Source organism: Carassius gibelio, chromosome B7 (genome assembly GCF_023724105.1).
Source record: "Carassius gibelio isolate Cgi1373 ecotype wild population from Czech Republic chromosome B7, carGib1.2-hapl.c, whole genome shotgun sequence".
Lineage (NCBI taxonomy): Eukaryota > Metazoa > Chordata > Actinopteri > Cypriniformes > Cyprinidae > Carassius > Carassius gibelio.
In genome coordinates, this window is record NC_068402.1 from 6,136,458 (window position 1) to 6,358,566 (window position 222,109).

At 36.9% G+C, this 222,109-nt stretch overlaps 9 protein-coding genes and 1 pseudogene across 16 annotated transcripts; 8 read left to right on the forward strand and 2 right to left on the reverse strand.

Annotated features, from left to right (window-relative positions):
• Nucleotides 1-395: 395 nt before the first annotated feature.
• On the forward strand, nucleotides 396-29,704 carry LOC127962217 (kin of IRRE-like protein 1). 2 transcript variants are annotated; one of them, XM_052561724.1, is made up of 15 exons: nucleotides 396-674; nucleotides 15,720-15,869; nucleotides 17,786-17,935; nucleotides 18,089-18,246; nucleotides 18,387-18,537; nucleotides 19,601-19,706; nucleotides 19,910-20,058; nucleotides 20,211-20,338; nucleotides 20,655-20,781; nucleotides 20,988-21,088; nucleotides 22,556-22,772; nucleotides 23,301-23,408; nucleotides 23,932-24,059; nucleotides 24,835-24,912; nucleotides 25,932-29,704. In XM_052561724.1, the coding sequence occupies exons 1-15, from the start codon at nucleotides 626-628 to the stop codon at nucleotides 26,547-26,549; spliced, it is 2,418 nt and encodes an 805-aa protein (XP_052417684.1). In that variant the 5' UTR covers nucleotides 396-625; the 3' UTR covers nucleotides 26,550-29,704. The 2 variants fall into 2 exon arrangements, with proteins under 2 accessions (XP_052417684.1, XP_052417683.1); XM_052561723.1 differs by having other exon boundaries at nucleotides 406-674; nucleotides 24,799-24,912.
• Nucleotides 29,705-39,895: 10,191 nt separating this feature from the next.
• On the forward strand, nucleotides 39,896-54,024 carry ndufs2 (NADH:ubiquinone oxidoreductase core subunit S2). Of its 3 annotated transcripts, none has more exons than XM_052562370.1 (15): nucleotides 39,923-40,059; nucleotides 40,286-40,476; nucleotides 40,773-40,876; nucleotides 40,969-41,159; nucleotides 42,031-42,151; nucleotides 42,292-42,404; nucleotides 42,570-42,644; nucleotides 42,721-42,798; nucleotides 47,862-47,947; nucleotides 48,234-48,353; nucleotides 48,966-49,095; nucleotides 51,603-51,698; nucleotides 52,216-52,299; nucleotides 52,840-52,897; nucleotides 53,874-54,024. In XM_052562370.1, coding segments are annotated over exons 2-15 (1,296 nt in total). In that variant the 5' UTR covers nucleotides 39,923-40,059; nucleotides 40,286-40,474; the 3' UTR covers nucleotides 53,912-54,024. The 3 variants fall into 3 exon arrangements, with proteins under 3 accessions (XP_052418329.1, XP_052418330.1, XP_052418331.1); XM_052562371.1 differs by having other exon boundaries at nucleotides 40,286-40,441; XM_052562369.1 differs by lacking the exon at nucleotides 40,286-40,476 and having other exon boundaries at nucleotides 39,896-40,059.
• Nucleotides 54,025-55,326: 1,302 nt separating this feature from the next.
• LOC127962513 (high affinity immunoglobulin epsilon receptor subunit gamma) lies at nucleotides 55,327-60,490 on the forward strand. The gene is made up of 5 exons (XM_052562099.1): nucleotides 55,327-55,500; nucleotides 57,221-57,318; nucleotides 57,906-57,938; nucleotides 59,040-59,069; nucleotides 59,477-60,490. The coding sequence occupies exons 1-5, from the start codon at nucleotides 55,434-55,436 to the stop codon at nucleotides 59,537-59,539; spliced, it is 291 nt and encodes a 96-aa protein (XP_052418059.1). The 5' UTR covers nucleotides 55,327-55,433; the 3' UTR covers nucleotides 59,540-60,490.
• Nucleotides 60,491-75,132: 14,642 nt separating this feature from the next.
• On the reverse strand, nucleotides 75,133-75,882 carry zgc:194252 (CLECT domain-containing protein). The gene has a single exon (XM_052560832.1). It carries the CDS (start codon nucleotides 75,880-75,882, stop codon nucleotides 75,133-75,135), a length of 750 nt encoding a protein of 249 aa, XP_052416792.1.
• Nucleotides 75,883-104,061: 28,179 nt separating this feature from the next.
• On the reverse strand, nucleotides 104,062-113,867 carry LOC127961834 (focadhesin-like; annotated as a pseudogene).
• A 247-nt stretch (nucleotides 113,868-114,114) lies between these two features.
• LOC127962600 (protein AF-9-like) lies at nucleotides 114,115-160,763 on the forward strand. Of its 2 annotated transcripts, none has more exons than XM_052562226.1 (13): nucleotides 114,115-114,219; nucleotides 116,753-116,933; nucleotides 141,705-141,787; nucleotides 141,937-142,080; nucleotides 143,070-143,108; nucleotides 143,917-144,045; nucleotides 146,485-147,063; nucleotides 155,586-155,658; nucleotides 155,910-156,048; nucleotides 156,158-156,257; nucleotides 156,934-157,002; nucleotides 157,341-157,412; nucleotides 159,239-160,763. In XM_052562226.1, exons 2-13 carry the CDS (start codon nucleotides 116,837-116,839, stop codon nucleotides 159,368-159,370), a joined length of 1,656 nt encoding a protein of 551 aa, XP_052418186.1. In that variant the 5' UTR covers nucleotides 114,115-114,219; nucleotides 116,753-116,836; the 3' UTR covers nucleotides 159,371-160,763. The 2 variants fall into 2 exon arrangements, with proteins under 2 accessions (XP_052418186.1, XP_052418185.1); XM_052562225.1 differs by lacking the exon at nucleotides 114,115-114,219 and adding an exon at nucleotides 116,158-116,346.
• An 18,280-nt stretch (nucleotides 160,764-179,043) lies between these two features.
• LOC127961097 (uncharacterized protein C4orf54 homolog) lies at nucleotides 179,044-188,905 on the forward strand. Its single transcript, XM_052560036.1, has 2 exons — nucleotides 179,044-183,741; nucleotides 186,518-188,905. Exon 1 carries the CDS (start codon nucleotides 179,346-179,348, stop codon nucleotides 183,720-183,722), a length of 4,377 nt encoding a protein of 1,458 aa, XP_052415996.1. The 5' UTR covers nucleotides 179,044-179,345; the 3' UTR covers nucleotides 183,723-183,741; nucleotides 186,518-188,905.
• A 1,156-nt stretch (nucleotides 188,906-190,061) lies between these two features.
• Nucleotides 190,062-195,979, forward strand: LOC127962536 (tRNA methyltransferase 10 homolog A). Its single transcript, XM_052562141.1, has 8 exons — nucleotides 190,062-190,191; nucleotides 190,820-191,000; nucleotides 191,420-191,582; nucleotides 191,785-191,856; nucleotides 191,958-192,032; nucleotides 193,201-193,350; nucleotides 193,612-193,717; nucleotides 193,826-195,979. Exons 2-8 carry the CDS (start codon nucleotides 190,834-190,836, stop codon nucleotides 194,092-194,094), a joined length of 1,002 nt encoding a protein of 333 aa, XP_052418101.1. The 5' UTR covers nucleotides 190,062-190,191; nucleotides 190,820-190,833; the 3' UTR covers nucleotides 194,095-195,979.
• On the forward strand, nucleotides 194,550-210,480 carry LOC127962535 (nectin-4). Of its 3 annotated transcripts, none has more exons than XM_052562140.1 (11): nucleotides 194,550-194,688; nucleotides 199,734-199,940; nucleotides 200,457-200,624; nucleotides 201,552-201,830; nucleotides 204,278-204,395; nucleotides 206,583-206,734; nucleotides 207,094-207,253; nucleotides 207,373-207,442; nucleotides 208,219-208,275; nucleotides 208,415-208,585; nucleotides 208,701-210,480. In XM_052562140.1, exons 3-11 carry the CDS (start codon nucleotides 200,528-200,530, stop codon nucleotides 209,121-209,123), a joined length of 1,527 nt encoding a protein of 508 aa, XP_052418100.1. In that variant the 5' UTR covers nucleotides 194,550-194,688; nucleotides 199,734-199,940; nucleotides 200,457-200,527; the 3' UTR covers nucleotides 209,124-210,480. The 3 variants fall into 3 exon arrangements, with proteins under 3 accessions (XP_052418100.1, XP_052418099.1, XP_052418098.1); XM_052562139.1 differs by lacking the exon at nucleotides 194,550-194,688 and adding an exon at nucleotides 196,109-196,822 and having other exon boundaries at nucleotides 199,737-199,940; XM_052562138.1 differs by lacking the exon at nucleotides 194,550-194,688 and adding an exon at nucleotides 196,122-196,822.
• A 292-nt stretch (nucleotides 210,481-210,772) lies between these two features.
• On the forward strand, nucleotides 210,773-221,972 carry LOC127962544 (coronin-1B-like). 2 transcript variants are annotated; one of them, XM_052562150.1, is made up of 10 exons: nucleotides 210,773-210,902; nucleotides 211,003-211,211; nucleotides 213,020-213,225; nucleotides 213,343-213,465; nucleotides 215,345-215,474; nucleotides 215,896-216,077; nucleotides 217,921-218,040; nucleotides 219,352-219,456; nucleotides 220,365-220,510; nucleotides 221,552-221,972. In XM_052562150.1, the coding sequence occupies exons 3-10, from the start codon at nucleotides 213,022-213,024 to the stop codon at nucleotides 221,652-221,654; spliced, it is 1,113 nt and encodes a 370-aa protein (XP_052418110.1). In that variant the 5' UTR covers nucleotides 210,773-210,902; nucleotides 211,003-211,211; nucleotides 213,020-213,021; the 3' UTR covers nucleotides 221,655-221,972. The 2 variants fall into 2 exon arrangements, with proteins under 2 accessions (XP_052418110.1, XP_052418109.1); XM_052562149.1 differs by having other exon boundaries at nucleotides 210,791-211,211.
• The last annotated feature ends 137 nt before the right edge of the window (nucleotides 221,973-222,109 follow it).

The window sequence follows — 222,109 nt, forward strand, 5'->3', positions numbered from 1 at the left end:
TCCACGATTAGCGAAAACGAAACTTTGAAAAACATTAAAAAAGGAATGAAGCATATTTGAAGAGCCTGTTAAATGTGTGCGACTGAGTTCGTTTTTTTTTTTTCCATTTTCATTGTGTTTTCTTCTTTTGTAATGGCATATTTTTGATAGTTTCTGAAAAAGTGACGTTTAGTTTTATGAAGTTATGTTCATTTTTTTAAGCAAGTATAAATCCATAAAGAACCGATTCAGTCCGATTCAGTTCTAAACCACTGTTCAGCAAGTTTGTGAACCGATTCATCGAAAAGATCCAGTTCAAGAGAACGATTCGTTCATGAATTGGATGGACTTCGCTGAAAAGAAACAGAAAGGGAGGGAGCAGCTGCTGACACGAGAGAGAGAGAGAGAGAGAGAGAGAGAGAGAGAGAGATGAACAAGGAATGTGCCACTAATAAGAAAGCGGAGCGTCGCTGAAGACGCAAGAGAGGAGGGCAAAAGAGGGAACGGATAAAGAAAAACGACTAGAAATGCGCTAAAAAGTAGCGAAGGGGGGAGAAAAGGGGCTATACACAACCGACACGTGAATGGAAGGATTATAATCCACCGTTGGAGGGATTTGGACGCTCCCCATGCGGAGATCTGAACCATGCAGGGACTGCTGCTGCTTCTGAGTTTGGCGTTGAGTTTTCACAGAGGTAAGAGACTCCACGAGCTCAAACTTGCGCATGTGTGAGCGCAAATGGGAGAGAAAAGGGGGCAGATGTGCAGAGGATTTTACAGCGTTCATGTCTGTCTGCTCATAAAGCAGCAACGTGACCTTTGCATTCCACGCGCAGAGTTAACGGGATGACTGTAAACTCTGCCAGCGGCGTTCCCTCCAGTCAAACATGCTCTCGTCATGAGAATACAAATTAGACGAGAGGTTTGAGGGGGGAAAGGGCACGCGCCCGTGCACACGTTCATGCATGCGCACGCAGGGGGGTCTCTGACACTCCCGCATCAAGAAACGCACCACTTTCACGTGGTTTGCTTTTCACGCAGGTAATTTCCGCACCTGCGTCCATCTGACTGTCAAGTGCGTTGGATCACACACAGCACACAGAACGGGTAATTAATGTCTTGCATTGTTGCAGATCCAGGTGCGCCTGTATTAATGTATCCATCGAGTTGCTAGGCGACAGCACCGAGCTCTACCTGTTAGATTACAGCATCTTTTCCCGTGATCGCGCCTATGCGGACACCCTCCCTATTGTCTGCTGTCACACTGTGCATGTGTGTGTGTGTGTGAGAGAGAGTGTGAGTGAATCGAGGAGAGAGGGAGTGCAGGTACAGACCACTCCATCAGAGGTGAGGGGTGTGTTTTTGTCCCGGCAAGGTAGAACAGATGATGTAAGCCTTTCTCATAAAGTCCACAATCAAAGCACAAAAATGCATATTCATCGAGAAATACCTTTTGAAAACAGGTCCAGGTGACTCTTGATGGCTGCTTTGAACGTCAGCATGAGACAAGATCTGGGGAGATTGGTCTTCCAGGGATTCAGACACAGCTTTGTTCATCATCACACAATGTTTAGAGCTTCATAAAATGAAGAGGAATGCAGAATGACTCACTGGAATGAATGAAAGTACAGTGTGAAGTGCACAATGTGCATTACAGGTAGCGAAGGGAAAATTCATTAGGTCATCATTTTCTCAACCTCGGTGTTGTTCTCAATTTGTATGACTTTTTGTCTGTGGAAAACAAAAGGCAGAATGGGACAGACTGACGATTTTACAGATTTTAGGTGACCAAATATTCATGTAAGCTTTGCATTACATGCATTACATTGTTTATTATATATATTTTTTGGAACAACTGTACAGTAATGCACATGCACTGATGTCATGTGTAATGATTTATTGCTGTCATGTCTTAAGGTGGAACATATTAAGGTATCGGTGCTATATGAACGCTAATATGCTCGGGCCAGTTGCCTCGGCTCATAGAGCAACATGACTTGGCATGTACTGTAAGTTGGCCCATCAGATACCTTTTTAAAGAGGTGCATTACTGTAATGACTTCCATAAGGTTAGCAGAGGCAATTATGATGATCTCACATCAATGCAGCCATTGTCTTTCTAAAAACTGTTTGATGGTGCTGTACGCAGTGTAATATAGGTCAACATTAAACACACATTGTGAAACATAGTAACCAGCCCAAGAAACAACTGCTTGTGCTCATACTGTAAGGGATGTTCTTTGTCATGTGCTCGTATCCTTCTGAGTGTACTTTATTTCCATATGCATTCAAAACTGGACCAGGTTGCAGATCAGATACTAACGTTTCCATTTTAGTTACCTTAACAGTATGTTTTTCTGTCTTGTTCATTATGGTTTTGTCAGGCAGGCATTCCTAAACATGTCAGGTGTTATTTTAATAAAACGGTTGTAACATGAGCTTAAGCATCAGGCCCACTCCATCTAGGCAGCTAGGAGTCATTCAGAAGCAATACTTCGAATAAAACCTGCAGATGTCCCATGATCCACACTGATACTGTTAACTCTTTACAAACTAAGAACTCTGTTGAATCTAAAATCATATGCAGTTGTTAATCTCTTTTTAGCACAATCTAAAGAGTAAAGAAGGAAGAAATAAAGCAACTTTATTTCCATGAATAATGTAGCAGTTGATATTCCGCTTCTGTTCCTGCTGAGTTGAGTTCATTCATCTCCTATCAAACTCACCTGAACATGCTAATTATGTTGGAAATTACAGGCAGGTGTGTATGAATGGGGTTAGAACTTAAGGTAGATCTCCATGAGCTGTATTGAGCCCACTTGCTCTATTTGTAATGTTAACTCTCTAAAAGTCATTTAGTCAGCTTAAACCCTGCCTCTTGCTTTTTATTCAGATCTGCCTCTATCCAATCACCAACCAATGACGAAACCAAGTCCCCACCCAACATTATTATTTTTTTTTCAATAATCCGTTTTGCTCAAATGTGTCGCAATATGGAATCTAATACCTTTTGCTACTTACTGTTCATTGCACCTTTAAGACAAATTAGAGAGTTCATTGTTCAGGCAACCCACTGACTAATAGATTAAGAAAATATGTAGATTTCTTTTTTCTGATGGAAGCAAGTCGTGTGTTTGTGGGTGTCGTTGTGTCTGGAGGTGAGCCTGTAAGAAAAGACAGCACTGGGGGCAGGTGGGTTAAGGTTAGGGACTGAATTGACAAAGATTGGAGTTTTCTTTTAGTTGTTGTTGAGGGGTGGATGGGTGAAGGGGGAGCTGGGGCGGGAGTGCTTTAGGCCAGAGGGAGAGAAAGACATTATTACTCATGCCTGACTGCTCTCATAGAAGAGGCTGCTTGCCTCTCTTCTCCGAACTCTTTCTTTCTCTTGCTTCCAATGAATATGAGGGGGGAAAAGTTCAAAGGCTGGCTCAGACGGGGATCTTTGAACCCCCTCGCCTCTTTTAGGGGTCCCACATCCCTTCTCATTGAAACGATTTTGAACATGCCATGTTTCCCTTCACATTAACAGCCTTCCATTCATTCACATTGTGTTATTTTGTGCTGTTATGATTCAGTTGATCTGGTTCACTGAACTCAACTGAATGATTTGTTCATGAATTCACATTCAACACTTGTTTTTCAGTCAGAAATTGGTAATTTGTCTTTTTAAAAAGTTATGTGAATGCTGCAGTTTTAATGTTGCATAGTTTGACTTCAGTAACCCAGTAGCATTTAACACTTGGAAGACTGTATTAGCTCTATTATAACATCACTTATAAATAACATGTAGAGTCATATAGACTTTTGGTGAATTTGAAAGCTCAAGTTGCCATTCTTTGAAACTGTCTGGACAAAAGCCAACCCTAACTTTCTTCATAATTTCACCTTTTGAGTTCTGCAGTATAAAGAAAGATTCGCAGTGACATGATGGCAAGTAAATAATGACACAGTTGAAATTTCCGCTGAACTATGTCTTTAAAATTGTTCCTTGCTCCTGCACTGCACATCTCTTTCTTTTCCAGAAATGGTTTTGTCGAGTGGCCCCTTGTTCTGGCCCTCGCTCTGCTTTTCATTCTTTTGACGTTCCTCACTCCCTCGGTCTTCTCATTTTTCCCTTCTCCCTCTTTCCATCCCCCCGTTCGTTTTCCCCCTTCCCTCTTTCTAATAAGTTCCAGATGTGTTTCTTACATTCCTGTAGTCAGAGGAGAGGGGGAGGGGTCATGGAGAGAGAGAGAGAGAGAGAGAGAGAGAGAGATGGAGAAGCACATGAATTAAAAGAGAGCACATGATGAAGAGGCCACTCTGTACTGTAGACACTGATGAGATTCTCCTCTGTTGTGTGTGTGTGTGTGTGTGTGTGTGCGTGTGTGTTTCAGACACCCCTCCCACTACTTCCCCTCCCCCACTGCAATGGAATGTGGCTGAATGATGATTGTGATGTCATTTCTCGTTCTCTGAAGTTTTAAAATCAGGGAGAGCTGATCGACGAATTTGGCCAATTTTCAGCCGGCCGATTAAAAGCCATTCACAGTTGGGGAGACCGCGAGGCATTCTGAATCAAAAGCATTATTACCGGTCACCCGGTGATGTTGTGGACAAGGATGTAGAGCTGTTAATACGCTAGCTGTTCCAGTGCTGACTCAATACAAAGATGCATTGTTAATATATATTTTTTTCTACACTAAAGTCAATGTGAAATCAAAATGGCCCCTTTGACTTTCCTAACGCATGTTCTCGGGCTTATTGAGGATCATTCATTACTGCAAGTTTATCCAAAAACAAAAAAAGTTTAAAGGGATAGTTCACCCAAAATGGAAATATTGTCATTGATTCAACAATAATCGATTGATTATTCAACATTAATCTAGATAACTAAATGCTGTAAAGTGTTGTTCATTGTTACTTTATGATACCTAATGCATATGAAGTTGTTAGCAAAAAAAACAACAACATTAATTTCTTTAACCTATATCAAACTCTAGCCACTTGTTTCCAATCTGGTATGTGATGCCCATTTTTCACTAATCAGTCAACTGAGTACATCAGTTGGGTCCCGGAAGTAAAAATCTATGGCTTTGCAAAAAATCAAATGCGATTTTCATGCATATCTCGTCAGTAAAGTCGCTCCTGTGATTAATATCTCCAGCACGTGCTTTCAGATGGAGCAGCATTTACTACACAGAGCCTTAGTTCACTGACTAGCTACACAAAATCGCATTCAAAGTTGGCAATGAATCGTCTGCGATTTTGAACGCGATTTTGTGTAGTTTGTCAGTGATCTACGGCTCTGTGTAGACATTTGTTTTTGTTGATAAAAAAAAAAAAACGATTGCAAATTCACAGCATTTCCATTTACTAAAGACTGATCATGTGACTTTTACGTATGCCAGGTAAATGCAAAAAATAAAAAGCTGTAAAGCAAAAAAAAAAAAAAACACAACAACAAATTTCCATTGCAGTTTTGTTATGTATTTATTTTTTGCATTGGCTGGAAACCCACCTTTTTTATCTTTTTTTCCATATTTTGCAAATTCAATATGTGACTGATGAAGGGTAATTGTAATGTGGCTAGTGTCAATCAAGTTTGACTCTCTCATGACACACTTTATATGAAATAATAGTCTGTCAAAATACATAAGTACTTGTGTGTATTTTTGATTGGAAAAAAAAAGTCCAGTTGATTTGGTTTGTTTCATGTACAACTCTTTAATTATTATTATTATTATTTTTTACCAAATGATAAAATGAAGCCCTGTCTTAGTTTCTTAGTTAAAAATTAGTCACAATGAGTACCATTTTCTGTCTGAAGTAAAATATGTTGTGAACGTTACATTTTAAATTGATTTGAATCTAGTGATGAATACATTAAGAGCGTGTAAAAATCAATCAGACATAAATGACTCCTGGCTAGATACTCATCAGCGTTACTCATCTTCAGATCTGCATTGAAGGAGATTCCCACGGTTGAGTGGAATCCTTGCTTTTTTTATCACTAGTGATTTCAATCTGTTTGCATCAAAGTACGTCAAAGTCATAAAATAAAAGGCATGTGATGAAACCGCTATAAATTCTCTGAGAGCAAGTTTAATGTCAGATTGTGTGTGTTTCCTCATATGCATGCACACACAAAGACAAAGCACATCTGGCATTCCCAGCCTCTTGGTATTTGTTTGGAAAGCCAAATATTTAGTGCATTAAAAGGACGTCTGTGAGGTATTTGGTAATACTTCAAGCCTCGGCCCATTGGAAGTGGACAGTCCGTCCAAGCATTAGCATAGCTCTCTGCTGATGACCCTTGAGGTTGCCATGGTCACTGTATGTAATATTATGTCAATGTTCCCACAGTAGTCATGGCAACAATAGCTCCAGCAGCGATTCGTGCAAATAAATAATGTTAAAATCAACTATAAATGCTGCAGGAGATGAGACCCGGTGGCCGAAAATGGAGCGGAATGGGAGAAGAAGTGAGAAATAACCCCCCCCCCCCATTTCAAATAGATGGGTTTATATGGCAACATTGGCCTGCACAGATAGAGGGACAAAGAGCGAGAAGAAGAGGAACCAAGGGATGGAAGGGGGGAGAAAAGGACAAGGAGAAGAGAGAGGGGTGTGAAGAGGGAGGTGAGAATGAGAGAGCGACACAGGGAAAGAGGCGTTTCTCCTCACTGTCAGGAATGGCAAGGGCGAATCTAGAGAAGCAAAGCGGGAAGATGATGGAGGGAAAGCGTTGAATGAAGCTGCAGACAAATAAGAGATGATGTGAGGAAATGTTGACAAAGGAAAGGGACATACAGACCTGTACATGACAAAGCAAAGTGCTCGTACACTAGAGCTGTAATCGGGCCTTAATAGTTAGGCCCAACAGGACCCGAGCCCGACAGGTTTCGGCCCGAGCCCGACAGGTACATTTTAATTGACAGCTTTTTAAAAGCCCGAACCCGTTTACAGCCCGACATTATTCAAATGTGCGCACGCACACAGCTCTTTTGCCTTTTGTCAAGAATGAGTCATTTATACATGTTTTAACATAATTTATTCATAACTAACGTAGACTAGGCCACTTCGAAGTTGGAATAAAGAAATAAAATAAGTCCTCTGTGACATCGTAACATCTTAGCACAGACATAGGCTCATTTAGTCTATAAATAGACCAACGCACCAATAAAAACGAGTCTTTATAACAAATTAAAATATGAAAAACATTAAATTAAGATGGGTATTTGGCAATAACGAAATTAAGATAAAGGCTCCGCCGGATTTGCTTTGCCACTAGCAGCTAACATTTAATAAAAGAATGCCAACATTATCCGATATACTCTGTCTACATTATGCATTTAAGACTCAATGAATATTTAGCTATCATTTGAAAAACCTTTACTCACAGAGATTAGGCTAATCCTACATGTTTTTGTGGAGGAAAATGATTGAATCCACTGTAGATGTCTTCAGCGCGTTCCTGCGCTCACTGATGGTGCGTCTTTATTCACTCATTATTCTCATTATAAACATGGTCAAAACTTTTCCACACCTCAGACTTTGCTATAGTTGCTAGTGCAACCAAAATGTAATCACCAGAGGCAAGCCTCCGTTACACCTACTTAGCATCCATTTTCGCATCTTTCTCGCGCTAATCGAAACCCATCACATGACTGCTCGTTTACCTCTGAGCGCAAGCCATATTATATTATATCATATTATAAGATGATATAAATTAAGCCCAAACCCATCGGGTCCCGTCGGTTCGGGCAAAGATCTTCAGCTCTATCATACATGGTTAGCTATTATAGCTAATAATTGTAAAAACCGGCTGTCTGGGTGGTTTAGGTTTTGCTTGACCTTTTTCATTTCAGTTGTTCCCACCTGACATTTATTCAACGATTTAAATGTTAAAAAGCATATTTATTTAAAGGTGACCTGTTAGCCCCCTTTCTACAATATGTAATATAAGTCTCAGGTGTCTCCAGAATGTTTCTGTGAAGTTTCAGCTCAAAATACACCACGGATAATTTATTATATCATTCTGTAAATACCTATTTTAAAAGGATGCAGAAACACGCTGTTTTCATGCATGTATCTTTAAATGCAAATGAGCTGCTGCTCCCCGCCCCCTTTTCCAGAATAGGGCTGTTCCTTTACAGCTCCTACGTCAGATACTCTGATAAAAAAACATCTGTTTGGTTTTGATTATCATGTTTATCACGCTGAAGTCATGCATTTTTTCACTTTTATCTGTATGTTTAAATGTTTTAAAGCACATTTAGTCAACTGCTCAAATGTTAAAGAAGCACATGGAGGCCTCCTGCACACACAAACACATGCAAAGTCATGCATAAACACACACAAACATGCATATACACACATGCATTCAGGAGGCACATGCAAATGCAGACATAAACACATACATGCGTGCATACACACATACAATCTCAAGTGTAAAAACACTGGGTAACTGGACATGTTACAATGTTAAAAATCACAAAGAACTAGCACATAAGCAATCTGCATACATGCATACACACAAATGCCTGCAAGCAAGCAAAAAAAAAAAAAAAAAAAAAAAACTTTTGGGGTAGTTTTTTGCATACGTCAGCTGTTGCTATGGTGACCCAACACTATGAGCTAGTGAAAGTCTCTGATTGGTTGAAGAGCTGGAGAGCAGGGCATGAAAAAAGGCATGGAGAGAGGGTTTACTGTATAGGATGCATTAAAAAATGGGATGGATGTAATGATTATGACAGCTTTATGTGCACTAATAAATTACATGGTGCTATTTTATCAATGACAGCAATGCACAGAGCAGTTTAACGAGCCAGCAACATCTGAAATCACAAATGGCCAATAAAATCATCTGACCATCGAAAGCATTAAAAGTGGCAGTCTGCTCTTTGTGGAGGTGTCAGATGTTAGTTTTCCTGTCGCTTCGGCACAATCACCTTGACCGCAGCAGGTGACGTATTCCTTGTCCAGACACACTCCTTTGTTGTCTGAGAGCGGCTAGCGCATGAAGTCACACAAGTGTCTGATCCGTCGCACTGCATGCGCACTGGGCTATTTGAACAGCTCGGCTCTTTTTGTCTTACGTTGTGACAGTTCTGCTTTTACTGGTATCTAGGATTTTTTTACCTCGAAGGGTCTGTTTTGATTAAACTATGCCAGGGAAGGTAATGGGGACAGTCCTTTTTTTGTCTTCCATTCTCACATGTCGAAAAACATTGATTAATTGTTTAACTGGTTCTAAACGAATGGAAAAAATAAACCGGTATGATATGATGATCATGGGACACCATCAGTGCTGTTTCCAGATACCTTTATTTTTATGCAATATTAAAACAAAATACAGAGATTCATATTTTTTAGCATCAGAGTGTACAGTGTAGTAAATGTTCAAAAAGAGTACAATATCATATTTTAACAACACTGAATTTTTTCAATACAAATAGGGCTATAGAAACATTCTTAAATCTTAAAAAAAAAGTTAAGCAAGTTTAAGCTTAAAAAATATGCTATTGGAGTAAGAAGGGGGAACAAAAAGGGAGAACAAGCTTTTTTTTATTATCTCATTATTAGATATTTGTTCTTGTTTGATCGTTTTTGTTTATATATTTATTTACTTATGTTTAGAAAACAAGACAACTTTAGAAAGTTTTAAAATTTATAGTGGAAAACAAGTCAAAAGTACTAAGTGGCATTTTTTTTAATGCATTAAAGATCTCTATTTTCAACATGTAATCCACAGAGTTCTCTCTAGTTAATGAGAAAGGGTTGGAGCTTAACCATTTTTATCTCTATTCATGAAGGGGTTTATATTTAAAATGACATCATCTCAGTCTTTGTCGCGCATTTGAATGTTTTGGTAGTATCATACACAAACCCCCGAAGACTTTCCATTGGATTCTGTTGATCCTGGAGTGCAAACTGATCATCTTCAGGATTTATGTGTGTTGACAGAAGTGAATTTTTCAGGTGCGCTGGGTTTGCGATCCGGCGATCCCTCGATGAGAGGCTGTTCTCTCAGGTCGGTCAAGTGGTGTGTTCCTGACACGAGTGTGGTGTGTAAGTGTGGTTGAAGTGTGTGTGTGTGTGTGTGTGTGTGACCATGTCTTTGTGCGGTCAGGACGTTGGCAGTGTGGCATGGACTACTGCTGGTACCCAGGGATCAGTGACTCAAGAAAATCAGGCCACTCTAAATTTGTCACTGCAGCATAACCCACATAATGAAAACTATACAAGCCCTCTCTCGCGCTCTCTCAGGTCCTCTCTCATTAGTTGCCTTTTACTCCCTCTCCATCCATGTCTCTCTCCGTCACTGTATTTGTGTTTCTGTCCTCATCTCCCTTGTGTCTTTCTCTCTTCCTCCTTTCCTTTTTCTCTTCTATCATCCTTTTTTGTTTCCTTTTGGCTGATTCATAAATAACAAGCTCATGCGGTGAGCACTTAAAGGAGAGACCGGGGCTAGGAAGCTGTCAGAAGGCTTATATCTCAGTAAATATTAGGTTTTGAGTCAAAATGTGTAATGAAGTGAAATCTCTCATCCAATTTAAAATTATTTTGCTAGCCATTGGGTAAACAAGTGAACACAATAAAACAACACTGACATGCATTCTAGCAAAAGTTAGCAATATATAATGAAGGTAGATTTAAAACCTATGTGAACTACTGCTTGAACTACTGTTTAAAGGATAGGTTCACCCAAAAATGAAGATTGCTGAAAATGTATACACCCTCAGGCAATCCAAAGGTGAGTTTGTTTCTTCATTGGAACAGATTTGGAGAAATTTAGCATCACATCACTTGCTCACCAATGGATCCTCTGCTGTGAATGGGTGCCATCAGAATAAGAGTCCAAACAGCTGATAAAAACATCACATTAATCCACAAGTAATCCACACAACTCCAGTCCATCAGTTCATGTCTTGTGCAGTGAAAAACTATGTTTGTAATAAACAAATCCATCCAAAGTTGTCACGTCTGAATCAGGAGAGAAATATGCACAGATCAGGCACCGTGTAAAAGTGAAAACAGATGTTTGACTGCTCAATATTGGCATGTTTTAGACAACTTACCACATATAGTGTGAAAAGCTGGTAAATATAAAGTTCGCTCAAGAATGGAAATTCTATCATCATTCAATTTCTCCCTCATGTCGTTTCAAACATGTATGATTTTTTCTTCTTCTGCAGATTACAAAGTATGTTTTGAAAAGTGTCTCTCTGCATGTTTTTTTTTAAATCTATACAATGAAAGTCAATGTGATCCTATGTTGTTTTGGACCCCACTGACTTTCTTTATGCAGCGACAAAGTTGTTTTCTCAAAAAAAAAAAAAAAAAAAGTTTTTTGTTTTGAGTGAAGTTTCTTGTCCTGAACTATACTGATCACCTTTACACTGTAAGCACACTATAATGAAGTATATAGCATACACACACAATTCCCATAATTAGTACAAATATACTGACATAATTCATTTAATTAATAATTTTGCTGAATGAAATACAGTTCAACATTAAAGAGTAAACACGTACAATTTAACCATTAGGAACATCTTTGGTGGGACCTATATAGCACTTGAAAAATCTGCTTGAATCAGTTCTCTACTTGTTTTTTTTTTTACTTCTTGAATCTGACAGCTCCTGGGCTCCAGTGGCCTCATGGGAGAGCAAAGTGTCCTTTGGCTGCACCTAAGAGTCTCAGTGGATATTGGATCCACATATTGTTCAACGAGTGTTTCATGAATACTACTCATTTGACATACTGCTTTTCGAAAACTACACAGGTTTGTATTTCCTCTAAACACATCAAAGCCTTCAGAGAGTTATTAATCCACCAGCTCTCTCATTTTAGCAGTATACTCTATAAACACATATTTCTATATGCACAAAACCCTGGAGGTGGGGGACGTATGCAGCTGAGTAATCTTCTGTAGAAAGGAGTCATAAATACACTGCTGCTTTACAAGACAAGCAGCTGTAGAGCGCATTGTCACATTGGGTTGCATGAACTCCCTGTGATGTAAACTGTTAATGGATAGATATGGATTTTAGTGAAGGCTAAATACTGGCCTGCTGTATAACAACTATGATAACTGGATGCTATCTTCTGTAGAACACGCATTGCACAACTGTACGAAGTTTGAGTATAGAGTGAGAGATTATGCAGTTGCTAAGGTGTTTTGAGTGTGTGTTTATTTGGTTGCTAGGTGGTTGCTTACTGGCTCAAATCACAAGAGCCCACCCTTAAGTCTCTTATGATATTCTGGACCTTCGAGATGTTTCGAATCCCACTTTCTCTGCCTGTTCTATCATCTTATGATAAAAATCTGATCACGTTTAACTTTCCTTCATTTGAGTTTACCCAAAATTGTCAATTCGTAATTTACTTACTTTCATGTCTTTTTTTTTGTGGAAAGCAAAAGAAGATATTTAGAAAAATGCCTGTTTTATTTGTTCTTATAATGAACATCAATTGGGACCAGAGTTGTTTTGAACTCCATTGGCTTTTATTGTTTATACAAAAACATCTCTATAAAAAAATAAAAATAAAAAAAAATTAATATATATATATATAATTTTTTTTTTTTTTTTTTTTGGACCCACTTTATATTAAGTGGCCTTAACTACTATGTACTTACATTTTAATTAATAATTTAGTACAATGTACTTATTGTGTACATACATGTTTTTACATTGTACTTATATTTACAAAAAAATGCTTGTAATTACATCTGTATTTAATTTCTGTAATTACATTTATAATTACACTATTGAACAATACTTTACACCTTAACCCACTCTTAAACTTACCCATACCTCCAACCCTCTCCCTAACCTTACCCCTATCCCACCTCAATAGCAGCAAAAGTGTTTTACAATACAATATGAACACAATAAGTACATTGTACTTATTTTTTTATGTAAGTACATAGTAGTTAAGGCCACCTAATATAAAGTAGGACCTATTTTTTTTTTTTTTTTTAGTTTAAATGTTTACATTTTAGCACTTTTTGTGTACTTTTTTTATACTTTTGTTTAGTATTTTTATTATTAATATTATTATTGTTAGCAATTTTAAAACTTCAGCTTTTAAGCTTTCATTTAGTTACCAAGGCATAATATTTTATTTTCTATAATTTATTTTTATACATATAATGTTTATATTTTTGGTTAAGCTTAAAAGTGATTTTGTTAATGATAGCAACATTGTTTTTACAGAAGAAATTCAGAGGTTAAATAAACTCCTTTGAAAATGAAGTAAATAAACTGAAATAGTACTTGGACAATGTTTTATTTTATGAAGTTCAAAGCGCATGACACAAAGGAGTTGCCAGACTAACACATTAACTGCATTATCCTACAGAATATATGATGTTTTTCATGGCCATTAGAGCATTGTTTCCTCTTGTTTGCCTTCATTAAATTTACCCAAAGTGATCACGGATGTTGCACGAGAAGGAGAGGAAACAGACATGGAGAGAAAGAGAGAGGGATGGGGTCATGAGAGGGATGAGTGGGCATATGCCAGTTGTTAAGAAACTGAGAGAGATGGGGACCTACAGAGGAACGCTGGAGGGATGAGAGAAGAGAGAGAGAGAGAGCGAGAGAACAAGAGAGGGCTAGAGGGCTGATATTTAATGTGATAAATGGATTGTGACAGCGTGTCTCCAAACCCCCTCCATCCAGAGAGGAAGACCACAGAAATAGAAGGCAAAGCTGAGGAGAGAAAAATGTATTTAAACAAGAAGGATAAAAAAACTGCAAGGAATTGTGCAAAAATGACAAAACGGATCAAAAGTAACGGCCGTTCTTGTTCATTTCGCCCCAAACTAGATCATGGCATTACCAGGGATTCCCATAGGAATGTGAAGTTAAAGGGAAAGTTAATTCTGTCATAATTTCCTCGCCTTCATGCCTCAAGAGGAACACAAAAAGAGAAACACTGAAGACTGTGCTGGTTGATCTTTTCCATACAATATTACTTGGCTTCATAGTCGACAGTAAAGAACTATACATTATCACAAAAGTGATATGATGTTTGAAACGGTGTTGTTTTAGCATTATTTACACACCATTACAGTATTTAATGATATTTTGAATAAGCTTTTGTTGATGTATTTAAATTTTACCCTTTAAAATATTTGTATTTGTGTTATGTGCTGTCATTTTTATTACTTTTAGTTGTGTAAAAAAAGTTATTTTGTCAAGTTAATTAATTTTCCTTTTTTATGATATCTTTATATAATATTATTTTGATTTATTTTAACTATCAAGTAATGAAAATGATTTGTTAATTTTTTTGCACAAAAGAAAGAAATGCATACAAGTCGGCCAATAAATTTATTGTTATTTCTGTATTAATTATATCTATTAAAGTACCCTAAACTTAATAAAACTTAGTAAGTACCTTAAATTTAGTTATAAGGCGAGGAATTTCTCTTATAATATATATATATTTTATTTAATCTTTATTTCAATTAATGAAAACGTTTTTTAATCGACAATAACAACACTAGTTTGAAGCAAGTTACAATAGAAACAAACTACAATTTAAGTTGCTTTAATATTCCCTGAAAATCATAACATCTGGCCTAGTGATTCATATATAACTGAGTCCTGAATCATTTGATCCAGTTTAGGAAAACAGAATGATTTGTTCGTGAATCAGATGATTGATTGGTCAGTGACTTTTTCAACTCACCGCAGAGGAAGACTGATCAAATAGCAAAGTTGTATGGACTACTTTTATTATTTTTCTGATTACTATGATGTGTCGTTTTCAATCTTTGAAACTTAAAAGTTAGTTCAGTTCAAAAAATGAAAATTCCAACATTATTTGCATAATGCACACACATTTTTTAGGGTGAACTATCCCTTCAAGACCCCGTTTCTTATACTGTAGTGCATGGTAAAGAGAAACGTGCACACTTCACAAGCTCTCTTTTTGTGTTTTACAGAAGAAAGTATGTGAGGGTGGATAAAAGTGATGACAAACTTAAATCTTTTTAAAAGGAAGAAAGAAAAAGAGAACAAGGAAGGTTGCAAACTGCTTCCTGATGGACTTGGAAAAAGGGAGGAAAGAAAGAGAGAGAGAAGCATTGAGCGGAGAAAAGAAGAATGCGGGGAAAATATGAGTTGCCCTTACTTAATTTACAACATTCTTGATTTGAGTCCAATTAGAGATCCACAACTCAGGCTCTGAATGAAAGCTTTCATTGTAAGTCCGTTCTTGAAGCTGGAGACTCGGGCTTGTCTGGAGGATCAGATATCCTCCTGTGTGTCAGAAAGAGAGCGACTCTGGTGGATACCATGTTTGCGGGTGAAGAAATGTGTCTGGAATTTGGTATCAAGGGACACGTTTCTTCTTCCAAGAAACCACATTGACTTACCCAGAAGAGTGATTTTAAGAGAAGCTGCTCAGTGGATGTAGGCGTAATGCTGCAGTTTCAGTCTTGCTTATGTTCAGGCTGTCACATACCATATTACCTTTTATTACTCTCACTTTTAGTTTCAAATTCTGTAAATTAATAGTCACCGTTGACTCAAGTCATATAGACTGACTGACTTCCATGGAACAGAAAAAGGAGAAGTTTAGCAGAATGTTAATGTCAAATTTTGTGTATGATATTGTTGCATTTTAACCTTCGCTGCATCTGAATTAGAGGCTCAGTTCTCTCAGTGATTGTATTGTTATTGTTATGCTTGTACAGGACATTATTGATAGTAACTGAAGACTGTCTGTTGTGTTTCAGTGCGGACGGCGCGGTTCTCTCAGGAGCCTGCAGACCAGTCAGTGGTTTTGGGCCAGAGGGTGGTCCTGTCCTGCGTGGTCTTCAACTATTCGGGCATTGTGCAGTGGACCAAGGATGGACTGGCCTTAGGCATCGGAGAAGACCTCCAGGGTCAGTGATACACAGAGCTCATTCTTTCTTTCTGTATTTATGTGCTTTTCTCTTTTTCACTCTTCATACTTGGTCTTTCATGTTTTCCATGTTTGCCTGTTTTCTTTCTAACTTTTGTCCCAGGATGCTTTAGCAACTGCTTAACCTCTTTCTTTCTATCTTTCTTTCTTTCTTTCTGTACTTTTCAGTTTTTCTTTGTACACACTTTCAGTTTCTTCTCTAACTATTTTCCACGTTTCCTGGTTTGTTTTTTCAAATTTTTATATTCTCTTTAACCAGGTAAAAACACACTAAAACCACTCAGAATACCAAAGCAATCATGTAGCAACACACACACAAAAAAAGCTTAGCAGCACAGTAGAGGTTGACCAATAGTGGATTTTACCGATAATGATAACTAGGTTGTACCTAATACCGATTAATCAGCCGATAGTTTTTAAATTGATACTGAAAAAAAACTAAAAAGTGCTGAAATTGATCACAAACTTAAAAAAACACTGACCCATGAATCATTTTTTTAAAATAAAATAAATATATAAAAACTAATATTAATATCTTATACTATAACTTGATAATTCATGTTAGTACATTAATAACTAATGCTTATTTAGTATATATATATATATATATATATATATATATATATATATATATAATTTAATTTTAATTTTAATTTACAATTTTAATTTACATTTATGCATTTAGCAGACACTTTTATCCAAAGTGACTTACAGTGTATTCAGGCTATCAATGTTTACTATAAAATGTAGGATTGTCATCTTTCTAACTGTTTTCGGTGTTTCCCTGTTTGCTTGTTTTCTGTCTCACTTTTGTCCTCTCTTCCCCTTTGCTCTTTTGCTTTCTGCTCCACTAGCTCATCTTTTCTCACTCCTCGTGGACTGTCAAGAGAATAGTGAGGGCAGGATGTGGTATTTTTAACCTCTGCCATTATAAATAGATAAATGTGGACCTAATAAACTACATTTGCTGCATTCGTCAGATTCGTCAGATTGCATGAGGAAGATTTCTCTCTCTCTCTCTCGCTCTCTCTCTCTCTCACTTTGACTCAGTGTAGTTGTATTTACACTGTGATGCTTCACTGGGTTGTCCCCGTGGCTTTCATATAAAAGCATGCGAACATATCCTGCAGTCACACACACACACACACACACACACACACACACACACACACACACACGTACACATATGTGCACACACAGAAAGACAAGCGCACTGCACACACTGATAACTCAATCCCACTGTGTGGGTTGGGGAAGCGTGATGTAATTCACAGCAGAATTTTTGTCATTTCTCTTGCAGCAGAAGCTGGAAATGTCCATGTCATAGCGCTAGCATACATCACACAAACTCTACTGCCACTCAGTGGTGGAAAACTCAGTTTTTCCCCTTGCCAGTAGGCAAACGTCACTGGTACTGCTGCTAAGAGCAAGGTTTATTTCTTTGCAAATCTCACATCTCTAAGTAAATCAAGCATGTATGTCTCATACTATTTTTGAAGCAGATTGATAACAAAAATCAAGTGGTTGGTTGATGGCTGTTTCTTGTCTGAGCAAAATGGATGAAAAGAAAAATCTTTCGATTTCTTTAAAGAAGAATATGAGATTTAAAGGTAGCCTTTTTTCACAAACACAAAAAAACATTACATCTTGCATGTTAAAATTAAAAGTTTTGCTTATTATTTAATTTCTAGTCCTTTAAGAAATTAGTTTTGAACAACTACTCATAACTTTTAATAGCAGCAAGCATAAAGAAACCACATAGCAACATGCTAAAAACCAATCTGACCACTCATTTTTCTTGGTTTAGTGTATAATTGTGTTGAAATGAAGACTGTCTGTCTTTAAATCATCACTAAAAGTGGCGAGCTGTGGTCTGTGTGTGCATGTCTCTTGCAGCCTGGCCGCGGTATCGAGTGTTGCGGCTGGTGGATGTTGGGCAGTATAATTTGGAGATCTCTGCTGCCGAGCTCTCAGACGACTCTCTCTACGAGTGCCAGGCCACGGAGGCAGCGCTGCGCTCGCGACGGGCCAAACTCACCGTCCTCAGTGAGTGCTGTGTGTTTGGATGGTCAGTGCATGCGAAAAGCCTGCGGCTTTAGATGTTTGCTGTGATGGAATGAAGGGGTTAATGTGTTCTGAAATGAATAGATTTATGAGATGTTGCTATTAATAAGTGAACTGGTGTGTATGTTTGTGTAGTTCCTCCCGATGAGCCGGTGATTGAGGGGGCCCCGGAGATCCTCCTCACAGCAGGGGTCCCATACAACATGAGCTGTGTGTCCCGCGGAGCCAAACCCGCCTCTGTCATAGAGTGGCAGAAAGACGGCCTGCCGATAGAGGGGGCCGTCAGCACCACGGTGAGACACACACACACACACTCATGAGAATAAATGTAAATGTAATGCAAAACATGTATGAGTTTGTGGGTATGTGATAGCTTACTGTATGTACTCAAGCACAGAGGTTTTGATATGCTCCGTGTCTTTTTGTTATGCAGGAGGTGCTTTCAGACAGGAAACGCGTGACCACTCGCAGTTACCTGCCCATTTCACCAGTAGACACAGACACGGGGAAGAACTTCACCTGTGTCGCTACTAACCTGGCCGTGCCGATGGGCAAACGGGCCACTATCACCCTCAACGTACACCGTAAGTCTAAAACCCTTTCCAGTTTCAGTAACATTTACAAGGAAAGAGAGAAGAGCCAACGTCTCATCAATAAGGAAGCCTGTGGTAGCAATATATTTTATTTTATTTTATTTTATTTTATTTTATTTTATTTTATTTTATTTTATTTTATTTTATTTTTATTTTTATTTATTTTTATTATTTTTTTTTATTTTATTTTTTTTATATAATGAATATCATTATGTTAAAGTCTTCTTTTTTTTTTAGATGAATAGAAAGAATCTTAAAAAAAGGTTTACAGTTTACATAAAAAAATCTGAAGCACTACTGTAACCGTTTTTTTTTAACTTTGATGATAATAATAAACGTTTCTTCAGCACCAAATCAGCATATATGAATAATCACTGAAGACTGGATAAAAAAGGCGGCTAAAAAAAATCTGCTTTATAATCACAGGAATAAAGTGCATTTTAAAAGACATTTAAAATAGAAAACAATTATTCTATGTTGTTATAATATTTCACAATAATTGAGTGTTTACTGTATTTTCGATCAAGTAAATGCATCACTAGGAGATGCACAATAGACTTCTTTCAGAAACATCACATATTTATATATACAGGGCTCTTTTATATATACAGGGCAATTGTTTCCCTCAAATATCTATTTCTGTTTGATCTAACCCTTTTGTTGGTGGAACCTAATTTAGTCAGGTAGATTCAGTCATATTAAATAATCGGCTTGAATAAAACCACATGAAGCACAGACTAAACATATCTTACAGTGTCGGAAAAGAAATGACCTCCCACATCTGGCCAGTCGGTGATGCATTCACTGACCGTCTTCTCAACCCACAATATGCAATAACTGTACTAAAGCAGCTTTACAAAGTATAGCACATGAAACCCTTCTAAGAGGTTAAAGCCCCTTTAAGATGATAGCACGAACCATTAGGAGGAACCGTGATTCTTTCCCTTGCGTTGACTTCCTCATCCACTCCAGCTCCTTACCCTCAGTCCTTCAACTTGCCTTTGGTCTAATGAATGTCCACGGCTTATTTCTGTATTCTGCATGCCCTCTGCAGACCCACCGGTGGTGACGTTATCCATTGAGCCTCGCTCCGTACTGGAAGGAGAGAGAGTGACCTTCACCTGCCAAGCCACTGCCAACCCACCTGTTATGGGTTACAAGTATGTCTCTTACTAAATGTGATGCTAAAAGTGGTTCCTTTTACATTCTGTGAGATGAAAAATGAACGACTTGTTCTATCAGGGAGATAAAGACATCCTTTAAGTAGTATTAGGCCCCATATATCTAAGGCAGTCGACCCTTAAATTCTTTTCTCTTCATATCTGCTTTGGCGTCGCTGATTGGCTCTTTTTGGCTTTGCTAGGTGGGCAAAGGGAGGTGTGGTCATACAGGGGGCGAGAGAACGTGTTTTTGTCACCAAGGCTGATCACTCTTTCTTCACTGAGCCTGTGTCCTGCCAAGTGTTCAATGCCGTGGGCAACACAAACGTCAGCATACTCGTCGACGTCCACTGTGAGTCTTAACTTCAGAAATGCAACCTAGTCTAGAATCTATCTACTGTATCTACATCTTTTGTTGAACTATGAACGAATCATAGTTGCCATATGAATAATCATATTAAATGCAAAAACCGGACTTTTTTTTTTTTTTACTCTTTCATGCAGTCGGCCCTATCCTGGTCGTAGAGCCTAAACCAGTAACGGTGGATGTGGACTCGGACGTCACTTTAAATTGCAAGTGGGCAGGAAATCCTCCCCTCACACTAACCTGGACAAAAAAGGGTTCAAGTATGGTGAGCAAACTATTCCCCTGTGGATCTGTTCAGGAGAAGCTACTTCCTATTACGTGTTCCTCTCTCTCATGAAGATATAGGCTATAGGATATAGGATATCCGTTTTTCTCTACAGTTTATTTTTTGGTCAATGAAATGAGTGAGTGAGTGTTCTCCATAAGTGTCTTTCTTTTCCTGGCTCTGCTTCTCTTCCACATTTACCTTCCAACTGTGTTTTGATGTTGAAGCTGTTTCTTTTTAGATCATGTCTACAGTGAACAGAGCACTTTTATCTTTTTTCCCCCTCTCTCTGTCTCCCTCTCTGTCTAATGCACAGGTTTTGAGTAATAATAACCAGCTCTATCTGAAGTCCGTTAGTCAGGCAGATGCTGGTCAGTATGTGTGTAAGGCCATCGTGCCTAGGATCGGAGTCGGCGAGACCGAGGTCACACTCACCGTCAACGGTCAGTACAGCTCTTTTATCTTGTTGTACAAGGAAATGATAAAACGCTTTTTTTAAACCATGCAGCTTTCAAAGTGTTTATCAGTATTTGGCTTTGCATTTAGTGATTTATCAAGCTTTAAGTTACTAAAATAAATAATGCTATAAGGTGATATAGTTTCTGTTGTTTATGCCTTTTGTTTTGGACTGTTTTTTTTTTTTGAGCAGGTCCACCCATCATCTCAAGCGAACCGGTCCAGACTGCAGTTCGAGGGGAGAGAGGGGAAGTCAAGTGTTATATTGCCAGCACCCCTCCTCCTGACAAGATTGTAAGTTCATTACAAATGACCTGCATTAACATGCATGCAGCTTTCCACAGAATTGTACAAAAATGTTCCTAAATGGTTCTAACAACTGATATTTTACCCTTTTCTTATAATTCACCGTCTGGATACCCATAGGAAAGCTGGTTTCAAAATATAGTTTTGGCCTTAGAAAACAGATGAGCTCATCTTAAACCAGTTTCTTGAGTTTTCAGATTAAGATGAACTCAAACTAGGCCTGAGCTCAAAGTAACACGCTCTTCTGTAGATGGTTGTGCTGTAGCTTCATATGTGCAGCTACTTTCAGATGCCTCTCTTCTCTGAACTACAAGTGATTCTAATCTAAAATGACGCGCAGCTCAGTCCTGATGCATCTTCAGGATGAGATTTATAAAATATGAAATATGGGAACAGAGAAGTCGTTCTTTAATGCCGTAGCCTTTTCTAATGTCTTGGATTGTGAAGTAAATGGAAGCTTACCTTGGACATGTGGAGCTATGCATTTTTAAATATTCTCACAGCTCTGCATTAATAATACAACCGTTTTACTGGTTCTGAGAGGAGAACTGGTGCTTTCTCACCATTATCCAGCACGGAAAGGCCATTTATTCCATTGCCGGTGTGAAATATGTGTTCATGCAGGCGATATGAAGCAGATACAGTTCAGGTGAATTTTTGAATATGCTTTTTAAATCCTAAATATTTATAAAGGATTTATTTTTTCACTCCTGAATGATATGTACAGATTATGTTGTACTGTACGGTTTGTTTTTGGTCCATTTGCTTCTTGCAGGAACTGCCACTGCAGATTTTTTTTGTTTTTGTAAAATTTTATACTATTCATTTCTCAGCCATTACTTGATAGAATTTTAAATGATTTTCCTTTGGAAATTTCATTATATGTACAAACTTATAACAGAGTCAAAAGCTTGAAATAATATATATATATATATAATTTATTTTTTTAAGTCTGCATTTATTTGATCAAAAATACAGTAGAAGCTGAAAGGTTTTTAAAATAATTGGTGTCTATTTTAATATTTTAATTTATTTTCGTTCTGTGATGGCAAAGATTTTAGGAAGCCATTATTCAATTGTGCAGTGTCTGAAGATGAAAATGAAATATAAATATGTGTGTTTTTATTATTATTGTTATATTATAAATTGTTTTATTTCTTTTATGTATTTTTATATTTTCATGTGGAGCCCAAGAAGATAAGTGACTGAAGCATTTTGTGGATCCAAATAAAGATTGTTGTATATTTTCCAAATGTATTTCTAGTTTTTACTTTCTGCAAATGAACAGATCCTTTAGGAGTTTAAGGGTTTAAGTATGTATAATTATTTATTTATATAAAGAGAGAGAATAATTATCTGTGTCATCTTGAACCTGCAAACCATCGCTGACACATACTAGAGATTTATGTGAAGTCCATGTGAGTGATGTGTTTGTTTGTTGTGTGTTTGTCCCAGGTGTGGGCATGGAAGGAAAATGTGTGGGAAAAAGAGAAGGGGACCCTATTAGAACGATACACAGTAGAACAGAGCAAACCGAGCACAAAGGGCGGTGCAGTGCTGTCCACCCTCACCATCAACAACGTGATGGAGTCAGACTTCCAGTCCACATACAACTGCACTGCCTGGAATTCATTCGGACCTGGCACCATGATCATCACACTGAAAGAGACCGGTGAGGATATGTGCCTGCATGTGCACACCCATACTTCTTTTAGGACAATCGTGTGATTTTCAGTAAAATTGATATTTGTGATATTAAAATCATTTGTGTGGTCAGTCTGGCATCAAACAAAGAAAGTGTTTTAGATATAAGGTACAGTTTAGTCCATTAGTCATGAAACTTTGTACAGTTTATGTCTTCAAAAATTCACTGTACACTGCATCATCTTCAGAGTACAGTAGAGTGCTCTACTGAAGTAAAAGAGCACAGCCTTCAATAATAAATAGCTTGAATGGAATCACCTAAATCTGCTTCATGTCACATCAGCTCAGGTTAGGAGTGCTCGCTCTGTTTAATATACAGTATGTAAGTCCATTTATACTGCTACATTAAAGCCACAGAGCAGTTGTTTTATGGCACACATCATATCACAATAACATTCCCTCTTTCCTTTTGCCTTCATAACTATCCTATTCTGTCTAAAAATGAAAAAATGCATCGTGGTGCTTATCTTTCTTTTTGTCTTTTTCATTGGCGTAGAAATAGTGCCGGTTGGGATCATTGCAGGAGTCACCATCGGCTGTTCGATTCTGCTTATCCTGTGTTTACTAGCGTTAGTGATGTTTTTGTATCGGCAACGCAAAGGAAGTAAGTTATCAAAGATCACTGATACAAATCTACAAATGACACTGAGCTTTCTTGTTCTTAATTTTTTTTCACAACGATTAGGGTAGGGTATTTTTTTTCAGGATTCTTTCTTTGATGGATTGAAAGTAAAAAAAAACAGCACTGAATAATTTAAAATTTTATAGTCATTGTTGATTGTAATTTTTAATTGAATGCATCATTCTGGGATTAAAACTTCAAAAAACGTTTTCTGACCCCAGACTTTTGAACAGTAATGTAACTGATTTAACCATATTATTAAAAGTATTGTTTTATACATTTCTTATCATTAAAATAATTTCTCAGCCTGTCTTGTGAGTTGTGTAAACATCACCTAATTTAACCCGACAATATGCTGAAGCTCTGAGCGACATGCAGAGTTTGTCTTTAAGAAGCCTTTAAGAAGTAAAATTGTCTCACAAAATCCAAGGGCATATTTAGCCATATTTATGAACATCAATAATAGCCACAAACACTTGTGATAAATCAGATGTTTACTCTTCAGGTCGTCGAGGGGTCACGCTGGGCAAGCCAGATATCAAGGTAGAGACCATAAACAAAGAGACCCACAGCCTGGAGGAAGACTCGGGGAGCGTCTCCACTGCCACACGCATGGTGAAGGCCATGTACTCCGTGAGTCATTCTGACAACACACACACAGCAATAACTGAAGGATGGAGAGGGACTTTGAGACTTGAAGCTTTTAACACCAAACATAAAACTTGAATTATTTCAAATTAAATATGATCCTGAAAACATTTGTTTTTTTTTTCTAATTATTCAGTTTTGCTTTAAGATAAAACTCATTAACAGTTTGGTTTAGCTGCATTTTGTTTTATATAATGCTATATTGTTAATTAAATGCATATTTTTAATGATTAATTTTACTGTGCTAATACTAAGTATCTTGATGTAATGTTGTGTCTTTTGCCGGTGGTGATTGTGAATCTTCTGAAGATTATACAACAGCACTGAAATGCTCTGAAATTCACTTTTTTATTATTAAAAATTGACACTAGATAACACTGAAATTTACAAAAATCGATCAAAAGATTTGATCTGTTAACAAATTGTCCCTAACATTATTCAGTATTATTTTACTAACACTTGTGTCACACAATGATTTCCGTATATAATAACCAACACATAACAAAGACGCTTCTATCTTTTAACTAATCATCTCCCTCTAATGTATTTCCTCTAAAATAACATTTCCAAAGCTGTAAAAGTAATCCTTTTTCTCTCTCAACCTCCCTCTGTTCCTTTATATCCTTCTTCTCTTCTCCTCCTCTTATCTCCCGTTGGTTTTCCTCCCCTCTTACGTTGCCTCTCTCTCCCCTTCTTGGTTGCTCTCTTGTCGTTTATGGTTTAGTTTTTACCTTCTGTGACCCTCTCTCCCTCCTCCCAGCCTTTTAAAGATGACATTGACCTCAAACAGGAGTTACGCAGTGACACACTGGACACGCGCCAGGACTATGAGCTCAAGGTGAACAGACACACCGATGCTTCTGCACAAACTAATATAAGTGATATATGACCTGTACTTTGTTTTACTGAAGCATGCAGCTTCTATAGATCTCAACAGTCGGGTCCCATGTGTAAAAATCCTATTCGTTACTCTGAAGGAAAATTAGCCACATCCTGTTAACCTTTCTTAAAAGACCAAGCATTAGGTCCAAGATTGTTTTTGGTTAGGATATGCTGCTGTAGAAACCATAAGTGTGATTTTTAACTTCATTTTGTAATAAAACATGCTAATTTGTCGAATTCCCTGTGAAGAACTTGACTACAAATAATATTAAACCCAGCAATCAGAGTATGATAGAGAATAATCAAGTCTCCCTAATATTTCTCCATTAAGATTTTTTGCTATAAATTTATGGTATGTTATGATCTTTCTACCCTAATTTCCAAATGCTTTTTGTTTCAAATTTAAGCTTGCAGTGTTATTCATTAAACTGGCTTGTTAGGATCGGTTCATAGCTTAAAACTCTATATTGATTTTTTTTAAAGCCCTATGGAGAAAATGAATGCGGGAAAATATTTCCAAAAGGTTTTTTTTTAAGCTGAATTTTCAGTAGCCATTACTAGTCTACATTATTGTCTTCAGTGTCACATGATGCTTCAGAAATCATTCTATCATCTATTATGCTGATTTGGTGCCTCAAGTAACATTTATCATTATTCCGAATTTTTAAACCATATGTGCTGTTTAATATTTGTGAAAACCGTGATACATTTTTTTTAGGATTATTTGATGAATAGAAAGTTCAAAAGATCAGCGTTTATTCGAAACAGTATGTGACAATGTTAAAGTCTTTACAGTCACTTTTGATTAATTTAATTCATCTTCAGTGCCACCTCTGGAATGCAGCATTCATTATAAAACACCAACAGTATTACAACAAAGCATGTTTGTTTTTGCCTTATTGTTAAAGAGAATTTTAAATGTACTTACAACCGAGTGTTCACATATTAGCTACACTAAACATGTGTCTTTTGCAGGACCCGACAAACGGCTACTACAACGTGCGAGCTTCCACCCATGATGAGGGACGTCCCGCTTCCCGATCCATGCACTACTCAGACTATCGCACCTCCGGACAGCCAGGGGGCGCTGCAGCCGTTGTGAGCAGTGGCTCAGGAGCTCCTGGAGCTACAGCAGGTCCGGGAACACCGAGCAGCTTGGCTCCGGGGTCCCGAGCGGGCTGCTACGACCCTCGCCCTCCCTCTAGACTCTCGCACAACAGCTACGCCCAATTCAACACGTTCACCCGCGCCGGACAGTCCCAGCAGCCTCCACCCAGTTCTGGCCCACAGACTAGCGACTTCACCACTGAATGCAGCCTGTTGGACTCTACCGCTCAGCTCGCATACGAAAATTACGGCTACCCGCACTATCCAACGTTTCGGATGGGTTTTGGTCCTCCCAGCCTCGCCCCGTTAGAAGGCGGCCCGTCGTATGAGATGTATGGAGTCGGGCCGGGCATCGGTGCAGGAGGCGGAACCGGAACCCCAGAGACTGGACTTGGGAAGTACGGCAGTTCCACGCGGTTCTCCTACACCTCCCAGCATTCCGATTATTCCCACCGACACACACAGAGGATGCAGACACACGTGTAAAAGAGAAGCGTCACCTGTACGTAACATCAGTTACGCTGATGTTATGCCGATATCGGCCACATAAGTACACACACTCCCACAGATACACAGGATGGAAATAATGAATGCAACGGAGATAAATACGGAGGGTGAACAAACAAAGAGAAGCTCAGAATAAACGGAGGCCGAGCAATGAGAACGGGAGGCAGGGCAGGAGCGTCTTGGCGTTCATTTCTCAGCTCCAGGAGCTGAAAGCGAAAGTCACAATCAAGAAAGACTCTAAGATCTTTATACCGTTCACTAAATCCTGAATGCTTTTAATAAGCATGATCACAAAGGTACTTCCTGAGAAATGAAGGGTGCCTCTTATAGGCTTCTATCTGTTTAACAGTGGTCTCTGTCAGAGATGGTCATGTGAGATAGAGTACATGTATGGATTCTCTTCAATGGCTTCTTCAACTTCAACTCTCCTTAACTTTGGCTCAGTTTAAAGGGCATTTAATGACAAATCGCACAATATACAGTGGGGCCCAAAAGCCTGAGACCACCAAAATTATTATTTTTTCGTATTTCAATTTTGACGTAAACCGAAAAATGTCAGGATTAAAAATAATGTAAACCAGGAAAAGCTAAATGAAGCCAAATATTTAAGTTCTACACAATTATAGGTCACTAATCAAAGGTAAAATTTGATCACGAGAAGGGTTTTTTTACAAAAGATTTTCTTGCTTTCATTTAAGCCCAAGTTGCTCTTTGAAGCTTCCTCAAATCATGCTGAATGACATGGACCATCTTTTGAATAATCTGGAGATGTTTTGGACAAATTGCGGAATCCTGTATGATAGATTTAAATATAGTAATAATGTGTTAAAAATGGTAAAGCAATGGTTCTCAACCAGGGGACTTCCAAGAGGTCTCAAGATGACTTAAAATAATTTAAAATAAGAAAAACAAGCATTAAAGTCTGATACAGCTACTTAAAATTGGGAAAACTAACTTTATTCTTTGAAGAACCAGGGTTCCTGCTGCCTTAAAAACACGCATAATGTATAAGGCAGCCTAATTCTAGAATTGGAAAAGTCACATAAATTGAAAAAATTCCTTTCGCATTTTTATAAAGAATGTAATTTTTTAAAAGATTTTTAATCTTAATATTTATCCAGTGATTCGCAAACAACTGAAAAAAATGGCCAATTTATTCGAAAATTATTAAACGTTAAAATATTAGAAAAAAGAAGGCTTCTAGACCCCACTGTACACAGTTACCTACAGTATGTCACAAAATATCCAGATATCTTTATTTTTCCATTCATAACTCAAATGAAGATCTGCATTTTACAAAGGAAATGAAGAGCACACGATACTCATACAATACTCTCGATGACCAAAGCAACCTATTTTGAGACTAGATGATTCTTTATTATTTTGTGTGTAAATGAGCATCTACCTGGGTATCCAGCTTTCTGAGCTACCTCGCTAAACAGGTTACTAGCCTTCCAGTGCAGCTGGATCCATTAGCAGAGCAGTTGTATCTGCACAGAAAGGTCCAACTCGATTTAAAAAAGCACTTTTTGGGAATTGCAATAAAATACATTACCCGTTCAATTTCAACATTGTGATGGAGACAAGTTGAGGAAGCCATTTAACTGTTTCCAGACATGGTCAGCGACAGCCATTTAGTTCTCTATCCTACAAATAGTTAAAAACCATGGAATATATACATATATATATAAATCTATATACATATTCATATACAGGAATGCCCCACTCTTTTCCATGGTGCTTTTGTAGTGGGGTTAATGTTTGCACTGCATTCCAGTATTCTAGCTTAGATTACCCTCATAATCGATATGTAATCTCTCATTTGCACACTAGGCTAGAGCGTTCTCTCTCTATGTTTCGAATATTACCGAATATCTTCTTTTTTTGGCATATTTCTGTAAGTGATTCTGGACCAAAGGTTCAACGTTAGAGTATCAGTCTTTATTTGGGTGATATTCACCTCAACGAACAAAAAATATGCAGATTTGTTTGTTATCGTTGTTTGCGAATTTATTAGTCGCGAGTTTTTCTTCTTCTTTTTTTTTTGAGGGTTGGGAACAGCAGAGAAGGTCTTAAACTGATCCAGCCTTAGGTATCCAAACTCACCCTTACTGATCTAAGATCAGGCTGCTATCACATTCGTCTTAAAGATCAAATTGGAACTAATTTAAGGTCAAAGGTCCGGAGTGGTTTTTAACGTCTCGCGCCCAGAGGAGACTTTCAAGTGAAGTTTGAGATCGGAAAGTCTTTCACTCACTTATTCACACAGACACACACCTGATATTTGTGCCAAACGTCTTGAACTATTTTCCGCCAATTACAAAAAACTACCTTACGGGGACCAGAGACTTTTTTTTTTGGCTATGAACGTCTTCAACGGGTTTTGAAGGATGCCATTATCAAAGCGATGATGACAAAGGAGAAACATGAGGATGAAGACAATCCTTCTGAACAGTGAGGTACTCGCTCTCTGCGACTAGTTTTCGTCTTCGTCCACATTTCTAATGAGCCTTGTAAATACTTTCCCATGTGTAATTCCGACTTCAAGTATTATTTTACATCATTTAATGTGATGCACTCTTTAAATGCAGTATTGCTATGTTTTCAAATGCGTGAAGAAGGTAGCGATGGTACTTTCTGACTCGGTATGGTACAAATAGGACGATGGTAGCTTGATTGAAGTCAGTACGATACCAATGAGGAGGATCCAGAAACATCTTGATGACCTGCTTGAGCTGCCAATCTCTCATCCTTTATATTGATGGCCTGGGGGATAAATTGTGGGACATATGTGACCCACTGGACAGTATTTGCATCCCCCATCCCATCTAAGAACTTGAAGCTCCATGAAGACGAGACGAAGGATTTTATGAAGGAGTTAACAAATAAAGAGTGGCCTTAGGAAAACATGACTTTTATATTCCCTCACTTTCTAAACCGGCTTAAGGCCAGAAGAGTGCGTGCAGATGACTGTTTGAGTGTTTTTGTGTGTGGGATTGAGTGCGAGGATATGAAAATCTTTATGTAATCCATTCATTTACTTCTCTCACGTTCCTGCTCCAATATTTTCTTCTGCTGGTAGGAGTGTATCCTGTATAATTGTGTCTTAGAAAATAAACGTTGACCTTACTGTACTGTTCTTGGTAGATGAAAAATGTTTGACAGATGTACAGCCAGGGCCAAAAGTTTTGAGAATGACACAAATGTTACATTTTCACAAAGTCTGCTGCTTGAGAGTTCTTGGATCATTTTGTCAGATGTCACTTTGGTGTACTGAAGTATAATGACAAGACGTGTCATTTATTGACAATTACAATAAGTTTATGCAAAGACTGATTTGGGGAGTTGACCCTTCTTTTTTAAGTCCTCTGTAATTCGCCCTGGCATGCTGTCAATCAACTTCTGGGCCACATCCTGACTGATGGCAGCCCATTCTTGCATAATCAATGCAATCAAATGAGTTTGTCAGATTCTGCGAGTTTTTGTTTTTCCACCCCCCTCTTGAGGACTGACCACAAGTTCTCAATGGGAGAGTTTCTTGGCCATGGACCCAAATTTCAATGTTTTGTTCCTTGAGCCACTTAGTTATCACTTTTGCCTCATGGCAAGGTGCTCCAGGGCTGAGTGCAGTGGAAATGTTTTTGGGATTAAGTTAATTTTCATGGCAAAGAGGGTTAATCGCAATTCATCTGATCACTCTTCATAACATTCTGGAGTATATGCAAATTGCCATCATAAAAACTGAGGCTTTGTAAAAATGTATGTTTGTGTCATTCTCAAAACTTTTGGCCATGGCTGTCCAACAAAAGTTACTTATCTTTTTTTTTTTTTTTTACATTTTATTTCTCTTTGATTCTTTTTTTTTTTTTTCAATATTTTTTAAAAAATGTTACGTAATTATTTTTTCACAGTATATCAGAAATAAAAGCACTGTTTTTCTAAGAATCAGTGAATTATTGAACGCGTGGTTTATTTATATATATATATATATATATATATATATATATATATATATATATATATATATATATACACATATATTATTGTTCATTCTTGGGTAAGGGAAAATGTCTCCTAGAACTAGTTTTAATTAGAAATCGGTGACAGCAACAGTAAAATAGGAAGAAAAATATGACAACATTATTGTTTATGGGAAAGCATGCAATTTAATGAATGTACAGCAGTAATATAGACCCAATATTAATACTGTTTTTAGAGAAAGTTCCTACACAACAATTACACATTACACAAGAAATGTAGTAAAATAATTAAGTATTACAATTTAAAACAAATGTAAGTTATTGTTGTAATGTTAAAGCAGAGTATTTCCTGATACATGTACTACTATTCTTGTCATCAAAAGTAAAGCAGCTGTACTGTGTATTGGTAGAAACTGATAAATTTTAACTGATAGCCTACTGATAAATAGAAAATTCTTAATTCTAACAGCCATAAAAAAATAAAAAACATTTTGTTACATTATAAATGTCTTTACTGTCACTCTTGATCAATTGAATGCATCCTTGCTGAATAAGGATTTTTTTTTTTTTCAGAATAAATAAAAATACTGAACCCAATAATACTGATGGAAATACATACATATATTATACAGAATCTGTAATCTGCACAGTGAACTACAAATATCATTAACATGAAGGTTTGAATATATAGTGCTATAACTCCATGTTTACCTCAGGTTTTGTACCGCATCGCACTGCACGCTGTGACCGGATCTTTGAGTCAGTGAAATGAGCTCAAGAGTCGATTCGCGAATGAATCAGTCAGTACGGTCTGTTTGATAAATTCAAAGGAACCGGCTCAAAAGAATGATTCACTCATGACGGTCAAACGATTCTTCAGATAGAATACTAGTGGATCGCAGATTAATTTTTCATTTTTGAACAACTACTTACTCCACACTGGCAGCCAGGGCAGGACTTAGGGTGGTGGGGGCCCCTGGGCTTGAGTCACTCTCGGGCCCTACCTTCTATACATTACTTTAAATAGAACAAAATGATACATATACAAGCTATGCATTAGAGCTAAACAATTCTGGATAAACTGAGAATAGAGATCACGATTCTGAACAAACACCTAAACAAAATAACATAAATTTATGTTAATTGCTGAAGTCTAGAATTTTTTTTTAATTAATCTGAATCATTTATTAAAAAAAAAAAAACATCTCGGTTATGTATGTAACCTTGGTTCCCTGAATAGGGAACGAGATGCTGCGGTGACGTCACCACGTATGGGAACACCTCTGGTGTGACGAATGTCTGAAGCCCTATACCATCCCGCCAATCCTATTGGCCAAATGGCGCATAGCACCACCCTGCGCATGCGCACGCATGATATACCTGGGTGCAGCGCGCCATTTCGCTCAGATTTCATGACTGAAGATGAAGAGTTATCAAGGTACGGAACGGCCAGAACCGCAGCATCTCGTTCCCTATTCAGGGAACCAAGGTTACATACGTAACCGAGATGTTCCCTATCATAGGTCACTTCGATGCTGCGGTGACGTCACCACGTATGGGAACGATATACCAAAACGCCTGACGTACCTGATAACTGAGATCCGAGGAAGCAACTGCTCAAGCGGAGAGAACCCGGGAGCCAGGGGCCATCCTCACATCCAGGCTGTAGGACTTGATAAAAGTGCTCGGTGAGGACCATCCTGCCGCGGCACAGATATCATCCATAGAAGAGCCACTGAGAAAAGCTTGAGAAGAAGCTACAGCTCGAGTGGAATGAGCCTTAACCCCTAAGGGCGATGCGAGTCCGCGCGCCTCATAGGCCAAAGAAATTGCCTCCACCAGCCAATGGGACATGCGCTGCTTTGTAACTGCATGGCCCTTACTTTTATGTCCAAAGCAGACAAACAGCTGGTCAGATCCACGCCAAGGGGCTGTGCGATCCACATAAGTCTTTAAAGCTCTCACAGGGCAAAGACTTAGATCTCCTGACCCGGCCTCAGCAGGTGAAAAAGCTTCCAGAACCACTTGCTGAAAGCGAAAAGGGTTAGATGCGACCTTAGGAACATAGTTAGGCCTGGGCCGCAGCAGCACCTTCACAGAGCCTGGTGCAAATTCCATGCATGAGGGTGAAACAGAAAGAGCCTGTAAATCCCCAACTCTCTTGAGGGAGGATAAGGCCATGAGAAGAAGTGTCTTCAGTGTCAGGATTTTATCTGAGACGGTCTCCAAGGGCTCAAACGGATGCCCTGATAAACCTAACAACACAATGGATAAATCCCATGAAGGAACTCGCACAGGGCGGAAAGGCCTCAGCCGTCGCGCACCCTGTATGAAACGAGAAACTAATGGATGACGCCCCACAGAGGCACCGCCTATGTATTCGTGGTAAGCTGAAATGGCTGCCACGTAAACCTTTAAAGTGGCTGGTGTAACGCCATCCGAGAAACGCTCCTGGAGGAACTCCAGCACTGAAGCCACTGGGCAGAAAACTGGATCCACATTATGATTGCCACACCAGGCTGTAAACAGTCTCCACTTGAAAGCATATAAGCGTCTCGTAGAAGCTGCTCTAGAACTCAATATAGTCTCAGTAGTTTCAACAGAAAGACCGGGACATACTATTGCACTCCGCTCAGTGGCCACGCCCACAGTTTCCACAGATCTGGCCTCGGGTGCCAAATCAGCCCCTGTGCTTGTGATAATAAATCCTGTCTGATGGGAATCTCCCACGGAGAGCCCGCTAGCAGACTGATCAGATCCGCAAACCACGGCTGCGTGTGCCATCGCGGAGCCACCAGCAGCAGCTGTTCCACTCTGTCCCGCCGTATTCTGCATAATACCGCTGGGATCAAACGAATCGGAGGAAAAGCATACAGACTGGTCATGGGCCAGGTGTGAGCTAACGCATCCACGCCCAGGGGCGATGGGGAGCGTAGGGAGAACCATAGCGGGCAATGCGTAGTCATGCTCGATGCGAATAAATCCACTTTCGCTTTGCCGAATATCCGCCATAACGGATCCACCGTCTGGGGGTGTAATCGCCATTCTCCCTGTTCCAGAGCCTGTCTGGATAGCAGGTCCGCTCCGAAATTCAATGGTCCGGGGACATGAATGGCCCGGATCGAGAGAAACTTGTCCCGAGACCACAGAAGAACACGCCTCGCCAGCCTGCACAGTGGGCGAGAGCGCAATCCTCCTTGATGGTTCAGATAAGACACAACCGCTGTGTTGTCTGATCTGAGCAGCACATGACGGCCGATCAGCAGATCCGCGAAATACTGGAGAGCCAGAAAAACTGCCAGTAATTCCAGTCTGTTTATGTGCCAGCCGCGCTGAGCCGCTGTCCACACTCCGTGGGCTGGTCGCCCTCGACACACAGCTCCCCAACCAGTCAAAGACGCGTCCGTCGTGACAGTCTCTCGGAAAGCATAAATTCCCAATCGAACTCCTGACAGGAGAAATTCGGTTGACATCCAAATTTTTAGCGACATCACACACCGCCGTGTCACCGAAATCGTGCGATGCGGGAGACAACGGGGTGAAATATTCCGCCTTTTTGTCCACCACTGAAAGGGGCGCATTTGAAGCAATCCCAGACGAATCACGGGGGATGCTGCTGCCATTAGACCCAAGAGCCTGAGGCACAATCTCACTGTCACCGTGCGACCCGCTTTGAAATGCCGCACGCATGACGCAATCGACTGAGCGCGCGGGAGAGAGAGCTTCGCTGTCATCGCGCGAGAGTCCAGATCTATTCCAAGAAAAGTTATCCGTTGAGAGGGAGTTAAAACACTCTTCTTGAAATTTGTTCGTAAGCCCAGGCTGTTTAAATGATTCAGCACAAGATCTCGGTGAGAGTGTGCTTGAGTCCGCGATTGCGCTAGCACCAGCCAATCGTCCAAATAATTCAACACACGAACGCCCTGGAGCCGCAACGGGGCCAGAGCTGCGTCCATGCATTTTGAGAAAGTACGGGGCGCTAAAGCCAAGCCAAAAGGAAGAACGCGGTACTGATACGCTTTGCCCTCTAAAGCGAATCTGAGGAACTTCCTGTGTCTCTTGACGATCTGAATATGGAAATATGCATCCTTCAGATCGATCGTAATAAACCAATCGCTTGGTCGGATCTGAGACAGAATAGATTTCACCGTCAACATCTTGAATTTGCTCGGTCTGAGTGCAAGATTCAGACGGCGTAAATCCAGAATGGGTCGTAACCCGCCGTCTTTTTTCGGTACCACGAAATAACGGCTGTAAAAACCTGTCTCCATCTGAGAGGGGTGTACTTCTTCTATAGCCCCTTTGCTCAGCAGAGCTGACATTTCTTGTCGCAGCACCGCCATTTCCGTAGACTTCACCGTAGTGGGAAGAATTCCGCGGAAAGGAGGCGGGCCTTTCCGAAACTGAATGGTGTATCCGTGACAAACCGTGCGTAACACCCATTGAGGAATGCCGGGCAAGCGTTCCCACGCGGCCCGAAACAATATTAGCGGTTTCAAGACTTCCGCTCCCAGCAACGCCGTCATACGCGTTAAAACGACCGGACACGAAAAACCCGTGGTGTTCGTGCACCGGGGAAGCGTATGCGCCAGAGTCGTTGCGTTCCGTTGAGTATAATCCTGAAACGTGTCCACGGCAGGAATTAGGCCAACAGATGGAACATCGGGCTCTGCCGCTAGCGAAAAAGCGGCGGCTGTGCGAGCCGTCATAAACGGGCCGTTTGTGCAGGGTCCTTGAGTCGTCCCTCGAACTCCAAAAGCGGGATTGCGCAGAGTGTCTGAGGGAGCGTGTATTATTATAGCTCGATCCAATGTTGCTCGAGGCGCTGTTAGCGGCGAGACAATCAATGTTTGAGCATGGGGACTGCAATGAGAGTGTGGGATGCGCGAAAGCGGTCCGACAGCGCTCTCTAGCGGAGGGCACAGTCCCTGGCAAGCAGCAAAAAGATCAGGAGCTGCTATTCGGCACCCGAGAACGAGAGGCTTTAGCCGTCGAGGTCAGGTTCAATCGCTTACGTTGACGCTGGTGCGCCGGAGGAAAAACCCTAGGGCCCCAGTCCTTACGAGGAGGCGCCATGGGTGTGGGTTCCTCTCGAGAGGCTGCTCGCTGGCGGTGAGAGGAGGTTGAGCGAGAACGCGCGGGCGCTTGCCGGCGTTCGACCTCCCTGGGTCTGCGGGGAATCAGCTGGCGGAAAGCGGCTGATTGCTGTTTCGCTGCCCTGAACTTCTCCACTACTGACGTGACAGCCTCACCGAACAATCCATCCCTGGAGACAGGGGCATCCATAAGGAAAGATTTATCCTTTTCCTTAATATCGGTGAGATTAAGCCAGAGGTGGCGCTCAACCGAAATCAAACCGGCCATAGTACGGCCCACTGCACGAGCGGTATGTTTGGTAGCGCGTAGCGCCAAATCCGTAGCTCTACGCAGTTCTTTAACTGCCTCCGGTGTGATGCCCTCACCTTCATCCAATTCCTTCAATAACTCCGCTTGGTAGGCCTGAAGGACCGCCATAGAGTGGAGCGATGCAGCCGCCTGACCAGCCGCCATGTAGGATTTACCCACCAAACTAGACGTGACTCGACACGCCTTCGAAGGAAGAAGGGGGCGAGTCTTCCAAGCCGCGGCCGAACTAGGCGCAAGGTGTTCGGCGAGAGTCTCTTCCACCGGGGGCATCATAGTATAGCCATGGCTCGCCATATCAGAAACGGTGGCGAAATCCGCGGCCGCGGCGTTAGTAATCCGCGCCGAAAACGGCTGTTTCCAGGACCTCGAAACCTCCTGGTGGAGGTCCGGGAAAAAAGGCAAAGGCCTCCGGGGCTGTGTAGGTGTCCGACTGGTTAGGAAACGGTCGTCCAGCTTGGAAGAAGGTTGGGCCTCGGCCTTGTCAACCTCCCAGTCTAGCCCCAATTTACCCACCGCACGAGAAACCACATCCAACAGCTCACTGTAGGAGGGGGAAACACGCCTCTCCTGTCCGCTAGGAGGAAGAGGGCTAGTGTCGGTCGCGAAGTCCTCAGACCCCGAGGCCGCGGTGGATAAAACATCGTCTTCATAGCGTCCACAACCGAAGGAGATGGCGGCGCATGCCTCCGGTGTGGGAAGTAAATCCTCATTAGAGAAGACGACGGGCTCAGTATAAGTTTTATTCTGCAGCAGGGTAGGGGAGAGCGAGCGATGTGGAGAATATTCCAGCGCTGCGCTGTCCACAAAATCCATGTCGCACGTGTCACCCCAGGCCCTCGCCTCGTGCGGTGCCTCGGCAGTCGCAGAGGTGACCTGACGGGGGTTAGACTCGAGGGCGACATTAGAGAATACTTCCACCCTGGAGCGCAGTACTCTGAGCCGCAGGCCATCACAATGGGGACAGGAAGAAAGGCCGCTAAGCGCCGCCTGTGCGTGATGTAAACCAAGACATACTACGCACCTGTCATGAGTGTCCCCCGCCGTGATGTACCTGGTACATGGCTCCTTACATTTCCGAAAACTCATCGCGTCCGCGAAGAGGAGTTAACACTGCTCGAAGAGATCGCTGGAGAACGCGAGACGATAGGGCACAGATGATTCGCTATTCCTGAAGGAATGAAATCTGAGCGAAATGGCGCGCTGCACCCAGGTATATCATGCGTGCGCATGCGCAGGGTGGTGCTATGCGCCATTTGGCCAATAGGATTGGCGGGATGGTATAGGGCTTCAGACATTCGTCACACCAGAGGTGTTCCCATACGTGGTGACGTCACCGCAGCATCGAAGTGACCTATGATAGGGAACTTGGGTTTAAAAGAATGATTCAATTCCTCAATCAAATACACTTGTTTCATAGATGAATCAGCATTTTTGAACGAATCTCCTGAATGAACGATTCAATGACAAATGTTTTTATTTTTAAAGTCATTTGTCGCCATCTGGTGGCGTAACAATATAATCGATCCAATCGTTATTTGAAGTGCAAAGCTACTTTCAAAAGGTGACTAGTACAGTATACAGTGTTACATGTTAAAAAGCCGTTATAATTTATTTATATGACCACTGATTGAAGCTTGAAAAAGTTTTTCTAATAAATAAATAATGATTAAAAAGTGATCATGTGTTTATTGCACTGCACAAATGTCTTGGTAAGAATGAGAATAAAACACTTATTTACCTGGAAAACATATTGAAAAACATAAAAAAAATACCTTGTAAGGTTGCAATCATAACAAATCATTTGTATTACATATAAATAGCTAAATATATGAGTGTATAAATCTTTAAAAAAACTGTTCTGGGTAAGTGCTGACATATTGTATAGATTATATACATCTCCAGTATACATATAGGCAGTGTTAGGCTGACTTTGATCTACAGTATGTCTACTACATCACATAAAATACAATCTTAGAGAATAATTTATAACAAAATTAAATAAGCATTTTCTGAACTGACTCCGGACCTTTTTGTGCCCAATAAGCACGCACACTTTCATCAATTTTACCCCAGCGAGCAGGATCAGTGGATAAAGAATCTGTAGTTGGACATTGTTCGGTCGCTGTTTCTGACTGAAGAGATGGTGATTCATTGATGGGCTCCCCTGCTCGTTAATTCAAATCGTCTCCAACCGTTTCTTCCAGCGGGTTTGGGTTGTTGTCCTCTGGATTCTCCGCTTGCACATCAAGCTGTGGTGTCATGGGTGTAAAAAATCCAGTAATCCTTTTCATTTTACTGATAACTTCCTTTTTTGCGTTGCTGTCTTTCATTCTTTAATTTTCTTTTAAGCACGCCACTCTGATACCATTTATCCGTCATTACATCACTGTCTAATGCAGACAGGTATTTTCAACGGCAGTAAAGGAGGCACTGCGTAACCGCCAATAACCAATCAGCAAACCTCAAGGGGGGGTGAAATGCTATTTCATGCATACTGAGTTTTTTACACTGTTAAAGAGTTGGTTTCCCATGCTAAACATGGACAAAGTTTCAAAAATTAAGTTGTTCCCAAAATACTCCTTCCGGTTTGTCACAAGTTTTGGAAAGTTTTTTTTCCGAGTATGGCTCTGTGTGACGTTAGATGGAGCGGAATTTCCTCATATGGGTCCTGAGGCACTTCTGCCGGAAGAGCGCGCGCTCCCGTAGAGCAGAGCAGAGACATTCACTGATCAGAGCGAGAGCGTCGCAAAATGTCACAAAAGAAGTGTTTTTGGTTGCCAAGGCAAGACAACCCTGCACAGATTACCAAAAGAGAAACGGCATTAAGGGACCAGTGGATGGAGTTTATTTTTACAGAGCATCAACGGAGTTGTGCAAGTGTTTGTGTTTGTTCCCTGCTTTTCGAAGATGCTTGTTTTACAAACATGGCCCAGTTTGACGACAGATTTGCACATCGTTTATTTCTTAAGGATAATGCAGTCCCAACGAAAAAGGGTCACGATCGTGTGTTGGAACCGCATGCGGTGAGTAAAACTGCTTCAAATATCTCTGTGTTGTTAACTTAGCTATCAGCGTGTAAGCACATCAAGTAAACAACATGCGATGTTGTCATCAAACTGCACTTTCCACATGTACAGCTTAAAAAAAAAAAAGACGACAAAGTGGAACTTACTCATTTTCCAAAACCGCTAAGCAAATATATACAGTTTCAGTACATACCACATAGAGACTTCATTGCTGATGCTGCTCTTGTTAAATTTCAGCCTCTGGATCTGATTCTGCATCATAAATATACGCTGAATCTGACTGTTAGCCATGGTTTGTTTTGGTTGGTTTTGTCCTCACGGTGTCACAGCTTCCAGACGCGCTCAGCCTACTGGCGCTCGTGATTCTTTAGCTCCGCTCACACGTCACGCCTCCAGCCGGTCTTGTTTTTCCGGGAAAAATCGGTACAGACTATCTTTCTCTTATGAATATAATAAAACTAAAGACTTTTTGGAGTTATGAAGGATGCAGTACTACTCTATAGGTACTCAAGATTAACAGGATATTGAGTGAAAACGAGCATTTCACCCCCCCTTCAAGATGACATTTAATTTAGCTAATTAAATTACATTTTTCATTGCAGGGCAGGACTAGGTAACAATGCTAGACCAATCAACAAACTTTAAATGAAAAATAAAATGACTGACATATTATTGAAAAAATCTAACGTAAACGGGCGGGGCCCCCTATTGGGCGGGGCCCATGGGCTTGAGCCCAGTCAAGCCCAATGGTAAGTCCGGCCTTGCTGGCAGCTGCAGCTATCCATAAAACTATGACTACAGAGTTGATTGACACCTAGTGACTATTTGTGCGTAATTACATCGCGCTCTTCAGTTTAAGCCTCCTACAGGCAGGCGGCGCAAGAGCCTCGGTAAAACAATTCTCCGTATATAATCCTCTACAGAAGCAGCCATAGACAGTAAAAGAAGCAGCGGGTGACGAAGACCGGTGGGAAATATGGCGGCGACAATGCTGAGGTCGCTTTCCAGACTCGGACGTCCTTTAGTGCTGTTAAACAGTAATGTCAGCACTCCAGCCTGTGTTCTGCTTCAGAAGAGGTGCACACATTATAGTCGTCTGTACAGTGCTGTTAAAAATAAATTTGGTTAGTTAGCGGTTTACAATGTTATTGGGATTAGATAACCACTGTTATTTTCTCTCATTCGTTTTCAAACATTGAAATGAATAGTATTACTAAACTGCCCTTTTCAAGTTTTAATTGGTGAACGACGATATTTGTTAATTCTTTTCCCCCTCCACTAATGTTTTTTTTTGTGCTAAAAGGAGCATGAAGCTGGTTTAGATGAAACATGAGCAGTAAAGATACAACCGTTTCACTTGCATATCATGGATTTAAGATCTACTTGGACATCTGCTTTGCTTTATATTATCTGTTTCGAAGCGTCCACCAACGCGAACATCTCAACAGCTCCAGATAAAGTGGGTCAGAATTGATGAAAGCCACAAATTAAAATGTATTTATATCATTGCACTAAATAACAAAATGTCAGACCAATTTGCATTTAAAGTAATAAAGCACAAACATAATTTTTTTAATATAAACTGTTCACTCTAACATGTATTGTTGCTTAAAATTTTTTTTTTTTATTGCGTTAGATTTGCATTTGAAGTGTTGCTTACAGTTATATAGTGATTTCACTGTAAAGTACTGACACCTAACTTGCAAATTCACACATTCATCTCGTTCTTGAAATTTGAGCAGAATCTGTGTGCATAATGTGTGCAAATCAATAACGCCACTGTATTTCAGGCTAAAGCAATGGCAGCCAGATGTGGAGTGGGCAGAGCAGTACTCAGGAGCTGTGATGTATCCCAGTGTTATAACTGAGAAGTGGGCTCCTCCACCTTGGAATGGTTGGTTTTGGCCTAGTGACTAACATATTAACAGTTCAACCAACCACAATATCCAAAATAAAAAATAAATAAAAAAAAAACATCTTTTTCAGACAAGGACCCACCAGCAGAGAAGGAGGTGTCCAACCTCACCATCAACTTTGGGCCCCAGCACCCGGCGGCTCATGGGGTGCTTCGTCTGGTGATGGAGCTCAGCGGAGAGTCCGTGAAGAAATGTGACCCTCACATCGGACTCCTGCACCGGGGCACTGAGAAACTGATTGAGTACAAGACTTATTTACAGGTAATTAAAGACTTCAACCACCAATGGTTAACACTAAATTATCATATGCCTGGTTAACACATAGTTTACACACTTTTTTTATGTAGTTACAAAATGGAACTATGTTATTGCTCAGTTCTTTATGGAGAATTATAAGTATTTCTATATTATAAGCCACTGTTGGGAAGGTTACTTTGGAGATGCAATAGGTTACAGATTACAAGTAGCGTAACTCTTTCAGTTACTTTATTAAAGTTACTTTTGAATAACTTTTCAAAATTTCTAATTAGAGATGCACCGATTGCAATTCTCTTGGCCGATTATGATTTTTTTGTTTGTGATCTGCCAATACCGATTTTTGACCATTTAGATTTTTTTCCTAAGAGATATAACTGACAGCATATACAAACAAAAATCTCCTTTTCTTCAACGCAAAGTTTCTTTAAACTGCAAACAAAAGCACAAACAAATGCAATGGAATAAAGAGAGCTATGAAACTAAGTTTTTCAGGTTAAGTTTTTATTCAGGTAAGAAAAACTACAGAAATAGAAGTAATCACAAATATATCTATCTTCAAATATGTCAAATATCCTTAATTTACTACAGTTGTGTAGCTCAGACACTACAACATTTGAGCTACTGATAAAATGTATACCTTTAGTGTGATTTGTATGTCACTGTGGATAAAAGTGTTTGCCAAATACATTAGGTTAAACATCAATTTAAACATAAATTACGCTTTACATCACAAGCTCATGGCTGTCTTATGCAAGGCATATAAAGGCTTAGCTGTCATAACTGTGCTGTTATAATTATCAGTTTGTGCTTTGTGTTGTTGTCTGTGATGAAGCGTTGTTTGCTGTAATGTTGTCTCGTGTTTGTGTTGCTGCAGGCACTTCCATACTTCGACAGGCTTGACTATGTGTCCATGATGTGTAATGAGCAGGCATATTCTCTAGCCGTAGAAAAGCTTCTCAACATTCAGGCCCCTCCACGTGCACAGTGGATTAGAGGTGAGGGCCAAAACTAAAATGCTTTCGATCTGATTTACACTCATCAGTCTTAAATTTACTTGAAGTTGTTTTTTAAAAATACCCCAAAATTACTAGCTGTATTAGCTGCAATAATGTGTTATTGTATAATGCCTCTGCAGTGCTGTATGGCGAGATGACCCGTATCCTGAACCACATCATGGGCATCACCACCCACGCCCTTGACATCGGAGCCATGACCCCCTTCTTCTGGATGTTTGAGGAGAGAGAGAAGGTAACCACTTTCTTTTGGACTTCATCGAACAGAAAACAAGTTAAATATGCATTTTGTTGGACATTAAATGTGCTGAAAGTGCTACATTTAACACATAGGTGTATGTGCTTTCGTTTGTTATTTGTGTGGAACCTAGTTACCATTGAATTGGTTGAAATCTTGCAGATGTTTGAGTTTTATGAGAGAGTTTCTGGGGCCAGGATGCACGCAGCATACGTCCGACCCGGTGGAGTTCATCAGGTACGCTTTGATTAAAAAAAGTCATTTTCTGGTTATTCTGATAACTTCATAAAACTGCGGGTCATTCTTGTTGCAGGACTTGCCTCTTGGTCTCATGGATGACATCTATGAATGGTGCAAGAACTTCTCTATTCGCATTGATGAAGTTGAGGAGGTATGTGGAACGAAATGCAACCAGGAGGCTGAATTTACACTTGCACAAAAAAATAAAATAAAGAAATCTTATTTTTTGCTCTCATTTAAGACACAGATCAGAATTTGTTGCACACGTGTAAACACAAAAATCAGTGCAAGGTCCAATTTTTTCACATCTGATTTGAGTCACTTTAAATGTGGTTTTAAGTCGGATACATATCTGAGATCTGGACATTCAACCTATGTGTAAACACACATATCTGATCCCCATTGTAACTCTTTTCAACACCTGCCCTATGAATTTTATAAATACTGCAGCTTTACTGTTAAAAGTGAAATTCTGTATTTGACCCTAACTCCAGCACTCTATTCTAATTCTATTTTATCTGTTGGATTTCTTTACATATTTATATATATACACACACATATATTATTATATAAACACTTTACCCATTAAGGCAAGGCTGAGTGGTCTGTTAGGTTTATATTCAGTGAGCATATCTGCAATGTATTTAGGTCCTAGGCAATTGAGTGATTTATAAACAAGTAATAGTACTTTAAAATCAATCTTAAATGTAACTGGAAGTTAAGGTATGCATTCACTTTGAGAACTTTTCTTTGATTCCAAATGCAATGACTTTAGTTTCCTTTTTTAAATGAAGACAATTTTGGAACATCCAACTGTTAATTTCATCAATGATTCGGCAGAGGGAGTCAATGGGGCTGTAGTCATTTGGCAATAAGGCAAGGTAAATCTGGGTATCATCAGCATAACTGTGATAGGCAATTTGGTTCTTTTTCATTATTTGTCTTAGTGGGAGCAAATACAGGCTAAACAAGGCCGGTACAAGAATTGAGCCTTGTGGGACTCCACACATAACTACATTATGAATTACAGTAATATGAATTTTTATGCTTTGTTAAGTAATAATAACAATAGCTGTGTAAATACTACTAGAATTTTAAAACTGATAAAAAAAAATTAGTGTTTATAAAGTTAGACATTAAATAATTTACTTAAAATCTCAGGGGGTACTTCAAGTACATAATTTAGGTCAAAGGTTCTGCTGTCAAAAAAGTTTGAAAACCCATGAGATAAAGAAAGCAAGGAGATCAACAGAGTCTGCAGAAATGCTTGGTGTTAAAGATTCAGCCTTCATAAATAGCACACTAGTGTTCTCGTTAATGCATCTCTTTCTGATAGAGATCGAGATTCAGTGTAAGCAGAGATCAATATATCAAAGAAAATACAGAAGTGATGAGATAGTGCTACATCAATCAATCAATCAATCACCTTTATTTATATAGCGCTTTAAACAAAATACATTGCGTCAAAGCAACTGAACAACATTCATTTGGAAAACAGTGTCTCAATAATGCAAAATGATAGTTAAAGGCAGTTCATCATTGAATTCATTTATGTCATCTCTGTTCAGTTTAAATAGTGTCTGTGCATTTATTCAATCAAGTCAATGATATCGCTGTAGATGAAGTGACCCCAACTAAGCAAGCCAGAGGCGACAGCGGCAAGGAACCAAAACTCCATTGGTGACAGAATGGAGAAAAAAAACTTGGGAGAAACCAGGCTCAGTTGGGGGGCCAGTTCTCCTTTGACCAGATGAAACCAGTAGTTCAATTCCAGGATCTGCCACCCGCAGTTGTTTTTGATATTCTAGGTATTATCAAATTGCTCTAAAAAAGTTTTGAGAACGTAGCTGACGTAGAGGAGTATAATGTAAAAGGAACTCATTCAAATACTGAGGTGCTAAACCATTCAGGGCTTTATAAGTTATAAGCAATATTTTAAAATCTATACGATGTTTGATAGGGAGCCAGTGCAGTGATGACAGGACCGGGCTAATATGGTCATACTTCCTGGTTCTAGTAAGAACTCTTGCTGCTGCATTTTGAACTAGCTGTAGTTTGTTTACTAAGCGTGCAGAACAACCACCCAATAAAGCATTACAATAATCTAACCTTGAAGTCATAAATGCATGGATTAACATTTCTGCATTTGACATTGAGAGCATAGGCCGTAATTTAGATATATTTTTGAGATGGAAAAATGCAGTTTTACAAATGCTAGAAACGTGGCTTTCTAAGGAAAGATTGCGATCAAATAGCACACCTAGGTTCCTAACTGATGACGAAGAATTGACAGAGCAACCATCAAGTCTTAGACAGTGTTCTAGGTTATTACAAGCAGAGTTTTTAGGTCCTATAATTAACACCTCTGTTTTTTCTGAATTTAGCAGTAAGAAATTACTCGTCATCGTTTTTTTATATTGACTATGCATTTCATTAGTTTTTCAAATTGGTTTGTTTCACCGGGCTGCGAAGAAATATAGAGCTGAGTATCATCAGCATAACAGTGAAAGCTAACACCATGTTTCCTGATGATATCTCCCAAGGGTAACATATAAAGCGTGAAGAGCAGCGGCCCTAGTACTAAGCCTTGAGGTACTCCATACTGCACTTGTGATCGATATGATACATCTTCATTCACTGCTACAAACGGATGGCGGTCATATAAGTATTTAAACCATGCTAATGCACTTCCACTGATGCCAACAAAGTGTTCAAGTCTATGCAAAAGAATGCTGTGGTCAATTGTGTCAAACACAGCACTAAGATCCAATAAAACTAATAGAGAGATACACCCACGATCAGATGATAAGAGCAGATCATTTGTAACTCTAAGGAGAGCAGTCTCAGTACTATTCTGACTATAGACTGTTCAAGTCTATGCAAAAGAATAATAATTTCAACACTATCAACATCAATTCCATGTGACCGTATTAAATCTATAGTATGATTTCGACAATGAGTAGGTCCTGAAACATGTTGTCTAACACTAATAGAGTTCAGAATGTCTATAAATGCTGATCCCAATGCATTAAAACTTTATCTGCAGCCAGAACTAACTCGGATGTAAAATCACCAAACTCTTTAATAAATCTGTATGGTGGCCTGGTGGCCTGTATACAGTAGCCAGTACAAACATAACAGGGGATTTATCATTAACAGTTGTTTCTCTGGATAATGTTGTATGTAGCACCATTACTTCAAACGAGTTATACTTGAAGCCTGCCCTCTGAGAAATCCTGAAAACGTTGTTATAAATTGAAGCAACACCTCCACCTTTGCCTTTTAGACGTGGCTCGTGTTTATAACAGTAATCTTGGGGGGTGGACTCATTTAAAATAATGTAATCATCAGGTTTTAGCCAGGTTTCTGTCAAACAGAGCACATCTATATTATGATCAGTGATCATATTATTTACAAAAAGTGTTAATAAGCCAAGCTTTATCATTTGTTTATCCATATTGCATTTGTTTTTTATTTGTTGAACCTCAATAAATTATTAACCTTAACTTGGTTTGGACGTTTTTTGTATTTTCTAGTTTGGGGAACAGACACAGTCTCTATAGTGTGATATCTAGGTGAAAGAGTCTCTATGTGCAGAGAACTAGCTGACCTCTGTGACAGGAGGCAGCTAGCACATGGTCGGTTTAGCCAGTCTGTCTGCTTCCTGACCTGGGCCCCAGTTAGTCAAGTATGAACTCTAAGACTATTTGCCCTATTTCTAGAGAGAAGAGCAGCTCCACCCCGGGAGGGATGAAGACCATCTCTTTTAAACAGGTCAGGTCTGCCCCAAAAGCTCGTCCAATTGTCTATGAAACCTATGTTATTCTGTGGGCACCACTGTGGGCAGACATCCAGCCATTCAGTGTTGACAATTTGCTATGCATCTCATCACCACGGTAAGCAGGGAGGGGACCAGAGCATATTACAGTGTCTGACATCATGCTTGCAAGTTCACACACCTCTTTAAAGTTATTTTTAGTGATCTCCGACTGGCGAAGTCGAACATCATTAGCGCCAGCATGAATAACAATCTTACTGTATTTACGTTTAGCATTTGCCAACACTTTTAAATTTGCCAAGATGTCAGGCTCTCTGGCTCCCGGTAAACATTTGACTATGGTGGCTGGTGTCTCTATATTCACATTCCGCACAATAGAATCACCAATAACTAGAGCACTTTCATCGGGTTTCTCAGTGGGTGCATCACTGAGTGGGGAGAAACTGTTTAATGTTTTGATCGAAACAGAAGAGCGGTGTTTTGACCAACGACTACGCTGCCTCACTGTCACCCAGTTGCCCTGCTGCAGGGGCTCTGCTGGAACTGGACAATTTACAGGAATCCCTGAGCTAGACGCATCCAAAGCCGTATCTAGAGTCCTTACATTCTTACTGTCCTCAATTAAAGTTTGGATGCGTGTCTCTAATTCTGAAATCTTCTCTGTCAGCCTAACTATTTCCCTGCATTTATCACATGTGAATCCCTCATCAGCGACAGAGATAGATAAACTGTACATGTGGCAAGAGGTGCAAATAACGATAGCAGGAGAAGCCATTACTCACCGTGCTTGATGAAATATTCTTATTGCGGTTGTTTGATGAACTTGTGAAAAACTGGAGCGAGGGAGAGGAGAAAAGAAAACGCTAATGACAAGCTAACGAGTGCTAACGCTTTGCAGGTGTACTGCACTCACGGAAAAGTGAACGATCAAAGTTAATCTGATAAGATTGATCGATAATATCAGAAATATGGTGTGAATTAAGTTATATTTTACCACCAAAAAAAAACAGACAGTGATAGTAAGATAAAGATTCTAAAGAAAAAATAAAATAAAAACAGCTACACGGATGCTGAGAATAATAGCCTCTATAATAATAGCCACTCGTAAATTACATAAATAATTTTTATAGCACAGACATTAAAAACCAGAGGGTCTAACATGTGCATAATCAAGTGATTACTGACAATCATTTTGTGCAGGAATGAATGTTAAAACGGTGTCTGATACCAGTCGTGTCTAAAGTGAAATACTAAACTGGGACCAAAAAAATCAGATAAGGACAAAAGATCAGATCTGTGCATTTATGACATGCAATGTAAACACAGCCGAACTAATCATGTAGATAGAGGTTTCTTTTTCAAAATGCATGTATTTTAATTTGATTGGAATTAATAAATGGAGTTTCTAAATGAATATGACTGCGATATTGTTTCAGATGCTGACCAACAATCGTATCTGGAGGAACAGAACTGTTGGTATCGGTGTAATTGGTGCAGAGGATGCACTTAATTATGGATTCAGGTAAAGCATTGTATTATTAAGTGAATCCGATTGGTCAGAGCTGCTGCTCAAGTGTCTCTTTCTCTCCCCCGCATACAGTAGATCTATCTGACAGTAAGTGATGGAGAAAAATCTTCATGAGTAATTTATAAATCAAACCCAGAAGGGACTTCTAAAAGCAATCTTTATTAATAGCAGTCTTTATGTGGTTAGATGTAATCATCCTCATCATTGTAGCTTAACTAGTGAAATCACCCACAAATTCAACTTCGGATGGTCAATAGTGTGTTTGTTATTCTTTCTTCAGCGGAGTGATGCTCAGAGGTTCTGGAATTAAATGGGATCTGAGGAAGAGTCAGCCCTACGATAAATACGACGAGGTGGACTTCGACGTGGCCGTAGGAAGTAATGGCGACTGCTATGACAGGTGGCCGCTCATCTTCATATTCTAGACTGAGTTAAGAGCTTCAGGAAGTTCAGAATGACAGGAAATCAAAATGCAACCACATGCTATAAATTGGTCTTGGACTCCACTGAGCTTTCTCACCACATGCACTGATGGTATCATGTGAAATGTACCATGATGTGTGCCGCTTAAAAAGATAAGCTTTGTTGTGAGAACTTGACATTAACTGAACAAACATGATCAGTAATATGATTTTATTTTATTTTTTTTAGCTTGAAGAACATTTAAATTATACTGTAATGAATATTGACATTGAAAATTGCATTGGATTTTAATATATGAAGCGATACAAGTTATGGTAACGCTTTATTATGAGGCTATTTGTTAACATGAGGAAAATTCACTATTTAATGAAATCTAAGAATGAATAATACTTAGAAACGATTTATAAATCTCAGATAATATTAAGTTTGCTAATACCTTATTCTAAATCAAAAGTGGGTTTGTATTATTTAATGGAACTGACTTAACATGAAATAACTAATGGGACGTTATTGTATAGTGTTAGCACAGATATTGTCATGTTTCTTTAATATTGAATGTTATCAGTGACAAATATGAACTTGTTTTTAGATATCTGTGCCGAGTGGAGGAAATGAGACAGTCGCTGCGCATCATGCATCAGTGTCTCAACAAAATGCCTGCTGGAGAGATCAAGGTGGATGATGCTAAAATAGCCCCACCCAAGAGATCTGAGATGAAGGTAAGAAATGCTTGCGTATGTATCTTTTTTTAAAGGTGCAGCGTGTCATTTCTGGGTTTTCAAACACTCCTCTTATATTTTTTTTTTTAGTGAGTCAAATGCATATTGTTACATTTACATTTATTCATTTAGCAGATGTTTTTATACAAAGCCACTTACAATTGAGGAATACAATGAGCGATTCATCATAAAGAGGCAAATAAACGCAGTAGGGCTGAAACGATTAGTCGACATTATCGACAATGTCGACAATACAATTTTTGGTCGACAAATAATTTTGTTGTCGAGTAGTCGTTTTATTTAATTTGACCTAATTTAGGGCCTGCAATAATGCTGTTTGACCAGTGTGGCGCTGAAGTACAAGACTGTAATTCAGCCCTCCTCGATGCAGTTAAAGAGAAGAAGAGATGCAGTGCTTGCTCGATCAGCGCTGCTTCAGAGAAATGCACTGAGCCGAACCGAATGGCTTTTGGATATGAAAATATATGACACACACTTTTTTCTCAATATCGAAATAAACAACAACTACAGCAAAAATCACAGCAGTGTGATTGCAGTTAAAAATGCATTTTATTTCACCGATGTCGATGTTTGCACAAGCTCAGTAAAGCATTCACGTCACGTCTATAGTATGTTATGCAATACCTTAAATCAAGCAGTTTTAGGGTATTAAACATAATTTAAAAATATTTGATTAAAGTGATAGTTCTTTTTGCAGAGATCAAAGCTTAATCTAGCTCAGGACTGTTTTGATTATCATAACCCAGTAAGGTATTTTAAGAGAGATTACTCTACCAGTCACAGTTATTGTAAAAATGAATACTTGTATTTAGCAAGGATGCTTTAAATTGACAAAGACATTTATAATGTTACAAAAGATTTCTATTTCAGATAAATGCTGATCTTCTGAACTTTCTGTTCATCAAAAAAGCCCTGAAAAAATTATATTCAGCATTTTTAACAATAATAATAATAATACATGTTTTTTGGAGCAGCAAATCATTATATTAGAATGATTTCTGAAGGATCTTGTGACTGGAATAAGGATGCTAAAAATTCAGCCTTGAAATCACAGGAATAAATTATATTTTAAAATGTATTCAAATAAAATGTTTAAATAGTAAAAAAAAAATCACAATTCTTCTGTTTTTGCTGTACTTTGGATCAAATAAATTCAAGCTTGATCAGCAGAAAATACTTCTTTAAAATCAATATTACTGTTCAAAACAGTTTGACTGGTAGTGTATATTGTGAATAAAATTGTTCATCCAAAAATAAAACATCTAATCACTTACCTTTATTTTGTTTCTTATCTATATTATATACTTACGAAAGGAGATGTTAGGCAGAATGATGAGTAATTCAGTTTATTTTCATATAGTAATTAAATGATAAATAAGAAGGTTTCTCTGTCATCTCTTTTTGTGTGTCAAATATATTTATTTGTATAAATTAATTGTATAATAATTGTAATTACATAATATTATTTCCCAAAGCTGACGTGATTAGACTATCTTTTTTTTTATTTATGTAAAACCGTATTTTAATTAATTGCAAGTACTGAATAATCAATCAAATTCTATTGATTAATCAGTGGAATAATCGTCTTGATTAATTGATTTATCCAAATAATTGTTTGTTGGAGCCCTAAAACGCAGGAAGTCCTTGCAAAACAAAAGTTTCGGGGAATTTTCAGAGTAATGCAAGCTATAGAGGGAGAGGTTAAGGAAAGAGAAAGCAAGTAATCTCTCCAAGTAATCAAATAATGATGGTAGAGATGAGATTTCAGATGTCGTTTGAAAATTGTCAGGGATCCATCATTACGGATAGGGATGGGAATGTTATTCCACCAGCCAGGAACGGTGAATGAAAATGTTCTGGAAAGTTATTTTGTGCCTCTCTGTGGTGATGGTACCACGAGGCGTCGCTCACTTGTAGATCTCAGACTTCTGGAGGAGATGTAGAGTCTCAAAAGTGAGTGGAAGTAGGAGGATGCTAAGCCTGTGGCTGTTTTATATGCAAGCATTAATGTCTTGAACTTGATGTGAGCCAGTGCAGGGAGATAAAGAGAGGTGTAACATGGGTTTTTTTGGATTCTTTGAAGACCAGTCATGCCATTGCACTCTGAGTCATTTGTAGAGGATTGATTGTGCTTGATAGATGTCCAGCGAGAAGAGCATTGCAGTAGTCCAGTCTAGAAATGACAAGGGCCTGGACAAGAAGTTGTGCAGCATGCTCCTTACACAATGGCTTTAGTTTGCCCCAAATATTATGTTACCCAGTGTTGCATAGTTGAGATGATCAAACTATTTTGAAGTGTCACAATGTTAAACATACAGTAGTTTTCGAATGACTTCTTCATAATTGTATGAGGAAAGTTATGAATGAATATTTCTATATAGAAAATACACAATTCAACTTCAAGAAAAAAGGTACAGATTTATTAATGTTTGTGTGCTTTAATGTGAACTAATATTCCACTCGTCCCATGACTTGTTTTCATGCAGACGTCAATGGAATCTCTCATTCATCACTTTAAGCTGTACACTGAGGGCTACCAGGTTCCTCCGGGGGCCACATATACGGCTGTAGAGGCACCAAAGGTGAGTGTAAAAGTGTTGACCAACAATTACATTCACACCATTGCTGTTCCCAGTAGGTATTTTTACATTGGCCTCATTGGCAGTTTTCAGTGGTTTTTGGTCGTCTTCTCATCCAGCATGGTGAGGTTGCTGGTAAATTTTTAACTGTAGGGAATGTGGCTTTCTAAAGTTGTTGGGTACTTTTTTTCTGGTGCTGTTTTTATTCAGCAATCTGATAGATTCTGTTGTTGCAGTACGACCAATGTGTGTCTGATTTCCGAATTAATGAGTTTTATGGTCTGGTTATTTTCAGTGAAGCAAAACCACACAGTACAACCAGTGTATTTACATCTCTATAGAAATCTGAACTGAACTTATCATTTGGGCTGATTTTTATTTATTTATTTTTCCAAAAAATTTCAAGTACTTACTGAACCCATTAAATAACCGGACTTAAGAGGAATCAGAACAAGTGTTGATGTATTCTTTTCCCATTCGTCCTCCACACTCAGCTGTGTTGTGTTGTGTTGTGCTGCAGGGTGAGTTTGGGGTGTACCTGGTATCTGACGGTTCCAGCAGACCTTACCGCTGCAAGATCAAGGCACCTGGCTTTGCTCACTTGGTAATTAAATCATTTGACTATTATGATTCTGTTATGATAATATACTCGACAGCTTTTTAAATAAGAAAAAGAACACACACTCCTATTAAAACATTTCAGTAAGTCAGTAAGATGATTCTTATGATCAACAAAGTTGCATTTATTTTATCAAATTTCAGTAATATTGTAAAATATTTTTCAGTGCATTTAAAAATGTAATTTATACCTGTGATGGCAAAGCAGTCTTCAGTGTCACATGATCCTAAAGAAATAATTATAACATGCTGATTGGATGCTCAAGAAACTTTTCTTATGGTTATAGAAACTGATTTTTTTGTTTTCCAGGATTCTTTGATTACAAATTGTGAAAAAAAACATATAATTAGTGTAATTGTTTTTTACAATTAATACTAAATAAAACTATACATTTTATGTAAAAAACAAAATCGTGGTGAGTTCAAACATTTAGAGTTATGGGAAAATGTTGCAAATACTGCAGGCCTTATCTTTTACCTTTTCCTATTTGTGTTGTGATGTGGTGTGGTCTGTGTTGTCCCTCAGGCTGGTTTAGATCAAATGTCTAAAGGACACATGCTTGCTGATGTGGTGGCGATCATCGGTAAGTCTCACTCTCTCTCGCTCTCGCTCTCGCTCTCTCTCTCTCTCTCTCTCTCTCTCTCTCTCTCTCTCTCTCTCTCGCTCTCCCTCCCTCTCGCTCTCCCTCCCTCGCTCTCTCTCTCTCGCTTTCTCTATCTCTCGCTCTCCCTCTCTCTTGCTCTCCCTCTCACTCTCTCTCTCGCTCGCTCTCTCTCTCAAATTAATACTACATATTTCAGTTGTGTCTGTTTTGTAGATTTGCATGCCACAGTAATGAACTGCTCATTTGCTTACAGTGTTGCATTTAAATAAGAGGCCAGCAGCATTATATAGTAAAATCTTCTCTGTGTTCACGATTTCTAAAATCCCTCCCTGTTCTACTGTGTACTTTTCTAAACAGTGTATGAAACTTTGTATTGTTAGCACCTCTCATATTATTGCCGCCTTAAGATGAATCATTGCTCTTTTGAAAGATACTTTGGTTAAGAGTCTGCTAAATGAACAAATGTTATGAATTAGATTTCTTGGTATTATAGGTGCTTTGGTGAAGCTCTTTCGCGGTCTTAGACCCACCCCAGAGTTACTCAAATAAACGGCACATTTGAATGTGCCAGAGAGAGCACGTTTTATTTGCTTTCATTGATCTATAATTCAGCTGCCACAGTTATATCCCTACAAACAAACCATTGACAGTCAGAATTCTGCTTATGTAATTACACTGAAAATAATTGATGTAGAAACACAATTCTTAGTAGTCATAGTAGCCTAGCAGTTCATTATATCACATTGCATTTTGTCCCCCACAATAAAAACTTACAGAGCTTTGATCATAATTCAGAGCATTTACTCGAAGCACAAAACAAAACAAAAAAAACACTTAGCAGTTGATGTTTTCAATACAGTTTGAAAATATCCGAAAATTAAAATTACACTAGAAAAAAATAAATATTAGCAATTTGATGTTGCCCTGAGCCTCATCCTGTTGTGTTTTTCCACAGGCACTCAGGACATCGTGTTTGGTGAAGTAGACCGTTGAGGACCCCAGTGTCTGATCTTGATTCTGTCTTTGTGATCCATGACAGAAGTTACTCTAATTTCTCCATGTAAATGCTTATGAAACCAAATAAATATTTTAAAACTTGGAAAAAACTGAAATTCTCTTTATTTACACTTAGCAGGTGTTTTTATCTAATGTGACTTGCAAACAAAGAAGGCTGCAAGTTTAAAAGTGCTGATTGTGGAAGTGCAAACTTGCACGTAGATTCTGTGCATACTGCACTTTTTTTTTTTTTTTTTTAATGTATATGTGACCCTGGACCACAAAACCTTTTTTTAAGTCACTGCGGGTTTATTTGTAGCGATAGCCAACAATATGTTGTATGGGTCAAAATGATTGAATTTTCTTTTATTCTTTTAGGATATTAAGTGCAGATCATGTTCCATGAAGATATTTTGTAAATGTCCTATTGTAAATACATCAAAACTTCTTTTTGATTAGTAATATGGAAGTAATTTGAGGGTGCAAAAAAAAAAAAAAAAAAAATATATATATATATATATATATATATATATATATATATATATATATATATATATATATATATATATATATATATATATATATATATATACACACAGTACAGACCAAAAGTTTGGACACACCTTCTCATTCAAAGAGTTTTCTTTATTTTCATGACTATGAAAATTGTAGATTCACACTGAAGGCATCAAAACTATGAATTAACACATGTGGAATTATATACATAACAAAAAAGTGTGAAACAACTGAAAAAATGTCATATTGTAGGTTCTTCAAAGTAGCCAGCTTTTGCTTTGATTACTGCTTTGCACACTCTTGGCATTCTCTTGATGAGCTTCAAGAGGTAATCACCTGAAATGGTTTTCCAACAGTCTTGAAGGAGTTCCCCGAGAGATGCTTATCACCCTCTGTCTGCGGTCCAGCTCACCCCTAAACCATCTGGATTGGGTTCAGGTCCGGTGACTGTGGAGGCCAGGCCCCATCACTCACCTTCTTGGTCAAATAGCCCTTGATGCCTTCAGTGTGACTCTACAATTTTCATAGTCATGAAAATAAAGAAAACTCTTTGAATGAGAGGGTGTGTCCAAACTTTTGGTCTGTACTGTATATATATATATATTCGATTTTCAAATAGTTGCTTCTTAGCTGAATGTTGTCATACATTAATGTAAAGTTTATTTATTCAGCTTTCATATGATGTATAAATCTCAAATTCGAAAAATTGACACTTAAGACTGGTTTTGTCGTCCAGGGCCACATTTATACAAAATAAGTGCAATTAACAATGCTGAATCAGGATTTCCAAGGATCAGCCGTCTAAAGCAAATCACATGGTTTTCGGCCCATTTTCCTCTTCGTCACTCGGGTGGGGGTGGTTTATCTTGAAAACTGACATATTTTCACCACAACTTCCCTTTTGTTGGCCTCTGATGTGCTTTACACATCTGTTCACTGAAAGTTGTCTTTGGAGGTGTGCGTCCCGTGAGGTTGTACGCAGAAGCAAAGCCAAGATTTGAAGATGATGATGATGAAGGTGGGGTTGCCCTTCTCTCTTCTTTCTATCTGGCTCAGCTTCGGTAGTGCTGGTAAGTGTTCAATGTTGCCGCTCTTTATCTGTGGCGAACTTTGTGTTTTGCCCGTCTTGTGCATGTTACGTCAATAGAAGTGTTAAAGGTTGACAAAATGTTACCAACTAATTTAAGTTTTCAACTTTAAGCTGCTTTTTCATCTTGGAAATATAGGGAGTAATTTTAAATAATTTTGAAAATGGCTATTAAGAATAGTAAATGTATTAACAACTTTCCCTTTTTAGAGAGGGCCTGGCTATTGCAAATTTTTTTATGGTGCTCAACAATCTAAAACTGTGAGAACAGTGGAAATTTCTCGTGTGAATGTATTTTTTACACTTTATTTTTAGTTTTCAGGTAGTCATTTTGTCTGCTAAACTTAACGTGTGAAGATTAACACATTATGGACTTCCTCTGGACTTGTTCATAAATTATGAAATAATGGCATTAAGCATGTGCGCTCTGATCACATGTTAAATATGGAAGTATGCAGGGATTTTTTTTAAGTTTTCATTCTGTATTTTGTAAAATCTTATAAAATAAAGCAAGGGATGTTTAAAAATCCAATGCACATCTATGTAAATGCTACAATCCAGCAATAATTTAAAAAATCAAATGAATAGAAGTTAAGTCTGTTAGCACCTTGGCTAGTCATGTACGTCTATATAAAGTTCACTTTTCACATCTCTTGCTTTTACAGTCCTAACTATATCTGAACTTTGATGTTGGAAACTTTGTTGCCAGGAAGTAGCCTCTTCTCATTCTGTCAACAAAGCTTGAACCACACAATATGACTCTCAATGCCAACTGCTTAGCCCAAGCTTGCAGTAATGACACTTTTCAGTCCGTTCACATTTGCTTGTACATATGAAACTAGTGCTACTTCTTAAATTAAGGTTGTTGCTATATGAGTTTTGCTGGTCCACTTCCCTTCTGTTTCAAATGAGGATGCTATATGCAGTAAAAATAAAACATTTTTTTTTTTTTTTATCTATGTAGTGTTTTCTATTCTTATGCATGTTAATTCTAATAGAATGTCACTGAATGCATGCTGAATCTAAGTTCACTGATGCAACACATTTTTGGCATCAAGATTATGGACAAAAATCATGCATTCTGATCAACCAGCAGTATTTTTGGCAATATGCTGCACTAGAATGAATCTATTAAACCTCAAGATAGTAAGTCAACAGTGTGTTGCTTAATAAAGAAGGTTTGTACAAATTGTAACAAGTTTTGCTGTTTATATGTGAATTTACATAAAAAGAAAAGTGACACTATTCTTTAGGATGAGATACTAGGTGAGAAACAAACATGCTTTTGACATTTCTTGAATGTTTCAGCACATTTAGGCGTTATCAAAATGTTTAATAATAAAATTATTATTTAAAAAATATTATTAAATGTTGTGCAATGATTGTGTTGAATGTATGAATCAGTACAATATTCCCCAAAATCATAGTTTGTTGTTGTGTATTGATGTCTGATAATTAGAAAGCGATTTCTTATATTTCATACTGTATAAACATTATGCTTTGATACAGCTTTATAGATGTGGTGCATCAATATTTGCAATTTACTAATAACCACAAATTTACAGAGAATTTATTCAAATACAGCAAATAAAGAGTTTACACACTCGTCCTAAGAGGGACTTATAAAATTCACGGACCATTTTGTGCAATAATAAAACAATATATATATATTTTCAATGTTAATAATTGTTCATTTTTTTAAGATGCGATGAGTTTGAAGGAGCCGCAGATTTGCTACATCTTGGACGCGGTTCTGCTCATCTATGGGATCGTTCTCACGGTCCTGTACTGCAGAATGAAGGTACTGTATATCTGAGCAAACTCATTGTTTTTTCTTTCTTTTCCCCCCTTTTTTTTTTTAAATGATTAAAATTATTTAATAAATTGAAGTGGTTTAAAACTAGTCTAACAGGCCTGATTTGAGTATACAGTATGCCATCCTGAAATTATTTGGTAAAAGCAATTAAATTATATATATATACTGGGGTTGGAAGACAAAATGTGAACACCTGGTAAATAAGCAGTATTTTTTATTAAGGTGTTTTACCACGGTTTGCCTTTAGTACAGCTTCCAACACTCTTAGATCGGATTCACACAGCTTTGTAATCCTCTCCATTTGAATGTTTTATATAAAAACATCTGTGTGTTAGAGGGAATTGATTTATCTTAAAAAGTGTCCACATATAGCAGACAAAGAAAAGATCTTTGCAACGTTTATCTATTACTGTTGCCTACAAATGATATGAACCAATATATCTATGGGTTTTCACAATATTTTGCCTACACACACACACACACACACACATTCTTCTCTAATATGAAATGTATACATCACATTACAGAAGATTAAATGATTATTAGTACTAATTTTATTCATTCTTTGACAGATGCGAAGCAAACAAGCAGAAAAACGTGCAGGGGTAAGACGGGTGCACATCTATCTATCTATCTATCTATCTATCTATCTATCTATCTATCTATCTATCTATCTATCTATCTATCTATCTTTAGGTAATATGTTTGCCTATCATATCTGTTTCGGAAAAAATAAAAACTTTATAATGGAATGAATAAATAAATAAAATGGTAGAATAAAACAATGTGCTACAATGTGAACTGAGCACAACCAGCACATTCTGAGACCAGCAACAGATATTTATCTATTAACTATTAATAACCTTAAACCAACCCAAATATTAGCAGTATAATTTTATTAAACTTCACAAGTTTCATGAGAATCAATCTCGTGTCAATCGCCAAGATGATCTTCTTTAGCTTACTGTCCTTCTCCACCCCTTTCACACTTTTACATCCTGTCTTGAACAGTGTGAAGTCCTTTCTAAAAGATTATATGTATGTCTGCTTTTCAGCATGAAACCTCTCACACAAATATATGTGTGAGCAACTCTGCCTTCATGCAACCCTTTACAGTTTATACACACACACACACACACACACCCACATATATATATAATATAATATAATATAATATAATATAATATAATATAATATAATATAATATAATATAATATAATATAATATAATATAATATAATATAATATAATATAATATAAATGGCACACTATATGTACACTCTTAAAAATAAAGCCTCCAAAAGAGTTTTTTTTTTGTTTTGTTTTTTTTGCAGGATGCTATAGAAGAACCATTCTCGCTTCCCCCAAAAAAACTTTCAGTTGGCAGTTTCTTAAAAGAACAATTCTTTTTCTTTTTTTTTTCTTTTTTATATCAAGACATTTCCTTAAATCTCTAGATTTTTTTTTTTTTTTTTTTTTACTATAAAGAACTAAATGTCCAGTGAAAAGGTTCCATGGATGTCAAAGGTTCTTAATGGAACAAACAGATGCCAATAAATAATATTTCTTTGCAAAATACTGTTTGACTATCTGACAAATATCACTGTCCTTTCAAAAACCTTTGAAGCCCCACATGTGCGCATTTATTTTTGTGCGTGTCTATATTGTTGCAGGCTTTCTAATGTTTTTTTCCCTGATTGTTTACAGAAGAAAGAAGGCGGCGAAGGCGTTTATGAGGTATTTCTGTTGTGGTTCTTCAATACTCTGTGTAGCCATAGTTTAGACCAATCCTGTGTGTATATGTATATTCTTTATTTGTCCTTTTATTGCGTTCCACAGTAAGATCAATGAAAGACACATAAACATCATTTAATCTCACACACACACAAACACACATTATTCATTTATCTCACAACACATATACATATTTTTATTATTCATATTGTTATCCAACTCTTTGAAGGCGTAAAGAATATCTAAGTCCTCTAAATATAAGAGGCTGTTATATAGTAAGTGATGAAGTGCAGCAGTTTCATAGAATTGAACATTTCTGAAGCGTTGTGGTTGATCTGGTGAGCTTCTGTTGAAATGGTGCTGACTTTCTGCCACATCTGTGTTGTCCTTCTCTCTCGTCCAAACCTCAGGGTCTCAAGCCTCACAATCAGGACACGTACGAGACCATCAAAATGAAAAAAGGCAAAAAATGAGACTCGAGGCTAAAGGAGGAAAGCAAGTTTCTGGACTGGTCATCTTAAGCATGTCTCTGTAAATAAGCTCTCATAAGAATATTTTGTTTATACTGAAATAACTTTTGGTAATCACTTGCATCAGGCTTTTTGTTTGCTGTTACTTTGGCAGGCAGACACCGATAATCAAACGATTGTGTGATTATTCTATTTGTTTAATATAGTTTAGTTTTAATTTTTTTTGATGAATGTATCTTTGTTTGCTTTTAAACTACATTTGAAGCTTCTGAGATGTCTACCACAGCTGCGTGTCACTATTTTTCGAGGCTAACTTCCTGCTCTAGCTTCAACATGCCACCAACAAACACCACAGAGTCCGAGTCATTTCCTGTTTTAAAGAGTACATGAGTGGTCTGACAAAAAGTGCATCTGACTTTGACCACAGGTGTGAGAGATGGAAACAGAGCTGCGTTTGGTTGTATACGTGTGGAGGCCTTTTCTTTCCACTGGTTTAATAAGCACTCATATTGTTCTGCTGTGTGGCGCAATACATTTTTTCTGCTACACGTGACTTCTGAGAAAACAATTATGAAAAAAAAAAAATATATATATATATATATATATATATATATATAGCATTGATGGTCAGAATTTATTTACATTTATTATGAGTATTTAATTAAATATGTTCAAAATGTAATTATTTTGTCCAGTTATGCTTACATGTTTTTTGTTTTTTTTGGGGTGGCCAAAATCTCATACTGTCATCACGAAATGGTTTCATTTCCTTTCCAGAGAATAATCAGTTTCAGTTCTTACATTTGCAGATAGTGATGATGATACCCAGTCCTACTCTTCTTGTATAATGACATTTCCAGGTTTTATTTTATTTTGTCAAAATAAAATTTTTTCTAAGAATATTAAACGGACATTTTTTTGGACCTTTTGAAAATTACAAAAAAATGAAATGTTGAGTTTTATGAATTATTTCCTCTTTCTTTATTATTTGACCATCTTGTAATCACATTTACAGCAATTAAGATGTAATCAAATCACAAATGTAAAATTACTTCTTTTTCGAGAGAAAAATTCTTAATGCAGAAAATGTACAGTGTAGCAGGTCTAAATGTGTGTTTGTGTCATAAATCAACAACACAAATCTAGAATCAAATAATAATTAAAACTGATACTTCTTACCACGACAAATATTATGTGGTTCACAAGGTTTCACTTTATTTTTCACAGGATTGTCACAACAGCAGCAAATGCAAAATGCTTTGCCTATACTTTGTATATAGTTGACATCTACATCGATTCACCTTTATTATAATAAAGTATAGTGCTCTTTACACTACAGCTTGTTAAGCAGCTTCAAAGTAATAAACAGAAGGAAAAACTGATGAAACAATTAAATTTAAGCAACTCTACAAAGACAAAGTTATTCAGCTCAAGTCAGTTCAATTGATTCGGTTTAATATTATCCAGCTTGGTTTTGTTCCTCATCCAATAGTGCCGTCAAATTGATAATAGTAATAGTAACAGCAACAATCATTTTAAGTTGAATTGAGTTTGGTTAGATATTTTAGTGATTCAGGGTTCTTTAGTGAGCCATGGTTATTTAATAGGCATGACTTTATCATTACACACATCAAACTGATTCAGTCACTGCTTCCTTTAGCTGTTACTTTATTTTTCTTGAGACAGAGAAAGTTGAGTCTCTGCTCACAGTTGTCAGGTTTCCAAACACTCTTTTTTTTATTAAACACCCCACAGCGCTGATCCACAGGAGGACACTGTGGCTCCCCCTCAGATGACCAGCCCTTGTATTCAACATTATTTCCATCTACCCAAAACCAATGACCGGCTAAGAACCGCAGACCAATCCACACATCGTCCTCATGGGCTGCCGTGCTCTTATTCTTCGCCTCTATCATCATGAAATCTGAGGTTAGGCTGGCCATGTCAGCGTGGTTTAGTCTGCAGTATTCCAGCGCCTCAATCCATGTGTTTTTCTTCTGCACCAGGATCAGCTCAAAGACCTCCATACAATAAAACGGTAGAGATAAAAGGCAAGTGGCATCATGCAGTTTACCATTTGATTTTAGGACCGCAGCACACTGTTCATGCAAAGCATCCGGTTGTCCAGCATCCCACATGATATTCGATGCATTCTCACCTCCGCTCCATTTCCAGCGCAGTGGGATTTGGGAATCCCTTTGAAGTCCAATCCAGAAATATTCCGAAGTGATCTTTGGATTGGCAGAGAGTAGCTTCACTTCTGTATTGCTGGTGGTGGACAGGTCATCATGGTGTTTTCTGCAGTACTGCTGTGCATCTGTCCATGTCATGTTCTCACTCACATAAATGTGTCGTCTGTAGAGGCTGGTGTTCACTATAAAGACAGACAAAACCAGAAACACAGTCACTGTAGGCTTCATTGCCATGCTGTATCTGTTGTTGGTACAAGAGCAGAAATATGGTGACGTTTTCAAGTCTGCATTTATTTAACAACCATTCGATAACACACCTCTCCAATGTTTCCCTACATAACAGACCAATAAAAAGCAGTCCTGACCCATTACACGATTGGCCCTGCCTTCTCGTTTATCCTATATTGCACACCCAACCACTGGAAGGCCTATGTATCACAGGACAAAAACAAAATGTGCTTTGACTTACAAATGTGTGAAGGAAGTGGAAATGAACTGTGTATCTTTCATGGAGTCATTTTCATAGACTCTTCATTTCCATCCACAACCACTCAACAATTCCAGAAAAGAAATCTGCCTGTGCTATGAAAGAATTGTGAAAAAAATAATTGTATTTACATTGAATGAAAACATGTTTAATTATCTCTCCCTAAAGTTGGCAGGAAAAGAAAGTTGCATTATCTTTCAATTTTTTTCCATTTTGTTAAAGAAGGCAAATTTCCCAATGCCCCTAGACTTAAACATTTTTTTTTTTTTTACCATTTTCAAAACCATCCAGCTGATTTCTGGGTCTGACTAGCACTTTTAGCTTAGCTTCTCGATGACCAAAAGTTTCTATATTTTTCCTGTTTAAAACTTAAGACTATTCTGTAGTTACATCGTGTACTAAGCGAACGAAAATGAAAAGTTGTGATTTTCTAGGACGATATGGCTAGGAACTATGCTCTCATTCCAAATTCAATGATTTTTTTTGAAGCACCCCTGGGCGCCGCGATTGGCTAGCGGACCCCCACCTGCTGTTAGCATTCCATTGACTCCCATTCATTTTGGCATTACTTTGACAGCGAATAACTTTACATCTGAGACGTTTAAAGACTCCATTTGTCCATTAATTATTTCTAAAGAAACAAGAAAATGTATAAAAGGCTCCATTACCTTGTATCTTACGTTATGTTCCAGTCGAAGCAGTTTTTGGAATAAAATAGGCTAACGATTGCATCATAACCAGCGACTCTCTGTCGCACAGAAGAGAAATGACCGTATGGACAGGAGGAGAAGCTCGCAGGCAATCTCTTATTGTTTATGAGGATATCAGGGGGACGTGGAGGCATAAAGTCAAGGGAGATAATTAATCTGAATACTTACCAAAATGTGCTCCTGTTCACGCTCGCCTCCTGTGGAAGATTTGGTGGGTGATTCAGATTTCTCTTGGCACAGCGATTAGAAGATGTACAGGTTGCTCACGTGACATTTACGTCATCAAGCTCAGTTTGAGTCTGCACAGTACGCTCGACCCCCAGGAAGTGCTTGCTTCTAGTTGACTTTATTTTTCTCCATTGAATCCAGGCGGCAAGAAAGTCGACCGGAAGTTGAAGTCGGCCACGTGCCGCCATCTTTGAAGCAGAACTTCACTTGCGTTAGCATCCCATTGACTCCCATTCATTTTGGCGTCACTTTGGCAGTGAACAACTTTACATCTGATGTGTTTAAAGACTCCATTTTTCCATTATTTATTTCTAAAGATACACGACAATGTATAAAGGGCTCCATTACTTTCCATGTTACATTATGGCCCCGTAGAAACAGTTTTTGTAAAAATAGGCTAACGATTGTGTCATAACCACTCGACTCTCTGTCGCACAGTAGAGAAATTACCGTACAGACAGGAGGAGAAGCTCGCAGTTAATTAACTTAATATGGCGTACTGGCGTTACATTTTAAAATACTATACAAAATAATTAATCAGAATACTTACTCCTGCTCACTCACGACAAAGAACTCCCCGCTCAAACTCGCCGTCTCTTCAAGATTAACGATGGCAGTTTTCACGCACAGCTACTAGAAGATTTACATCTGTCAGACAGGTTGCTGACGTCATCAAGCTTAGTTTGATTCTGCACGTCAGAAACGGAAGTGCTAAAAAACGCTAAAAATTTGGCTTCACTTGTCTCAATTGAGTTCCAATGGGGTCGCTGTGTCCATTTCTTTTACTGTCTATGGCTCAGAGGCTCAAAGGGGATTTTATATTTTCAATATCACTTTTCGGAGATGTTTTTTTTTTTTTTTTTTTAATGTTTTGATCATGCTAAGATTTACACACTTCAATCAGGCGCAACAGCGCCGGGTGATGATGTAATCAGAATTTATGCGCATTGGTAGACTCGCGGCTGCACGTTTTTTTAGTTTTTTTTTTTTCTCTTTGAAGAAATTACAACATTATCAGCAAAAAAACCCACGAAAAGATCACAAAACGTCTACACGCAAAGCCAGAGGTAATGTGCAGTTTACCCTCACTGTGTACAAAGGAGGTACTTCAAAAACAATTTGTCTCTTAAGTTAATGTATATTTCTAGAATAATGGCACAAAGAAAAATAAACTCATTCTTCAAGAAAACTGGAAGCCAACAACAACCACAGTTAGAGATTTCAAGAGGTTATGAACAGAGGAATTATTTATGTTTAGCCATAGTCTGTGTTGCAATGATATTTTGCAACCATTTTTTTATTTATCTCTATCTGCCTGCCTTCCTGTATTTTTAAAATTTTATTTAGACCAATTATCCCCAAGTACAAGCAGAGATAGGTCTGGTATCAGGCACAGGCAGGATCAAGCACTGGTATCTACAGTAGTACTGAAGGTAGTATGTATGCACATATATCAGCCCATAAAATATACACAAATTGTAGATATTGACAGGTCATTGTGGTCTGGTGCCTAGAAATCAGAGCACTGTAATGTCTGTAACACTGTACAATATGATTGTATTATTTATTTATTATAAGCTAAGCAATAAACAATCCTAAATGTACTTAATTAAGATTAAGCAAGATTAGTAGATGCTGTAACTATAAATGCTGGAGCTAACTAAAATATGCCATTATTAGTTTCAAGTCTTTAAAGCATTTATTATGTAGCAAATAGTACTTTTGTGACTTGTTATCATGATGTGTGTTTTTTTTAATAATGCTCTCATCTTCTTATCACGTTACTGTAGATGTCAGCAGGAAGACAGTCACTGATACTGTACCAGGTAGGAAAGGCTAGCTTGGTTATTTATATATTATTGTTTGACTAATATATGTTGCATTACTTGCTTTGCATCTTTAGAAGAAGATTCAGACTTCATTATCCCAAAAGATTGACTGGCCAGGGAGAATTACATTAAGAGAGGTCCCATTCAGACAGAACTAGAAAGTTATCCAAAATATTCAATAGAATAGAATATTGCTTTGAACGTCTGTATCTGTGAACATGTTTCTGTTTGTTGTGCACACTGTGCCCCCTCCAAAAAAATAGGTGCATGTGGATGTATGGAATTTTTAGTTACTGTTTCCTGTTATCTCATTAATGTTCTAATTCATTCTCAATATTTATCCTTAAATCTTAAAATAAATCTAGCATTTGAGGATTGCATAATATTAGAAAAGACCTTTACTTTGTTAACTTAAGCGGGGTAAACAATACTGTAGCCTAAATAAAGGTCAAATTAAAACACTGGGCATTTTTAAACAAGAGGCAAATCAGAAGATGCAAAGAATTATCGTTTAACCTTTTAAATTGCAGGACAACACAATTAGACAAATTCAGATTTCCCTATACAAATGTAATGGTAAAATGCTTCCACATATGTAAAAACAGGATTTGGTTACTGTACATATTTTCCTGCACACATTAGACATGAAGAATCTCTAGAGAAATGTGACTCAACACACTGTACGATCTTTTAAAGCAGTTTGTATATGCTTTCACAAATGTTATTTCTCATTTACTTAAATGAAGTGCATTTTAATGTATTTAGATGGAAACGATTGATATAATATTAAAACAACAAATTACACTGACACTGGGGGATTTCCATTATGTAGAAACCTTTTTCTCCTGCTGCATCTCAGTCTGCTCTATAGTTCCCGTTTTGTGAAGCAGCGTAACGTGGGGTTTGGGTTTGGTTTATTATCTATCTTTAATTTTTGTTAAAATCAATTTAGGCTATATATTTTTTCCTATTTCTCAGTATCATCCATCCAGTCTTTTACGATTTCTCTTTAACTTGGCATACCTCAGGCCCTGTAATGCATCTCGGAGAATGCAAACAACTTTGATTGGCCATTCATTAGCCTTTCGATTGAACTGGAATGGCTCAAACCAAAAGAGACTTGAGGCTTTATAACAGGTAAGCTAGCATTCAGTTTTAGAGATAGCATATGTAAATTTCTTAACACACACAGTGTTGTTTTATATAGAACTATTTACTTTTCAGGGGTGTATGCTCCTTTCTTCCATTTTGTGAAGTTGAGAGTGAGGTAAAGGTGTGGTTGCGAAATTCAAGAGACAGTGTAGGGACAAAAGGAGCGCTACCACTGTCTGTTGAATATCTGAGAGACCTTGGGGGAAAGTGAGTTTAGCAGGACTGAAGCAAACTTAGGCTACCCTGACTGGGCCCCCTTACCAAAAAGTAGTATACTTCAAGTTTATTTTATTAAGTATACTTTATGTAGCAAGTATACAAATATCAGTGTTCTAGTAGTATACTTGTAAGTGTTCTGTTTCAATACTCCTTGGGACTAAATTGGCCCACTTTGTAGTATAAAAGTATACTTTAAGTATAACAGTAGTACACTTGGAGTACACAACTAGTTTACCTCTATGTTTGTAGTTTGTACTGCAATTATACTAAAAGTGAACTTATAGGTACACTCATAGTTTACTAATTAAATTCTTTGTACACTTTGAGGTATAGTTTCAGTAAACCACTAGTTTAGTAGTTTACTCATAAGTATACTCATAAGTTTTCTTTAAGTGAACTTTACATCATACTTAAAGTATACTATGTCCCAATGTAGGTTTTAATTTGTATATATTTTGTTGTATGAATACCTAAACATACAAAACATCCAAAGAAAGAACAGGGTATCTGCTTGTAAACAAAAACATTTTATTATAGCTTCATGCATTCTTTTATATACAGTATTGTTCAAAATAATAGCAGTACAATGTGACTAACCAGAATAATCAAGGTTTTTCGTATATTTTTTTATTGCTACGTGGCAAACAAGTTACCAGTAGGTTCAGTAGATTGTCAGAAAACAAATGAGACCCAGCATTCATGATATGCACGCTCTTAAGGCTGTGCAATTGGGCAATTAGTTGAAAGGGGTGTGTTCAAAAAAATAGCAGTGTGGCATTCAATCACTGAGGTCATCATTTTTGTGAAGAAACAGGTGTGAATCAGGTGGCCCCTATTTAAGGATGAAGCCAACACTTGTTGAACATGCATTTGAAAGCTGAGGAAAATGGGTCGTTCAAGACATTGTTCAGAAGAACAGCGTACTTTGATTAAAAAGTTGATTAGAGAGGGGAAAACCTATAAAGAGGTGCAAAAAATGATAGGCTGTTCAGCTAAAATGATCTCCAATGCCTTAAAATGGAGAGCAAAACCAGAGAGACGTGGAAGAAAACGGAAGACAACCATCAAAATAGATAGAAGAATAACCAGAATGGAAAAGGCTCAGCCAATGATCACCTCCAGGATGATCAAAGACAGTCTGGAGTTACCTGTAAGTACTGTGACAGTTAGAAGACGTCTGTGTGAAGCTAATCTATTTTCAAGAATCCCCCGCAAAGTCCCTCTGTTAAAAAAAAGGCATGTGCAGAAGAGGTTACAATTTGCCAAAGAACACATCAACTGGCCTAAAGAGAAATGGAGGAACATTTTGTGGACTGATGAGAGTAAAATTGTTCTTTTTGGGTCCAAGGGCCACAGGCAGTTTGTGAGACGACCCCCAAACTCTGAATTCAAGCCACAGTACACAGTGAAGACAGTGAAGCATGGAGGTGCAAGCATCATGATATGGGCATGTTTCTCCTACTATGGTGTTGGGCCTATTTATCGCATACCAGGGATCATGGATCAGTTTGCATATGTTAAAATACTTGAAGAGGTCATGTTGCCCTATGCTGAAGAGGACATGCCCTTGAAATGGTTGTTTCAACAAGACAATGACCCAAAACACACTAGTAAACGGGCAAAGTCTTGGTTCCAAACCAACAAAATTAATGTTATGGAGTGGCCAGCCCAATCTCCAGACCTTAATCCAATTGAGAACTTGTGGGGTGATATCAAAAATGCTGTTTCTGAAGCAAAACCAAGAAATGTGAATGAATTGTGGAATGTTGTTAAAGAATCATGGAGTGGAATAACAGCTGAGAGGTGCCACAAGTTGGTTGACTCCATGCCACACAGATGTCAAGCAGTTTAAAAAAACTGTGGTCATACAACTAAATATTAGTTTAGTGATTCACAGGATTGCTAAATCCCAGAAAAAAAAAATGTTTGTACAAAATAGTTTTGAGTTTGTACAGTCAAAGGTAGACACTGCTATTTTTTTGAACACACCCCTTTCAACTAATTGCCCAATTGCACAGCCTTAAGAGCGTGCATATCATGAATGCTGGGTCTCATTTGTTTTCTGACAATCTACTGAACCTACTGGTAACTTGTTTGCCACGTAGCAATAAAAAATATACTAAAAACCTTGATTATTCTGGTTAGTCACATTGTACTGCTATTATTTTGAACAATACTGTATATATGTATATATATATATATATAATGTGGGTAAGTTTTATAAAAAATAAAGAAATAATAAAAAAGACTATGAATTGGATTCAGAATGATAATCTAAATGTAGATGAAGTCAATCAACAATCCAAAGCTCGACTGTAATAATTACCTCTTCATCTGTCATTTTATTCCATAACGTTACAGTTTCATGTCAGATGATCGTGTTACATTTGTTCGTATCTGGTGTTTCTTTTTTTCTTTTTCACTTATTTTTGTGTAAATTCTATACAGAAGATGTGTACTAGCGCCCTCTACTGTATAATACTGAAAACACTGATTCTAGGAGTATAGCTCAAATGTATTTAGACTTTTTGTAAGTATAGGTCAAGTATACTTAAATGTAATTTTAAGTATATTTTTGAGGAGTATATAAAGCCCATTTCTGAGAAGCACATAAAAAGTAAACTAAAAGCATACTTTCCTATTTTTAGTTTAAAAGAAGTATACTAATTGCACACTTGAATAAACATATTTTTCGTAAGGGCCATAAAGGGGCATATTATTAACCTGTTAACTCGCTTAATGTTGTTTTTACTCCTCAGTCTGCTTGGTCTTATATTGTGTAGCCTCCATTAGGAATGAATTATAAAGCAAGCTGTGTCAATTAAATACATTTATTTTTATTGACATGGGAAATGCTACAGTAACTGAATACATTATTAAATGAAAACTGACACTTAACATGAGTAAAGACATAAACTAGATAAACTAATAGATGCAAATAGAAGCAAAGGAAAAAAAGAGAAAAGACATTATTGGTTAGAAACCAGTTACAATTCAACATTTTTCCACAAAAAAGGGTTCTTCAGGATTAGATATTCTTTAATAGAGTAGTGTACAGAATCTTTAAAGAACCATTTTTAGTTTTATTTAATAATTTAAGAAAGCAAAATAGGTATAAACTAAAATTCTGAAAACTAGTATGTCTATATGAATTAATTAAATAGGCTTTTTAAAGTGATTTTATTGTTTGGCTCTTTAGGATATTTAAGGCTTGTTGTCATCATTACACAAATAAATCAGATATTTCATTTCATGGTTAATTGAGACAGAGAAAGTTTAATCTCTGCTCACAGTCCACAGGTTTCCAAACCATAGTATTACGGTCCAGAACTGCACATCGCTGACTCATGGCAGGACACGGGAGCTCTGCACCTGAAGACCATTTCTTATATTTGAAAGTTTTTCCATTTACCCAAAACCAGTGACCAGCGATAAAGCGTAGACCAATCCACACATTATTTGTCAGGGCTGCTGTGCTCTTGTCTTCTGCCTCTTTCACGATCCAATCTGAGTTCAGTGAGGCCAGATCTTTGTAGTTTTGTCTGCAGTATAGCAGGGCCTCTTCCCATGTACTTTCCTGCTTCACCAAGACCAGATCCATATTTACGTCCTCCATACAATAAAATGGTTTAGTGTCATCACAATTAGCATCATGTACTTTAGAAGAGGACCTTTTGACAGCACAACAATGTTCATGAAAGTAATTTGGTTGATCTTTGTCCCACTCGATATCTTTTGCAACATCACCATCAGTCCATCTCCATGTCCACGACCGATGCCTCCTGCTAAGTCCAATCCAAAAAAAATCCTCAGTGATCTGCAGATTTTTAGAGAGCTCTTGCATTTCTTTTTTGCTTACAGTGGACAGGTCATCATAGTAATTCTTGCAGTAGGACCTTGCATCTGACCACTTCATACTGTTATTTATGTAGTAGTGTTGTCTTTCGAGGCTGGTGTTCAGTCCAAAGAGACTCAAAAACAGAAAAACAGTGATTGTAGCCGTTGGTGCCATATTGCCAAAGTATCCACTATCCAGTGTTTTAAAATCAGCAGGAATGCCCAAGGTGAGGACCACAAGTCCAGATTTCTTACGTGTAGACCAGTAACCCAGCCTTGACCAAGGTTTAGGCTAGTCTTTCCTTGTAAGACTCCTCCTCTTGACTCCATGTTCCCTTGTGCTGCTTCTTATTGGATTCCCCAACCCTGGAGATTGTATTACCATTTTTTTTTTTTTTTACTAAGTGACACAAAATAATGCACAAATTCTCTCATGAACAGTATGTCCACCTACAGTATAAGGCAAATCAAATGTTTTTCTATCCTCAAAACAACAACAAAAACAATTATTTCACAGTCAATTGCAATCAATCAGAATAAATTATTATTACTGCAGCAGACTGATCAACTATTTATCTGTTCTGGCTCACTGTAGATCTTGGCTATATAATGATCAGTGGCTTAAAAATGCTGATAGAGGCAGACTTCACCTTTTGTGTGTTATTTTGAAGATACTTTGATGTAGTGTGCTACTGGAACTGAAGGTGTCCTTTAAAAAAAAGCAACACCTGTGATGCAAATCAGAGGATGCAAATATTGCCTACCTTTCAAACTAACACAAGGACAAAGTAAACAAATTCAAATTGACCTCAGAAAAGTGTGAAGAATTATGTATATACATAAGTGAAGACATTTATAATGTGCATTAAATGTACCGTATGAAAAATGGATATACATTTTTGAGATTTGAAAAGGATTCCAGTCAGCAGTGATATTAAAAAGCAATGCTGTGCTTCAAGAGGGTTGGAGTGCTGCAAGTAATTCTCAAACAAAACCAGTGATCTATACTTCTGATGGTCATGTTATGGATTATGAATTTTTTTAACTTTCTTCTTATTATGATGAAAACCTTGAGTCAGGATGATATGATCTTATGAACAATTTTCACCAGACTGTGATGACGTGTTTCAATTGTCATTAGCATCATAAATCCTTCAAAGTTTTTTATATTTTGATAAAGAAACAAAAAAAAGTATGTAGTAGGGATGGGTCATGATTTTTGAATATTTGATTAGTTGACTTAATAGAATATTGAATAGGCTGTGCAATTTTTTTTTTACAAATTTTTCTAAAAGTTTTCTGTTCTGATGTGGTGGTAATGCGTTCATGTAACCAGAGGGTGGCACTGCCAATAGATTAAGAACTTGCAATAGAGAATGTGAAGCTACGTCACACCACATTTCTGTTCCTGCGTTACTCTGTATCATTATTGTTCCGAAACCGGTTTTGCCTAGAAAATAGATTTGGGGTGCGTTACTGATACCTTCTTAAAGGGATAGTTCACCCAATCTGCTTACCCCCAGGGCATCCAAGATGTCAAAACGATCAATCTATGCAAGAAACTGGACAGTATTTATATGTTTCTTTTCTTTTTTTTTTTTTTTTTTACCTCCGATACACTAAAATGCCTAACCGTACTACGTGTCCTTGACACAGCCTGCATGAGGCGTCTTCTTCTTCTTGCTTTATGGCAGATTGCAGACTTATAAGTGCATTACCGATCTCTTAAATGGACCATTGACACTCCAATTGAGATTATAAATTGTCAATGGTACATTTGAGAGATAGGTGGCAGTAATGCACCTAATTTAGTTCTTGCAGTCTCTACTAACGAGCTGATGAGTGGAATAAGGGAGACATAAAAAAGGTGCAGAGCAGGGGGCCTGCAGGACAGGTTTGGGAAGTTTATTCTTCCCATCTTAAAGTTGATGTTGTGAGTTACTAAAATGATCAATTTGACCAATTGGTCTGGTGGGTCTGTTCATCATTGGGTGAGAACAGTTCAGTTTTACTGGCCGTGGAAATCAGCAGACATGGATCATTATACAAGGAAAACCTGTAAATAATGTGCGCTTTTATGCAATCCAAATGGTGTTTTTTATGGCATCTGCTATCAGGACGTTGTATTTGACGGCGCTAATACCATTTTAATTGTCAAAAACTGCGTTTTGTATGTAAATGCGATTTATCTGTAGCGTAAATCTGACCCTTTTGGCAGGCAATATACGGCGCATATTCAATTCCTGGCGGTGTTATGAAAACGGCGTTTTAATAATGATACGCCGTCGAAAAGCATGCAAATTCTGGATCATTTGACTTTCGATACAGACAAATGTGATGGGGTTCAGGTTTGGTGAGTTTGCTGGCCAGTCAAGCACACCAACACTACAGTCATTTAACCAACTTTTGGTCCTGCTGGAAAATTAAATCAGCATCTTCAAAAATCTGGTCAGCAGAAGGAAGCATTAAGTGCTCAAAAATGTCTTGGTAAATGGGTGCAGTGACTTTGGTTTTCAAAAAACACAATGGACCAACACCAACAGATGACATTGCACCACAAATCATCACAGACTGTGGAAACTTAACACTGGACTTCAAGCCCCTTGGGCTATGAGCTTCTTCACTCTTCCTCCAGACTCATACCATGGATGGAAGCTAAACATTATGAAATATACATGCAGACATTCATATGAGGAGTCTAGCAGCAAATTAATCAATCAGAGAACAAAATTTATTTTCAAACATGAAAAATCTACCAAGGTCCAGACCTCAGTGACCTCATAGCTGGCTACGGCCATGAGGAGGGTGGTCTTAATGCTTTAGATTTTTATATCATTAACCAGACTTTCATAATTAACTGGATCAAGAATTGTATATCTAATAAATGGGGAATCGAACCCCCTACCGTTCACTTGATAGTGCACTGCTCTACCAATTGAGCTACAGGAACACTATGTACTTTATACTGGGCCTTCCAAGGTTTGGGTTTTCTATGTTTGCATGCAGGCTTCTATGAGTCATTTTAAAGGTTGGCTGATTTCCGATATTCTTTATAATAACTTTTATAAACTCTCAATCCCAGTGTACTTGCTGTCTGCCGTCATAGAAGGTACAATGTGATTATGATAAAATTGTTATTATTTTGGACAGTTTGGGAAAAACTTAAAGGGCCATCATATAATTTTGGGGATCAGCTAGCTTGAAAATATAAATTAAGTGGTCAAAGTAGAATATGATTTAATTAAAACAAATATATTATTTTTTCAAAAGTCATTAGGGGACATTAGGACTGCATGTGTTTTATCTGCTTAGACACTATAAATAAAAAGAATTATAAAAAAACAATACCCAAATAAATGAGATATTCTTTTATAACCTAAATTAATGGTCTCATTTTTACAATAATACAAACAAATAAAAAAAAATTCTTAACACTGGAAAAATGGTTAAGGTTTAATAGGTTTTTTATGAAAATATATTTTTTAAGAATTAATTTTTAATATCTAAATTGAATCCCGATGTCAAAATAATTAATAATTACAATAATTGTCATGTGTATGTTTTAAACATAATTTATGCTTTTTGAAAATTTTGCTTGGCACAACACAGTTTGCTGACTTATAATTTGACCTGGTAAATCGAAAACTGTTGCTCGAAACGTTACCACAGGCTTGTCTGGGTCTGCAAAAATTGTCTTAAAAAATTGAAAGCTGATCTGAGCCAGCCTGAAATGAGTCCTCCCATTCACCAAAGCCAAATATCGAGGCTACAACTTCGAAAAACATACAGAGGTATACATTAGCATAATTTACAAATATTTGCAGTCCAATTCAAACACAAATAATGAACTCTATTTAGAAAAAAAGAAAAAAAAGTGAACTACAGACATTGGATACATTATCAGTAGGCTACCATACTACATTTATCGACATTAACAGTGTTTATGGAGTTTATGCCAGAAATATATATATATATATAGCCTTTATTTTAATTGATATTTTAAAAAAATCTCTCAGATTATTATTAAAACCAGCACACAGCTTAAAAACATTGTTTAACACAACCTATAACCTAAGTCATTTAAATTATTATTGTAATTATTATTAAAACATTTTTAAATTAATTTCACTTTGTTACTCCAAGAATGCAATTATATGTGTCAGACTTAATAGATGCACAATATCGGTGCCACCAGATTCCAAAAGAAGATAAATCAGACGTAACAGTATAGTTGACTATATACTATAAAGAATTTGAATTTTTTTTTCACAAAAAAAAAGTTTTGAAAATAAAAAAGTATGTCTAAAAATGTATGTATTATACATGAAAATATTAGCAGGGGTGCACATAAGTTTTTCGGTCTAGTTCTCATGAGAGCGACTTAATAAAAATGTTTGTACAACTTTTTTGTACTACAATGCTAACTACAATGCTAATATGTATATATTTTTGTATAAATTTTCGACATTTTCCAACCTAAAATCAGCATGTTTATATTTTGGTGAGTTGCCGGTAAATAGGTGTTTTTTTTGCAGTTAGCTCTGAAATATGCAGCACATAGCCTAGATTTATGCTTTCGGTTTTAATGGAAATCTTATACAATATTACAGTTACTCGACCTAAAACAGTGATTGTGCTATAACCGCTTTCAGTCATGTTGGTACGCAAATAAGCAACATATTTACCCAGTGCATTTGTTTTGGCCACGTGTACACAGCTGCGCACCACTTACTGTATGTGCACACCTGCATACTGACATGCATTCTACATGAATATCATAAGCCACAGTACTTTCTATCTGGTTAAAGTGGGCTACAGTTTTAGGAAAACATTTTGTCAAGAGTTAGATTTCATCATGATGATCAGCCATTAAAAGCTAAGCAAAGAATGTTTCTGAAAAGGCCACTTTAAGAAACTCCTACATCTGCTGAGATGAATCCAGTCAGTCTTTGTATTTCTTCTTGATGCAGAGAAAGTTGAGTCTCCTCTCACAGTCTGTGGGTTTACAAACCCCCTGCGTTCTATCAAAAACCCCACAGCGCTGGTTCATGGCAGGACACTGGATCTCTCCATCTGAAGACCAGACGTTATAACTAAAACCAGCTCCGTTTACCCAAAACCAATGACCGGCTAGAAAACGCAGACCAGTCCACACTTCATCTGTATCAGCTACTGTGCTATTAATCTTTGCTTCTTCCATGATGTCTTCTGAGTTTATTATGGCCAGGTCAATGTAGTTTTGTCTGCAGTATTCCAAGGCCTCTTCCCATGTGCTTCTCTGATGCACCACAATCAGCTCATAGACCTTCATACAATAAAATTTTAAATGGATATCGCAGGGTCTGGCATACAGAGTTAATGTACTTGTATCGACACCACCACATTTATCACCATCAGGTTCTCCATTTTCCCAAAATGTAATCATTGCTTCTCCACCTTCTGACCATATCCATTTGCCTGCGCTGTCTCTCTGTACTCCAATCCAAAAAGATTTGCCTTGAATGAGAGGATTGGAAGATAAACCCTGTAAATCTTTACTTCTGACAGTGGACAGGTAATCAAAGGCCTGTATGCAGCGCTGCTGTGCCTCTTGAAATGTCAAAGCCTCGTCCACGAGAAAGTGATGCCTGTAGACGCTGACATTCAGCCCAAAGAGGCTAGAAAAAAACAGCACAATGACTGAAGCCTTCATTTTGATTCGATGATGATGATCTCCAGTGCAGCAGCACAATTCTGAATTAAAGGTTATATTCTCCTTTTATTTCAGGATATTAATGACTTGTTACCACTCCTTTTCACAAATTTCTGGCATGAACAGACCAATGAAAACCAGGACCGCTCTGACTTTCAGAGTGACCTTGATGTAGTAGGCCTTTCAGTACAAATGCATTTTCCTAAAATCCCTACTTAAGGCAAATCGGATGGCTCAAGGAAAGGGAAATACATTTAAAGCAGTTAAGGCATATGACATTGTAAATGTCTTGAAGAAGCAAAAAATGTAAAAGATAAATTTTTAACTTTTAATATTCAGATAATGTTACCCATTTCTTCACTAGAATCATTAAACTATATGAAAAGTATTTATTTTATATGAAGTAGATTACTTACTGTTAGAGTAGCAGTAGATGGACAAATATTAAAACAAACATTTTCACTTCATTTCAAATGGATGTTTACATTACTTAAAAAAAAAATCCTGTTCAAAGAAGACAAAGAAGAAAATTTTCTTAGAGCCCATGGAGAATAAGATGAAGATGCTCAATAAGGTGTGAAAATAAAAGAATTGTAAAAATAGTAATAAATATAATACAAAACTCCAATAAAATAATCTTAATTTGAGATGGATTTGCTTCACAGTATTAGTCTCACATAACCTGAGGGGCAAATTAGGTGATTCACCTTAGATTCACAGTGAGAAAACATTCAGATTAGTTGTAAAGGTATGAGCGGTGTAAAGTCTTGCAGGGCTAAACAGAGCAGTTTTCACATTTTTACTGGCTCCACCACTGATAAAACAACTGGGTTTAACAGTTTAGTTTTTAATTAGTTTAAAATTCATAAATACAGTACTTGTGCTGAAAAACACTGGCATCGATTGGAAAACATTAGTGATATATGTAGGTCTGCAATTTTTAAACCATTTCTACTGACAGTCTCAAGAGTCATTCCTATAATTTCAATAAAACTTAATTATTTTTTTAATTACCTGATCTGCCCTAAAAATCATTCAGTAGTTGACCATATAATAGTAAGTCTTCGCAGTTAAATACTCATAATATTTGTCTGTTGTAAAACCTACTTATATTCTGGCACATGTAATTATAATCACCAGTAGATGGCAGCAAACTATTGAGCGTTCATGGTTGCTTTGAAGAGATGAACCAAGGTCCAAATGTTTCATTTATTCTCTTCAGAAATGACGTCAGATTAAAAACTGAATCACAGGCTTCCAAATATTCCATCAGAATATGACTGCATCTATATCTATATTATTTAAAAGTATAGTTCACTCTAAAATGAAAATTATATATCACCGTAATTTTTTTTTCTTTTTCTTTTGTGATAAAACCAACAAGTATGAATCAAAAGGACACACGTTCAGGTCAGCATCCAAATAAGAACCAGAAATGAGTCTAACACCAGTCTCCTCCAAATGTATAAAATGATGATGAACACATCATATTAGGCTACTCATCTAGACGTCAGTGCATTGGTTATAAATGATGTGTAAATTATGTTGTGACATCATTGTTTCTCTAGTAGTATAGCCCAAAATAAACAATATTGTCAACATTGACCTTGAAATTACTTCGTATTAATCAGTGTTGTTTTAGCATCATTGAGCCTACCATAGTTTAATGCTTAAAATGGATTATAGGTTCTATACAAGTTTTTCTAAAAAGCCCTTTTCTTGTTAAACGTGTTCTAGTTTTAGTAAAAAATATTCACCGCTAAAGGACGTATTCAAAACAAACAAAGAAGATTGATGACGCGGTAACTGAGTGTGGAATCATGGGAGTTGTGGTCTTTATCCCATTGACTGTAAAAAAGACATTGCTGGAAGAGGATATAGTATCCAAATAACACTTCAGGTCTTTGCAAAAAAATAAGAAATAGAGGTTTAACAGACATAATTTTACATTTATGTATAAAACATTTAGCTAGGAAAATAAATAGATTTATTAGAAAATACTTGTCTTTTACTTTCTTGCGAGAGTGTTATTGACAGGCGACACAATGACACTACAGATACAGCCCGTGTCACTAGTTAAAATTGCTTATTTCTCTGGATTAAAACTTTCTTCGAAACATTTGGGATTATGTAAGTACACAAGTCAGCCATTTATATAACTGTTCTAGTGGTTTTTTAAAAGAAATCTTACATTTTGTGCCTTAAGGTTAAACTAAATCAACATGTGATCAACATGTTGCCAAATATTTTACATTAGTTCATTTCAAGTAACAAAATTTCAATGGTTTAAATTTCAAAGTATTTTAACCCTGGTATTACTTCACCAGCTGTTTTGAATACAGAGGGAAAATGGGTACAATACAAATGGAATTGTAAATTATTCAATGATCCGCTTTAGAAATAGAATGAGAGAGAAAAACTCAGATTTGCCAGAGAGTTGCGTGAAAAGGGATTTTACAAATCTACAAAACAAAACATGACATCACGTGTTTGTGTCCTCGCAGCATTTGGAGAATTTTTGAATACATGCAATTTAGGTACAACACCCAGTTGCATGTTTTATCTTAAATTGACATTCATTGAAAATATATACTTCAAGAGTTTATTCATCTATTTAAAACTGAAGTAACCACAAGCAGAAAATGCATTAAATGGACAATATCAATATTCACATGAGACAGCACTCTACTGACATATTAATATTACTTCTCATATTTAATATTAGTTCTGAAACAAACTAATGTATTAAGCTACCTACTGCTTCTGGAATCCCTTATATTTAATTTCATGTTTAGCGGTTAAAAGCAAGCAAACAAGGTAACTAGAAAACATCATTACTATCAAAAAGCTCCTATCACACAGTTACAGTTGTTTGTGAAGTTTCTAAGCCCTATTCGGACGGGATTAGTTTTCTTAACTACGTTTGAGTTTAGATTCTTACCAACTGACGTCTGAGATTTTCATGTACCAATTCGGATGGGACTAACATCTCCGTGTTTATTACAGAGGTGGGAAGGTCTGTTTTGTAAGGTGGCCAAGACAGCTCAACACGCTCCAACTTAAGAAAACACATGCAAATTGAAAAAACATCAGCAAATGAAGAAAACATCTTCATCAGTTTGACAACACAAGTGTTGCAAATCATCACAACACATGCATATAACGAAACGCGCTGCAAATCATCACAACACATGCATACAATGAAACGCGCTGCAAATCATCACAACACATGCATATAACGAAACGCGCTGCAAATCATCACAACACATGCATATAACGAAACGCGCAGCAAATCATCACAACACATGCATATAACGAAATGCGCTGCAAATCATCACAACACATGCATATAACGAAACGCCCTGCAAATCATCACAACACATGCATATAACGAAACGCGCTGCAAATCATCACAACTCATGAATACAATGAAACGCGCTGCAAATCATCACAACTCATGCATATAACGAAACGCGCTGCAAATCATCACAACACATGCATATAACGAAACGCGCTGCAAATCATCACAACACATGCATATAACGAAACGCGCTGCAAATCATCACAACACATGCATATAACGAAACGCGCTGCATTTTCATCACAACACATGCATATAACGAAACGCGCTGCAAATCATCACAACACATGCATATAACGAAATGCGCTGCAAATCATCAAAACACATGCATATAACGAAACGCGCTGCAAATCATCACAACACATGCATACAATGAAACGCGCTGCAAATCATCACAACACATGCATTTAACGAAACGCGCTGCAAATCATCACAACACATGCATATAACGAAATGCGCTGCAAATCATCAAAACACATGCATATAACGAAACGCGCTGCAAATCATCACAACACATGCATACAATGAAACGCGCTGCAAATCATCACAACACATGCATATAACGAAACGCGCTGCAAATCATCACAACACATGCATATAACGAAACGCGCTGCAAATCATCACAACACATGTCATGCATATAACGAAACGCGCTGCAAATCATCACAACACATGCATATAACGAAACGCGCTGCAAATCATCACAACACATGTCATGCATATAACGAAACGCGCTGCAAATCATCACAACACATGCATATAACGAAACGCGCTGCAAATCATCACAACATGCATATAACGAAACGCGCTGCAAATCATCACAACACATGCATATAACGAAACGCGCTGCAAATCATCACAACACATGCATATAACGAAACGCGCTGCAAATCATCACAACACATGCATATAACGAAACGCGCTGCAAATTATCACAACACATGCATAAACGAAATGCGCTGAAAATCCACACAACACATGCATATAACGAATATTTACTTTTATAAATATAATAACTTTTATTTATACTTTTATACTAAAAAACTTTGATAATGCAAACTTTAGGATGTGTTGGTTAGAGAGTCGGACTCCCAATCGAAAGGTTGTGAGTTCGAGTCCCGGGCCAGCAGGAATTGTGGGTGGGGGGAGTACATGTACCGTTTTCTCTCCACCTTCAATACCACGACTTAAGTGCCCTTGAGCAAGGCATTGAACCCCCAACTGCTCCCCGGGCGCCGCAGCATAAATGGCTGCCCACTGCTCCGGGTGTGTGTTCACAGTGTGTGTGTGTGTGTGTTCACTGCTCTGTGTGTGTGCACTTCGGATGGGTTAAATGCAGAGCACAAATTCTGAGTATGGGTCCCCAAACTTGGCTGAATGTCACGTCACTTTCTTTCTTTAAAGCACTAAATAACCTGTAGATTGATCATTACTGTGACACATGAAACAAGAAAAACAACACAACTAATTAAAAAAATTACCGCTTCAATAATTTACTTTTTGTTGTCAAAAACAGTTTTACGGACCTAACTGCGGGAAATGATGACGAAATCACGTGATATTTCTCAGCTCTGTGAAGTGTTGAGTGTTGAACATGCTGTCATAGCTTGGCATGCAAATGTAGTAGGCTCGGAGAAAATCGCTTTGTTACTTTCATCCCACGTTACTTTCGACCCCGCTCTTTTTTTTAGGTAATTTGCTCTGGAATTATCACAGAGGTTGTGTGAGAAAAACAGATGTGGCAGATTCGGATGGGATTAAAATCACCAAGTACGTCTGTGAAACACAGATTTCTCTAACGACCCCCTGTAAAACTAGTCCCGTCCGAAGACAACTTTGCAGTTATTTTGTGCCCTTGAACATGCCAAATAGGCTGCGATTACACTTGGCGTAAACATGCAACCTGTATGCTTTGTTATGCAGATGCTAATTTGAATATGCATGTAAACAAATAGTGTCCTTGGTGTGGCAGAGCTTTCAGTTGGATCACCAGCCACACTCCTCGGTCCACACACCCTTCTTCTTGAACTCAGAGCTGGATCTCAGAGTCGCTAAGACGGAACAAGATACAAATAATAATGAAAATGAGAGTCAAATAAAAGGTTCCATGTGTACTGTACATCACGCAACAATCATTTGCTTCTTTTTATCAACATTTTTAAAACTAAAGACTGATATTAAATAATTATTTAACTTAACGTGTCTCACCTTTGGCTGTAAGTAAGACAGTCTCAGAGAAAACTAGTTTAGGAGCTTCTGTAATACTGAAGAGCTGTCGATGAACTGAAGGCAAGGCGAAAGAAAGATTGGGGTTGATAATTATTATTATTTTTTAATGAAATTAGTACTTTTATTTTTAAAGGAAGCGTAAACCTAATCACAACATGACAGTAAATTCATATAAATGTTGTTTTTATCTTTTGAACTTTATATTCAAGGAATAATAAAAAGTATCAGTTTCCACAAAAATATTTAGCAGTACTACTATTTTCAACATTGATAATGTTAGAATGATTTCTGAAGGATCATGTGACACTGAAGACGGGAGTAATGATCACAGGAATGAATTACATTTAAAAATATATTGAAATAAAAAAATCTAAAGAATTTTAAAGTGCAATAATGTCACTTGCTAACGTCTTTACTGTATTTTTGAATAATAAATAATGCAACCTTGGTGTGCATAGAAGACTTGTTTCAAAAACTTTAATAAAAAAAAAAAAAATATAATAATAATAATAATCTCACCGGCGCCAAACTATGGATAGTGTGCTGATTCTTAGAGATTGTAAGTATTGCAATTTGGTGTGTAACTCAATGTGTACATGACATTTTCATAATAGTTATATATTACACATTAGTTATAATATATAAATAAATGCTCAGATGTTCCAATGTAAATGTTCAGATTGTAAACTATTTTCTTAGTTTTCTTAAAGAGCCAGTAAGATGAAAATTCTAAGCTTCCTATCACTGTTTATAAGTCCTGTACTACAGGTTTAAATCCATCCAAGGTTAAAAAGATTCAGTTTCCTTAAACCCCACCTTTCGGTAGCATACTGTGTTCTGATTGGTCAACTAACATAGTCAGTTTTGATTGGTTGTTCTGCACACACCTTCACGGTAAACAATGCGTTAGCATCTTTTTGGGGTGAATTATGTCTTATTCCTCTCATCGCAAAGCAAACAGTAAAATAAAAAACTTGAACAGTCTCGCTGCTTTTTCTTCTGTGTGGGTATATTCAAGCCGCGCGCTTCAGTTTGAATCTGAATAGCGCGTTCAGCGCGGGGGCGTGGTCACATTAGGTATAATGAAGGGAGACGTGAAAAACAGACATCACGTTGTTTTCATATGGATTACTTTATCACAGAATATCTGTTTTTCGGCAGCACTTGTTTAGTTTTAAAGTAGACATGTCACGCTTTCTATAGATATCTCTCTCATGTCTCTTCGTTGAGTATTCACGGAGTTACAGTTCATTTTAATGACGTGTTTGTAAATGAAGATCAGCGCAGAGAAAGGCTGCAGAGAGCACACCTTGTTTGTTATCTTTATTTTATAAGTGCACAAAGTTATGTCTGCAGCCTTTACAGATTCGATTGATGTATTGCTCTTATCTGTACGATTAAAACTGAAAGTGTAATTTAAGTTTTTTTCGGGGGTTATCAGGGGGAAATGACTCATAACACGTATCCGTTAATCGACTCCAGAGGTCTTAACATATAACTGTTAGTGCTAGCGTGAAATACTGATAAGACGCTCGGGAGAAAACAAACACATAACTTCATAATCATACTTTGCGTTGTGATTCAGAGATGCTCGTTGGTCTAAATAAAGTTGGTAATGAACCCTCTTTTATGGCCAAACGCTTTGAAAATCCCACCTTGAACTCACAGAGATTAGAAAAGCAGTCATCAGTGAAATGTTGTGAACACAACAAAAGGGATTTGTTGTACTGCTCTGGTATTGTGGTAAAAATGAATTTTAGCCATTGGTTCTTCTGATCTTCATTCTTTGGCAGTGAAAATAAAACAAACTCGCCTTTACAATTAAAAACACACCGTCTCCTCGACATGATGCTATCACACCAACCAGAGCGTCTGTGTGTGGGGGGGGGGGGAACAAAAAAAAGAGATTTGTTTCTCCCAACACGGTAGGCGGAGATTATTATGCAAAGTGACGTACATAGAGATGGGCAAAAGATTTGAAATGTATAACGACTCGTTTCAGCGATTCAGAGTCGACTCCTTACTTTAGAAGCCAATAACTTTATAAATCGTGTACTTTTTGGTTTAATTACTTTGCACATTGTTTACACTGATGTACAGCTACATCATACACTGTAATACAGGTCATTTTTGATTTCCCATCTGTGTGGCTCTTTAAAGGGTTAGTTCAAGATTGACTGTTGACATACGATGCTGCTGACGTGTTTTCTGGTGCGCACAATAACAAAGAAAACACGTCAGCAGCGTCAATGCAGACATGGAAGAGAAGACAATGCTGAATAAAGTCATCATTTTTGTTATCTTTGGACCAAAATGTATTTTCGATGCTTCAACAAATTCTAACTGGTCCTCTGATGTCACATGGACTACTTTGATGATGTTTTTCTTCCCTTTCTGGACATTGACAGTATACCGTACACACAGTTTCAATGGAGGGACTGAGAGCTCTCGGACTAAATCTAAAATATCTTAAACTGTGTCCCGAAGATGAACGGAGGTCTCACAGGTTTGGAACGACACCAGGGTGACAATTGTAATATTTGGGTGAACTAACCCTTTAATCCTTTGGCAATACAAAATCTATTTTTGCCATGCCAATTAAGCTATCTGAATTTACATTTGAACTCAATACACGCAACTTGTGCAATGGACATGAATACCTTAAAAACATTCAGCAGAACTACACATATTTTTAGTAAAATGAAAGATGCCATGCTTTCAGATTTCCATGGCTCTTTTGCGAGTATTTGCTTTATGCTGTATGGGACTCCAAGTGAGCATGAGGCGAGCGACAGCTCAGTGGAATCAGGGTTCACACACAGGTCATGGGACAGTTCTGTTGTCCGAGAGGACTTTTGCCAAGAAAACCACTGGGCTCTGATGCCAACGAGAAGCAGGGTGCAATGGTCAGCCCAAGACACCACTCCTGCAGCAAACACACGAGGAGGAAGTCTGTGTCCTGCGAAGTGATGATGGACATTATTTCATTAAGTCACTGAATGGGTAGTATCTTGCTTCCTGCCTCTGTGTTTTATAAAGAAAAGAACTGTTTATATGATTAGGCCTACAGCAAAGCAACAAAAATCACTTGGTGCAGATGGCAGCGACTGCTTTTTAGAGAGGCAAATCCATATAAGATTGTAAACAGACGTAAAAGAAACCAGAGCCAATAAATTAAAATACGGCACATGCCTCTATAACACTGGCACATTTAACAGAAGGAGATCCGTATGCTACATTTGTAGTGTGGCCCATGAACTCCGAAAGCCACTCCATTCATTTAGAGAGCACTGAAAACAAACAAAACATTGTGCTTTCTGAATCAACATAACATGATTTAAATTCATCGAAAAGGGGGCACTTAAAATGGTTATTGGAAACTGAAAAGACAGGCAGTGGCTTGTAACTTTTTAACATAAGAATCAATGTTATTTTAGCATCATTGAGATACTATAATATTTTCTATTAATATTTTTATTAAGTTTTTATTTATTTATTTTTATTTATTTTGTTGTTTTAGTTAGGTTTTTATGTCAATATAGTTTTTCATATTTTTATTTGTTTTAGTTTAGTACATCAAGCAAAAATTGGGCATTTATTTGATAAAATTTAAAGTAATAAAAACGGTAATATCATAAAATTATATTATATTATTATTACAATTTAAAATACCTGCTTTCTATTTTAATGTGTTTCAAATGTAATTTCTTTCTGCAATGCAAAGCTGAATTTTTAGCATCATTACTCCAGTCTTCAGTGTCACATGATCCTTCAGGCCTGCAGGAGAAGCCAGCTGATTCGTTTCTTATTCCTCACCTGGAGGATGGTACTGATGACATCACTGAGTCCGAGGTCAGGTAGGATAGGATGAACACTGTTTTTACAACATTAGCCTGTCGAGGGAGCACAGAGCAGGGAGAACTGTGTGAGTGTTGTGCATCTGTTGATTTTATGTCTCTAGCCACTGTCAGTGCACCTTTGAGCAAGTTATTTAACTTGTAAATTCCTCTAGAATGGTTGTTACATTACATGATGAATAACAAAACAGTGGAAGCCGTCCTGTGCTCTTGCCATGAATTATGATTCTCATTAATTATCATGAAAGGTGAAGAAAACCTTTCATGGATGAAAGCGTAACTACTCATCACAGCAAACAGTCATGCATTGCACATGCATTATATTTGAAGAGAAAAACATTTGACTTGATTTTCTTGCAAAAAATGAGCCTCATTAAAAACTAGCAAACAACAAATTCAGAAAAACAAATAATATTTCCGGATCCTTTTAAGAAATGTTGCCTGGAGGCAGAATTGTGTAATAATGGGAATGAATGAATTAAAGTCTTTGCTGATGCCAGAACATCTAAACTACGTGCTGCTAATAGAACTAGCTCCTAGCTTAACAACAACATTAAATATATATTTAAAAAAAGTAAACACAAGTAAGTCCACAGTGGGTGCATCCATTACATTCACTACATCATATAAATAATATAAGAAAGATTAAGATATTAAAATACATTTCATGAAGGTATCAAAATAATTACGTTGCAGTAATAAAACATATCTGTCTGTTTTATGTGTCTTGTGCTTGCAAAGTGAGTAAATGGGTTTATTACCCAGAGGCGAAATAGTATGACTACATATCATGATGAAACATTTCAACACAATCAGATTTATAAAGCTATAGATCATGAACATTAGAGTTATATTATACCTCAGTGACTTTATCTCAGTACAGATGTTGAGAGAATAAAGATAAACTACAAAACAGTAGGACATTTTGAAGCCAGAAAGCCATGATGAACTCCTCACAGATGATAACACATAACACTATGAGATAATTGGATTCTAATTGCTACTTTATAAAGTACATAAATCTACTTTACTTTTAAGCATCTCTGAAAATATCATTTCAAAGCTTTCAAAAGGGAGAATGTGTAATAAATGAGTAAAAATTAGGTTTTAGGAATTATTGCAAAAATAATAATCGCAATTATTTTGCTCAATATTGAGATCACAATGTTTAATTTCATTAATCTATCTATCTATCTATCTATCTATCTATCTATCTATCTATCTATCTATCTATCTATCTATCTATCTAGCTATTTATCTAGCTATCTATCTATCTATCTAGCTATTTATCTAGCTATCTATCTATCTATCTATCTGACACAGTGAAAATTAACCAGTTAAATACAAAATATATATCTGATTTAGTTTAGTTTAGTTTATTGATGTTTAGAGTACATTTAAACATAACAGATGGTAAAAACCAAAGTGTCATACAGGAAATATACATTAAAACAAAAATAAAATGTAAAAATTCAGCTTCAGCCTCCGCTTTTTTTTTTTTTTTTTTTTTTTTTTTTTTTTTTTTGCTTTCACTAATGAAAAGTACTACTTTCCAAGGGTTAGTGATCAAAAAATTACAAATGACATTAATGCAAAAAGTCGTTTTCACATTTAGCGTTCTCATCCTGGGTTATTTTAACCCTACAGTGCCCTCATGTGGCCAGCAACTGTCACTACTGTATTTAAACCTACAATCCTCTTTCCTCAGCAGTTCACTTTTACAGTACTGTGTGTAGGTTACATAGTGGCTAAGATTTACCTTTATAACCTGTACTTGCACAAAGTCACTCCACAGAGTTGAACTAAAAAGAGAACTAAAATCTTGTTGGTTTAAACATGTTTTGATCTGAAAGGAACAGTCACCGGCTAAATGAACTGCATTCATGATTCTGACTCAAGAACAAATCAACTGACAAGGGTGTTTGAATGCACCGAAATGTGCTTTAAAGTGTTTATTCAGTGACTTTAAGTCCCTTAAAGACACATTAACACAGATCTTTTCATCTGTGGGGCGGCGGAGTAATCCGAGACATTCACAAGGCTCCGGTTCACACTGAGAGAAAATCCTCGCAGACCACTGTCAAGTCCCACTGTTACTATGGTGACACTTCCTGGCTACCTTCCAAGTACGGTGGCATTTGCATTTAAAAAAGCCAGACAGCTTTTGCTGTGTGTGTGTGTGTGTGTGAGTGTCTGTAAGTGGGTGGGCATGGAGGAGTGTAATTTGCCACACAAAGAACAGCCTGGCACAGGTGTGGGAGAGAAAAGGGCAGTGCCCATATGAGACTGGCATTTAACTGCTATTATTAATGCCACCTCAACAGACGATAATGGACTTAATGTAGGGTAATATTCTAGAAAGGGAAAAAAAAGCAAGATTTATTCCACTGCTAGTGTGTTATTTTCAAGTCTTGCACTGAAGGTACTGAATGCAAGCAAGTATATCTAAAACTGGAACTGTGTTCAGCATCCAGGTAAAAATACAAGACAAGGTTTAACACAAGCACGAATCACACATTAAATTACCTGAATGAATGAGAGTTGTCTCCCATCTCACTAATGCAATCAGTCCGTTGAGGGCAGAAAGCCTCTGCATTGTGGGGCAATCCTGTAAAAAGGGAAAAATTCCCGCTTAGTTTGAGATCCAGCGTTGATGCCTTAGGTTTCTAGATCAACACTAAAACTTTAGGAAGAGGACGGCTTAACCTTAAATTCTGGACTTGTACCTTAGGTCAGATCCTGATCCATTGTTCACTTACTGTGGCACAACAACACACTGTTTCTTACCGGTCAGGAAGATCAGCTAAAAAGACCACTGTTTCATCCACTTACATCTTTTTTTTAAACCAAAGCAGCATTGTTATGAAAATAAAGTGGATGTCCGGCATAAGATGATGGTGAGCATGCATAAAATATGTTTTGCATATGGAAATAACAGTGCATTTTGAACCACAAAAGAACCTCTGCCAGCAGTATCTTGGTCCAGCAGCCAGCAGACAAGGTTGGATGTCCACCGCTTTACCATGACCGAAAGAAGAGAGTCCAAACACGGTCAGTCCCAATGCCAAAGCAAAGCCAGGTGTCTAAAAACACACAGAATAAATGCCATAAAGTGTGACTCAAATATTTCGTTTTTAATCAGTCATGCACAAAAACACATCAGAAATATCTTACAAAATCAAAAAACCACACTTACTTCGAAGATCAAGCTTATTAGCTAATGATTTAATCATGAAAGTATTTTTTAAATGAGCTTTATCTAAGTGAATGATTCTTCTTATAGCAGTCGCTTCCCGCTGTCACCTGTTGGCTTTCCTCTGTTAGGGTGCGAAGTGTGTTTTTGTAAACTGATGCACTATTCAGGATTCTTTTGATGAGCAAGATCAAAGGAGCATCATTTATTTCAAATATTTTGTAACATTCTAAAATGTCTTTATTTTGATCACTTTAGTGTGTTCTCGCCGAATGTGAGTATTCATTTATTTAAACAAATCGTACTCCAGGCTTTGAACAGTAGTGTCAGTATAATGAATGAAAAATGAACAATACTTTTGTAGGTTAATGTTAGCCTCTGCATATCCAATAATACAGTTTAGGTTGTCAACTTAATATAAACTTTTATATATTTTATTGTAATATGTTTAATTGTTATTTATAATGAAAATTAGGTATATCCATAGAGAAACATTAAATCATATTCATAAATGCTGTAAAAATGTTGCATTAAGTTGAACCCAATATGTTACCAATATGGCATTACTACTTGTAGAGAAAGGTGCAGTATATCATAGACTTCAGAGCATATAAAAACTACATTTCTTTTTCAAAAATCCCACTCAAGGGAGTTACAACTCACATGAATGAACCATGGCAAGACTTGTCCTTTAGGGTTACTGTTACTGCTAACAATGCCGAACAGTGTGTCAATCACCATAGACAGCAAGTGAACTGTGGGAAGGATGTCCGGACCCACCTAGGAATAGAAAATGACAGTTTATTGGAAAGTTTCCCTCGAAAAGGAAAAAAGGAAAGCCAGGAAATGAAAGGCAGTAGGAAAACAGGAAAAGTAACCGCTCTGGGGGCCAGATGCATAAACATAGTCACTATTTAACATTGTGTGGTTTTTTTTTTACTAACAAGAAAGTGGTGATCATTCTTTTTGGATTCAAATTAGACTTAAAAAATTAGACTTAAAATACAGATAATCTGTGAAAAAATCAAGCTCCTCTGGCTCCTCCCAGTGGTCCTATAGCCATTTGCAGAATCTCCATCGCTCCTGGTAAGAAAACAACTAATCAGAGCTGCGGTCCGTAACTTTGTTTGTGTTCAAAATGTAGAAAAATGTATATAATAAGCGAGTACACCATGAATCCATTTTCCAAACCGTGTTTTTGGCTTGTCCTGAATCACTAGGGTGCACCTATAATAAGTGTTTATATTGGGACTATTTTAGATTGCTTCGGGGGTACCGCGGCGGAGTAACCCAGTACCTTTGTGATTCTTCATAGACATAAACAGAGAGAAGTAGTTCCGGCTACGATGTTCTTCCACAAGACGCAAGCAGTTCTGTTTATTAACCACTAGAGCGTCAAAAGTTACCTACCGCAAGCTTTAATGCCAAGAGAGAATTACCTTGAACAACCGGACAATCTCTGTCATATTGGAGACAACATGATAAAATATGAATGCACACACTGGCTGATTTTAAACTGAACAACACTGCAGCAACGCAGAATGATTACAATCATCAATGCTGAAAACAGGCCTGAAAATGTTAGCGGAGTAATTATAAGCTTAGATTTAATCGATAAAGCTCTGAAAATGCTTTCCTAAGAGACTACAGTGAACAAAAGCAAACCGCAGATTCTGAATATGAAGTTTAGTAATAAAACATAAAAAAAACTAAACAAAAAAAACAATAGTTTAGACTTTTAGTTTTGAAGAGGGGCTCGTGGGGGAAAAAACGAAGAACAACTGAACAAAGCAAAGAATATCAGCAGCTTTAGTAACTCACTTGGCGGCAGATTTGACCACATCAGTCAGCTGGTCTCCGACCCCGAGAAAAGAGAGAGAGAGAGAGAGAGAGAGAGAGAATGAAAGAGAGAGATATGATTTAAAGTGCTCCACAGACTGTCAAGAGGAGCTTTCATCTCCTCAGGCAATGATTTAAGAGCTCAGGTACCATTCGCACAGCTACGTACAGTACACGGGCTCCCAAAAGTCTGAGACCATACCAGTTTAAACATGGAAATGCTGGACGATTTTGAAACATTTCAACTAATGAATCTTAATGACAGAAAAGTTGCTATTCTCCATTAATTCTAGGTCCAATTTTACAAGACCAGGTATTCCTGCTGTCACTGAAAAACAAGACTCATTCTCAAATCACGAAGGATCACGTGATCTTAAATTTTACAGAAACGAATGGAGTTTTTTTCAAGTATAAATGATGTGTTTATAAAATAACCTGAGAATAAAAATGTCTTTAAATTAGAGAAGGCCATAACAGAATCATTTTCCCAAGCAGTCCCACATTTTTGGACAAAATCAGACACGTCTGGCTCATTTCCTCCAGCTTAAACCATCTTTAATTGACATCTCTTTCTGCGGGGGCAAAAGCTGTAACCCTACGATCCCAGTGGTCTAATACTATCCAACCCTCCCAGCATGCTTCAGGGCACGTGACCACATCCGGACTGCCCTGAGCTCCCAGGAGAGGAATAACTGTATTACACAAAGACTTTGTGAAGTTCTGGCTGCCATCAGAACATGTTATATCCCATCAGTCACTCATAGACTGACAGCTCGTCAAAACGGCGTCCTGGGGATTGAGTTATGGTGTTCTGCCAGACTGCATGGTTATGTGATAGGGCATATTATGGCGAGAGACCGTGCGAACAATAACAGCCTATACATGCCAACAGATTTACATTGAAAGATTATATGAATTTGTGTAATGGTGAGGTGCATGCATTTGTGCATGTCTTTCAAATGTCAACCTCCATTCAACGGCTTTTCAAAGCAGCTGAAAAGGCCAGAGCAATCACAATTCAACGGCTCTGGATGGTTTGACACAAGCAAGATGTATAAAATAATACCTTCACATTCCTCCCTATGGTGCAAAGCTCCAATTACACTTCAGTCTTTAGACGCTTTCATTATAGCACAGCATTCCTCTTGACAGTTCCTGAAAGTGCTAAGCTTTTGGCGCTTAAAACAATGAAATATAATGCATTTATTGCCAGCTATGATGTCTTAGGGGTTCATCTATTTAGGGAGAATCATTGTAATGAGAAACGTTTTACATTTATAGCTTTATTTGCATCTATTAGCCTTTTAAAGAAAACTACATGTAGTATATCTATGTAAGCGAAGTGCATTTTTTTATTTGTTTCTTAAAACAATGCCAGCGTTTGTCATGGTGAACCTACAGTATATAGGATGCTTAAGATTCATTTTTGTTAAAAATGTTAAACTATATCTGCTCATACTTTGTTAAAACCTTTTCAGGAGTGTCTAAATGTCATTGCATTCATTAAGGCAGTCGTAAGAATATATCTGCAAGCAAATCACGTTAACTATTCTGAACCACTGAATATTAGAACAAAATATACTCCCTAGTAAAAAGTTATATATTTAATGTACATTCAGTTAATGCTAAATAAGAACAAAACATACTTAAATATATATGTATGTGTGCGTATTTATATATACATAATAAATATACACAGTACACACACATATACTATGTAAACAAAAACTTTTATTTTGGATGTGATTACTTGTGATTAATCATTTAACATATATAGCTATAGATATATGCAGTATATTATCATTCATTATAATACATCCACTTCTCATTTTGGGGTCAAATGTAATTTAAATTGAAATATAATTCAAGTTTTTAAGTTTCACCCAAATAAGTGTGTGCTGGAAGGTCCTTAATGAATAAGGGTGGCTAACATTTGTTGATAACTCCGCCCTCTGCTGACAAGGAAGCGTGTGATTGGACGTCCATCTTTGTCCGTTTGAACAGGAAGGTCATAACAGAGCAGAAGCCCAGCTGATACATACCCTTCAACTGTATGTTTATTTCAGTCATAACAAATATGCATTAGCTATAACAATTTCCAAATGCTTTTTTATTACCCCATTACAAAATTGAATGACTCCAGATACAGTTTTTCATCCAGCTATTTCGAATACACTACCTCTGTAAAATTATGGAAATAAGCTACAATTACATAACACTAACTGTGAAACGATCACACCTTGAGTCTATGATATGTAAAATTTCAGTACACAAAATCTGTCCCCGTTTATTTCTTGTGCCACTGTAAAAATGCAGCCAGCTGGCTTGTTATCTAACCAGATTACAGTGAATGTATCCCTCGTATAATCTTATATAATAAATAAGCAGAACAGGGAGGTTAAGTATTAAGTAAACAACCAAATTAGCATTCATTAATAATGGTATAGATCTCTATGACACCAATAAGTACATCAGTTACTCAGACTGATTCAATTCACAGGTAAGAGCTGACTCATACAAGAATAATATTCGTATATTATTGTCATATTAATTGTAAATGCAAGTCAAACTATATTGCTGTGTTTATATTGTCTGTTAATCACCATAATCTTAATATCATACCTGGAAAAACAGATTGTGGTGTGAGACAAATTAGCTTCACATATGACGCCTCTGGTACTGAAATATCTTCATCCTTCTCATTTGCCTTTTTTCTTCCCTTCATCCTCTTCTTCAGGTTACTTTGGTACGGGTCTGGCCTGTTAGCAAGATCACATCACCATTACAGATACACACACACACACACACACACACACACACACACACACACACACACACATATATATATATATATATAAATAAAAGTAAACAGAAATAATGTGAGGATATTTAGCAAAATTATAGCCTGGGCTTGCAACCACTGGGTCCTGATGAAGCCAAAAAGCTTTAAATATTACTGTTCACTCATAACTACTTGAAAAAAAAAAAATTGCATATACATAAAATGGCACGATCCCTTTTCAGTAGAAGTTGTTGTGTGACTAGTCAGCAACCCTGACCATGCCTTCTGCTCATTACCATATTAAAATGTCAGCGCTCACCTGACTAAGAGCGTAGCCCCATAAAACACTGACTGCCTCGTTTCTGAAGTTCTGCAAGGAGAAGGACATAAGAGCCGAAGTAATTTGTACTGGATGAAATGTGGAGAGAAATAAATCATGCTTCTAACTACGGATTACAAAATAGCACACATCTAGCAATCAATCAGAAACAGTGGTTGGTGTTCCCGTGCATCTTACTCTTCAGTTCTGACATTTAAAACAGGCACTAATGCCAGAAGTTTAGCTGTGGCCTTTAGGACCAGGGGGGTCTGGTGTCACAGCACAGTTTAGGAGAGAGTGCCTTCCATGTGGAGATGATTTCAACCACCTGAACTTAAAAAACAGATGAGATGAATGATCAAATGCAGAGCAACAGTTAGAAAGGTCCACTAGTTCGGTATGATTTATTAAAATAAATTAATACTGATCAAAAGTGACAGTGAAGACATGTATATTGTTAAAAAAAGTTTTCTATTTCAAGTAAATGCTGTTATTTTGAACTTTAAATTAATCAAAGAATCCTGAAAAAATGTATCGCAGTACTATCTGTGTTCAACACTGATAATAATGAGAAATGTTTCTGGAGCACCAATTCAGCACATTAAAACGATTTCTGAATGATCATGAAAATGTTTTAAGAATTATCAGCTTATTCATCACAGGAATAAAGTATATTCAAATGAAAAAAAAACACACAGTTATTTTCATTTGTAATAATATTTAATAGTCTGTTTGTTGATGAAAATAGTTATTGGTGAGCATGAGAGACTTTGTATTTGCCCCAAACTTTTGAACGGTATGTTCTGTATTACTATACAGGATCTGGAATGTTTTTGATCATGTATATCCATTTTTTATGACTTGCAACTTTTTGAATACATCAGATAATTATCTAATAGTCTAAAACAGACTACAAAATGAGATATAATAAAAAAAAAAATATTAAAATAAATAAATAAATACAATAACAATGTAATATAAATGTTAATAAAAATAATCATTAAAATAAACAAATAAAATAAAATGAACATTTTAATTGATGCTGCTAACGCAATGCTCTACCACTTGAGCCATAGGGACACAGCTATATTGTTATATTATACTATCACATTCATACATTTTAAGTGTAGTCTAGATACAATTCTAGCAGATATTGCAGTAGAATCAGAACAAATTTGCAGATTTAATCTGAATTTATAATTCGTTCAGGAATATTTCAGTTGAAATGTTCATTTATTTTCTGAAATACACAAGTTGTCTGTAAACAAATGGATGAGTATTTGTATAATTTTGCTTTTCATTAATAACAGGTTTCAAACCATCAAGTTATGTGCACAATGTAATAATCATATTCACTCAAATTACATGTAATATTATATGAAAACATGGATTGTAATTAGATAGATGTGTCTTAAACTGTGTCTTAAACTAAATGTCCCTTAAACTGCCACCCTGTATTTGTATTGAAATAATTTGTATTCAATTAGAAGACTAAACCGAAACAGAAACAAAACTGGTAAAATGGGAATACATTCATTTTAAATAAATATTGAATAGCGATATTCAACATAAGAAATGACTAGAATCAAGGCATCATACTCACAGACATCTGACACAACATAGAGCAGGGTAGAACAGTTTAAACAGATATCAGTGTTAACTGCCATAACAGAGTTAAGAGGCGCAGGCCTGAGTCTGGATGAGCTGCCCAGAGTTTGGAGGACATGAAGCACCTGAGGGATGCAGAACTGAAACACAACAGAGGTCAGTCAGGATGAACACACACGAGGCAGAAGACACACATCCACATAACACTAAAACACACTGAACAGATCCAGATACATGCAAACTTAGCTAAAAGCATAGTTTAGTTAATACATGCAAACTTAAATTACCCAATGCTTTTATGTTTTTAATGCTTCGGTTGTGACCTACAGGCCAGGTTGTGTTCTGCTGCACTTTTAAAAAACAAAGAGTATTATAAAATGCTGAAATGAAAGACTACATTAAAGGGCAAACACTGCCACCCACATTCAAAGGCTGATGATAGAGTGCCCAAGCATTTAAAATGAAGTAGAATAACATCAGCAAAAACATCTCCTCTATCATTTACTCATATTTTAGAGTACACTGTGCAACCTGCAGAATGTGTTTTTTGTCGATGTAGCATTTTACTGCAAGCAAAATGTTACAGAGGTACACATTTGGTGTAGAAGATTTATGAATAACACGTATTGTTAGCGGAATCAAATGAATAACAATGGCACAGACAATGGTCAGGTTAATGGCTGGAGTTGCCTACAGTGCAGGTAAGCTGTTGCCATAGCAACAGGGGAAGCAAAGTATCCCAAATCCACGAAGATGGACTACATTCATATTTTGTGGAGATGTGCAGCAATACGCTGTAAATGGGTGTTGCATTCTTAATTTTGACTGCCATGCATGCAAACATCTTTTTAATATAATTTACTAACAATGATTAACATGCATTATAGATTAATTAGTATTACCTGTGTGCAGATGTATTTAAATTAAATTTCATTTAATTTCCAATTCCATACATTTTATTTAATTTTTTTTAGTAAAACTTTGAAAATCAAGAAAACACATTTGCTGGAAAATATCTATTGATTAAGATTCTACTTTAATATTCCCTCATCAGGTAAACAGTGCGTGCGGTGCATGTTAATGACTGTACCTTGTGGGTTCCCAGTTTTGGCAGAACGTAGGGAACAGAGTGAGACAAAGCTGGATCAGACACTCTGCTCAGTTTCAACATCAGGACAGGAAGTAGACATGGCATCTACAGGTCAACGGAAAACAATTTAGCAAACAATGAATAGACAATTAACTGTAACTGCAAAGTAACCTACTAAATGCACTTTCAAGCTCAAAACTGCTTTTAAAATCCCAAGTCTAGTGGCTACAGCAAAGAAAAGCCTGATCTCTCTCGGACCGAAAAAGCAAGAGGGGAACAGAAGTAATTGGGTTGATGACCTCAGGGAGCTGGAGGAAGAGTAAGGGTGGAGGAGATTACTAATACTGTGGAGCAAGTCCATGCAGGGCCTTAAAAATGAATAGCATTGTAAAATCAATTCAAAAACTTCCTGGTAGCCAGTGCAATAAGGCCAGTACAGAAGTGATGGGATCTATTAGTATCAGTCAATCAATATAAAAGTACAGCTGCCGTTGTGTACAGCTGGAGTTGAGAGAAGGTGAGACATACAGATATTAGAGAATTCATATTTTTATTTAGCAAGGATGCATTAAAGTGACCAAAAGTGATAGTAAAGACATTTATAATGTTATTTTTCAAACAAATGCAGTTCTTTCAAATATTCCTGAGAAAAAGGCTTCCATTGCGTTGTGCTGATTTCATTGTGTTGTGCTAATTCTGTTGTATCACACCTTGTTTCTGTTGTGTTGTGGCAATTTAGTTGTATTGTGCTAATTTTGGTACGGAGCCTGCATAAGGTATGCAAAAAAAAAAAAAAATAGTAGGCTTAATCAAGCACACAATTCACTATTCTGTTCCCTTGATTTGCTAAGTCGTGCACACGATTTATAAACCGAAATAACAAATTATCGAACCGTGTGCACAATTAAGGAAATTGAGGAAACGAAATAGTAATTGTGTCACAATTTGTGTCCACGTTTTACTACATTGAGGGAACAAATTAGTAAATCGTGGGCACGATTTATAATTATTTTTTTTTGTATGTCATGTGCGGGGCTCCATCATTTTGTTGTGTTGCAGCTTGTTTACATTGTGTTGTGCTAATTTTGTTGTGTTGAAGCGATTTCGTTGTGTTGTGGTGTTTTTGTTTCATTTTGTCGCACCTTGTGTCCATTGTGTTGTTGTGATTTTGTTGTGTTGCACTAATTTCAGTTTGTTTTCACCTTGTTTCTGTCGTGTTGTGATTTTGTTATTTTGTGCTAATGTTGTTGTTTTGCAGCTTGTTTATGTTGTGTTGTGGCAAATTCATTGTGTTGGAGCCATTTCATTGTGTTGTGGTGATTTCGTTGTATCACACCTTGTTTCTGTTGTGTTGTAGCTTGTTGCCATTGTGTTGTGTAGATATCATTTTATTTTGCTCATTTCATTTTGTCGCACCTTTGTGTTGTGATTTCATTGTGTTGTGCTAATTTCATTTTGTTGCACCTTGTGTCCGTTGTGTTGTGATTTAGTTGTATTGTGCAAATGTTATTGTGTTGTGGCGATTTCATTGTGCTGTGCTAATTTTGTTGTGTTGCGACTTGTTTCCGATGTGTTGTACTTATTTTGTTTTGTTGTGGTGATTTTGTTGTGCTGTGGCTTGTTTCTATTGTGTTGAGGTGATTTTCCTTGTATTGTGCATTGATAATAATAATAAGAAATGTTTCTTATGCACCAATTTAGGGCTTGGTGAGCATGAGAGACGTTTTACCAAATCCAAACTTTTGATAATGTAGTGTTATAGAGAGCTGAAGTTAAGTAACAGATGTAATAAATGCACAAGTAACCATCTCAAAATCTGTGAAAGAATTGCACAAAGATTAATGTTAAAAATAAAGAACGGGGTCGAGACTTTGAGGTTACGGGACCTACAGTTTATTACCAGTAGTAGAAAAGCCAAACATAATCATCTCAGTTTTATTTTCATCAAGCTGACAGAAATTAAATGAATCAACATCAGTCGTTCACAGGACATTCTTATCATCCAATCCTTTCAAAGAGCACTACAAAGAATTTAATTAAAAATGAAATCATGTAGGACATAATACAAAGCAAAGACCCTTGAAAACCACTATATGAAAACTGCAAGAAAGAAAGATGAACAATCAAGCAATACTGAAAGAACAAAAGCAAAAGCAAGTAAAAATCCTCACGTCGTTCCAAACCAAAGTGGCTTTGATTTTTCAGCATGACACAAAAAATAATATTTTAAAGAATTTTCTTGTTTTTATCCATGAAACTTCACTGGACCCCGACGACAAAACACAGTGCTTCAAAATATCTTCATTTTTCATTCCACAAAGGAAAGTTATACGGGTTCAGAACAAAATGAAGGTGAAAAAATGTTCACATTTTTGGGTGAACACTTATTTAAGATGAAGCAATACAAAGTTCATGTTGCTCAGCTTTAATAGCTTTATTACAGTTCGATCATTCAAAATATTTTCAAGAAATCAAGCAAGTAAGAAAAACAAGACAAAAAAAAGAAAAAAACAGGTCAGACCAGTGGAATGAAAAAAGTTGACAATGTACACAGAAATACGGCTTCTAAGTTAAGAAAATAAAGAGGCTAAAACAACAGATAATCAGGAAAATCACTCATGACTGAATACCAAAGAAACGCCAGAGCCCGTAACATAACGAGACATGCTCATCACAGCGAGGGGCTGATGGAGGAGGGGTGGGAGGCCAAATTCTTATTCTTCTCACCCACCTCATTCGAGTTAAACCGAGCAAGGCTGTCACAAGTTATCCATCTCATGCAGCGGGCGAGGAACGCCAAAGAGCCCTCGGCTTTGAAGTTCATTCCAGCAGTTGCTGCAATCCTCTCCAACCGTCTGACTAACACCCTGTTTCTCTCTTTTCTATTTTCTCAAGCTGTTTTCTGTAGCATAAACACTGCTCCAGAAGCTTCTATAGTACTAAAAGACTGGCCCAAGGCCAGTGTTTCCCCAGCTCAAGCAAAATAAAAATGAAAGGTATGCTGAGGGGCTGCAGTAAACAGTGACAAACTGAGCGGAGCATTTGAAGAACCTAAAAACTTTCTCTATCTGAATTGAGGACTATGCCCTCATATCTGAGTACATACCCAAGAGCTGCTTTGCTTATTCATTTCATGTTTTTGGCATCAAACGAAATGCTTTGCGGTGGCTCTGCTGGTTTATATATCGGAGTCTTTTGCTTCGGGAAAACACAACAGCTCACATTCCCACAAGTCCAGCGTTATGCATAAATGAGCAACCAACAAAACACAAACTCGTCCAGGGATTCTTTTGAAAGACTTCTGGAGACATCAGAGATTAATTCAAGACCACATCCTCCTAGACCTAGATACATATCACGATTAAACCCCTTGAGGCTCAGATATAGACGAGACCCTGACCAACTCACACTGGAAAACCTCATTATTATTGACTGTAAAACACCACTTAGCATATACTTCCACTATGTAAAGGCTATTTAAACAGACAAGAATTTGCTAAATAGATATAAATGTCAATAAATAAATAGATAAATATATTTCAAATAAATGCAAAAATTAATCCCTTGAATAAATAAAATATTGTTAGAATATATATTCACTCTAAAATAACTATAAATTAAATAAACAAAAACTGAACACTATTTAAAAAAAATACAAAAGGCAAAAATTACAAATTTAACTAATTTTCAAAATGTAAATTTGAAGTGTCAAAATGAAATCAGATTCAAAATATTAACAAAAACTACACCAATGAATGCAAGTGGAATTAAGTTCAGAGGTGCAATTAAAACATTAATAAATCACTGACCCTCAAAACCTAAGGCTAAATGTAAGGGTAAAGACAATCGCTGTGTAAACTTTACTTGCCGCAGCTATTCTCAGTGTATTGAAAACTGCATAAAATACAATTTCACTTGAAAAGAGAGTTTGAAATGAACACGGTACAAGAACAATAATCATACTCGAGTAATTATTCACTAACTTGAGAACGCTAACTACATCACACAGAAACAGAAAAATATTTACACATCTCCAAAAGTCACCATGCATTTAACTAGAAACATTTTACATGCTTAAAATGCAAGGTTTTATTAGTGCAGGTGTAGCGATACGCTCAATAATGCTTAGCTTTAATAGCCTTAATAAGGTTTGATTATGCATTGATATTTTGCATGTCGCCAGAAAGAACGTCTTTGTTAGTGTGGCCACTTAGATCAAGCATTGTATACAGGACTTAAGTAAAGTGCTTCTAAGAACGCTAATAAATGTGTACAAATGGCATCTACAATACATCACATAAAATCTACTATCCCTCCTAATTTATCTTAAGGATTTGTAAAACAGTTCCCCAGACAAGCCTCTCCTTAATAGACCCTCACTAACGGGGAATACCGGATCTTTGCTCTCTTGAGAAGATTTTTAACCCTTAGAGAAGGAACTCCATAGCGGTTGTTCTAACCTCTAATTGGAGATTAACCCCTCAGCATCCCCATTACAAACCCCTTCCTGAAGGCCCTCTGAAAGCAGCACAACCTCTGACCCACAGAGCAAGCCAATTAACAGTCCTAATGAGGGAGGGAAAATAGTAAACTCAATAGTCACATATAAAGCACATTACATTATGAAATCAGCACAATCATTTTCTATCAGCAGCGGAATCAGTGTGAATATACTGGGAGCATTCAATAAATCAGCCAGCCCTAATCGGAAAGCAGTAGAGATTGAATCTCAGCATCCAGCCAAGGCCTCTAATAAGGGCATAGAGCCAGTGACAGATGATACATATTCCTCCTTGGATATCTTCTAGTTAGTGTGATTACAGCAGTCCCTCAGGTCACACACTTCTGGTCTCGATGGCCTTCTGTCCATGAGAGTCCTAAGGCATTGTGTAATGGATGTAAGTGTGGAGTACAGGTCTACTGCACCACGATACACCTTCATTTAGCATTTAGCTAAAGTAATTACCGCTCCAGTTTCTAAGGCTGTGCATGTTGCCTAGTAACACTGACATCTGGATAATGGATAGAAATGAAAGCGTAAGATGAGGGGAAAATGGTTTTTCCAATTGTGCTATTTTTTGTTAAACGTCTGTCGTTCGAGGAACAATGAGGTGCTCTTAATGTGTAACAGGAGCACGTCTAACGACTGTGGTTTTCATCATTACAGCTTAGAGAACGGTTATACGGTCTTTGTGTTTGGTGAAAATCCTTTACAGTCCTGAATGAAACATGGAGGCCAATCGAAAAAGACAAGAGCATAAAAACAATTCTGTACAACAGTTTCTGAAGAATCTCTGTGAATTTAGTCTGAAGTAAAGCATGTCTATTTTGTCTAATTTATTTCCATAAAGCCACAATGTTGACATATATTTCACTGACAATCCTCCTAAAGCAAACTACACTTTAAGGGGAAAAGAAATGTAATCACTGACTCAACCTTACGTTGTTCCAAAATCTTTTTTTATTTTCCAATGGAGGAAAATGTTTTCCATATAACACTGCATATGAATATATAGCTAAATGTTTGTGAAAAAAATCTCTTATACTCACCATGTCTGAATAATACTGAAAAATGCTATAAAAATAACACTATTTTGATATAACTGTTTTCTATTTTAATATATTGTAACATGTCATTTATTCCTGTGATGCAGCATCATTATTACTCCAGTCTTCAGTATCACATGATCCTTCAAAAACTCATTATATAAATATATATATATATATAATATATAATGTCAGGATTATTTGATGTTAAATAGAAAGTTAATACAAAACATCATGAATGTCTTTACTTCACTTTACTAAACAACAATTTATTCCTTGCTCAATAAAAGTTTTTTTTTTATCTTACTGAAAAAGATGATTTTTTTAATTTAAATTTAAATTTAGTTATTTCTACTTGCCATCATCTTAAGTCATGTAAAGTCAATCTTTTAAAACACATTTAAATAACAAACTATTACAATAATACTTTAAAATGTTTAATAAATCTCAAAATGAATACTACTGTACTTTTTTTAAATAATGTACACTATCATGTATTTATGTAAAATTGTTACACTTTTATTTTTTTATTTATGTGAAAAATACCATAAAAATAGTAGTAAAGTGTCTAGTAAAGAAGTCATACAGTTTGGAATAAACCGAGTGAGAAAATAACTATTCCATCAAGTTGCAGGGACAGACATTTTTTTTTTCTCATCATCTCGTGGTGAGTGAATTAAAGAGTTTAAACTATTCAACTTTTTGGTTACGAGCCTGAATCATGAACCACCAGGCTACACGACCTCCAACTAAGTCCAGAACGGCAGTACAGCAGACTTACTCAACTAAACGCTGAGATGCTAAATGTTCTTTAGCCGGATCGTACCATAACATGGGACACCAGTTATCTGGCACGTGTTCACAGACAGAGAGTGATGACTGCAGGGAGTAAAGCCATTCAACAGTAGACATGGAGTCTATGGAAATTCGGTGTAGGACACTGGTGGCCACTTGGAGCTCTCTGTACCAAGTGATGAGAGACCTGTAGAGGCAAAACTCAAAACGTAAAGCCTAATGTCACATGCTACTTTGAAAACCATCTTCAGAATGGGTGCATGATAACTTATGGTACCTCTTTTTGATCTGAGGACTCTCTTTGAACCATTTGCAACAGTGAATTGGCCACTTTAAGGTTCCTTTTGAGTGTTTGTGAGTCTGTTAGAGCTTCCTAAAGCAAATTATCCTGAAATGAAATTTTTTTTAGGGAGTCTACATTTTTACATATTTTGTTTTCTCACAGTTTTATTTGTACATGGTGCCATCAGCATGAAACTCAGCTAGAAAAAGTAACAAAAATACAGTTTCTGTGCAAAAACTGCCTGTAATAATTTCAGCATTTTCTGTGGAAATTAAGCAAGCTGTGTCAATGTGATGCAGTCAGATACTGTAGCAAGAGGGGCTTTAGCGAGCTCTAGGAGGGCAGTTTGATGAGAGATGGAGGCATTTGGCAGTAGCAGGGAGATTGTCATGATCACTTGCTCAGAAGGGAGTTCCTACAGTTAGATAGAGCACAATAAGACAAACGGCTTGACACAGATGGAGCCTCTGAGGGAACGCTGAATGCAAATTGCTTTGAGCTAGAAGACGTTGTGCAAACAAAACCATTATAAAGATGAGAGGAGAAGATTTGTTGAGATCACACTGAGAGTGCAATTGCAGCAATAAAAATATACTAATCTTGCCATTTTCCCTTTGAAAAAAAAAATCATTTTTGATTCTGCATTTTGAAAATGAATGCAATTAAATGGCACTGATTTTAATAGAACTGAATTTAAATTTACAAAATATCTTCAAGGAACTTGATCTTTACTTAATATCCTAATGATTTTTGGCCTAAAAGAAAAATCATTAATTTTTTTGACCCATACAATGTTTTTTTTTGCTCAAGATGCTCACTAAGACTGCATTTATTTGTCCAGAATACAATATAAATAATGAAATATTATTAGAATCTAAAATAATTACAAATATTTTAAAATGTAATTTATTCTACTGATGCAAAGCAGAATATACAGCATCATTACTCCAGTCTTCAGTGTCATGATGCTTCAGAAATCATTCTAATATACTGATTTTGGTGCTGAATTGTTGAAATATTTTTTTGTGGAAACTGTGATCGTAGGTTTTTTCAGGTCAACAACAAATCTTTTGTAACTTTATAAATGTCTATAAAGTCACCCTCGGTTCAATCGATCTCTGCTGAAAAAAAAAATGTATATATTTAATTGGTAATGTATGACACCTTTAGGGCTTTTGTTAAATCATAAAGTAGAGCTAGGCACCATGGGAAATTTAGACAGGTAATATAAAACCTTCAGTTATGTGACTAAGCCACATAGCGCTATAGAGCTACATCAGCTCAGGACATCAGAAATCATGGGCCTGCTCACCAGCATGTACTGAAGCAGGTCAAAAGGGCTGTGTATCAACCCACGGTTAACCTGCGGGCTGTCTGGTTCAGGAGCCCCTCGTGGCTGGAGCAGGACCCCGAGGAGGCTGTGTCCGAGCAGGGCATTTTCTGACAACCTCTGGGGCTCACAGTACAGTTAACGAAGAAAAGGCACCAACATTTCCACATATACTGGCTCGTCTCTAAAGAAAACACACAACATAGACATAATTTCATTGTAAATGTTTAAAAAGAAGTCATATTCAATCTGTCCTGTTATTAAAGATTTTAGGAAGCATCAATAACAAAGGAGATACAGAAGGCCAGAAGCATGGTCTACCTCATTGACATTTGTGACCCTTACACTGAGATGATGGATAAATCTTATGACTGGTTTTGTGCTCCAGAGTCACATTTTATCTAGCACTTGGTCGAGGTTGATAATAGACTCAAATGAGATTTCATACTTGTCTGAAGCCAGCTGAAGGAAGTCATCAATTTCCTGGAGCAGAGCGGGTCAGCAGTCGGGACGGTTTTCCAGAACTGTGATGCAGGGGTAAGGGAAGGTCCAAAAAAAATCAAGCACATAATCAAACGTCAGTATTTGTGAATTGTGGTTGGAGGTTGGCAGCTCATACCACAAAAGAGGAACAGAAAGAGTGAAAACCGATTCGGAGAAATGCTTACTCTTTAGTAAATGGGTGCCGTCAGAAGGAGAGTTAAAACAGCTGTAGGAAGTGTTATTATGGACTTGTATTTTGGCTAGGAGCAGTTTAATTGTGTAAATCTCATTCTGACGGCACTCAAGGATTCATTGGCGATCAAGTGAAGTAATGCAAAATTTCATCAAATTGGTTCTGATTAAGAGACAAAGTCATCTACATCTCAGATGGCCTGAGGGTGAGTAAATGGTCTGCCAATTTTCAACCATTGCTTTAATGCATCAGCCTCCTTACTTCAGTTTTTGCTTGGATGTCTTTCCCTCTAAATTCTATGCTGGTGATTAATGTCTATCCTTAATGCTAACATACAAATGAAGGCCCTTTTATTAACAAACACACATTCTCTTTCATCCAAGATTAATGAACTCATCCAAATCACTGATCATGGTGTTTGTGTGTGCATTTGGGACTGGGTCAGACAGGAACATATTTTATAAAGCTACCTTGAAGATCCTCTACATGGTAAACAGTCTTTAAGCACTTAAATTTATGATCTGGGTCACCTCCAGCCAGATGTTAGAGCTGCACCAAAGCTCTCCACTCCCTCCACAGACATCCTACAGTTCAAACATTTGCTCATCTATCTCTTCTTGTTCCCCGGCCAACTGGTGCAGCCATCACATTATCAGGGTTCATCCATCAGAGGCGGTTTTCAGCAGACAGACAATGGCTGGCTGACACATTGACCTCCGTCTCACTTATCTGAACGGAAAGTTTAGAGCGAGGCTCCTTAACCGTGTTTACAACTCCAGCAGTCAAGGAGAATTTGAATGTTTGGACTGAATATACAGCACCATAGTGAATTACATTTGAGTATTTGAGTTGATTTATTATATTTTCCTGAGTTGTGAGTTTGCACTCCGAAGGGGAAGGAATAGGATAAAAAATAATAGACAACCCATGCTTCTTCTGTGCCTTTGCTGGACAAAAACAAAGAAAAATGTCAACATATTACATACAGTAATGTATGTGCATTTTGATTCATTTTGTGATTCAGTTGGTCAAAGTAAATCATTACTGAATTAGCATCTGATTGTGTTATACTGAGTTTCAGTCAAAAAAAGAAAAGAACAAAAGATTATACACTGTTGTTCAAACTTTTGGGGTCAATAAATGTATTTTTAAAGAAAAGAATACTTTGATTCAATAAGGATGCATCAAATTTATCAAAAATGACAGTAAATACTTTTTACATGTAAAAAAAAAAAAAAAAAAATCCTTAAAATAAATGCTGTTCTTTTGAACTTTTCCCTTCATCAAAAATCCTGACAAAATGTACACAAAATTAAGCAGCACAACTGTCAACACTGATAATATTGTCATTTTATAAGTACCAAATCCCAAATCAGCATATTAAAATGATTTCTGAAGGATCATGTGACACTAAAGACTGAGTAATCAGCCATTGCAGGGATGAGTTACAATCTTTTTATTGTAATAATATTTCACAGTAATACTGTTTTTACTGTTTGATCAAATAAATGCAGCCTTGGTGAGCATAAAAGAATAGAAGGAACCTGTAGGGAATAATGTGCCCAAGACTAATAAAAAATATTTTAGTTTGAGCTTTTCATCTCTGTCTTTGAGTTGATTTATTCTTCTACAATCCCTACACAACCCCACCCTAAGCCACTCGGCTTCTGTTAGATATCTACAGTAAGTGGCTTTGTGACCCCAGAGCAGATTGCAGAGGAGCCATCGAGCAGACGGACACAATGAGCACCAGTGGGCATCTCCATTAATCCTCAAGCCCTCCCTCAGTGCCCACCCGTGCTAAAGGCCAAGCACCAATCCCAGGCCAGCACAGAGCCCTCGCCCATTCATCTTCACACCAGGGAGGAACTCGACAGAAAAAGAGAAAAATGACACGCAGAGTCATTTGATTCATTATAATGTAACCCATCATGAGAGGTCATATAAACCAGGATTGATTCACGTAAACAACAAACAAAAACACATGCATGATGGAAACTGTAAAAAATGATCAGAAAGTGCAAACTCGTTCTATAAATCTTCAAATGTGAACAAAACCTTGGTTTCTTGAAGGTGTTTTCTCTGAGTTCACATAACCTCATTGTGATAGATACATTACACCGTTCAAAAGTTTGGGTTCAGAAAAAAAAAAAAAAAGATTATTACCTTTATTTAGGAAGGATGTATTAAATTCATCAAAAGTGAACGAAAATAATTTTTTTAATGTTATAAAATTCATATTTTATATAAAATATGTTATTTTGAACTATCGTTTCATTAAGGAATCTTAAAAAAATGTATCCTGGTAACAAGAGAAAAATTGAGCAGCATAACTGTTTTTAACTGTGATAAGAAATGTTTCTTGAGCAGAACAGGATTAAATGACATTTTATAATATATTGCATTGGTAAACGGTTCATTTAATTAATTACAATATCTCACAATATTAATATTTTATTGTGTGTCGATTAAATACATTCACAAAGCCTTGGTGAAACTAAATAATTCATGAAATAAAACATTTTATAAAATCTTACAAGCCCCAAACTTTCTAATGGTACAGTAGTTCAACCTAAGAAATTTGGCAATCACATATATTTACAAGAGTAGTGTTACATCATATTCTGTTTCACATAGCAAATCATTTTGTATGTTTAAAATCCAACATGACTAGACATGGGCAAGGGTGAGAGTTTTGAAAAAAAAAAAAAACCTGGCAGCAGCTGTTGCACTTGGAAAAGGCACCCACCTAATTGAATATGGACAGGTGAAGCCTGCTCCGTTATCCCGCTGACTTGCCTGGATCTGTAGCAGCCTCCCGACCACTTTGATCAGCCCTCGAACATTCCTGCCCAGGCAAGAGACGAAACAGTCAACATCAGCAGATACGACCCGAGAAAAACCATAATCCATCACTGAAGCGCATACAATCTGTTCAGACTAAATGAATCCGCTCGATTTCGAAACAAAAATAATTGCATATATTCAACAAGTAAGATCCAATTTGACAAATGCTTTCATTTTTTTAAATGACATATAGCATCACATCTGTTTATTGAAAGACAGGCTGTATTTGAGTATGTGGTAATGTTTGCATTAGAATGAAAGTGTACTACTGAAACCTGATCCGATTTTTTTTTCTTTACTCAATATTGCAAAATAATGTCTTAGGTATTAGCAATCTGAACAAATAAGCAATATATAATGATGTTAAAATGACTTTTTGATGGTACTTCAAAGACTTAAAAAAAACCTAAAAACTAATAAAAGGTCAAGTCAAAGCATTACATTTGTAGGATGCATTGGGTTCTGGTTAAATATTGCACATTTTATTCGACATAAGAGGTAATTTTGTTCTTAAAATCATACTTTGTACAGTTTACATACTATATACAGCAGAAATATACTAGTAGTATGCTACTTAAAAAAAGAAGCCAATGACATATGCAAGATATAAAAGCTCTCATTCCTTAACAAGAATACAGGTGGAGTGTTTCTCATACATTATAAATCACCACTGCGTGACAACATGTGCTGTGTTTTCTTTCATCCCTCCTTCCCGGCTCTCTCAAGTCTGACTGTACGGTTCTCAGCTATGGGTTTGATTACTGTATATTTTACCAGGAGGGAAAACATAACTCCACAGTGACAGGAAATTCATCTTACCAGCTTTCATCTAGGCTCTTTCGTGAGCAAAGCCATAATGCTCCAGTTTTCAATCAACTTATGCACTGTACCAAATTATTGCCGGATTATTTGGGACAATGTGCATGAAACAGCCCATGCTGGAAATAAGTGTGGCATTAGTGCTTAATGAGCTCTAAATGAAATCTACATAATGTTGAAAGCTGCTCGGTTCTCACACAGGCAAATCAATTGTTAAATCAGTTGTTAATATTTCACATCTTCTCTATGTTCTCTTATCAATAAAAGCAGCATTAAAGAGTGAAAAAATATAATAATGCTGTGGTTATTGACACAAGAAGCCCTAAATCAGTCCCTTTTGTTATGGATACCCGACTTCCTTTGGTAAAAAAGACCTTTTACTGTAAAAGACATAAACATGGATTGCACAAAGTAACAAAAGATTCAATACTCAAATAATTAAATCAAATAAAAAAATAAATAAATGTTATTATAATAAGTAAACTACTAAAAACATATATATATATATATATATATACACATAAACATAAATAGCCAAAACAATAACATTCTTTCATTATTTACATGGAACAAAAAAGTAGGTATTAGTAATCACCATACAGCAGCAGTTCAAAGTGATGCAAGATTAAAAAAAACTGCATAAAGTTATACATGAGGCTTATGTGCTACACGGCTTCAAGAATCTAGTGAAGACATATTGTTTATTTTGCTGGTGCTTTATGTGTTTTTTGTCATTTAGGGAGCTTTACAGCCTCTGGTCACTATGAACTGCTGTTGTAAAGCAAAAGGTGCATAGCGGTATATCAAAAATATCTACTTCTGTGCTCCACTGAAGAAAAACAGCATGCAGGTTTGAAATGACATGGGGGTGGGTAAATAATGACAGAATGTTTATTTTTGGGTGAACTCTTCCTTTAAGACTCAGGTCTGTATGATGAAAGGGTATATTGTGTGGGTAGCTGCTCCGTGACAGCAGCAGCCGTGTGTGTGTGTGTGTGTGTGTGCTGGAGACACATGAGCTGACTGATGGAGCAGGCTGCATTTCAGATGTTTTCAGATGAATATGCAGATGTGCACCCTCAGTCTGTTTCTTATCTTTATCCAAGAGTCCAACTCAAAGGAAAAGAGGAAGTGTGTGGGCAGATAACTAAGGTAATCCTCTAAAAACGTGATACAGCAGCAATCAACCAATAAAAGCATCTGTGTTTGTTTGTGCTTTAGGGTTAGGTTTAATTTTAGCGTGTTTTAAAAGCATCAGATGGATGGGGTCTGTTAGATTTACACAAAAAATTATCATATTAATCAATTAATAGGCCAATTAAACAAAGCAACTTGTTCCTAGTGCCAAACAACTGAGTAATACAGGCACAGACGTATCTTTACAAAACAACTGTTTTAAAGAGCAGGTGAAATTAAAAATGTTTTTGTGGCCATTTATATGATAGTGCATCCCCAAAATTTGATTTGATTTAAATTGCATTGAGAATATACCCTTGATTTTAATTAGAAATATCACCTCCAACTGATATCTAACAGCAAGTCACAAATACACTTTTTTTTTAAAGAAATTAATACTTCTATTCAAGAAGGATGCATTTCCATGACCAAAGTGACAGTAAAAAAAAAAATCCTTTCTTTTTTCAACATCATATCAGCTTCCATGGCCATGTTAATGGTGAGAGCCAGGTTTTAGTTACTTAAAACTAAAACTAAATAAGAAGTTTAAGATGATTTTGTTTTCTAAATAAATAAAAAAAGATTTCTGTTTTATATAAATGTTGTTCTTTGGAACTTTCTATTCATTAAAGAATCCTGTATCAACAAATGTATAAAAGTACATGTATTCCTAAAAAATATCAATCAGCATTTATAAACATTGATAATAATAATAATACATGATTTTTGAGAACCAAATCAGCCTATTAGAATGGTTTCATTTGACACTGAAAACTGGAGTAATGATGCTGAAAAATCTGATTTGTCATCAGTGGAATAAATTACATTTTTAAATGTATTAAAACAGAAAACGTGTAATTGTAAATTGTAATAATATTTCACAATATCCCTTTTTAACTGTATTCTTGATCATAATAAAATCAGCACTGAAAAGCAAAAAAAAAAAGTATTTTATTATTATTTTTTTTTTTTAATTAATAATCTAACGGCCCCAAACTATTGAAAAGTACTGGAACACATGAAGAAAACTGCTTCTTTTCTCATTTCAAAATCGTTTATTGGGAACACAATGGTTATTTGGAAAAATCCTCTTCTGTTGAAATTTGCATCACATCTACTAAACCAGAGATTCAGTTGTTGACAATTTGCCCACCTCCGTGTGATTTAAATCACCTACAATTAAGTACTTTAATGACTTAAAATATACAGAATGATCCGTCAGTGTGAAGAGTGCATAAATGCTTTAAAACACCAGTGAAACCCAAAATTTGTTTGTCTGTGCTGTTTATGTTTCAGTTTAACAGCAAATCCCATTTTCTGGTGTGCTTTTCAAAAATGGCACTGTATATGTACTGTATGAATGTACAGAGCCACATATTAAAACTCTTCTGGGAAATATAAATGCACTGGTTTTCTTTGCATACTGAATTGGGATTGAAGACAGTATGTTAACATCAAAGGTACACATCACTTCATCCTCTAATGTTTTCAATTTAAACAAAGACTAATTCCAGAGTTAAAAAGGGAGAGGTCAGTGCCTGAGGATGCTGATATGGTCCCATCAAGGCTTGACAGGGTGTGAAGGTTGTGCCACGGTTTCACAAAACAAATCCCATTTGAAAATGCATTTAGAGCAACCTTTGACACTATAACATGGACTTAAATGTGTTAAAGAAACAAGATAATTAAGTCAGTTTACCAGCCCATGCAGCTCACATGGAGGTTTTTCATTTGGGCATGACTAGGGATAAGGACCTGCATTAGTCTGTGAGAGCCAGGTGCATGACAGAAGCATATCGTGCCGAGGGCAGGAGGTTAAGGGTGGTGTTGAGCACATCTACGAGTAGCACCAGAGCGTCACAGCGGGCCGAGCGGACGACAGTACTGTCACTGCTCCCACAGACACTCAGTGCTTGGCCCTGCTCATATAAAACACATGTTCAACATGCAAAACATTCTACATGAGCTAAAATATAGAAGTGAGAAAGATAGTGAACTCGGAAAAGTAACATCAACTCTCTGGAAAAACTAAACGGCACACATTTCATATTTTACTGCAACTTTTCCGAACTCAAAACGTCTGTACTCTTTTATTAAAAGAAATCTGCAAAAAAAAAAAAAAAGAGTTGGATTTCAGATATACAAAGCCCAACACATCACAGCCCACGTTTACTTGTACATGACTTCACTAAAAATGTTCTGGATTTCTTACCATCCAACAATCGCAATGCACTTTGTTACTTTTGATATGAAACCATGTCTAGAAACATATAATTGAAAAGTGAATATAAAAACTGCCTTATGGGTATTTAAATGTTAATTTGTAACTGGGGGTTGGGGGTTCGATTTTCTGGGAACACGATAGGCCGAATGCACTGTAAGTCACTTTGGATAAAAGCGTGTGCTTAAATGCATAAAATGTAATGTAATTTAATTTAATTTAAACTTAATTTAATTGATTAATTTTATTGGTCAAAGGAGCATTGACATAGAAATACTAAAGGGGCAGCCACCAAAAACAAGCTGTTTAATTTTAACTAAGTGTCCTAACTGTGATATAATCTTCATATACACGATCACGAGAACTTACTTTAGCTGTGGTCTGACAAATGCTTTCATTTTGGTCTTTCTCTTTCAGCACTGCAGTAACCAGCGTCCACACAGTCTGGAATAAAAAAAAAAAAAAAATGCTGTTCCTTACTGAACAGGCAGAAAATCTGGATTTTCACATGCCTTGAGCAAACTAAACAAAATAATTAATCAAATTTACACATCAACAACAGGAATGGATTTCTTCAAGACTGACACATTTTGTGAGATGGATAAGCATTTTGTTGAATTCAAAGTCTTCAAAGCTTCAGTCATCTCCAGAAATCACAAATGATGCCCCATACTAAAAACAAGCATCATATGGAATTGGTAATTTAATCATGTTTAAATGTTTACTTGCAAAATGAGGCATGCTCAATTGCAAAAAAATAAAGTACTTAAAGTCAATCTTATCCTAGAGGATTTGATTGGATCTTGGAACAATTGTCTCAAAATGACATGATGCAGAAAAATAGGTGTTGAAAAGGTAAGAGTTTCATAAAACAAGTTTACCAAATGAGCCAGGTTTATTTCAATAAGTCAGACTTATTGTTGTCAGTTGATTCAGTTCAAAATAAGTCAGACTAACTGAAATAAGCCTGGCTCATTTGGTAAACTTGATTTATGAAACAGGCCATTTCAGTTTTCTTACTTTCAAATTTTAATTTAATGCTATATTTATACATTTACTAGCAAATTCTAGGTTAAAATAGTTTCTACATCATTTTCTTTTCATTGAACTGTACAGACATTTGGAGTCTGTAAGACTACTTTTTTTAATAAGTCTCTTATGCTCACAAAGGCTTTATTTATTTAATCAAAATACAGAAAAACAGTAATATTGTGACATATTATTACAATTTTGAATAACAGCTTTCTATTTGAATGTATTAAAATTATTAATAAATAAATAATTCCTCTGATGGTTTCTAGAAGCCATTATTTTCAATGTCACATGATCTTTCAGAAATCATCCTAATATGCTGCTCAGGAAACATTTCTTACTAATAACAATATCAAAAACATGATGAAACTATTCATGAGACCTTCGATGAATAGAAAGTTCAGAATAACAGCATTTATTTGAAAATCGTTTCACTGCAGCATCATAAATGCCACTTATGATCATCAATTTAATGCATTCGTACTTAAAAAAGCCATTCATTTCTTTCAAACATCTTGCTGACCCCAGACTTTTAAACGGAAGTGTAGTGTAAAAAAAACAACAAAAAAAACAATGACATTAAGATTCAAAAGATTTGGAAAGAGCAGGATTTCTAAAATGTGTTGCATGCAACCGCAAATGAAGTCACGGGAACTTTACTTCACATTTTTAGACTCAACCCTCATTTCCTGAAATGAAGAAACTGACATGCAAACTGACATCATCTGTTCAAAAACAGCTGTGCGTCCACCTCATGTTAGCGCCTTATCACTCAGATCACAGGTGTCATGGGATCATCAAACACGCCAAACAGGTGCAAGGGGACAAAAACCGCCTTCAGAATAACCCAACACCACTTCAAACTGATGTAATCTAAAGTGAAATTAAATAAAAGCCCAAGACATACAGTCTGCTGCTCGCATCTAAACTCTAAACAACCATCTGACAGATGGCACTGGCGACCACATCAATGGGATGCATTATTCACAAGTGACTTTTGCCAAAGCTTCAATGCCTGTCCAGTTGCGGACCGCCGACTCTGCCATCTCATATGTTGTCTCATATGGACTCCCAGTGTAGGGTAATGGGATTACCAGCCGTTGATTTGACTGACACTGGCTGATGGCCACTGGAGATTCAGGTTTATAGCACGGCACATGGGAGAAACACAGACAATGCAAGCTCTAAAATGCTGCCCCACCCCTCCTGGGACCAATATCTGACAGGCAAGCGCTGCGTGTGTGTGATGAAATACCTGCTGTGTTTCCATACACCGTGACAGTTTTACTACAGCAGTAGCTACTGACAGCAAAGAGTGGCTTGGGCAAATCAGGTAAGATTTGAAATTCATTGACTTAAGACAGTTTATGTCAAAACGATACAAGCCTAAATGCTACAAGTTCACAGTAAGAGTGGATTTCTATGTTGTTGCAAAGTGTTGTTTTTTGCAAAAGGGTGATATTTAGAAATGTATTTATTTATCTATCAGTTTTAACTTGAGATTTATTTGCATTCAGTAATGACAGGTGGCAGACAACGAATAAAGAAAATGCTGTGAAATGTTATAAAACAATAGTAATGTTATCTCACATTTTCATCTTTTTACATCATTCTTGTAAGAGTGAGGGTTGTGTAAACACATTGACAAACTAGCTGTTAGTTTTATCACATCATTTTTACACACTCTTTTGTCAGCATAGCAGAGAATTGAAAATATTCCAGGGATTTCCAGCCTATGGCTACTTGTCCACATGCACAAAGGCTTCGGCTCTTTACTGCTTGCTCTGCACTGCTTGTGTGTCCACAATAATGCATCATTGTTTAAGTGATGCTGAGTTTGACTGGCTAGACTAAGTAAGCTGGTATAATACCTCAGTTTTGTAATGATACTATGGTACTAATACAATGGCCATGCGCCACAGTAATACTGTGCCACTGTTTCTGGACACGTACTAATGTAATTTCTAAGTTGGAGTATCACGTGAGCATCATATTAGAAGAATTAAGTAATCATTTCAGTACCAATATCATGGTATCACCATCGGACACCTCAGTATTGTTGTAAGCTTAGCAACATGCCGGATGTTGTTCCTAACATGCATTTAGTAAAACTCGTGTTTATACGAGCAGCTGTCAGTTTCACCGTTCTGTTACTGAAGCACAGTGCTGGCATCCCATAAACATCCAGGCTGATGTGACATACATGCTATTATTTCTAGCCCAGAGAATTCCTACATTCTATTGGCGTTCAGATGGACTGTTTTGCTAACTTCTTTTCGCGAAACCCTCCAACTGGCAACATGCTTCTACGGCGCGAGTGGAGGACCAAACATACTGTAAAGGCGATACGTTAATCTGAAGCCAGCGTAATTATTTCTTGACATTTTAACTGCCTACATATATCATGCAATTTATGTATTTAAAGTGCATTGTGGCACTCAGATTTAACGCGATTTTTTTTTTACTCTTTTAACGCTCTTCTTTCATAGATTGAGGTGTTTCTTCCTTCTTTTCTTTCATCATGCCTTTTTTTAAATAAATGTCATAATATGTTATCAAATTAAATGTAAATTATTGTAAACACACAGACATCATGTGTGTGTGTGTGTGTGTGTGTCTATATATATATATATATATATATATATCGCTGTATTTTACAATGTTCAGTAAAAAAAATTTTATATATATATATATATATATATATATATATATATATATATATATATATATATATATATATATCAAGACAAATTGAGAATAATTGTGATTAAATGTTTTGTGTGTGTGTATATATATATATATATATATATATATATATATATATATATATACATTTTTACTGAACATTGTAAAATTACAGCTAATCAATTAACAGGTTTAACTGTAGCATTTTAACTTTTCTGTTAAAATTACTACCTTTTTCAGTGAATCCAGTATAAACCAACAGGCCATATTAAGTATATATTAGTCTATATATTCTATTTATGATTCACTCACTAACATTTTATTTAAAAATGCAGACACTAATTACAGCAACATTAATTGTTAAAAAGTATAAAAGCATAACTGTGTCATACAAGCATATATAGAAAATTTAGGCTTTGTAAGATAAAAAAAAACAACAACAGGAGACTAATCTAACATGTTTAATATAGTGCAAGCAATAAATAACTGTGTTGTTGAGCACTAAAAAAAAGTGGTTTTAAACGGGTTAATGGTGGCTCTTCACTCGCTCGCGCTGCCATTGGCTCGTCTCGTGCGCCGCACAGACTGCGACTGGACTGCACGCGCTGACATTCACGCGCATGCGTCTCACTTTACTCCTCAGCCTTTGAAAACTCCGAGAGCTCAATTAAAAGACCATGTCCGCCATCGGGCGTCTACAGTCCTCGGTGTCCTTATTTAAACCAAATTCTCCATGAAATAGCATTATCCCGTGGCCTCAGCGATGGCCAGTTCGGTGAGTAGGGCTTTACCTGCTTATATCGGTGCCATGTTTTGGATCTCCAGCGCCCGTGCTCGTTCTCGGCTGGTTTGGAAAGGCGATTAGACGCATATGAGGCTTTTCCAGACATATTTCCATCGGAATACTCAAGTACAGTAGAACTAGGCATTAGTGCATGTCTGCAAAAGTGATGCGCTTGAAAGATTTCAAACAAAAGGGGGGCATCCAATAACAAATATTCAGAAATCTGACAAAATGCTCCGTTTTTAGTATTTATAACATACCAGAAACTTATGATTCGACCATTGACAATTATTTTGCATTTGTGCTGTGGTTTTTAAGACGCGCGTACTCAGATTGTTTGCTGTTACTAATAAATAACTGGCGACTTGATTATAGAGTGAACATGTGGGTGTTTTAGGGTGCCGTTCAGGTGAAACTGGAACTCGGTCACCGTGCCCAGGTCCGAAAGAAACCCACCGTGGAAGGTTTTACGCACGACTGGATGGTGTTTGTCCGCGGACCGGAGCACAGCAACATTCAGCATTTTGTGGAGAAAGTCGTATTTCATCTACACGAAAGTTTCCCGAGACCAAAAAGAGGTATGAAGCGATTTACTCTTACATATCTTTGAATTATCGAGAATATTAAGGCTGGAATGATCCAGACTGACTTGGCTACTTGATGCATGCAGATCTTGTCTACTGTAGCGCCGCAGGGACAAAAAGTGCTTGTCATGTCTAAAAGAGACCAGTCAAATACAAAGATGTTTATTAGCAATACATGATTTGCTTGTTTTTCTTATTTTCTTCGCTGTATTTAATTTCTCTTTTGTCAACGTGCTTTAATCAGTGCGCGAGAATATTAACGCAATTAAAAATCCTTTGGTTTGGTTAACTCGCATATTGTATTCTCATGAACATTTAAGGGTTTTCACAACACTTAAAGTATTTGCACCACGCTAGAATATCATAGAAGTTAAACTTTAGTTCGTAAGGAAAGTGAATGAAACACTTTTTATTGTGTCTTAATGGATACGAGACGCATATTTTGTTGCAATGTTTGTACCTTTGCGTGCGTGCGTGTGTGTTTTTGTTTGTTTTTTATTTATTGCGTCTCTAGTTGTGATATAATATTAAAATTTCAAGCCCTATAGCCCATCACCCCTTCCTCATTTAATATGAATTAAAAATAGTATATATAACAACTAATGCTTTAGTTAAAAAATAAAACGTGGCTTTATACATTGTCCCATATTGTGCTGTCTTTGTGAGTCTTTGAGAACCCTCCCCATCTGGTCACACATGATATTTCCGGATTTTCTAACATGTAGATGAAATCTGTGGCTGCTATATGTCAAACATGAGAACCTACTGATTCAGAAGATACCAGTTCCCTCCAAATACTTTTCTGTCTTGTAAATCCCTTTACATTTTACACAGTCACTCCCCACAGGAGGGAGGTGGTCTTGTATAACAATGATTTCAACCCTTGTAACTTATTCTCACAGTGTTACAATTCACCCTGTGTTACAACGTTTCCCTAGTTATTATAGTTCATATATACTATTATTGGACAACGCCAACAACAGGACAGTGAGAGAGAGGAAATGAAAGCATCTGGTGGTCTGAAAGGAGGAATTTAGGAGTAGCGGTTGATGAAAGCCTTGGAAGGAATTAATTAAAATATTTGCTGGTTTCCTCCCCTCGCCGAAGTGTTTAAGCTGAGTTTGCTGTGACGTGATAAGTGCATGGGAAATGCTGGAGAAAGTCAATCATCATTACACGGTATTTAGATCGCAGGCAAGCATTTGCACTTTATTGAGAACAGTTGTTAAATCTTCTTTGTTCTGGCCAACTGTTTTCCTTAAGTATTTTGGTGGGTTCATGTTTACGTCAGGACAACAGTAACCTGTTTTTTTTTTTTTTTAATCGTGCACATCACAGAAATGTAAATTGCACGCATTCTTGCATGACAGAGCTGCAGCTAAATTGCTTTGATTCAACTTTTTATTTATGTGATGCTTTCTAAGACTGTGTTTTATTACTGTGGTGGGAAGTCAAACCGCAGAGATTGGAAGATTGCATAGCAGGACTTAAGTTTGTTTTCCTTCTGTGGACAGCTCAAGATGCATGGCTTCAAATGTATGCTAATATTTTCCCCATTCCTTTGCGTTACAGCACTCGTACTATGTGCGCCGCCGCAGGTTTGATTTATGCCACAGAGTTGTTGTGTTTACAGAAGATCTGAAGGGGTTGTGTGCTCCGAATTTGGCTCTCCGACTGTATGCGTGTGATGACACTGTGGTGAAAATCTCCCCTGCTATATTTATTTTCTCAAAACCTTAAAACCGACTATAAATCAAGAGCCGGACCTCATTTGGAAACTACTCTAAACTTGCTGCTGAAGGTCTTTGATGACAAGACGCACACTAAATGTGGGTTTGCTTGAACTTCCAGCCCCTCTCCCTTTTTCTTTGACAAATGTCTTACAGGGGCTGCTGAAAAAAATGCAAAAGCAACAGGGGGATACTTAACCTCTAATAAATCCTGCCTTATGACACCAGCTTTTAGGAGATTCTACCAAACGCCCACTTGGAAGTATACGATATGCACCCTAAAATGTTTTTGCGCGCTGACAAATTATTAGCTCAAATACTTCTGAGGTCTCCAGCTTTATTCATGTTTATAATGGATCCTACAAAGTGTTTGCTTCAAGATGAACTCAAAGAAGAGGTTTTAAATAGCTCAAGTTTATGTAGATTTAAATACTTTATGATAATGACACTTGAAATAGGATTTCCTTTGAAATATGGACCTTAAATGTCTTTAGAGTTACATTTTAGTCCTAATTAGACCCAGATTAAGTCAAACAGTGATGAATAAACACTTTGAATATTTACATTTTCTTCAACGCCGTGAAAAATAGACTTCAGTAAACACCTCATGTGGCCTTCTCCGTACTCAGCAGATAATTCACAACAGGACTCTCTCTTCTCCTCTCTCTCTCTCTCTCTCTCTCTCTTTCTCTCTCTGTGGAGGGGATGGATACAGAAACCCGCTTTCTTAGACCTAGAATTTATGGTGCGCTTGTAAGGTAAACAGTCAGGCTTATTATTTGGGGTCCCGGGAGGCTACACCACCCCCTTCTCCCCTGCCTCTCCCTCCTCAGGGCTTTGATCAGTGTTAGCCGTGTCGAGACGAGCCGAGGGGAAGTAAGAGGGAAGCCTAGTGGACAGACAGGCTTGTGTTTGACAGTTTAGTCCCAACATACTGCCCCGAAAGGAACAGCTGCTCACACACTCATTGAGTTCTCCAAAACTCTTTACTCTCGGGGGTGTGTTCTGTGACTGTAAGCCCCTATTCTCTCTCTCCTTGTTTTGTGTTTGAAGCCTTAGGAGTATTCGATGTTACCCCTTTCACAGCTGTTGTAGATTACATGTTGCCTCCCTGTCTCTCACGGGGGTTATGTGCTTCCTTGTACCTTTCTCATAGTTACTCCGAATGTCATTTGGAGAAGATAAAAAGAGTCGTCCCACCTGGATGTCGCTGGACTGAAAGCCTTGCATAAAAGAGTTAGTACACCAAGAAATAAATAATGTTGTTATTTATACACCCTTATGTCTTTACAAACCCGTATGACTTCTTATTCTGTAAACTGGACAGTACAGCACTCCACATGATTGACTTTGGTTTGGTTGGGAATGTCGCGGTTATCACAGAATCTTCATTCCTTTGTTGTGTAAAATGTTGCTTTTTAAAAGATTTGTGATTGGCTCCTTCTTGGACATGGCATGTGGTGTTTCCCAGTTTCAGAAATCATGGCTACCTGGACATTTAAACAAAGGTGGAAAGTGTTTTTTTGGCTGGGATAAAGGCACCGAACAGCCATGATTAGCAGGCATGCTGTGTAGCCTTGGAAACCTGATATTTTGTGTTGGCGCAGGAGTAGGGGGGCAACAAACCCAAAGAAATGGAGTGGAACATGGACGTTCATTTCACCTGCACTCATCTATTCCAGTTATACGCTGAAAAATGTCATAAACGTCTGGCTTTTGGTTCGTGACAAGTCGCCACCTACTATTTTTTGCAGTGGAAAACATTAATGTTTCTAGTCTTTTAGACAGGGACACAAACATCCACAGTCTTCCTATTCATATATATACCAAGGGAAATAGCTGCCCACACTAGGTGATGGGGTCTGCAGAATGTGTGTGGTGTGTTTTTGTATTTACTGCATTTATTTAGCCTTTTTATTGCTGAGGGTATGAAAGAGGGAATGATAAAATAAGATTGTATCATTACATCAGTGGACCATGTCAGTGTGTCTCTTTATTCGCTAGACTTGACAGTACACTTGAGCCCAATTGCTGGAAGAGCTTAAAATAACACCATCCTTCTTGTGTTTTACTGCAGCAGCCCAATACAGCTTTATCTTTCCTCTCTGGTGTTGTGTGGAGTAAATCGTCCTTCAGTCTTTGTGATGTAAACACAGACGTGGCTTCCTTACCCAGATGGGAGCATAGAAGAGCCTAAAAAAAGTGAAGAGCTAACTGCTGTGATAGAAGAGTTGGCTGGAAAACCTGCCCAGTATTTGTCCTTTTCTATTGATAAGGTGATCTGAGTGGTTTTTACGGTGTTGCTAGGTTGTGTTAAGTGGTTGCTAGGGTGTTACCTACTGATAAGAGATGGCATAACAGAGGCACTCATGAATGGGAGAAATGCAACGCTCAATAGAGTTTAATACTGTCTGGCCACTTTTTCAACAGCTTTGACATCCCTTTCATTTTTCCTATAGAGATTTTTCAAAAGTATTTTGTTAAAGAGTCACTAATCAATCCAGACAGTTATGATGTGAATCCCAACATTACAAACTTAGATCTGAAGTAAAACAGTGTTTGACAAAGGTACAAGACTGTGTAGCTGAGTGTGTAGCTACAATCCCATGAAGCATCGCAACTGACCTAATTGAAAATCAAAAAACAATGGATAAATAAAAAACTATCGATTTTAAGAGTTCATCTGTTTGCTTGTTTTGTGATTTCTTTCCAAAATCATAGGTAATTTAACTATTAAACATAGTTATTTTTTAAATATTGATATCATGCAGACTCAATGCTCAAGGTTTTTAGGTTATCGTAAAAAAAATAAATAATGGAATTTTCATTTCCGGAACCCAACTGTTGCAGAATGTATGGAAATTCTAGTCGGCCTGTTTGTTTACTCTAGATCATGCATGCTCTTTATCTGGACCTTCCTGAAATATTGAATAGAATTATTATCAGATTTCATTCCTGATTTGAAATGTTATTGAAAGGAGACTTTGCCCATGTCAAACCTCCCAATGGATAGGTCACCCACAATTAAAGTTCCATAACTTACACTCCCTCATGTCATTTCTAACCGTATCGCTGGCTTCCGATGAAACACGAAATGAACACGAAAGACTGTTCTGGTTGTTTATTTCCACGCAGTTTTTAGGCTAGATTTCCACGCCGAGATTTAGGCTACATTTAGAGACTTCAGGCTTCAAAGAGGACTCCTAAAGCATCATAAAAGTATCCTTCATGTGAGAAACGGCATTTGAGATGTAATTCATTATTCACTGAAAATCTTCATCTCCAGAAAGTTTTTAACAGCAGCAACCGAATCCGATTACTCTGGTTTGTAAGCGATTCAGTGGGACTGTTTTTGTCAGCCACATTAAAGATTCAAAACTGATTCGTTCACCAGATTGGACATTGTTAGTTCTCTCATGAGCGTGCCAAGATAAGAGAGCAGATGTTAACATTTTCAGTGAATAATAATGAGTCATATGGACCACGTTTATAGCGCTTTGTGTCCATTTTGAAGCTTGAATGCTTTAGTGTCTGTTTATTGTAATTGCATGAAAAAAATAAGCAGTACATTCTTGGTCCGAAGATGGGTTTGGAATAACCCACCATGAAGGTGAGTAAATGATGACAAGTTTCTTTTTTGAGCAAGCTGTTACTTTAAATGACCAGGAAGGAAATGAAATCATTCTTAAGATGTGTTCCAAAAGTCATGGACACTATTTAGTGCTGTTCCATCTCTTTAATGTTTTCGATTCTGATGTGTCATTCATCAGTGCCACTCAGCTCTCCCTTCTTGTGGTCCCGTAATGATCAGGTCAGCATGTTTGCCTGTGGGCATCTTTTCCTGAGACTTCTCAAAGCCTTTTAAGTTTGTGGCCCGCTCATTGACTCGGCCCGAGCAGGAGTTTCTGGTTGTGTTAGTCTCCTATCTTGCATATGCACAGAAAACCACAGAATTTAAGCCCTCCTCAGGCAAGGTACAGCTTAGATGTCAGTGGGGGCTGCCTTCCTTTCCGCCCCATTCTTCTGTGCGCTTGCCAGACCCCTTTCCTCTCGACGGGAAGCGATCCATCCTTGGGAAGGAGATGAACTGACTCCCTGCAGAGTGGAATTGAGGAGCGTAGGAATTTTATAATGACAGAAAGTATGATTTATGAAATTGTAGACGTGGGGGCGATATCGGGGAAGTGCCTTTTTGTCTTTGAGAGACGGATTGCTACTGTCTCTAAAATCTAGGCCTATGTTTGACTTGTGAAATGCTTAATGCATTTGCAAAATGTACTGTATGTTTTGGTGATGATGTTAAATTTGTGACATCTAAATTAATAAGGTAACTTGTATACACATGGATAAGTATTTCTGATTGGTGAGTTCTGTCCCAAAACATTTTTTTTTATTTTTTTTTTCCATTGCTGAATGTTTGAAGTTGTCTACTTTGTTTCTCAGTGAATTGCTTGGCTGTCTGCTTCAATTTGTTGGATAAAAACATCAGTTTCGGAAGCACTGCTGCCTCTGTGCATCACATTTAACAGATTTCCAAACACAATACGAGCAGTGGGTCTTTCCGAGTATATCTCCATGCATGGTTGCATTCTTATAATGTAATCTTTTGAAATGATTGTACATTTTATGAGCAGTCATTAACTGTGATTTCATTTCTGGCATGGTGAGCTGTGAGCATCTTGCAGTCTTGTCATTTTCTTGTTCGGCGACACGCGCACACACATACACAGAGCTAAAATAATTGGGTCTCTCTGGCTGTATTGCATGATATGTCTCCCCCTACATGTGGAATAAATTCTGCCAATTGGGAGTGTAAGTGTCACACATTTCTATTTCCAATCATGCCTGACTGTCAAAACTCTTCCCTGCAAAGGAACTCGCAGTGATCTTTTAACCATGCACATATCATTAAACAGTGCAGGCATGGCTGCTGCCAGTGCATACTTTGACCCGTTTAACATCTCACATGTTTGTGGCTTGTAAAAAATCACTATTTTGAATATCATGCATGCACAATAGAGCTCAATATGAATGCCCAGTCACCGGCCACGTTCTTATGTACACCTGTTTAACTGTTCGTTAAATGTTCAAATGTATCTAATATCAGCCAATCACACAGCAGCCACTCAATGCATTTAGGTATGTAGACGTGGTTAAAACAATCTGCTGGAGTTTAAACCGAGCTGTTTAAACGTGGCATGGTGGTGCCAGATGGGCTGGCCTGAGTATTACACAAACTGCTGCTCTACTGGGATCTCTACCAGAGAATTGTCCAAAAAAAGAGAAAATATGCAGTGAGCGGTATATTTCAGTGCCTTGTTGATACAAGAGGTCAGAGGAGAACGGCCAGACTGGGGCAAGCTGATAGAAAGGCAATAGTAACTCAAATAAACACTTCTGAGCTATGCAGAAGAGCATCTCTGAAAGCACAACACGTCAAACCTTGAAGCAGCAGCAGAAGACCACAAGAACAGGAGATCGAGGCTATAATTTGGACATGCTCACCAAACCTTGACAATAGAAAACTGGAAAAATGTGCAATGAGTGTGCTGGTCTAATGGTGTGTGTTTTTTTTCTTGGCACACTTTGGACCCATTTGTACCAATTGGGCATTGTTTAAACACCACATCTTATCTAAATGTTGTTGTTGACCATGTCCATCCCTGTCAGATCATCTCAGATGGCCTCCACAGTCACCACATCTCAATACAGTACTTTTTTGTTGTTGTTGTTGTTGAAATGAAAGGGGAGATTCAAAAATATCTGAGAAATGGTTTTGCAGCACATTATTTGTCAAAAACTGCTTTTTTAGCTGAATTTTTTTTTTTTAACCAAATAACTTAAACCAAACCACATTTCTAATTTTGCAATATTGATAATCCTTTTTTTCTGATTATTACAGTAAAGATATATAAAAGATGTATTGTGTACAACACTAAATGCATAAATGTGACTTAATGTTGTATAATAGGATTATTTGATATTAAAATAAATATCATTGTAATCTAAATATATAAATCAATTATTTGCATGAAAACAAATAAAATAACAATTATTGTAACACTTTTTAAAAAAAATTCTGGAATGCTAAATATTTTTTTCATTTAGATTATAGTTGGCATCACCAAATGCTCACTAAAGGTTAATCTTTGCTAATGCTAATAATTAAATAACACTGTCTAATGTAATTTTCAGCAAATCTTAAAATGAATGTCCATTTTTCAGATTTTTCATACATTTTTAATTCCTATTTTCACTTAAAGAGCTTAAAACTATAGATTTTTGTACTTAGTATTTTATTTTTAATTTATTTTAAAGTGTAATATCAGCTATTTCAAGATTATTAGTCCTACCCTTAATATTTGTGTGTCAATACTTACTTATTTTAGTGTTCTATAATCATATGTGTACTTGTGAGAATCATTCACAGATCCATAAACATTGTGTGCCATATAATAAACAGCCGTCCCAATTATTCCCTGAAATATGACCTTTGACAACAGCAGTGCTTTATTTTTATTTTTTTTAGTCAAATACATTTAACATCACCGCACAAAAATAATAATAAAAAAACATACAGTAACATACAAACACATAAAAAACATGATGCCAATTTCGAAATCCACATAATTAATAGTTCAGAAGTTACACAGATTAAATGTAATAGTTTAGAAGAAATTTAATATTTCAGATAATGAGTTCAGAAGTTACGTAAACTATAGAAAATCCTACCTTGAACAGATTTTTATAAATATCATCTTCAATCTGGATCTCCTCCAATCCATTTTTTTTTTATAAATATATAAACGATGACCACAGTTCCAAATAAGACCTTATTCTTTTCCAGCAGCCATCCGTTCATTACCATGTGATGTAGTCATAAATTCAACCAATGGTTAATATTTAATGATTGCTTGGACAGCAGTGCTTTCAGTAGTTTTAAAACACTTATTCAAGAAACACAAGGCAGACGGTAGTTTGGAACTAGTTTAGCAAGACTGCAGGAACGGCCCTCTAATTGTTTTACGATGCTGTAGAAATGATACCACCTTGTATAGGTGATGCACAAAGGGCTCTGTAGCCATGAAAGTCCAGACTATGCTGGCATGAAAGGAGCGGAAGAGGGAGGGAGAGACAGAATGAAGTAGAGGGCAGGGGGGAGGCTTGTGAGCAGCAGTCCAAAACAGGAACTGGGCCATAAATGCTGATTTTCCCTGGGTTTGGTGAGTCAAAGGGGGTGAGAGGGGAGACGGGGAGGAGGAAGTGGTTTATTGAAGCATGGTTTATAAGGGCTGTCTGTTGGCAATTCTTTCACTCCTTTGCCTTGTATGTGTGCATGCCATAAAGCATTTGGCTCTGTCTTTTCTTTGCTGCACTCCTGGAAGCCTGAGTTTCCTCTTGCATTTATGTTCCCGGATTACGAAAGCGCATGTAATGCATAAGTCATGTTTGTCCAATCAGGTGTCAAGAAGATGCGAGTCATCTGGCAGAACCTAAAATGCTAATAAGAATGCTATTGCTATCGCAAATAGTGTTAACAGTGTGTCAAATGTCAAGCAAGAGTGAAATCACAAATGAAGCCGGTCTCAATCAAAATCCTTTGTGTTGGTAGTGAAGATTTCTTTATTCAGAAAGAGTTTTGATTTATTCGCCGTGGCCGATTCGCATGCAAACATGGTTAAATGAAAAGATTGATTTTCACTTTTCCATTCTGCCATCATCTCCACGGCATGCCTTTAAAAATCGATTGTTGTGCAGGATTTTAGGCACAGTCAGGAAACACTGAACTGTTTTTGTTGGTTTTTCTAGCACAAGGAGACTTTAATTTGTAACAGTGTTGCTGGCAGGGATGTGAGCCTGAAATCTGACCCACAATTCTGTGCTCTCACTGAGGGGGAATCCTGCTGTGGTCATTGTCCACTTGGCAGAAAGCAAAAAGTGTAAGGTGACCCAAAAACATGCAGGGAAAACCGTACGCTGCCTGAATTGTCATAAATTCCACAGTTTGCTATAAAAAATAAAAATGCATTGTAACTGTACGTTTTTCCTCTTCATGAGCTCAATTATCTTAATATTATACTATATAAAAAATAATCTTTGGACTTTAATATAGTAAAATTTGATAAATGGAGCTGAGAGTGTTACATTTTAATGCCTTAAAGCTTAAAGCACAATACACTTAGTCAAAATATTTAATAAAAAAAAAAAATTCATGGTGCTGCCAGGTACCTAACTATTAAATAAAATTCCTTTTATTTATTTTTTTAAATCCATATATATTCTGTTTTCACCCAAGAAAAAACATTTTTAACATTGTACATTTTTATTTTTACCCTGAAGTCATTTATTTATTTGCTTATTATAAACCAGTGGTTGTCAGCTGGTGGGCCCAATCCAAAAATGGGTCTCAGGTCTGTTCTGAAGACAGCAGGAGGAAAACCTACACTAAATACAAATAATAAAATGTAGCAGACCATGTAACTGTACAGTTAGTTAAACAGGCTTAACTTTTAAATGCTTTCTATATTATTTGTTGATGTCAAAGGCCCCCGTTTATTGATTTATTCAAAAGCAGTTGGGAACCACAGTATTAATCCTCCAGTCTAATGTTCTTCATTCATTAAAAGACGTCCAATTACTTTTCTAACAGGAAGTGATGCATGTACACTGAAATCAATGCAGGTTAAGTAGGCTGAATGATTTCATCATCTCTCCGTGCCCACCCTCCTTTGCTGTCATGCCTTAGGCGAGAACCTTTTGATCCACGAAGAAAACAGAGCTTCTTAAGACAGTCTAAAAGAGTATCAAACCTACTCGTTCTCAAAGGAGCTGCTGCACAAAAGTGGAACTTGAGGTACAAAGTAACAATATCCCCATTTATTTCAGTGAAGTGTAATTCATTCCACCTGAAAAGACCTGAACTGCTGAAGGGAATTGATCTTTCATTTAGATGAACCCCAGAACAGTCCGAATGGTGTCTGTGTCTTTCCCATCTATCTCTCTCAAAGTCAGAACAAACGATCGAATAGTTTTATTGGCATGACTATAACAGATTACAATATTACCAAATTGTGCAGAATACTGGCCAAGCATACAAACCAGTAAGTAAGACAAAACTAGTGAAAAAAGTAGTGTTGTCAAATGAGTAATGGTGATTAATCGCATCCTAATAAGTTGTGGGCCGTTATCGGCATTAATGTGCTGCGTTAACTTGAGACCCTTATCGGGCGATTAAAAAAAAAAAATATCGCCGTTAATATATTCTCAAAGTTGGGTCGGGAGCTTTGGGACAGTTGACGGACCACTGCTGTGCATCGTCACAAAAGCTTATCTTTTTCACGTGTTTTTAAGCCTTACTGCTTGTCGATTTAAACATTAAAGCATCACTCTCAGCACTCTCGCGCTGTGTTCGGTGCGCACGAGAGAGAGAGAGAGAGAGAGAGAGCCGCGTATCACGGACAGCGACACTGAACCGTGCTCTCTTCTGCAAAGTTCTCCTCGAAGTCCCTCGTGCAACTGAACGAACAAATACAAATCACAGTTTGAACAAACAAAAAGATGTGAAAGAGCCCAATTCAACACCATGGTGTTCAGGGCTCACGCAGAGAAAGGCGTCTCAAAACACTTGAACATCGAATTTGCTTATTTTTGCTCTTGTGCCGACAAATACAGACAAAATAGGTCAAAATATCCACCTTGGAAATTATGCTTGAAAAAACTGTCAGTTATTTCTTAAGTGAAAGTAAACAGTTGAGGAAAAAAATGGGATGTGTATTATATTGGATTCGTTCATCGTCTCTTAAAGTGACCGCGCCTAATTTAGCTGCTGGCTGCTGTAATGTTAATCCAAGAAAATGAAAATGAAAATCACTCACTGCTCTTGACTGAATAACTTTGTTTTAACAGTAAAACCAAAAATTATTCAGACACCAGATATAATTTTTGATATATATAGCAAAACTGTAATAATGTGAGAAATGTTGAAGGTGCCTGAATAAATGTAGGTTTGATTGTATATTTAATTTTTACATTGAAGACTATCCAGTGCTATTTTACATTTAATTATTTGGTTTCTGTACCTTGACACCTAAAAACTTAAACATTGTGTAAATAGCACAAATGAATAACAATAAAGAACATACAAATTAAACAATTTCAAACAGGGCCCACTGGTACAACCTTCACTGTGTCCCCGCTGACCCCAGCTGGCTCTGCTCACGCCTGTTTCACACATACTCCGTCTGCAGTGTGTATGCAGTCCGTGTGCGTTATGTATGTGGTGCAGCACGGACTCAATGTGCTTCCACACAGGACACGTTTGCAGTTTCGCTACTCGGTTCGTAAACGATCACTGCACTATATATATATATATATATATATATGGATGCAAACACATGCATGTATATATTTAAGAAACGTGTTGTTAATATATTAAATATATTTATATGTAATATAAGAATATAAATGTATAGACGTAAATATTTTCAAAATATACTATATGTGTGTGTATTTATAGATGCATAATATACACAGTACACATACATGTATTATGTAAACAAAAACTTTTATTTTAGATGCGATTAATCGTTTGACCTAGGGCTGGGCGATATGGAGCAAAAAATATATCTCGATATATTTTGCTATATCTCGATATGCGATATATATCTCGATATCTTTACAGGAAAAATAACCCCCCTAAAACTACTGCAAAAACAAATATGGCAAATATTACATGTTTAGGGCCCTATGAAACGTTTTATTTTTTTTCTTCACCATATGCTTTATTGTTACCTAATTCTGTGTTTTAGCATGTGTAATTATTTAAATGCATAAAAACAACTTAATTAGTTTAAAAAAATCTTAAAATAGCCTTATGTGAAATTTTTTCCCTTCAGAAATTCTGTGTATTTACATTTTTCTGGTTGTCAAATGAAGGCATAAAACATTTATTTAATTTATCTTTTAATTATTTAAAATTAAGCAAACTTTATTTTTTGGTAAACAAAGGGGATTTACTATTAAAAATAAAACATGGAAGAAATGTTGTGTGATTATCATTTTATCATTTTAATAATAGTAGTAGTGGGCTATGTACATTCTGCTGAACAATAGTAAAATATTTCTGCCAAATACTTTTATTTTGACGGGTTTACCTTTACAGTTCTGTGTATGTGATACTACAGTCTATGATGTGATATGAGCTAGTTTTACTCAAATCAAATGGTCAGATGCTCATGAAGTGACTCTCGGTTCAGTTCTGGAGATGTTCCTCATGTGTTCACATCTTTATCAGTGAGAGGAAAGACGTTGAAATCAGCGCGAGCATCACGCGCTTCTGTGTGTTTAATGAATGAAGACGCGCTTCTGCGCCATTCGTTGACACAGACACGCAGAACATGCAGGATTCATATTTAAATAGACTTTTCTGGGTTAATATTTGCAGATATTAGTCTATATTGCGATTTGATTTAAGTGCATGACCTACTTTTGATAATTCATTCAAAATTTAACCAATTCCGTGACATTCCGCGTTAAACTGTAAATACCGTTTTTATGACTGGATTCCGTCCGCGTTTTCTGCATCGCGGAAATCATTGGGCCCTACGTTAGACATATGCCTTCTGTTCGTCCTACGCCTTAAAACCAAAGTATCTCCATATAATGGAGCCAGTTGTCCTTTTGTTTTTAGACTTTGTTTTTTAGACTAGTTCTATACACGCGAAGGGAGTGGGGACAAAAGCAAGGAGGCGGGGGCGAGCGAGCGGGGGCGAGCACAGCACAGAGAAGGCAAAGAAGCAAAGTGGCGGAATCAGAATTAAATATAAACAACATATCGATATATACGATATGTCAAAATCCATATCGTGTTTAAAAAATATCTCGATATATTTTAAATATCGAGATATCGCCCACCCCTAGTTTGACCCCTAGAAAACAGGAAATGGTACAAAAATATTGTTTGAAGGAAAATTTATAAGGAATTAATAGAGGCTTTATTATCATTATTATAGGGTTTTGTTTTTATTTGGGGTTTTTGTTTTAAATTTTGCATACATTTTTGGGTTTGTTTGTTTCTCAGGAATCTTTTTGTTTGTCTGTTATATTTAATCATAACACTTTTTAAAGTGATGTGACATTTTAATTTGTCTCCACTCCTACTATATCCCTTTCTTTTACCTCTTTTCACTCACCTTCCCTTTCATTAGATAACAATAGATGTAAATAAGGGAAACATTATTGCAAACTACATGAATGCCTGTCTGTTGTCTATGCAAAATATATAGGCCTTTACAACATCATACTTGCCCACATTGAATCAACAATGCAGGAAAATGATGATTCACCCCCATATTATTTTTCATTGGTGAAATGAAACTGTATATACTTCTCTCAATGAATGTTAAGTTATAGGTAAGGTGCATCAATTCTCAGGAAATAAGTTCTAGATTGACCAACAATGGAAAAAGATTGTATTTTAAATAACAGAAAACCAAAAGATAAAGAAACTGTTTGGTGAAGATGAGTAAGCTGAGAAGAAGAGAGGGATTATTCTGCCATAATGGCACCACTTCTCCTTCTCTTGCAATTTTCACATATGACATCACTGTTTGTGGGTGGAGCCTGGTCTCATTAGGTGCAGAGGCCCCACAGATTTCACGGTGTATGAAATAATTTTACTTATTAGTTACTTTATACATTTAAGGATCTTTTATCCTTAATTCAAACAGGATTCCTAAATGCATTTGTTCAGATTACTAAGTGATTTTGTGCACCATATAAAAATAAGAGCATAACAGCCCTTTCTTGCTGATGATGAGTTGATGACCGCTCAGCTGGCGGGCTAAAATAAAGTCTACCTTTGGGAAACAAAGCCTTGACAAGCTGCAGAGCTTTCTGCGGTGAGGTGAAAAAAAAAGCACCATACAGGAAATAAAACCATTTAAATCAGTCAAGTCAGAGTCTTTTTAAATAGCGTTTTAATGAGAAACGTAGTGAAATTCTACCCTGCAACTGATCAGCTTAGCATGGTGCCTATTAACAGAAGTGAGCACACTAGTTTGGTTCTTGTTAATGCTTCTTAGTTAATGCCTGCAGGGCTACCAGGAAGGGTTAAAAAGAGGGTAGGTGTTGCTATTTCACAACCTCTAATGATCAATTACTGGGATTTAGACCTTGATTCCAAGGTTTGGATGTGGTTGAATAGTAAAAGTCATATGGGAATGTCTGGTCCTTTAGTCAAGGGTAGAAATGTTTTATTGTTATTTTCTCTGTCTGGCTGGTAAGGTTTTATTGTGATGGTGGAATACTACTCGCACCACAATGCATTTTATTGACTCATTATGTCTGTAAGTAAAATTATACCCCAAACACACATTATAGATAGAGCAGGAAATTGCATTCGTTAAGGGTTTGTGAATTTCTGTGAGGGCAAGTTTCAATCCTGATGCATTCACATTTTGCATTACAGGGTTACGGTGCCTCAGAGTCTGTGTATATTTACTTTTATTACCTATTCTTTTGAATCAAGATGTAGTATTATGTTTCCACTTAGTTTGCAAAGATGACTTTGGAAAAAGGGGCTTGCTCCCTAAGCTTTCTATACAGTCTGGTGAGTTTCACTTAATTCTTATAATGTAGCTTGAGTTCAGCATGCACAGGGTTTTCGTAATGTCACTGGTTTTTCGTTCTCTTGCTTGTTTTGTCATTCTGTGAACCACAATCGATGCGATGCTATGTGGAGTCTTGGAGTATATTTAGATGCTACTAGAGTCAACTTGAAGACATTTAAAGCCCACCTGCTTCACAAACAGTGCTGGCTCTTATGTGGTTTTAGCGTTTAACTTCTAGATTGTTTACTAAAGAAAATACTTCTATGTTTTTCTGTGCAGGGTCTTAAGATGCAAAACTCTACACAAGTAGTCTACGAGAAAAAAAGCTTTTAATTTAATGGAGAAAAAATAAGTAACATTTTTCAGTACACAGTAGTTCTATTTGTAAACATTGATTATTGCTTCAGACATCAACTAACTGTGATCGATATTATCTGTGATTTATCAATAGAATTTTTAATTATTGGTCATTCATGTTTGTTTATAATAGCTTAATACACTAATGTTAATTTTTAATAATAAATTATATACACTAAAATTCTAAAGTGAGTACGATTATTTTTCTTTCTTTTAATAGAAAATAATCCAAATCAGGATATTACAATAAGTATAAATTGAGCTTTGCTGTCACTGAAATAAATTACGTTTTAAAATAGAATCGAATAAAAAAGGGTTCTTTTAAATTGTAATAATATTTCACAACATTACTGTATTTTAAAATAAATAAATGTGCTAATGGTAAGCATACTGTATGAGTCTCCTTTTTAAACCTAAAAAAACTAACGTTGGGACGTTAGTTTATTTTTTATGTTAAAAATGTATTAGTATATGTATAAATTACAATTAACCTAGATTATTAAATACTTAAAATGCTGTTGTTTTGTAGTTTTCATCCCTAATGAATGTAAATGAATTAAACGGTATTATAAAGCCCTATTTTTGTGTCAGCACATGTATAAATGGAATTTTCTTTGTTAAAGAGATTCATAGCTATTCAAAGACATGAACATTAAATGGTCACAACATGTAGTCAGGTTGGCTGTTGACTGCTTTCTCATCATGTTTCTCATCACTTCACCCATTCGTCAGCGGTGAGTGTTGAACAGACCCGCACACAGAACGAAGTACAAACGGCACCAGTGTCAAGCCTCAGTGCTCGAGTGAGGGCCTCAAGCAGCTGTAATTGCAAGCAGAGCTGCTCTTGACTATTTACCAGGACGATTTTCACAGAGCAGGACGCAGCTCGTTGGATTTCAACAGAGCATCTGGGGAATTTTTTACCAAAGCCCCTAAGCTGGACACTTTCCGTGACCCATGGCGTCTTGGCGCTGCTGAAATGCATTTGAAAACATGCCTTGAAGCGAGCAAAGATCCAGGGTCAGTTTTTCCCCCTGTTTTGAATTGTGAGTTTGAGAAAGCACAGCTGGGAAATGGCAGGCTGAAGTGTTGCTCCATGGGGGCAGGGTACTTGAAGCAGATGTTAATGTGGTGGTTGGATGATGGGGGTCTGAAGAGAGCATTTCTCGATAATCAGTCTCTCGTTTTTGCAGGGTGGCAAAGTATGCCATGCTTGGGAAAACAGGCTACAGTGTATTTGAGCATGTGCTGTGAAAATGAAGAATGAAAGTAAACCACCATGTCCAAACAACCTGAGAACTTGGTGACATTCAGTGGTTCCCATGCAATAGGTGTCAATTTACACCTTTGTGTGTGAACACAGTGCTCCCATATGGCAAACTCTGCCACGGTACCACCTTTTCGCATGTTTCACCCAGTCTATTTATCTTTTCTTTAGTGTAAAGCTCAAATAATTCGAAAATGTAATTTATATATGCTGAATATATTGGTGCCATATCAGTTATTGGCTGCTCATTTCTCTTGTTCTTGTATTGTTATTGGCAACTCCTGCTTTCTAAGATATCGGCTAACAGAAAATCAGTATTGGTCGACTGCTATTTAAACAAATTATTTTAGTTTTTAGTCTTTTGGTTTTTCTTTAATTAGGCAAATTAAGTTTAGGATTTTAGTGTGTGTCATTTTACTGGTTATTGTCACTATCATGAAAATAATTATCGACTTTAGCAGAATTTTAATGTCAGTGCATCTGAAAATTTAAGTCTGCAGTGGCTTTTGATAATGCTTAACCAAATAGGAAAGGCATGACTTCTTATTCAATTTATTTGCATTTTCCAGGTTTGCTCTCAGCCTGTTTGTGTGCAATTTTGTAAATTCTGCTGGCAGGTTGAGCCAGTTTGTCTGAAGCTGATGGTGAGCACACCGTGTGAGAACTCTGTTTTGAACTGCTAAAGACTTGCCTCCTCAAATGCTTTGTTGATTGATTCATTGTGCTTATTCTCTACTTTCCAAACCTTCTTAATGAGATTTAAAAACCTCCCTTTTATACAAGCAGTTCAGTGCCAAAATCTTTTTTGATTCAGCATTCTCAGGGCACCTGCTTAAACCTTCTATATTTAGATGGAAAAAGCATCTAACAAAGCTAATGATATAAGAGTTTTCCTGTAGTAATATAAAGAGGCTAGTTTTTCCATTCAAGCACTGGCAGTCAGCGCGGGTCACCATTACTTTTGGAGTAGCAGTAGGGTCTTAGCAAGAGTTTGGCTGCTGTCAATAAGGTGCTTGAGTCTGGGACCAATTATGGACCGACCTATTTCACATCACAAATGATTTGTTATTCCAGGTCAGCCAGCACTCAAATGAAAATGAATGGGAGGATTTTATGAGTCTTGAGTCACAGCAAGGGCAGTGCGATTGCAAGCTACCATCTCCTCTTTAATGAGGCTGGAGTCACCTCAATGCTTCTGGTTTAACTCGTTCGGCGCTCTTAAAGGTCTCATATTTTACACCTTTCTGGAGTTTTAATTTAGGATTTAATGTCCTTAAAATTATATATTTGCGGTATAGGTACCAAAAACCATCTAAATATATTTTACAGCTCCTCTCTGAAGAGATCTGCTTAGAAAAGGTCGATTTGGGCCTGTCTAATTAATATTCATGAGCCTCTCTTCTGATTGGCCTGTTGTTTTCTGAGTGACACACGGCCAGGCCAACCAAAATGATAAATAATATAATAACATCTAAAAAACAACAACAACTAAGCCCTCGAAGCTGTTGTTTTTCATCATGAAGGATGACAACGATGAGCGGAATTCTGGAAAATAAATAATGGAACTTTGACCAATGAGAGGACCGTTTACTCACATGTGACTTGTATTAACAACTTCGGTCCACTGAGAAACTTTGCCGTGTGAAAGTGAACCGCACCAAGAATAAAAAGCAACATTGTAATAATTTGAATCCCTGTTTTGGAACAAAACAATCGATCTACAGGTGTGAAACCTACATTAAATTAGATGGCAAGCTTAAAAAATACCTGCTAAATATCTTGCCACTTTTTTTTTTTTTTTTTTTCAATACATTTGAATCATGGTAAACATCTTATTTAATTTAATGGGAATGGAAACTAGAATGCAAAGAATAGAAGTCTGTTGGATATGTTTATAAATTAATTTATTTATTCATTTATTTGTTTATGATTCTTCCACGAGGAAAAATATAGTACAAAGCTAATAGCAACTTTATCTCAGAATTCCAATGCTGTCTCATGACCAATTCGTATTCATTTTATGAGATGGCTAATTCATACTTATTCGTACGACCTCACTCAGATGATTTGTCTAGACCCCAGTGATGGGTAGGTTTAGGGGCGGGGTAAGGTGTAGGACATTCGTACAAATTCATACGAATTGTACAACTCTTAAAATACGCAGGATTTTGCAAAAATCGTATGAATTGGTACAAGTGAGGTCTACGGCCTAATCCCAGACTAAAATTTAACTCTGAGTTGATTCAGATGAAAGAAACTTGCACTAACTGATCTTAAAATATGGCAGTGCCTTTGTTTTGTCTCAAGATGCAAACCAGTATTGCTTTTCTTGTGGCATGTTTATAAAAATTGCTTAAATATCCTTATTGAACTATTGCATAATCCTGTCTTAACCTCTGTGTCCTCTGGTACCTCTCTGTGAAAAAAGGCCATAAACTTACAATTCTGACTTTTCTTTATAAACCCACAGTTCTGAAAGTACAAAAAAATGTGAGAAATTTGAAATGAAAAAAAAAAAATATATATATATCATGTTGGAAGCATAATTGTGAAATGTAAACTCAATTTTTAGCAAAAAGGTGAGATTTATACATGATCTGAAAGCTGAATAAAAAAGCTTTCCATTGATTTATGGTTTATTAGAATCTGATAATATTTGGCTGAGATACAACTAATTGAAAATCTGGAATCTGAGGGTGCTAAAATACCTAAATACTGAGAAAATCACAATTAAAGTTTTCCAAATGTAGTACTTAACAAAGCATATTACTTATCAAAAATTACATTTTTATATATTTATGGTTGGAAATGTACAAAATATCTTCATGGAACATGATCTTTACTTAATATCCTTAATCCTCCATTTTTGGTATGAAAGAAAAATTTATAATTTTGACCCATACAAGTTTTTTTTTGGCTATTGCTACAAATATACCCCAGTGACTTAACACTGGTTTTGTGCTCCAGGGTCACATAAAGTACAGACCAAAAGTTTGGACACACCTTCTCATTCAAAGAGTTTTCTTTATTTTCATGACTATGAAAATTGTAGATTCACACTGAATGCATCAAAACTATGAATTAACACATGTGGAATTATATACATAACAAAAAAGTGAGAAACAACTGAAAATGTCATTATTGTAGGTTCTTCAAAGTAGCCAGCTTTTGCTTTGATTACTGCTTTGCACACTCTTGGCATTCTCTTGATGAGCTTCAAGAGGTAGTCACCTGAAATGGTCTTCCAACAGTCTTGAAGGAGTTCCCCGAGAGATGCTTAGCACCTTCTGTCTGCGGTCCAGCTCACCCCTAAACCATCTGGATTGGGTTCAGGTCCGGTGACTGTGGAGGCCAGGTCATCACTCTCCTTCTTGGTCAAATAGCCCTTGATGCCTTCAGTGTGACTCTACAATTTTCATAGTCATGAAAATAAAGAAAATTCTTTGAATGAGAAGGTGTGTCCAAACTTTTGGTCTGTACTGGACTGGACAGAGACTTCAGATGTGTTTCTGGGTTATGCATACAGTGCATGCCTTAGAAACAGCTTTTTTGTGTGTCTTGCTGCACTGATTTAATTTTCAGCAGTAAATCCCTGTTAATAATTTCTGAGTTACATTTCTAGTTTATCAGCATGAAAGGGGATTTATGGCTTGAGCATTTGGCCTTGGTTGAACCCCATCCAGGTGGTCTGCTGTAAAGGGGGATTGTTTATGCTGCAGGTACTACTGACGTTTATCGTACTGGGGAATCTTTGGATCAGATAGAAGATTGTAATCTGAGGCAAAGTGGAATTTTCTTCCCACAAACCCTCAGTGCTACCATGCTTTGGATATGCTTGGAAATATAATATGAATTGATAGCACAGCATTTCATTTCATACATTAAGGGTTCGTAAAGTGAGGTAAAACTGATAAATCTATTAGTGTAGCTATGCTGTGATTACAGTGTGCTTTTGTTGTTGTTGTTGCAATGTTCCTGTCTTTTTCTTATAATTTGGCTCAGTGTCTTCCGGCCAACCCTCATTATGACCCAGTCTCGGGGAAAGGGCAAATGCATTCTGACTGGCATTGTTTAATAATTGGAATGCTGTGTGTGTGTGTGCGTGCAAAGGAGGGAGGGAAAAAAAACTCTTCTTGGCCGTTTCCAATAAAAGTGTGCAGTTGATTCTCTGTTCTGGTTGTGCTGTAGCTTTTGGCTGAGTTCCTGTTGGAGGTCAATGAGTGTATTGTGCACTTCACTCATACAGTCTGTCTGATCCCCCCCCCCCACCAATCCCTGTGTAAAATGACCTTTTCATCTCAAGCAAAAGATCTAGAGCTGAGATAACAACTCCAGATTCCAAGTTCAGTTCTGTTTTCCCTTCAGTTACGGTGGATCGACTTTACCTGCTTAATAGCATGAAAGACATGGATAGGTTAGAAAAAAAAAGAGCAAGATATAGGAGGATTCCTCAGGTTAAGTGTCAGATATGGGGTTTATATAAGATTTGAAAGTTTTACTGATTTGCAGACTGGTAAAAGTGGGTATTTCACACAACGTGTTCATAGAATAAAGATGTTAGGATAAAAAAAATTTCTAAGGTAAAAAGGAACATCTTAAATCCTGTCATGGTTTTATCTTACATTTTTCACCATCCCAGTGTGATGTAATGCTGAATTAATTAGTAATCTTAATTTTGACTACATTAGTTGTTTATTTAGAAATTAGCATTATACTAAATAAATGCTGTAAAAATTGTTCTTTTATTTTTAGATACCTAATGCACTAATATTGCAAAAATGAACTTATTTTTATTTTTTTTTACAATGCATAACATGCCAACTTTACACAAGTTTTTAAGTCAAACGGAAACTTTCACCCAACCAAACTGTATAAAAGAATTACATTTTAAAATAGTTAATCACCTTTAAAAATCACATTTAGTGTATCTGTGGAATTCGGAGTTAGCAACCTCTGTGATTTGTTGTCCTAGTAAGAGCTTCAGGCTGTGTGTGTGCGTGTGAGAGAGAGAGAGAGAGAGAGAGAGAGCGAGAGAGAGCGAGAGAGAGAGATATTGTAGCCTTTGCAATGACATTCTGGCTTGAAATCTAGTCTTTTTGATGAATTTTTGAGCCAATCACCTAAATGCCATGTTTGACATGTTGGGCTGTGTTTGGAATACACCACATGAATGGCCACAGAGTTTATTTTTTATGCATTGGCTTTCACAGGTGATTATGCAGATTTAATCTCATAATCACCTCTAAAAGTGAGATTCATATCCTAAGAGTTATTTGCTAAATTTCAAATAAGTGTCACTGTGCAAAAAACAAGCCTCCAATGAGAGCATATGCCATTTGATTTTTGGCAGTTATGCTTGTCAAACTGTTTTGAATTGCTAAGGAATCATATGCAGTTGAGAAAACCTCTTACAAGCAGAACATCCCATAATGGTTTTCTCCCTCTTCTCACTGCCAGTGGGAGCAAATGAAGGCACCATACTAAAGAGACCCTTGCAAGGGACGATAGCTAAACATGACACGGCACGGCAATCAATCTCTGTAATATTTGTATAGCGGATGTTGTTTTGGGATCCGGCGACCTAGGATCGAGGTCAGTCATCGTCTGGCCATTAGAGCCGTCACACAGCGTTGGGGCGGTGGGTTGGGGGGGGGGGGGTTCATTTGCTACGAAACCTTAGCATACCGATTGTTATAGAGCTTTGTCAGTAGGAGCATGCTAAACCATTGAGAAAATAACTAGTATGTCTTCAATGTTTTTTTTTTAGTCCTGGGTTTACAGGTTTATTGAAGAAGACTTCAAAGTCAGTATGTGATCTTAGATTGAGATTAATAATCAAACAAAAACTGACTATATTGTCAGTTTAATATTGAGTGTGTTTCATCATATTCATAACATAAGGAAAGAACAAGTTCCTCTTTTTATTTGACATTGTCTGCAGGTGTCCTTGTAACCAATAACGCTTAACAGTACATGTTGACTAATTGGTGATGCTGTTAAGAAGCCCTTTTGGGATTTGGAGAGCGAGACAAACAAGTGTTCCCATGGGACGTCACCTGACCTAAACTACTGGGTGTTTATCCTGAAATGTCTAATTGGGACCAAAGCTGATGTTTTGTCTTTTGTCACTAAGAGTGTGTGTGTGTGTGTGTGTAGAAGAGAGAGAAAAAAGGCTGAGATGTATCTGATGAATAGCAAGGCATCGCTGTAAAACAAAAGTGTTGGTGCAGATAATTTATTCACTGAGGAGGTTTAGTGTTTTGAAATGATGATGATGAATGATTTGTGTAAGCAAAACCAAATGTGCTTTAGAGCAGTTTATTTTTATAAGTGGTGTCTCTTGATGAAGGCCATAAATTAAAATAACAAGATGGAAGCCCATTGCTTTTATGTTGCACAAAGGATTTGGCCATAAAGACATATAAATAATGCAATTAATCAGGGAAGATGTGTCATACGTTCCAGGTCGTTTAAATAGCAAGTCTACATGCTAATAAGTTCCCGGGAGAGGCTGTGAACCTTTTTAGAAGGCCTCCTTGAGATAGTGGAGATGGGGAGTTTATTGCAATGCTTTAACATGTATTTTTACTTGCACTGAAGGCTATTGTTCACAAAACCTGCTGTGTCATTTTTTGGAAAGGGATTAATAATTTCATTGAGCAAGGATGTTTTAAATTTTTCAAAAATAGCAATTAAGACATTTTATAAATTCCCCAAAAAATTTGTTTCTAATTTAAATAAATCGTGTTCTTATGAATATTCTAAATATTTCTTGACAACATATCAACAAATTAAAATGGTTTCTGAAGGATCTTGTGACGGTTGAAGATTGATGGCAGCTGAAAACTCCAAATATATATGCCAATATATAATTTCTATGAATATTTATTTATAATTAAATACAATTTTTAAAATATATTAAAACAGAAAACAGTTACTTTAAATGGTAGTAATATTACTAATACTTCCATTGAATTTTTGATCAAATAAATGCAGCCGTGTGAGCATAAGAGATTATATATATAATACATGCACACACACACAAAATGGGAAAACCCTAAATCTACTATGCTAGGTTTCTTTTCAATAATTCGGAACAGACAGTGTACAAATAAAAAAACTAATTCTACCTAGATGTGAAAATACTAAATATTCTGTTAAATTATAATATAATATATATCTGCAGTACGTACAAGAAATAAATACTTGAAATATATTTGATTTAGTTAACAGATAAACAAGAGAAAACAGTACAGGACATAACGTAGCCTGAATATGCTGAATTAAAGTTTATTTTTGTGAGACTTAATTTGTTCAGAGAAACAAAACTCCAGAAAGCAACATCCTCTTTTTTTTCTTTATTTTACAAAAGCACAATGTTTTGTTTTCATTATAAGTGTACAACTTTTTACAGTGATGCATTATTAATAAGACAATAGGAGTGTTTTAAGCTGATTCTGTTTGTATATCAGTTCCAGCATTGCTAACTTTTTATCAAAAGAAAATACAGTGAACCAAACATAAGCGTGCCCGCCTCTGTGTCACCATTGGAACGCGATTGAAGTTTTAAGCCTACTTTTGGCCTAAATTACATAATTAAGAATTGTTTAGCATTTGGATACATCTCAAATATGAAAATATTATGGAATATTTGGATTTGTGCATGTATACACTCTATAGTTATGATTATATATTTACAATATAGCAACACCTATTTGTGCCTTATTGCGTTAAGTATTGATTTCCATGCTAAAATTAAACCATCAGTCTCTCTTTTTCTCTCTCTCCCTCTCTCTTTCAGTGTGCAAGGATCCACCATATAAAGTTGAAGAGTCTGGATACGCTGGGTTTATCTTGCCCATTGAAGTTTACTTTAAAAATAAGGTACTAATGTTTTACCTTTCTTTTGTGGAAACCTGTAATTGTGAATTATGATCTCAATAATAGCATGTTTAATCTGTAACCTAAAATTAAACCAATCCAAACCGCTATGTGCATTGAGTTAATGTAACATTCTTGTCACTTTTCACCAGGAAGAACCGAAAAAAGTGCGCTTTGATTACGATTTGTTCCTGCACTTGGAGGGTCACCCACCTGTCAATCATCTCCGCTGTGAAAAGCTCACCTTCAACAATCCTACTGAAGAGTTCCGCAGGAAGCTGCTCAAGGCTGGAGGGGTACGAACCGCCTGGGGATGGGCGTGGCTTACCTCAGGGAATGAGATGGGCGGGCTTTTGAAGGATCGGAGTCATGTGACATCAGTTTCAGAGCTAATGTACATCTTTGTTGATGGTTGAGAAAATATTTGTATTTAGTAACTGTTCCACAATTAGTCATTAAATCTCAAAAGTGTCCATGCAGGGGAAACGACTAGTCAAAATACGTCCCCTATTTTTACAGGTGAAAAATGCAAGGACGTCCCCTGCTGCTTGTCTCTGCTAGTCCTAGCAAACAGTCCTCCAGAGATGAAAGCCTTTGTCAGGCAATCTGTCCTAATGGAATTACTGTTCCCATCAACCAAGACAATAAGTAACTTTACAGGATTTGATTGGGCTAGTCTTAACTTGACCATCTATCACTAGAGGAAACCGGAGTTGTCTTTGGCTCAGTGCCAAGGGATCCACACGCTTTTTATGAATCAACTGGCTTGTATTTATTGGTTTCGTTGATCTCTGATGTGTTTTGAAGTTCCACCAGCAGTCGTGAACTGGGACACTTTAACCCTTAAGACATATTTAAATAAATTATTATTCTTGTGAGGGTCCTCTGTGCAGTTTTAGCTCGCCCTCTCTTGCCTCATTCCAGTAATTTGAATGTTTTACTGCTAGGGCTATGACACCATTTCCTTTGGTGCTTGTCTGGCAGGAATCGAAACAGTTTATTGGCAAACATTGTACGGGAAGTTGTTTTAATTAAGAGAGAACCATTCACTAGAGCAATATCAATTTAGCGAGGTGGTGACTGAGGAAGGTCCTTTTCAATTTACCTGATTGTTTTGGCTGATGAAAGGCATTTTGTCGTTATGTCAGGCCAGGAGTGAGCAGAGTGTTTTTAGCCAAATAGATGTTAGAGTGTGTGTGTGAGAGAGAGTGTGTGTCTGTGGTGGATTGTGTTAATTCATAGTCTATATTTTTAGACTGTAATATCTATACTTTGTCATTGACAGCAACGGGATCCTCACAAAAGATCTTCAGAGGACTCTAAAGTAAGGACAAACTCCATTTTCAATGTTTCATTGTGTTTAACAGAACTTCAACAGTATTTTAAACAGAAGTTGACCCTATTTTCATTCCGTATAGTGAATGATTGACTTGCACGTTACTTTAAATGAGCAAAAAAAATTTTTGTTCTAAACTTCAATGCATCTGAAACAACATTCCTGTTGCACTTTGTAACATGGCACCTCAAGTCAGTAAACAGATAAAAATAATAGATTCTAACATATAAAAACATTTGAAAGCTGTGCAGGTTTTTTGTTGTAAAAAAAAAAGTTGCTTATGCTCACCAATGCTGCATTTATTTGACCAAAAATACAGTAAAATTGTAATACTGTGAAATATTTTTACAATTTAAAAGAACATTAATTTAAAAGAACATTAAACATTACAATTTGTAAAATTATCAATAGCTAGGTTTTCATCGAGCTATTTTTATGCTCATTTTCGATTATTACATAAAAAATGCTGGATGGAAACGGCAAGATAAAGTTTTTATCCGACAAGAAAAAATGTGCATAAACTACGATGGAAATATGTTTACCGAATAAATTCCACAATGCACATTGAAAAAGTAATGTGACTTGGCATTATGAGATGGGATAAATTGACTTAACCAGGAGACCGATCTGTTTTGGTCATTATGAAATGCCTGAGGAAAGTCTGCCATCAAAGTATTTCTGTATAATAACTGTCTTACATGACTGCATCCACTTCTAAAACCAGTGAGCGCATTCATTGTATTATGTCTGCTTTCCCTGAAGCCCAAATAATTTTCCTTTGGCTTTTGTCTCATAGGTAATGGTAATGCAGGAGGGCTCTACTTCTCTGTTCGGGCAGCATCTAAAGCTGCCCACATTACCCAGCAGCTCATTAACATTGACCTTCTCTGATGTGAAAAAGAGCAAGTCTTTCCCAGGGTCAAAGGTGAGTGTGGATCCCCGAGTTTGAGAGTCTGAACTTTGGGAAAACTTTGCATGACTTTGTTTGGCATTTGAAAAATTCCCAGTTCCTCCAAGGAGTCCTGCTTAATCCTGCATATTTGGCAAGTTGAAAGACGTTAGGGGCTATTTAACTCCAAGGATTTTAAAGATGTGAAACTTGGCTTAAGTCGAGCATTTCTTGGCTGCTGAGAAAGCACATGCTAGCATTCCGATGACGTAAACGAACTCACCAGGTGTCCCGTTACAACGGCGCTCTGCATGTGCGAAAAGATTCGTATCTAGACATACAGTACCATGTTTACAGTGTTCCAATGCATTCCTGTTAATCAGCCTGTAATGGCATTTTAATTAAAGAAAACAATCATTATTAAAAGAAACAAATTGATAATTGAAACCCACAGACGCTGCTGCTTTTATTCATGCATCTATTAAACCACATTAGCCGGAATGCTAGTAAATGTTGCTTGACTACACGCTGCCACGTTTCTTCAATTTTCGATTTATTCTAGTCTCCTGTGCAATATCACTTAGCCGCTAAGGAGCTTGTTTTGTATGCTAGCTCTTACAGTGAAGTTACGAGAGTCCCCAGTGCACATGGAAACAGTTCACAATCTAAACAGGCCCTTGCGTGTGATGGATTACTGACAGATCAAGGGTCGTTCGCAGCCAACCTCCCCTGCACTTCTACACCGGGCGCTTTAGCAAAAACAAAAACGACAATCTGCGCTTTGTTGTCCTTCTCCCCTTCCTCCACTTAATTTAATGTTATGGTTGAAGATTTTGAAGGTTGATTGATTGCCAACCATTATAATTCCTGGAAAAGTTTATTGTGACATTGATGAATGCAAAATTTGACTTTTCTTGGATAAATATTCGTAATGTTTTGCCGTTAACAAAATGCACTAGCTGCAAAAAGCTCTTATAGGCGCTGGTCATTATGATGATGGTAATTCATTTCAATAGAGGTTTCCACTCCTTTGTGTGCTGCCAAAATGTACTGTAGCATGTTGATTATAACTGATTGTAAATGTAACAAGACTATCCATAAAATTAATTAAGCATAAATGCATTTGACATGGACACTGCTGTCTCTGTAGTTTTACAGCCAATTAAAACCATTTTACCTTTGTTCTCAATGTGTTTAAAGAGTGAAAAAAAGGTTTAGTCCATTTCTGTATCAGGTAGAACAATATAAGTTGAGTTTAAAGGTAGTCTGGGCAGGTTGTAACACCTTTTCTGTCTAGACTGCTTTACTGCATCAATGACTTATTGACAGGGGCTGGTTATCTTGACCTGAAGATTGGATAACCCTGTCATTAAAGTCAACCAAAGGCTTGTTGCTTCAGCCTAGTGTTTCCTCCCAGATAGCTCAGAGTTTCCCCTCCCCCCAGTGAAATTATTTTTAGGATCTTTCTGAAAAATTGTTTATGGAAATGCTTCACATCTGGGTTTGCTTGTTTGCTTAAGCACACCCATCATTTGTCAATTATAATGGTAGGAAAGTTGAACATTTGAATATTTATAGCAGTTGTTTATATAGTACTCTTCATTTCACTAACAAAATGTATAGAAATGGGTTTTGACCAGGTAAATACTATGGTATATGAATATGGCTGTGCTATACACTATCATTCAAAAGTTTGTGGTTGGTTAGTCAGATTTTCAGCAGCCATTACTCCAGTCTTCAGTGTCCCTCAGAAATCACTCTAATATGCTGATTTGGAGCTCAAGAAACATTTCTTATGACAGGTAAAATGGTTGTGCTGCTAAATGTTTTTTTTCTTTTCTTTGAAGCAATTATTTGAAATAGAAGTCTTTTATAAAATTATACATTTCTTTCCTGTCAATTTAGATTAAATGGATACTCCACCCCAAAATGAACATTTTGTCATTAATCACTTATCCCCATGTTGTTCCAAACACGTAAAAGCTTCGTTCTTCTTTGGAATACAATTTAACATATTTTGGATGAAAACCGGGAGGCTTGTGAAAGGTCCAGAAAAGTATGAAAAACATTGAAAAATAGTCCATCTGCCATGATTGGTTCAACCGTAACGTTATGAAGCGATGAGAATACTCTTTGAATTAAAAGAAAACAACAAAAATAATTTTTTATTCAACAATTCGTCTTCTCTGTCTCTCCCCACATCACCCTAGTACCATTTCGGAGAATATGAGCTGAATGCAGGATGCTTACGGCCTTCAATTTTCATTCATTTTGGGGTTAAGTTTCCCTTTAAATGAATGTATCCTTGCTGAATGGGGGTTAATGTCTTTAAAAAAAAAAAAAAACTACTATCATAAGAACATATATCATCACTGTAAAATGGTGCCGTCACAGTCATTTTTTTTTAAGATTATTTGCATAGCCTTCAAAGTAAGTGGCTTTATCTTTCCTAATATTGTCGAATTCTCATTACAGGACGGGTCCAAAAGCAGCAGTGCTCTTACAACCACAAACAACATCAGCAGCAGCTCCCTCAAGCTCCACAAACCATCTAAGGACCACAAGGACAAGCCTTCCAAAGACTCAAAAGAGTCCAAAAGTGCCTTCAGAGATTTCAGCAAGGACTCTGGAAAACTCTCTAAAGATTCTAAAAAACCCAAAGAGAATCAACCAATTCAGGAAGATCGGCCCGTTCCCCAAATGGGATTCAAGGAGCCCAAGACCACGTCGAAAGAGCAACGGTCATCGGATGGTAGCTTCTCAAGCTTGGGACAGAGTAAACGGCGGCCTGTGTTGGACAGTGAAGGCCATGTTACCAAAAAAAGGAAAAGCAGTTTTTCAGAGAGCTCGCAAAAGCAGCAAGCTTGTCCTGCCTTGCTACAGCACCACCATACGGATAAAAAGGTTTTGAAAGACAAGCCGCAAATCCGGCCTAGTAGGTTACAAAACACTGAACTTTCAGAGAAGAGAAAACCGCCAGCGTTACCGCCCTTCCAGGATGTGTTGGATCCGAATGACTCGGACATGGATGACAACACATTCACAAGATCAGATGTGAGTACATTTCTAATCATTATACTTGAACATAACTGCTGGTTAGTTGTCCCTCAAACCAGGTATTGTAATATCTGTAAGCATTAGGTGAGCTTTACCATTACCTTTATGGAAATAAAGTTTGCTAGTAGCAAAATAATCAAACTGAAGCCTTGTAATGATTGTTTAAGGCACTACAGGAATCCATAAAATATTGGTACCATACTGCTTATCATTTTTTTTATATGCATCGGTTGATCTAGTTTTGATGTGTGAATGGAAAAATATTTTTGGTGGCAAATGCATATTAATTTAAATTCTATATACATATAATATTATTATATAATAATATTATGATAACTTGTTGCATTTAAATGATTGCTTTTAGTTTTTAATGTTTTATTTTTTAAATGTGGAATTTTAATGTAGACCATTTATGAAATTATGAATCAGTCAATTGGTATCGGTCTGAATTTTAATATTGTGCATCCCTAGTTCAATGCATAGTCATTGTATAGGTTTGCAAAAAATCTGTTATGCCCCAGTCTTATGGAAAAGTACAATGACTTTCAATAGTTTTTGGTGTGAGTTTTTGTGTTTGAATGATGCGGTTGACTATTAGCAAAGACCTTTTCTGGGACGTGGGGTTGTCTGTTAACATCAAACAGAAAGGTTGAGACACAGGCTCTTAGAGGGCTGTGATAATGGCGGTCTGGTGAAAGAGGGGATCTAATAAACTTGGTGGGTGTCCAGGAGCTGAGGCCCCATTTGTCTGGGTTGGGTGCAGGAAATCAGTGCCGCCCATTGCTAGACCTCTCAGCTTTTCAGGACAGGAAGTCTGGTAGCTGGTCAAACGATTCTTTTTTTAGGTTTGTTTGGGTTTTGTTCAAAACAAGAGCACTGATGTTGTACCAATATAATTTGATAGTATTGTTGATTGTGTGTTTGAATCGCTGCCAGGCATGAGGCGAGCCAATCACAAGTCAGCTTGCAAAATTATGCTGCTCAACTGGCAATTGCCCAGATATGAAGATCGTAATAGTAGTTTGTATAGGTCTAGAATGTTTTAAGCTTCGCTAGTGTCACCAGTGGCAAGGTTCATTTACCTTCAGCAAGAGAGAAGCTCATAAAACGGGGGCTGTTTTATTGGCTTGAAGGCAAGTGCTGAGACGAGATTTATGATTTTATGACACCCGAAGAGAATGGGAAAGGACACCATGAATAGCTAAGGGTTTTCCTTTAAACTCACTCCTTAAAAAAAGGGAAAGAAAGAAAGTTCAGTGTTTATGACGACTGACGAATTCCAGGTGCTGCTTTCTTTGGGTCACCAGGTCTGTTCTGATCAACATGACCACTAACTGTCTATTTCTGCCTTTAGAAGAGCAGTAAAAGAGTGGTTTGCAAGAGGAAGTTGTAATTGCATTTTTTAGCTTTTCTAACTTTAACAAGCATTAGTAAATAATGGTCTAGTTTTATTTTAAGAAACAGAATGGACATAAAAATGCTAAATGGGCAGTTTGATGGAAAATTTACCTCTTTGTTGCTGTCGGCAGCATCTAGTCCTAAAAATAACTGGTTTCTCTATCAAAATTTACCATGGGGATTACGATGGTTGAATAGCAAACCATTGTAAATATAAGGTAGTTTCTACACTTATATTGTACAGAACATGCAATAGTAGTCATGATATTGTAGTTGTTGTGGTAGTTATGGTTATCGTCTTGCTTGGGGTTTTTCTCACTTTTTAAACCATAACTAGCAAATATAAGCAAATAGACTGATTAAATGCACAGGTAGATGAAACATATGCTTAATGTTTTGCAGTTATTTTCTGGTACTGGCTTAATATAGGTTAAAATAGGTTCAAATCTTCCCTTGGCAGCTAACTGATTATTATTATTTTTTTTAATGGAAAGCTAAACAGAAATGTAAAAATGTGTTATAAAAATAAAAGCTAGTTCAAAAATGAATAAATGCTGTGATATTATATAAATAATACAAAAAAAGTGTACTTAACACAAGATAAATGTAAGTACAGGTTAAAGGAAGTTAAGTGCTGCAGTCACTTGCCAAATCCAAAGTGCATGTTGCCGTGTATCTCACTCAGAGTAAAGACTAGTGGGGGGTGGACGTAACCCAATCCTTAAATCTGTTTATATGACGTCCTCCGTAAGCGAAGAGCTTCAAGAGCTTGAAGGGAATGAGACAATAGTCCTAAAGCCGAGCAGTTGCCAGTTTCAGAGCCACTTCTAGATTTATGGCACCACAGCAGAGGTGATGGTCGTAAAGCCACAGACCAGCTGTGTTGTGCTGCTAGTGACCACCTGCTTTGCCTCCATTAAACTCGTGAAACACATGAAGAAGGTCTTTCATTTTAGCTTTTTACTTGGGCTGCACGCTTAATCGGAATTAAATCGCAAAGGTGATAAATCGCGATGAGGCAGAATCTGCGATTGTCATGCATATCTTCCAGTGAAGCACGGTTCTGTGATCAGCAGTAAATCTCCATCAAAAGGCCAGAGGGCACTGTCGCGCTGAAACCCCAAATACGCCTCGCAGAAGAAGCCCAGGAAATCCCTATAGCAGTTGCTGAATAAACAGAAGATTTAACTGCTTTCTTTGATTCAACGTGACTAATAAACCCACGACTACGTCAATATGTTTTATCTGAGTTCGTCTTATTATATATTTTTTTACAATAAAGTATATAATAATGCAATGATAATCGACATAACCTTTATCACTGCTCAGAATACTATGAAATATGTTGCATGCCTTATTCTGTGTAAGAAGCCACATCATCTCACATAAGGATTTATTTCAACACTTGACTGACGTTATGAAGTGTGTTTGGAAGCCGTTTATTAAATGTGGTATTTTCATGTGCTTTCAGATGGAGCAGCATATACTGTACTACACAGCAAGAGTCATCATGAGCATATTGACAATTAGGTCGATATAAAAAAAAAATATTTTGATAATGATTCATAAAAATGTTTGACCTCAACTATATATCATATATCTTTTTTTTTTCTAAAAAAGCCTACTGCTTACATGCATTCAGAAAGTCTTTTGCATGTCAGTTTAAGCACCACACTTAGTCTTGTAATAGCATTTAACATACATTTCCCCGTTTAATAATTCAGATGTGTGTGTTCTGAGCTCCACTGGTTAAGTGCATCGTTTTAGTTTGGTGGTCTGCATGTCACCGCAAGCTGAAACCGTGTCTATGTTAATGGAAGCTGCTTTTTCATTAGCTCTAAAAAAAAAAAAAGTAATGTAGCATTTAACTGCATGGCCACAGTTCTGCCATTACTCAAGTTTGGGTGACAGCAAGGCGCTGTCTCTCTCTCTTCACGATCTCAGGCGATTGAACCCAAACACTCCAGATGATCTTCATGCTTAAAGACCTGCTAGCAATTCCTCATGAGTGATGACATCAGTTTTATTGTCTAAGGGGTGCAGGGCTTCTTCGATGTGCTTTTACAAGCGTCTAGTTTGGGAAGAGGTGTGCGGCCTGTAAGAGAAAGGCGGCTTGATTTACAGCGCAGAACTCTGACCATGCGTTTGATGTCAGCTATGCTCCCAGACGGACAAACAGGCAGTAAAATGCACACGGAAGAAAAATAGTGGAAAAAAAACACTGAGAACGAAGGGAAAGGAACTTCAAAGAAACAACTTTGCTCTTCCACAGGCTCGGCAAGGGGTTGAAGTTAAGTGTCTTTACCACCCTGCTTGCAGGACTTTTGGCAGCCCCTATTGTCGACTCGCTTCACGGGAGATTTTTAGCACCTGCCCCCTGCCAGGAACTCTCACAAGCACCACTGTCACCCCCAGTCGAGTGAGTGAGTCGTAACAGTTTTATAGCGTGCCATTATATTGTGCCTTCGATTCGTTGCAGTATTTTTGTAGGTTTAAGGCACCGTGAGGATGCCTGTAGTGAATGGTTTTTGGTGGGTGCTGTGTGAGGAGATGGTGGATGTCGGTTTGAAAATGTTGTCTGGAAAGGACAAACCAAAAACAACCTAGAAAACTAGATTTCTATATTTACATTTGAGTGTTCTTTGTTCAAACAGAACCCATTAGCATGATGCTAATATGATGTAGATGGCTGCTAGATGTCGTTATGTGGTGTTTTATTTTTTATTTTATTTTTGTATTAGTAATTCTCTCAGATATCCAAAGTCTAAATATGGTTCTCATTCATAGTGAGATTGTGGGATTTTTTCCCCTCACCATTTCACCGTATACAACATAAATTTTAATTCCAAGAGCTTAGAAAAGTAATAAGAAGGAGCAAAATGTGAGTTAATCAATAAAGTAGTCGCTTTTGCTCAACAAGGCTGCGTTTATTTGATCAAAAAACGCAGTAAAAAAAGTAATTGTAATATATTAACATATAAAAATATATTACATTTTAAAATAACGGTCTATGTAATTTATTATTTTGATATGAAAGCTGAATTTTCAGCATCATTAATCCTGTCTTCAGGGTCACACAATTATGTGTATTTGCCAAGAAATATTTCCTATTATTATCAATGTTGAAAATAGTTGTGTTGTCCAATAAAAGCTCCCCTTTTGTGGAAACTGCGATCATTTTCCCCAGGATTCTCTGATGAACAGAAAGTATATATTTTTTTTATTTTTTATTTTTTTTATTAAAGCATTTATATTCTCTACTGTCACTTTTGCATCCCTGCTGAATAAAATGTATTTATTCTTTTAAAAGCCCTGAGCTTTATCCATATTCAAAAAAAAAAAAAAAAAACATCAAAGTTTAATGCTTGAGTTTGAGGTTTATGTAAATCCCTAACCCCAAGGATGAGTAATAGTAATGTAAGCATTACTAAATACAGCTGTCATTTAAAAAAAAAAAAAAATTGACCTCACCCCCAAGATTTCAGATGAAGTACTGTACCTTAGTAAGTGCACCATGGTTTCATTATATGTATAGTGAAGATTGGAAGAAAGAGGACCGAGTGATCTAATTCACATCCTTCTGGCCTGTTTCGACTGAATAGACAACGTTAGCCAACGCTTCCCAAGAGTATTCTAAACCCTTTCTTAGCCATTAGCCATAATTACTGTACTAGCCCTGTTATAAATCCCACACTCACTTTCTCCATTCGCCGTGGAGCTGAATGGCTTCTGCGTCTACATTTTGTTCAAGAGACCCGATTCAGTTTCACCAAGTGCTCATCAGAGAAGAATGTAAACAAATTAATTCAGATTAACTTTAATAGCTTCTTTAGATTTCCTCTTGGGCCGCCGTCCAAGATCAGGATCAATTAGGTTAATAGTTTTGCATTGAACTTCCTTGCTGTTTTTTTTTTCCCTGAGCGCTCGAAATGTTCTTCCACCTCATGCAATTTCTGAAAGCTTGTAAAAAGCGTTTCCAGCTAGAGTACAAATTAGGAGTTAACGTGAATACAGCGAAGAAAAACAGAATGGACTTTAATGTAACTTTAAACCTCCAAACTTCAGCCAAGTGGAGAGTCAGGTAGGCGATTGTAACAGAGCGCCTTTCTTACTCTTTTATCCCTGGCCCCATTTGCCACAATAAGCCTGATTTGTATTATACCTCCATTTGGTCGGCAAGTCTTTGTGGATTGCAGTTAATCAGTCCAATTCGCTCCACTTACAGCTCACATCTCTGTTATACTGAATGTAATTTTAAAAGAGCATCATTACGTTCCTTTCGCTTTGTTATAAAAGGCCGTTTTCATAAGAGCATGTCTTTTTGAAAGAGTTTTCTTAGAAAATACCATATTAACCTTCTCTTTTGTTGATGCTATATGAATAATGAGCTCGTTTTTGTTTTTAAATGCTTGGAAAGCAGCAAGCATGTGCATTTGGAAACCGTTGTATTTCATTTTATAGTGGCAGGTGGATGAATTTAATTGCAGACGTTTTCAACTCTGGTGCAATAAAAGTATATAACACTGAGATGCAGAAGAGAAGCACTCTTGGAGAAGGTTACAGTGAACATGAAATCAAAATGGATTTTTTTTGTTCCTATTCTTATTGTGCACAAAATATCACTTACTCCAAAACAATTTAGCCATTTTCTGCTCTGCTGTCAAGTCATCTTAGGTTTCAACCAATGGGTACCAGGAGTATTTACTGCCGAACACCTTCTCTTCAATTCCTGATAGATGGCTTAATTTCCTACCATAATATATCCTGAATAATATTGGCTTCTTTAAAAGAAAAGAAAAAAAGAGCTAAAATAGGTTTTGAATGACTGAAAGAACATTTGCATTCAAAGAAAAATATATCATTCTAAAATAATTACCTAAATGCATCAAATTTAGTATTTAATATATTTAATTTTGTGATTTACATTAGGGTTTCTGCAGGTCTTAAAAAGTCTTAATCTGCCTTTCCATAAATTAAGGCCTTAAAAGTCTTTCATAGTCATGGTGTTTAATCTTTCATTCACTGCAAAAAAAAAGAAAGAAAAAAAACTAATATTTTCCTCAATTTTTGTCTCATTTCCCAATGTAAATATCTAAACATCTTAAATCAAGATGAAACGAGACCAAATATCTTTTTAATGGTGAATAAAATCATGTTTTTCCTTTGAATGAAGTAGATTTTCCCAAGCCCATTTGTTCTTGTTTTAATCATAAACTCACTTAATTTCTTATTTAATTTGGCCTCAGTCTTTATATATGTATCCTAAGTCAATGAAAAACGAGACAAAATTAGCAAAGTAGATTGTCATGTTTTGCAGTGTCATCAGAAGGTACAAAAGTTATTTTGGTTTCATTATGTTTGAGTCTTTTTTATTTCATTCGTAAAATGATTTGAAACGTAATGGCAATCTGTAGGGTCAAATGTGAAAGTGTTGCTAATACAACTCAATGGGCTTCATATACATTTCCATTTAGAGAACATATAGATGTATTATGTATATTACATTTTCTATAATTTGTCTTAAAAATGTCTACTACTTTCCTGATATTAAACATGCCTTTAACAAAAATAACTGTTCGTACAGCTGAAGAGCAGAAGATATGATTACATTTTAACGTATCTTTAGTAATCCTAGCGCATGTGTCTCTAAAAGCAAATAGGGGCCTTTTAAAAACATGTTTGCTCTTTTACCTCCATGTGTCCAATCAATCACAGTCCCATTGTTCTGAGAGGCTTGGGTCTGTGGTGAAATATTGCCCCACGAGTTCAAAGGTGCCTCGTAAGTTGTGAGATCCTCAACAATGAATCTACAGATGCAACCGTTCAAAGAGGCCTCCACTAAATCTGCTTTAACCTCCGCCTGATAGACTTGTTCACTGAATAACTGTCTCATTCCCTTCACTCTTCTTTTCATTTAGACCAGGATTCACATTTTCAGCAGCAGAGTTTTACTGTTTAGTTTTGGTGTGTTTTCATCATAATTAGACTGTTTAGTTAAATTTTTAGACTTATTTTGTACATTTGACACATTTATACAGCTTTTTTGCACTCAAAGTAGAGAGACTTGTACGAGTTGGAAGCTTTAGTGCGAACATTGCCCTAAAGGGGTCTGTGTGATCGTAAATCAGCCTTCATTAAGTCGGGTGAACAAGGAACCCACTGATTTACAGTGAGGAAGTGACAGTAATACCCATCGAAGCCTCTAGTGTGGAACAGAAGATCATGGAAATAGCCGCACAAGTGTCTGCATTTGGTTCTCTTTTAGAGTATGTTTTTAAACCTCGGTTATTATGTGTCCTTCAGTAACTGAGGAACTAAAAGTAGCAATAATACCAACTGTTAGATCAAGAAAAGCTTTAGTTTATTCAGTAACAAGCTGTCTTCTATGCTATCAGAAAGTTGCATTAATTCGAATGAGTCCTTGTGAGGCGTTTTGGGTCATCTTGTCTTGTTTTATGGGGAAATATTCAGTTCCTGCAGTTCTTATATAAATAAAGGCATGTATAAATTATGATCAATAAAATAGGGAATATATTAATTGATTCATTTTATCATATTTATTTATTTGTTTTTCATTTTTGCCCCCCCCCCCCCAAAAAAAAAATTCAATTATAATGTCATATTGTATTTAATTATTATTATTATTATTATATTGTGTATATAATTTTTTTTTTTTTTTTGCAAATTATTATTATTGTTGTTTTCTTGTTTAATGGCAAAATGTTTAGTTAAATGCTGCAGTTAATTAAAAAATAGCTATATATTTATTTATTACTGTTCTTATTTTTGAGCCAGAAAAAATGACACTGATTTTATTATTGACTATATTTGATTTTATAATATAATATAATATCATTTTTATTTTTTTTTATTGTCCCCTGAGGTAGCTTCACTGTAGATTTGTAATTATAAGACTGCAAAACCAATTTAGTGTCATGAGGAAAAGCAATATTGTGCAAGGCTTCGCAAATGTGTTTTTGATGTCTGTATCGGGAGATATCAAAACGTTGAGAGTGCTGATTTCCCAAATAACATCATGCTTCTTGAGCACAAAAAACCAGACTGCTTTGATACTGGCATTATTGTTTTTATTAAGTTGGTACTTTTGCCTTCTTTCCTAGTCGGATCAGCCAAGTCCGGCCAGCTCCAGTTCCAGTTCCAGCTCCGGCTTTGGACGCGCACACAAGCGGCAAGGTAACTTTTTTCCAATATTTGCAATACATCCTGTTGCTTTCGGCTGGCTTTGTGAAAGCCTGGCCTTTTTATGGGTCAGTGTGTCAAGCCTCTTATCTTGCCCACAGAGTACACTTTACCAAGATATTAGTTCATTTTACTGAGGATGTGTGTGTGCAATGCATCCTATGAGGATCAAAAATGTTGACATACATTACAAAGAAAAAAAAGAAATGCTTTTGTGAACATTTGCCTTCCTTATTCACCTATAGTGTTGGGTCCTTTGCGGTCGGTGATCCCAGATTTGCACTCCGATGAAAATGAAGAAGATTCTGAGGAGGAGGATGATAATGACATGGACTCGGACATGGAGCGACCGTTACACACACAAATGACACATCGCCACCGCAGGTAGATATCTATGAAAAACTACTGCATAACTACTATCTATTTGATATATCCATGCTATGTAGCACAGAAGGGGATGATGAATGGTGAATATCTGACGTGTGTTTTGCAGGGTGAGTTTAAGTGACGGCAGTGACAGTGAAAATAGCTCCGCCTCTTCACCACTGCCCCATAATGACCCCCAACCTCTACTGAAACCCGCCAATAACCAGGTGAGCTGGAATCACGTTCCTGTAGATTCCTGTGATTTCACTCCTCCATATCAAGAGATCTCGTGCTTATCAAGAGAATCCGGTGAAAATTATGTGTGGAGGAAAAAGAAATCTAGAGCGGTGTATGTGTGTTGTATGTTGTTAGGGAGATTTTAAAAAGAGAAAATTCCTTGTACATCTGGTTTGATGTTACAATTAAAATACGTAGATGTGATATTATATATTAAATTGGTATTTCAAAGATTTGGGGCCAATTAATTATTTTTTTGCATTCATCAAAGATGCATTAAATTGTTTAGAAGTTTCAAATAAACCTTCTTCTGAACATTCTATTCTTCAAAGAATTCGGAATTCAATTTTGAGAACAACTTGTTTAAGAATTTTTTTTTTGAGGAGCAAATCAAACACGTGATGCTAAAGACTGGAGTAATGATGCTGAAAATTCAGCTTTATCCTCACATTTTAAAATAAATTGAAATAGGAAAGTTATTTAAAATGGTCATACCATTTCACATTATTACTTTGAAGTTATTAATTTATTCACTGTATTTTTGATCAAATGAATGCAGCCTTGGTCAAATGTCTTTCAAGAACAAAGTATTACCAACCCCAAACTTTTGAATGCTAATATATGATGATATATTATTGTGTTATTAAAATATGATACGCTTTGCAGATACTCGAAGTAAAGAGTCCTAAGAAACAAGCAAAGATGGACAAAAATAAAAACATCGACTGTGACAAGGTAAGCAGTCATTTAGTTAATATGTGCTACATTACATTAATATTGTATTTGTCATATAGCATATTTTTATACATCTAACACTATGACCCATTTGGCCTGTTGTTGTAATATAAATACATGAAGAAAAAAAAACATTTACATTTATTAATATAACAGCATTGCAAGCTTATTTACTTTTGTGCATTTAACAATTCTGATGTTTCATTCTGCCACTTGATGTCCAAAAAGCACTGCAATGCAGGACACTACAGCGTTTTAGACATGCCATATTTAGTAAGAGCATGATTGATCGATCTGAAACATGTCTTCTTTTTTATCGATTACATCTCGTTCCGCAGGCATACTTGGATGAGCTGGTTGAGCTTCACAGAAGACTAATGGCACTAAGGGAAAGGCACATATTACAGCAGGTAATAAATGAGGAGCATGTCCTGTCAGAAGTCAGCTTTCCTAAATCACTCACTTCCACACAGACAGTTTGCACCCGAGACGCAGCGCTGTGTTCCTTCAGCGCGTAATGACCTTTATGAGGGAACATGAGAAGGGACACTTAAAAATTCCCTGTCGACGTCCAAGGAAGCTGAGATCACGGAGTGCTTCACCTAGAAGTTTAGAAACCTGTAAAGTTTAAAGTTATTACCCACAGCATTAACATGTCAATGAATATCTGGCTGTAGTAAATCATTCTGGTAACAGTAGGTTTTGTCTTCCTTCAAGTACTTGCCAAGTAAACTCTTTGCGGCCCATAATTCCTGTTCTTTGAGGCCTATTTGCTTTGACACAATGGAGAGTAATACTTCTCTAGTTCCATGGATTTGCCGTGTCTTTCTGTTGCAAAGCCGATGGTGGTGTAATCTGGAAGACCTTCCAAATCAGGTCCAAATGGTGCAAACGTACGTCGTAATCAAGCTAATCCTGCAGTTTTGTGAAATAATCCTCCTCCTTTTCCACCACAGTAAGATATGGCATTGATTAACTTCCATGATTAGCCCTTAACAAAAACTGGAAAATTCGTTGATGTCATTTGGCAAGCTTTATTCTTTGTTACGAGGCCACGAGAAATTGTTCTGTGAGGAACGTCTATGGAATATTTCTAAAGTATAAAATGACGTGCTTGATACAGGACGACTGACCGAATGCATGATGTAAGCTAGCCTATTCGAATGAAGCTGCATGCCACTAAAATTCAGGATATGAGGGCAAGAAATGCTCCCGTATCTGGTTTAGCAGTATTTCCATTTCGCCAATAAAACTAGTTCCAAGCAAAGCCAGGGCTAAACTGCTGTGCATCTCCAAGCTGCACATTTAGTTTTTTATTGGAGAATTAAACTACATTTTTGAATGAATTTAGTGAGCTGATGATTCAGTGAGCCATTCATAAAGACATTCGCTCATTATTTATTTTCATAGCATAATTGATGCAGCCCAAAATGATGTGTGATTAATTAATCGGCACATCATATAATTAATTTGGTTAAATATGTATTATTATTTTTATTATTAATAATAATTGTATTTCTTTTTACTTTATTGCATATATATATATATATATATATATATATATATATATATATATATATATATATATATATATATATATATATATATATATATATATATATTTTTTTTTTTTTTTTTTTTTTTTATTGTTAAATTATATTACTTTTTTATTTACAATAGTTTGTTGTCTGCTTAAACGTCTTAAATCTTACACAAAAGCAGTACATCCACGGTTGTTTGTCCAGGCTAGAGGCGTTCGAACAGCTGACTTCTATCTTCAGTGTCATAACAGGCCTCTGGGTTTCCCTTCGTTTCTGGCCCAGGTTCAGGAGAAATGGAAGAAATCCCTTCCATATGCGGCTTTTGCTTTGTAGTGTGAAACGGATCAGGTTTGGGTCCCATTACGGCTCAGTTTAATCCATGTGGCCACTCTGCAGCCCCCTTCTCTTCATAATCACCAATTCAGGCCCTGTTCTGAAGCAGCCAGAGCTGGAACCAATACCAGGCTGCTTTGGTAAAGCATCTTCCTCATTACAGTCAGACAGGAGATATCGTGCAAACGGGGTATTTTCACTATCAATGGTGCTTTGTCCACAATTCAAAAGCGAATGGAATTAGCACTCACTGTATTATTGAGAAATGCTGCTTCTGAATGATTCATTTTGAATGCTGATACATTAAACTAGATTATGTTCTCTAAAGTAAGTAAACCAAATGTTATCCTTTTTTCTTCCAGATTGTGAACCTCATTGAGGAAACGGGACACTTTCACATCACAAACACAACTTTTGACTTTGACCTCTGCTCTCTGGACAAAACCACAGTTCGGAAGCTGCAAAGCTACCTGGAGACTTGTGGATCGTCTTGAAGATTTGTGCAGCTGGCTGCAACGAGGAGGAACATCACACCTCCCTCTTGCGCTCCTTTTGTTTTTTCTCCTATATTGAAACTTGTAAGGCAATGGAAAGGATCCGCTTTTATTCCAGAGCTCTTCCGGTCTCTCGAACGTCCTCAGAAATCGACAGCATTATTACACGAGTCTGGAGTTTCTTACACTCCACCTGGTCTTCACCTAAAAAGCCTTGATAATCCGACATTGCCAAAAAATGTTCTTGCTCCAAAACAAAAAAAAACAAAACTTTTGTGTATATTGTATGAATGTTTGATAAGTTCTTTGTGACGAATGCATGTTTCAACACTGCCTTACCACATTGTCTATTTATTGAGTATGAGTTTCAAGTGTGTGTGTGTGCTAATGATATTAAACTTGTGCAAGCACTTGGGAACATCATCTCATCGGCAATGAAACATCTCTTAACGTTTATTGTTTTTATGAATCGTAAGCAATGTTTTTCATGCTGTACATCATGTAAAATGAACGGTTTCAGATTATGCTGGACGGAGGAAGACCTTAAGCCCTGTTGATAAATGAATTGCACATTATCTGCAAACTGTTTCTAAAATGTCGCCCTGTTTAATAATTCATAATATTATAATGGTTTTCAGTGTACCATTCGAAAGAAGTCAGGACCTTAAGCAAATCCAGTGACCTCTATCCCAAATGTTTCTTAAAGTTGTTTCAGTAAGAAAGTGTATTGTTGAATCTTCTATTGCTATTTATTGTTTTTGGGGACCACCGTTCCCAAGGCTGTTCGTTGGTTGTTCCCAAACCAGTGGGAAAAAGCCAGGTCTTAATTGTAGTTTGGGAGTTCTTTGTTAAACTGAGGAAATCAGGAAGTAATTGAAGTTTACTTTTCAGTTCCATTGTGTTTTGTTTTTAATTCGATTATTTGATAGAGGCCAATAGGAGCAGATTGTGCAGTTGAGCTGTAGACCTCAAGCTCTGCTTTGTGCAAAAGCAACATCACTCACTTTTCATTTCTTTATAATGTCGAATCAGATGAGCCAGCTAGAAATATAGATACTTTGGGAGATGCGGTGATGGTGGTGGTGGGGTTGAGAAAGGTTCAGACTGAATAATTGGCATTGTGTGAAGTGTATGAATTTATCAGAGAAAAAAAAGGGGGTGGTTTTTTAATTGTTTTTGCTGAATGAAAATCATGACTTGTACACTTATTGTTTATTTCCCCGATTCATTTTCTCAGCCCAAAGAGCTTTTAGTTTAGTTATCATTATATAATGTTTATATGTGTATATAAACTTTATATGTGATAAAAAAAAGTGATTATCTTTCCTTTATTGGAAGGTGCTGACCTGCTTCCAGCTGAAAGTTCTTGATCATAATATAAAATCCAAACCGAGTTGTTGTGAATGTGTAGTTACTGACCAGTGAGTTTTTTTTATCATTGATGTTAGAAATGCTTTTTGTTTTTGTTTAATGGATGGGAATAGCTTGTGAATATACAATCCTCTAAATATCCCTTGTGCTGTGCTGACAATCTTTTACTTAACAAGAAATCTCCATATTACAATATTATCATCAAATCTTGGGTTCAATCTTGGATGCAGTTTAGTTTTTGAGTGGGGGAAAAAAAAAGCATTATTTGTGGATAATTTTAGGATAACATTTTTTGAGTGAATAATACGTTCATTAAAAAGGTGTATAAGCTGAGAACAGTGAGGCCTTCGATCAGTCAATTCTACAAAGTAATATAAAACTTGTGCTAATTGAAAGAAAAAAAATATATATATAAAGAATATAGCAAAATGAAAAAAAAAATTGTATGCCAGTCATTTTTAACAAGGAAAATCCCAGAGTAAAAAGTTTATAGATTTTGGGTGGGAAGTTGTTATTCCAAGTCTAATGCAATAAGATTATTATTAACTAGCAAGTATTGTGAGGGGAAATCCTCTACAGCTCAGTACTTGCTTCTACATCACTGCCTGTTTAGCTCCGCCCACAAATTCCCGCACATAGTGTAAATAATGGGAGGGGCAAAAGCTGGTCTACTCAACATGCACAGTTATTAGCCAATCATAGCAGTAGGCATTTTTTTTCTGAATCTATAGTCTGCCACAGCTATTATGCGTTTCAATGAAGGGGGATCAAAACAGGACAGACAATAGGCTATTACTTCTAAATAATGATGTTTTTTGATGTAAAAATCTTAATAACATTACTAGTAGACCTCAGAGAACAGTAATAAAAAGAGGCAGTTAATGACTCATCATATTTTCCCTTTTCTGTAGATGTGTTTTCATCAAGTGATGGAATTTGAATCAGTGGATTATCTGGAGTTGCTGTTGTCATCCTTGGTGTTTGTTCAAGTCTTGGCAGTCTCATCAAAACCTTTTAAGAGTCCTTAAAGTTCATGAACATGGTTTATTAATGCATTAGACCGCCTGGGGTCAAATCCCCGATTCTTCTCATTGTGATGACAGGAAGAGTGTTTGCATGCTTTTTATGTTTGTTAATGTGGGTGGTCTAGCTATGAAATGAAAAGGTACTCCAAAACGGTGCTATTTCCTAAAGTAGCGCAGTATCAGTTGTAGCATTTTAATACAAAAGGATGCAATCTATCTTTATAATATAGTGTTGTGGATTATAGATGTTTGCACAGCAGAAACCCAAGAATTCTGTTGATATAGGGTGGAGTCCTCAAAAGAAGGTGAAATGTACATAACAGCAAGGGTTTAACAATAAGATACAGTAATAAAATCATGCAATACTTTAGATTTGTACTTGGCATGCAAATATTTTATCTAAAATGACTTTTTTTTCAGCAATAGAATTTTGAATGTATCATGGGAAAAAGTTTTTTTAAAAGCACATACAATGATTACTATTTCTTTAAATATACACATGTATAATTGCTTATATAGCTCAATATCTTATACTGTATATTCCCCATGACAGCTGGAAATTATACAGTTACATAACTCGATACCAGATATTTGTTCATAAACACACTTTATGAAAAATGCGATTATAATTGATGCCTCAAGGACTTTCATAAGCCATTCCTAAAATTTGTAAATAATAATTATGATAATGAATAATCTATGCCAACTAGATAACTGTATACTATGATAGCTTCTCTCATGAGTTCCCTCATGCTTTGGCTGCACACCATAAAGCCTCTAAAACAGACATTCCTCGTTTACAGCCGTGAAAACTGGCAAATTTGGAATTTAAAGCTGATTTTTGAGGAGTTCAGGGCCTCAAGTGTCTGACTGATTCAGGAAGAAGCGGTTGGAGCTAATCATGAATGCTTCAAGTGACTGTCCTGCTAAACTCAGACTCGGCTCTACAAAGCCTCTGTTGTTCAGTGATCCACAGCGGCTGAGGGATGGGAAGAGTGAGCACATCTCTAACAGGCTTACGGTTAAGCCACTTCACTTAACACCATTCCAGGCCATTCATGGGAGAGCAGCTGGCTCTGGACCCTGCTACAGTTGTTCCAAAGGCTTACGGGTTTGACATGTGAGCAAACGGCAAACCTTTAACTTGTTTTAGTGCTAATTAATGAATGGCTTTCTAGAGTGCGAGTCATCTCCATTACGTGGTCCGTTTGTGAGCAATGCCATCTCGAGGGACTAATGTGGAAAGCAAGCAGCTCTTATGAGATAAATGATTCACTCTAGTAATGGCGAATGTATAAGGCATGTATTCTGGTGCAAGAAATTCAGATTTTAGAATCTTAATAACTTTAACACAAGAATTCAGAGGTGATTTGCTCTTAAAGTTACTTATCTTGATATTATATTTAAAAAGTAATATAGAAAAATGAGATTATTAGCATTATTAATAATACGCTACATTACATACACGCTTATTCTTCTAATTAGATAGTTAGGATGGATGGATGGATGGGTGGATGGATGGATGGATGGATAGATAGATAGATAGATAGATAGATAGATAGATAGATAGATAGATAGATAGATAGAAACTCACTTTTGTTGACAAATGGTGTTACTTTCTAACAGTATAAAGCAAGAAATGTTTTAAATGATTTTATCCTTTGTCATTCTAATTTTTAAATTTGAAATCTTTGATGCATTCAGCAGTAATTTTAGTGGTCACTCTGTACTTTGATGGCTCAGAGTTACCAGTAAAACCTGGTTCTGAATCTGCGAGAGAATTCAATCCAACAACCTGATGCTGCATGACAAATTGGATTATTTGTTGGATCTACAAATGCAGAGTGAGAAAGTGGCCATGAGAACTGCAGAAAAACTATAGATTTGTGTGTGTGTGAGAGAGAGAGAGAGAGAGAGATGGGATGGGGGTTCTTTATAATCCACGTCATGCTGTCCCTCCCACCCAACACCTGTTCATTACTTCATAAATCTGAGCCATGTGCCAATTAAAAGACCCACAGCAAGTTAGATACCAGAGCTTTGATGGGTTTGGGCACACACACACACACACACACACACACACACAAAAATAAAAGTATGGGGAAAAAAAAGTCCCAAGCGACATTTTGAGAGAGACAGCTTTTCTTCTGGCACCATCTGTTAACACAGCAAAGTTATTCACTCTTCAAAAGCCTTATTAGGTCAAAATCGTCTTCCTGTTGAATAAAATGAGACATTAATTAGTGTCTACCTAGTTTGTATTATAATTTACAAAGATGCCTGGTCTATATTAATCTCAGAGTGTTTTATCTAATATGAGAAGTTTTTTCGCTCCTCAGATGCTGAACATAAACACTGCTCACGTTCATGGCGATAGTCTCGCACGGTGGGTAGTCTGTCTGTGTTTGAGACACACCAGAAGGAAATCATTGTGTGCCCTTCTTCTTTTCCTGAAGCCTTCTAAATGACGAAGAACAAGAGGGAGGGAAAAAAAAACTGCACTACTTTCAGGACCCTGGATTAACTTAAGCCATTTCACAGTGTTGGGTGGGGGTTCACAGTCAGGACGAGCAGCGGGACATCCTGTTTGAGCTTCCAAATACCATTTCCTCCCATAAAAAAAAGAGGAGAGACCTTAGAAATCAGCTCCCACAGAAGACATAGCAGTACATTTGTCATCTTCCTGGCAGAACATTTGAGAGGAAGTTAAAATGGCATAAACGACGTCATTACAAGGAAAGGAAGGTGAAAAAATGTCAAATTCAGGATTTTTCCAGCTTTAAATTCCATTTCCATTTCAAAAGCCAAAAACTGATTTCTGCCCCAGTGTTGTCGTGTACCATTCACATCTGAAATTCCCCAACTTGAGATCAATTTCAATTACAGTAGCAAACACACGGGCGTAAACAAAAAAACTATTGGTGTAAAGACTATTATCAAATTGTTATTGCTAGTAAATTTCACTATTAATTGCAAAGACATGGCAAGTAAACAAAAATTTTAAGTAAATGTTTACATTTGCAGAATGCAAAATGTTATGTAAATTGTAAATAGAATTTAAATTAAATGTTGAAATTATTATTAAAATGTATATTTTTTATTATTTAATACAGTTAGTTATAGTGACATAAAGTGACTACAATTCATGTGAATTCAATTATAATTCAAATTTAATTATGAAATGAATATTAAAATCAATGATATGTTTAATCCAATTACAAAACATACATACGGTACAATTATGGATCATGGAAGATCTGGGAACTTGAAATTTAATTTGGGTTTATTCTTAATATATTATAGTCAACAGATTAGAATTTTGATGATTTTGATTAATAAGTTGTAACAATAACAATGTTCTAGAGAAATATGTAAAAGAAAAAAATTCAGGGCATAAATATTCAAAATTATTTATTATTCATTTCCTACAATTTCTTGTGTGTGTGTGCGTGCGTAAGCTCTTTACTTAATAATACTAATATAATAACAATATATAGTAATAATAACATTGACTAGTAGCAAATTGTTTGTTTCATCGTTCAAATTCTGATAATATAGAATATATTTATTAAAATTCCAATTCATTAATTCAAAGTCAGACAATTGTTAAATTCTGAAATCAAATTGTTAAATTAAGCATTAAAGTGTGCTTGTTGATCTCTCTGCTTTGGAGAAACTGCCTGTGAAATTTTTAACTGAAGCCACATTCAAGCCTCACAATTACACTGGAACAAAACCAGAGCAAATATTTGTCCGTCTGAGTAATCTGTCGGCTCGCTCTGCATGGTCGTCGTGTTTGGAAGTAAGTGGTTTAGGCGGGAAATTAATCGAGAGAGAAAACCAAAAAAAGCCCCACCCCCAACTTCCTATTCTCTGAGTGATTTTGTCGGGCAAGCCTTTAATCCTCCATTGTGCATGAATGTGTACACAGTGACAATAATTCAAAGATCTTCTATCATATGTTTTAGCTTAGTCATACCTGGGCCTCTTTTCAGACGTCTATTTGGTTTGACCTCTCTGCCACCTCCTTGTGAAGAATTCTGGGTGGCAGCTATGTCACTGGAAAGGCATACAAATTAGCTTTTTCAAAAAAATCAGAACGAGTTATGTAAAGAACAAAAGTAAGCAGACTTCAAAGTGACGGAGAAAAAGGGAGTGATGTGAAAAGAGGGACGTGTCTTCGTTTAGGCTCCTCATGAGAGGAACCGAATGTGGGCATGTCAAGCATTCCCACATGACCAGGTTTCCAGATGGCTGAGTATCTGATTATTATTTGGTTATTTATTTCTTTACGTATTTCAGCCTCTGGTGAGCCCCCGATGTCGGCTGGGACCCTTGGACTTGAGCCCAGTCCCAACCTGCTCTTTCATTGGGCCAAGGGAACGCTTTGTTCTCCTTGATGGAAGTTGGGCGGGCCAGTGACCCGTGACCCCCAGCCGGCCCACCCGGCTGTGAGAGTGCGCAGACACTCTCCCTCGCACACTCACAAAGCTGCACTTGCTAAATCCTCCTCAAAGGAGGAGACGGGGGGCCCTGAGAGAATGACCAAAAAAGCACTTGTACATAGACACAATCTGGTTATGACTGGAAGTTGACTGCTTTCTTTAAAAACCTTCACGGATCTTGCATATGTCTGCAGTCTTATTTGCTTTGGTTTGCACGATCCCAACAAATAGCGACATAAAAAAAATGAATTACACTCGGACATTAAAAGAAAGAATTTACTGCAAACTAAGAGCAAACAAGATTTATTGTGCGTTCAGAATTTGAATTGAATTATTTTTATTTTTTTCAATTCAAATCTTGAATTTGAACTGAAAACTGACATTCAAAGTCATTTACTGCAAAAAGTTTCATTTTAACTTTAAATAGTGGCTTCAGAAGTAAAAATAAAAAATTGGTCTTTAAATTAAATGAGATGAATGTGAATTAAATAAAATGATGTTTTAATAACAAGGTTCGGAAGGAGTGCGTCAGATACTTAGCCTAATCAACACCGGTGAACCACAATCAAGTAATCAACACCACAGTATAAATACCGCTGACTTACCTCTATCCATTAATGGTTTATCAGCATCCCTCCTCCACCCCATCTCCTCACTTCGAGTTCACTTTACAACTAGACGGGGAAGGTGGGGTACTCTAGGTAGAGCTCGGAGCCCTTCCCCGGACAGCACGCCAAATATGCATACCATACCTCAGCTTATAATATGTAAGCATTAATTTGTATTTCATTCACATTCATTGCATTTCATTTACAGACCCAAAATTACATTACCAAGTTACAAGTAAATTATCAAGTTACTTTACCAAGTATATTGCCCTTTCAAAAGATACACCGGGTTCATATTAGTATCTCAAGGGTACATAATACCTAAAATGTATACAGTATATTAATACCTAAATGGTACATGTTTGCTGAAAAATTTAAAAATAATAATGATCATGCTTGGTTTGAGGCATAAAAACTGGCTGTTGTTCATAATCCCATAACAGTGATCACAGTTAATCAAATTAAAGGACCAAAAAATTGTTTCCAGTTCAGTGATTTTGAGTTAATCTCGATATGTGATTTGGAGGTAATTAAGCTCAAACCTGCACTACAGATGTTGCATATTGGCAGAAGTGAATTAGAGCAGAGAGATTTCATTATACATTTGGAGCGCCAATTGAATGCGGAAAGTGATAATTGCTCTGTTTGCTTCTTTCCAATATGTATATATAAAAACAAGCTTCCTTCTTCATTTCAGGGATCCAGAAGGGAGAATCTCTTCTTCATTTTGGATCCCATTCAAAGCTTTTTCCCAGCAAGCTGACAAATGGCAGATCTTAAGCTCGCTCTCTCTCCATATCCACAGAGCAGATTTGACAGGAAAGAGCCAACCACTGCCAATTACTCTATTGGGCAGGCTAGCTTCCTAATGAATTGAGGACATCTGCGCTTTTAGCCAGCAATGCATCAGATGAACGTCAGCCTTGCCACCAAATGGAAGCAATCATTTCTTCTGGAATCTGCTGGAAGGTACAATAATGTAGATGTGATGCACTCTGTCTGTTGTAGGAGTCATATTTCCAAAGGATGAAAGGCTGACTAGGGCAAAACTGACGGAGGATGTTTCAGTTAAGCCTGTTTGACACGCACCATCAATCACTACAAGTACAACCATGGCTGCGTGATCACTGGTGTAAACGTCCAGTTCAGTCTTATCTTCACCTTGACCATGCTGATATATTTCATTACAAAGTTAAGCAAGAGCACAGATTAAAGGAGGAGTACAGTGAGATTCAATCATGTCCAGGAAAGCAACCTCTTGGCATAGATCAGATCCACACAGCTACTAGACTGAAATGGTTTGCCTTTAATCAAAGTTAATGCTCTGATTACTCACGTAACCTTGGCTCCCTGAGATCAGGGAATAAGCATTGCGTTGTCATTGACGACTGCTTGGGGAAAACCCTTTTTTACTCTGTTACTGAAGCCTTATGTGTTAACGTTTGTGTAGCTGCACAAACCAATGGCCGAGCCTGCCATAAGTTGGCCCAGAGCGCCATTTCATCAGATACAAATGCAAATAGCACAGCCAGTTATGCAATGCTATTTCCATTATCTAAGGAAACCGAGGTTATGTGAGTAACTGGAGTGTTCCCTATCGAAAGGTAACTCTCGTTGAGTCATCATTAACGACTGCTTGGGGAACATATCCATATAAGCAGATGCAGAACTCAGCCTGTTCTGTGAGCTCAGCCCAAGAACACTCAACGAGGGCTCCATAACCCTGAGCCACAAAGTGACCCGAGAAAGTTCTGGGGTCAACTTAACCACCCGAGGTAGGGGGAGGGATAAGCATTAGGCTAATACAGGTAGACGGCGACAACCAACCGGCTGCCGCACAAATCTACCCAATAGAGAATCCACTGGACCAGGTCCAAGAGGGGGTCATTGCTCTGGTGAAATGGGCCCTCACACCTAAAGGGCATTGCAAGCCAGCTGAAGCATAAGCCAGAGCTATAGAGTCTACTATCTAACGAGATAGTATTTGTGACAGACAGCCCTTAAGAGCACCCTCCAAAGCATACAAAAAGCTGCTATGATTGTCTGAAAGACTATGAGCACTTAATGTAAACCCACAGTGCCCGGACAGGGCATAGCAAATTGGAACCTTGTTAATCATCCTTTCCAGGGAGGGCTAAAAGGGAAACGACCAGGGTTCTAAACGGATTTGAGAGCAACTTTGGTACATAACCACTGCGTGGCTGGAGAATTACTTTACAGTCATTGGGTCCAAACTTAAGGCAGGAAGCACTAATAGACAGGGCTTACAAGTTCCCTACTCGCTTAACTGACGCCATGGCCAAAAGCAGAGTGGTTTTGAGTGTCATGACCCTTAAGTCGGCTGTATGGAGCAACTCAAAGAGGGAGCTCTTGAGAGCACTCAGGACTATAGACAAGACCCATACTGGCACCATCCTAGGACGAGGAGGATTTAACAGCAGAGCGCCTCAAAGAAACTTAACGACCAATTCATTTCTGCCAGTCGCCCAACCAGCATCGAGAGAATGAATCACTGCAATGGCTGCCACATAGACTTTGAGCGTGGAAGAGGCATGCCCCTTATCCAGCAGATCCTGCAAAAAGGTTAGCACGTGGGACACTTGCTGAACTTGCTGTCCATGCTGAACACCAGTCAATGAAGACTGACCACTTGAGGGCATAGAGGCATTTTAGATGGAGCTCTAGCCTCTAAGATGGTATTAGTGACTATTGCTGGGAGTTAGCTAGACTCCCGTCAAGAGTTCTCTCTGAGCCCAAAGCAGGAGACGTTCAGTCATCCTATGAAGGGGACGTGACCTGAGGCTAACTTGGTGATTGATGTAGGCCACCACTGTCATGTTGTCCGACAGGACCAGGACATGGTGCCCCTTTCAGGCAGGCAAGAATGTTTTCAGGACTAGTCTAACCACCATAATTTCCAAGCAGTTGATATCTAGGCGTCACTCATGGGTCAACCAGAAGCCTTACGCTGGGTTGCACTCGTACAGAGCATCCCAGCCTGACCCAGTGGCATCTGTCGTGACCAGTGCTTTCTGTCCAGTGCATTGTGATTGGACGCATACCTCAAGCATGTGACTGGAAATGTTACACCCTTTACCATACTATGATGCGTGTCCTGGTCAGAACACTGTTGCGAAAAGACAAAAACAATATAAAACTTATACTGTATTTTTATTTGTTGCGTTGAATCACGCTGCATAAACATAAAACCATATCTGAATTTGTGATCAAGGAAATGACAAAGGTCAAGCACTATTCTACACTGCTCAAAACTCACGTTTGAATCATCAGTGGCAAATCCTCTAAATATGAAAACGTACTTACAGACTGTGAGTCAGAACAACCGGCATTAGTCTACTCTCCCAGGATCAGGAAACAGTCCTCTATAAAATAAACATCTGAATATTTGGGTTGAACTGTTCTGAAACAGTGTTGTAAATACAACTTAACACTGATTTCTAGTTGTGTCCTCTTTTGTAAGGCCAAACAAATTAGTTTCACAAAACAGCTTCACCACAACATGGCGCCCGTGGCAGCAACAATACTTCAGCGAGAATAAAAGTTACTCCTTCTTTCTTTGCGTAAACATATAGGTGGCATTATGCAAATCTTCACACATCGTGATGTACATATGTGAGGGCGTGTTTAAACAAGCCGTTTTAGGAGGGCTTGGATGAGTCTAAACTTTTATTAAGATTCTCTTTGGATTTGAGACTTTAGTCTTTGCAACTTTAGGGATATTATCTATACACAAACCGCTTGTAACACTCCAAAGAGAAAGGAAAACTTGAAATTGCATCGTATGAACCCTTTAAATAAGTCATACCACTGCTGTTTTTAAAATTGTTAAGTAAAGCACAGAAGGCTCAATATAAATAACTATAATGAAAATCCTCAAGGGGGCAGTATTTTTATGAAGGCTTGTCTGATTTAATCGATTCAGATCAGTAATCCCTTTTGACAGTTAGCATGCTGATTGCGACAGCATAATGCTGTTAAAATTGTCTATCATATGGAAATCTTGCTGAACTGGACACAAGGTCCAAATGATATTGATCTATCGTGGCTCAAGACTGTGTCCTAATAAATGTTGTCCCCAACTTCCTGCTGTCTCTCTGAAAGCCATGAACTAATCAATAAGTACTGTTTAACAGCAGTTTGTCCTGATAAGCTTCAAAACAGATTTCCTTCTCAATTTTTTTCTAGAGAACAATGACAAGGAAAAAGTTGTAATTTGCTTAATTGAAATGTAGTATCATTTTATATTTGTTATATTATGAGGAAACTAAATAACAATAATCAATGCGTGTAAGGGTAGATAATTAGTCTTGATCTCAGGCTCACTGGGTCTGAAACTCTGAATTGCTGAGTCATATAGAGCTTATGTCACTTTACTCTTGCTTAGGTTTGCAATTTATGGGGAGAGAGAGAAAGAAGCATACTCATCTTTCATCCATCATCCGAGGTATGACTTAAGACTGGCATCAACAGTCACGGACACTGTTAGCAATAGTGATTTCTTTGAAATTATACAGAAAACAACAGATGAAGAAAATGTACTTACAAAAAGAGTTTAGACACTTAAGAAACACTTAAAAATATGTCATTGCATTAGTCCACTAAATTAAATCTTGTTGTTTAATTCAATATATACAACCTTCAAAAGTTTGTGCTTTTAAAGAAATAAATACTTTAGCAAGGATGCATTAAATTGATCAAACTTGAAAGTAAAGTTATTTATAAGGTTACAGACGATTTCTATTTTATGTAAATATTGTTTTTATAACATTATATATTCTGAAAGAAATATCACAGTTCCCACTAAATATTAAGCAGCACTGTTTTCAACATTGATAATAATATCAATGACAATATCAATCTACAAATCGGCATATCAGAATGATTTCAGAGCTGAAAATTGAGCTTTCATCTCAAAGGAATAATAATAAATATGGTAAATTAATAAACAGCATTTTTTATAAATATAATAAAAGAGAAAATGGTTACTTTAAATTGTAATAATATTTCACAATATTTACTATTTTACTGTATTTTTAGATCGAATAAATGCATACAAGACTTCTTTTAAAAATATTTTTAAATAATATATACTCTAAGAATACACGGTATTCTTTTTTTTATAGAGATACAAAATAATTTTGCGTGTTGTTTATTAAAGTACTTGTTTTATTAAAAAAAAAAACTGACCTCAGAAGTAAGGTACAGAAAGAACTGTCATCATGTAGCTGTAACTCTGGAAGAAGGCTGTAAAATCCCTGTTTTATTAAAACACATGTATTCCTTTTTCTTCTTCTTCTTTTTACCAAGTTAAAGATACTTTGAATTAGAGTCATGTTCATACCATTGATATACTGTATTCACCTCAGGGGCTTCTATTAATCACTGGTGAAAAGATAAGTGGAACCAGTTGTGTTCCTTTGGCCATCAGAAGAAAAGTGGTTGCCATAAATACAAACCATCTTGATATCATACCACTTATTTTCTGAGCGATATAAAGTTACACCCCTTGAACAAGACATTTCAAGCCAAATTGCATCTCTAACCGATCATGTTGCCCTTTGTAAATGTAATAAATTGCAATAGCAATAAAAAAAAATTACAATGCTTTATTGCAAAGTGCTTCAGTAATGTATATGGAAAGGGGACATTTGAGCGTCGGGTAAACAGATAAATGTTAGTGATTAGTTATTAGGCAAGGAAGTACCAAGCTTTATGATAATGTTGCTAATTTAAGTTAAATCTAATTGGCTCCATGCCAGTAAGCTTAATGCCACTGAGTTTTTTGTGTATCTATCTCTTTGTTAATTTACTTAAAATTAGTGTTTGACTATTAGATTATCTAGTAGCACCTTTAGATTTGTTAATATGAAATGTGTCTGGATGCAGGCTATTATAGTACAGAAAAAAACACGCTTTATTTTGTATCACGTCACATTAAATTTCTCCCCAAAATATTTTGACATGCGATCTCAAAAGTGTCTTTGTGGCTATTTCTGTTTGCGGAGGTAATGTAAAGCAAACAGTCAGTTGTTTATTCTCTCAGTGGCTAACGTGTGTGACAACGGATTTGTGGGGGTGACTGCGAGCCCCCAAATAAGATCTGCAAACACTTCTGACCTTAAACAAATTAATTCCTTTATATTGACAGTCGGACACAAAACAAATGTGCCAGACAAAGCAGATAGGATAAGGAAAGTCAGAAGTCATCGAGCTGCGGCCTGTAGCCTCTGTCCTCCACATCTGCACTACAATCTCATTCTCTCATTCCCCAACCTGCACTGAGCCAATATGTCCCTGTCACTCAGGAAAAGAGCCGATGTGCCCAACGACTGCAGAACTATCTGGCCTCTGCTGAGTAAGTTACATCAGGTCTTGTTGCTGACTGTGGCAAATTCACTATAAGGACCTCTGAGTACAGCAGACAAGCATTGACTGTGGTAGTGAAGTGGCCTGTTAGTCAGAGAAAAGATGCATTTATCTGCATAGCTATACCTCAATATAAACTGTTAATTCATGGCTGAATTTGTAGCAGTTGCTACTTCAGTCTTCAGTGTCACGGGATCCTTCAGAAATCATTAAAACATACTGTAATGAATGTCACCGAACAATAAAAATAAATAAATAAAATAAAAACACACTTCATTAAAAAACAGACAACTTAGTAAAAACGTTACTGTCCAGTTCCAGAGTTTTAATGCACAATTAAAAGATATTAATGAATGATAATGATCTTTTTTTTTCAATAATATTTTCAGTAATGATTTTGTTTTGGGTAATGATAAAGTAATGATACAGTTTTGGGGGGAAATTTTGAGACCATTATATACATTCAGTACCATCACTTAACAGTGGTATAATCGGGGAAACATATATAAAATAAATAATAATCAAAGTCAAAATTCAGAAGGTCAGGTGGGAATGTAAAATCCTTAGGACTCGACTGCCCTCTAGTGTTGAAGTGGGATCACTATCTGTAACACCTGTCCACTAATGGCTGCGTTCACACCTGGCAACACCAACTATTACTTCTCTATCTGGATAACCGATCGGATCTGTCTTTCCAGCGCAATAAGTCTATTTAAATAAGTCTGCAGGACATCTTACAAATCAAAGACAAGAGTAGGAGTGTAACTAGCGTGTGTTCTCCGTCACTCTTCGCACAGATCGCGAGATCGGGATTATGCGTGAGGTCGACCTGCGAATGCAGACACTATGGCTGAATTGCGTTTACATTACACTGAGATCCCGATCACAATGCGTCCTCGACTACCTCTGGACCAGGACACACTGATCAGAGATAACATTGCGATCAGAAGTGCGTTTGCACTTGTCTTTTCAGTGTGTGTGTGTGTGTGTGTGTGTGTGTGTGTGTGTGTGTGTGTGTGTGTGTGTGTGTGTCTGTGTGTGTGTGGACAACATCCGGATACAGGTAACATGTTATGCTGAGTGTAAACGCAGCCAAAGTTGCCTATTCAAAACTAGCAGACTTGTTGATTATTATGATTTTTTTTCCAGCTGTTTGGACTCTCATTCTGACGGTACCCATTCACTGCAGAGGATTCATTGGTGAGAAAGTGATATAATGCTACATTTCTTCAAATCTCTTCTGTTGAATAAACAAACTCATCTACATGTTGGCTGACCTGATAGTGAGTCAATTTTAAGCATGCACTTTTTATGTAATTTTCACTATTTCTTTTAAATGATCCACGGTTCTACAGTCTGACAGAACCCCTAAATAAGTAGATGACATAAGTCGTTCCTTAATAGCAGCACTGGACTGTGTGTAAAAGTGTGTATGTGTGTAGGTCAGATTTTGACAACATTTTGGAAACCACAAAAATAAAAGCTAAATTCACATAGACTGCAGGAGAAGCCCAGTAGGAAAACAGCTTCAAAAGATAGTAAATTCTGTGTGTGTTTGTGTGTGTGTGTGTGTGCGTGCGTGAATGTCTGGGAATCATAGATGAAGTATTCTTGCCATCACTTTGTGTTTTGATGACAGTTTACTGTATCTTTCCGTCTGTCTGTAAGAAACCCACAGGCCTCGCGTGCCTTAGCAGACCAGACACTCGGCAACATAATATCTATTTTAATTTTCAAGAAGATTATCACCAATGTGCTCTTTAATGATACCAATGTAAAAGACTAATGCTTAAGGCAACAGCAATAATATTTGACACTTTATTTATTATTTTTTTAAGTACTTGGTGTTAATATAGCAACTTAAAGTGTCTTACAAACATTCACATGACACCTGATTTTTGCATTAGATCTGAAAGCTGAAAGGTTAGAGTGTCACTGTTTCATCATTAACTGTGGTTGATCTTTTAATGTTGTAAATTAGTTTTACAGAGCTCCAGATATACATACAGTGGACGCTCATCTCACAGCTACTAAAAAGTTGTGAAATGTGACACTGAAAACTAGACCAGTCCGTCGCCTTTACTATCACATCGCAGACACATTCTGTGGCAGAGAGCATTGGCTCTTTATGGATACTCATAGAATAGAGTTTCTGTGCAAACAGAGTTTCAGTTGCAAGACAGCCTTAATATAGTTCTCCAGACAACCGCTGCATTCTGGCAGGAAGGCTAATGTGCAGTTGATTACTTTAAACTATTGCATACATATGAAGGGAACCACTGACAGACAGGGCAATAGGGAAGGACAAATTTAAACCAAGCTGTTAGGATTAATGACTACTCCTAAATGTAATTAATCTGTCAGTCAACTTAACATAGATACCCTGGTTTCTAAGGAAAAGCTAAATATTGTTTGTTTGTGCAAAATAATTACATTTTCTAAACAATGTCACTTAAAATTCAGCCAAAATCATTCAGAGGGCCATATTTTATTTTATTATTTAAAAATATTTTAATTATTATTTTTAAAGAATTAAATGATTGTATTTTTACATATTTTATTTAAATTATTTTCTTTTTTCGAATATAAATATATAAAATATATTTTCTTAAATATATAAATGTTAATACAACTCAATGCATTTAGGCTGATTTTGAGTTAAATATTATTATTATTAATAATATATTTTAATATGTTATTAATATGACTCAAACTAGTCAGGCTGAATTAAAATCAATGAATCATTATGAATTAATGAATTAATGGGTGGATCAATGAATGAATACATATTTGACTTAATCCAGTTATGATATGACCTCTACCACTATGAAATACTATAAATATAATTGTTATAACTTCATGTATTATGTTTTATTTTCTAAGGAAAAGTTTGTTTGCAAAATCATTTAACCTTTAAAAAATGTTACTAGTCACTTCAAATTCAGCCAAAAAGCCATTCAGAGGGCCATACATATTTATTTTAGTTTTGCTAAAAATGTTAAATGTTTCTCATATATATTTGATTCAATATATAAAATATATTAATATAAATAAAACATTTTAATAATACTGTGTGTTTAGACTAATATAAAATGTTTGGTTGTTACCTCCTGAAATACATTTTTAAGTTATCTGACTTTGTGAAATAAATTTGTATTAAACTTTCAGTTGCACTTTATTTTCAGATGTCCTTGTTACAGTTTAATGTTTTTCAGTACTAAGTAATATTAATTAACTACATGTATACTTACTAAATGGTTAGGGTTAGGATTAGTGTTTGGCTTAGGGTTACTTTCATGTATATGCATAATTAATGGTTATTATAATATTGCATACATGTAACATGGGTAACAAAGACACCTTAAAATAAAGTGTTACCAAACTTGCTGCAAGAAGGGCTAATGAAAATTAATGTAAGTTGCACGGACCGGAGTTCATTTGACCCTCAGAGAGGCCTTAACTTACCTTAAACACTCATTCTCACTATCATTGACATCAGTTTGCAGAACAAGCTGGAAAGCACCTGCTTGGCTCTGATCAGAGCTGCGGTGAGAGATAGACGACTGTTTACAGATGGTCAAACACTCAGGTTGAGTCAAATACTCCATCTAAAATCACAGGGTACTGAATTCTGCTCATGCACACCACCTGATAAACCCTTAACACGGCTGCTGTGAACTGACTTATAGGAAGTGGTATAAAAAAGATGTCTTACCTCCCTTAAGGGCTGAAAGTTTTAAATGAAGTCCTTATATTGGACGGTATGTGAACAGACTCACAGGAAGGGAGAGTACTGGCGAGTGCACAAAGAAACTCTCGAGATTAAGACATTGCAATCCAATGATGAGAATTTACAGCACACTTGAATCCAGAAAAATTGGCTGAGAATGTAAGCTGTATTCGGGTGTGTCTAACTAATCAGCTCTCAACTGTGTGAACTGCCATTTGATGATTAATAGATGACATGATTTAACACCTGTTGGATTAATACGGCCACTGAATGTAACTGTATCTGAACATACTGGAGCAGACTGGAGCCATTTAAATAGCGCACTAAAATTACCCTGTTTGTGGCAGCCCAGTATATATGCATGTGTGCATATGTGTGTGTGTTTATTAATAAAAAAACACTAGAATGTATGAAATATAAAAGAACAATCACTCAAATAGACCTACATAGCACCATACTAGAAGCTATCCCATCTTGGCAGATGGTGTTGAGTTAGTCTTTAGTACTAAGGTCAGATCTCAGGCTCAGGCAGTCGTATGGTGGTCTTCTCATTCAGCCTACAGTTGCTGAAGGAATGTAAACATGATATACCAGTCTGAAACATTTCAGGTCTCCAGCAGGCCTTGTTCTACTGTATGTGGTGCAAAAACAAAGCAAAAGTCTTTACATTCATTGGCCAAACAGTTAGAATGGAAAAGCAGGTAAGCATACATTTGGTGAAGATATATAGGATACATATTAAAAATAATTCGTTTTGATGTGAAACGCAAAGGATTTAGTATCCAATCTGTTTTTTTTTTTTTTTTTTTTATATATTTAAATTGTATTTTAATCTGCCAAAAAGTATAGTAAATTGTAAAACCTAATTGTGTCAATGTAAAACATATGTTATTGAGCTTAGTTTGCAGCACATGACATTGTCCTACACTGCAGACATAAAAAATGTTCTGTATTACTATTATATGCTCATTACTATTATAAATATTAAATATGATATGATGAAATGTGCACCATGAGTGCAATGTAACTTGCTCTTGCTTTGGATAAAATTGTCTGCCAAATGGAAAAATCCCACACTTAAATACTGATTAATACGCAAATAAAACATGTTAATATTCAACGTATGTTTTACTGTAAAACCTTCACTCAGGTACTAGAGCAAAATAAGTCAATATTTTAATATACAGGACTTTTTTCCCCTCAGATTTAATCTGTATGGGAAAGGAAAACATGAATGTGAATAAGGTACTTAGAAAACTTGAAGACTTCAAATAAAACAGCATGTGTCTGTAAACACATTTAGCTTCTAACCCCCATAACAACAACAACAACAACTACTACTATTAACAGTACATATAAATCTGCATTGCTTGTGCATGTCTACTTAATTAAATATTCATATTAGACCACTCCCTCAAACACCATAGGCAAATAAAAACCTTTTTTTTCCGATTCATTTTTTTTTTAATCGACAAATGTTCCTTCAAACGTAGAGAATACAAATTAAAGCACATTATTTTTAGTTTAATTGTGAAAAATATAAATAAAAGGCAATTAGAACAAATTCATTTTTGAGTGACTACTGCTGGAGAACAAATGGCGTACGCTTATTGTTTACTGCAAAGGAGCTGTCCAGCGCTGTGGTGCTGAGCTCGCTCCAAAACTATGGTTTTATGCATGAAAACTAAATCTTCCACTGAATAATGGCAGGAAAAAGAAATTGTTATAGGTGAAGATATAGGTGACTATAACTAAACTACCCAACACTTCTATGGAAAAGCATCATCTCTAATCCCTCTCATATTCGTCATACTGTAACTCCATTCAGAGCGTCAACATTTCCATCACATGACTGAGAGCGAATATATGGCAGTGACATATTTATTTTGTTGGGTTAAGGCGGTGACACGTCAAAAGCGCACATTGTTGAGCGAGAAGCTTAAGGAGGATTCATTTTTAGCACAAATGTTGTGTCGGGGGAGTCAGCCTTGTCTGCTGTATGTAACAAAACACTATGAACATAACATCCCGGTTCTAAAATAGCCGTTTTCGCATTTCGTCATCTGCTCTAAATGTGCAGTCATGTGGATTTTAAGTAACAGCGCGCAACACAACAGGCTTCCTGTGTCTTCAGATTAACGCTTTGCATTGCATCGATACGGGAATATTAATGGCATATTCTACAAGAACGTACAGTAGGGTGACAGTAGGGTGGTTTGTCTCAGGAGGTCGCGTGGTGTGAACGTCCGGTGCGCGTGTAAAATGACGGTCTCGGGTGAGGAAGGCAGAGCAGAGCCACAACTTCACTAGGACTGGACAACAAGCAGTGCAGTGGGGATTCCTGGGGACTGGTGTCTCTCCTAAAATACTTCAGGTTGTACAACCACGGCTTTATCAGCAACAAATCAAATGGCAGCTTCGGAGAAAACACTCATCTACCAAGAAGGCTCCCATTCGTTTAAAAACTTTCTTTCCAAACGGGATATGCGCCTGATAGCCGCACAAGAAGAGTCAAATTATGTGGATATCAACGACCTGCTGGAACTGAAATTTGATGATACAAAAACAGTGAAAGTGACATTTGAAAACTCGGGTCCACTGGCAATAATTAAAGACATTGGTGGCATGAGCGATTCACAAGGAGAGCACAAACCTTGCACTGAAAAAGTAAATGAATCTACTGAACATGAATGCACAATGAAGGAATGCGTGGAAAAGTCGAGCTCTTTTGAAACAGCAGCTTTTGAAATACATAAAGTCGATAAAAACGACACGGAATGTACCGAGGAAACAGAACAAGAGCCCAAATCCCGAAATTTGGAGACGCAGAGCACAGGAAGCAATAACCATGAACAATACAATGATGTTTATATGAGCAGCAGAAGTGAATCGGATGATGAGGTCACAGTGGTGCTTTCGGATCAATGCACGCCTGAAATCCGTGAAGATGAATCGCACTATATCACAACCCACGAAATCCAGCTTTTGGAGTTGGACCACGATACGGATTACGATTTTGAGACGGGATCCAGCTGGGATATCGAGGACGATCTCCAGGTCTACTCGTTTGTCGATTATGCGTCTTTTGACAGTGATGAAACGATAGGTGCAAAAGAAAGCAAACAGGCTAATGCGAACGAGGCAGTGGACAGCAGTAAGCCTGAAAGCAATCTCTGTGACGCGGACAAATGTGCCAGCTCAGATGAGGGCCTGTCAAAAAAGCAAAAAAAAGCAGCTGGGCAGATTCACCTGTCAATCAAAGCCACTTCCCGCGCTGTGAATGAGCCAGGCAACATCCAAGAACATGCAAAAGGCATCAGCCGCTATGTTTTGAGAGGAGTGGATGCAAGAGGTGACAATGTGTGTGATAACGCAAAGTGTTTCATTGCTGTGCCGGGGCGCTTGCACTTTGGCAGCAAACTGAAATGCAAAGATGTGAACGACTATTCCAGCGGTGCGTCCAGCGCGATGAGCGAACTGGATGACGCCGATAAGGAAGTGCGCAATCTCACAGCCAGGGCATTCAAAAGTTTGGCGTACCCATATTTTGATGCCATAAACTTTAGTACTTCTAGTGAGTCTTCTGCTTCAGAGCATGGGCTGGGAATCAACAGGTGGTCCACGTTTGTTGACCTAAAGTATGGCAAAGCGAGGGATCAAAACCTAGCAGCACATAAAGGCTCCACATCCAATTTCCATTTCGCCAAAAAGAGGGACGGTAAGGAGATAACGGGCTTGACTTTGACTAGCATGCGAGCGCCCCCAGTCGAGATATTTGCACTGAACGGCAGTTTGATGAGCCGCAAAAACGCATCGACTACCACAAAAAAGGCTGAGCTCATGGGGAAGTTTTCACAGGGGCAAAGTAACCTCATAAGACTGACCGAAACGCTCAATTTTCGATGCAATGTCAAATCCGGGCAGCCTGTAAACGAAAGCACTGGAGGATCACGTTCCACAGATGAAGTTACAAACACCTTGCCAAGCGCTCAAGTGAGTGAGGCCAGCAAACAACTCTGCAATGCAGAGGAAACCATGGAAGACACACACAAGAAAGCCATATTCGCATCGAGTCTCCTCAAAAATGTCATTTCTAAGAAAATGCAGTTCGAGCAGGAGCGCAAAATGGAGAGGGGCGAGATTTGCGAGGCGCACCACGCGCCCTCCCCGTGCCTCGGGACGCACGAAGCGCACAGAGAGAAAACGGCCAAGAAAAATTCCAAAGGGCTGCAAAGGCAAAGCTCGAAATTCTCAGAAGCCGACTCCGACTTCACGATCGTCTGCGTGGACGATCTGGGCGACATAGTAGACGGTAATTCAAGCGATGCCAAAGACGACGGGCGCAAAGAAGAGCCTTTGACGAGTGCATCAGAAACGAATTTAGAGTCGGCGAATGATACTAAAAAAGGAGCATTCGAAGCATCCAAAAGCACGCTGCTTCGAAGCCAAAATAGCGCGTTCAGATCGTGGAGGGACGGCGAGCTAGAGTTTCAAAAGGAACATAAAAACGACAAAACTCCTGAGGAGAAACCGCTCCGCGAGTGTCCGGGGGAAACCAGCTTCAGCGTCGATTCGGCGAGCGGCAAGCACACCAAAATGTCACATTTGTTTGTGCCAAGCATACAGCTTCCGTCCGCGGACCGGGATCTCAGGAAACCGCCGCCGAGTGGGAATACCTCCGCGCGCGATCAGGCTTTGAAGTGGCGCTCAGACACGCTCTATGTGTCCGACGCCACACGCAGTGCCGTGACAGCGAAATCGCCAGAAATCAAAATAAGTTTGCGGAGCGTTAGGGACAACAAAAGCGACCCGTTCAATATCGCGAAGCTACTGACTCCCAATTTAGGCTGCAAGACAGCTGAGGACAACAGGTGCCAGGCGCTCGCCGTGGCTTTCAAGGGTGAGTCGTCTGACAAAGTGCCTCACTTTATAGTCAGAGACATTAGAGATAACAAAGGCAAGTTACAGACCCCTATTCACCAGGTTAGAGACGTGCGTAAACTGGTTAAGAGCTCATATCACTTTGTGGCTTTAGATAACGACAACAAATCTAGCCACTCGACTTGTGATGGAGAGCACAAGACATTGAAGCAGAGTCCTTATCTGAACTCAGCCTCTCTTTCACCCATAGTGATTAAATGCCAGTCTGTGAATACAAATAGCAATGTGAAGCAATCCGGAAATTTAATAGACCCCCCCAAGAGACGATTTCCAGAGGATATGGTTGAGACAGACAGGTCCTCCCCTCACGTTGCTGTAGCTAACAGGCTGCCAAAGCAAGAAGTGCCAGCTGGAGTGAGAATTGAAACAAGCACACAAAAACAAGATAAATCGAGCGACACAGCCGAGAAGAAAGGCGAACCCAAAATGGCCAACCAGGCTGCTTTGGAAAAATTGCAAGCTGCTGTCAAAACGATGGAGCAGCTGTATGTTTTTGACAAGAACGAGTGGAAGAGAAAAACAGAACCACGGCCGATAATGGACAGCCACGTGCTTTCGCTCATCACCAATGAGAAACACAGCGTGGACGAACAGGAAAGCACTTCTAGCTCCACTCCGGCTGCTAGATTGCTAAGACAAAATTCAAACTCAAACCTGAATGAGATGCCACCTCAAAAAGATGACAAGTCATCAAGCACTCCGATCGCACGGGAAGATCAAAAAGGCCCTAGACCGCTAATGCAGCTCACAGCAATGCCGTGTAAGAACATAAGCCAGAAACCATTAGCTACAAAGACACTGCAAACGCACGTTGCATCACCAGCGACTTTGAGCTCCAAGGGTGTTCCACCTAAATCTCAGAAAATACCTGTTTCTCTGAAGATAACGCAGCCAAAGCGTGTACTAGAAGAGCGGGAGCGGCCGAACGGCAGTGAGACTGAGTTTGCCCCGCTGCAGTTCACTTCCACAGCAGATTCGGAGAACTACCTAACCATACCAGTGAAGCCTCAAGCAACACCTGCCATAAAGCCAACCATGTCTGGATTGGGCAAAACAGCTGTTTATACAATCCCAACTGGAGGAGGTAAAGCCCAAACAGCCAGTCCGCCTTCTTACCTGATTCACAGTGACACCAGAGGCCATCCGTCACCAAAACGTTCATCTTTTGTGATGGAGACACGGTCCCCAGATACCCCTTCTGCTGCTATTTACCACACACCCCTGCCTGTCCCAATGCAAGCTGCGCAGCCTCAATTCATTTGCTTCTCCCCTACAGTACAACCCTCCCCCATCCCGACAGATCACTTCCAGGCAACCCAAAGAAAGATGCTGCTGGATCCCACCACGGGAAACTACTACTTGGTGGACACTCCGGTGCAGCCATCAACCAGGCGTTTTTTTGACCCGGAAACCGGGCAGTTTGTGGACGTCCCCATGCCACAGCAGCCTCCCATGACCCCTGTCCCAATGCCAATATCCCCTCTCGCTCTCGGCCCGGGAGCTTACGGCCATACCTACATGTTTTACCCGGGATACATGCCAACCGCGATGATCCCCGCACGCACTATTCCGTCCCAGCTCTCTATGCAGTCAGAAGCAGATGATGGGGATAAATCCCATTCACACATGGGTCAGCAGGAGGATGGAGCTTACATGGAGAGCCCTTATTATATGCCATCTGGAAAGCTGTCGCAAACAACCTCCATGGCTCAACATGTTAAATCCAGCAGGCTGGCCAACAGCAAGCAGCCTGTCATCAGCATCACCTCCCAGCAAGGGCCAAGGATCATCGCTCCCCCCTCCTTCGATGGCACCACCATGAGCTTTGTGGTGGAGCATAGGTAAAACCCCACTCACCTACAGCGTAAGTGCAAATTATATATTTTTCATCATATTTGCATGCAAAAAAAATGTCATAGTGGTTAGTGCAAACAAAAAAAAAATTAATATATATTTAATGTATATAATCAGCTAGACAACATGACTTAAGATCCATAAGAATTTTTTTTATTATTATTATTTATTACGTTTTTATTTCTCCAACCTTTTGTTAGGGCTTTGTTTAAATCTTTTGAATATCATCTTTAAAATGTTTTACAGGAATAAATCGGTTACAGTATTTTATACTGAATACCCTTTTTGTAAGTTAAAACTTTTTTAGGGTTTTACAGTATATATGTACATTGTATATAATTAATTCAAGAAGACCATAGAAATGATTTATCTGAAATTATTTTAAAGAACTATTCCAGGTTGGGGAAATTATTTTGCTTTTATTTGACTGTTTCAGTTCAGAGCACAATGTTAGGCTATATAGATCATATGGGTAAATGAATTAATTTACTAATTCATATGGATAAATTCAATTCTTTCATTTTCTCATGTAGTTTAAAATTGATATTTCATTCAAAACCAAATACAAAGCAAAAAAGGAAAAATAAAAGACCAAAAAAATAAATTTACAGTAAATGTACAATAAATAACCACAAATTAACAATAAATGTAACAGTAATGTGCTGGTCACATCTAGCTATAACTGTTTCCTTGTAGTGCTTTTTTGTTCTTCCTGGTCACAAGGGGTCCTGTTTAATCTAATCTTAATTGCTTTTTTAAATATAAAATGACATTGATTTGTGGGGCACCTGTTTAAGTGTCTGCTTATATTACTTGCAGCTAATAATGGCCTTCTTTTGAAGAACTGTTTTTGTCAAAACAACATTAGACCCCCTTTGACTTTCATTGTATGGACAAAAAAAGGACATTTTGTATTGACATTCTTTAAAATAGTTTTGTGTTCTGCAGAAGAAGAAAAAAGTCATAGTTGAAAGCCAGAAGCCAGCTGCTCTTTTAAGAGTGTTGCATTTATGCCTTCTGCAGATGATTCTGTACAAACTAACAGTGAAAGCTTACAATCTTGCAATGCATTCAGTGTATATATGGCTTATGAGTTAGAATCGGACACATAACCTTGACTAACTGTCATCGTACAGAATTCGGTGGACCCACATTGCCACAATGTTTTTTATTTCTCTATTCACTCTTAGGAAAAAAGGTACAAAAGCTGTCAATGAGGTTGTACCTTTTCAAAAGGTAAAAATATGTACCTTTAAGGTTCTTTTATGCACCACACTGCAGAACCTGATTTTACCAAGTGAGACATGTTCCTGGGACAACATCGTTGTTGACCCTGGAACAACATTGTGATTAACCAATCAGATTTGAAGAACCAGTTTATAGATTTTGTGAAGTTTACGCTTAAAATCAGTGTTTGGTGCTTGTACATCAGTGTCATTCATCTATCATATCCTCTGATTTTAGGGATTACTCATGGTTAAGGTTAGGTTTAGGTGTAGGGATATGGTTAAGAATATATTTTTGGAGTAAAATGTTGTTCCAGGGTCAACAAAATATGTTGACCTAGGAACACATCGAACTTGGCAAAATCAGGACGTGCCACCACACTTTAGGAGTAAATAAGGAACAAAGGTGTACCTTGTGAAAAGGTGCCACCAAGTAACAGCTGAGAGTGTTTTATCAAACTTTTCTGTTTAGAATTTTTTTATTCAGGAATATTTTGTTTAATGCTATTTGCATCTTATAAATAAGTTCAACTAAGGAGTTATATGCTTTACACTAATACACTCTCAGAGCAAAAAGGCACAAAACTGGAGCAGTATCCTTTCAAAAGTTACTAATATGTAATTTTAAAGTACATTGTATGCCTTTTAATGGTAATTAAGATATGAACCTTACACTGACAAAAGGGTGGTTTCCTATTAAAAGGTACTAAAATGTACACTTGAGGTACTAATATGTACATTTAAAGTGCTAATATGTACTTTTAAAATACTACTGAGTAAATGTTAGCTGCCGATTAGGGGTAAATAAGGTACAAAGATGTTGCTTTTAGCTTTTGTATCTCAGGGTACAGCTCCAGGGATGGCTTTGTACCTATTTTTCTGAGAGTGTACCATGCATATACTATTTTGTTTATATGAGTATAAATACAAATCATTTTATGTTAATGTCTCCTGCTGCAGTCATAAAATAGCACCCCTTAAAAATACACAACTACTGTTCTATTTCCTCAAGAGCTACTGTATGTCTATGGTATGGATAGTGTTAAGATGAGAGGGTGGCATGGCGTCTGTCCGTGGGGAGAAGGGAAGAGGCGTGGCATTGTTGGCATAGCAGTGGGAGGAGAGAAAGGTCAGCCAGTTTGTGGCATGTGTTTGTGCTGATACAGTGTTGTGCCAGCTGCTGCTGGATATCAAGACTCCTCGTCCTGAGATGCTTGGGGCGCAGGCAGGTCACCTTTTTATAGGACAGCCTTATGTTAAAGGGAAAGACCCAGAGGCGGGCCAGAAGCTTTGCCTGAGGGATATTATACAAACAAATCAGTGGGTGTGCGATCGCAAGGCGCAGGGTAGAAATATGAGATGCCAGAACTGCAAAATTTTAATGACCTATAATCCAGCTATTAGCTAGCGGATGGTTTTAGAGACACTTGAAGATCATGCTTGATTTTGAGCACGGCCTGAAAACTAACCTGTTAACTGATAACTGTGTTCACATCGCTCACAAAAGAATGCTGATGGTAAATGTAGTTTTTAATGTCATTCTTGTTTTGTTTTATACAGGAGCCACATGACGCCATCTTTTCACTGATTTAGTTTTTTGGCTGAACTCATTTACTATGTTTTGGAATCTCCTTCATCATCTTCATCGAGAAATCGCATTATTATTTGTGGGCCGCTTGTTTCTGCTCATTATCCCACTCACTTCATTTTGTGTTAGAAAACTGTTCTGTCTGTTTCTCAGATCTTTGTGGAAGTGGATGGATTTTTCTGCATTGGATTTTTTTTTTTTTTAAAGAATGCATTAACTGTATGGGTTACTGTAAAAAATCACTTTAAGCACCTTCAGAATAATGTCAGTCAAATACAAAGTACAACAGCTAGGGATGCACAGATTATACAATTCTCATGATCATTATTTTCATGCTATGGATGTCAACTGGTGAGTAAGCAACTTTATTATACTATTTCATCTAAATAAATTGAAAGTAAAAGCATAACATGTATAATTTTGTACGCTTGAAGTGGATTTAGGCATCACACCAGTTTAACATACAGTATGAATTTATATTCATTTTGAGATTTGGTAAACATTTAATTGAACAGTATTATTAAATGATGTGTGTTTTTTTCAAGACTAATTTTGAGTGAGCATTAGATGATGTTAAATGAAATCCAAATGTAAAAAAATGCTAATGTGTGTATACACAATTATAAATCCAATATCAGGATATATCGATAAAAACCTTCTCCATTATAAACAGGCACTTACCGTAAATTGATACTGTTGTTAAAGCTGATAACAGGTTCTCTATATAAAACACCAAAAGTTCTCCTTCTATCCATCATTCCTTGATTGAAGCTCTTCTCCTGACCTTGAATCTCAGCACTCTTTCTTGAGAGGTGTTATGTGAAATGAATGGATTGCATTACAATTTTATATTGTATATATTTTATACAATATATAATATATATATATATTGTTTTTTAAGGTAGTTTTTCTGCTGGTATTGAATAAACCACCTCATTAAAACACACAAAAATGTGTGGCTGATGTGGTGAATGGTTTTAGGGGACTGTGTTCCTCTATTACCTCACAGTACCGGTATAGTGTAAGTGTGTGAGAGAATGTGTTTACCATTTCATTTTGATTTGGTATTACAGTTTCATCCCTTTCGGCTTCAGTGCTACAGGATCAAGGTCAGGTGAATTGATTTCAGGTGAAGAAATGACAGATATTAGCAGAACTTTACTGTATTTTGAGTAAAGAAACTGTTCTACAAAACACAACCAGACAACCAGTTTCGTGTCATATCAAATCACCAAGGTATTTTTTTAAAGGAAAAATCAGCTGTACCTCAGCTCCAAAAGAGTAATCTGTACATGCTGAAGGGTATTTTAAACTACAGTATACTTGTTTATTTTCAATGTGTGATTTCTCTTTCAGTCAAAGTGTAATCTGAAATCTAATAACTTTGTGATATCTCTTAAGATATATTACATTTTCATTACAGTAATAATAGTTCACTCCAAAATGAAAATTTACTAACAATGTACTTTAATAATAATTAGTTTTTTTCCTTAATTCGAACAGATTTGGAGAAATTTTACATTGCAGCACATGCAAAACAGTAGATCATGTTGTGAATGGGTGCCGTCAGAATTTGTGGAGTATAGTGAAGTTTTTATGATTTTTTTTTTTTTACTTTAGTTCTGACAGCACCCATTCAATGGTGAGAAGTGACGTAATGCTACATTTCTCCAAATATTTTTTGAACATTATTCTGAACCTTTTTATAACAGAGGCAATACATTTGGATCCTCTGTTTTATCTTTTTTTGATGCACATAGCTTGTATAATTGTGAATTCATTCATTATTTCAGCTGTTGGAGCTGCTGGCCAGTCCGTTAAGCTGTCATTAAGAACGTTTGGTGTGTCGTTGTCTCCAGATTAATACCATTCAGCACATTTAAGTTCACTGTAAAGGCTAACTTTTCTCAAAGGTATTTAAAAAATAAAAGATATTAATCTGTGAAACACAACGGCATAAATATGTGAAAATGTATTTGTTTGGTATGTGCTCTGTATGTTGGTTTTGTTTGGTCTGTGCAAAATATGTTAAAAGAGCTCCTAGTGATGTAATCAGGAGTCACTTAATGTCATAAGACAACATCTGAAAGTTGAATGTTCCTTTAATGGCCATTACTTAATCATAAGCAATCACTGTTTTAAAAGCTACACCTAAAAAATAATGTTTAAATGATGACTAAGTTATGTTGCAATGGTTAGAAGTATGTGTGAAGATGGACAGGCGACATATTGGATGAGAATACGCATTACAGCGTTTTAGAAAGAATAAAGACTGAGATTCAAAACAGAGGAATGCAAAAAGGGAGAAATGTTATCTGATTTGACATTACAGGAAAAATAAAACATTTTTCTTGATATCATGATTTTGTTGTTGTTGTTTCTTATTCTTGCTGTTTATATTATTATTATTATTATATATATTTTTTTTTTTAGAATGCTAATTGTCCAACAAGAAATATAAGCACCTATCAACACACAATTTTTTAAATATAATGTGCTAATTTTCCACTGAGTGCTGCAGGTGGGCGTCGTTCACTAGCCCATATCAGTAGTTGTTACTAAGCATAATGGCATTAAAAGAATGGCTCCGGCAAACCACTCCTAAAACTGTTTGCCAACACTGTCTATCTGTCAGCTGTACAAAGTATTTTTACCAACCATAGTGGAGCTCAGAAGCATATTAAGAAGCATTTAAGCTCCCTGACACCAATATATTTGAACGTCTATATAAAGTGCCATATGATCAGGAGAATTAATATGTGGGAAGCTACAAATCCATATGCCAATACATGTTACAGAGTGCTAATTTGAAAGGTGATAGTCTAGTTAAAGATCTGTCACACATTGCTAGGAAGTAAACTTAAATATTAGTGGTAATTCTACTCCGGAGACATGCTCTCAAAGCAGTGTTCTGAATTTTTATTCACTAAATATAATATTTTTTTCTATTAACATATTTTTAGATGTCCTCATTACAGTTTTCTTTTTGTTTTTCTTGTAGACCACAGCAGTAGGTAGCAAATAAAACAACCTAAATAATGGCAAAGACTCCTTGTTACATTAAATTATATTTTATTTAATAATTAAATTGTTAAAAAAATAGCATTTTAATTGTAAAAAAGTAATCAATTAAATTATCGTGTTTTTTACATTTTAAAAAATGCCAATTCCATATCATATTTGTGTTTAAGAGAAACAACGGCACATAAAACAAATATATATATATATATATATATTTTTTTTTTTTTTTTTTTTTTTTTTTTTTTTTGCATTAAAAAAACATTCCCCTCACAATATCTGTATATAGCTTAACTTTCTACAAAACCTCTCGGTTAAATATATATTTCACTCTGGATGTTTTATTTCTCTTTGGAATGAAATAAACATAGGCTAGTCAATACGTGTCTTGTTAGATAATATATTATATACCATTAAATCACTCGTCAGTGTGAGCTTGAAGTAAGTGTATATTTATACAGAATATTCACAACAGATTGCCTTCCTTCAGAAAAGCGTCCTTACTTGACCTCATCATCATGGCGAACTGCGGACGTGCCCACGTTGAACGAGGCGCTTTTAAATGACGCAGTTTGTGTGCGCACGTGAGATGAAAGCACCGCTGCAGTGCAAAGACAGCAGTTTAGAGGTAGTTTTAATCTTTCATATTTGTAATTCTGCTATTCACAGTTATCTCTGTTATATCAGACATTAATGATATTCTGCCTTAATTTAATAGACATACTCTGACAGATATGTAGCTATGTTACGTTAACATGGGTTGCATTTTAAGTAATATGGAAGTAATTCCTTGATACAATAAAATGACTGATGAACTCATGATGCTGCAGGGGGAAGTGACATTAAGATTGTGAGCTGCCGCCTTTAGTAAAAAACTGTTTTTAGGTATCATAGTCACAATAAAACGCGCGTATGGTGACTTAAAGATTGTGTCGAAAATTTAACCAACTGTGTGTGTGTGTGTGTGTATATGTGTATATGTGTCTGTGTCTGTCTGTCTGTTGCGTTTAACTCGTTTGTTTGAGCAGTCGTTTAGAATACCGATTCATTTAAGCGAATCGAATCTTTTGAATCGGTTCCCGTTAAAGATTCACTCACTGACCACACCAATGTGTTTAAAAAGTTTTCAAGGCCACATAAATTATGAATTTCAACAACATTCTTGTCAGTCATTTTTATGCAATCAAATAGAGATATCCAAATATTCTGAATTTTAAAAATAAAAATCAGTATTTGTTTCATTGTTGCCGATCCAGGATCTTCACACTAAATGGCCACCGATACTGCCGAGACATCTGCTGTGCAGGAGAGCAGCCATGAATGTGCAAACAATGAACATAAGACCGAACAGACTGGAGAAACTGAAACGCTGTCTAAAAGACAGAGGAAGAGACTTCTTAAGAGTCAACAATGGGAAGAACAGAGAGAACTTCGCAAGTAAGCTGTGTCAATTTAATATTATTTACATATAAAATTATATTATTTTTTAATGTTTTGAATTACCTTTATTTGTATATTTTACGTTTCCACTTAATTTTAGTTTGGTTATGTGCTTTTGTCATTTTTCCTAATTTCTTTGTAATATTTTTATGTAGTTTTGGTTCATTTTTATTTCAGTTTTTATCATTTTATGTACTTTTTCAAGTAATATATATTTGTTTTGTTTTGTTTTAGCTTTGTTTCAATAATATTTGATTTAAAAATGTATAACGTATAAAAGATAACACCGCAAGTAAGCATTCAGAAAGATGAAATGCATGATAAAATGTTTCTCTGTTATTACATGGTCAAGCAGTTCCTGCTGATAGTCTTTTTTTATTTAATGTGTGCTTTAGTTCTCACTTGTTTATGTAAAGACAGAAGCGGAAAGAGAGAAAACAGCAGAGGAAACTGGAGAGACACGCGCAGGCTGAAGAAGGAGTGGAGTGGACAGGGAAGAAGCGTTTGCGCAGGTCGGCTGAGCCCAGCTCTCTCAGACTGGTCGTAGACTGCAGCTTTGATAACCTCATGGTGCTCAAGGTAAGACGAAGCCCAGTGCTTTTCAATTGCCTTTATAATAACACCAACTTCAGTAAAAGTAATCAGTTTAATACATGTGTATGAAGCATCATCCATGCATTAACAGAATAAAATATATGACAACCCAAAACACAGAATTACATCTTTAAAGCTCATCAGTCTCTAAATTGAATCAAGCTAACATTGTTTTCATAATGTGTAGGATGTAAAGAAACTTCACAAGCAGATTCAAAGGTGCTATGCTGAGAACAGACGCACACTGCATCCTGTACAGGCAAGTGTTTCCTTCAAATAGATGTTATAAAAATAAAAATTTGATCTTTAAGATCAAAAGTAGGTGAGCGTTCAGTTAACACTGTCGTTTCACATTCTCAGTTTTACCTTACAAGTCATGGTGGTCAGTTAAAGCAAGTCATGGACGAAATTAACAAAGGCTGGCTCAACTGGAAGGTAAGATGTGAAATGAATGACATTACTAATAAGAAATATTACAAACGTTTGTAATGTCCCTTGACAGTAATGTGATTTGCTGTTGTGAAACTGCTGTTTGTTAGCAAGAAAAAAAACAATAAAATTAATCAATATTTTTTCGTAGTGTATATTTTTGGCTTGTGTATATAAAAATGCATATGTTTAAAATTGTCCAAATGTGTTCTTAGCAGTGCATATTTCTAATCAAAAATGAAGTTTTTATATTTTTCAAAATATCTTCATGGAACACGATCTTTACTTAAAGCTGCGGTAGGGAACTTTTGACGCTCTAACGGTTAATAAACAGAACTGCTTGCGTCTTGCGGAAGAACATCGTAGCCGGAGCTACTTCTCTCTGTTTATGTCTATGAAGAATCACAAAGGTACTGGGTTACTCCGCCGCGGTACCCCCGAAGCAATCTAAAATAGTCCGAATATAAACACTTATTATAGGTGTACTCTAGTGATAGTTCATGGTGTACTCGCTTATTATATACATTTTTCTACATTTTGAACACAAAGTTACAGACCACAGCTCTGATTGGTTGTTTTCTTACCGGGAGCAATGGAGTTTCTGCAAATGGCAATAGGACACTGGGAGGAGCCAAAGGAGCTTGATTTTTTCACAGATTATCGGTCTCATATTCTACTGTCAGGACATAATGACAGGTTTAACAAATATGTAAAAAATATTTTTTTTACAAAAGTTCCCTACAGCACCTTTAATATCTTAAAGATTTTTGGCATGAAAAAAAATCTATACAATGTATTTTCGGCTATTGCTACAAATATACCCAAGCGACTTAAGACCAGGGTCATATATCTGCAACTGGCGTTTTCAAGGATTTACAATAAATGTGTAATTCAATTCAAATGCAGATGCAAATTAGCTTTATAGCTAATTCTGGCACAACACTGTTGTTGTGCATTGTCCCTGTACAAATAAACAAAATGCTTTTGTTTGGACAATGTTTTGTACATCGTTGAGCCCATCCATCACTACCCACACAAGAAAACTCATTAGTTCTTCAGCACAAATCACGAGTCAAAGTTTGCAGCAAAAGAATGAGCACATCTGAGCTGTGGATGTTGGATAATGGAAAGCATGGCCTTTAAAGCATCTGATCTGAATTTCAATGTGATGTAGGATGTTCATTTCAAGCCTGATGCATTTCATGAAATCATGAAGAAGGAGGACCTAGTCTACCTCACCTCTGATTCACCCAATGTGCTACAAGAACTCGATGAGGCCAAAGCCTATGTGATTGGAGGTCTGGTGGACCACAACCACCATAAGGTGAGAAGAACTACCCTAAACTGTTACTGGCGAGAAACCTTTCAAAAGGTATAAATATGTATTTTTGTATGGGTTGAATAAGGTACAAAGGTACGTAATATTTACATTCAAATCATGATGTTGTATCTAACGAAACTACTCTGCTTGCAATTAGATAAAGCTTAATATACAGTGGCACATGTCATCAGTTTTTTTTTGAGGTCATTAAAAGCTTCACCTAAGCTCTTCTGTTTTTTGGGGAATTCAAATGCTTTATTACAGGGAATCACATTTAATCGAGCCCAAGAGCTTGGCATTGCTCATGCTCAGCTTCCGCTGGGCAGTTTCGTCAAGATGAATAGCCGCAAGGTGCTGGCCGTCAATCACGGTGAGATCCCCTCTCTCTAGATATCCATTCAAATGACACTTCCTCTGTCATATACTACTTTTAAGTTTCCTAAAAGAAATTAACCAGTCATTTCCCCGCTTGCCACAGTTTTTGAGATCATGCTAGCGTTCCTGGAGAAACGAGACTGGCAGGAAGCTTTCTTTACCGTGCTGCCACAGAGGAAGGGAGCTGTGCCAGTGGGCCAGGAGAACAAGCTCGGAGAGGGCGATGACGAGGAAGACTCTGATGAAGACTCGGACACAGAACAGCCAATCTCAGAAAAGAGCGCGGAATCAAAGGACCAATCAGAAAGCAAACAGGAAGAACACAAACCTGTGCTAAACCAGTCAGATTCCAGCGAGCGAAACACGGCTTAGAGATATTTAAGATGTTTAATGTTTTCGGAAATGTAAAAAAAAAAAAAATCTCAGTTTCAGATTTGAGATGCTTCTTCATGCAAAGGTTTGGACTTGAAGATGTTTTGTTGAAACAAATTTCATGACAGAAAAAAATATATTAATAATAATGAAAAAAGACAATAATTGCCCTCCTTTTTTAACCTTTTCCCTTTAAAAATAAACAACAATCAATAATGTGTAGATCTTATGAAAAAAAAAATTACAAACTTCTTATTTTATAACAATGAGCTTTTTGTTCATTGTTAACATTTAATATCTGATCTGCTCATATTTTTATCCTGTAAATTTATACCGATTACTGAAGTGTATATTTGGTACATTTTTTGTTAAAATCGCAATATTTAAAAAAAATGTCTAAGTAATGTTTTTGTTTTTCTTTTGACTAACTAAGAAGCAGACTCTGCATGTTAGCAGTTTTTTGCTGTTCTGCCACAGTGGGATCTGTACTTGTGTACCAAGAGAACAAGCTCGGACACGGCAAGACTCAGATGTAAACCATCCAATCACAGAAAAGAAAAAGACACAAAGGACCAATCAGAGAGCAAAAGGGAGGTACATAAAACTCAGATTCCAGTAAGAGAGAAAACAGGGCAAATCTCGATCTTAAGTAGTTTGGTCATTTGTTGCTGTCCTATGTTATTTTCAGGTTAATGAAATATCACTTGTGCATTTGAGATACTGAGGAACTTTCCTTTTCAGTGTCAGACATTTAGATCTCACTTTAGATCCTAATGCATATGAATGTAGCGATGGTCTTACATATTGTACTTGTTGTTGGTAATCTAATAATCTGCATAAAAAAATATTGTATCTTATAGACCTAAATGTAGAAGACTTTAACGTAAAGTTAAATGTTCAAATACTGATTATTGTAAATCATGCTAGAGCACAAGTGTCAAAACGTTTCTGTTTTTGAACTTTAACAGTAGATTTGAAAAATACTCAAATAGTCCCCTAGATGTCATTATTCACCTTCACGCGATTTTATAAGAAAAGTAAACTATTATTTGATTAAATGAAAAGAAAAATCTAAAGCGTGATTAGGTGTAATAAAAAATGTCTCTTATTATTATTGTTTCAGTAGGATTTTATCCTGTAAATATTTTCATTTTTTTTTTTTTTTCAAAGGATTTTTTCTTCCCTTTAAATATTTGAGTTTTTCAAAACTTTTAATTGGCATGGCAGTTTCACGTTATTAGCACAGCATCAAAGATTGAGTTTTATTAGTGTTCATTTTATTTTTATGGCATAAAATTAAAGACCAAACGTTAATAACATTTTGGGGACATTAAAACCATCTTATAGGTTTATGAACAGAAATGCTAATCACAGAGAAGCTTTCCTAATCATAAATAACTGTCTTTTTCAGCTCAAAACCCCTTGTTTGGAACACTATTCCACTGAACTCTGTAGAAGTGCCTGAGGCTTTAACTGTTTTCAGGAGGGGGAACAGGTTTATAGTTTTTGGTGTTCCCTTTCCTTTAGGCCAAGAATGCAACCAGATACAGGTCTGGTAGATTCATGTAGCGTTCATACACATGATAAATATGTCATCACACTTGTGAAAATGAACCAGATATGCTGTTTTGTAGCTAGTTTATCCAGCAATCTTATGGGATATTGGGAAACCTTTAACAGAACAGCACTTTTATTGCAAGGATGTCTGGTTACTGGACAGTTCTGAAGCAAATCTGAAAAGATATGTAAAATATTGTTAAGGTTAATCAGAGTCAAATGATGAATTATGTTCTGAAAGGTCTTGTGTGAACCTGTAAGATATAGTTTTAATAGGTAAACTTATTCGTTCTTAATTTGAGAAGAAATTAAAACAAGAAAATGTTCAGTGTCGCTTTGATTTTATCACAAGTTACCCTAACCCTTGTGTTTTTCACACACACACACACACACACACACACACACACACACACACACACACAAAACATGGCAGGAAAAAAAACTGTTAACTTGAAATCGAGCATTACAGATCTCAAACGATTAAGCAATTATAGAGTTTTAAACCAGTAGCTAGATTGAATCATCAGATTGTGAAGAAACACCCGGATTAAAACTGGAAGGTTGAGTTAAGATGAGCGCGTAACAACATGTGCGCGACTGCGCAATGGAGAGCTGCCTTTTCCAACAGGTGTCTGAGAAATGTTCTTCTCTCACAGCATTTTCACGCAATTTCAACCCGTGCGTCGGATCAATAATGGAAATACTTCGGCTTTTCTCAACATGTCGTAGATCTTAAAATAAGACGAAAACCCCATCAACTGGAGTAAAACGTTTGTGCGCTCCCTTAAGGATTTACGCATGGAGAAACGTTCACTTTTTATGGATATAGTCCATAAACTTTCTGTTTCTTTTTTGGTATTTCAAATGAATTAATCGATATAGTGATTCTGAACGAAGACTGTTTTCGATTTTCTGCGCTGGATCTCCACCACACCTGCTCTTCATATATGGGAGTCTCCTGTTCTCCAAAATCTCCCGACTGACATCTGTGATCGACTGGAGTGATTGGGAAGACGACTAGCTCTTGAGATGGACACAGTTTTCATATATTAATAATGACCAGCGCTTTGAGATCGCCAAACTGATAACTTGGGCTCAGCTGAAAGTCTGAACTGGTGGACGATGAAGACAGTTTCATATTTTCTTGCTGCGTTGATCATCTGGAACTCAGGTGAGCCGTTTTATTAAACTTAAATGCACTGCGCGTGCAATTGGAAACCTTTTCAAACGTGCTGCAGGATTTGGGGGTTAAAGGTTTAGGAAAAGAGCTTCACAACACGTTTACGGTTGTCTGACATTACAGGAAGAACTGGTTCTGATGACAAACTGCGAGTGTGATTCAGTGCGACACAGACGCTCCCTGCTCATACACACACACACACACACACACTGTCTAATGCGTCTTAAGGAGTGTTTTATGGGTTGATGAAATTGCGAGAATAAGGGTGTGATGAATTTTAGGGTGTTGTCAACGTTACTTACATTTCTGATTGTTTTTGCTTCTGGTGTAGCCTAAATTAGCTATTCATAAAGTTGTTAATGCATGGTCAGTTGGGTCTGAGTACAGGATGTAACTTAATTTATATACATTATGACTTTCTGCTTGATCAACATCCTCTGCATGGGTCTAGAACATCATTCCTACTCCGATATTAGAGTTTAGGGTCAGGTTTAAGATTATGGCCTTGAGCATCAATCCAGTCAAGTTATTTTGAGATATGAGAGTGAAAATGTTCTTAATAGCCATTATTGTGTTGGTTTAAATCATTATAAGGTGCAAATACTATTGTTGTTCCTGATTAAAAAAAATAAATAATATCTGAGTATAAATTGTTTCAAAAGTCTATAAAATTAAAGCACTGATTACATATTAATTGGAAAAGTTTTGATAATAGTAAAAATATTAGTCAAACCAATTAAGTCCATTTTTAGGGGCAGTGTTAGGCAACAAATGACAGTCTTTAAGGATGTTGACTCAGGAACTTGTCACACTTGGATAAATCATATTTTGTGGCACAGTGACATTGGATCTATGCCAGAAATCTTGTCAACAAGCTTATGTCCAAGAGGCTTGTCATTACAGTTCATTTATGTAATTCATAATCTTTGCAAACTGGACAACTGACTGCCACGGCCTAATGGTCAAGGATTTGGGTTACTGACATAAAGTTCGAGCTAGAGATAGAATGACTCAGAAACTCAAGAAAATTGTGGGGATGATCGCCAAATCACGCCCATGAACTCTGATCCCAAAGCACTTGAATTGTGTCTAACACGGGCAAAGATTCCCATTAAGTGTACTGTTAATTTATGACTTACTTGTTACTGCAAATAACAATAAACACAATACATTTCTTATTCATATGTGAGCCTAATCAACTTAAAGTATGCACTAGATATCTGTACTTTTCCGTTTATGTATTTAAAAAAAAAAAAATAATATATATATATATATATATATATATATTGTTCTTGAAATTGCAAACTACTTAATGTATTTAATTTACACAACATACTTTTATTTTATAATTTTAATTATAAATACATTTTTGTTTTTAAAAGTAAATGTGATAGTTCTGCTTATTCACTCAACTTTGCATGCATGCACTTTGTATTTGAATGTTTGCTTATGCCCGTCTGCCTCCCAAAAGTAATTAGCCCTGAGACACATAACGAGTTGAGCAGCATATCTAACTCTCGTCCACAAACGCTCTTCCAGACACCTGTTTGTCTCTCAACCCTCTTCCTTTCTTTTATTTAGGGAAGTTGTAGCCTAGTGGTTAGAGTTTGACTCCTAACCCTAGGGTTGTGGGTTTGAATCTCGGGCTGGAAATAGCACGACTTAGGTGCCCTTGAGCAAGGCACTGAACCCCCAACTGCTCCCCGGGCGCCGCAGCATAAATGGCTGCCCACTGCTCCGGGTGTGTGTTCACAGTGTGTGTTCACTGCTGTGTGTGTGCACTTTGGATGGGTTAAATGCAGAGCACGAATTCTGAGTATGGGTCACCATACTTGGCTGAATGTCACTTCACTATTTTTGTTATGCATATCAATACCTATGTTCGTTTTTCCCAACACTAAATGCAAAACTGATCTACACATTATTGCATTTTTTTAAACAGTGTAACAAGTTTTAATAGTTCTACGTAGTTTTAAAATTGCATGACTAATTCAGTGATTTTGTTTTAGACGTTGAAAGTTACATTTGCTGACCCTCAGACCACCCAAGATGTTGATGAGTTTGTTTCTTCATTGGAACAGAGACATTAACTTTACATCACTTGCTCACCAATGGACCCTCTGCAGTGAATGGGTGCCATCAGAGCGAGAGTCTAAACAGCTGATATATAATCCACATGACTCTAGTCCACAAAATAATGTCTTGTGAAGGAAAAGCAGCATGTTTCTGAAAAACAAAAACATCATTTAAAAAGTCACTTCTAGTCAAAATTAAGATCATGAGAACATTTCCTTCAGGGAAAATGTCAATCCGCTTACAAAATCCACCAACATTTTTTTCTTTAACACCAACATTTGTTTAAAACTGTTTAGGAATCTTTTTGCCTGTAAACAGATTTTGATCTGTGTATATTTCACTCCTGATTCAGATGAGATGACTTCACTGAAGAAAGTAATATTATGGATAGCAGAATCATGTTTTAGCCCGAAAGCAACGGTTTTATGTTCAATTATTAGGAATTTAGAATTTAGATCTACATCTTGGATTGCCCAAGGTTGACTAAATTGCCAGCAAATGTTTATTTTGGGCTGAACTATTCCTTTAATAAGGAAATTGAGCTAATATTTACAAAATAATTACATATATGACATAATACATAATATAAAATACTACATAGTATTACAACTACTCCTCAACCGATTATTTTTCTAGTTTAGTTGCAACATTAATATAGAATTCAAAAGATATGATTTCTGATTTTATAAACAACTTCCAACAGAGTTCATCCAATAGAATATATTCATTTGATCATATTGCTGTTGCCCCTATTTTAAAAAAGCATCTCAAGTGGCTTATTACTTTCTTTGATTACAACCGTTATCTCTCTTTTTGTGTCTTTCAGCAGCCTGTGTAAGTGGAGAACAAGAACATTTTCTAGAGCCCACGGAGTCCCCCTGGACTCTGCAGTGTTTGGCAGAGGAGGAAACGCGGTTACCCTGTCGATTCGATGCATCGAACAGTAATGTGGTGCAGGTGATCTGGATTCGACTAGACTCAAATGGAGGTGAAGAACAGGTTATCACTGCTCATCAGAAAGATGGCCAGAACGGTAAAACTGACTCTTTTTCTCTATCTGTTATCTCACTGAAATCAAAACTTAAATTTTGAATTTTACATTTTTTTTTACCTCAAAGTGTCTTATTTTAAATTTCGTTGTAATTATTTAAAAGTTTAATCACAATTGCTGAGTGAGAATGGTTTCAAACAAAATCCTTCAACAATTTCAGCTTCACTGTGGACTTCTCTAGCTATAACATATATGCAGCTCCGAGTCATTTACATTTTTTTACCTGTATCTGACTTTTGGCTGTTCCTTGAATCTGGTACTCTAACTATACTTGTATTGTACTTGCTGTACTCATTTTGCTTTCATTTACACTGAATCATTAAGCAGATGTAAAAAACAACTAAGAGTGTTTCATAAAGGAACCATTACTTCCTCTTCCTTTATAATTTCTTTGAGATGACAAGTTTTTTTGTTTAGATCATTCTTTTTTTATGCTTCACAAAAAAGGTCAAAAAACCAAATCTTACTGTCAGATTTCATTTCGTTCCTCTTTCACAGAAAGCCCTGCATACAGAGGCCGTGCTCGATTCGCTACCAGCAACCCAATAGAAGACTCTGCTCTGATTCTCATGGGCACACGTTCTGCAGATGAGGGCAAATACATCTGCAAAATCGCCACCTTCCCCAATGGAAACTTTCAGACAGAGATTTTGGTTACAGTGTGGAGTGAGTACATTAATCATGGCTATATGGGCAAGAAGAAGACGGCCAACTTTTCTCATACAAAAGTGTGTGAACGTTCATATTTTAGCACATTTGAAGATCACCTTAAACCACTTTTGATTTTCAGCAAACACTCTGGTCGAGATTGTATCTGAATTTGGTCAGGAACTGTCAACCTGTCAGACTGCTGTGAAACCATCACTCTTGTGTTCCCACAAGAAACTTTACGTAAAACATTTGTCATGAAAAAAAAAAAATTATTTCAATGCTTTTGCAAGTGAATGTGAAGTTTCTTGTGGAAATGCTGTGATTACCAAAATCTGACTTAAAAAAAAAAAAAAATTATACAGTGAATGAAAAATCTTTTATGAGACAATGCAGAAAGCAATAAAATGGTAAATGTAATTTTTCCTTCCATATACTGTAATATATTGTTTTCCATCACCATGTCCCCTTATGGGCTTCATAGTGATTGGAGTTAAAATCAGCAGGTTTTTTTAGTCTTAAATGTATATGCAGTGACTCGATGATGCAGTGAGCGATAAAACCATCAGTGATACAGAACAGGGTATAGTAAGCCTTTGATTTTTTTTTTTTACATTACCATTGTCATTTCATTTAGCGTCCCATTCATGTACAGAGAAAACCCGTTAACCACAAAGCTACCACTGCTATGATGTATACAGTTATTGTTCAAAGAATAACACGCAAGCATTGTCTGCGTCAATGGGAGTGATGATGGAGATATTTACCTGACAGTTTTCATTGTTGCTGCGATTACAAGATCATATAATAGCTGCTGCTTTCTCCTTCAGATGTATCGTTTACAGTTGTTTTCAAGCAAACTGTTAGAAACAGGACAGCACACATGGAAGTCTCACTGTAGTTTTTATTTGCCATTTATGATGTATTTGTCATTTCATTTCACAGCTAAACCCATTACGTCCCTGCAGCCGTTCGTCCTGGTTGAGGGTGAGTCGTTCCGTCCGGCCGCTGTATGCCGTTCGGTGGCTAAGCCGATGGCAGGCCTCTCCTGGGACACGGAGCTCGCGGGTCAGAGTCAGAACCGTAGCTTAGATAGTGAAGTGGCCTCCATCCAGTTTTCTCTCCACCCTCTCCGTAACATGAACGGGCAGAAGCTGGACTGTCTGGTCTGGCATCCATCGCAAAAAGGCCCAGTGAGGATCTCCAATAACCTTGTAGTACACTGTGAGTCCTGATCTCTTAACACTTATTATAAATGTTTATCAGAAGTGTCTGGGGCATTCCTTTGCCCTTGATTTCTTATTACTATAAAGAAAAAATTTAACATCATCCTGTACAAATTAGCATTCATTGAATTCAGTGCAACAAATACTTTCATTTATACTTATAAAAGTACTTTAAAAATGCAATGTCTTTAATAATACATAATAAAAAAAAATCAATTGTAGTGTTTTATAATTACATTTTCTCTACTAAAAACTAGGGAGAGGAGGAATTATAGCCTTAATTATGTGCTTAATTATCAGTTAATTAAAATATATTTTCTTATTTTGTACATTATAAAATGTTCCTGTGGCTCAGAGGTAGAGCATTCTGTTAGCAGCGCAAGGTTGTGGGTTCAATTCCCAGGGAACTCATATTAGGTAGAAAATGTTAGCCTGAATGCATTGTAAGTCGCTTTGGATAAAAGTGTCTGCTAAATGCATAAATTTAATTTTTTTAATAAAAAATAAATGCTGGGTTAAAAACATCTGGCCACCCAGTTATTGGACAGAACATGTGCTGGGTTATTATTTTGGACTGGGAAACATTTTGACACAAATGCTGGGTTGTTTTATTAAACTCAACTAATAAAAATTACTTGGTTGGAAATTAGAAATCACACCCAAAATTACTAGAGGCAATAGTGATAATCAAAGAGTTAAGATTTATTTATAAGCAAGAACACCCATGGACAAAAATGTAACATTTTAAAGTAACCTCAGACCGCTTCCTCGTGTTTTACTCATAGCTGAATGATGTTGGGATTGATTCCATAACCTCCCCATAAACAAACACTAGTGAGATTGGAGAACATATTTTAACATCAAAATAAATTAAATTCAGTATTATAATGAGTAAAATCAGTTTGTTATATCTCGTCCCTGTATGTTGCGTTGCATAAAATACAGCCCAGTAAAGACATCATAGATGTTTGATCTTTATTTGACTGAAGAAGTGCACTTATTAGGCGGCACTGATGATGCAAAAAAAAAAAAAAAAGAAGAAGCCTATTGTCTGGTTGTTTCATCTGAAGGAAGGGGAGGGGTGTATATTTTCATCTGTCAGTGAGATTGACCCTCTGGGTAACACAAAAACTACTCTACCCTGGAAAAAACAGCCCAACAGGCTCAACCTTGTGGTTGGGTGGAAAAGATAACCAAGCATTTTTTAGAATGTAGTGTTACAGACATTTCTTAAATTGTTTATCAATTTTTGAATTATTTTGATGTCTCTTGACGTCAAACCACTTGCCAGGTTATAAACACAAGCTGCGAGTGTGCTTTCTCTTCAGAAGAATTTTTAATGTTGTCCTTACTGCAGCATGATTGACGTACTATTGCGCCACAAGTTTTATACATCACAGCCTGGATATGACTCAGAATGAGTGAATTTCAAATCTATAGAAAACAATTGTTAATTTCATAATGTAAAAGTAAAACACCTTTCCTATTTGCTCAGCTTGTGAAATTTGAATCTGATTGAGCTGTTGTTTCTCCAACATACTGGATGTAACTTCCCTCAGATGTGTTATGACATGTGAACATCTGTTTATTGTCTTAATCGATACTATGACTACATTGTTTTTCTCTCATTCATCACTACTGCTGCGGTCATAATGTCTTTGCTTTGGTTGATTGTAGGAAAGTGTAGACTCAAAGTCATTATTGAGTCACCATCATGTGTTTAGAAACCATCTGATGTGTCTACTGAGGAACTCGAATGGGAAAATTCTTAAGAATTTCCTGGTTGTTCTTCTTGTTGTTTTTGCCAATTCAGTTACAGTGAATAAGAACTGGAGCTTACGAACATCAAACAGGATGCAAAAACACCATGAACCAAAATGTAGTTTTGTGTTAAAGAATAGCCTTAAATCTATCATCTGTAATAATGACAATGTCTGAGAATGTGCTTTTGAACTTTTCAATGGATCCATTCATCCGGTTCACAGTATTAATCTGAATGATTTATTCACAAATCGGATGGATCTGTTTCTGTTTGCAACTCACTGACTCAATGATCTAGTGCAACAGTTAACATGGAAGAATGGAAGATTATATATGCATCATTTTACGATATTTTATAGCACTTTTTATGTCATTTTTAAAGATTATATATGACTGCATTTAAAAAAAGAAGTTACCAGTGCATTATTTCAATGTGTGTTTGCTTTTGTGTTCCACAGAGGAAAGTCATGTGGGTTTCATTTAATTGCAAAAAATTTTAATAAATCAAACATATGCATGTCTCATAATGCCAATATTAGAGTTTGTACTGTGTCAACAAACGGATCAGGTGAACTTGTTGGTCAAACAGGAAGTTCATCACAAGTTCAAACAAGAGGCTGCAAAGTGAATTAGATGCACCTAATTCTAAAATCTTTTCATTTGTGTGTTCTTGTGTACGTACAGACCCTCCGAATGCACTGATATCTGGCTATGAGGACAACTGGTATGCCGAAATGCAAGAAGCCACGCTGCAGTGCAGCGGTCAAGGAAATCCAGAACCTCAGAGATTCAGCTGGATGAGGTAAAACTCAGTTCACCTGCATCTCTCGATTTGTTTGTTTGTTCATCTCCCTGTAAGCCTGTCTTGTCGGTTAAATTCTGTTTCGCTTGGCTTCTCTATCAGCATGCCAGAGTAATCTCTAGGTGTGGCCGAGAAGGTTGTGGCCTAAATCATGAGTGAATTTTTAATCTACTTTATCAGATAGATAGGAATACTGACACTGAGAGGTCATTGAAATACACAACAGTTGTTTTTGCATTCGTGAACAATAATTAATCACAGCCACACACCTATTTTTCTGCATTTTTCAGTACAAGTGACTAAGGGGTGTAGACATGGACATTTAGATGATCACGCAATTCCTGAGACAAACATTCTCTGGTTTCCTCCTCCTCTCTGTATCGAGTGGGGAAACCTGTTTTCTGGCTGCTCGGTGTGAATGCAAAGCAAATGAAGTAACTGTGGCCTGGCGTCGTGTTGCAACTTGCGCAGCAAACCGACTGAGTGCATTTTCACACGGAGGGAGAAAGCGGGGGATGAGAAATGGCTGGTGAGGGGGAGATGAGTAGGTTTAGGATGATGGTGTCAGGAGAATTTGCCTGCGTGCTTGTGTGTGTCATCGGATGAGTCCTACCACTGTCCTCATGCAAATTGGACTGTGCTGTATGAAAAACATGTAACTTATAGTTCCTGGTAAAAGCTCTGGACAAAGTTCTTATTGTCTATGGAAAGACTGAATGGGCCTATTTGTGGTTTTAGCTAAATAAATAGGCTTGTCAGCTTTTAATACGGGGGAGAAATGCACTTGGCAGAACTTAAAACTACAAATCTGGCAGGTGCCAACATAGGGAGTTTGCTTGACAGCCATCATTCTTAAGTATGATGCAAGGTAAACAAAACAAAGCACTTACCTAGACTACATTTAATTCAGTTGTTTTTTGTTATGCTGTTGCTTGATGTAAAAAAAAACTGGATCTTGATGCAAAACCTACATTTACATTTATGCATTTAGCAGACGCTTTTATCCAAAGCGACTTACATTGCATCCAGGCTATACAATTTGTTTTCTTTTTACCAATATGTGGGATCCTTGGGAACTGAACCCACAACCTTTTGCACTGCTCTACCACTGAGCCACAGGAACTACTAGTTTAAAACAACGTATGAAAATAGTTTTTATTTATTTATTTTTTTACAATACTATTCTGACTGTATTATGGACAAAAAAAATGTTTTGTCATAAAATCACTGATGACCTGTAAGAAATACAGACTAGGAATATTTTAGGTTGAATTCATGAAATAAGTAATTAGTATATATCCAGTTGTTTTTACAGTACAGTTAGAAAGTTTGGGGTCAGTAACACTTGAAAAATGAATATTTTTATTCAGTAATGACACAATTTATTTATCTTAAAAAATAACAGTAAAGACTTTCATGATGTTCTGAAATATTTCTGTTTCGAATAAAGGCTGTTCTTTTGGAATTTCTATTCGAAGTACCCTGAAAAAATGCATCATAGTTTCCACAGAAATATTAAGCAGCACAACTGTTTTCACCATTGATAATAATAAGAAATTTTAATTTAATTTAATTTAATTTAATTTAATTTAAATGTGGACCAGCATATTAGAATGACAGAAGGATCATATGTAGACTACAAAATCGGTCATAAGGGTCGATTTTTTTAATTTATTTATTTATACATAATCTGAAAGCTGAATAAATAAGCTTTCCATTGATGTATGGTTTGTTAGGATAGAACAATATTTGGCTGGAAATCTGGAATCTGTGTGTGCAAAAAAAAAAAAACGTAATATTGGAAACATCGCCTTTAAAGTTCTTGGCAATGTGTATTCCTAATCAACAATTAAGTGTTGATATATTTACGGTAGTAAATTTACAAAATATCTTCATGGAACATGATGTTTACTAATATCCTAATGATTTTTGGCATAAAAGAAAAATGTATAATTTTGACCCATACAATGTTTTGTTGGCTATTTCTACAAATATACCCGTGCTACTTTTGACTGCTTTTGTTCTCCATGTTAAAATTCTGAAGTATCATGTCCTGGTATCATGCACATGTCAGTATTCTGTAAGCATAAATCATTGGTTATGTGAAGAATCCTAGACTATAGATTCTGTTGTTTACAGTTATGTGCTTTGATTGAGGGACTAAATCATATTTCGTTGATCACACAGGAAAGATGAAGCTCTACCCGAAGGTGTGACTATGGAAGGAGGCACTCTGCGCTTTTCCAGACCCCTGAGCTTGACCGATCAAGGAGTTTATGTCTGTACCGCCACCAATGAGGTGGGATCTGGAAAAGCTGAGATTCTAATAAATATATCAGGTGTGTATCCCATTGAAAACTCTTTCGCCCATGTTAAGATGCAATGCACAGTGCTGCCATCTAGTGAAAATAATATGCAACTGCATATCTCATAATCTATCAAATTGAAAGAATAATGAATATTCTGTCACCATTTACTCACCCTCATGTCGTGTCAAACCTGCATGATATAGTTTTTTCTATCTGTGGAATGAAAAAGGAGATGTTAGGCAAGAATGTACAGCCTTTTCCATAAACTGCATTCTCTAAAAGAACAGAAGCACCATAAACAAGTCTGACTCTTTCACACAAACGATGACAGGACTGTTGGAATTGAATGTACAACATCTTGATAAGTTTTTTTTGCATGTTTTTTTCAGAGTCGCCTCCGAAAAACGCATCTGTGAACTATGTGATGATGATTATTATCGCTGGTGTCGCTGCAGTGATTGTTCTCACTCTTATCATAGTGATCATTTCAGTGAAGCGCTACTATAAGCGCAAAAATCAACAACTGGCTATAGAGCTGGTTGCAAAAAAGTAAGAAAATGTGTCTTTCTTTCTAAACATAGAATAATGAACATGACTGGTCTGATTATGAGAATTGGTGTAGTGCACACCTGTACTTCAGTCTGTGTCTGTCTCACTCTCTTTGTAAGGGAGGAAATCAGCACTCTGTCAAGACAAGCCTCAATTAGGAGAGTCAACTCAGGAAGCAACAGATACTCAGTAAGAATACATGTATACACATCAACAAATGATTATTAATAATGCAAGGTTTGGGGTCAGTAGGATTTTTAAAATGTGTTTTAAAAACATCTGTCTCGACACCAAGGCTGTATTTATTTAATCAAAAATGCAGTAAAAACAGTAATATCTCTAAATATTTTTTTAAAATGTCATTTATTTCTGTGATGTTTAAGCTGAATTTTTTTGCATCATTACAGTCTTCATTGTCACATGATCCTTCAGAAATCATTCTAATATGCTGATTTTGCTGCTCAAGAAACATTTCTCATCATAATCAATGTTGGAAATAGATTCACTGCTTAATATTTTTGTGTAAACTTTTTTTTCAGGATTCAATAATGAATACAAAATAACATTATAAATATAAATTATAACATCATAAATAGTAACATTATAAATGTCTTAACATTCTGACTAAAAGTATTACTTTCTGACCCCAAATGTTATGGTAGTGAATGATATGCATGAGTATATACTGAATATATAAAGTTTTATCATTTCAAACTTTATAATCTTCCTTTTATGAAATGTTTTCTTTGACAATTTGAGTGTTTTATTTGTTTACCACTTGTACTATCCTGATAACTGATGTAATGACATTCATATATGTTTTTATTTTAATTATTTTACATATGGCTTATGTATCTAATTTCCTTTTTGGGCAATAGCATTTATGTATACAATCACTGTATATATATTGCAGTAGATTATATCTTCCTCCCACTCATCTCACTCTCTCTGTCTTCTTTTAAAAGGATGATAATAATCCTTTGAGAGCTGAAGGGACGATACGCACAAGTCTCTCTTCACTGGTTTGTTACTCTTTTCATGCATCATTTCAAAAATCACTATATACACCAGTCACATTCTGTAATTGTTCGATATGATACATATATATATACACATACACACACACACACACATAAAAATTCAATTCGTATATTTTCAAAGGATCGTCCTCGCTCCAGGGACAGTCGGTCCACGCTGGGAGGGGTGGACTCACTCGGTCGTCCTGCAATTTATAACACGTCCAGAAGAGGTCGAGACAAAATCATGGACAGAACTGAAAAAGAAACTCGGCTGATGATGGAGTCTTATGAGCAGGACAGTAACTTGTCACAGGTATGAGATCACATACAGAATTGTTGTAAAAGAACACAAAATGGTTTTCTTTTCTTTTTAAACAAATGGTCAGTGAATGAAGGTCTAGTCACATGTTTACACTTGTGTGATACAGGAAACCCAACTTCTTCCTCCTCTCCACCCCTCTTCTTATTCAATGGAGCAGGCTGTTGAAATTGTGCGGTCTCGGAACGGCAGCGCCATTCTCCCAGCGGAGGGGAGGCCGCAGTCAGGAGGAAGTACCAGAGGGGGCAGCAGAGGGCATAATTCGCCCTTAGTATCCATGTACCCGACTCTTACAGATGAGGAAGAGGAAGATTCTGTTAGTCCTACGGATTCAGGAGTCCACAGAGGTTTAATGGAGCCTGATGGATTTGAGAACGGTGGCAGCGATATATCTGAGGCGCTATCCAGTCATTTTGAGCGCACTAATGGCACACTGTGGCCCAAGTCGAAACCCAATAACATCCTGCTCCCAGCCAAGACAAAACTTTTCCTGCCGCATAGCCCAACTATCCACAAAGCTCAGATCGTTTAGAGCATTTATATGGAAACGTCCATATAAACATGGTTTATTTTACAACATAAGGGTGCGTTCCTCTGTAATTTCACTCGACAAAATACTTTGTTTGGACAACCAACCCAAAAATTGATTTTTTTTTTTTTTATGAATTTTTATATGATTACATTCTCAAGGTGGCAAAACCATGGACCAAATGACTATCAGGACATAGTCTGAACTCAAAGCTGAAAAATAGTACCAGAGGTACTAAAACAGTGCCTCAAATAATTGTGTAATCCGGAACTGGGACGCTTGAGTATTATGGGTCACAGCATGTGTTTCAGATGCAGATTAACTGGAATCGGCCAGAGCTGAGCTCCTTTGTGTGACCAACAATGGAATTAAGATCTTTTTTTTTTTTTTTTATTATTGTCATCGCAACCTACGGCTTCACTTGAATTGCTGTTGAGGGAGACAATACTACATGAACTGGTTTTCTGGTCAGTTAATCCTTCACTGTGACCTTTTGACCTTGATGTCTGTAATCCAGAGATGTACAAATGTTTTGATATATATATAGTTTGAATATATGTGTGTGTTATGTATTTTGACAGGAAACTACCCACTGCATGAATAGTATTATGAAGTATTGCATTACCTTGTTTTAAAATGGCTCCTGCATGTCATTGTAGGTGTGACACTGTCATTGTTTACAACATTTATACTTCATACTTCATTATGTACTAGTGCTTTAAATGCATTTTGTTTTAATAAGTGGGCAGTTTTACCGCAAGCTCCTGAGATATTCTTTTGAACTTTCTGTCTAACAAAATATAAAGCCTTGGTTTCCTGATGGTAACTTTGGAGTATTCAGTTCACTGCAGTGCATGGGGGTTATTAAATCAACCCTAATTATACTGCTAATGTTAGATGAATTTTAAAAAACACAATGTTGAATCAGGACATTATTGTTCGGTGCTTTACAGCCTAAATTTAAAGGTGTGTTACCTGATGAAAAAAAAGTACCATATCAGGAATAATTAACACTAAAATGCTACAGTAAAGCTGGGAATACTGTGAAAGTAGCAACCACTGTCAAAAATAAATAAGAATGAATTAATGGAAAATTTTAATAATTTATTATGTTTAACAATATTAACCACAAGTTCAATATCAAGTATTTTGGTGTAAGCTATTACCTTGGTACATTCTTGTAACCTGTCCCTCACCGTGCTTGGCTTCTGCTGCAGGAAATGCATTTAAGAATCATTTTAGGAACGTCTGGTTTGACTTTTATTTTGAATTTCAACACAATGGATCTTAAAGTTCTTTTTGCTCCACTGTCATTCTGCATAGAACTGCATTGCAATTAAAGAACTCAGATTTACTAAAACAGTCTCTAAACGTGGAAGATACTGAAAGAAATATCTGATACCTTGGAAATTATTTATTTTGTATTCAAATACCTTTTAGTCAGGAGGTTCCCTCACAAAAAAGAGAAAAAAAAATTATTAAACGTAAATAGTGTTTTAAATTAGTATATTTTGCAAGTGGACTCCAGTCTAGTACTCCAGTCTAGTACATAGTTCATTGTTTTAAAAATACAATTTTAAATAGTCACAAAGCGCTCAGAACGGGACTTTTATTTCGTCAACAAGGCGTATCCACGTCCATTTTGATGACGTCTCACGGTGGCGAGCTTCACACATTGCTGCTTTTAATTCTAGGCACATTCGCGGAGGAATTTACCATCCATCATCTTTCCTTCTTCAGCGGCGTCGACGCTCTTCCCGATTTATTTTAACTTCACTAGCTGTACGGTTTTGTACAAAATCTATTCTGTCTTTTGAAAATATACAATTGCGCTGAAATTTGTTTTCCCTGATGATATGGATTAATTTGTTGATGCCTACAGAAATTGCCTGGACACAATTGTTCCACCTGACCATGCAGAAAACCCCGGGGATAACAACACACTGCAAGGATTAGTGTAGTTCATAAAGATCGCTGCTTTTTGTATACACATCATATTTTTTTATACCGGAATCGCTTTATTAAATTATAGCCGGTTTTTCTAAGAAAAGGAACAAGGAAGAAAGGAAAGAAGGAAACCCTCAAGCAGAGGTATGTATGTAATGAATGAATGAATGTAAACCAGATCATGTGTCATTCATGTCTTCAGCGCATCTTTGCGTTACATTTGGAATGTGTTTCCGCATTTATGCACTGCCGCCCTTGATTTAATTTAATGTTTCTTAATTTAATTTTGTGAATTGTTTAAAAGCGTAATATTATTACATTATATTATATAGCGTTGTAAAATAATTGTACAAAATTATATTGACTTTTACATTTTTATTTTGTGTGCATGTAAATATATATAGCCTAATATCAAGTGTAAAAAATTATGTCTGTACAAATACACACACACACACACATATATATATATATATATATATATATATATGTGTGTGTGTGTGTGTGTGTGTGTGTGTATCATACAATGTTATAAAGTTGACATCAAATTGGATTCCTGCATAATATTCCATAATATTCCCCCAAATAACAATAATGATATTGTATAACAATTGCTTATTAAACGCAATAGAGTTTATTGAGAATTTTTTGTTAAAATTACAGCTTGAATATTCTATTCAGAAATTAAAATCATTTTAGAAATGTGACTTCATTCTAGTATAAATTGCCTTTTATGATTTACTGACCCATATAGAACACAATAAAGAAAAATGCAGAATTTGCAGTGGATGGAAATATCCCAGGAAAGCTTGCTCCTGGAAAGCACCTTTAGACCACAGTCCACATCTCAAAGCTTTAGGATTAACAAAGTTGTAAGCTATTTATAGTGGGATGTTTACGGTTCATTTTACTCTTAACATGGCTTTATTGATTCTAGTTTTATCACATTAAAAACAGAAGGTTTTTAGGGATGGTTGATTTGTCCAAATATATAGTCAATAGATCTCATTAGAGTGTAAATGTGTAGAGGAAGGTAACCGAAACATCAGACCTTAAATGCTGCTGGTTGGTGGTTTCTGACTGGAGCTGTGTCATGTTCATCCCTGCACAGTCACAGACACGTGAGAGCTACGGCCTTCTCCAGTTTCACTGGACTCTCACTTTTACCTCCAAGCCTTTCTGACCTAATAGCCTAATGGTCAATAGAACTGAAAAATAGATAATAGCACATTTTATATGATGGACCATATTATTGGCAGCAATTTTGAGATTATGGCCAGGGTTTATAAAATTAATTGGAATAATAATAATACTTTTTTATTATTAAAATTTTTATTTTTCATGTTTTTGAAATAAGTCTCTTATGCTCACAAAAAAATTTATTTGAAATATAAATATTTGTGACATTATAAATGTTTATACATATATATATATATTTTCTAAACTTTTTTTCTATACAGTATCTTTTGCACTTTTTGTTGTGACTAATATTTTATTATTTGAATCTTGTTAAAAAGCCAATAATAGCCTTTAAAGCTTGTGTGACAACATGCCCCACTGCTGGGTCATGAAATGAACATGATGCAGTGAACTGTATCTTTATTGTTGGACAATAATTATGGTATTCTTAAATAGCTGCACAGAACATTTCAAAATAAATGTGAGTATAACAAAAACACATGATTGAAGTTTGAACTTAGTGATGTCATTGCACTATTTGCATACTGAACTCTGATTGGTCTTTTTTCTTGCATGTATTTGCACACAGAATTGTAGTTGGGTTTTTGCTCTCCTATTGTTCCTATACAAATAATCATGTCAGTTTAATCTTAAAGTCTGTGTTATTTTATGATTTGCTGACAATTTACTTGCTTTATGTTATACTCATGTAAAAATATGCGGTGACTGATTTATTTAATAGTGACTAACGGTATATGCCACTACTCTTCCCACAGTCATGTCCTTCAGGAGGGGTGTTGTCAGGCAGAGTAAGTTCAGGCATGTGTTTGCCCAGGCTTGGAAGGCTGAGCACTGCCTCGATGATGTCAGAGTATCACGCGTGACATGGGACGGTCCACTGTGCGCCACCAATCCCAAGTTCATTGCTGTTGTCATTGAGGCCGGAGGAGGCGGAGCCTTTCTTGTGTTACCACTCGCCAAGGTTGGCATGCGTTCTCTCGCATTAACAACAACCCTGAGGATTTACAGTTGGTATTTTACATAGGTTTGCATAATCAAATGGTTCTGCTCACATAGTTCCTGTGTCTCCTAATACTAGAGCGGTCGAGTGGACCAGAACACCCCGACCGTGTGCGGTCACGCGGCTCCGGTGCTGGATGTGCAGTGGTGCCCACATGATGACAATGTTATTGCCAGTGCCTCAGAGGACTGCACTGTCAAGGTTTGCTCCTTTCCCTTTAACAAAACCTACCCATCAGTGACTGTCTTATAATTACTGATTGTGTGAATATAGCATCACTGGGCCTTTACATGGTAAATATTATTAGTTCAGTTGAATTTGGCTGTTTTAGCAGTTGGGTAGGTACTGGATTGCAATAATTATCTAAATATTTTCAACCTTTTCAGATGAACTTTAGTTTTTTTTGACTAAACATCCAAACACCAAATATACTCTATGCACAAATACTATATATATTACATTTACATTTATTCATTTAGCAGACGCTTTTATCCAAAGCGACTTACAAATGAGGACAGTGGAAGCAATAAAAAAAAAAAAAAAAATAGCAATGATGTATAAGTGCTATAACAAGTCTCAGTTAGGTTAACACAGTACACGTAGCATGGGCTTTAAAATAATATAATAAATAAAAAGAAAACAGATAGAACAAGAACAGAGCAAGCTAGTGATAGAGGTCACACACACAGATATATATATATATATATATATATAAACTGTATATATGTATATGTGTGTGTGTGTGTGTGTGTGTGTGTGTGTGTGTGTGTGTGCGTGTAAAGACCTTGTGTGTGTGTGTGTGTGTATATATATATATACACACACACACACAGATATATATATATGTATGTGTGTGTGTGTGTTTATATATATTATTATTTCTTTATTTATTAAAATTTTTAAAACAGATAGTTCCGGTTCTTGATTCTGATTGGTTGAGCCACGTTCGAAGCTGTTGTTAATTACACTACAAACATACACCTTTGTTTACTTCTGTGTGTTGCTCGGCAACCACTCTTTTAGAACCACAACTGTTTCTGAAGAACTACGTAAGCTGTGTCTCATTTGAAGGCTGCATACATCATCGGGGAAGTCTAATTTAAGAAAAGTAACCGTTAAGTTGCAAAGTAAAAAATAAATTATAGTATTTTAAAGCTCATAAGGAATAACAGTCAATTTTATTAGGGTTTTTCTTAAATAAGACATCCTCAATAACGTATGCAGCCTTCAAATGCGACCTCCGGAGGACACAGCCTGCGAAATGAGACGCAGCCATTGTTTGGTGGAAGAATGTTGTTTTCATTTATATTATTTAACTTTATGTGATATGTTTTATTTTGTGAAACTTTACTAGGTATATGGAATAACCGTTTTATAAAAGCAATACGCCCCGTGAAGCCGTGGTTTACAGGGAATTTTACAGCAGTAAAGGTTTTTTTTAACAACGCCCCTTAGCTGTTATAAATTCACTGTAAACCATAGCTTCTTAGGGCTTATTGCTTTGATATAAACTACTGCCCAAAGTCTTAAATATTTCGAAAGTCTCTTATTCTCATCAAGGCTGAATTTATTTGATAAAAACAGTGAAAATGTTAATATTGTGGAAGATTTGAAATAACTGGGTTCTGTTTTAACATATTTTAAATAATTATTTTAATTGTAGACTGTAAATAATTTCTGTCATTTCAGCAGCCATTGCTCTAGTCTTCATGATCTTCAATTATTGTTTGTGCTAAATTATTACTGGTGGTTCTTATTATTACCAATGTTCGAAATGTACAACCTGTGATACATTTTTCAGGCTACTTTGTTTAATAAAAAAGTTAAAAAGGACAGCTTTGACTTAAAATAGACGTCGTTTGTAAATATATTTTCTGTCACTTTTGATTAATGCATCCTTGGTGAATTAAAATATATAACCCAATTTTTTTTTAACGGTAGTGAGTCAAAATGAAGCAGCCCAACTGTTTTTAACATTGATAATAAAAAGAAATGTGTCTTAAGCCCCAAATCGGCATGATTTCTGAAGGATCCCGTGACACTGAAGAATAAGTTAAGACACTGTATTTTTGCATAACAGATTTGGCAGATTCCTGACGGAGGTCTGACATCTCCCATGTCTGAAGCAGTTGTGACTCTCGAGGGCCACAGTAAAAGAGTGGGCATCCTGGCCTGGCACCCTTCTGCTCTCAATATCCTGTTGACTGCAGGTAAGCTCTTCCTATGTGTATATACTGTATTTACTTTGCCAGCTTGGATTAAGTCTGTTCTGGCACACTCTATTTTTGGCATGTGCTCTAATTCTAGTGTCTTAAATCGTTTATCAAGCCCTAATTTTGGATATTGGACTTGTTTGAGGGTTCCGTGCATCTTCAAAGTTTTGAAAAAAAAATAGAGCTGTCAATCAAATGTAAAGAAGTAACAAAAATAAATCTCAGATCTGAAACTGGACCGCTTGATGCACAGATTGATTTAAAGGTTTGTGCACGACCAGCCAAAGAAAGGTGGTTTGGATTTGATTTGCATTGGCATGGAAATATCTGAGATGCAAATCTTAGTTCTTAAACTGGAAAGGTGTTTTTTTCTTTCTGACCTTTTGGCCAACTTTGGTCTTGTTTGTTCTTGTTCTAGGATGTGATAATGTCCTGTGTGTGTGGGATGTGGGCACCGGGGAGCTGGTGTACCAGCTGAGTGACGCCCATCCAGACCTGATATACAGCGTGAGCTGGAACCGCGAGGGCAGCGTCCTGTGCACCACCTGTAAAGACAAAGCCTTACGAGTCATTGATCCCCGGCGTGGAACAGTCATTAAGGTCAGCCTGTTCATTTCAGCCAGGGGGTCTGTGAAGAACAAATACAATACAGATTTTCAAAATAAATATAGAGGCATCTCATGCTTATCAAGGCTGTATTTATTTGATCTACTTAAAAAAATGCAATTAGGGCTGTAATTTTGTGAAATATTATTTCTATATAAAAGAACTGTTTTATATTGGAACATATTTTAAAATGTAATTTATTCAGTAACCAGTATTCAGTCACATGATCCTTCAGAAATCATTTCAGTATTTGTTTTTCCAGAAACATATGATTGCTATATAAATATATTTTTATCATTACCCATGGTATTTGTATACCCATTTGAAAAAAAAGTTGTGCTAATTAATATGTGACCCTGGACCACAAAACGTAAGTTTTAAGTCGCTTTGGTATTTTTTAAGCAGTAGCCAAAAAAACATTGTATGGGTCAAAATTATCTTTTTTTTAATGTCAAAAACCATAAGGATATTAAAGGGGTCATGTGATGCTTTTTTAAAGATCATTATTTTGTGTGTTTGGTGTAATAGAATTTGTTGACATGCTTTAATGTTCAAAAAAACACATTCTTTTTTCAAATACTGTACATTATTGTAGGTCCTCTATGCCCTGTCTCTCTCAAACGCATCATTTTCTACAAAGTCCCTCCTTCTGACAAGCGCAGTCTGCTCTGATTGGCCAACTGACCCAGTTTACTGTGATTGGCCGAACACTGCAAGCACTCGTCAGAAATGTAACGCCCCTTTTCATAATCGTGAGCTTCATCTTTCAAAGTAAATGTAAAGACAGTTAATAATGTCCTTAGTTTTACCATCAGTTCAAGTCCGAAAGGGGAACAGAGTCTCGTGAAAGACAGTGATGAAGCTCGTATGTGTTTGCAGAGACAGCGGCCTCCACTGTGTGACCCTGTCTCTCTCTCTCTCTCTCTCTCTCTCTCACACACACACACACTCACACTCACACTCACACTCACACACACACACACACACACACACACTCACACACACACACACACACACAATGTGCTAAACTCCGCATTTGAACAGTCAATAGCAAATATTTAACCTAATAACAAAACATACAGTTACTTACAGAAGCTGATTCAGAAGCAACAGATTGTCCTCTTCTAGATTCGAGAAACGGTCATCCATAAAATGTGTTGCTGTTCTGTTGTAACTTGTAACTTGTAAGATTTCTAAATGCATCTACTTTCAGAAGGCCAAATAAAGTGCTTTTACTTTTGCCTAGATACATACAACATCTCCCTGACATGGCTGCTTCAACACTAACCGCGGTTACTGAAACCAAGATGATACAGGTGTACAATGTAAACATAGACATTAAGTGCACCTGAGGACTAATGAGATTATTCTAAGAATGTTTATCTGCTGGAAAGAAGCTGCTCTTTAATCGGGATGTTTCTGCTGTAGTGATCTCAGAAGCAGCTGTTTTGTCCTGGCTGGGATATTTTGTCCACAATGAGCTTTTAGCGTCTGTGATGGTCCAGTGGAGGGGAAATCTATCAACATGGATCATTTGAAAGCATTCATAAGCATTGGAAGATTAGTATTACATAACCACTGGCCAGTCACATGCCACTGCAATTCTGTTTGAGATGTGGCGGACTTGTTAAATAGAATATTAATGAATTAATACTTTAAATCAATAAAAAACAAAAAAGAAAATTGTGGTTGCCTCTAAACATAAAAAGTTCCCAGTTAGTTTAGGTCTTGCGCTGTCCTCGTCTTCTGCATGAGATCACTTTGGAATCCTTAAATGGACTTCGGATCAGTGTTTTTGCACACATATGGGATTTATGTTTGACAATGTCACACTCAGGTGCGGGAGAAGGCTCATGAGGGCACCAGGCCGATGAGGGCCGTGTTTCTGGCTGATGGGAAAATCCTGACAACCGGCTTCAGTCGCATGAGCGAGAGACAGCTCGCCCTCTGGGACACGGTAAGAGCACTCTGTAGAGGAGAACCACTGGTCCTCTTTTGTTTTGTCAGCAAGAAAGATCATTTAGAGCCTGAGGGGAAGCATTGATCTGTGCATAGAAACTTGATTGAACTTCCCACTGTATGCTCTATGGGTAATTCCTACTAAAATAGCACATGACTATTCAAAAGTTTGGGATCGGTAAGACTTTCTTTAAAGCACATTTATTCAGCAAGGACAAATTAAACTTGATCAAAAGTAACTGTAAATGTATTTTTAATGTTACAAAAGATTTCTATTTCAAGTAAATGCTGTTTTTTATATTCATCAAAGAATCCTGAAAAAAAAGTATCGCAGTGACCACAAAAATGTATACAGTTAAATGCTTGCAGCATTGATAATGATAAGAAACATTTCTTGAGCAAATAAGCATATCAGAATGATTTCACGTGACACTGAAGACTGGAGGAACTGCTGCTGAAAATTCAGCTTTTCCATTACAGGAATAAATTACATTTTAAAATATATTAAAATACTTTCAATGATAATAACGATATTTTCCATGAAATAAATGCAGCCTTGGTGAGCACAATGGATTTATTTTTTTTAAACATTAAAAACTCTTACCAACCCCAAACGTTTGAACCATAGTATATTTATAAACAACACCATTTAAATATATTTATTTAGATTTTATTCTATTTTAATTATACTTCCTTCAATTCAAATGGAATTTGAACTCTGGTTTACTATCCATATTCAATTTAAATTCCACTAAGCAACCATCTGAGCAATCATGCCCTAGCATCCACTGTCAGAGCCACCCAGAATGCCTTAGCAACAGCTAATATTATAGTAATGCACAAACTCATACAGATCATCCGAGCAAAACCTTAGCAAGCATTTGCAATGGCCAAACTTCCACTTCTAGTGATTTCCAGCCACATGCCTTAGTAAAGTGCAACTCACATACGACCTTCGGACTTCAAATTACTATTCAAATAGCTTCAAGTGACCTTAAAATGTCAAGACTTTTTCAACTTTCATGCAAAGTTCTGTCAAGTCAGCATTCAGTGTGTCTTGACGAGTTTGCATTTTCTAGTTTTTATTTTGTTGAAGTGCAAACATTCAGTTTAGTAGCTTCAGGACATATGAATAATCAGACGCTCACAAATGATCTTAGCTGACATAAAAACATCTGTATAAAGAATCAGCCCATCAATCAGATATTTCTCTCTTTTTGCTGTTGCCTGTCTGATTCAATTATTGAGCATGAAATAGTGCTATATGTTTTGATAACCTAGTGTATATATGACTGTCTTTGTATTTCAGAGGGATCTTTCTGAGCCAATGGTTTCTCAGGAAATAGACACCAGTAACGGAGTTCTGCTTCCATTCTATGATCCAGACACCAACATGGTTTACTTGTGCGGCAAGGTAGGATTACCCAGTGTTACCTGATCACCTTCAACTGTTGCACGACAGGTTTCTCCAGCAGCTCTAACAGAGATATAAACATGCTGTTTCAATAAACAAATAAACATGATTGTTGCACAATCACTGCCTGCGGTAGCTTTCCTTATTTACATACAGCAAACATAAACACACTACCATTCAAAGGTTTGGATTTTAGTTAAAAATCTTCTAAAAAAAAAAAAAAAAAAAAGTCTCCTGTGTTCAACGATAAAAATACTATATTTCAATATTTTAAAATGGAATTTATTCCTGTGATGTTGAAGCTGAATTTTTAGCAACATTTATTTCAGTATTCAGTATCACATGATCCTTCAGAAATCATAATATTTTTTGCAGAAAACTGTGACGTTTTTCCAATATTCTTTGATGAATAGCAAAAGAACAGCATTTATTAAAAAAAAAAAACATTTTAACCATTCAAATGTCTTCACTGTGACTTTTGATCAATTTAATGCATCCTCAATTAATCAAATTATTAAATTAAATTTATGCATTTAGCAGATGCTTTTATCTAAAGCGACTTACAGTACAGTGCATTCAGGCTAACAATTTTTACCTATCATGTGTTCCCGGGGAATCAAACCCCCAACCTTGCGCTTGATAACGCAATAATCTACCAATTGAGCTACAAGAACACTTATTAACACTTATTAATTAACAATTATTAATTTATTTTACATTAATTAATTATCAATTATTAATATATAAGAGATGTGGAATATGTAAGAATAAAATAAATGGCACAGTGATGGTATCAGATGTAATACTATGGTACTCCTAGGCATGAGTACTAAAAGTATAACCAGTAGTTGATTGAATCTAGAGTTGTTAATGAACTGTAACACACGGTCTCTCTCTCTCTTTCACAGGGAGATTGTACTATTCGTTACTTTGAGGTGACAGATGAGTCCCCGTATGTTCATTTCCTGAGTCTGTACAGCAGTAAGGAGCCGCAGAGAGGTGCTGGTTTCCTAAGCAAACGAGGAGTAGATGTCAACAAGTGTGAAATAGCAAGGTATGAACTGAACTACTGTGTTACTTTAAGGTCTAATCGTAATCATATTTGTCATTGTTCGATTTTGGTACTTTTTATCCCATTTGGGTGTGAATCTGATTGCACTTCCTTTGCCTTGATGAATGCCCTGAAAACATGTGAGTGGCAACTCCATCTTGAGTCTTTTTCTTAGTTTGTTCTGTTTGATGGGTTATTTGGCCGGAGTGCTTGACTAAGAGATATAAAACTGAGCAAACAGGAAGTGAAAGAATAGTTCACAAGAAATGCAAATGGTTTCTTTCTTTCTTCCATGGAGGATGAATCACATTCGACATACATACAGTATATTACTATTTAAAAGTTGTTTTTAATATGATTTTTTTTTTTGTCTTTTCTTTAATCAAAGATACTGTACAGCATTAATTCTCGGACATATTACAATTTAAAATAACAGGTTTCTATTTTAATGTTCTAATAATTTTCAGCTTTTTTCAGCAACCAGTCTTCAGTGTCACATGATCCGTCAAAATCATTCCAATATTTGTTAATGTAGTTCTCAATAATAATTCATTATTCATAATATAATAATAATTTATTAATATTAAATTAAAAGAACATCATCTATTTTAAGTCAGAATTGAAATAGCAATATAAATGTGTTTTCTGTAACTTTATTATCAAATGTATCTATGGTTTTTGAATATAAATATAGATTTATTTCCAAAAAACAAAAGAAAAATCTTACAGACCCCATGCTTTTGAACAGTAGTGTATACTTCATACAGATATTATATTCCATAAAACATAGGCATATACTGAAAAGATGATTTCAAGCTTCAAAAATGAACCTTAAAAGAAGTTTATTCCACTCATGCAATATAACTCTAAATGTTGCTTTTTGTGCGTAACAAACTGAAATAAGGATTATTCGCTAAAAACAAAATTCTCTTTTATCTTTATTGTAGAGCAGAAAGTCATTATTTTTACACCTGCACTTATTCTTAAATATCATCTCTCAAGTGCTGGCATTTATCTCCATTATTCCTCATTTTATTCCATCAGGTTCTACAAACTGCATGAGCGGAAGGTCGAGCCCATATCTATGACTGTGCCGCGCAAGGTACGTTCAGTCTGCATGTCAGAGCGACCACTCGTACAATTCTGAATTTTGTGTGTTAAGCGAGTATGAAAGGAAAGTTACTAAGTAAGACCTTTAGAACAGTTGAATTTCTGTCTGAAATACTGAGACAGGAAGTTCACTGAAAATTACCATGTTCTAAAATACTCTCTTAAACTACTTTGGTGTCCCCATTTTGTAAGGCAGCTATCAGCCATATTGACTCCAAAAAATATGTTCAAATGGTGAGGATATGCTCATTTTTACTCAAGTTGTCATATTGAGGAATGACATCATCGGTTTCAAAACAAAACAATGAACAGACAGAACCAAATATGCTGGCTGATTTTTGAAAAATCTCCAAGTAATACCATTTTTGAGTGCAAACAATATGTAATATTTATTTATGTCACTCATCATGGACATTTAAGGATGCTGTCACATATTCATTGCCCCGAAAAGAAATTTGCCCAGGATGTAAAAATAAACAAAATTCATACTTC

What these genes read in the sequence shown, in the direction of transcription:
- ndufs2 (XM_052562369.1), top strand. Translation starts at nt 39,959, where the DNA reads ATGGCGGCGACAATGCTGAGGTCGCTTTCCAGACTCGGACGTCCTTTA. An exon ending in GACCCGGTGGAGTTCATCAG is followed by an intron (nt 42,645 to 42,720) that starts GTACGCTTTGAT and finishes TTCTTGTTGCAG; the next exon opens with GACTTGCCTCTTGGTCTCAT. An exon ending in TGATGTGGTGGCGATCATCG is followed by an intron (nt 52,898 to 53,873) that starts GTAAGTCTCACT and finishes GTTTTTCCACAG; the next exon opens with GCACTCAGGACATCGTGTTT.
- LOC127962600 (XM_052562225.1), top strand. An exon ending in AAGTTTACTTTAAAAATAAG is followed by an intron (nt 141,788 to 141,936) that starts GTACTAATGTTT and finishes ACTTTTCACCAG; the next exon opens with GAAGAACCGAAAAAAGTGCG. An exon ending in ACGCGCACACAAGCGGCAAG is followed by an intron (nt 155,659 to 155,909) that starts GTAACTTTTTTC and finishes ATTCACCTATAG; the next exon opens with TGTTGGGTCCTTTGCGGTCG.
- LOC127962217 (XM_052561723.1), top strand. Translation starts at nt 626, where the DNA reads ATGCAGGGACTGCTGCTGCTTCTGAGTTTGGCGTTGAGTTTTCACAGA. An exon ending in CCACCTGTTATGGGTTACAA is followed by an intron (nt 19,707 to 19,909) that starts GTATGTCTCTTA and finishes TGGCTTTGCTAG; the next exon opens with GTGGGCAAAGGGAGGTGTGG. An exon ending in GTATCGGCAACGCAAAGGAA is followed by an intron (nt 23,409 to 23,931) that starts GTAAGTTATCAA and finishes TTTACTCTTCAG; the next exon opens with GTCGTCGAGGGGTCACGCTG.
- LOC127962536 (XM_052562141.1), top strand. Translation starts at nt 190,834, where the DNA reads ATGGCCACCGATACTGCCGAGACATCTGCTGTGCAGGAGAGCAGCCAT. An exon ending in TGGACCACAACCACCATAAG is followed by an intron (nt 193,351 to 193,611) that starts GTGAGAAGAACT and finishes GCTTTATTACAG; the next exon opens with GGAATCACATTTAATCGAGC. An exon ending in GGTGCTGGCCGTCAATCACG is followed by an intron (nt 193,718 to 193,825) that starts GTGAGATCCCCT and finishes CGCTTGCCACAG; the next exon opens with TTTTTGAGATCATGCTAGCG.
- LOC127961097 (XM_052560036.1), top strand. Translation starts at nt 179,346, where the DNA reads ATGGCAGCTTCGGAGAAAACACTCATCTACCAAGAAGGCTCCCATTCG.
- zgc:194252 (XM_052560832.1), bottom strand. Translation starts at nt 75,882, where the DNA reads ATGAAGGCTTCAGTCATTGTGCTGTTTTTTTCTAGCCTCTTTGGGCTG.
- LOC127962535 (XM_052562138.1), top strand. Translation starts at nt 196,774, where the DNA reads ATGAAGACAGTTTCATATTTTCTTGCTGCGTTGATCATCTGGAACTCA. An exon ending in CAATAACCTTGTAGTACACT is followed by an intron (nt 201,831 to 204,277) that starts GTGAGTCCTGAT and finishes GTGTACGTACAG; the next exon opens with ACCCTCCGAATGCACTGATA. An exon ending in CAGGAAGCAACAGATACTCA is followed by an intron (nt 207,443 to 208,218) that starts GTAAGAATACAT and finishes TTCTTTTAAAAG; the next exon opens with GATGATAATAATCCTTTGAG.
- LOC127962544 (XM_052562150.1), top strand. Translation starts at nt 213,022, where the DNA reads ATGTCCTTCAGGAGGGGTGTTGTCAGGCAGAGTAAGTTCAGGCATGTG. An exon ending in CAGAGGACTGCACTGTCAAG is followed by an intron (nt 213,466 to 215,344) that starts GTTTGCTCCTTT and finishes TTTGCATAACAG; the next exon opens with ATTTGGCAGATTCCTGACGG. An exon ending in TGGTTTACTTGTGCGGCAAG is followed by an intron (nt 219,457 to 220,364) that starts GTAGGATTACCC and finishes TCTCTTTCACAG; the next exon opens with GGAGATTGTACTATTCGTTA.
- LOC127962513 (XM_052562099.1), top strand. Translation starts at nt 55,434, where the DNA reads ATGATGATGATGAAGGTGGGGTTGCCCTTCTCTCTTCTTTCTATCTGG. An exon ending in GCTCAGCTTCGGTAGTGCTG is followed by an intron (nt 55,501 to 57,220) that starts GTAAGTGTTCAA and finishes CATTTTTTTAAG; the next exon opens with ATGCGATGAGTTTGAAGGAG. An exon ending in TCCTGTACTGCAGAATGAAG is followed by an intron (nt 57,319 to 57,905) that starts GTACTGTATATC and finishes ATTCTTTGACAG; the next exon opens with ATGCGAAGCAAACAAGCAGA.